At 39.7% G+C, this 214,279-nt stretch overlaps 6 protein-coding genes across 13 annotated transcripts; 2 read left to right on the forward strand and 4 right to left on the reverse strand.

The window, feature by feature from the left end:
• Positions 1 to 36,807: 36,807 nt before the first annotated feature.
• On the forward strand, positions 36,808 to 66,681 carry ppp2r3b (protein phosphatase 2, regulatory subunit B'', beta). Its single transcript, XM_042494985.1, is given in 15 exon segments — positions 36,808 to 36,980; positions 37,840 to 38,231; positions 51,771 to 51,956; positions 53,375 to 53,478; positions 54,125 to 54,227; positions 56,090 to 56,164; positions 56,298 to 56,384; positions 57,527 to 57,683; positions 58,312 to 58,360; positions 58,466 to 58,555; positions 59,496 to 59,671; positions 61,435 to 61,553; positions 61,636 to 61,742; positions 66,137 to 66,158; positions 66,160 to 66,681. Coding segments are annotated over 14 exon segments (1,746 nt in total). The 5' UTR covers positions 36,808 to 36,980; positions 37,840 to 37,877; the 3' UTR covers positions 66,277 to 66,681.
• A 1,773-nt stretch (positions 66,682 to 68,454) lies between these two features.
• Positions 68,455 to 88,806, reverse strand: si:ch211-269e2.1 (cohesin subunit SA-2). The gene is given in 33 exon segments (XM_042494886.1): positions 68,455 to 69,188; positions 69,191 to 69,225; positions 69,305 to 69,380; positions 69,472 to 69,653; positions 70,431 to 70,559; positions 70,642 to 70,793; positions 70,880 to 70,981; positions 72,118 to 72,254; positions 74,840 to 75,014; positions 75,091 to 75,183; positions 75,991 to 76,071; positions 76,174 to 76,261; positions 76,365 to 76,447; positions 77,479 to 77,679; positions 78,337 to 78,423; positions 78,545 to 78,637; positions 79,392 to 79,495; positions 80,634 to 80,751; positions 80,849 to 80,969; positions 81,075 to 81,182; positions 81,265 to 81,344; positions 82,244 to 82,342; positions 82,515 to 82,638; positions 82,731 to 82,804; positions 83,435 to 83,586; positions 83,668 to 83,872; positions 83,969 to 84,040; positions 84,143 to 84,219; positions 84,336 to 84,432; positions 85,358 to 85,522; positions 86,777 to 86,864; positions 87,729 to 87,824; positions 88,676 to 88,806. Coding segments are annotated over 32 exon segments (3,546 nt in total). The 5' UTR covers positions 87,779 to 87,824; positions 88,676 to 88,806; the 3' UTR covers positions 68,455 to 69,090.
• A 1,769-nt stretch (positions 88,807 to 90,575) lies between these two features.
• si:ch211-218d20.15 lies at positions 90,576 to 92,943 on the reverse strand. Its single transcript, XM_042494174.1, has 4 exons — positions 92,805 to 92,943; positions 91,238 to 91,356; positions 90,990 to 91,135; positions 90,576 to 90,911 (listed from the first exon to the last, which is right to left on the reverse strand). The coding sequence occupies exons 1-4, from the start codon at positions 92,893 to 92,895 to the stop codon at positions 90,803 to 90,805; spliced, it is 465 nt and encodes a 154-aa protein (XP_042350108.1). The 5' UTR covers positions 92,896 to 92,943; the 3' UTR covers positions 90,576 to 90,802.
• Positions 92,944 to 96,328: 3,385 nt separating this feature from the next.
• Positions 96,329 to 114,430, reverse strand: med14 (mediator complex subunit 14). 2 transcript variants are annotated; one of them, XM_042494791.1, is made up of 29 exons: positions 113,997 to 114,430; positions 112,895 to 112,921; positions 112,675 to 112,780; positions 112,390 to 112,563; positions 112,140 to 112,269; positions 111,478 to 111,606; positions 111,228 to 111,335; positions 110,221 to 110,353; positions 109,717 to 109,867; positions 109,498 to 109,609; positions 108,584 to 108,709; positions 108,348 to 108,426; positions 107,844 to 108,003; positions 107,497 to 107,688; positions 106,934 to 107,068; positions 106,651 to 106,727; positions 106,358 to 106,518; positions 105,606 to 105,752; positions 104,668 to 104,912; positions 104,070 to 104,339; positions 102,775 to 103,024; positions 102,231 to 102,353; positions 101,833 to 102,009; positions 101,307 to 101,545; positions 101,050 to 101,229; positions 99,875 to 99,982; positions 99,065 to 99,190; positions 98,778 to 98,967; positions 96,329 to 97,094 (listed from the first exon to the last, which is right to left on the reverse strand). In XM_042494791.1, exons 1-29 carry the CDS (start codon positions 114,170 to 114,172, stop codon positions 97,021 to 97,023), a joined length of 4,305 nt encoding a protein of 1,434 aa, XP_042350725.1. In that variant the 5' UTR covers positions 114,173 to 114,430; the 3' UTR covers positions 96,329 to 97,020. The 2 variants fall into 2 exon arrangements, with proteins under 2 accessions (XP_042350725.1, XP_042350726.1); XM_042494792.1 differs by lacking the exon at positions 102,231 to 102,353.
• Positions 114,431 to 117,434: 3,004 nt separating this feature from the next.
• On the forward strand, positions 117,435 to 171,296 carry usp9 (ubiquitin specific peptidase 9). 7 transcript variants are annotated; one of them, XM_042494969.1, is made up of 48 exons: positions 117,435 to 117,831; positions 123,496 to 123,764; positions 128,796 to 128,941; positions 129,483 to 129,562; positions 130,382 to 130,494; positions 133,442 to 133,660; positions 136,433 to 136,548; positions 136,673 to 136,924; positions 137,036 to 137,171; positions 137,258 to 137,410; positions 139,256 to 139,360; positions 139,539 to 139,745; positions 139,847 to 139,983; positions 141,840 to 141,878; positions 143,680 to 143,813; positions 143,939 to 144,029; positions 144,565 to 144,678; positions 144,788 to 145,016; positions 146,174 to 146,269; positions 146,372 to 146,583; positions 147,227 to 147,467; positions 147,562 to 147,711; positions 148,148 to 148,268; positions 148,382 to 148,512; positions 150,308 to 150,586; positions 150,714 to 150,851; positions 151,014 to 151,151; positions 152,383 to 152,549; positions 152,692 to 152,800; positions 152,899 to 153,045; positions 153,377 to 153,523; positions 153,624 to 153,831; positions 153,921 to 154,141; positions 154,702 to 154,889; positions 154,986 to 155,159; positions 155,250 to 155,391; positions 156,153 to 156,909; positions 160,306 to 160,429; positions 160,516 to 160,741; positions 160,954 to 161,083; positions 161,210 to 161,395; positions 162,541 to 162,761; positions 162,849 to 162,937; positions 163,021 to 163,177; positions 164,258 to 164,470; positions 165,325 to 165,354; positions 168,113 to 168,211; positions 169,526 to 171,296. In XM_042494969.1, exons 2-48 carry the CDS (start codon positions 123,663 to 123,665, stop codon positions 169,769 to 169,771), a joined length of 7,860 nt encoding a protein of 2,619 aa, XP_042350903.1. In that variant the 5' UTR covers positions 117,435 to 117,831; positions 123,496 to 123,662; the 3' UTR covers positions 169,772 to 171,296. The 7 variants fall into 7 exon arrangements, with proteins under 7 accessions (XP_042350903.1, XP_042350905.1, XP_042350904.1 ...); XM_042494971.1 differs by having other exon boundaries at positions 151,026 to 151,151; XM_042494970.1 differs by having other exon boundaries at positions 150,714 to 150,839.
• A 3,330-nt stretch (positions 171,297 to 174,626) lies between these two features.
• On the reverse strand, positions 174,627 to 177,976 carry rpl8 (ribosomal protein L8). The gene is made up of 5 exons (XM_042495039.1): positions 177,807 to 177,976; positions 177,564 to 177,705; positions 176,208 to 176,426; positions 175,980 to 176,095; positions 174,627 to 174,824 (listed from the first exon to the last, which is right to left on the reverse strand). Exons 1-5 carry the CDS (start codon positions 177,942 to 177,944, stop codon positions 174,666 to 174,668), a joined length of 774 nt encoding a protein of 257 aa, XP_042350973.1. The 5' UTR covers positions 177,945 to 177,976; the 3' UTR covers positions 174,627 to 174,665.
• Positions 177,977 to 214,279: the final 36,303 nt, after the last annotated feature.

Below are 214,279 nucleotides of genomic sequence, written 5' to 3' on the forward strand. Positions count from 1 at the left end.
CATTTTGAGGGTTAATCAAAAGCCGCCTAGTGTTGCACTAAGTGACATACTCATTCATAACGAGCTAATGTTACAGCTCAGCCGCAGAGGTCACCTTTAACGTTTACATCACATGCTGTCATGAGCACAAGCCTCTTGTCGCTGTCTTCTGCGGTGATTTGGTTGGCAGGTGCAGTTCGGTAGAGAGAAAATAGTTCCTACATGAAACAGTTCACAAAAAAGTCTGTGGATTATCTAGTAACCGGGTCATGATTTCTGGAAGAAACATTGCTGTTGAGTTTTTGCAAACATAATTTTTTGGCGCTTTGAGCATCACAAGTCAAGTGCCTTCTAGTTCTATTATACTGGAGAGAAAGAAGACATCTCTACGGCTGAAATCTCCAACACTTGGTAACTCACAGGTAAGAGGAATCATATGTAGTTTTGATTTTGGGATTAACTGTCCCTTTATGTGTCAAAGTATCCTGTAACAGGTGAAGCAAGCAAAACTGGTGACAAGGCTGGAAACTAAAAACTAAAATGAAAAAGCGAGTTTTGTGAATGACCAAAGGGTATCAGTGAGAAAAGGCAGCGGATGCACTTCAGACAGAATCAGTGTAACTGTATACGTCACTTCTTAACCAGCAGGGTCACAGACACAGAGAGGAGTAAGAGGACAATCGGGGAAAACAAGGAAGCACTGCACGCACACACACACACACGCACACACGCACACACAAACACACACAGCAGCAGCACACACGTGCACAGGGAGGATCATGAAACACAACACCAAGGGCCCTCTCTGTGCATGTTAAACAATACTCTGACTGTCAACAATCAGGCATAAATTAGCAGCCGTGGCCTCTACTGTATTTATTCTGGTAATTACCTCCCAGGAGGGCGCACACACACACACACACACACACACACACACACACAAGCAGACACCACAGCATGGCACGACACACTCGAAGAGCACCAGCTCGTCGCCTCAGAGTGGGCGAGGGAGGGGTCTGTAGACATCCCATCAACACTGTGTGTGTGTGTGTGTGTGTGTGTGTGTGTGTGTGTGTGTGTGAGAGAGAGAGAGAGTGTGTGAGTGTGTGAGTGTGTGTGTATGTGTGCAGAAACATATGCGTGCAAGAAGACTTATTCGTCCCTTTGATTGCGCGCAAGAGCTTTAAACCATATAAATCAGTGCGCTGATAAAAGCTAATCATTCTCTTCCATTAGGGGACAGCAACCTCTGAGACAGATAGTGACTGATTGATAGACAGTTCTGAAAACATTACAGATTGGGATATCAGAGTTCAATAAAAAAATGACAAAGAAGAGTGAAGCAGCGAGACGGACAGAGAGCGGAAGAGAGAGACAGGAAGGAGGAGGATGAGAGACAAGAGAGCAAGAGAGGGAGACAGAGAGAGACAGGGACACAGGCAATGACAGCCACATGAAATCTCATCTCCATTTTTGACAATGGGGGAACCATCTGAAGAGCAGAGAACAGAGGGAGGAATTTAACTGCTTTCATCTTGTCATAATTATCTCCAAGAAGCCACATGAAAGGGAAAATCTGTGTTTTTTGTTTATAAATTAGAGAACAAGGACATTTTCTGTGTCAACTTTGATGGCATTTTTCCTCTGTGCATGGTTGAACAGTCCTGGGCTAATGATCCCTTCTCTTCTTAAAGCGAAGAAAAAAAGCACTGATGAAAATTGCAATAAAAACGACACTAAACACAATTTAGCAAATGAACGGAGAGCTGAAGTGTCATAATTCAGAGAGCATCATTATCAAAATTACTTCAATTGTTGTGCACTCATACAAATTCATAAGTATTTCCCAGTTTCTTTGCATCGCTGCCCATCGGCGTCCACTGAAAACAAACATAACACAGAAAATGCGGCGTGGCTGGCCTGACTGTTAGTGGGTGAAGCAGGTTTTTTCTCGGAGGCTCAAACATCATTAAAAAGAGCCGAGGTCATTTCTATGATCCATGCAGTTGGGCTTTCATGGGCAGATCAACAAATGGAGGCTGAAACCAACGGCAACAGCGATCAATAGTTCCCTTCAAGACACACAGGAGCACTCTGGGTATCCATCAATCTCCACCCTCGGACAGGAAGTTAACCACAAACTGGAAATAATAACTGCATGGGTTAGTTGGCGCCTCGTTGCCACAACAACTCTTCTCGGTGACACCGTACATGTTACATCTCTCTCAAATGTTCATTTATTCTACTGTAGAGGCGTTTTGTTTACAGATACAACTAACAATAAATTTAAGGGTCAGTTCACCCAAATATTTGTTTCCAATTATTCCTGCTTTCTAGTTTCTATCTTGTAATAATGGGGATATTATTATGGGAAAAGACATTGCTTTGATTTTTTTGAAATATAATTTTGCAGGTTTTAAGCACCACAAACAAAATTTCTTGGCACTATTAAAACTATCGAAACGACTAGGAGCCACTTGAGATAACAGGTAAAATGCAGAGGTCGAGCGACATTGTTTTTTCTGGGCTGACACCGATAATTAATGAGACCGTTAACCAATATTTGGAACCGCTATGCATTTACGATAAAAATGAAAATATTTCTGTCTAAATTTAGAATTTGGAATATAACAAACTCCAACACAAAACTTTGTTTCAATGCCATAAGCAAATGTTTAATCAAAACTGAGACTTTAAACATCATGTGTTGGGGGTTAGGATGGAGTTAAATGTTCGTTATGTTAATGTAATTTCATGTTTTTATTTTTAGTAATGTGTCAAGAGTTTTTAGTTACATTCTTGGTGCAGTTGTCATTACTCAGCACATGGCTTCATATAAGCCTTTTTGTTTTACACACATGGGTTGTGGAAATGCTTAAAATAGCCTGGCAGTAGCAGACAAGCGGAAGACAGGCTGATTACTGGTATGTGGACATGCAGGGGACTCACGTTCTGTACAGAGACATGTTGCTTTCTTCACTCAGCTTTTACCAGGAACTGCAGTATTGATGCATACATCTGTACCCTTTTATTATCCTTTAACCTTTTATTTTGCACTCTGTTTTCTGAATATGTCCACTCATTTTTTCATCATTGGAGGAGACTGAAATGGTTGGCTTACAGGGAATATTGTGCTGGTGAGTTAAGATAATCAAACAAAAAAATAACAAATAAAATAAAATGAAAACTGATACAAAATATCAAATCATGTTTTCTTATTGTTATTTCATAATGTTCATAATGTAAAGTCCTGTAGACACTATAACAAAATTAAGGCATGCAAATGAAATGTCCCTTTTCAGAGCTGTATTGTTGCTCAGATTTACTCAGAATTTCTATTTTTATTGGCACTGGTGTATTCTTAATCTATCCTCCAAAAATGTAGCTACTCAGACATCTTTTCAACATTATCTTGTTAATCAGTGGGTTTACTAATTCACTTTAGTCTTTATTTGATCCATTTAATACACATTAAATATCCCATAAAGAGCTGTAACTAATAGTCGATTAATTGATTAGTCAATCAAAAGAAAATTAATCACTATTTTGATAATAGATTATTTGTTTCATTCATTTTTCAAGCCAAAATATCAAACACTTGGTGGTTCCACTTCTTAAATCTGAGAATTTGCTGCTTTTCTTCGTCTTTTATGTTAGTAAATGAAGAGTTTGGGGGTTTTGTACTTCTTTTGACAAAAGAAGCAATGTGAAGATGTCACTTTGAGCTCTGGGAAACAGTGATGAGCATTTCTCAAATTTTCTTTTACATTTTACAGACAAAACGATTAATTGATAATTCATGAAAATAATCTCCACATTAAATGCCAATTTAAAAAAAGTTACTTGCAGCCCTAATCCCAATATTACGAATAGATTTGATAACCACCTGGGAGGTTTCTCACAGTTTTGTTCGAAATGTACACTGCAAAATGTAGGCATACTGTACAGGCTTACACCAGACAGAGCTAGCCAATGCTAACCGACCCAAGCTCCAAACCTGTGAAGCCCACTTCCCCAGTCCGCCTCCTTCAGTCTGCCAGCTGCTGAGCCGTAGCTAAAAGGTAAACCAAGAATCACTTCATAAAAATGCCTATCATCTATCACCTAAATCACAAGCAAACATTCCCTGTTTATTGACTGGTTTCCAGCTAACACTATGAACTGGATGTGTTTTTTCTCATACAGCTGAAGCGTTGTGAGAGCTGCAATCAGCGACTGCAAGCACAGCCTAATGTGGCCAAAGAGGATATGAAGCCGAGCCAAAACATGCACAAGGCAGACCGAATCTAATTAATGTTCATTAAAAGTTAAAGCAGGGGAAACGGCCAGGTTAATTTCTGCTACTGTGATCTTAAAGCCCGGATGACTCACATAAAACCACGCCGGCCTCTATTTTGAGGCAGTTGCGGTGTTCTGCTGCGTGCAGCGCTGTGCTGTTGTTTAAAGAGAGCGAAGACAAGGACAGACCAAACTGAGCCATATGTCCTTCCACTCTGCACATTAGGCAGAGAAATCTCTAGTCATCCATCACTGCCTTGTTAGTGAGGAAAGAAACAACACATTGCAGCAACATATTGGAGGAATGTCATTACATAGGCTGAGGCCAAATGTATATTTTTGAAGATCTATTTCGGACTCATATCACCTCCTACTGTGAGATTGTGAAGTATCTGTCCCTCTGTCCTCTCTGTCCTGGCTCTCTGGCCATCTGTGGCCCCTGTCACCTTTGACCTTTAGCAGAGGTCATTGGGGGTCAGGCGTCTCAGGTTTGGCTATTGTTTCAGAAAGGACAACGTCTGTCTCATTATCAAAAACTCACTCACGCCTTGAAAAAGGAAAGTAGATATAACTATTAATCTTAATTTTAAACTTTATATCTAATTCTTAAGTTTAGTTAAAATTGAGCTGGATTTACTTAATTTAGTGAAGTTGTTGCCACTTAAAACTGACAACTGATATCACCTTGTTACTCTTAAGTGTTAGAAACTTCAGTAAACCAAGGTAGAATGACTTAACTTGATCATCACAAATCTGATTTTTCCAATGATGACTTTAAGAGATCTGCAAGTTATGTTTTGTTTACAAGTTCAGTAATATATAAATATAATTGACTAGTTTGCAACCAGCAGAATAAAGATATATAGCACAGTAAACTTGTTTTACTAAGTTGCTAAAACTTAAAAATATTGATTTGATTAAATTTGTCATTTTTAAGTTGTGACAACTTCACAAAATTAAGCAAATATATCTTAATTTTAAGTAAGCTTAACAATTAGATATAAAGTAAACATAAGTTTGGATAAATAGTTATTTTTACTTACTGTTTTTTAAGGAATTCGGTTTCCTAGACTTTTTAAGTAAAATCTTACAGTGTGCACAGCTTTATCCAAAACATGTCTAGAAATCCAAAATGAATAAACTTTTACAAGGCTGTTGGTCCACAAAATGTTCTGCTAAAATTCTGCTCTTTCCTGACCAAAGTAAATATATAGAGAGCAAGAAAGGATTGCATAGTGCACGGAGAACTATCCAGAGACATCATGCAATATGTTAATCACTCTACAAGAGGGAGAGCGAGGGGCCACGAAATCTGCGGGTGTTATACAACCACACAGAAAACCAAAACAACTCTGCAAAACACCACGGAAAAGTTGTCTGTGGAAATTAGACAAACAAGCAGCCGTAAAACCAGCGAGGGAAAACGCTCAAGGTTTTCCTCTTCACTTGGCGGTCATGCACGTTTTGTTTCTCCATCACCTCTTTACTGCTTTTCTTTTTTAGCCTTAATTGTAGTTTACAGCGAAAGGGTAATCACTTGTGAAACAGGGCGTGTTATTTTCTTGCCCAGAGTGTGAATCCTAAGCAGGCCAATCGCCGGCTCTATCGCTCCATCTCTCCGCTGGCTGAATCCTAATGGCTGGATGGAGAGAAGGAGCGCAGGGAGCGGGGAGAGAGAGAGAGAGAGGCTGACAGCGGGGCTTGACATGGGCATTAAATCATGCCCCGAGGAATCCTCCATCCACGGGCTCCTGACAGCCGCGCTGTCATCACGGCCAGGCCACTTCCTATGCCTCTTGACAACACTGGAGCAGAATTAGTCAGAGCATCAGATGTAAATTGGCGCTGTTCAAGGATGATAATGAGCACCAAGATACATGTCGGTGTCACTGACGGGACGCCATCATGATTGGCTGTCCCTCACACCGTGCTCCATTAGGTCTAATGGTATTCAGGCCAGGTATGGGCGGAAGGCGGCAGCACGGGGGGGGGGAGAGCAAGGATGGACAGGGAGAAAGTTTGCTGTTGTGATCAGTTTGTTCCATGTGTGCGTGTTGGATTCTCTAGGACCCTGTGGCCAGAGAGGAAGACATTTACACAGGGTCCAGGCAGCTGTCCACTTACTGACATGTCTCTCTCTCTAACACACAACTGTTTTATTATGTGGCAAACTTCCTAAAAGGTAACGCAGCTTTTACACTCTATGAATATACAAACATGAGGCGTCAGTTACTCTAAATTCATCATGTATTGTATTTTTTATGTACTATGCTGCCATACGCAATAAACCGCCTTTCCAAAAATGGCACCCAGTCTGAACTCATGAGAAATCCACACACACACACCAAGTCACTTCCAAAATTTTTTCCAGCCCATTCAGTAAAACTCTTGGCTCACTAGTTTCCCTCTCTCTCTCTCGGTGCAGTATGTATGCATGCAGTGTGTACAGCTTGCTAACATAATGCAGTAATAGTTGCCAGCGTGCCATTTTCCCTGCCCATGCTGAGGATGAGCCAGCCAGAGCCTGCCCCAGATGCATACATTTCCCATAATGAGGCAGGTGGCCTCGACAGACGGCTCGGTCGTGTGGGTGACACCGTGTACACCGCAGCTCTGGGCATCTGACTGACAGACAGTGCCAGTCCCTTCTCTCCTCTGCTCTCCCTCCTTTCTCTCTCGCGCTACATCGCTTTCTTGCTCTTCCACCTTTCTCTCTTTCTTTTCCCGAGTTTGTGTAAGTGTAAGTGTAAGTGTGTGTGTGTGTGTGTGTGTGTGTGTGTTTGCGCGTGTGTGTTTCTGCTGCTTTGTTTCACTGTGGGGTTTGGGTAAATTCCTCCGCTCCACGGCAATTTCAGATGAAGATAGCTGAAGGTCATTAATTGAACTGCCGCTGCTGTAACAGGGTAAAACTCACTGTAATTAAGAGTGAATAAATAATTGATTATGTATATTTTCTTGTAATTGGCTCCTCGTTACCCCTCTACATGCTGAATGCTAATTGACGCTGGGAGTTAATTATCATTTCACTATGAAGTTGGTCGTATATCCAGAGAGATGGTGAAGATGAAGTGCCAAGGTCCCATCATGGCCATACATCCATAAGACCCGAGGTCAAGCCAAAAAAATTACCTGGGAAAAAAAGGAGGAGCGGTCAGAACGTGGAGTGGTACAAAATGCCCCACCAGCCACCTAATTGAGAGTATTTAGCAAACTAGTAGTGGAAGTGGTAAATGGCAAGGATTAAGCCAGAGGCCCTAAGCAAGAGGATCTATTAACAAGGATTCCCCAAGGCCTAACTAAAGACTAAAGATTAAGACTCCAATCTGAATGTAGGTCTAGCAACAGAAGCCGCTAGCTGATTAAAATATGAGAAATCACATCTTCAGAGCTTCAGATAAAATTACTTGCAGCGAGACACATTTAGTTATATTGATAAAAATCAGTATGAAGAATTTGGCAATCCATCAGTGACTATTAAGTCCATCATATAAAGGTAGAAATAAAGAACTGATCCTCTTATCCTGACACTTTAAGTACACTCAGTTTTTGTGTAATACAATATAAATTAAAATGAAGCAGCAAGCCTCTGGTGGACTTTGCAGTTGTTCATAATGCTGTACAGACCAAATCATAATGTTTATTAACAATAACTTCCAAATAGAAAATCTCTATGTCATATACATAGCAAAGCCACGGCCCTGAGCAAAAGTTGCCTCACTTGGTTGGCTTTTAGCCACCCAAAAAAAGGCCCACCAGAAAAAAAAAACTGGTATCAAATAAAACATACATCATATTTACAATATTTTTACTCCTTTACTTTACCATAAAACAGCCTTTTTTGATGGGGAGTTGATTCAGTTTTGTCAGTGTAAAGAGCCAGAGAGTAACATGGGAAGTGTTTAAATAACACAATTGCAACAACTGAAAACATCGACACGGTCCAGTCGGTCAACTGGCTGTTGGAACTGACATGGTATTACAAACTATTTTTGGTGCCTGTAAACATAGTTACTGCACTGATCAAATTACCAAAAACTTTATCTCTCTAGAGAACAACAGGGGGCGGAGTCACTAAAGAAAAACCATAGACAACATGAGAGTTCCCCAAAAGTGTAGCTTTTCAATCTCACTCGCCCTCTGGTGTCTGACTGCAGTATAGGTCATAAAGCCCGCCCCTCTATGTTAATGTATGGGACATAGGCCAAACTAAAAACTCAAAGTACAATACATTTTTCCCAAAGATTGTTTCTGTCCCTGATGTTTGTTCAAGTGATGTTGATGGTGTTTTTTTAAGTTCTGTTTTAATGAGTTATTAAATTATACACAAGGGGGATTTTCCACCATGATTGACAGCTGTGACAGCCAATCCATGCGCTTGCATTCAATGGAGCTGCTCGCGATTGGTTGGACGGCTGTTTTGGTGGGAACTCCCCCACCACGGATATCACTACTGCACAGACTCCGGCTTCTGAAGATGCTTCAGTGCAAGATGGCAGCGACCATATCCGGGATATTTTAGCCTCATTGAAGCATGGTGGGGGTAACTGGGGGCACGTCATCCATCTTTACCAGTCTATGGGAAAAATGAATAGAGAGCAAAATACCCCTTCCAGTGGCCCACCACAGGACCTTATTTGGGTAAAAGGATATTTAACAGCACAAGACAAAAAAAAAGTTTTATCCTCAAGTCTTCAAATCACTTGTTTGTCTGGCTCATATCACACAGTCATCATAGTGCTGTGAGCCAAATAAATAAGTGAAATGTGATTATTTTGTCCTCCTTGATAGCAGGGACAGCATAAGGAAGGGTCTTCCCCTCCCTACAAAAATTTCTTCTTTTTGGTGATTAGAATTTTGATCAAATAAAAACAAACACAGCTAAAGGTTACACTGATTTCCTGGTAAAAATGAATTTTAATATGAGTTTGACTATAAATATTGCTGAGACAGGAAGAGACAGGGAGTAAGAGAGAGAAAGCAAGAGAGAGCAGAAGTCCCACTCCTCTGCTAAGTTGCTTGCTCAGTCAGAACAGAGACAGCCGTCGCCTCGTGTGTCAGGCTTCCTTAATGGAGTCTTAACGTGTCCAGCAGCGAACAAAGACCAGAGACTCCTCTTCACACTGCCTGCCTTACAGGACCCCTTCTGTCTGTCTGTCTGTCTGACTGACTGAGGTGTCCTCTGACTTGCCTGAATTAATTTTCTACAACAGGGCCAGGCCTAGGGCAGCTGTGTCAGCATTTCACGAGCATGGTGAGGACTGCGGATTTTTAGCGCGTCTGGTCTAAAGGCCTGCGTGTACTCTGACAGTCCTGTCAGGGAACTAGAAGGCAGAGATGCTCCTCAGCTCCTCTTACAAAAGCCTGTGTGATCAGATGCCTCTCTGGAATAGCTTTCAGAGCACGGGAAGGCGAGAAAATGCTCACATTTGCAATGTCAAACATTGCTGGAATATTACAGAGACACAGAAATAGATTCACGAGGAAGCTGGGAAAAAAACTAGGACAATCAGGGAATTCATAAGCCACTTAAATGGCTGTTTAAATGAGTTTGTTGGCATTTATTTTGGCTCATTTCTTCATTTTTGTCTGTACAGTAAACTGCTTTCTGTTCCTGGAAAGAATAGTTTGCAGCACCAGACAGCTGCATTGTACTGTATTGTAGAGAGTAACATATTTTTCTTTTTTTTGTTTTTGGATGTGTTGTTTTTGTCTTTGAACGCTCCTTCCCTAGTGTCCTCCCGCTGCTTTCTGCATGTTTAATGTATCAGTCATTCAGGTGGGGAGTGACTGGTATGGCATTGTCTTTTAGAAGCGAAGAACTCTCTGTTTTCCAACTGCTGCGCCAGGTGTAACTGAAATTGACACGTCTTTCAATACATGCAGGAAATATGTTATTGGAAGAGACATCTTTTATTCTCCAGAACTTTACATCACACACGATCTTGGCCGAGCACTCTGATCTGGATCCCTCTGTGGATAAAGGGGAGGGTAGGGCTGCACATGTATGAGTGCAAGTGTGTGTATTAAATAAATAAGTCCAAAAGACAAATCGATTAACACAGAAGCGTAGAAGTTTTCTGGGGAAACTAGGCAAGAAAAGAGAATAGAAGTTCTGTGGAACTACTACAGCAAAAACACAATATTAAATGTAGGACTGTGGTTGTACACACTGCTACTGCATGCATCAAATGCACTGAGTCCAAAGTTCAAACTGCAAGAGGCAGTGAGCTTTTTATAATTTGATAATATCTTGCAATTTTGAGACAGATATGCAAGAACAAAGCATTTGACCTCCCCTCCCGTCCGCCACTCGGCACTCACACTCCTGATATTATGTCATTACCGGCAGTGTTATTACCTGACGCTATCCTTCAAAGTTTAATGCGCATGCTACTGTTCAGAGCGCATCCTCAAGTCACGCCGCCTGTGCACGTTACATGTGGACACGCGCTCTCATCTGATGCCATCCAGACGCGTTCCAGATGAACGCGGAAGTTGGCTTTTGGCGTCACACTCGTACGCTGAAAGCACTGACAAAGTGGATGTATTTGATGAGTGAGGAGTTGCTGGATAAAACACATCGAGTAAGAATGAAGTAAGATGTACAAGCTGTTGGTACTTGTGATTTACAGTATATCGTCCAAGACAGGAGATGTAGTTCACTGAGTGGTTTCACACAAAACTGCATGTATGAGCAAACACCCTTCTATATTCAGCATGTTGTCATAATGCAATATAAGTTGGACTTGGTGCTGTGACATTGTCTGCACAGATTGCGGAGATAGGTTACTTTTTAATTTCCAAGAATGTGTTAAAATGACAAATGTCGGTTCAGTGTGTTTGCATAAAATCAAGTGGTTTAAACTTGTACACCAGACCAGGACCCCAAAACCAAAAAAATACTCAAGTGTTGTTTATAATATGTGGTGCTTTTGTCAAATTCAACAACAATATTCTGATTGAATACCATCAGAGCAGAATAACCAGAAACCACACATCCTCATGTGCCAACGTCTGGTCTCGTTTTCTGGACATCACTGGCGTTAGTGCCCTGGGCTCTGGACCTGGCTAACACCTGGGCCAGGGCCTGAGCTGCTGCAGGGCAGGCAGGTGAACCAGGCAGGAAATGAGAGAATGCTTGCTCCTGGAAGAGTGACACTGAACTTGGATCTACACGCAGGGTTTGTAGCTCAGGATGTTTGAACATAATGTCATTCAGAAAACGCATACTGGCTTCTATTAGGAGCACGTCCCTATTGGAATGTGTCGGAGCTCTCTCGGATGTTTCCTGGCCCTGATCATCTTGCTTAGATGTGTCCTTTCTGGCCTGGTGAGTGTGAATTTATCTTGGACTGGCTTAATACATTTGAACGCAGGCCGGGGTGTTTGAACTTGAGTGCAGTTTGGCTCTGTCCGTCCAAGGCCTCAGCTCACCATCTCTCTCTCTCTCTCTCTCTCTCTCACTCACACACACACACACACACACACACACACACACACACACACTCACTCTCTCTCTCTCTCTCTCTCTCTCACTTTCCTGGTCTTTCTCTCGCTCCCTTGCGGCCCTTCATCCCTTTGTTGGAGTATGCATAACCGTTGAGGGAGTGCCAAACTGGGCTGAGCCTGAGATGCTGATACAGTAGAAACCTGCGCTATCCCTTTAATGAGTACACACACACACACACACACACACACACACACACACACACACACACACTTTTCACTGCTTGGCTATTAGGCACCAAGAACAGGAGGAAAACTATTTGAAAGTGAATTTTAGATTTCCGGTCGTGGAGCTTTGCCTAGGAGTGGCAGCCGAGCAGAGGTGCAAGCACTGCATACACACACACATACACACCTCATCCACACACACACACACACACACACACACACATACACACACACACACACACACACACCTCATCCACCTCAATGTTTCGGCTCCAGTTGCTCTCGCACACAGCATGGATGATCAAAAGAGGCCAACGGCTGCCGACCATTATGCCAATGACACTTTGAGTAAGAGTCCAGAGAGCGCAGCGACATGACAGCCATTAGGGATTGAAAGTGGGACTTTAAAGGAGGGCTGAAGGACAACTGTCAGCGCGGAATCAAAGGCAGAAAGTGAAATCTTCATAATGTATTGCACTGGAAAATTCCTGCTCTGGCTGTCTCGCTCAAAAGTATCCCATACACAGCTACGCCGTTCAACTCCCCCCAAAAAACATGAAACAGCCAGGAACAAAGGGTTGATGAGGGGAGTTCAGAGACTGGCACTCTGTAAATGAAAGCGAACAGCGGTGTGGGCCATTGTGCGGGTGGTAGACAGATAGATCATTAAGGACTGGACTGGGTTACAGTCAGAGCAGAGGACTACTAGCTAGCAACTCCAGCACTGCACCTCTGTTTCCCCCCAGCTTAGATCCAGCTGACAAATGTGACTGAACCAGTATGGCAGCACAATTAGAGCTAATGGATCACACTCTGTGACAGTTACAAAGAGGACTCAAACTTTTTTCAAAAGCACCGGCAGACGCTTTGTCACTGCACGCCCAAAATATAGCTTTCTGTGTTTACAATTGCTGCAATACTTGAAAACCAATAAACTGTGACCAGACAAACTCCCTGTCTTCCAACTTTGATTTGTCCACTCATCGTTAAAATTGACAAAACAGAGGGCGGCTTTGTGTGTGTTGCTTTAGTGCTTTTCATTGGTAAAATCAAGGCCTGCTGCTGGCACTGACCAAACACTCTGCTGCTCTCTCAGCTTGGCAGAAAACTGCCTCTAATGTGTCTCTCTGTCGCATAATCAAGGATTTCACACTCTAAATCTTTGATCTGAGAGAACCCTCTCTGATGGGAGAACCCTCCAACCGCTACCACACACACACACACTGCACACACACCCCTCTCGGATCTCTGATCTCCCTCCAATTAATGATGTCAAATGAGTGTGTTTACAGGCTCATTAGATTACTGCTGCAGAAGTAGAGCACCGCCCTGCATCGCCCAACACGCACACACACGCACACACACACATGCATGTATGCACACCCACACCAAGACTCTCTGTCTTGACATGGCCCTTGGAGGGAAGCCTGATGGCAAAGCACCAAAGTACCACTGCCACCACGGTCATAGCTGTGGCTCTCTGTGGTAACTGAGCCATGATGGCACAAGTCCACACACACACACACACACACACACACACACACACACACACGCACGCACACACACACTTACATACTAGATGTCCAACCCAGCTGGACCAGTTTGGAGGCTGTTCAGGGCCGGTTAGGCCACAGCCAAGCAAATCCCCTGAAGAGCTCCAAGAGCTCAGAGACGCAGACTGAGGCCAAGGCCTGGGGACAGACTGACAGGTGTGACAGAAGCAGCGTTGTGCACGTTCACATTTCACAAGAGAAAGCTCAAAGTTCAGTTCACACAGTTTAAAGGGGCTCTACGTGAAATTCACAGCCTATGAGTTGTTTGGACCATAGATACTGTGTTGATACGGCTTGACATGCATCTGTGTGGGTGCAATATTGGGGAGGTAAAAGATCCACTATTAAACAAAAACATGTGTATTAAGAAATGCAGATTTCACTGTAAAATCAACTGAAAGTCGCTTAATTCTGAACCGATTTTCATAAAATTTGTTTTGTTATAAACAAGTGAACATGATAATAGTTACTTGTTTGAGTTAACTTCAGCTACTGGGGGCAATCTAATCAGCTCTATGACAGAGCAGTAATCTTCTGCATAGCCACGACACTGGGACATGGAGGCTCCGACATATGATTGGTTATGTAAAGGAAAAGGTGGTACTGACTTAGGTAGAAGGAAACACAAATCAACATGGAAACAGTCTTCAACACAGCATTAGCATGCCAGGTGCCGTAAATCCTCGGGTGCCATAAAGCAGTGCGTGAGCATCGTTAACTGTCGTGAGAGTTGCAAACAGATATATTCAGTTCACTGTTTACCAAAAACATAAACATGTTCTTTTAACATGCTTTTTCAACACAACACACAACGGGATGTACATGAATGCATGGTTGGATGATAGAGGAAGTAGAAACAGTGAGAAAAAGCAGCAGAGCTCATCAATTCTATCCAGTATTCTTCATGTTTCATTCATCAACCAGTTTTCCCTTTACAACAGCTTGTTACCATGCAAATCAGCATGCAGCCTTTAAACAGACCTCATGTGCAGAGCTGTGGACACCATGCAGGCTGGGTTCAGTACATCTTCACTGCCCCCACTGGGTTGGAGGTCATCCTCAACCCCCCGACTGAGAGCACCACGGGCCCGCACTCTCACCTTAGCACACACCAAGGGGTTCGCTCAGGCCCTCGCTTTTCAACCAGCGGTAATTATGACACTAATGAGAAGAGCGTGAATCAGAGGGTTACATGCGGACAGGAAGACGGCTTTGACACACTGCTTCAATTACAGAACAGTCTGTCTTTGTAGAGCCCAAAGACGAAAGGGTTTGAGAGGAGTTAAGAGGATGAGAGAGTGAGGGGAGGAGGAGGGGGAAGATACGGCCTCTGTAATTCATATTTAATATCTGCATCTGTGTTTCACAGCACCTAACAGGCCACCAGTGACGTAATCACCCCCTTAATTGGGTAGTAATGATTGTTAATGCATGAATCATGTGCAGAAACATTTCCCCATTAGGAAAAAAAGCACAAGAGAATGCAATGAATGCACAAACTGGACATGGAATAGGTTTTTTTTTAATGAATAATCAAAATGTTGCTGTTAAACACTGACTTTGAGCATTGTTTATGGATGCAGTGGACATATTCCAGTAAACTCTGTGAGTCTGTTGTCTGGGTCATAAAATCACTGGTGTTACTTTAATAAGGACAAGTCCACTAAAGATGCATGATATTAGATTTTCTTTGCCGATAACTGATACCAATATCGATATCCACTTTTTTCCCCACCTAATTTTAGTGATCATTAAGACTCTTTAGTGGAATTAACATCATACTGTGCATGCATACCCTTATCGTGATGATCCACCAGCAGATGGACATGAAATACAATCCTTTTCATTGTATGTAATATTCATTCATTATGCAAAATAAGAAAAAGCATGTTGTCTGACTCTGATATTTTATTTCAAAGCCAATATTGGCCGATAACAATTACGTGCTGATATTACCATACATGCCTAGTGTCCACCAAAGCTGAAAACGACAGTTGTTGTTGTTGTTCAGCAGTTGTATTTGTCCTATGTGAGGGTTGGTCTTTGTGGTATGCGTCCCGCCACTTCTCCACTGTGATTTGACGGCTGGTGACAGTGATGAGTGCAGCGTTTCACCCACAGTTAAACGTTCTTCAACTCAGAAAACGGATCGATAATCACAAAAGACATTCAATGTCAGATTTATCGCAATGGATTTATTTTACAAAGTCTCCAAAAAACACTGCAGTTCAAGGCTGGATTACAAAGCGTTTGAAGGGCATGCACGTTGGAGCGGCAGGAACGTTAGCTTCTGGGCGTTACAGAGATATTTAGTAATGTTATGTCGTATATGACATTGTCAAACCTAGAGTTACCCTCTACAGAGTGCCCTAGGGATGATGTTTATCTGCAGGTCAATGCAAGTGTTGGTAGGCAAGTACCAGCACTGTTTTGTAAGTATTGCTTTAGCACCAGTATCACAAAAATCAATAAAAAAAAAACAAAACTCCAAACCCCTTTGGGAGAGTGCACTCTGTGCAATGTGGCGATTAAGTTAATCTAGAAACAACGTGCAGATTTTTTTTATCCCTGATGACTAATTCGACTGGTTGAAGAGTAGGTAGAATTTTAAGTCAAGCAAGATTTTCTTTGCTTGACTGAAGCCCTACTGTTTTCTTCTTGAGGAATCCAGCTACAAAAAGCATTTCCTGACACTCTGACCTCAGCTGGAGTGACATAACCTGTGGCTAGAGAGAGTGAGTGAGAGAGAGAGAGAGAGAGAGTGCTGGCTCAGCAAACACAGCTCTAAACAGTCACTCAAAACATCACAACACTCGCACGGCCCGAGGAAAACACACATTCACAGACCAGGAAGTGACACTGACAGTGACAAATACTTCTTTGAGATATCACATTCAGCCGGTCTACAGTCTCACACACACCAGGAGGAAGTACACAAACAGGGGGGGAGTGACACACACACACACACACACACACACACACACACACACACACACACACACACACACACACACACACACACCAGCCAAGGCTTGCACATTACTATTCTATTGAGGTTTAGAGGCACTACCTTTTCCTCCCACTGGGAATTCGATAAGCTGGAAAATCACTGCATTTTTCACACACACGATTTTACTCTTCTGCTCATCTTCTAGTCCTCTCCCCAAAAATCTTCCCCATCCTGCTCTGAAAAAAAAAAGGTGGCAAGAGTCCTCTCAGGCGTGCTCATATTAGAGCCATTACAGCTGAGGCTTTTTTTTTTTAGTGGGCCTGTATGTTTTAGCCCGGGCATCTTTTTTTTTTCTATCCTCTGGTCCTCTCTTATCTCGTTACACACTCTTCAGGCTTTGTGGTTAAATTATGTATTAAGGTCAATGTCAAAACACGGAAGATGTGTAATCTGCAGGGAGTTTCCTTTTATTCATTATTACAGTGAAGGCTGAGCACAACTGTCAGCCAGCCACGGTTGTGCTCAGCATGGAAGCTTATGTGCTCAGCGGGGCCCCACCAAGCCTCTCTCCCTCGCTCTCCTCTACCCCTTCTCCACCTATCCCTTGGCTCTCCCCTCCCGTACACACGCACACCCTCTTCATCCTCCTCCCCCCTCCTCCTCCTCCTCTTCCCAGACGGACCCCTGATAGATTTACCCAGCTAACCCGACTCACTTTGGGATCTCCCTCTTCTGCAGCGCCAATCTGAGAGCTGTCAAGTGCACCTATATGCCGATGTCATAAATCTGAAGGAGAAAAATGTGCACGCCGGAGACCAAGGGGAGAGAGAAGGTAGAGGAGGGGAGCAGGGAGAGAGGAGGAGGAGGGGGGTGTCATGCCATCCGCTTGTAGTTTAGGGAATTTGTCTAATCTGGAATCATGTCAGGATACAGCGAGGCTATGCAGCGCACTCCCTCACCCCCTCTCATGTGTATCCGCACTTGTATATGTGTGAACGAGAGGAAGAAAAACAGAGAGAAACAGAGAGGAGCAGAGAGAAAGAGGTTGTCTTTGTTTTAATTCAAGGTAAACTGACGCTATGTGCTGACAGGACAAGCTATCACCTCCTCAGATTCTGCCATCCTCCACTGGGATTTGGATCTGGGGGGTTCGCGCCTTCCTCTCTCCTGTCTCACAACAGCTCAACACTTGACCCCTTGTTTGCTCAATTGCTGTCAGTCAACGTCAAAGCCCCTTTTCAGTGTCAGATATGTACTGACAGCTGTAGCACAGCCAGCTTTGAGGTGCGCCGGACGCCTTTAACCTCGCCGGGCTTGCAGATCTCTTCCTTTAATGGCTCACAGGGGGGGAGGTAAACAGTTTGATAAATCTGGTCCAGCCAGTGTAATTATCTTCTGATTAGATTAATTCAGTTAGGCCTGAGTCGCATTCACAACAGCATTCCTCGGAGGCAGCCACTCTGTCATGTTAACCGTTACACAATTACATCTGTAAGTGATAATAACTGCTGTTATTGTCAACCGTGCGACATGCAAAGACCCATAAATAAACATATGCAACAAAGGCGGACACATTAGAATGAAATAAACAAGATCCAAGGTAATTTCAGTGCTTTGCCAGAATCTAAGAAACTGTGATGCATCATCTACAATGTACATCAAGACGAAATGGAAGAGGGAGCTAAACATTAAAACGACAACGAAAGAATGGCTTAACTTGTGAAAATCACAACACACCACTACAAAGTCAATGACATGGAGAGAGTTTGGGTAAAAATTTAACCTGATTCTTCATTACACCTCAAATAAAAACTAAGCAAACACAACAATCATGTTGGCGAATATTTGGGCGCAAACCAAACCATACACACTTTTTCTGGGAATGTCACAAGGTACACCAATTCTGGGAAGATGTGAATGTTAGAATTAAAGAAATTCTGGGATATGCAATACTTAAGGAATGCAAAGTAACGTACCTCGGAAGTATAAATGATTGTGTCATGGACTGTGATAGATATCTGACCAAGATTATTATTTTTATTATTATTATTATTATTATTATTGATGTCAAGCAAGAAAGCAATAACAAGGAAGTAGCACAAGACTGAACCCCGTACTATAGAAAATTAATGAAAAATTATAACAAAGATTTCCAACAGAAAAAAATGACCTACCAGCTTAGATCGAGAGAAAATGTCTTTGATAGCAAATAGAGGAAACACATGATCTACGACACAGTTGAAAAAAAATTTGGACTAAACTTCATGGGACTGGCTATATACGTATGTTTGTACAGTCAGGGGCGAGTCAAATTAAAGGACTGTCAAGTACTTTTCAATAACTTATTTTACTTACTTATTGTGAAAAGACAGTCATCATGAAGAAAACTTGTGGTTGTACATACAAACTAAAAGTCAATAAACATTTAAGTAAAAAAAATGAAAGAATTAAATAAACATGCACATATATGCATAATGGAGAAGGGAGGCTTCGAACACAACAAAAAAAGCTTCAAAGAAGAGTGCAGAATAACAGAGAGGGCACAACACAAACAAAGCGGACAACCAAGGTTATCACGCACTTTTGCCTCTGAAGGAGTGAGTGATGGAGAGAGGTTAAGGTACTCAACGACACCCAGACAGGGAAGCAAGGAGGCGAAGGTTGGCTTTCTTTTGAAATATACACACCCTGTCTCTCTCTCTCTCTCTCTGCAGCCCCTCTCTCCTGGTGGTTGCATCTTCTCGCTCTCAACCTCACGTGTTGTGCTTAGGAAAATGCCTCCTGACTGGTGGGCCTAATTACTGGCTCTTCGCTGACCCGCGCCGGGCCGAGGCCTCGTCAAAACACTGATTCAACATGAGCCCCGCACCGGCCAGCACCTCACACTAATGAATACTAATGAATAATTATCACTGGCTTGCTGGTGCGCTGGCCCACTGCAGGGACACATGTTAACACACCCACTTGTAGAGCACTAGGAGAGGCCCTTACCCAGAAAACAGGCTGCTCAGCGCCCGTGTACAAGGCTAGGCAGGAATATGCAACTCTCCCCGAAGGGATGCAGAGGAAGCACAGAAGCCCTCAAGGTTAAACAAAAGTAACAGTGAGCGGACTGGAGTGCGCTGACCCCTGTGAGGACTGTTTTGATTGTCATGACCTGTATAAGGCTTAATGTATATCGGGGGCATGCTGTGGCAGTTGATCTGGGTTAACCTGACGCCCAGAGAGTGTGAGCAGCAGCTTGTTTGGTGATATGATGAAACATGTCAGCTCAAGTGTAGTGTCAATGATCGGAGCGATGTAAACCTCTCCTCTGGTTCTCCCAGCTGTACAGTAGGAGAGCTATACTTCAGTATGACTGTGAAGGTTATTGGATTTCATGCAGCGACAAAGTGGTGAATAAAAAAAGGCTGGCAACCTATGCCCTCAAGTCGACCATCATCAGAAAACGTCTTGTAAGAGAAAAAATGTATCGACATGTTTTCCAGCACTAAGATAATACAGTCATTTGAGTTATTGATAAATCTGGACAAAACTGTCAATAAATATTGATGTTTTTACTTCATTTGAAAACAGTGCTTAACAGACTACGTGAATATCCTGTAAATAACTTATATGGCATCGCTTCAGTCTGTACATAAGCACAATTTTGGGGTACTTGCACTGAACTTGAGCATTTTTATTTTATACCTTTACTCTGCTACATTTTAGAGGAAAATAATTGTGAGGTTATATGAATGTTTTTTCATTTATTGGGATTTTTAGAGTGAATGATTTCGTACACTTCTTATCTTTCAAATGTTACTGTCTGACTATTAACACATTTTGTCTGGAGGAAGTTTTAGCCAAACAAATATCCATTGTACTCTGATTGGATCACCAGATCACCGAGGCAGCTCTTTGTGTATATATTCATCAAATTGTGGTGATACTGCTAATATGCCTGATGAGGGTCTGATGGACCAAAACGTTATGTTAAAAAATAAAAATAAGTAATAAGTGAGACAGTGTGTGAGTGAGCTCTTCTCTTTGTCTTCAAGAGGGAAACATTGTACAATTTACTCTATTACAGTTATTTGAGAGATGAGTTTCAAGTTACACTGCAGATTCAGATGCTCCATACTCAACATTTGATCTATGAAACATAATTCATCGTTATAGATTAAAATACCCAGCAGTCTATAAAGTAGTTAATATCAGCTCTGCCTACACAGGGTACTCTGGTAGCTCAGCTGGTACCTAACCTGGTAGAACATGCACTCCATGTACCACTGCTAATGCTCAGTCCTAAGCAACGGCACGGGTTCAATTCCTACACAGAGCCTTTTGCTTCATGTCTTCCTCTCTGTCTCTCCAATTTCCCATCTACACTCAGCTGTACTATCAAATATAGGAAAAATATTCCAAAAATTATCTTAAAAAATGCTGGACACTCGAATGCATCAATAAAAATAATAATAATAATGATAATGAAAGGGATATTTGACTGATAATACTGATAGCACTTTTACTTGAGTACATTTTTGCAAGCACAACTTTTACAAGTATGTTTTAAATGGAGTTGCCACTTCTACTTAAGTAAACTATCAGAGGTCTTCCACCACTGGTCCTGAGTGATGCATCACTGCGCAAAACAGCCAATCACTGCCAACAACTAAAGTTGTGTATCTCTCACACTGAGTAACACTTTGAAGTTTAAATGCTGTCATCATGGTACCAGTATACCAGTACAGGTTTAAAACAGTTACTGAAGCACTTTGATATGGCATAAAAAATTATTTCATGACATAAGTGACACAACCTTTTAACATGCTGTCCTCATATGACTTTAGGAGGGGTGGAGGAAAAAATCAATACAACATAGTACTGGGATATTTTGTGTGGCAATATTATACTGATACACAAGAAGTATTGATTTTTTAAATTTATGTAACTTATTAATATTGCAAATATAAATTAAAGTGGGGTTTTTTGGCATTCTAGAATATTAACATCTATTGCTTTTTCAGATACATTTTGCTGCAATTAAAATGATAGAAGTGAGATGAACAGACTGGAAACTGCAGTTTAAAACTGGTAATAAATCACAAAATATCCCAATATATGTTAACACAATAATCAGCATATCGAAAAATGTTTAGAATTGCAAAAATAGTCTATCATGACTAAGAATTGGGATAATATTATATTGGGGGGCCTCCGGTGATCCCCACACCTAGACTTCTGTACCACTCTGAACAAAATTTGCAAATAATTTTCATCATTAAGAAAGTTGGTTTTTCAGCCTGTTTTGCAAATAAAAAGCAGTGAGTGAGTTTACGCCTACTCCTGGTCTTAACTCACTGTCATAGCATCAATATTCGTATCTTGCAGATTTTTTGGATTAAATTACACCAGACTACCTAATACTGTGTGTATGAGTGTGTTCCCATGTGCATGTGTGCGTGTGTGTGTGTGTGTGTGTGTGTGTGGGTGCAGGAGTGTGCACATGCTGGTTTTTCCCCCTTGTGAGGAAATGTAAAACTTCTTGGTGTGTTATTTTTCTCCCCACCGTTTGTTCTTTTGATCTGTGTGTACATTATCTCCAGCTCTTTGAATTTCAATTTCACTGTCATGTAAGCTCTTTTCATCACAGCCGACGGTTGCAGCTCTAATAATATTCAACTTTTAGGTCACAGTGGAATGCTAATTAGATTGCTATTTTAATTAATATGTCCCTGCAGGTTTCCGTATCAAATCAGTTTTAACACTGGATCGTGCACTTTGAGCCAATAAATTACAATGAAAACCCCAAAATAAAACCACTTCAAAAAAGGGAGGATTTTAAGGTGTACAGGAGCAGGAGCTCGTTTGAACTGTGTTTACATAAATTGCTTATTGTTGCTTAATAAACTGCATAATTCCAACCACATTTGGGTGCGTTTGAAACTGTTTCAATAAGCCATAATGGATGTTTCTATTTTCTGCTAATAAATCCATACATGAACCTGCACACAGCATAAAAGCCTCAGCTTAGCTGGTTATTTTCAAGGGCAGCACAGTGTTAAATGTGCTTTAAACACGAGGACATAAGTGTAGGTGTTGTAATATTACAGACTGGGTGTGCTGCTAGTGGCATTTAAGGACTTAAAAGTGCTTCACTTTCCATCAGAGTGTCATTTGTCTGTCAGCATTTCTGTGTGTGTGTGCACGTGCACGTACATGTGTGTGTGTGTCACCTAGGATCCTCGAATGGTTGTTTTGTCCTGCAGCTGAGGGTGTCCCATTCATCATGTTGAGAGGAAACGGAGAGGCCCTGGATATGAGCACCGCTGTATTCCTCTCATAATCAAAGGTCATACTGCGGGCCAGTGTTCAAATTGCTTTACTTCACTGCAAAGCGGACACACACACGCAGAGACACACACACATACAAATTAGTCATCATGCCAAAATTACACCATGCCAAATACGCTGTCCTGAAACAGGTTTCAATCTAAACCTGCATTAGTTTTGTCTTTAAACAGGTTGTGTATTTCCCATAACAACATCCTGCAACACCTGCACACAAAAACAGCAAACACAGCATCTTTCAGTGACCTCTGAATATATTCACCATCTTTAATTCTCCATCTTTATGACTTTTTTTTCTGAATAAATGATTAAAGTTTTCGTCCAGTGTTCACTGTAATTATTCTCTTAATATATCTCTATTTGTAAAATTCTTTCTGGACAACATTCGCAGCCCGCTTCTGTACTTTTTGCACAACCTCCTTAAGAACAGCAGAGCCAGGCTTTGCACACTAACAAAAATTGATATTCATGAACGGGGAAGAGGAGGGGGGGGACTATTTGGATGTTTATTATACTTTAAAATGAAGTGATCCGCATTTCGCTGCCTGCGAGGTAATTAATGTGGGGAAATCTTGAATTAAAGATGTAAATCCTGACACTTTGGCAGGGGGGCCGGTAAGGGACAGTGGTCTCCAAGGTCTAGATTATTCTTAGCGTATACCAATTAACACCATGTATCTTCTTTTATGTTCACTTCAATTAAGAGCCTTTACAATTTTTAAGTTCTTTTCTTCTCAGTAGTTAGAGAATGTCAGAGAGGCTGATCAAAGGCGTGAGCTGCCGTCCGCGCACCATAGGTAATGCTGCTTTGCATAAAGAAATCTGCATATTGCTAAGAAGGTTTTCATTTCATTTTGCATGAATTACAGAGATGCAGCGGCAGATCGAGATGTGGAGGTGTGTACGCGCACGTGTGTACAAACAATCCAGACAAAGCACAACTAAATCATTAAACTTCTGTAAATCTTGGAGGGTTTTGATTTGAGCATCATGGTGACAATATGAAGATAAAACAGGCCGACACCAGTTGAATGAATGATTTTTTTTGTTTTGCTTCCTGTTGTTCCAGCTGTTGGATTGTAAAAAGACAGATTGGGGTTATGCAAGGCTTCTGTTACAAGCTGCCGCTTACTATTTAAGAGTGTTAAAGAGCATGCACACCATTGTTAGCACCCAATAACCCCAGCTCCTGAAGTAATCACACGCTGATTTATGTGGGTGATTTTGTTGCAACTGTCTGACAAAGCTTTGCTTGTTTGCTAGATCACCATCTTTTAATAGGGCTGCAAATCAGACCGGGCCTAATGGCCTTCCCCTCTATACTCCGCTGCTTCACTCATTTGTTTTTCCTGCTATTTCTTCGTATTACCTGGCTGTTAGCCTCGGGAAGTTCTGTCGTCAGCTGAGGGTCAAATGAGAAATCACATGATGTGACCAGCACATGGAAACTTCTTAATTTCTTCAAATACTGCAGGACGTGTTTTATGTGCATGTGTGATTGCATTTGCAGATTTAAATGCATGTGTGTTTTTTCTATCTCTTTGTTGCCAAACTCTCAACAGTTGCAAGAAAAAACAAACAAACAACCTGCTCAAGTCGTGATAATCACTGCTACTTAATTCCATTACACTGTCAGCTACCAATAAATCAATGAGCAAATGAACTGGCCGGCTATGAGCAATCGCCGTCCAGTGTGTGTGTCTGTATTATTCTATTGATGTTCTACCAACGGTCGTCCTGGAGATATTGAATGCTCTTTAAGCGAAGTGCTGACATCATAATAAAAGGCCACCGCGAACTGGCCGGCTGTGCGGTTTGGGAGCTTCGGGCTAAAGAGACGGACGGCCTCTGAAGAAGAAGAAGAAAGGCAATCTTCAAAGTCAATACTGCAACCAAGTGCTCTATGTGGTCGCATTTACTGCACATAATGAAACTACAAATAGCCTCTCCTGCAAAACACACACGGCAAATACACTAATATGCAAGGAAAAAGGCATGGAAAAGGAGCTGGAATAATTATACGATAACTGGAATGATAAATAATGTGTTCAGTGGTTGCTTTTGACACTAATAGCACCCTTGACTTGTTTTGAGATCTGTCAGTGTAATTGAAGTCTTTCCTGATCCGCCGGAAGATTTGTGGAATTTATATTAAAATTGACATTGCATAGAGTTTATTTTTAAATCTACTCAAATGCACTTTCACCCCACTGAGTGTGCATCTGTACCTGACTTTTGTGATGACAGTATATTTAATCCATTGTTCGTGACTTCATACAAAAATGAAGGGTTGGAAAATTCAAACATCAAAACATTAAGTTGGGTGCTATGTCTGTGCAGCTGTGTGTTTTCATAACCCAAGTGTCTCAAAGCATTATTAACAAAAATCTTTTGCTCAGCCTTGCATTTCCAGGGCCAATAACAGCAGCACGGAGAAGCTGCACCGGGGCAGACACAAAGCAGCACAGACAGCCATCTAGTGTTGGAAAGCAGCAGATGCATGGATCCAGTTCAGGGGGGACAGGCGCTTCATTGTAACCTGTGTTTCTACCTTCATTTAGTTTTAAGGGCCACAAATGAGGGATTTTAGTTGCTGCAGAGGAAAAGAAAAAAACATTACAGTAAACTAACAAAGCCTGGATTAAGCACAGAGTTATTTGTTGTGTGTCATCACTACACCCACAAATTGGAGGAAAAACTCTCATGTGCTTTTGTACTCCAGAACCAGGCGCAGAAGGTACGCTAATGGTCAGAACTTGTCTTTTTCAGCCTACACAGAACACAGCGCACCCCGGTTTACCCTAATAGCTAGCCTGCTGCGAGAGCTTAACCTCTCCCAGGGATACTACTGAAATAACAAGGCATCGGCTCCTGGAGGCTGCGTCCACCTCTTTTTTACGAGAAACCTTTCTTTGCCGTTACCTTGTGCCCCCTGTTTGCATCACAACCGCCAAAAAAGAAAAAAAACAAACGAGTTTTCGTTAATGTATGCAACCCAAATAAACAAAGATTATAAACAAATGTGTGCTATTGTGTGCATATTGGGAGCATGAATATGTATTTGCTGAGCGTTCAAACAAAGACACAAAGGGAGGCCCAACCTGTTGTCGGCTCAGCCCCCTTTTTTCCCTGCTGTGAAAACCCTGCTCCCTTAATAATCACACATCATTATGACAATAGATGTTAGGCAAAACACATAAGCCAAATCACACAAGGAGACAGAGGTGCATGCAGACAAGCACACATAAATACTGTACACATGTGCATATCATCACAGCTGCATAGATTCCTTCACCTCATGTGTGAAGATCAAAAAAAAAAAAAAAAGCTGTCTGACACATTTTTACAGTTTATCCCCTCGTTCTCCCCGTTGCTGTAAAGGTCTCGGCCCCTGCAGTCGTGCGCTGCTATCACAGACTTATCATCTAATTGCTTTTCATTGATCCTGTCCGATCAGGTGCTTAATGTTCATCCTTTTCCGCCGCTGTCTCTCGAGCACTTCTGCCAGCCCTAATCTGAGAAGTGTGCGTCCTTTTTGGTGCTCAGACACAAAAACGGCGAGACAACAGAGGATTGTTTTCATTCTGCATGAAAAGGAAAACCTCTATGTGAGGCAGGGGCGTCGTAGCGGGGGGAAAAGTGGGACTGATTGTCATAACTAGTTTTTCATAATTAGTTCTCTTAGTTTCATAACTAGTGCCACAGCTAAATTAAAATTGGCTTAATAAATTGGTTTAAAGACTGAACTTTGTATAAAAGCATGAAAGGCGCAAAATGGTTTAGTCCACCCGTGCACTGGGATTTGCCTCTAAATGTAGCTAAAGCCATGTGAGTTACTGCTTTTGCTGCTGGAGCACCAACATACATATCTTTCTCCAAGAAAGGAAAATTTAGGTTCAGCAAAAGAAAAAAAAAAAAAGAAAACTTACTTTATACAAAAAAAAAAATCCTAAAGGTGCACGAGACTTACATGGATCAGAAGAGGAAGGCTGGGGAGCCCTACAGAGACTGCTTATACATTGGGGCCCAGAATTTGGTGCTATTCCCCTCGAAAATGAAACACCTGGTTTTGTTCTCTTTTTTTTTTTTTTATTTTGTAATTAGTGCCATAACTAAATTAAAATTGGCTGAATAAATGATTTGAAAGACAACTTGCATGAAAGAGATAGTGGAAGCTTTCTCAACCCTAAAAAGCGCATAATGGTTTAGTCCATCCATACACTAGCTAAATGTAGCTACAGCAGAGTGAGTGACTGCTTTTGCTGCTGGAGCGCCAACAGACACATCTTTCCCCAAGAAAGTAAAATTAGAGTTTCAAAAAGAAGAGAGAGAAAGCAGACTGACTTGGAAAAAAAATCAAAGAAGTCAGGGGGGCCCACAGAGACTGTTTATGCACAGAGCCCATAATTCAGTGCTACGGCCCTGATAACGGGAACATTTGCTTGTGTGTTTATGTGCACACATGTAGTGCTTGCATGAAACCGGATATCTCCTGGCCTGTAGTCTGTTCCCATGCAGACCAGATGAGGACATTTAAATATTTTTAATGCACTGTAGATGGGCTGCAACAGCAAGAGAGGCTTCACTACCTAAAGACAGGAGGACAGTTTTGTGTGCCTCGGACAAGAGGGAGTACAATAATGAGCCTGTTTATTTTGGAAGACGGACAGTGAGGCTCTTCCTGTAAGGTGAACCAGATCAAGGATTTGGGACAGAAACCTCCAAGCTCCTCCTGGAGATTATATGATGTCAGCATCACAAGTGAAGGCCAATGTGTTGGCAGGCGCTGAGCTGGACTTCTGAGGGATATTACAGTTTGTATGACTATCAATGGACAGCACATAACTCTGAATACATTTTTTTTTTACTCTGAATCTGGACTATAGCCATGAGCCTCCACACTGACACACACACACAGAACTCATCCGTCTCCGAGGAGCTGTATCACAGCGTCGGTTTAATATGCAGGCCAGTTCTTGGTGGTATCAGATCAATGGAGAGTTTCAAATCAGACACAGCCGCTGAGACAGACAGAAGAGACCATCTTTGGCGCACATTAAGAGAACACTTTCCTTCCCCTCAAGATCACAGTTATTCCTTTTTTTTGATGGAGCCATTGAGTAAGACTCAACTGTCTTGTGATGCTCATTAAAAATATTAACGCCGAGAGTTTTCTGCTCCAAATTGTGAGATTGGGTTACTTTGAAAGTAATGGGCTAATTACAGTAACTTAAAGCTTTATTTTACAAGCCTTTATCTGGAAAGATGTAAAATGGTCTTTTACAAAAAGACAATTTGCTGTTAATAGATTCCATTGTTCCGAGAGTAACTTTTAACAATTTGGTACAAAACAGCAAGACGAAAGCTGCAACTAACAATTATTTTCATCGCAGATCGATGTGTTTATTGATTATTTTCTCAGGTAATCCAATAATTCTCGACTGTATATAAAACGTCAGAAAATGGGACATGGGACAAAAGGACATTACGTCAAAAACTGACGAAAAACAATGTTTCAGCATTTTCAGAGATTTTAGGAAAGATGTCTCAAACGTCATTTAAAATGGTGATGGGCATTTTTCAACCATGGACCTTTCTATAAAATGTCAGAAAATTCTGAAACACTTTCACCACATTGAAAAATGTCAGTGTTTCCCATACCCGAAAATGACGTTCTTAAATGTCTTCATTGTCCACAGACCAAAGATAATCAGCTTGCTGTCATAGATGAGTAACAAAACCATAAAATATTCACATTTATAAAGCCAGGATCAGAGAATTTGACCTTTTTCCTTCAAAAAAAAAATCCTCAAACTGATTATCAAATTAGCTGGCGATTAATTTAATAGTTGACAACTAATCAATAATCGTTGCAGCTCTAAGTGAGGCACTCCAGTCCTTTTGCTCACGTTTTTTTTCCGTACCTTCTTGATTTTTTGTGAATGTAAGGAGACAGAGCCTGACTATAGAAATAAAAGCTTTTATGATTATCAAATCAATGCTCTACCATATTAAACTGAGTCTAAACCCCACAGTGTGGCTGCAAAACACCTCATTCTAGTTTACCTTGTAGCCTCTCGATGCAGATTCCAAGCAGCTCTATGATCTATTTATCTCGCTTCATGTATACTCTAACTGTTTCATATATATACGGTTCGAGGAGATGATCATCAGTGCTGTTGCCGACTCCCTTCGAGCCTTCCTCTGCCTTTTCCCGTGCATTATTCAGTCTTTTCCTGAAGTAACAGCCGCCCTCTATATGCAGGCACGCCGACCACTAACACGCCACGCTAATGTGATGTAAAAATGAATGATGAAATTCAAGGAGGCCAAATGAAAGAGAGACCGATGTGTGTTTGCGTGTGTGTGTGTGTGTGTGAGAGAGAGCAGATTCTGGCCCTGGTGTGAGCTTGTGTGTGCGTGTTCAAAGGTGAGGCCTTGGGTGATGGAGAATAGGATTCCCTTACCTCCTATAAGTACAGAGGAGGATAAAAGCCAGCTGTAATGACCTTGGTATAATGAAGGCCTTGCTGATTTCCATGATTTTCTTGCTTTCATGCCACGAATCTGCTATTCCATAGGAGGGGTGCGAGGGGAAAAGAGGGAGCTTTGTCTGGCCAAACATGAGCAGCCAACAACACTCGCCCAGAATCGAACACAAACAGTTGTTCCCATGTTCAAGTCATTATGTAAACGATTATTATCTTGAGGCAAATTAATACATGAAACACATTTTTCTTAATGGGCTACAGCTCTTTTTTTTTCTTTTTGAGATGACCGATTTACGTGCAATTTCCTCAATCCGTGAAGTTATTTAGAAAGTGATGTAATGCTTGTTTCTTTTTATCTTGAAAGCAAAGGCAGCGTGTTGTCTAGGGCTGCTCAGTGCAGCTAATATGGCACAACGAAATGAAAGGCTTCAAAAGAGCTTTTCCACTTGGAGCTGATGTAGTGCTGTGGCCGACCTCCAAATGTGATTAGACTGCAGTAAACACAACAATAGCAAACAATAAACAACTGGTAATTGGTGTGATCCTCTGTTCCAAAAAAAAAAAAAAATCTTTCTTGATTTGCTATGAATTATGAGCGTTAATGTTTCCGCAGCGACATGCCCCTCTGAGGATATCAAAAAGCTCCTGTTCCATCTTGACGGGCCTGTCTCATTAAAGGAGAGACGGAGGGCCAATGTGGGAAAGTGATGTTTGGTACAGTCATCAGAATAACTGGCATGAGCTCACCTCTAATTCATACCGTCTCTGCACCTGATATAAGATGATTATACCCAAATGAATATTGTTTATGTGTGTGCAGAAACAGAGAAAGAGACTGGAAAAGGTGACGCATCCCAGGTGAAGTGTGCCCTCTACAGGCTGATGTTATACATGCTCGTGCTGCATGTGAGGAAAACGTGCAGATTTTGCAACAGTGAAGTTTCTTGAGACACAACATACACCATGTCACATACACATAACGTATGAGTCTGTCATAAATCTGTGAACATGAAGGCAGCTGCGCAGGTTTTTCCTGCTCAAGCTCTCCAACTCCATACATGCCACCTCTTTCATTAATATGTGATGAGAGAGAAAATCTCCAAAGACCCCAATAGGCAGAGGCATTGTTTCTCTTTTAAAGTCATCTCAGATGGAAGGAGCAAACTTCAGAGCATTAGTGAAGTGTCTAATGAAAGAAGTCTCCTCCTCTGCGGCTCCATTTCGCACAGCGTATTAGGAATCTAAATGTTGACTGAAGACAGTTTGATTCTCCGCCTGTGATTTTCTTAAGGAATAAAAACAGTGTAGCGTGTTTACAGTGTAGCCATGAAAGAGCTATGAGAAGGCTCATCACTACCCGATGCCATTTTGGGAGGCGGAAAGTGAGGTTCATACCACAGTTCATTTGAAAGCCATATCAAACAGAGAAATGTTTAAGACCAAGATCAAAGCCATTTCTGGTCAAAAATATCACTAGACCAGCTACATTCTTGTAAAATTGTTACTTTATTCTAGCAGTTATTTCAACAATGTGAGGCTATTATTGGAAATCAGACAGAGAAAAATCTACACATCTATCCTGCTTCTGAACTTTGGAGTAGTGGTGTACGCTGACTTTAAGATGTGCGGGAAGAAATTGTGAAATTATGGACCACTGTGGTGGCTCAGGTAAGTCAGGTGTGCAACAGAATAAGAGTAAGTTTGCATGTAGAGAAATGTGCACACCGCTTTAGGGTCATTTTAAATATGCTTTGGGGGCAATTTTGAAAATATTGTAAAATACTTTTTAAACTTTTTGAAGAAAATACATGAAATATCATGGGTAAGTCATCTCTTTGCCTAATATGATTCTATTTCCAGCTTTCAGAGGCTAAGCAAATATTCTGGAATTAAGCAATAAGTTATTCTTTAAATATTCTATTAAACAAAATTGCTTTTGGACGCATATTTGAGTAATAATTGAGTTTTCACTTTTACCCACAGATAACAGTTTTTGTCAATAACATTTAATGGAAACATCTTTTTGAGGTCTATACAGAATTTCCAGCTAAAATAGTATCAAAATGTATGTCAATAGGCAAATAATGCTAAGCAGAGCTGCAACTAAAGTTTTTTTTTTCATTGTCAATTAACATGTAGATTATTGTAACAATTAGTACATTAGCTGTTTGGTCTTTAAAATGTCATAAAATGGTAAAAAAAAAAAAAAAATGTCAATCAGTTGTTTATCATTTGTTTATCCACAAGCAAAATATATTCAATTCATTGTCATAGAGGAGTTAATTAAACAGGAAATATTTACATTTAAGAAGCTGGAATCAGAGAGTTTTTGCTTTTCTATTCAAAAAATTACTCAAACTGATTAATCAATTATCACAATAGTTGCCGATCTATCTAATGGTTGACAACCAATCAGTAATTTGTGCAGCTCTGATGTAAAGTGCAATATAAGCAAAAGTTCTCCACCAGTTAAGGCAGCAAAATAAGATAATTCAAATAAACTACTAACTGTAAAATTGTTTTCTGGCCCTAATACCACATCTCATGGAGGTTTGTGTCTCTCGCAATTTCTCTTTTTTCCATTCAAAGGAGCTACAGACATTTTTTTCTGCCCAGTCTGGATAAGAGAAGGAGACGACTGTGGAAGATGAAAACATGCAGCCTTAAATGCTCACTAGTGGCTGTGAGCTGTTCAAAAGAGGTAAAGCACTGTCTCTACGCCACTATTACTTTTACACACATCCACAGGTAGCTCACATATAATAAAGTCCAATATATACAATCATAAAAACAACAGTTAATGTAATTTGCTGATGTCCTTTTCACTGCTTTTACAGTAAACTACTGAAGAAGGAAGAAGGAAATTTATCCTGTGCAGTTGGTGATGAGAACATAGCTGCAGGGTGTTGTTTTAATAGTTAACAAACAGTTAAAATGATGACTTTAAAATACATCTCAGACTTCTCGTCATACCCAGTTTTGTAAACAGTTCCTACATCTGTCTGTTTTTTTTAGTTTTAACCACAGAGTACTTTTCCCTCTCTTGATGTTGTTTTAAATGAACAAAATGTGTAAGAAATAATATAAGTTTACATAACAGATTGTTTAAGGAAAAAAGTATTTAACATCTACAGAAATTTAACTTTTTTCACACTGAAATAAATTCTGAGACTTTTTGCATACACCACCACTAACTGCAATGTCACATGAAACCAGGGCTAGGCAACATATTGATATTATATTGATAGTGTGATATTAGACTAGATATTGATTTTGGATATTATAATATGGTAAGTGTTGTCTTTTCCTGGTTTTACAGTAAAGTGATGTAATTTTCTAAACTTAAGCAGATTGTTCTAGCTGTTCTATCATTTTCCATTACCCACTTAGTCATTATATCCACATTACTGATAATTATTTATCAAAAATCTCACTGTGTAATATTTTATAAAAGCACTAACAGTCAAATTGACAATACTGCCATGATATCGACATTAGGGTATTTGGTCAAAAATGTTGTGATATTTCATTTTCTCTGGATCACCTAGCCTTACGTGCAACTGCATATTTAGTACAAAGACATAGATCCTAAAATTGAAAAACTAAAATCAAAGTTTACAATGATTTGTGTATTTTGAGTGTCCAGTGTTTGAACTTTATTCTGTATGCATTTTATATTTTTGTCAAACCGGTTAAAACTGTTCAAATAATGTTGGAATATTTGAATCAGATATGTAATTTATTTCTTTGTATGACTGTGTTTTGTCTTATGACTGGCTGGCTCACACAAACATGTAACTAAATGCCTAACAACGGCTAAGAGACCAGATCAGACAAAAGTGGCAAAGCAAGCGCAAACCGATGTCACTCTGAGATCTCTATGTTCGATTCAAACAAGAGTTTGTTCTTAGAAAAGTTCCTATTGTCTGAAAACATAAATTGCAGACTTGTAACTTCAAGGTCAGCAGCACAAGAATCCACAGGATCATTTGAAGATATAAAGGCTTGGATCAGAATCAAAGGATCTGCAACCTTTACAATGACAACCATCTGGGAATCGAGTGTCACATTTTGTTTGACTGTTAGATTGCAATGAGGGAAAAGCACTTGCCAAAGTACTATTTAAACCATCCATACATGTTTAAATCAGTTTCGTTAATGCAGCTGAACAAGTGAAAAGTAAATTCAGTGAGTTGTTAAGGAATGTTGTTTCAGTAATTGATGCACTTCAGTGGATTCAAAATCTAAAATCTGTATCTGGAAATCAGAGACAAAGAGAAAAAAGTTTTGTCTTAACTTATTCAACGTGAAACAAACTTAAACCTCAAAATAACCATGGCCCATTGCCTATTCTATTATGTGCATAGACTATAATACGGTCCAAATAACTCTCCACAGAGCACAGCTACAACACAACACTTTCAACTTTATTCACTCTCCTTATTAGAGCAGATTGCTTATCGCCTACTTCACAGAGCGCCCATATAGCATAGCTGACAGCAGTAAGGGAGAGCTGCACACATGAACTCCTCACTAACACTTTCCTACGCTAACCAGCTGTCCCCCTGTGGTTTCAGCTTCGGCCAAACCTTTGAAATGTCCTTCAAGGCGTGAAAAAACAACATGCACACTGCTTTGGGTAAAATCCTATTTGTACACTGTAATTACACTTTGAAAAGTTGCAAAGTTTAAAGTTTCAAGACCTTCACTTTTTCTCTTCTCATTTCTGATATTGATTAGGCTCTAAAACACATGTAAGGCTCGCTGTTCTAAAGAACAAAAGAGGTTTCTCATTACGTGCTGCGCCTCAGACAACTTTGAATGTTTCAGACTTGATTTGCTGGCGTTATCAAGGGAAGCAATCAGGCGAATTCAGTCAATAATTTTCAAAACCCCACAACCGCCATTAATTTGCTCTTAACAAAAAGGCTACAGGCACTTTAAAAGCGGTTATTAACGAGATAGAGGTTTCGGGTAGATAGGTGTCCCTAATGTCCTTCATGCTGAAAATACAGACAAACACATCAATAAAGTCCATGTCAGGTGATTTTTTTTGGTAAATCAGCAAACAACTGCTTGATCCCTTCATCAAAATGTAACATTTTCATTTTTTTGCATCTCAATAATAATACTTGTGCAAAACAAAATAAATGCATTGGCAACAAATAAATACATAATAATTGAAGCACACATAAAAACTTGACTTTGATTTTGTTTAGGGCTATAAATTGTCATTGCCAAAAGGGACAAATTAGTCTAGACTGAATTTGTTATTTTGCCCAAATGATAAATATAATTACCAAGCAACACTGAATTTGCAGAGACATGAAGTAATCAAGTTGTTGTTTTTGGTTTCAATGCTTGTGTGAGTGAAAATAATTCCAAGTGAAATTGTTATTGTACCATTAATTCTTGACCCTGTGATCAATCATAAAATCTGTTTCGGTGATTTTCATGTTACATGTTTGCCACTCAAGTGCAACCAAAATTAGTTTCTTCATCTTTTAAATGTGCATTCAATTAATATGTTTGTGGTTGATTTGGAATGAGATACAGAGTTCGGAAAGTACCGTCCTGCTGAAAACAATCCACTTCATTTTTTTTTGCCCCAGGTGTCAAATATGGTGCCCATTATTCAAACTGACCTCTCCCTGTGTTGCTTGCTTTCCACGCCGGGGATGCAGCGAGGGAGCCACGATGTCTCCCTGCAGTAATCAATAAGGGTGTCGAGCTCCATACACACCAGGTGCTCGGCCCAGCTGCTTCGAGGAGTAGGGGTACGAGGAGAGAAAAGAGAGTGGAATCAGGCACAGATGTATCATTGTTATTCATGCAAAGAGAGTCAGGATCAAGTTCATAAGAGGCTAAATTGAACACACAGGATTAGATTCCTGGAAAAGAGTACTGCAATGATGACCAGTTTGAATTTGGATCGTGCACCGCAGAAAACAAACAAACGTAAAATGACAAAAAGAATTTAGATGATCATTACAGATGTGATGAATGCTGACTCAACTCTGTGTACGTCTCAACTTGCAAAAATCAAGAATGCCTGCATCACATATTTCATATCAGTCTCTTGTGGACTGTGTTTATGCAAGATGGACTTGCATAGTGTTCAATATTTGAGTGCAATTTGGTGATGATTCACTGCTTCTTGAAATATGGTAGTTTTTACTTTACTGCATTTATTTTAAACTTTACACTACTTTAAAGTTCCAACTACTACTACTACTTAATGTTTTACTTAAAGGTCTAATGTGGAAGATTAAGTGGCATCTAGCGGTAAAGTTGGAACCTCTCCTGTGTGCCTAGTATGTCAGAGAACTACAGTGGCCAACGCGAAAACCCGAATGGCCCTATCTGGAGCCAGTGTTTGGTTTGTTTGTTCTTGGCTGCTGTCTAAACAAAACAGTGGACTCCGCAGAAGAGGATACAGCACTGGAGGCAAGTCAGTTCAGGGCTAATCTACAGGTAAAAGACACAGTAGTTAACTGTTTTTAGACCTTTTCGAGATATTTTTTAACCAAATTTAAGACTGATTTTTGTTCAAATCATCTTTATCTTATTCAAACATTGCAACCAAGTATAAAACTAAGTAGTATATACATACTGTATGTGGCCCTGTATGTAAAAATAGTGGAGTTAGGTCGATCTACATTTTGCCAAGTAAGTGCAAGTTTATAGTAGAAATACAGTAACAGATTCAGAGGTAGGTTTAAAGATTTTTAAAAAGAAATGAGGACTTTCCCACAGAAGAGCTTGACTCATGTTGACAAAAAGAGACAAATTAACAAACAATGTATGGGGCAATTAAATCCTCACAAATTCAAATTTAAGACCATTTCATGACTTTAAAGACACTATATTTACTGAATTTGAGACATTTTAGGATTTTTAAAGGGGCTGCAGACAACATGAGTTCATATCATCCAATATATCCCCTAAATCCTCGACCCTGGACCTTTAAAATACACATGTATCTTAAAACTGTCAGACTGTCACAGATTAAATTGCAAACTTTTGAGGTAGTTAATCCTTTTCCTCGATCAGCTACAACATTAAAAGTACTAGTAGTGGCCTAGTAGCTGTGGTAAGGCCTAGTAGTAGTAGTAGTAGCAGTAGTAGTGCCCTAATTTAACACTGTCATGGGCAATTCTGCAACGAAATGTGTACTTTATTTTGGACACTTTTGAAATATTTTGCTGATATTACTCACCTACCTTTACTTAGGGGGGATTTCGGATGACGGACTTCAAATTGCGCGATTTAAACTGTAGTTTTGCTACTTTTACTCAGGTAAACGCTCTAAATACATCTCCCACCAACGAGGATTTGGGCTTACAATGGAGAAAACTGTAGCAGTGGACATGGAGATGGAGTAAAGTAATATTTTGTGCACTACAGCGAGCAAACAAGCAGAGTTTAGTTTTAACAGGTGGGCGGTTTGGTACATTTTCCTGGAGGAAAAACCGTTGGGGGGGCATGAACTCTCACCCCGCGGAAGATCTCGCGTTAACTCTCTCTGTGGTTACCAGGGGAACGAGAGCCGAGAAGTAGTGCTTGTGTGCCGTGCTGCTGCTCAGCGAAATGAACACCGGAGATACAGCGTTTCTTTTGTAAATCACAGATAAACACAAACGAGTGCACCATCTTCGCCTATAGAGGAAGTAATGTAGAGTCTCATCAACGCATTTGGTCTCACCGTCCGTGCAATCAAAGGTTGGTGCCTTAGTTAGCCGGCTAGCGTTAGCTTGCTACCGTAGCTAACAAACTGTTGTTGCCTGCTGATCTTAAAACTAGCTAACGCCAACTTTACAAACTCTGTCGACCCTGGCTCCTCTTTCCGAAATAGTCTGTCAGCTTTAAGTGACGATCGCTAAGTAAATGCTGGGTTTAGACGGCTGTATTTCTTACAGGGATGTTAAAAAATAGCTACCGGGGTCAATATGGGTTAACGTTCACTTTTGCCTGTGGGCTACGGCATTGACGGTTCGCGCTAAAATCCAATAACGTCAGTGAGTGTTTTGGTGTGTACTCAAAACAAGAACGGGTGACACCAAGCTATTGCAAGTGCTATTTTCTGTCAGTCACTTCATTTATAACAACTCCGTCAGCTCATCGGTTTTACACTGTGGAAGTATTCATTTAGGGTGTGCTCGAAGTACAAAAACAGACAGGTGTATTGTGATCAGTGGTGTATATGTACCAAAGTAATAATACTTCCTTAGAGTACAGTACAGTACTATTTTCAACTCTAACATTTTCTCCACTACATTTCCCCTAATTTTAATTATTTACAACAAAATAGTAAAGGAAGGGAAGGGTGGATGAATGAATGAAAGGAATAACGGGATTTTGTTCTTAAAATGCTTCAAATTATATTTAAAATTGTAATGTAGGCTCCACTTTTAGGATAAAATAACTTTTGATACTTAAGTATAGACATCAGATACTTTAAGACTTTTACTCAAATAATATTCATATATTCTGGTAAGAAATCTGTGCTTTTACTTAAGTATGGCTTTTTGACAGTTGATCACCACTGACTGATTTAAACAGCACTCTCTTTTCTTCACAGGTACGTTTTGTCAGAGCCAAAAAGCCATATTTTTCAAAATGCCATCGCCACCAGTCCTCCAGCCAGTCCTTAAAATGAAGGTGGACGAGCTCTTTCTGAACTGGTTGAGTGATCCTGCAACCCAGTCCCTACTCAAAGATTATCTTGACCTAATCAAAAGTGGACAGTATGTTGATTTGAGCAGTGGGGATGCCCAGGAAAAGAGGTCCCTGACCTTCAATGAGAACAACAATGTGGCATCTCAAAGAAACCTGGCAGAGAAGAAGCCGGCTCCTCTTGGCACTCCCTCCAGCCCCCCATCTGCGAGTACCCTGCCCTCTGGCAGCAGCAGTAACACCAGAGTGACTGGACCCAATGGCCGAGTACTACGGAGGTCTGTCAGCACAAAAAAGGTTAGTTCAGTTATTGACTGAAGGTGTAAATCAAAAGATTTACGACAGTTGTCGTTAGATTTCTGCAAGAATGCAGCCCACAATTCATAATTCAGACCTCTTATACCAACTGTTATGTAACAGTGTTACAGGTTTAAACAAGATTTAGAGGTACTTATGAGAACATGCCACAGGGCTTTCATATAACATTGCTGTTTATATCACCAAAACAGGGTGTGTCCTGCAGTCTCAGTTTTCTTCCAAGAGCCACCTGAGGTACCTATGACTTAAGGGTGTGTTGCAAAATCTCAGTCTCTGTCCGCCCTGTTTGTTTAGCAACAGGTATTGACAGTAAAATCTAAGGTGCAGGTGCAGGATTTTCTGATGTGTCGCAGTGTAAAACGCCCCTAAATAATACATTTTATGATGGCTGAATCAGATATGGCTACTTCTCTTCAGGGTCCTGGTGTTGTGCCTGCTAGTTGTGCATGCCGGTCCACTGTCACCCTGTCATAGCTGAATAGAATATTTTCATAAAATGAAGCCAGCATTATTGTTATAAGTCACACTGGTGCTTTCCCTGGTGCTGTTATAGATTATGCTTTCATGGCTTTACCAACAGGTGCACCTGCAGTATAGCCAAAAGCTGCACCTCATCAGACACAGCTTTAATATCTAATTTTAAATGGACCGAGTGTATGGTTGAGCTTTTTTCCATGTGATTATAGGATCTTTCATGTTGGTAGCAACAACTGCAGTGTCTTTCTTAAACACTAACACCCCCAAAGCTTGAATGTTTTCAAATCCTACACACAGAGTCTTTCCTCTACTTTGAGAAATTCTTGTCTCTAAAACTTGGCCCTCAGTATCCTCTGGGGGCTTTATTTACCCAGGCTGGCCACAAGAGGCTGCTGAGTAGCCTACAGGATCAAAGGCATTGAAAGGCTGTCCACTCTGCACTATCATAGTGGAGCCTCCATGTCTGTAGGCATATGTAGTGATTATTAGTCAAATACTTTCCAAATGTTCAGGCCTCGCCTGCGAATTAGTGTGGTATGAGAGGTGGGAGTGTCTGAACCTAGCCTATCCCTGGCACTCTGCTTGCTCCTCTCAGCCTGTGTGTTGCAGATCTTATTATGTCTTCAGAAGTAAATAGGATTCTTGCTTTGGGCTGCTTCTATTATGAAAGAAATCAAGCCGCACAAAGCGGTTAAAAGGCTTAAAACGTTTTTATGTCTGTTCAAGGACTATGTCAAAATGAGAAGTTGTGAACATGCTGAGTGTGGTGACAGCCAGAGGCACGTGCTTTTAAAGACCCTTCCTTCTACATGCTGTTGACATGCTAAAGACAGGCATGAGGAGGCGTTCAAGTGGTCACTGGTGAGACATCTGTTCTCTCTCTGCCTGAAACAACAGGGCTGGAGAGGTAAACTTAAAGTTAGAGCAAAGCAATGCTGAACTGAAGACTATCATTAGGGTTTTTTTAAATATTGTGTAATGCATATAACTATTGTATACTCAACCCGCACAAGTTTACAAGTGACAATAAATGAATATAAACCAGATCCACAATGCATTTTCTATTTTTACACTATGCCTCAAATGCTACTGCCAGTAGTCCAAAAATAAATACCAGTTTGCATAACTCACATACAGACTTTCAGGGCTTCGTGTCCACAGCATATTTCATAGATTTCTCATAAAGCACACATCGTTTTAACCCTTTGAATCCTGAATCAGTGTCAGTTTTTGGGTAGTGAAATGCCTCTCACAGGCATTTAAAACCTTTGGGACCTGAGCAAATGCTTTGATTTCTTCTGAAAACATGCAGAAAGGGCAAACGCTATATTGGCAAGAAATGTCCAACAAATTGCAAGACATAATTAAACGTGACAAGAAAAATGGCCTCAACAAAAAGTGAGAGAAAATTACAAAAAAAAATGAAGTAAAGTAAAATAAAATGATGCCAATTAACAGAAAGCCACATTTAAAATTATTATAATTATGTATTTAAAATTGTGTTATGTATTTTTTAGCTTTTTTTTTCTTCTTTAGATTGTTTAATTTTAATTTTATTTTTACTTATTTTTTATTTGTGTGTGTGTGTGTGCATTTTTACAGGAAATTTTCTTCCAACTTTTGCTAATGTCTTACTACTTTTTGGGGGGGTTATTTCTCATAAATTTGCTTATCGCCATCTTTGTATGTACTTGAAAGAAATCAGGCCACTTTTGTCAGGTTTTAAGGGGTTAACAAACTTGAAGATGGAAGTAAAGACAGATTTGAAAAGTCCATTATGCCTAGTTTTCCATTCCTCTCATACAAATGTATCTAACGAATGTTCAAGTAAAACTGCAACATCCATTACAGATTCTGTGCACCAGAATATCCGAGGCCTAGGTGAAGATACAAACATAGTCTTACCAAGGCCTTTTTTTGACCAAATGAGACATGAGTAGTGAGTAAAACAGACTGAACACAGAAGGAAGAGGATATAAAAGACAAAACACTGCAGCAGCACGCTGGGTTCCTATGGTGGGTTTCGGATTTTGATGTTTCTCACAAGATCAGTTGGCTTTGGATCTTTACCTAAAGCTTTCTCTCTTACTGCCTTACCAGTTTAACGTGAGCCCATCTAACAGAAGGAGGTGTCACAGACAGATCTGAACTCTTTGATTTTAACATCCACGCCTCTTTCCTTCCTGTGATCATATTGACCCCTGATGCCACCCTCTCACCCCCAGATTCATAAAAAAAAGCATCTACTGGACAGTTTGTGTATTTTGCTGTGATGTGTCACGGCATATGTCCTCACTGTGTCACTCAATATTAAAGGGATTGTGCGGTTGTATAAAGTAATACTTCTATTTTAAGACGACAAAATGAATTCCAGCATACAGATGCATTCTTTAAAGGATTACTCAAAAATTCAATTTATGTCACACTGATGCAGCCCACAACAGCTGGTCTGACTTTGACATCAGACACCGATATAGATAGCCTTGGTTCCCTCGTGTTGGCATTAGATACCCAGAACTCTGCCAGCGAGATGAGGTGTGGCAGCACATTCATGCTCTCTGTAATTTACTCTGAAACATCTTCTATTAGATGCTCCTCATTGTCAGAATATGCGGTCATGTATTTATTTATTGACACCATGTACAGTAAATATCAGCCTCCTCCGTAAAGGATTGGCTCGCCATCTCTGCAGTGTAGCTCAACACCTATAATTTTGTTGGTGTTATGAGTGCATTATACACACACGCACAAACACATAGTAGTTTTAATGATTCAGAACAGCAGAAATAAATTTACTTTGAGGGTTTTGCTTTTCCTTGTGTTCTCTGTGTCTGCATTTAGGATCACAGGTTATTTCGCAAGATGTATTTTTATAGCATGCTTGGTCGGGCTCAGCAACATTGAGGCTATTTGAAGCAGGGGTCTAGGGTCACATTATCAGTTGCCTGACCTGTCAGAGAGAACCAGGTGTTAAACTGTTTCCCACAAGTCCTTTTATTTTGGAGGCTTGGTAATTTTATGAGCATAAAGTGTACAATTGCAAACGTTGGGCTTTGACTCAGCCGATCTTGGCTTTATGTGAGATTGCACAAAGAAATATGACATGTCTGTCACTGCATATTAAGAGTAGTTCTTGAGCACAATAGCAGGGCTGTGAATTGTTTAAAAGATTACTATACCAGCACCATTACAGTGATATCGATAACAATAGAGTATATAATTTGATACCTTTCTTTCTACTTTCTTCAATATCCATGATGTGAATGGAAACGTTTAGTTGCATAAAGTGCCTCCATCAATCGTCCCCATCCAAATGATTTTTACACAAAAACATTTTTGAAAGTGCACAGACAACTTTTCCAATAGGTTATGGGGTGTAACTGCTGCAGTCATGGACCAATATACACATCCCATTAAAGAAAGAACGCTTTCGGTGATTTGCTGCAAGCGAAATGGTACAAACAGCCCAGTCATTTTTTCTATATCTTGGTACAAAAAGGATCAAATGGAGGTATTGTTTGACTGGAGAAGTGCATTATGTATTATTTTAGTCGATACCTTGAAGGTATACAATAAACATTTTTAAATTTCTTTACCCTTCATTAGTCTCAATTGGTCTGTTTGTGCAGCTTAATTCCATTACAAACTCATAACTAAATTAAGTAATATGTATAAACTCTAAACACAAATATCTCAGCTTGTTTATTACTACACAGCCACATTATTTGTAAACCCCGGAAATATGAAGGTAATGTAATTTTTTATATTTGTTTTCCGGGACAATAAATTCTTTACAGAAGTTGCAATGTCATTATAAAGTCAAATCACAGCTTTGGATATCATCTTATAAAACTAAATATCTTAAATAATAATAAAATATTTAAATATGACAATAAAAAATAGGTAGAATTTACTCAGTGTCTGAAGCTGTTGTCTCTAACATCTAACTGTTAGGCCATAAATTGTCAGTGTATACACAGTAGTTACTTGCAAACCTGTGAAGTAAGTGATGGGGGCCCTTTGTACTGTCACTCTTTATCTGCAGCCTCTTTCTTTAGCTTTCTGACCCTTTGCTCCACTTCTGGTGCCATGTAGACTACATAGATTTTCCAACAACCACCCAGCTCTGCTTTTACAGTATTACTCTTATGCAAGCCAGCTGATCTGCTCACATCATGTTCTGCTTGTTAGCCTTCCCTGAGCCCACCATGTTGCCAGTCAATCAGGCCTATTTTTGGCCCACGTTCACATGTATCCCAAATCCCTGTCTCAGACATCCGATTGTGGTGGATTGAACTGGATCTTTCTGGATTTCACAGCAGCATCGGTTCTGTACTGACGCTGTGAACCAGCTGTGGCTTTCACCCCCCGCTGTCATGAACTGGTTTGGGTCACCTCTGTGAGCTGTGGTATGTGTCACTGGTTCAGTCATGTTAGTAATGCAGATACTGAAGCCAGCTGATTGTAGTTTTTGTGGGACATCATGCATGCTTGTATTGACAGTTTGGGAAAGCCCTCTGGGGAGTTTTGATCGGTTTGCCCAACCCCCCTGTAATATTTCTTTGCTGTGGTTGCCTCTCTTCCCTGCATGTTGTCTCTTGAATATCACAAATTTATATCAACACTATCGAATGCCATTTTAATGAAGCAAAAATACAACATCAGCAATTCGTGAAGTGATCCGACTGTGGAGAGTCGTAACATATAGACCTGCCAAGAGCCGCTAACTCCAGACAGCATGTTTCATAATCTCATGTTATGTAATGAAGTGAACATGACTGGACACATCTTTTCTGTGCAAATCAGATTTAACAGTTTACAGATTAGACATATTGTGAGGTCAGTCTGAGTTCTTGCTGTTTTTCTGTTTGTCACAGTGACCCATTAGAGCAGGGGTGTCACACATACGGCCAAAGGGTTGAATCGGGCCCACTGGATGACTTTACAAACCTAATATTGATACATGTTTTAAACATGGAGTTATACTTACACTTTACACAGGTGGGCCCCTGACCCCTGTGCCCAGGAGTCCAAAGTGTCAGGGGCCCACCTCGCCTTCAACTGCAAAATGACACACATATTAACATGTACTGACAAGAAGGAGACTCAAAATTACCACAAAAAAGGAGCACAACAACCACAAAGAGGCACAAAATGACCATGAAAAGGATCAAAACAACCGTAAAGACAAAATTACCACAGAAAGGGGGCAAAACAACCACAAAGACAAAAAATAACCAAAAAAAGGATTTAAAAAAAAAACACAATAGCGCAAAAACAGGCAAAACAATTACATAGAGACATATTGTTGAAATTAGACTCTCAATTTTTTTACAAGATGGATGAACATTTGCAGAATGGACTTGTACTTAAAATTAAAAGAAAATAATTGGGAGGTATTTTTAATTACAGGTTATTATGCATTGGTTTTACTGGTCTGGCCTACTTGAGCTCAAACTGGGCTGTTTGTGGCCCATTAACTAAAATGAGTTTGACACCCCTGCATTAGCGTGTGGACATAGTACTTAAGTAGCCTGTCTGACTAGTAGTTGCCTCAGAGGCTGATGTTGTTTGGATAACCTGCCTGCCAAAGGCCCGAAGATGATTTGGTTAGTGGCGAAACTCGCTACAGTTTGTCCATTTTGAGTATTTCAAAGGCACACGCTTCATATTGTCCTGTAGGAAGCTTATGTTCAGAACCTATGAGTGTTTTGGTGTCCGTATTGTTTCCTCAGTCCACACTGCTGCTCACAACATGTGTGCCTTGATTTTAAAACACCAGCAGGGCTGTTGCTACATATGTAAACCAACACATCATTATCCCTGCTGTGTTGTGAACCTCTGTTTATGAAAGACATTTCTTTTTAATAACTCAAACACAAAAATGTACAGAGCGGTATTCCATGGGAGTTGACAGTTTCATGTGTGGGTTTTGTTTTTGTTTTGTTTTTTTTTGTTTGGCCTTGGCGCTCTCCTTTCCATATTTGGTTTGAATTGACGAGCACGAACAAAAGGCAGCCAGTGTGAAAAAACCCTGTCATACAAACAGCTTATCAAGCATGTGCAGTGTCCTGTGTGGACGATAACAGGAACTGGGTTTGAGCAGAAACCAGTGGAAAGCTGTGGACCCCGTGATCCTGTCATCTAAAAATAATATGGGTGTGCTTTCACTTTCTATGTAAAATAACAATAACATTAACAAACATAGGGTTATTTATGTAGTCGACTGATGTGGGCATCTCTGTACCATTTCTGTTTAATTAACATTTACATCGGCAGGTATATACAGGGTTGGGCTCTCCCTGCGTCACAGTCAGTGCAGCGAAGGCAACCCTAGCGCTGTTAGATCAGCAGATTTGTGAAGAATTGATGTAATTGCCATCATTCTGGGACAACCGGAAGTGGATGTTTGTTTGAGGACTAAAGATACACTCCTGTTTTCCAGATCTAGTTTCTTGGATTGCCCAAACAGTGCTTACTGGTGCTTTTAATAGGCGCAGACTGGTTCGGTCATCATTCTTTGAATTTGACATGTCCCCCCCCTCCTCTATTGCCCATCAACTATAATAAGATGTGGAATGGCTGGCAGCCCGAGCTTGCATAGGGAAGGCAAAATAAAGACAACCATTAGATAAGATGCAGAATAGTTGAATATATGTATTGAAGTTGTGTACATATCATTGGGTGTTTTTGCATACATTCTTGTTATCTATTATTTAGTAGTCAAACTCCGGCTGTGTTCTTTATTTGCCAATGCTTTGTTAATTTTGTGATTTATACTTTTAGGCAGATTTAGTGACAGATGTAGCAGAGGTAGCATGTGGCTGCACTTCAGGGGTTTTATTTTGAATTTTCCCATGAGTGAATGTCCCGATCAAGTTTTTTTTTGCCCCCAATCCCAATCCGAGTCATTTGATAATGAGTACCAATACCAAGTCCAGATCTGATAATACAGCTGCACTGTGCTAACTTCAAGCACTTTTTAAAATCAATCCAGTGTGTATGCTTGACGGTTAAATAGCTCTGCAGTGCAATACAAGAAAGAAATCTGCAAAAAAAACATGCATCCAAATAGTTCCTTGAGATTTTTAAAATTTTATTCTTACAAAAGTAACAAGCTAAAATGTCTCAAATCCACTCAGTGCAGCATTTAAATAAAAGTACAGAACACTATAAATGAGCAATATAATCACGAGTTCACTTCAAGTGGTGCAGCAGCTTAAAGTTGAACAAAAAATATTTTATCCCTATTGTAGCAGCAGCATTACGATAAAACCTGAATATCTGCCGCAATGTCCTCTGTTTACAACACCTGTGTGATGGTGGACTTAAATAAAGGTCAAATAAAAGATGCACTGATCATGCCTAATACCAATCCTTACAGTCTGACTGGGACATCCCTAATTGGTGTCTGTCCAAACAAAGAGGGGTCCTTTTTACAGGCTTTAGAGCAAAAGCAAAGTTCCCCTGAAGTATGTGGCTGTGTGGGGTATTTTCAGAAAGGAAGCGAGCGAACATGAGCAGTGTGATGTACAGGTGCATCCCTTCAATTGGCTCCTGAGGCTGCTGCGAGCTGCAACAACAGGTCTCTCTTTACATAACCTTCCACGAGCACTGAGGAATGCAAACTGGAAAGGGCAGATCCATTGCACACACCCCTCCCATCCCACACATACACTAAGTGACTCCCGCACATAAACACCCGCCGCTTCTTATCTCCCCACCAGCTTTGAGGCAAGGGCTCCCTGACCCTGTGCAGTGTGTGTGTGTGTGTGTGTGTGTGTGTGTGTGTGCATGTGCATGTGCATGTGCATGTTATGTAGAGACTGGGACAGAGCAGCAGGCAGGCAGAGCTGAGATTGTGCGACCAGATCTGGAATGGGAGAGAGAGTCGTCACAGTAGCAGCTGCTCCCATGCATTAAGAGGCTCTCACTCTGACAGAGGACAATCACAGGGACACAGACACAGAGGACTTCCACTGCCGCCACTGCCTTTTGCTCACAGTGCTCACTGGTACTGAGCGATTCCTACGGTCAGGAGGATAACGCTGGATTGAGAGTTTGTGTTTGTGTATATGTCTGCCTCGTCCCGTCTGGAGCGAGGATGAGGATGAGGGAGCTGTCTTTGCGTCAGGACCCTGACCTGAGGAAGGAGTTGGCCCTGCTGGCACGCGGCTGTGACTTTGTTCTGCCCTCGCGTTTCAAGAAGAGGCTCAGAGCCTTCCAGCAAGGACAGGCAGGTGTTTGTATGAGTGTCCCCTCTACCACACAGGCTTTTCTGGCCTGCTGGCCAGTGGGCATGTCTATTAATGTGGACTGGTATTTGTGAGCCTCATGTCTTGGTCTTAGGGTTGCATTAGAACAGATCTGAGTTTTACAGGCCTTAAAGTTCAGTAGTTGTAGCCATTCTTCACATTTAATTTTTATAAAGAGGAACTATAAGAGTTATTGGAGCCAGCTGCAAATCAGACCAGTGAGGACAAACGAGCAGTTACATCACTTTCTCTCTGCATGTTTTACATTTTTTATCAAAAAGCTTACACACACTACTGTGACATGATTTGTGATTGTTGTGCAATCATATCCACTTTTTGTGGGTTGTTTGGGGGCAAGGTATTCTTCATTTGTACAGTGACACGTGACATGTGAGCCATGGTTATTGGATGATGTTTCAGCTTGCGTGGTATGTTGCGCTCAGCCGCTTTACTGTCCTCTTTGAGACCACATCATTGTGAATGTGCAAAATGTCATGGGGCTTAGCAGTTGTGCTCAAGAGATCTGCTAGCGGTTAGCATGAAGCAAGAGTGAGAGAGACAGAGGGGACAGTGCTGGGCAGGGCAACAGGAGATGTTTATGTCCTTTTATAGCCATGGCTGACACCAACACACAGGACGGAGAAGAGCAGCAGCATCTATCATTTATCAGGTTCAAAGAGCCGATTACTGCTGACAGAATACAGAAAAACAATCTCAGTGTTGACGCTTGTGGAAATGGACATGGCTGGATTTAGCCTCCATATGTTCTCCTCTAAAATTAAAGCTCCACTCCAGACACTTTAAAACATGTAAAATGACTCTGCTATGATTCATATTTTGTTTAACATGGTTTTACCCACAAAAAAGCTCTGGAAAGAGAAATGAAGATTTGCTTTTTCTCCCTCATTAAGAAATCCCGTATCTGGCCTCCGCCAGCTCGCCCCAGGTTTTGCTTTCTGCTTCTCTAGTGTTGCAAAGCGCTAAAACGATGTGTGGAGATAGATCTGGCTATGGGAGACTAGCACTGTGTGCATTCAGATGGTTAGAGCTGGCTTTACAGGAAACATCAGAAAGATGTTTTTGCCTCAGTCAGTCCCAGACTCAGATTAGGAGCCTGTTGTGCACTACAATCAGCAACTAGTAAACGTATTAGACTTGTAAGTGTAGTTAGCATATTTCATTTGTTAATGTTGTTAGCTTGTTAGCTTGTAACTGGCAGCAGCTGACAGAGAGTTAGTGGTTGTGAAACACAGAACTGTATCTGCTCCGATGTTACAGAGTGTTTACGTGTTCATATTTTTACAACTTAATTGTCTACTACAGTTTTGATCAGAAGTGTGCAGGCAGATATATTCCATTTGGCTGAGAACTGGTATTACACATAATGAGTCCGGTCTGTGCTGGAGGTTTGAGGTTTCTTTGCCAGAGTTATGTCGAAGTGTTTCCTCGTCGGTTAGTGTTAAATTTGGGATCTACCAAATCTAGCTTGCCCAGGGCACATGTGAATGTCAGATTTGAGGGGAGTGCACTGAAATCTCGGTCTTTAGAAAAGGAATGTGGAAAAAAACCTTTGCACAGATACAAGTACGAATGCAGCAGTTAACAGTTTCAAAGGTACACCTTGGTATGATAATTATTATACTGTGTTTATTTGCTTATCTACAATACTGGAAAAAAATCTGACCTTTTAGTTATTTTAATTATATATACCCATTAAAAGAAATGGTTTATACTTCAGTTAACGTTATGAAAAGCTTGTTCAACCAAAAAGAAAACAAAACTTCTGTTTTTATTCCATTAGGGTCACTGTGACTGATAATAATAATTCTATAACACTGTGACACTGTGATACAGGTCAGTATAGTCAAGGCCAGACATTTTAGGGAACCTAAATTTAAGAAAAACACATTTTTGAGTGGAGGGGATTAAGGTTTTTGATTGTGATGAAAGTTTTATTGTTCCCGACATTGTAGGCCCTGTCAAATATAGCTAGAGGTGAGAGCAATTGGTAGGATGTGTTAGAAAACAGAGTGGTGTTTTTAGCTCCTAGCATTGGTCTGTGTGGGTTTGTTTGTGATTATTAAGGGCTATGGAGACTGATGGAGTCAGTAAATTCCTGAGTCATGTAAATAGTCTTTGAGTGTGAGATGAGAAGTGACGCATGCTCTGCTCAAGCTGTTTTTAGTAGCTGGTTAATATGAGAATCATAACACATTTTGATCCAAACGCATTCTGGCTTTTTATGCGTCACTGATTCATGTCTTGTGCAGCATGGTCCTCAGCAAAACACCCGGTGGAGATTTTATCAATGAATGTGATCGCCTCACAGTGTGTCAGCTAAGCTTGTTGTTGTATTAAATCATCCTAGTTTGGAATTTAATTTATCATTACACATGGGCCGACTGTTGCATTATGTCATTGTCATTGGACTTAAAAGGATGCACTGGTTTCCATCATGATTGTAGAGCTTAATAGCATTTACCTCACACAGCTATTAGTTTGGGTTCTAGGCAGAAGTGGTTTTAAGGATAGAGAGAGAGATGTTTTCAAGCTCTGAAAGATTTCTTTTAAAATAAGCTCTTAGAACTGCAGCAATATACCAGTTTTAAGGTATACAGTGACGTGAAATTTAACGATTATCATACTGTGTACATTTGCTCATCGACGATATTGAAATAAATGGATGGAGAATCTCACCTTTATTTTAGTTATTTTCAAAAGGGAGACGTTTTTACAAATACTTCATTTTAAAAAATGGTTTCAAGTAGTGATAAAACATTTGTTCAACCAAAACGAGTCCTTCTGTTTGGATTCCCTTACGGGCCATTCAGACTGATAATAACAATGATTATGTTATACCATGAAACCGCAATATTTTCTGGGACAGTTAGCACCATGTAAAACTTAATACCATTGCAACTCTGTCAGCTTTATATCCTGCAGTGACTCAAAGCTTACAGACCCTAAACCATTGCTGTACCTCTGCAGTTCAAGTCTAACACACACACACACACACACACACACACACACACACACACACACACACACATTCATACACACACATGCATGCATCACACGCCAGCCCTGCTTCTGTCTCCAGGGCGGTCACTACTGTTTGCCTGTAATCACGTACTTCAGTTGGCTCGCTCAGTCTGTCTTTCTTTTGAAGAGAACATGCCTGCATAATGACATTACATTTGTCCATTCCTTTATTGGAGCCGTCAATTTTTCCAATATTCAGAGTCAAATTTATTGCAGACGAGAGCACAGGTGTGATTAATAATAAGTCCCGTATTCGACTGAGGTGTGTCGGTTTTGATGCTATGGAATTTTCTATGCTGGTTCATTGTCAAAAGGCTTACTGGGATATTTGAATGAGTCATCAGCGATGTTGTTTATAATGTGTAATGTGCGATTCCTTCTGTGTTGATCATATTATTTCCAAATATACAGTTTATATACAGTTGCATATGGATCATAACATAAATAGTTTGATTTATACATGAAATGTAAGCATTCTGTGTTTTCCTCAGCTGAGGAGTGGTCTGTTTTAAACGTTACTGAGAAAGAGTGATGCTGATTGTGGCGTCATAACATACGTCATGTTGTTTACAGTTAGATCACAGATTATGCTGTTGGAGACCAAAACATTGTGATGCCACAGATGTGATGATAATTTCCTATAGTGACTGATGACTACTACTCATTCACAGTTAATGTAGCAAAACAAAACACCCTTTAGACTGGTGGTTCCCAAAACGTGGGTCTCTTAAACATGTCAAGTTTTTTTAAAAAAAAAAAAAAAAAAGAGCTGGCAAAGAGCTCTTATTCTGAAGTGCTGTTTTTGGTTTTTCTTAAAATATGTTTATTTCTTTGTGCTCTATGCCAATGTGTTGCTCACCGTTTGTGAGATGAAATTGAATATGTGGTAATTCAAGATTTCTAGTGTTAGCTTGTTATTATCTTGTTCTGTATCGCCCTCAAACTCCTGACTCTTGTCTCTTAATTTGATAAATAATTTGATAATTGATAACATAAACAAGGTGCAAACACTTCAGGGTCACTTCTGGTTTTCACTCAAACCAGTGCACACAGATTAAGCCCCTGAAACCTGGACTGGCATCAGTTTTCTTGTGCTGCATTCAGACGCCTTTCACAAACTACTTGACCCTTTGAAACCTGAGCAAAGTGGTTCAGTTTCTTTGGAAAATGTGGAAAAAAGGCAATGACCAACTTGGCAAGAAACATACTTTAATTTATTTTATTTTTATTTTTTTTTAATGAGGGGGCTATTGGAAAATTATCTTAAAAAAAAAAAAAAACAGAGAAAAATATCCAGAAAACAATATTTATGATAATGTTTTTATATTTAAAATTATGTTATAAAAAACTCTAATATTTTCTTGTTTCTTTACTTTTTTCCCTTATTTTCAGGTAATTTTCTTGTAACGTTTTTACTATCTTTTGCGAATTTTTGGGCCATGTCTTGTTAATTTGCTTGTAGCAAACCAGTTTGCTCAAGTTTCAAAGGGTTAACGTCACTCTGCACATCTTAATTTAAAGTCTGAAAGTCTGTCACAGCTATTTATTACAGATAATATCTGAAATTACTACAGCTCTTCCCTGATGGGCCCCGGGGCTGTTGAGAGGTGTGGCGGTTATAATGCGTCCAATGTTGAATCCGTGTTGAGGCGAGCCGCAGCACACGCTGGAATGCTGGAGCTGCGAGGTGTTAGCGTTCAGTAGCATCAGTGGCTAACAGTTTATTCCTGTGTGTTTGTCTCAGGCCCAGGTGAGGACGGAGGAGCCCGTCACCACAGCGCTGAGTGAAAGCATTCCAAAGTTTTACTTCCCACAGGGCCGGCCCCAAGCCAACCTCAACATCGACGGCCTCATTTCCAAAATTGAGAAAATATTTTCCCAATTCCCAAATGAAAGAGCCACCATTGAGGACATGGGGCAGGTCGCCAAGGTGAGAATGTGATTTGTAGCATGGCGGTTCAGCCGCCACCCAGCAAATTATTTTCATTAGTGGCGTTTAGCTCCTGACTTTAAGAATGTTTGCTGATTTTAAACCTCTTCGGAAAATATTATCTCCGTCTCCCTGAGGAATGTGAGCAATGGCCCGAAGGGAAACCTGAGTAAAGAGAGAAATGACAGCTCGGTTTCCTCTGGGTCTTTAAGTGATGCAACACTGCTCCTCAACCCAGCAGTGTCATATGTCAGTGACTATGGTTACATGCACACCAGTATTCCCCTATTATTCCCAATATATTCATATTTTAAATTTGATGTAGGCCATGTAAACAGAAAATTGCATTTAAATATTCCAAATTAGGCCGATTACTTTATATTAAGACGTGGGAGATGCCGGTATTATTCGTAGGGATTCAGAATATCGATTTTTTGCTGATATCCAACAATGTATAATAACTTTTAGTGATCAAGTCTCGTCTATAGTGGAATTAGCATTATATTATACATACTCCTTTTTGTAATGCTCCACCAGCAGATGGAGACATAAAATACTGTGCTTTCCAATGCATGTAATAATTATTAATTGTGTAAAATAGGAAAAATACTTCAACTTAGGGTTGATGTTTTGTGCATGTTCACCTTGTCAATCAAAAAGAAATGTCTGATATCTGCAGAAATCGGCATGTCGGCCGATTCAGATATTTCATTTTTTAAGCCAGTATCTGCCGATACCTGATGATGTGCGGATATTATCATGCATCTCTAATTATTTCCCCTGCAGTTTGCAACACACGGCCTGTTGTCTGTTTACAGATGGCTCTGTGCGTTGTCATGGACATGTTGTACATATATCAAACCGCTAACTGTTTGCAAAGCTGTGGTGTAGAGATGCATGCAAAACAAATCCCCACATTTCTGGTCAGGAGAAGACACACACACGCTTTTAAACTTTACAAAAGTCTTGGATATTAACAGGTTTTTGGATATGTGCAAATCTGACAGCACAGACCTTTACAAAAAGGCAAAGGAACGAAAGAGTTCAACAAGTCTGCCACCAGTAGGAAACTGTGAAATCAACTATATTAATGCAAAGAAGCGAAACGACAAGCGGCCCCAGCTGTTCTACTACTGTATACGCAATATATTAGAGCATATTAATCATAATATGCACAGCTGCATGCAAACAAGAGTGTTGGAATATTAATTTTCAGTAGACAAAATGAACAGCTTAGTAGGAATATTATTTTTTTCAGAATAACTGGACTATTTTGTGCATGTAAACATACTCATTGTGCTGTTCCTTTCTGCATGAGAGGTCACATGAGTATCTAGGAAGATTAACTTTTTCCCATCTCTCTTCTCTCTATATACACCACACACTGCCCCATCTCTTCTGCTTATTTGTCTCCATAGGCCTGTGAGTGTCCCCTCTACTGGAAAATGCCATTGTTCTGCTCGGCTGGAGGCGACAGGACCGGCTTCGTGTCCGTTCACAAGTTCGTGGCTATGTGGAGAAAGTAAGACAATGAGTGTTCTTATTCTCACTGGTATACTCACAGCCAAGTGGCTCATACAATCTCCTTTTGAACAATGATGACCACTCGCCGAGATTACAGACACTGCATGCAGCTCTCTGCTATCATGACATTTTCCTTTTCAATTCCAAACAGAAATCATCGATCACAGAGGCCTCACAAATGCTCACAAATGCTCACAAGGGAATAGTTGCAGTATATAGTATTTGAATAAAAACATCTATTCAGTGTCTTTCGGCGTGATATTGAAAGGAATACCATAGGGCTTTTGTAATGGCGGCTGTGCTCTTGGCTGTGTGCTGTTGTATGCAGTAGGCATGCTCTTGTATTAATGCGTGAGCCTCCAGAGAACTGGATAGACCTGGCCTTTGACTTGAGCTCATGACTGAGCCATTCTTAGATGAGAGGCCACAACAGACGCTCGCGTTATTTCCCCGTCGCTACCATAACACTCAACGCTTATAATCACCAGGCAGCAATTCAGAATCCTAATTTCAGAATGTATTATACCTGCTCTTTCACTTTTCACGGGGGCGATTTGAAACTCTCGAAAGAATGATAAAAAAGAATAGAGGGAGAGAAAGAGGGAGTAACCTTGCAACCATCTGTTCTCTCTTTTCTCCTCCAGAACTCTGCAGACCTGTCACGACGACGCTTCTAAATTTGTGCACCTCTTGGCCAAGCCTGGCTGTAATTACCTGGAACAAGACGACTTTATTCCATTCCTGCAGGTACTGGCTGCAGCACACCCAGGGAGAGGGGCCGGACTTGGCAGTGCCGGGTGGCAAAATTGCATTGGCTAGTGTGGTGCGAACTGGACTTAATTTTAGGACTGCCCTGCTGAAGCGGTGGTTTTTCATGTGGCGGAGGACTAATTCAGGGACGTTACTGTAAGCCAGTAACATAGTGGAGAGGAGTATACTGAAAGGACGTGCAGAAATCAAGATCAGCGGAAATTAACCAAGCGAGATGTAGATGTAACACACGCATTAAAGCACCAAAATAATCATAGAAAACATGGACGCAGTTGTATCTTTTTTTTCATATGAATTGTCTAATTCAGGGGTGTTTAACTCATGTTAGTCCATGGGCCAAAAAGAGCCCAATTTGACCTCAGATGGGCCAGACCAGTACAACCAGTGCATAATAACCTGTAAATAACAATACCTCCCTTTTTTTCTTGTTTTAGTGTAAAGAAGTATAAGTCCATTCAGAAAACATTCATCCATTTACAAAACAAATGATGAGCTTCCTGATAAAAAAGAACAAGACGTTTGTTTGTGGTGGTTTTGCCCCTTTTTTTGGTCTTTTTGAGTCTTTTTCTGGTCAGTACATGTTACTTTAAGTGACATTTTGCCGGTGAAGGCCAGGAGGGCCCCTGACACTTTGGGCCCCTGGGCTTGTGCCCAGTAAACCTGTTCAGTAGTAAATCCACGTTCACAAGTGCATCAATATCAGGTGTGCAAAGGGACCCAGTGGGCCTGATTGAGACCCTTTGGTGAGCCGGATCTGGCCTGCGGGCCGTATGTTTGACACCCTTGGTCTAATTGTTGTTTGGTCAGTCTTAGCATGTGGACCTGCTGTGCTGGCTGTTTGTATCCTCATTCCCCCTGACAAGCTGTTGCTGCTCCACCCCACACCTGATTCATTTTCATGCTGGCTGCCGGGCTGCACTGCACACCCGTTAGCATACCGGCAGAGATGCCTTGTGGCACACGCCGTTTAATTTGTACGGTTCCGCTCAGTGAATCGCCTTTGACTGTTTTGATGAATGAAAGGCGGATTGCAGTGGAGTAGATTTGACTGTCCCCGCCTGTTTCCTGTGCCCCGTGATTTATGTGTTTCTCTATGATTTAATTTCTCACACTAAGAGTCAAAGAGGCATGACGGCTGCCCTGAAATAAGGCCTTTTAATTTCATTGCCGCCTTCGCATTTATGTCAACAACCCCCCCCCCCCAACAAAAAGGGGAGGGGGGCAGAATAAAGAAAAAGACACGGGGGAGTTTTCATGGCGAGGATATAGCTACAGTTCATTTAAAATGCAGCACACCCCCTGTGACTTTATGGTACAAGGAAGGAGAGAAGGTTAAGAGCAGTCACTAGCAAACGTCTTCTCTTTGGCCCTCCCTGCACTTCACCGTCAAATCAGAGAGACCTTAACTTATCCCAAAACCAGCTGACCCAGTGTTTTTTTGACTTCAAAGAAACATTTAAATTTGATGGCCTCTCCCAACACGGCCCGGAGCCTTTTCTTTACGTAGCGCAATTTATAAAAGCATATGGCATGACAGGCTGATGTAGATAGACACTGACAACTTCAAATGTTTGAATAAGCATGCATTTTAAATTCCCCTCTGAATCTCATGTGTTCATTTTACCAAAAAAAAGACATGTGGTTTGCCATTTGAAATATTTCTGAAAGTCACTGCAGGATTTGACTGAACATGTGTATTTGTTATTGTTGCAGGCACGGCATGTCATGGAGTTGTTGTTTTTCATTTGTGTTTGTTAGTTTTGAGGGGTTTGTTATGGAAATGAGGCCGACACGGAGTAGAGAAAAAGTGGGCTGACTTTATGTTTTGTTTTTTTTAGGATGTGGTGAACTCACACGCAGGCCTGGCCTTTCTGAAGGATGCACCAGACTTTCACTCACGATACATCACCACGGTACGCTACCATGACACGAGTTACAGCACATTACTGCTGCAAAATTACAAGTTGTGACGCTTTAAAATGGCACTGCGTTTATGAAGTTCTGGTTATGCATTATCTGTTTTTAACATGATCAAGTGTTTTGCAGGTGATTCAGAGGATATTCTACAATGTGAACCGTTCATGGACTGGAAAAATAACATGTTCTGAGCTCAGGAAAAGTAACTTTCTTCAGGTATATGACTTAATAACATTGCATTCTGTTTTTTTTCTTTATCTCCTATGCTAAAAATATTTATGTTACTAAGGGTGTTTGTTCATCATTTAGATGTCTAATGTCTTAAATGCTCTTGACTAAAATTCATCAAATTTTATCTAAAATTTATGTATAAATTCTTTTAATATATTCTTTTATCATAAGTCACACATAGTGCTGTGTGGCAAGTATCTGGCAATGACACATGGATCATAATACAAGATCTAATAAAATGATGAAAGCTGATAAATCACAACACTAAAGGATTTAGGGTTCAGGGGTTAAAACAGCACAATAAACTACTGCTGCCACAAATCTTTGCATGTAAACTATTAATTAAAAATCAATGGTGTTTTTAAGAATCAATACAGTATCACAAAACATTATGTATAAAATTCTTAAGTTTATCAATATATTCTTTCAACCGTAATTACTCAGTCACAACATTTAAAAGATGGTTAAAGTTGAACCTAATATACTTAAATACTTAACACTTGTTTTTACATTAATTGCTTTACTTACTTTTTTCCTGTGTTAATAAGTTATGGTTTATTAAAGGAAAATTCAGTTTCATATCAGCTTAGGTCTTATTTTTGCAGTTTTGGTCATCATTTTTCTGTCTGTTATAACACTTTTGTCACCTAGGTAATAGCAGAATTTATTTATCCTACTTACTTTTAGACCACTTTTCTCTTTTTTTTTTGGCTTTTGCCTTTATTGTGGTAGGACAGCTGAAGGGGGTGGGAGCGAGGGGGATGGCGTGCAGAAAAGGGCCACAGGTGGGAGTTGAACCTGCGGCCGCTGCATCGAGGACACACAGCCTCTGTTTATGGGGCACCTGCTCTACCAGTTAAGCTACTGGGCACCCCTAGACCACATTTTTCAAAGTAAAACTAAGAGCATGTGCACCCATAAAATTAGTAAATCTCCTCATTTCACTGGAAAACCGTTTGCTCATACACTTACACCAAGTACAGTAGGTCAAAGTTTAAGACAGGGAGTCAGTCTGTAAACTATAATGCACAGTTTGGCTAATATTCAAAATAAACTGAGCATTGATAGTAGAAAAACTTTACTCTAAAGTTTTTATGGCAACTTTTTTTTTTTTTTTTTTTTCCCAGAATTTAGCATTGCTGGAGCAGGAGGAGGACGTGAATCAGCTGACAGAGTTCTTCTCCTACGAACATTTCTATGTCATCTACTGCAAGTTCTGGGAGCTGGACACTGACCACGACCTCTACATAGACCAGAAGGACCTGGCACAGCACAATGACCAAGGTGCACAAGCACACCTCACTTTTCTTCAAGAAAACACACCAGACTATGATCTACAGAACTTTTGGTATTTGGATAAACTTTATATAAACACGCACAGTTCAAACGACAAAGGACAAGTGCTGATACCTCGTCAGAGCACAACTTTCCTTAAACCCTCCTGGCACTTGTTGGCACAGCCAGTAGGCTAAACTCCATGTAACAATAAAAAGCATTAGTGTTATTCAGTCCAGCTCTACTGCTCACACACAAACACACACTGAGGAGAAAGACTTGTCTTTGGCGCTTCCTCCCCACACACTCCACACCACATGTTCCTGGTTGATGGTCTGCGAGTGAGGAAGGGGAAATGAGACACAAGATCAATAAGAAAGCAGCACATATACTCTGCTCGAATGACGCCACGTCTGGAGCAATTTCTGCCACTATATGGTCAGAATGATGACCAGAGGATTTATAGCACTGTCGAGATAAAACGAGAGCTTACACTAGCCGGTCTGGATTTACAGTCTGTGAGAATGGATTACATGTGTTGTGAATAAGTTGTATATTAACTGAGAGAGCTGTAGTATGAGAGAAAACTTTATTTCCAACAGTCTGGATTATGAGTTATCTCTTTGCTGTTTTCCAGCCATTTCCCATAAGATGATTGAGAGAATATTCTCAGGAACAGTAACAAGGTAAGTGAAGATTTAATAAAATGTAAAGGATGCATATCGTAAATATTGAGCATTTCTGTGTTTAGATTTAAGATTTTAGCAGTGACCGTGTGATTTATTCTTCAGAGACAGAAAGGTGTACAAGGAGGGGCGGCTGAGTTATGCTGATTTTGTCTGGTTCCTCATCTCTGAGGAGGACAAGAAGACTGACACCAGGTATGTCTGACTGCATCTTCTGTTTTCTTACAGCCTTTATAGGATTCTTTTGGATCCCTAAAAAGTCTTAAAAGGCAGTAAATCCAATCATTTAAAAGTAAGGCCTTTATTGGTACTAAAATGTCTTAAATCAATCTTCTAAAAGGTTTTAAAAAGCTAAAACATGGGAAGTAGGATTTTATTAAGTTTTGTTTTGTGTTTTTTTTTTTCTGACTAGGCATAATAACTAGCGACATCTTTTTGGTTTTTTTTTTTTTTAAATAATTTACTGAATGCCTCTCGCATTAACATCACACAGATCAAGTCAGTAGAAACATAATTTATTTTAACTTGAAAAAAACCTCTTTAGTCTAACAAAGTCTTAAAAGGCATATACGTCATTTATCTTAAATTAGGCCTTAACTGGTACTGAAGTCTTTTAAATCAATCTTTCAAAGGTGTTATTGGGAGGAGAGTGTTAAAAATAGGTAATATCTATTTTTTTTAATAATTCACCAAATTTATCGTCACGCAGATCAGAATAGAGGAACCAACAACACTCATTTATCTTAACCAGTCAAATGAGAAATGAACAAGCTTTTGTGAAGGAGAACCAAATGTTTTACTTTAATTATTTAAAATGCTCATTGTTTTCCATGTGTTCCCTCTTGAGAAAGTTTTAATTTTTTTTTTTTCATCATTCGAATTAGATCATGTTACTTTTTAACTTGACCAAAAGTTTTATGTTGATGTAAATATTTGGGCAAACTTGTCTCATAAGTGACTGATGTTGGTTCAGTTGGTACAGTTTTTGGTTATTGTAACATTAGTCTTTAAGTTTTCTTTGAGTAGCAGTAAAAACACTTAAAAAGTCTTAGATCTATTTTGCAGTTGGCTGTAGGAACCCTGTTTATGTCTTTCCTCTCATGCACCTCTGCTACGTCCCTTCCTCTGCATCCAGTATAGAGTACTGGTTCCGCTGTATGGACCTGGACGGGGACGGAGTCCTCAGCATGTACGAGCTGGAGTACTTCTATGAGGATCAGTGTCAGAAGCTGGAGACCATGGCCATTGAGCCTCTTCCCTTCGAGGACTGTCTCTGCCAAATGCTCGACCTCGTCAAGCCCGAGGTCGAAGGTCAGACCCGTTTTTACATTTATACACAATCTCAGAAGTTCACACACCGGGAAGTCTTAACTGTGACGGTCAAAGACGCACATTTCCAGGCCGGCTCATTGATCATCAGCTGAGTGAACCGTTATAGATGAGACTGACTGAGGCCAGCTGTTGGTGTCATCCACACTGTCAACAAATTCCCGCCAGCACTTAGCTTTACCGCCATGCCATTTAAAAGACACTAGTCCGCGGTGAGGGAATGCATGTTTAGTATTGATAGCTACAGCAAGAATGTGACCCTCAGTCGACCTGCTGGTACGCTGTACGAGTGGAGCTGTTTAATAGAACATGTAATATGAGATGTAACAACTTCGCATTGGAGACCGAGGTTTCCCTTTCCTCTCCCCAACAGCACGACTTTTACAATTTTAAGACTGTGTCATGCAATGTCGTATTAAATGTGATATTCTGTAGGAGTCACGGGCATGTGAGCCTGAACATTAGCTGCAGATAGAGATGTTACATCTGATGACAACATAATATGCAGATCAGATGAGTACGGTGGAGTTTTTTATAAACAACTGTTGAGGAATGCCAAACTTTATTCTCTCATCAACCAAGTCTCTTTTCTGCTCTTTCAAAAGCAGAAACTGGGACTTTTGAGTGCTACAAAGATATAAAAAATCACATCACTTCATTTTAGGCATTAAATAACAAGTTATCTGGTGGGTTAAGAGTTGATTTTAGATTTGGCTCATCACTTTTAAAGCACATCTATGTCTTAGTGTACGGCAAATAAGACACGAGCAGCCTCTAAACATCAGTGTAGGAAGTTCCATCTGAAGGCTTAAAAGTGAAGGTGATTGGTCTCTTACTGTCAGCACCTCTGAGCGTTACAGTCAGCTGCACGGGAAGCTGGAAAATCTGTGAGATGTTTAAAATCAGCCTTTCAGTTCATCCAGGTTTTACAGTTTCCAAACAGATGAATTTGTTTTTTTTGATACGCGATCAATCATTTCATGTCACTGATAAAGTCAAAAACATTTGCTGGATTTTATATCTGAAAATGTGCTGCTTTACTGTTTCACATCTTTATAAACAGAATTCGAATTGTTTTCAACCAAAACAATGAGAACTTCACAGTGGACTCTGACAACTTGTTACACAGATTAATAAATATTAAAAGCAAAAATTAGTTGCAGACCTGGTTTGAAATATTTTGGCCCAGCAGTTTTGTAGCTAGTTTTTTGTGGATTCATGAATACAGCGCCGGCAGAACTCTTTTTTTTTCCTCAGCAACATTTTGTTGAGTTTTTTAGTCGCGGAGTAAAGAATTGATCATGTGATTAGTTTGTGGTCAGCAAAATCAGAGCTGATCAGATTAGAGGAGCAGCTGATACAGAGGCGAGTGAAAGGAAACTTTTATACCCAACACTGGACCACCTGCTGCTCAGTTTCCAAACTGGTTTCAAAAAGAATAGACAACACTTCAATGAGTGCTGTTCTGTGAAATTAAGCAGTCTGTTTATATATATATATATATATATTCCAACAGCGCCCTTAAAAACTGAAAAAAAAAGTATTTGGCGGCACATGCTGATATCATAGTGGGGCACCCTGCTGTCAATGCCAAAAACTCAATATTTGCTGAGTCAGCTCAAGCTAACTTGAATTCCACAGTCAGGCTAAAAACCTCATAGTGGTCTCACTATGAGGTTTTTAGCTGAATAACTTAGCCATAAATCACCTGTCACTGTCTAAAGTGCCCATTTCATCCCATCCAGGTAAGATCACTCTGCGAGACCTTAAAAGGTGCAAGTTGTCCAACATCTTTTTCGACACTTTCTTCAACATCGAGAAGTACCTGGACCACGAGCAGAAGGACCCATTCTCCGTTATCAGGGTGAGGTTAATCCCTGACAGGATGATTACTTGTTTTCCTGTCAGAGGTAAAGTGGGTCACAGAACTTTGTTGTGTTTTTAAGGAGATGGAGACAGATGGGCAGGAGGTGTCGGACTGGGAGAAATATGCTGCGGAGGAGTACGACATCCTTGTGGCCGAGGAGGCCGCCAACGATCAGTGCAACGATGTGTAAGTCTGACTTTATGCACGTATCCGTGAGATGTCATTCCTCATTACAGAAAATATCCTGACTGCTGTGCCTATCTTAAGTTTGTTATATAGGAAAAATCCCATCTTCCTATTTAAACAAAAATCCTTAAACCTTTGGCTGTTTCGTTTAGTTTTCTTTTTGTATAAATTCAGACAGCTTCCTACAGTTCCAGCCTTCTGCTTATACTATCAGTAAATTAGATTGTTGTTAATTGAGTAAAATGTAAGGATTTATTTGAAGAATGAATAATATAGCAGATTTAGGGTAAATCCTTGTCTCTAATCAGGTACTCCCACTTGAAACAATACATGTGATTAATCATGTGATCACTTTAAGTTGCTTTTAAAGGTTATTTCTAAATATTTGCAGTAGGTTTGTTGCTTGATTTTGTTTTCTGTTCCTTACACGGCTCTCTACAGCAAGTGTTATTTTTAGACATTTCATAAATACAGGCCCTGATTATTTTGTTAGCTGCTGTAATTACAAAAAAAAATATTATTAGTGCCATGTTATTTATTTATGTAAGTATTTTGTGACTACCAGGCTCAAATAGGCTTTTTTGCAGCAGCTATTTTGACATGTCATGGCATTAAAAGCACAGTTGTAACTGATTGGAGAAAGTCTCTTTTGCAGTCGGACAGTGACAGCTTAGTTCGTGTATTATGTCCAGCAGCAGAGCCCCTCTGAGAGCGAGTCAGTGATAGATGAGGCTGTTGACAGGTATGTTGTGTGGCAGTTTTAGGAGCACCACCGAGTTCTAAAGACAGGCTGCTAACCAGAGCAGGTAAGACTCTCAGGGTACCAGCAGGGGCCAATGTGTTCTCCTCCTCCTCCTCCTCCTCCTCCTCCTCCTCCTCCTTCCTTCTCTCTGGGCGAGTCTAGTCCTAAACCCACTCCTGGCTTCTAACCTCACGCCTCCGATCTGAGCGTACTGTTGACAGCAGATAGTTGTTTTCCAGACAGCACAGTATCATGTGTATGTTGGCATGTCCAAGAGCTGGGAGTCTGTTTTTGAACCAGACAGTTTCTGTTTTTATCCTTCCTGTCCTAAGAAAAAAGAAAGCTCTAATCCTGCACCATTTCTGTCCATGCCTTCACATGTTGCTCCTTCCTCCCCTCCAGTTCAAATCTCCTGTCTGTTCGGAGCAGTAATTTGACATTTTGGTAACGCTTTCACTTTCTTGCCAAGAGTTAGAGCAAAAGACCAACACCACCTTGTTACCTGTATATGAAGCTACCACCAGCAGCATAAATCCTGAAGACAGGGTAAACAGCTAGCCTGGCTCTGTCCAAAAAAAAACCCCAAAAAACAAAATCTGCCTTACAGCACATCTGAAACTCACTAATTAATTAAGCACTATCAGGAGAGAGGGTGTGATGTTGTACTGTATATCGCCACTGTGATTCGGTTGGAAGCATGAAGTTGCAGGTCTAGTGACGAAAATAATCACAGGCGTGATGATATCCAGTAAAACAGTATAACCTCGAGTGAGCTTTTATACATCAGTTCAACATGCCTCATTTATTAATTAACAGTAATACGCATCAACAGATTATGATTTGTTTGTTCTAGTGGTCAACAGATTATCGGCCTGGCCAATTATAGGGGCAGATATTTGGCATTTTACTGATTATCTGTATCAGCATTTTATTTAAATGATCACTGAGAAAGAAAAAAAAAGTGTCAGCATGGGAGAAAGCTTTACTTTGTAAAACGTCAGAGCTATTTTTATTCATTCATTTATTATTTTAAGTTTCATTGAACTTAAAAAACACTTGCAGGGAACTATCAGTATATGATTTTTAAAGTTTATGTTTTTATTATATATTTGCTAAAGGACATTTAAACAAAGTTTTGTGTTGGAAGTTATATTCTGAATCCCAAAATTCGACAGAAATATTTTCATTTTCATTGGTTCCAAATATCACTTATTAAGTACTAATAATCAGTATTGGCCCTGACAATAAATATAGGTCGACCCCTAGTTTCTTCATCTAATGACTGATTTTTTTTTTTTTTTTTTTTTGTTCCGCTGACACAAATAGTTCCGTCACCACTGGAGGTGATAGCTGTTGCCTAGCAACACAAAACTTATTCCTGCAAACTAGTGCACCAGAATAAAAGGGCTCTGCTGCAAACTAGCCTGCAACAAGTGTAACCAGTACCATGTACAATTATTTATGTGTTTCCAGTGAAGTAAGTTGTGTGTCTTGAGGCGAGTAGGAGGAATCCTTACCGGCTCACAGCTGCAGTCTCCGCCGCCTCCCGCACTCGTGCTGACAGCCGCCTCCAGCTGGATCCCCGTGCCGGCTTTAAAAGGGTCCCGTCTCCGCGCCACATCTTCGTAACGTAGTTGTGCGCAGTCTTGAAGCACCAGACGGGGGTTAGCCACATAGCTATACTGAGGCAGCTAAGCTAAAAACAACAGCGAAGGTAACGGCGCCGTACGTCCACAGAAAAGCCCTCACAGCGGCATGTTGAACTCCGCTGCTAACAATGTAGCCGGGCGTCCCGGGTTTGCCTAACGGGATAACTAATAAAACAATAAACCGGATGGAAGATGGTGTAGCAGCTCCAACAACTGCTGCTTAAAACTCCCACACAACTCAAAAAACCACACAGAAGGTCTCCATAAGAGTCTGTTACACTACAATCTGCCCACCGGCCTAATTAACGATTTGGAACAGCTGTGAAGCGGAGGGATACATGAAGAGTTAAAAGTCCCAGAGGTGTTTCGACCCCGGATGGGCGCGGTTTGTAGCGCGCTCATGAGTTTCTAGGGAAAGTGAAGTTATATTAGTACAAGTAATGTATGTTAAAACTTATAATTTTCAATCTCCAGTCGTGCTGACATCAGACTGTGCTAACAAGTGCTATATACCATGTGCCATGAAAATGCTGACAATTACAAGCTAATGTAATCTAACTGTTGAGAAGCTAACTTTACACTGACAGGTTTCATTTGGAAACAAACGCTTGGCAGCATTTATGTTAAACTGGTTAACCAAAATGTTAATGTTACATCAGCACTCATGGAAAATAAATGTCTCTCGACTAATGAAAATCCTTGGTCGGACCTAACTGTTAACATGTACTGTTTTTGTTTAATCAATAGGAACGCCAAAGTGTAAACAAGACAAGTTAAAGTTTCAGGGGGGTTATGTGTGCGACTTTTTCTTTGCTGAGTGTAACACCCTGGAGTCTTGTTGTTACCGTGAGGTTGCCACAAAAAACTCCCTAAGGGGCCGATCACACCGAGATGCGTGGCTAGAAAAGCTTAATATAGAAACAAAAAAGATACATAACATGTTAATCAGTGAGCTTAAAGGGTCTAGATCTTGCGTTTGCTTTTGAACTAAGTCAGTATTTTGCGTTAAGCTAAGCTGATCGGCTTCTGGTAGTTTCGTTGTTGCACTGATCTTCTATAACTCTCAGCAAGAAAGCAGATAAGCATATTTTCCAAATTGCCAAACTGTGTCTTTAAAGGGGATATTTCATCCCCCAAATGGTAATTTGTATATCAGTTGCTCTCCCCATATTGAAACCGGGAAGAAAACCCTCAACAGGGTACGAAGAATCCAAAAACTGGGAAAATTCTTGCTGAGTTGAAGTCACAGGGGTCCATGTTTAACAGCAGCAAAACTATATCAAAACAACCATTAACAAACTCAAAACCGGTGCACTATAATTCAAATCTCATTTATTCGGTTGTTTGCTCAGTACTTCATAGACTTAAAATGAAATCTGTCTATGCACTCTTCAAAACCAGACTCCTTTGACAAAAACAGTCATTTGATCTCACTGAACACAGGGGTTGCTGGTCCACCACTGCCTTGATCAGTTATTTGTGTTTTTATGTGACTTTGGTGAATCTGAACTTACCTTTTAAAACACCAAAGTCACACAATAACACAAAAAACAACAGACTGAAGCAGCGGTAGACCAGCAGCTCCAGTGAGGTAAAATTACTGTTTTTGTCAATAGAGTCTGGCTTTGAAGAGAGTATAGATAAGTTAACTCAAAGTTCAGCTCCCTGTTGGAAAGTGCTGTCTGTCTGAGAAGGTCTGAGTAAAGGACTGGATAAATGAGACTTGGATTATACTGTCGGAGTTGTGTCAGTTTATAAATGGATGTTTTGATACAGTTTTGCTGTTGTTAAACGTGGACTTCTGTGCCATCAGTTCATCAAGAATTTTCTCCACAAATTCAGCGTAACACACTGCGAGTAGTTGATGTACAAAAGATGATTAAAGAGGTGAAATATTCCTTTAACATGGTTATCCCCTTCAGCACATCACCCAGAGCAAGTAGTACTGTTGAACATGTTTTAATGAGCGTATTACTGATCTTTTCCACCTTCTGTCTGTTTAGGTACGATAATCCTCTGAGCCCTCTGGGGGCAGCACATCTCCAGTGAGCTGGGTCTGACAAAGAGACACTTCTTTGAGATCCCCAGTCCTCACTGCAACCTGGACCTGGATGAATATGAATATGAAGATGACTTTGAATGACCCTCGCTCATGTAGCGCTTTCTCACACGCCTGCTGAGCGCTGTGCGCTCCCGGAAACAGGGCTCAACCAGGAGTGTCGGTGGATGAATCGCATCAAGCCAGAGATTCGCAGGTTCAGGTCCGGGTTCAAAGAAACAGGACACACCTCAATAAACGGGAAGTGAATGCAAAATACTCAGAGCACTGGTGGGTCAGACGTGCTGGAGCACACAGTATCACATATGTGGCTAACAGGAAATGTTTAGTGGTTCTTTACACCGCTGATACAAGATGTTTTAATATTTTCACACTTAAAGACTTCACGATGTCACGTTCAGACCTTTGCTCAATCCCGACACTTTAACACAGGAAAGACGACGTGTTTGTGCACATGATGCTTTGTATAAATAATGTTCGGGGCGAGTGTTTTTTTCATCTGATCAGCGCTGTTATCATGTGAGCTAAATCCTTTTCTTTGCACACCGCAGCTTCCTGGACTGTTGGACAGAAACCACGTAGATCTGATTCAGGTTTTGAACTAACTATCATCTGACGTCATTGGCTAAAGTTACATTCCAGTGATCATAACGCAAAGTTATCTGTAAGACTGTAAATTCATTGATGGTTGTTGTTTTATTGACAAGTTGCTGTAAATGCCAAACACCGTTGAGCCTGCTGCACACACACGAGCACACAGTTCAGACTGCCACACACACACACACACACACACACACACACACTGTATATTGTACAGGTCTGTACTCATTATGATTTACTGTATGTGTGAGATGGGTTATTATTATTATTATTAAATTATTAGAGATGGATTTATACATAACTGTAAATATTTATTTGGTGCTTGCTGTGTTGTAAATGTTTTGGGAAAAGTGTTGTAGACAAATTCTTTTTTCTATGTTATCAAGAACTTAATTTGAATGTACTTTGACCGAACAAAAGGAACCAATTTTAAAATGTTTTGCTTTTCTTTAAATAATAAAGCTTTGGTTAATGGAAGAGTAAAGAAAACTGACTGCTCAGTTTAATTTGATCTTTTAAAAGCTGGTTTTGATGAGCTTATTATAGATGTCTGACAGCTAACTAGCACAGACCACAATGTTTTTGTGAGCTGCTGCTGCTGCATACAAACATAAATACAAATGTTTCAATGCAGTGAAATACTTTTTTAAAAAAAAAAAAAGTTATCCGCCTTGTTAAATGTCTTCATGGGTTTTAAGTGGGACAAGATATAAATGCATTTGTAGAAATTCACATTATGAAAATATTACAGCTTGGAGAAATGTGCTTGCTTAATTTTTTTTAATTGAAATTAATTTACAATAATACATAAATAGTTTTTGGCAAACTTAAACCCAACCATTTCCTATAAGGAGCAATAATAAAGTGGCAGGCGTGATAATAAAGCAGATTTCTTAATATTGATAATAAAAAAAAATCCTGGACCTGAGTGTGATCCAACAGTAAAATTAAAAGATGGATCTTTTGTCAAGTACAACATGGAAATGAACATTAGGGGGGAAAGCTGTACACATACTGAAGTACTTGGTCCTCAAATGATGAGGTCTTTGAATAAAATATATTTGAGCTTAATCTGACATTATATGAAGATTTAGGTTAGTGTTATCCTATAGTTTTTCTGTCTGTTGACAAATCCCATGAAAAAAAAACTCTAATTTCCATTAATTTTTTACCTAAAATGTTAAAACTAAAAAGATATCACTAATACTGTACATAGTTTAAGCTTTTTAAAAAAAAAAAAAAAAAAACTATCAGTTATTTATTACACTCAATAGGAGAAAAAGTGCATTTGTTGGGAACTATTTTCAGACACATATTAACCCTTTGAAGCCTGATTTCTAAAAACATGGGAAAAAAGACAATGAGTAACTTGGTAAGAAATGTCCCACAAATTGCAATATATATAGAGAGAGATTTTTTTCCTTTTTTTTAAATAAATGATGGGGAAATTTTCCCAAATAATATATAAAAATAATCATAATGACATATCTAAAATTATTTCAATAAAATTATTACCTTTTTTTTTTAAATATTCACAACTGTTTGTATGTTCATTTGGATTTTTGTTTAATTTTTTGTGAAGTTTCAGGTCATTTTCTTGTATTTTTTCACTAATTTCTTGCTAATTTTTAGGGTAATTGCTTTTGTTGCTCATTTCCTTCTTCACATGTTTTTGAAATAAATCAAGCCAATTTGCCTCAAAGGGTGAAAACTTATTTTATTTATTTTTATTTGTACTAGGGGACGTTTTACAGTTATACTCGTTACCTGGACAGGCTGGACGGTGATAGAAGTTATTACTAAATTAGCAGTTTGAAGTTACGCAAACTACTAAATTTATACACATGGCTGCTTTTGCTATATATGAATAAAGACCCACTTTGCTGCAGGATCAGCGTTGCTCCCACAGACATTGGTTACCTTTAAATTTTTACTGTCTTCTGGTTAACTTTACTGCTAGGATCTGTCGGTTTTTAGTTTGTTTTTAATACTTTGTTTTATGGCAGAGAGGAATAAGATATAACAGATTTGGCACACGTAATTGTGGTATTTTTAGTGTAAATTCTTGATCTGTCTTTTCATGAGATTTGTCGACAAAAAGAAAAATATTATCCTTTAAAACTACATCCTCATACGAAACATAACGTACTGCATTTTCAGCAAACCTGTATGAACAGGACGCAGGGACACATCAGAACGGAGAAGACACAGGAAAGTAAAACGTCTCACTCAAAGTTTGTGACGTCCAGTGTGAGGTCAAACAGAAGCGCCAGTCCTCCTCCAACATCCTCATAACCGTTACAGCTCAACTTCCACAGTGTCGTCGTTCGCCTCGCCGCCGGCGCTGAGCACGGATCCCTCGATGTTTAATTTCTTTGCGGGAGCTTCCACAGGACAGAAAACGGGTCCGTGTCGGCCGTCTTTTCCTGTTGGCTGAGAGGTTAGATGGGGTTATTAGCACGAGCGAGGTGGAGACGATTTGCCGTGTTTATGAAGAGTAAGAGTGCTTCACCTTGGACTGAAGCTGGATCTGTGAGCTTTCCCAACTTTGGAGTCAACGGGGCTGAACGGGCAGGGGGACTTGCTCCCTAAAACAAATAAATAAATAAAAAAAGATACACACATGATGCAGCTGGTACTTTTTAATTCTGTGCTTAATTTTGTTGTTTAGTATCACACCTTCTAGTTTTTGTTTGGAGAAAGGAGAGCGATTGGGCTTCCTGTCAGAGCTAACGTAGGACGCAGCGTCTTCTGCTTCAGCTGCAGCCAACAGAGAAGCCCGATAGTAGATGAGCGGCTGCCAGCACTCCTCCCTGAGGTCAATGATGTGCTCCGCTGTGTGTTTCTGCAGGTAGGAGAACCTGCGCGGACAAGAACGAGACTTTCAGAAAGCAGGGTTTAGAAAAACGTGTTAATGACCCTGAATGTCGGTGCTTCCTTTACAATGTTTAAAAAAAAAAAAATGCACACGCAACCTTTCATCTGTATATTTGGACTTTGACCTGAAACGTGCTCCTGCGAGGGCAAATTTGCTGTTCAAGCACCTCTCCTCGCTTCACTGGATGGATTAGAGACAATATATTTATATATATTTATTATATATTATATATTTCCTAAAACTTGACATAATCAGATACACTCTTGAAGGCTCCTTGCAAAATTTAAGAACAATCTAGACCCCCTTTTTAGAGTATTTGAGACTTTACAAGCACCACTGAATAAGAAATAATTGATTTTTTTTTCTCATTGCTTGTTTTTTTTAATTCTCAATTATATCTTACTATTATTTATTTAAATGTATCTACACATTATATATTATATTTAAATTATTATTCTATTAACTATTTGTTTTTTCTCTCTCTCTCTTACTGCTTTTTTAACTCATCTTTCCGTGATTATTGTGCAATATTGTATGTGTCTCTTCTGTAATCCTTGCCAAATTAATCATCTTAAAATTTGGACTCAGGTGTGGGATGTTCGGGAGGGTTCGGCTGGGTGGTGGGTGGGGTGAAGGGGCAGGTTATCCTCACATTTATACTCATTCATTTCCAATGTATACTGCATACAGATAAGCTGTCAAATGAAAATCCAATAAAAACTGACAAAAAATAACCCTGAATGTTTGATGTGCCGCTTACACTGTTTTCTTGTCTGGTTTGAGGAGTTTGCTGGAGAACTCGCTGAGGATGGTCAGGTAGGAGAGGTACGGTGGCGTCGGTGTTTCTGGGGTCTGACTGAACTCTTGGAACACAAACTCGATGCCGTTCCTGCTCGTATTAACACAAACTTTAGGCACAAAAATCTGCCAAAAAGCAAATCAACAAGTGGGAAACAAGAGCCTGTGCTGACCTGTGGATCATGACGACGCACTCACGAAACTTGACGAGGTCCCCGAAGGTGAGGGCAAACCGCCTGGCGAGCTCTTTGATGCTCGTGAAGGTCTGGATTCCTGGGTGAGCCCTGCCGCCGCTCTCCTGCTCTCGCCTCAGACGAACAAACAGCTGAGGAGAGACGACAAGAATGCGTCAGCAGCTTGCCGATTTTGTAGCTGAGGTGCATTTTTTTAGGATGAATGAAGCGATTCTACCTGCTGCAAACAGAGCACGAGAGTACGAGAGCTCTCTATCTTATCGATCTGTCTGGTCCTGTACATCGTCTCCTTGATGATGTCTCCAAAGTCGTTGTGGTACTGCGGAAAAAGAGAGAAATTAGCTCCTGTAGCACACAAGCATTAACCCTTTAAAACTGGAACAAATTGGTTTGATTTCTTTCAAAAATATGGGGAGAAGGCACAACACATGGCCCCAACATTTGCAAAAAAAAAAAAAAATTAAAAAGTTTCAAAAAAATGTAACTGAAAATAAGCATAAAAAAAGTTTAAATAAATAAATAAAAATAAATAAACTGACCTAGAAAGTGCTGACAATGAAAAAAAATATATACAAGATTATTTAATACATTTTATTCTATTTTTTATCTACCATAATTTGAAATATAAATAATAATATTTATAATTTTCTGGACATTTGTCCTTTTCTTTTTGGGATAATAATCCGATAATCCTTCCCTCTTATTTAAAATTAATTTCTAGGTAATTATAATGTCAATTTTTGCTAATTTCTTGCAATATGTGGGATATTTCTTGCCATATCCTAAGATTCAAATAGCTTGTAAAAGGCGTCTCAAAGGAGCACAAGAAAACTGAATGAAAAAAAGGCATTTTAACTTTTTTCCTAAAGATGTGTGCCTTGGTTCCTTCCTGTTTTTCCCAAATCCCTTCAACATGTTTATATATTGTGTGTTTAATCAGTACAAAACTGTGTGAAAACAGGTTGAGGTTTTATGACGCCATATTTCTTCTATTTTGTCGGTATGCAGATTTTGTTACCTTTGGACAGAGCCAGGCGAACGGTTTCCTGCTGTTTCATGTCTTCATGCTAAGCTAAGCAAACCAGCTGTTGGCTGTTCCTTCATTTTTTAAAACTGTATTTTATATCATTTTAAATTATCTTATCTTTGCTTTTGCTATTTTAATAGCTATTTTTGTTATTTATTATAATAATTTAGTAATGAATCCTATCTCAGTACTCTTTAATTGTAAATCTGTATCCTTTATTATTTTTTTTTAGATTTTATTGCTCTGTAAAGCACTTTGAATTGCCCTGCTGTATGAAATGTGCTATACAAATAAAGCTGCCTTGCCTTCATACTTACACCCTACAGACATGAGAGTGGCATCAACCTTCTTATCTAACTTTTGGCAGGGAAGCCGAGAAACCTGTTTCCCAAAATGTCAAACTGTTCCTTTAAGGACTTAACCTTTACCTTCATGTAGTACATGAAGACCTCAGCTGCCATGCTCATCTCCAGCACCCCGTGCACTATCAGTTTGCAAAAGGCCGCCAGCAGATTTCTGCGTCTGTGAAGGTCCTCCAGCCGCTCCAGCTCTGAGTTTTCACCGACTGAAGGATCCAGACGGAGTTGGAGCATGTGGTTGGATGTGAAGTGGTTTGAGAAAACGGGAAGAGAGTGATTAATCATGAGAAATCATATAACAGGAAAGAAAAAAGGAACAAAGCCGAGTGTTTTAGTTAGTTTGAGGACAATGGCTTTAGCAGGTGGAAATCAAAGATAACATAAGACTAGAGTTATGGTTGTGACACCATGTGGCTTCAATCTTTCACGAGGCTAATAAAATAGGCTCAGAGGTGAGCCAGAGTTAATGGAATTTTCTCACGGAGAGAGATTGCCCTGATTTTATGATTTAACTCAGTGCCCTTGCCCTCTGAGTGATCTCTGATCCAGCAGCTAATAGAAAACACTGTCTATATAACAAAAACGTTACCAGGCAAATCCAATAAAACAATAGCTTTTTATTACATGTTCAAAAACCAATAATCCTGTATTGTATTTGGTTGAACATTTAAGAGATTCCCACCCGGACCGCTATTGACTTCTCTGGACTATCCCCATATTTGGATGTAATATGTCTGTGAAGTTATTGTAAAGACAATAAAATGTTTTAGTTGCAGTCAGCCATGAGTGGATTCATAAGTTTACCTGCAGGACTTTACGGACTACGTATTTCAAACATGTCAATCTTTTTTTTCTCATTTCGGAGCGGCTGGGAGCACACACTGCCGTCATCAGCTTACAAGCTGCATCGCTTTGCATAACAAAGTCTAACGTGCTCTCGTACAAATTAGTGCCGCCAGTTTCAGTCGGAGGATATTAACAGGGCTTCCTTTGTAATTAAGGGTCAATTGTCGGGTCAGGTTGGAAATCAGAGCCCGTTTACATTCAGCGGGCAGCTCTGCAGTGAGTTATTAAGCCAAATGTGTGGCCATGCATTTAATATCTGCATGTTTTTACCACGGAGAGCTGCTGCACTCAATCAATGCTTCACTCAGAGCACAGTTGCCACAGAGAGAGATACTACGCTCCTGCAGGGTGAGAGTGCCATCTACTGTGTCAGTGCTGCAGTCTGTGTCAAACATTATACACACACATTACAATGCAGCTGTGTGAGAATGCAAATGTCACAAAATATGCTAAATAAATCTGAACAGTTTATCTATTACAACCAGAGAGTGAAAAACAAATTCAAATGTATCATCAACTTGCGATTAAGAAACCTTATATGGTAGCTGCAGTGTTGGAGAATAGTGATCTACATGTAATTAAACCAGTAGGTCGGTAGCACAACTACATTCATATTTGCAGAGTAATTAAATCACCTTTTTTTGCATTTTTTGTGTCGTTAACCATTGAGACCAAGTCGCTGTTTTGCAAGTCGAGTAATTTTCGAGTCTTTGCACTCAAGTTCCGAGAAAAGACAGGCAAATCCCAACTGAAACTTTAAGTTTCATGGCTTCAACAAGTCATACTGCACTCCTCATGATGCCATTTTAACAGGAGATTAATAATATAGTAATTATACAAAAATCACAAAAAAATTTGATCCTGATGCTTTTGCTAAAAAAAACACACCTGTTTATTCCTCATTCCTTCATTATTATCTGCATTATTGTGCGTTTCATACAGGAGCCAGGAGCTGTTTAAATCTGCACACATTTTGTGGTTATTTCTTCTATTTTTATTCAACTGTTGCTCAGATGGATCTTTGTCTCTTTCTGCCCTTTCAGTTGTTAATCTGATTGAACCATTGCACAGCATTTTGTTGTCCATGTGCAAAAACAAACTCCTCGTCAAATACATATGTTGAGTCTGGGCAAAGCCTTGTGTCAGAAAAACTGCAGCAATCCAGGAGTTCAGTCAACAAACTTATATATTATAATTTTATTTAATTATTATGATATATAAAGGGAATTTTTAACCTAAAAGTATGAAAGACCACTCAAACATAAATTAGGGGTCGACAGATTATCGGCCTGGCTGATCATCAGAGCCGATATTTGGCATTTTGCCAATTATCAGTGTTTTATTTTAAAAATCGCCAATACAATTTATTAAATAAAAAAGTGTGCGTATTACACTCAATCAATACCGGGGAAGGCAGTCTGCAATACATGCAAAGAAAGTGTCAGCATGGGAAGAACTTTTTCTTTGTAAAACCTCAGGGAGCTATTTTTATTAATTCATTTTTTTAGTTAAATTTTAACTGAACTTCATTTAAAAAAAAGTTGCTGGGAAATGGCTGTTTATGATGTTTCAGTTTTGATTAAACATTTGCTAAAACCACTTAAAGTTTTGTGTTATATTTGTTTGTTGTATTCCAAATTCTTAATTTCGACAAATATTTTCATTTTTATTGTAAATGCATATCAGTTCCAAATATTGAATATCAGTTTCAATAACTACTAATAATCGGCACACGTATCAGCACCAAAAAATCAGTCGACACTGACATAAGCAGCTGTTCTCTCAGCCATCTGACTGTATCCAATCAAACTTTTGTATCAGGAGATTATAAAACCTCAGCAGTGTTCATCACGCTGCACACTGAAGCTCAAACATCCGAGTGAAGTAACAATAAGCAAAAAACATTTGCACAAACATAATTCATGTAAAATACCTGGCGTCTCACCACTGCTCTGGCTGTCACACTCCGGTCCGACAAAGACGTGCGTGCATACAAAGGTCAACAGCGCCCTCTGCAGTTTGGGACTGGGTGTGTAGAGCAGCGGACCGAAGCAGGTGGGATCCCACACGTGAAGCTGGTAGGAATGAGCTGTCAGAACGTCACACACACCCAGAAACGCCTGTCGTGGAAAAGTAGAGAGGAAGTAACAAAGGCGAGAAGAAAGAGTAAAAGTTAATGATAAAAAACCAGTTTACCTGCTGCTGCACTCTGTGGTCTGAGTGGGAGAGACAGTGATGACCCCTCTCACAGAAAAGACGCAGCTGGAGTCTCTGAGACATAGCTTTGTCCTAAGACACACACACACACACACACACACACACAGGACACACTGATAAGAGAGAAATTGTGCAGCATTGTTCCAACAAATATGTATAAATACATATAAATTTAGTCCATGAACAAGCTTTCTGAAGGAGAACAGGCTACAATTATGCAGAAATTCTTAATAATTCTAACAACAATAATACAATAATGATAATAATAATATATAGGACTTAAATAGCACTTTCTAAGAACTCAAAGACACTTTAAATGAAATGCAAAAAAACAATACAAATGCAAAATACTGAAAAACGCTTACATGAAACTGAAATTTTAAGTTTAAAGATTGCCTAAACAGTGAATCAATTATCAAAATAGTCAGTAATCAACTTATCAATTAACTGATTAATCATTTCAGCTCTCGCTGTCTGTATGAGGGCTATTGTGCTGTTTGCTTATAACAAACAGACCATTTATCAATCAATAATGCAGTAAAATCAATCAGAAAGTGACAAAAGATTGATTTTTATGCATTTACACGGGTCACTAATTCAAAACACACCGCAAATTTTTTTAAAACATTAGTTGAAACATTGTCATGTCTCCGCAGGCACGCTCCAAAATCAAAGCTCTTTAACAAATTATATTTACTTTTTGTTCAAATAACACAATTTTAAATGTTATTAGCTTTTATAACATTTAATGGTTATGCTACTGAAGAGGATGCAAACACTTCCTCCAATTTTTAATTATATTATGTTGCATATATTACACACCCACTGATGGTACAAGCGTCATCTTAATGCCTTCAAAGTAAATCAGACGTAACTCACTCTGGAGGTTAACGTTTCAGTGCTGGTGTTGAGAGACCAGAGCATGCAGAAGGACAGAAGCTGCAGGACCTCCAGCAGCACCTTCACACGGAAATCAAGAGAGAAACATAGGACACTTAGAAAAAGAACAACGCTGGATAAACAAGACCAAAAAACTTGGTTTTAAAGAGGCAGTGTTGGTACCTCGGGCGGCACTGCTCCCTCGCCGCTCTGCACTGACAGGAGAGGAGACAGCAGCTCAAACAGGTTCCACCCGAGGAGGTTGTGACAGCTAACAAAACACGAACAGAAACAGATTATCAGCAGCCAATAAATATACATCACTGGCAGAATACTGTGGGCTCCAAAATCTTACCCAGGGACTTAAATCTTACTTGTGGAAAGCTCGGAGTTTCTTTAGCGTGGCTAAAATTTCTGCAGTTTTCTCCTCGTCAGCTGAGAAACTCGGACTCTCACCCTACAACAGAGAAATAGGAAATCTTTTTGGAAAAACTAACATATTACAAAAAGAAAAGCTGGCAGAGAAAATATATGTGGGAGCTTCACAGACTTTTGAAACAAAATGATAAAGACCAATAAAATCACAGATGAAAGTGGGGTTGGGACAATCAGAAATGAGAATTTTAAGTGTTGTAGACCATGTTATTTTTTTTTGGCACAGCCGTGATTTCTGTGAAAGAACAAATAAAGTCAGCACACTAGTGCATGCTCCCATAAAAATGTACTCGATTACTTCCACACGTGTGACGTTTCGGGCATTAGCCCTTCCTCAGACATGACAAAGTACAGAGACACTTAACTATCATGAACAGGTCACCTGACAGGTCATGTGATACCGAGAAGTTTACAACTCTACAATACAACATAAGTGTCATAAAACAAGATAAAAACATAAAAGACAAAAAAACAAAAAAAAAAGAAAAAAAAAAAAAAAAAAAAAGAGAAAAGGGGGGGGGGGGGGTGTACAAGTAAGTAAGTAAGCAAGTAAGCAAGTAAATAAACAAATAAATAAAACTAAGTAAAAGATAGTGAGAAAAAAATCTGGATTAAAAAAGAAGAAATAAGTCTGTAAATAAATAAGTAAGAATAAGTAAAAGATACTGAGAAAAAAAAATGGATTTAAAAAAAATGGATGATCATTATAATGATAATGAAGGAATAAGTAAAATTAAATAATTAAACAAAAAGTAATAAGGGACAAAGAAAAAAAAGTGTGATTTCTCCATCTGCTAACTCATAAGTGTCTAGGTGAATAGATAATTCATAAGCAATGTAGTTTTCTTAAGTTTTAATCATTTCCTCAGCTAAAATAATTAATATTTGCGATTTGTACACCTGACACGAGTTTTTTTTCCAAATGTCCTTGCAACTAAATACGATTATGACTTTCTTGAATAAATAACTGAGACAAAATAACACCCACAGGTTCCAAACACACACGCATACATCCTTGTACTTTTGGCTCTGCAGAGTGACGGAGCCGCTCACCTTCTGCGAGGCTCCCAGCAGTGCTGTCAGCTGATCCACCCAGCGCTGCACCAAAAAGTCTCTGGCGGCTCGGGCCTCGGAGCTCCAGGCCGTCTCCTCGCCACACAGACTGAGGTAGGTGCGGGCTGCAGCCTCCAGAACAGCGGGACTCGAGTGTCGGTCCAGAGCCGCTCCCAACTCCGCCATCAGGGAGGATAACGCCTGAGAGGAGGGAACGAGAACACGGCTGGTGACTATTTTGTGACCATACTCAACAACTAATAGCAGTTAATGCAGATAAATGCTAAAACAATTACTTAATTAACACATTAGCTGATGACATATTTAATTAATTACATCGATTTATTAATAATTAAAAATGCTCGTCACAGGCACTCAGACGTGACAATTTCCTGCTTCTCTCTTTTTTATGTCATCATTTCTGTTTTAGGACATCTTTATATTTTTGGATTTTGAACAAAATGATAGACTACAAGCTGAATGATCTAATAAAAGTATAAACAGTACATATAGCCAAAAAAAACCCAATATGTTCTCTGGATAAAGAAGTTGTCTCAACTCAAATTTGCTAAAATTATTCCATAATTAAAACCTCGTCCAGTTCAGTCTTCTGGCATTTAACCTTTATTTTCATAATTAATCTATAATAAACCATTCAATTTAACTATTCAAAACTGTGGTATCGCCTTAATAATCATTATTCAATGGAAATATCATGTTTAATGTTTTGTTTTTTTTTCAGGCTCTGATACTACAGTTTTAATAGTGACAAAAACACTTATCAAAATGTGAAGAAACTATGTCTCTCTATTATCTCTCTAATGATATTTATGCAAGTTGAAAGCTCAGGGTGCAGACCCGTGTGTTTTCAGCTTCAGGACACTCTGGGAGGAAGTACTGAGGAATCCTCATCAGGGAGGCAACAATGTCACAACTACCTGAAAACTACACAAACAGCAGAGACATTATCACACTGTAAAGCCCAGAGTCTAATTGTGCAGAACAGAGATCTGAATGCTGATAAATGAAACAATTATTACTGTTGACGTGTGGAATAAATAAATACCTTGGACAGTAACTTGGGAAGCACCACGAGCAGATGATCAGTGAGTTTCGTACAGTCATCAATATGAATTTTCTTTTCTCTGGCGTTCATTACCTGAAACGTCAAGACAAACAGACTTTTCTTATTGAAATATAGTTTAATATTTTTGCCTTTTTAAGTATATTGAGCTGATTTGCTTATATAGTTTTATTTTAGTAGAATTTTGAATGCAGGGCATCTACCTGTAGTGGTGTGCTTTTTTTAAAAAAAATTTAAGATTATTTTGGGGATTTTTAGGACAGGTTTAGCAGGAGATGGGGAGAGAGAGAGGGAATGACATGCAGCAAAGCGTCAAGGCCGGTATCGAATCTGCAGCTACCACCGAGCCACCAGGTGCCCCAAGTGGAGTGCTTTTACATGTTTTATTATACTTTCACTTAAAGATATACTATGCAAGATCCCCACCCCCCAAAAAAACAATGCATAGTCTCATGCAGAAGTAATGCCTCATCACTTAAGACCCACAGTGGTGTATTTGTTGCAGCAACTCTGTCCTCTGCTTGTATTTTCTCATTTTCTTCTTATTTTCTGTGTTTGGGGCGTTTCTGGGCGTGTGCCCCCCCACAGTGCTCAGGTAAGGTCGTGGCTTAATAAAAATGTAGCGACCACGTGCAGGACCGTATGCAGCATGCATCTAAGAGACACAATGCTGAAAAAGGGCAAATATAGCGAGATGTGATGAGTGAATCTGGGGTTGGCTTTTCTTTTCGCTGGCAGGCATTTACAAACACTAACCTGCATTGTTAACGTTTACGTAAAAGATTTTAATACTTCTCTACTCATAAATAGGAATGGATCTCTCAATGACCTTCTTGGCTCCGCTCCTTCCTGCCAGCGCTGGTCCCTCTGCAGCCTGACGCACCGACGCCACCAGGATCTCCACCAGCACCGCTTCTTCAGCTGGAGTGAGACCTGCACACATACACAAACACAATATCTCACCTGCAGATGAACTGAGACTTTATTTTATAAGATACAGTTAGGTGTTCGGATATTATTTAGTCACAGTGTTTTGTGGTGGAAACGTACTTTACTGCAACCAAAGCATGTGAGTCTGTTAGAGGCTAAATCTACTTAATGAGAAGCAGATGTTGTATACAAAAAAAAGCTTAAAAAATCTATAAAAGTATAAACGAAGATACACTGTGCTCTGCATTTCTTAAAAATATTACAATTACACTGAAATAAAAATACAGATTTGTTACAAAACATAATACTGTTTTGGCTCATAGATGCTCTTAAACTCACATGGATACAAAACAGGCACAAAATCTTCGGAAAAATATTTGAAAAGCTGTTTTCGCTTCGGGCTTTTACATATGCACTGAAACACTCGTGTTTTTAAGCATCCAATAGACAAGAATATATAGGGTGCTGGTTGACAAACACATTTTCCCATTATTTTACAATAATATGGAGCATCACAATAATATTCACAAATATGCTTTACTGCTCACTATCATAAGCGCTCCATTCAACGACCACTTTGTCCTTAATACAAGACAAACTATTTTAACCAAATCAACAAAATTATTAGTCAAACTAAACTTTTAGTGGTCTGACAATTTTAAAGACACTTTACTAAACTTCTGCCTGCAGATACACAAACACACACACTAAGGATGCACGATAATATAACGGCATGTCATCGGTATTGGCAGATACTTCCTTTAAAATTCAATATTCTGATCGGCCAACATGCTGATTTCTGCCGATATCACAAACTCTTTTTCCTTTTTTTAATTGACAAAGTGAACATCAACCCTAAATTGAAGTATTTTTCTTATTTTACAATAAATATACAGTATATTACATACCTTTAAAATCATTGTATTTTATGTCTCAATCTGCTGGGGCGTTACAATAAGACTACGTATAATATGACGTTAGTTCCACTACAGCAGAGACTTAATGATCACTAAAACCAGGTGGGGGTAAAAATTGGATAAATTGATATCAGTGTCAGCCAAATGAGTTGTTATATATGAACATATTAGATACAGCATAAAAATGAGATATCGTGCATGCCTAACACACACATCACAGTTACCTGAACAGTGTGAGGAGGAGTCCTGCAGCAGAATAGACGTGAGTGTGGGCCAGTCCTTCAGCAGAGCTCCACCACAGTCCCACAGACTGTCCACCAGGTACGCCACATGCTTGTGCAGCTGCAAGCGTACGCAGACAGACGTGTCAGTACGCCCATGTGGAAGACAAACAGATTACTTTCTTTGCCTTGAACAGAGACAGCTGGAGTATTTTCACCTCAGACTCCTGGTAGAACTGCAGCAGAGCCTTCAGTCTGGCAGATGTTTGTTGTTTTTGAGCCTCCTCCTCATTTGTTTCATCCTGAGTATCAGATGCAGGGGCTACAGTGTTGAGAAGCCTGACAGAGAGCAGCAACATGCAGGGAGAAGTTAAATAACAGTTTGTTTGAGGAGTTTTTTTTGTTTTGTTTGTTTGTTTTCCTCAAGTGGCGAGATGAACGTACCGGGAGAAGAGCAGCTCCCCTGCAGTGGCCGCCAGAGGTCGCTGTGATGAGTAAACAAATTGGAGCAGCTGCTCGTAGTCCTCTGGACTGAGGATATCGTCAGATGTTCTGAGGAGGAACACGTAGTTTGATGCAAAGAAAAATATCAGGAAAACATTACAGATGATTAGAAAATGACAAACAAACTCACTTGGAGATGAGAAGCAGTAGTTTCATGGTCTGCACCGCCACTTCGTTGTCCTTATCCAGAGTCATCGAGATCATCCGGTCCTGGGACACCAACAGTAGATGTTACAGCCTGAACCCATGAACAAGCATGTTTTTTTGACTCCTGTTAGCTATAATCTGTTAATGCAGATTTAAAGGGATACTTCGCCTATTTTTGACCAGCTGTGTAACAGGTGGATAGTATGTGTAAATGAACTGCGGTAAACGGACCTCCATCTAACCAGTGCCTAGATATCCCTCCTTCCCCCAGATGACACACTAATGATCTCATGGCTGCTGCTCGAACTACAAGCAGTACTTCTGCATTGTCGTATTGCCCGCCACTTATGCCGCCACCGCTGAGACAAAGAGAGCATTAAGAGACAGACCCACCCCTCTCTCTCCCTCACAATTGAACCAAAATCCAATCAAATGGTACAACTACGCAGTGCTGATGGAATATAAATCAAGATTATGTTTTCTGCACTGCCTATTTCTCGCCTTAAATGTTCTTAAAAATATATTTTAATGCCTGTTTAGCTGTAACAGAAAACACTTGTGAACAGGAAGTGGGTGCAATACTGCTTCCTGCACAGTGAAAACAGAGGCCGAAAAACTTTGATCAACATAAAATCATGCAACAGAATTACTATATTTTTAAAACTTCTTCCTGGTCATCTCCTTCTTTTTTAAACTTTTTTTTTACATTTTCAGATAATTTTCTTGTACTTCTAATTTTGGGGTCATTTATTCTTTTGTTGCTCATTGCGTTTTTTCCCGTGTTTTTGAAAGAAATTATGCACTTTCAACTTCTTAAGCAAAAGTGTCCCTTTTCTCTTTTTCTTTGGTCATGCAGCACCACTTTCAAATGTATTTGTGTTTTTCTACTACAGAGACGGCAAAGTTTTATTAAAAAGCCATCTTTCCAGCAGTGAAATACGTCTTTCAGCAGAATCTTTTACCTTGAAGCGGCTGGTGAACAGGTCCAGTTTCGGGAGCAGTGGAGGATCTCCATACAAACCCTGAAGACCTAACACACACTTGAGACGCACATCTGGTATCTAAAACATGAGATGCATGCCAGAGCATAGTCAATTTTTTTATGTAAAACATATGCATCTTGTTTTTAATCTTATAAGAGTTGATTTCTAGCTGCAGTCACCAGTTTCACAGCAGACTATCTTTGTGTTATTTCACATCACATTATGCTGCATCACGCTTGTGGTCGTTTACCTTGTCGTGCATCATCCAGCCCACGTACTTGAGGTAGCTATCATTCAGAAAAGCAGAGCTGTAGAGCTTCATCCACAAACCCAACTCCTCCATGCAGATGGAGCGGATTTCTGGAAGCACGTCACTGCACACACACAAATCAGCTCCACACTCAATAAGATAATACACATTGAAAGTTATGCTGAAACCAACAGCGTCAGAGAAACACACATTTACCGATATCTTTTCAGAAAAACTCCTTTAAAGATGGCGTCCATCATGCTCTCTATCTCCGCCCTCTTCTCCTGCAGCTTGAAGGGAAACGGAGGAAACACAGTGAGTCAGATGTTGTTCACACGCAGCAAAGATAAATTTAATTACATGAAATTGCGAACATACAACAAAAGTATATCACAATATACACACAATAATAACAACAGTTAGAGCTGATGCCACAACAGATATAAATGTAAAAACAACTGGGGAGAGGGAGAGGAAGGGAGCAGAAGGAAAACTATTACATAAAATGTAACTAAACCAAATCAACCTATTTGTTCATTTATTCGTTGTTTTTCTTTTCTTTGTTTTTAAGTGTCTCTATGTTCAATATCCTTGTTGCTTTCTTACTTTATCCAATCTAATATCATCGCTATGTTTGACTTTGTATTTTGTTATATGTAAGCACTAAATGGTGAATAAAAGGTTTAAAAAAAAAGGGTCGTAAATCAACTTTAAAATTATAGAAAATATCCTTTGTCAACTAGAATTTATCATTCCACGCTTTTATTGAAAAAAGTGTGAAAGCTGGTCTCTCTTTTCAGAGACACACCTTAGTGGAAATAATTTTAAAGAGTTCTTTTCATATCTCTTATATATATTTTATTTTATTATTTTTTTTTTACATGGACAAAAAATCCTAAACAAAGACACACTGGTCTTACCTCTGTGATCTTCTTCTGTATCCTCTCATGTTGCAGAGTGCTTTTCTGTCTCATCGTCTTCCTCTTCTGCACCTCGTACAGTTTCTGACTGTTCTCAATGCCGACGCTCAGACTCAGAGCCACGGCCACCAGAGAGCTCAGCAGCTTCACCGCTTATCAGTTATCAAACCCACAAAGCACAGATTAGTTTACTGAATTCATTCACGTATGTGTTTGCGTCTTCTGTTTCTTACCTGCGAGCGTGCAGGTGTGTCTGAAAGCCCGTACGTAAGAGTCCGACAGCTCTGTGAGCAGCGAGATGAGGGTGTTCATCAGGTAACTGTCGAATATGACACTGTGCTGACACTGAGCCACCAGCACCGACACAAAGTCGCAGAACTCAGAGTGGAACCAGCGGCCGTACGGTCCGGACTGAATCAGAGGATACTCCACACTGTCCTGCAGAGCGGGGAGGGAAAGACACGGAGAGACAGAAAACACTTTGAAGGGCAGCAAAAGTCGAGACACAAATACATTAAACAGTGAGGTGCTGACCGTGTCCATGGGCCACGTGACTGTGAGGATCCACGGAAAGGCCAAAAACTTCTTATACTGCAGACCAGCGACCTGAAACACACAAAATCAAACAGTCTTGGTTCAACGAGTTATTTAAAAGAGATTTTTTTTTTAAAAGAAAACAAAACAGTAGAAAACGAAATGATGTCGTACCTCATCCAGCTCCTCCACCATCTTACTCATGACCTCATTGTCCTCTTTGCTCTGACACATCTCTGCTGTGACCACACCTGAGAGACAGGAGAGAAACATACACCTGACCGTGTGTACCATGTGTAGTACGTGTGTGTGTGTGTGTGTGTGTGTGTGTGTGTGTGTGTTTGTGTGTGTGTGGGCACGCGCTTGCCTTTGCACCCAGAGCACTGGATGAAGAAGCTGATGAGATCGAGGAGAGAAGAGTCTCTGTCCGTCACATAAGCCTCGATCCAATCATCAATCACCGCCTGCTCAGACACACAACAGTCAATTAGTGTGTTTAAAGTGATTGATTATTAATTATTAATTAACACTCCAATAATGAGATTACTCCTGATTACCTCATCACTGAATCAGAAGAATCAGAATCAGAATCCGGTTTTATTTAAGAACATTTACACACACAAGGAATGTGACTTGGTGTTTTGGTGTAAAACAATTAACCATAAAGGAAGAATAAAAATAGTGAATTTAAATAGAATAGGACATAAAAGGAGATTAAAAAACACAAAATAACATTTAAATATATAACATGAAAAAAATGAATATAAAAAACACAAAATGTATGTACAAAAGGAGCAATGGAGATTTTTAGTTTTGGAGATTTTTCATAAGTATAGTTACAGTGCAAATATCTTAAGTCTAAATAATTCAGTTGACCTACAGTGTGCAGTGTACAGAAATCCAGTCCAGTGTGTGTTAATGTAACACATAAAAACAGATTTATCTTAAAATTCATTAACCCTTAAGGGCCCGCTTTAATATTCTACACACCTGTATTGCTCATATCCAATTACAATTATACATTATTATTATTATACATCTTTTTTTTTTTACTTTCATTGAGTTTATTTTTTAGCCAACATCAGTACTAATCATAAATAGCAAATTTTCATTAATTTTCAGAATTTTAACCCTTTAATTACCAGGTTTTTGTCATGATGCCACTATGCAGCCTTGTGTGTTGTGATCTTTTTACTGTCTACCACTTAGAGAAGATGCATTGAAATTTCATTGTACATTTATGCAACGACAATAATGTATTCTGTTCTATTCACTGAGTATATTTTGGGCTCATTCTTGCTTTTGTAAACAGTTGTGTAAACATTGTTTGCATCCTTTCTCACACACATACAAGTAAATATATCACAGCTGAGTGTTAGCTCATCTCACCTGCATGGCGCTCCGGCCCATGGTGACCACCTCGAACAGGGTGACGGCCTCCACGTGTCTCTGTTTACCGTGGCTGCCTCCTGCTCTGCCGACACCACTGCGACTCGCTTTGGCACTTTTGCGTTTGACATTCTCGGAGCCCTCGTGAGGCCTTTTTCTACGTCTCTGTGGGTTTTCGTAAAATAAGACAGAAAATATTAGAGTTTACACATTATACCAGTGTGTCCTAAACAGGGCAAATACACGTTTTGCAGGCAGACACCGGAGCCTTCCCTCCTCCAGCTGGGTGCTAACGAGCCTCATCACACTTCGGTGAACCAGCTTTAAACACATGGTGTCTATTTTATTATCTTTCATTAATAATTAAAAGGATGGTTTTGCTTTTTCAACAAGAACAGAACAACTTTAGAAAAAAACAGGAAGGATTCAAGGCACTCGTCTTTAGGAAAAAAGTTAAAATGCCTTTATTGAATTTATTTCTGAATGCTTACACCTGTTGTTTTAATTACCCTTTGTGTCATTACAGGTTTGTCTGTAACTTCCTAAAGAAGGCCGGACGCCAAAACTCGTCAAAGAATTAATCGTTTTTAGTCGTGCTCTACTTTAAGAACCTGCCGATGCAATAAAGGCATTTTAACTGTTTTCCCTGCCATGGCTCCTTCCTGTTTTTTTTCTAAATTAATTCACGCCCTTCACCAAAGAGCACTGTCTTTTTTATTCTATTACTAGTTTCAAGAAGCTCTCCTGTTTTTTGGCTTTTATTTATATAATTAATGAATATGCCAATTATTCTCTCAACTACACAATTAAGCGTTTTGTCCATGAAATACCGGAAAACGCCGAAAGATAATTTACACATCCTAAAATGACTTCTTAAAATAATTAAAAGATTTTCAGTTTACTATCATATATAATGAAGAAAAGCATGCAGCATTTTTTTAGAAATATGACAGGAATTATTAAATTATTCTTCAAAGACAGTTAACTAATGTTCTAAGTTTTTAAAATAGCCAATCAATACATTATTTTGGCTTTTCTCACAGGAGCCATTTGGACTTCTCACAGCAGGAGAAGCACAGGTGTTACTGATGATGTTAACGACGGCTCTGTTAAGTTTCCCAGTTATTCATGTCAGCGTGAATGTAAGCTGGCACGCACAATAACAGGACCCCAAAACTGAAGCTGCTAAATGTAATTCAGTCGTCATTCATTACATTATTTTCACCTGTGCTCATTTTACTGTAACATGTCCAAATGTCCTCTGGAAAAAAGGCAAGATGTGAAAATAAAATGTACTTTAAAAGGCCTTGCATGCATTATGTGTGTGTATCATCACACTGCTGTTGAACTGCTGCTCTTCTTCTGTTCTGTAACTTTTGCTTTTAGACTGTTTTTGGAGGAATCCCAAAAAACACCTACCACACTCTTTTGTCTGTTCTCGTTCCCCGACTCGTCCTCTGAATGATTGACAGCCTCTGAAGAGTTCGCCTCATCATGAGAGTTATTACTGGGAAGTCAAAAAATATGAATTCACAATGTACTCATGTACTGTACTTACAGTGTGTAAAATTTTGAGGTAGTTGCACTTTAAGTATATCCACTTTATGCTACTGCTGTAGTTACTTTGATTTAACATTCAAAACATGCCAAGCTTATTAACCCTTAGGGCCCGCTTTAATATTACACAGACTTTTGTTGCTCAGAGCACAAAATGTGCTTTTCAAAATTAAGCTTTACAAAATATTATGAATTAATATTTTCTTCATTAGTATTTTCTACTTTCATTGAGTTTTTAACCAGCATCAGTCCTAATCAGAAATATCACTTAATTTATTTTTAACATTTAACCATTTATGCAAGGTTTTTGTCAAATTATTTTCAATATACTACATGCAAAGTACATTTTTATTGTTATTATCACAGTCTGGGACATGTCAATGATTTGCATCAACACTGACTGTGACAGTGCACCCAGTGGAAATAGCATGTATTTTCTCTATATGCCAAATATGGTAAAAATTATGTAATCAGGTTAAAAAACTGCAGTTTTACTGGGTCTCAATTGTGCATTTTTTGCACTTAACAGTATAGATGTAACAATTCTGTCCACACAGTGTATTTTAGACTTATTGTGGGAGCTGAACTGGAAATTCCAAGATTTAACAAAAATACACAATCTTGCCAAAATGTATGCCATATGCATGAACACGGACAAAATTTATCAAAAAATGCAGAATGAAAAGCATGTAAAATGTGCCATACAGTAATGGTTAACAACCAACACTTACAGTAACTTCATAAAAAATATATATTGTTCCTAATACTTAAGTAACAGATCTGAGTACTTTATCCGCCACTGTCACTTTCTTACTTCTGCTCAGAGACTCTGGATGCAGCTGCAGCTGAGGGCTCAGGTATCATCTCCTCCTCAGATCTTTACACAAGGCTCAGGTGTGTGTTTCCGCATCTGGAAAAACAGTATGATGAAGCAGGGTTCAAACAGGAGATGTTTCAGATTGACCTCGCCCAATGTTGGTTTTTCAGGGACAATACCAATATCGGTTATTGTTAGATAATAACACACACTGCAGACATTTGGAACCGACATACATTTACAATAAAAATGAAAATCTTTCTGTCAATATTTAAAATATTTGGAATATAACAGCACAAAACTGTGTTTAAATGCCTTTAGCAAATGTTTAATAAAAAGTGAGACTTTAAACATATACAGCAAGTTCCCAGCAACTTTTTTTTACAACTAAAATTTTAAATTAATAAAATGATTTGATAAAAATAGCTCCCTGAGGTTTGAGAAACTAAAAGGTTCTCCAAAAATGCTGATACAAATAATCTGCAAAATGCCAAATATCGGCTCCAATAATTGGCCAGGCCGATAATCTTCCGACCCCGAGCTTCAGACACAGTGCAACCAAAAGTGTGTCTAAATATGAGCCCTAACAGCTGTAGAAAGAGAGAGTATACAGGGATGTATGTGCAGTCAGACGGGTTTCTGCTGCATGCATGCATGAGAATGATGTGTCGCATGTTTCCTGTCCTCAGGGAGGAGCTGACAGGGGATTTAAAGGGTTGCTCAAGGACACTCCGGCAGAGTAGACGCTTTTAGCCTCATAAGGGTTTTAGAGACAAGTAAACGACAACACTGTGCTTTCCTAAGACACTGCTAACTAACACATATTTTCCTAAAAACTCAAACGTCAGTTAGTTTCCTGAAGTAGCTCTGTGGTGTGTCACAAAGATGACTGACAGGTAAACAGACAGCTCCACCGCCGCGCCCACCAAACTTTTCAAACTTACCGTCCTCACAGTGATTCATCCTTCCTTCACGTTCATTCACGTGTTATTTAAAATCCGAAAGCTGTCCAATAAATATAATTCAAACATTTTTCAACGTGGAAAACCCTCTTTCTTTTCTCACAGCTCTCACAGTCAAGTTGCCGGACAGCCTAGCTCCAACCTGATTGGCTGACCGGCCAAATTACAACGTCTGTGATTGGTTATTCTCGAGCGTCACTCAGCGTTTAGTCCCGCCCCTGGCGGCGGTGACAGACAGACAGTGTCCCGTTTAGTTCCTGCAGACTTCAGCATGTAAACATCAGGGCGACGCGTCAGTTATGACATATCATAATATCTGTAAATATTATCTTATTTCTTTAATAAATAACAATACAGCACACGCTGATAACTTTTAGCTGTTAGTTTGATGTAAATAATGTCTTGCTCTGTATTTGTTCATTTATTTTAATAAACCAGCTCCAATGTTAATTCAGGAGGGAGCTGTAGTGGTATTTTATGATTTAATATTTTGCAGCAATTGAACAGCAGGAGGCGCCATTTATTCATAAATTGGCTGACACACATACACACAGTCATATATACACACACACACACACATACACACACACATATATGTGTGTGTATATATATATATATATATATATATATGTATATGTATGTATATGTATGTATGTATATGTATGTGTATGTATGTGCATGTGTGTGTGTGTGTGTTGTGTGTGTGTGTGTGTGTGTGTGTGTATATTTAATATATAATGTCTTGCTCTGTATTTGTACATTTATTTTAATAAACCAACTCCAATGTTAATTCAGGAGGGAGCTGTAGTGGTATTTTATGATTTAATATTTTGCAGCAATTGAACAGCAGGAGGCGCCATTTATTCATAAATTGGCTGACACACATACACACAGTCATATACACACACACACACACACACACACACACACACACACACCCATATGTGTGTGTGTGTGTGTGTATATGTATATATATATATATTATATATATATATATATATATATATATATGTTTGTTTGTTTTTTCTTCCGTATGTACCACAGACAATAAATAGCAGACTAGTTTTGAGAGCCCTCAAAATTTTTGTTTTCTTTTTAAATTCCAAATGAGCATCATTTTCCTGTAGTGTCTTCACTTCTCAAATAGCTGTGATAACATAATGAATCCAGAGGAGCCTTTGCTAGTGGTTAACCCTTTAAAACCTTGAGGGGTATCACTTTTTCTACTTTCAGATGCCTTTTAAAAGCATTTGGTGCAATTTCTTTCACAAACATAGGAAAAAAGACAATGAACTTGGTAAGAAATGTTCCATGAACTGCAAGAAATTAGTAGATTTATAAAATTATTTCTAAATAAATCTCAGGAAAAAAAAAAAAAAAAAAAGAAAAAGAAATAATTACATATCCTATTAAAAAAATAAAAATATACACAAAATTATTTTTATTATTACATATTTAACAATGGTTACAGAATTATTATAATCTTTTAAGTACCTTTTCTAAATTTTGAGTGCTTTTTTGTTTTTTTTAAGCTATTTCAGGTAATTTTTTTTAGATTTATTGTTATTTTTTGCGTTATTTTTTCCATCTTTGTTCATTGCCTTCTTCCCATGTTTTTGAAAAATAAATAAAAAATAAATCAAGACAGTTTTAGCGGGTGTCAAATGGTTAAACCTGTGCTTTACCTGCTGAAACAAGTCAAAATGTCTGCCTTAAAGGTCTATTTTTGAACAGGATGACATCTGCCCATTACAGTGAGAACGCAAACACATGTCCCTATTGCATTAAATTTTATTATATTCCACTTTAGGTAAAAAAAAGAAAAAGAAACAATAACAGTAGTTGTAACAATAGTGCAAGGAAAGATTCAACAAGGGTTACATTCATTTCCAAACAGTTGACTCATCATAGGGACTAACATGGGCCACATTCAGGAGGACAATATAAAAACCTACATGATTTGTACATGAAGAATCCGGCCATCGAGCAGTTGAATGTGTAGCACCTTTTCACAGTCATAACAACATCAGTTCATGAAGAGGCTCCTGGAGAGACCTGGTGCATCAGACCGTAAGGGTTCATAGACATAGGGGCGCTGGTCGGGGTGAGTCAGGACAGGAACTGGGACACAAAGGTCACGGCCTGGTGAACGTCTTCCGTCAGCTCCTCCGGCAGCGTCAACACCACCGACGTTAAGCTCTGAGTTAGTTCTAATATCCTGCACAGAGAAGCAGCACATGGTCGGTATCAGATTGTCGCTGCATTAATCATCGTCACATTTTGGATTTTGACTCACCAGTTGATGTATTGAGCAGCCAGCTGAGGTTCGTGCCTGGAGCCTTCCTCCACCACCAGAGACTGTTTAATCTGTTTGAAGTTGGCCTCGATGTCTTTCCTCATTTCAGAGAAAGCCTGAATTCCTCTGAAAGAGCTGAGGACTTGCTGCAAAAAAGACACCAAAAACTCACAATGAGATGAAAACATGGAGGCTGATGCGTGATAGAAAAAAGATGAAAAATGATAGTTCTGATTTATTCTGCTTACATAAATAACCGAGAGCTGGTGCGCAATGTATTTATGACTTCCAAGGTGCCTGATATCTTCCTCCAGCTGTTGACTCAGCACCAGGAGCTGGTTCAGTTTGGCGATGTGGAAGTAGTATTCTGCAGAAAAGCAGCAGCTCACGTTAGTTGGGAATGTGTTTAAATCGTGTTAACACCCAGAGTGGATGATTGGAAAAGTGATTAGAAAGAATTGTATAGTTTCAACAACAACAATGTGAATATTAAAAACGTGGGGAGAGCATCAATACCAGTCTATAACCAGTGGTGAAGGAAAACAGAGAGGGGAAGTAATGAGTCCTAAAACGCGGAAGTCCGTTAGCCTTTTAGCACGTCCGGTTCCCTCGTCTTAAAGTCTCTGGGTTTTTTGAATGGGCTTTCGGTAAAATGCCTTAAACAAGGTCTGTGGTTAACGCAGGTTAAAGATATTTAGATGTTTTGTTCTGCAACATAAAATACATTTATGAACTTTTAAGGTTTTACTCGTCTTAAAAAAAGCGGTTTCTAACAAGTGGCTAATTGGGACTACAGTGCTTGTCGGGGACGTTAGACGTCATCACACCGGACACCGAAACTCATTAAACTTGTCCGACTTTACAGCTTTACAGAGTCGCACTCCAACTTGTAGATTTATCCGTTTATGCTATTTTTCGATCGTCTTTTAACGTGTTTTTAGAGTGTTTGTAGTTGTGACGTTTAAGTCGTGGGACCGCGATGCAGTTTGTGTATAGCCTAACGATAGCTTTTTGCTTCTGGCGATTTCATTTACGCCTCCATACACACACAAACTTAGTTTATCTGTGAATATTATCATGCTAAACAAAACATGTAAGTGTCATAAAGTTGTGTTCATCAAAGAGCTTATTTTTGGGGATAATCGCAAATCCCATTCAAAAATCCCATAAGGTAAGTATAGCAATACCTTCATGTAAAAACAATACTCCATTACAAGAACAAGTATTTCAAAATCTTACTTCAGTTAAAGTACATCAGAATCAGACACATGTACTTAAAAGTAAAAAGAGTCAGAGTATTCATCATGCAGAATTGCCCCTGTGGGTGTTAGAAGCATTTGATGTAGTTGAAAGTGAAGCTGAAGCCAATTTTTGATGGGTAGTTAAATTGCTGATTTCACACCTCAAATGTTTTCAGGAACTTTTTTTAGTGTACTGTTTAGCTGTAAAATGAAAACGTTTGTGAGCCAACAGCTATGTCAGAAACAGCCCTGAAACGAAGCACTGGCTAATTTATGGAACAAACTTTCTAATTATAAAACTGTACAGTGATCTGATCTCTACAACATGTACTACTGTGTGTATGTAGTTTCAGCAACTATGATAAAAAGTTATTTATATTATAGATACCATATGTATCTGTGCTGGGTGTATGCTAAGATCTATTTTTTACATTAAAAAAGACTGCTTTTTGACAGCTTTACACTTATTTGTTAACATGTCTTGAACTGAATTTTAGCAATCTGTCTTCTGAAACAATAGCAGATTGAAATTTGCTTCTTCGTCCTGGCTGGGGATACATTTATATCCTCTTACCGTCCATAGGCGGCCTCTCCAGCATGTCCACTGGGCTGCCTTGAATGAGGAACACCTCTACACGAGGAAACATTACTGACAGACCCATCATGTCCAGGTAGTCCTGAGGAAACACACAACCCCTCTGATCTCTGTGACAGCATGTAACACTAAGCTTAAATCACAGTCTTCTTATTTCATTTTTAGGAGAACTATATGACGTGAATATCCTGGTACTCAACGGCATGCCATAAAAGTTTTATTTGGACATAATCGTTAGATGCGATACCTCCAGCTGTGGCATAGGCTTTGGTAGATGTTCAAGGCACTGCAGCATCTGGTCAAGAATCTCTGATCCTTGAGCCTGGAAAGTGTCTGACTCCTCTGGGCTGCAGCCTTGTCCTAACTGCTCCTGAAACTGTAAAAAGTAAACTTTGATTAATACGCTCACAGTATTAAAGGAGATGTGAAATGCCTATGAATAGCAGAATAGATTGCATAATGGATTTAAAAGTTGTGGCAAAGTTTGGCATGCTGGGACTTAAATTAGCATGAATAAACTGGCAATGACTTCTCAACTCTAACGCTGTGTTTGATTGCTGTCATTGGATTGTGGTCATGGTTGTGCTGGTGCTGTGGTCCTGTCTGTGGCTGCGCCTGGATCATGGGTCCTGGTTAAACTGATGCTGTGATCCTGCTCGAAGCCAACTTCTACTGCCATTAGTCACGTCTCCACTATTACATGATTGTTATTGCCACATACATAAGTTTTTAAAATTTGCATGTAATATTACATGCTATCATAAATTACATCTATTAACTTTTATGTCTATTACTATTGTTATATGTTAGTGTTACTGTTATTGTTGCTGTGCATCTCTCCCCCTGTCTCTTTCTCCTAATTTTTTCATCTACTTTAATCTAATTGTCCTTCACAACATCTATTGCACACCTGGCCGTCCTGGAATAGGGATCCCTCCTAAGTCACTCTTTCTGAGGTTTCTACCATTTTTTCCCCATTATAGGGTTTTTTGAGGGGAGTTTTTCCTTAGTCGAAGTGAGGGTCTAAGGACAGAGAGATGTTGTATGCTGTAAAGCCCTCTGAGACAAATGGTGATTTGTGATTATGGGCTTTATAAATAAAATTGAAACTGAAATAAGAAGAAAAGTATACATTTTTGTTTTTGTGGTGGACGGTCCTTTTAGATTCTACTTGACAGACTGAAAACTGATGAAAACTAAGGAGGAAGTGGAGACAAATGTCTGAAAAGGTGTAAGTAATGCACTCAGTGTTTGGGTCACTCTACCTGCTGCATCTGCGCCCTGATGAGAAGATCCAGCTGCCCGCACAGACACAACATCTCCAGGCCCACCTGCTCTGGACTCAGCTGGACTGGCATCAGAGGTCTCTTCACTTGTAACTCCACTGACCACAGAAAGACACGAGACCAGCCTAACATCATCACCACCACCTTTGTTAAAAACTCACAGCCTAATAAAACAACATGCATGTGTCATCCATCCTACAGGTCCCCGGAAGCACGGAGGTGTATGAGGATGAAGGGGAGTGGTTGAAATGATTCCTGCAGAGCGCACTCCTCCTCCAACATGCGAAAACCACAAAACATGTCAACATATGGAGATAAAAACCAGTGCAATGCCGGGACTCACCTTTGAACGCTTCATGGTAAACGCACGGCTGACAGAGCGGCTCAGACGTCCTCACTGCCATTTCTGACCTGAACCGGCTGATTGTTATTAATCTCCTAAATGTTTGATAAAAGCCATAAGAAAGCAAATAGTCAGGCTGCAGAGAAAAACAGATAAGAGTCTACTTATTTATCTTATTGCATCTGGTCGGAAGTATCTACTCCAGGGTGCATTCGCGTGTCAAACGTTCATTCAGAGTGAATAAAAGCCGATACAGTGTTTTCTCCGTCGTTTCCCTGCAGGTGTTCACGCGCAGCAGCGAGGTGAAGATTGCATCCTTAATAACACCAACAGGATCCATGTAGCTGTGTGATAAAATAAAAAACAATGTCCACGCCCTTTGCAACAACAGCCGTGCAGTCACAGTCTGTGATTTGCAGTTTTGAACGCCCCCTCACCCCCCCACACACAGACTGAGCCTCTCTCAATGATGTCATGTTTTAGGGATGAGGAGCTCAGCATCACTTGGTGAGGATGCAGAGCAACAAAGACACACCTGACTGAGGAGGAAAATAACTGCTTTGCATTTTGCTTTGCACTTATGCACTGCTGCAGCTCTTGCAAATGCTGCATTTTCCTCAATTTTATGCATTTAATTAGCTTTATTTTAATTAATATTATCTCAATGGGTTTTATTTTCCATGTTATGGTATGCATTCTGTGCATTCAATTTTTAATCCTAATTTTCATCTTGCTTTTACTAGTATTACCAAGAGGGTTTTATGCATGTAAAGATGCATTCTATGTATTCTATTTTGATCTTATCTTATATTTTATTGTGGATTTTATTATGTCTTTTTAATTCTTTAATTCCTTTGTTGTAAATAATGTTGGGCTGCATTTCTTGTATGAAAGGTGATTTACAAATAAAGTTTATTATTATTATTATTATCATCAATATTAAGTAAAGTACATTTACTCAAGTACAACTGAAAGGTACTTGAATTTTACTCAATTATCTTCATTATATGCAATTTTAAATAAACATTTTAATTTTCTTTCTTTTTTCCTTGGGGTTTCTTTCAGTTAACCCTCTACGTTACCATGTTGCCTTAAGGTAACATACCCATTTTGGGCTTTTTAAACAACCACAATACATCTTCAGCTATGTTGCAATATCTAAAAAAGGCCAGGGCCCTAAAGAAACAGACAGTAGAGTTTATATTGTCACGTGACCTTCCAGAGGCCATGTTGAGTCCCTTTTTTTGGGCCTTCCTCACATGGTTAAACTCTCCAAAATAAAAAAAGAGGTCTGAAAACGACCTTTTCTGTCATTTTATGTGTCTTAGACCTGTCTTAGAAATGTTTGGCTTTTTAAAAATGCTATTTTCTTTAAGGCTATAGGTTTTTAATTGTGTTTCTATTGCACTTTGTCTTGATGCATTTGATTTTTTATGCAATTTGAATTGCCATGTTGCCAAAATATGCCATATAAATAAACTGGCCTGGCCTCAAAATTGAGTAGCTGGAAGTTGTAAATGACTACTTCAAACACCACAGTGCTTATCAGAATAGTTTCCTATTAATTCTCTGTTGACTGACTTAAAACTTCATCACTGCAGCTCTATTTATTACTGTTATCTTTCAGATTATGATCAGTTCATAAAACATGATGCACTGGTTTAGAGTAATTACCCAAAATAATATAAAGCGACTAAAATGAACACCTCCTCCACCCACTTTATCATTTAACAGGGTGTCTAGAGGTATAAGACACTTAAATTTAAGCTTTTTAAGACTTTTTTCAAAATATTTTTTGACCAAATTTAAGACAGATATTTTCTAATTCAAACGTTTCAGGCAATCTTGCCAGTGGAAGATCCTCAAAGCACAAACCGACTCTGGGCTTGGTTTATTAAATAGCAAAGTCAGACAGGAAGTCTCAAATCCTTCAATCAGGACTCAGAATGGGTCTTAATAAAATACAACTGGCTTATAAAGTTTGTCACAGTTTTACAGTATCCAAAGTGAAAGTTTGAAATAAAAATGCAGAGGTCTCGACAAAGTAAAGGCAAGAAAACATTTAAATAGTGTGCTAAGGAATATATCTCCTGATACTATAATAATATCAGTCTGGCGGTATAAAAAAAAAAAAAGAAGACAGTTCTCTAGCAAAAATCTAACTCACCTGAATCTTTTCAACACTCAAATATACAACAATATACATATTTTCGTAAACAACCTTAATTTCAATAGATAATCTTGTTTACAAGTGCAGCTGGAGGAAAAAAATAACATTTATATCCTTTTGCATCAAACGCCACCCTTCATCCACGATCTGCCTCAATGGTTTGTGAGCTTGTGAGAATAAAGACTGTGGTCCAAAGCAGAACATATTTAACTCCCTTCAATGACAGCAATTACACATCAGGTCAAACAGTACAGTGGCTGAAGCAGAGAAGACACATGCTGGGTTTTGACATCTTGGGACCACATTTGTTGCTCTTGTTTTCTTCTCAGCTTAGAGACGAACCCGTTCTCGGTCTCAAAGGGACCCCAGTTGAGTTCCAGGACTCTGAACTAGTTTCTACTGACGAGTGCCGGGGGGTAGAGTGAGGTTTGCCATCAGCTCGTGAACAGAAGCAAATATCGTACACTCTCCTGAAAGACAGACAGAAAATACGCAGTGTTAGCAACGATGTTTTTACATCACATATCAGCCACTTTTACACTGCCTCTTCAAAGGCGGGACATTCATGATATTCTGCCTCACTGTGCTGTGTTTAAGCTGCAGTCGCGCAGAGGGGGAACAGAGTTGTGTCGAAACGGAGGCAGTAACACCGCCGAATGAATGTCTGTATGAACTGAACACATGGCAGGATGGCTTCATGGGCGGCACAGGTGTGATGTTTTGATGACGTGTAATGGGCAGCTGTGGCTCAGGGGTAGAGTGGGTCGAGTGGGTCGAGTGGGTCGTCCTCTAATTGGAAAGTCAGCGGTTCGATCCCTGGCTCCTCTGGGCAACATGTCGAAGTATCCTTGCGCAAGATACTGAACCCCAAATTGCTCCCAATGCTGCTTCATTGGAGTGTGAGAGTGTGTGAATGACTACTGAATAGCAGGTGGCACCTTGTACAATAGCCTCGGCCACCAGTGTGTGAATGTGTGAATGTGACAATGAAGTGTGAAAGCGCTTTGAGTGGTCAATGAGACTAGAAAAGCACTATACAAGTACAGTCCATTTACGTGTGCAACCCACAAAAAAAGTTATCAAAATTAAAAAAGTAGCGGTTAGTAATTATCGGCAAACTCAAAGAACATCGGCTAGTGTTGTAGTCAAGACCATACTAACCCAGACCAGGACTCGACTGAGACCAGTGCGCAGAGAGCGACACAAGACCAAAACTTTAAAGGGCTGAGACGGCGCCAAAACAGTTTTCCTCTGATTGATATGCACGAATAAAAGCAAACAGTGAGAAACTGAAACCAATTTAACCGATGAAAGTTTGTAAAATGTTATCTCAGTAAGCGCTGCCTTGCCGGACTCGCACTCTGCCGAGTGTTTTCTTTTGTTTGTGTTTTGCAAATGAATTCTCTGTGGTTAAGGTAGCCATACTTGAATGCAGACAAATTGGCATCTCGGCTCCCAAACAACCACACTGCTTATCTTTGTGTCGTCTTCATGGATCTGCTCCCTCAGGAGTGCAGGGTGGCAGCCGTCATCAGGGACGGAAAAAAAAAACTGTAAATGACTTACGTGATCGGCTGGATTTAAAGGATGTCTCGACCGGTCTCAATTAAAAGTCCTCTATGTTCAAGACTGAGACAAAACCAAGTCAAAATACATTAGATTCGGCGATGAGACCAGGACCCTTTAAATGTGGTCTTGAAACCACGACTGATTTCGAGCACTACGACACTAACATCAGCTGTTATGTCGACAGATTATGACAACATAGAGTTCAGGGAGCTCCTTAGCCTGCGAGCAGAAGACGAGATCATATAACAGAGACAGTAAATGATTGTTATAGCCATGTTATGCTATTATTATAACGCTACTGAAGCATGTCACATGTCACTCTAGAGCTCGACGCTGCTGTGTTACATGTCACATTCGTCACACCTCTTTTGACTCAATGCCACAATACCACCTTAAGTCACGCACTGGATTGGCATGCTGCTGCTGGTATAATAACAAAAGGAGGCATAAAAAAGGACTTTGTGGTGGCCCTAGGGGCCGTCGACAACACCCGTATTTTCGTTTGATGCCAGTTTCAGTTTGGCAAATTTGATACGTTTTCAGTACAGTGAATTATTCAGTGATGATCAGCGTGAGTGTCTCACCCTGTCTGGCGGGATGCAGCTCATTGAACCTCTTGAGGATATTAGAGACCATGAGCGCCGCGGCCCCGGAGGAGCTGTGCTGTCTAGGGATGTCGGCCTGCTGAGTGAGGCCCGTGGCCATGTCGTACACGATGGGCACGATGATGCTCACTGGCTCCTGCGGCACTGGGATGCGCTGAGTCAGCTGCAACTGTGAGACAAAAACAAAAATACACACACAGGGTCAGATTGTTTAAAAGGTTTTTGCTGTTAAAGAGAGCTGACGGTGAGATTCTGTTGAGACTTACAAAGAAGAGCATCTTGGATTTGAGCACCACAGCGATGGTTCCAGGAGGAGCGATGGGAGGAGCGCTGGGTGGGATGGTGAGGCAGAACTGGACGTTCCACTTCAGTTGTGCAGCCTGGTCAGGGAACTGCAGAGAAAAGGCACGTTATATTACTGTTCCCATTCACTGATGTATTAGCGGCAGGCTGCCACAATTTGATTTTTTTGTCTTTTTCGTGAACATACAAAAACAAAATACACAATCAAATAAACATGAGGACCTTTAAATCACGTAGAAAGGGGAAAAAATGAATAAGTATATAAATAAAGAAAGAAAATAATAAAAAAAAAAGATAAATAATTACATGAACAAAGAAAAAATGGGGCAGGAGTACTTAAATGAATAAAAACAATAAAATAAAATAGTGATGGAAAATATGTCGAGAAGCATACATGACGTTCAACATCAAATACAGCAAAATCCCAGCAACTTTTTTTTTATAAAGTCAAGTGAAAATTTAAATGAAAAAATAAAATTAGCTTCCTGAGGTTTTCCAAAGTAAAAGTTCCTCCCATGATGACACTTTCTTTGCACTTTTTAATCAATTAATTTTATAATAAATAAAATAAAATACTGATACAGAGCTACAAAATGCAAAATATCGGTCCTAATATTGAGCCAGTCCGATAATATGTCGACCTCTGCTTTAAAGTGCATGATTAACTGTGCAGACACAGTCACAAGAGTCACAGAGAATTATCCAGTATCACTGGGCTTCATGATCATTGCATCAAAACGTTAATTCCTCTTAAAAAAGAAACAGCAACTCACCAGTTCGAGCTTCATGATGCGCACACAGTCCCTCAGGATGTTAGTGGGCGCCCCCAGCAGCTTTGTGAAGGCATTCAGAGTGTTGTATTTGAAGGGAGGACCAGCAACCTAAAAGAGGACGACAAAAGATGCACCAATGAGAAAATAACAACATGAGTGCATGCAATACTGATGCACTGTCCTTTCTTAATCATCCATTTATTTTATTGTATTTATTCATTCAGTGTATGCAGGTATGACTTTTGTTGTTATTATCTGCTTACTGTTTATATGATGGTATTCAGCTCTTTTGCACTTTGTATGAAATCCCTGCCCTTTGACTGTCGACTTTGTTGCAGGGGCGTATGCAGGGGGTGGCCTAGGATGGCACAGGCCACCCCTGAAATCTGATTGGCCACCCCATTATGACTGGCTATCAGTCGAGCCAACTTAAACTTTTTAAAGAGTAAACTCAATTATGTCTATAGGTTCAATTCAGCCTTAAACCTGACAGGCAGTATTGTGTCAGAGTAGTGTCTGGCTTGTCTTATTTTACATTCAAATAAATTGATCAAACTATTGAAAAGTTTGTTCACACAGGCTTATTAATTTTGATTTTTTGGTACTTTATTTTGGCACTTTCTACTTGCTGTTGTACTATTTACTTGAGAAGGAGCAATTTCTGTAATAAAGTAAGGAAGTGTTATTTTACTTTAGTGTGATGTCATTCTGATTGGTAGGTCTATTTATCATTTAAACTCAACCATAAACAGGAATGTAAGACACTACAATGTTAGCAATTAAAGTAGGTTTGGGTAGAGGACACATAAATTGTAAATTAAAGCTATGCTGACGCGTGTGCCCACAGCAGCACCCATATTTAATGCCACTCCTGCATATGTCAGTAGCACAATTGGACCACCCCGAAAAAAAAAGTCTGGACACGCCACTGCCTTGTTGGTCTTTAGTGGCTCTGTTGTTGTTGTTGTTGTTGTTGTTAATAAAGTTGATAAAGTGAATCCCATCTTATCCTATGTGTTTCTCCGAGTGTCCTTTATGGTTATCTCTGTTAAATTAAGTCTTAACTTTTGAACGTTTTCAATATAGTACCATATTTTAGATTACGATCCGACTATGCATGAACATAGACTTGAAATTTCTGAATTAGGCTTCAAGTGGGTGCTGCTTTTTCTTACCCGTGTCTCAAAGAACTTCTCCAGCACCTGGAGCTCCTCCTGCGACCAGGGACCTGTGTTCTCTGGAGTGACTTTGAGCTGAAGTGTCTGGTAGTTCTTTGGGTTTAGAGCCACGCGGCACTTGAGTACGTCCGTCTTGAACATGATCACGCCTGGCTCATTAGAGTTCACAATCGATAACTGGAGGAGAGTTGACAGAGTAAATGAAGTTAGGGGAGGGCAGAACACCAAATCAGGATGATTTGTGCAACACTTACATTGGCCTCCTGCTGGATGATCCTCTGCAGGTGCCGCCTCATGATAACTGAACCCAGAAAACGCTCCAGTGGCGAGCAGAGGTAGCTTCCTGCCAGGCCTGGCACCAGGCAGGGAGTGGGTGAGGGGAGCAGAAGCACATGCAAGGCATTGTGGGTGAGGATGGTGGGAATGGAGGCAGCCCAGGGGCGCTGAGGTAGCTTGCGGGGTGGAGGCATACTGGTAGGCATGACTTGTGAGCCTAAACCAAAGACAGAGAGGAGAGAGAGGTTGTAGAGAAACACTCAAATACTTTCAGCTGGACTGATATATTGGCCGATATTACTGAAGTATTTCACTGCTGGAGAGATGATTCGCTAATAAGAGGCAGCCCCGCTGACGGTGCAGTTGTCCATGGACTAGCCACAGAAACACCAGTTTGTCACTGTCATTATTTATCTTCATGTTTGGTGTTGTGGGAACACTTTGAAGTTGTAAATTCCAAAGTGTGACTTTGAATGGAAAGCTGCATAAGAAAGCATTACTCACTGGTCCCGGCACGTGGAGAATGAGGATCAGGGATAGGTGAGTGCAGCGATGGGTTACCAGGGGACATGCCGTGAATCCTTGCCCCAGGAGAAGGCCCTGAGACCTGGGGTGAGCCTGGCCACTGGCCCCTATGGCTGGGAGACACCATGGCATACGGAGAGCTGGGGTCCAGTGCACCTGGAGTCGAGGAGAGAAAGCCATCAGCAACAAAACAACTTACCGTACAACAATAAACACAGATTAATACACCACTGTGTGCCCACTAACTACAGGCTGTTTGTCATAGTTTGCTAATATCTGCAGCCTAGAAGTGTAAAGTTGAGATGTTCGATTCAGCCCGTGTCCAGCAGACCAGAATTACCACCAAGGCCAGAAGTTACGGCCACCCTGCTGCTTACCGTGGGGACTGGCAAAGCTGGTCTGTCCCATGGCTATGCCCAGAGAAGACGGAGACGGAGTGGGCCCGAAAGGAGAAGGTGCCCTCAGAGCTCCACTAGGGGAGCCAGAGGCATGGATGTTCCCTGCACACACACACACATACACACCAAAGGACTCGTCAGACTCTGAGGTTGACAAGTTCTCCTCACACACACTCATGCACACACATGCTAAAGCAGGGCGGAAGGGCTTTAGTCTCTGGCTGGTGGGCTGAGATGGAGAGGAATGGAAAGGCGCAGGACTAAATGCATGCTTTGTTCCCTCTCGGCTGTGAGGTGTGTGTGTGTGTGTGTGTGTATGTTGCATGAGAAACACAACTGATCTCATGGTTTCACAAAATCAAAAAGGGCACACGTGGTTGCTCTTCGTCGTTCTCCGTCACATTCACACAATTTGCTCTTGCAACAAAACGAAAAGTCAGCAGGGACGTTGATGGCAGCAGTGTGATCATTAACAACACCAGACGTCATTCACTCACACATACTTGAACGAGCTATTTTTTACCTGGCGACTGGGTCGGCATCATGGACGGTGAGGGAGTCACGTTAGCGTGGTAATTTGGCGGCGGTGATGTGAGAGGAGGGTAGACACCTCCCGCGCCCCCTCTCATTGGCTGCGGCGGCTGTTGAGCTTGCAACTGGTTCATCAGGCTGTCCATCACATCGACACCCACTGGCGAGGGCGGATTGTCGTCTTCATTGACAGAGCGCCTGCGAGCATCCTGATTACTGTCTACAAACATATTCAGGAATGTCTACACAGGGGGAGAGAGGAACGGGATCATACAACTGTGATTCTGCAGAAATCCAGACGGTAGCACCGTTGCTCCCTACTGAAACTTTTAGCAGCACCAGCACAAAATTTGGGAATTCCACTTAAATCAACATGCAGTGCAACCCATTCGTATTTTTCCATTTTAACTGTAATAATAATTTTGGTAATAAACGGAAAATATATAAAAACAAATATATAAAAATTAAAATAAAACAGCATCATTAATTGTGAAGTAAAAAATACAATTCTTGGCTACTTAGCTCTGAAGCTGGCGGGGAACATTTCTAACTTCCCAGTGTTTACACCTCAAGCATTTAGAAATAAGGGGCACAAATGAGGGACATTTCCAAATTGATACACTAAAAATGCTTGATTTTCAGTATATATATTGTCAGAGTTGTCCTTAAATAAAATTGAACAGGAACAAAGTAATTTCCCTCCCAATTTAGTCAGATCTTTTAATTCATAAGGGAGACGGGCAACATGTTTTAGACTTCCTGTGAATATTATCCAATTAATCTTGTTTCCATTCCTGCATTTACCCTGTGTTAACACCTTTATTTTCTTTACTAGTTGCATTTCATCTCAGTATTTATTTATTTACTGTTGCTGACACTGTATCATGCATGTCTTTGCTGCTGTGACACTATGAATATCCCCCCGGGGGAGACCATGAGCTGACAGTCATGTGTCCTGGGCTGTTTCAATGCATTGAAGGTGAGAATACAGGCGGCTTTAGCAGTGGCTGTTTGACCATGATGATGCAAGTGATTGCTAACTTAATGCAGACACACCAGATGCCACCTCCAAACCTTTCCTAAGAAAGTAAGTAAGTGAATTGTTGGTTTCTGGGTAAACTGACCATAATACTCAAACTCACAAATGCAAGCCTATTAGAACTAAAAGTGACCGTTTTTTTTGTCTGAAAGTTTAAACAGAAAACTAAACTAAAGAAACTTATTTCGCTTCCCAGATTAACTCCATTAGTTCATTACTCGATCATGCCACTAATAAGTCTGGTGTACCTTGAGTCCAGGAGCAGGGTAGAAGCCCTCTACAATCTTCGTGTTGTCAAAAAGACTGTAGGCTCCATCTCTGATGGCAACCACACCACGGCTGCGGCAGTAGATGTCAATGCAGTACATGTTTCTGAAGGCCAGGCGGATGTGTGTGGGTGACTGGGGTAAGATGGAGAAGCACTGGTAGGCAGTGTTGGTGCGCTGGGTCAGGCCCAGCATGGGCACTGTTGGTAGCTTGTTGATTGCATTCAGAGGTGCCTGCGTGTCAGAGAGCACCTGAAGAAGATGACAAACAGAAACGTTACACAGAATACCTAAATTAATGTACATAACGGTATCTGAATGGAGAAACAAAGAACATGACTGAGAAGACAAATTCATGTTTGCAAGTACTTTTTAGAGCCAAGTAAAAAGCATAAACTTCACAAAATACAAGGAAATTTATGGAAAACTGTAATATAACTTTGTCAATATACTGATTAGATGCACCATTTATCAGGTAGTTGAATAGATTTAAAACAAACTTTTAAAAAAATCACTTAAAATTATCACTTTAATCTAACAAGTGCACATGTCCATGTTACAGCTGCATTTTCCAAAGTACCTGCAGCAGCTGCATCACATTGGGACTCTTGTTGAACATCTCTTGTAGCTGATGGAGGATGATATTGTGGCAGTTGGAGCAGCCAGAGTTGGGGCCCACAGTGCCCAGGGCGAGGTGGAAACGCTGGCTGTTGGAGTTCCACTGGATGGTGACAGAGCTGCCCTTGGTGGTGCCGTAACACAACACCAGCTTACGGTAGTTGTACAGCCGCACCTCCGAAAACAGGCTCAGGTAAGACGGCATCTCTGGAGGGAAGCAGACACGATGTGCAGCTGAGTTAGATATGTGTGATTCTTTTGCCAAGTACTGATTCAACACTATTGATTACAAACTCTAGTTTTAGCCATAAGGACTGCATGATAGGAGGAAAATATGCAATGCAATGGAGTTCTTGAATATTTCAATAAATATACAGACATTAAAGAACAGTTTTTGTCTTTCTGCTGCTTGCAGTATACTGCTAGAATCAACAAAATGTTTAAATTTAAAAAAGAAAAATGAAAGGATGTCCAAATTCTGTTATCAAACAAACTGAACAATGAACACAAAAGGCACTAATAAAGAAAAACTGATAGTTACACTTTTAAGGGCAGTTTTCTACTGATACGCTCTTGCAACTAACTCAAATAATTCCTGAGCACTAAAATCATCATAAATTCATAATGTGTTTATTGTGCAAGTTTACATTTGTTCAAATTGGCTACAGTAAATCAGGTTACTCTGGGCTTTAAATTTGAAACCAGGCCAACAAAACAAGGAAAAAATACTTGTTTTACACAGTACATAAAATACATGTATTGCCTTCACTGCAAGCCAATATACCTGTAACCAAATGACCAGTAACACACTGAATAATTTAAGATAGACTGACTTTCATCAGTCATTCATTCATTTACACGAGAGTGCAAACTTTGCCGAACAGAGGATCGTGCACGTACCTGGCAGTGCTCGAGAGAAGTTGAGGACACACTGGTAGAGCTGACTGATGGCGTTCCAGTCATTAAGGAACATCTCTACCACCTTCCGCCCGCCCACTGGCTCCGACAGAGGGTTCTCGTAGGTCAGATACACGTGCCGCGTGGAGGCTGATACAGAGGGGACAGATGTTTAGATGCTGGGCCGTGGAGCAGATGCAACATTTAGGACAAATTTTACAGTTTTTTTGGTCAAGTTGAAAGAGACGATCTGCTAAAACTTTCCAGAGAAGAACACATAAAAGCTTGTTAATTTATAATTCAACTGGATGTGATTAGTGTATAAGTGTTGTTGGTTCCTCTGCATAACAGTAACATCAGAGGTATTTTGTAAGGTATTTGAGTAACAGATTTACCAATTATTTTTATTTATTTTACAATGCATGTCAGAAAAAAAATATTCACAATATCCTTCTTTCCGTTTCTAAGCATTTTTAAGACTTTTGAAAGATTGATTTAAGAAATTAAGGCCATATTTTTAGATTAATAACTGACATGCCCTACTAAATATTTATCATATAGTGTGAGTATGTGTTGGTTGCACTAATTTATTTCATGGTTTTACTTTGTTCTCTGTTTTTTATGTGTAATATGATTCATCTCTGTCATGTTTTTGCTTCCTGTTTTCGACAGGATATATTTTAAAACACTTTTAATCTCACTGAAAATTTTCTGGACTTTTAGTGATGAACTTGGACACTGTATGTGGTGTGTACCTTGCTCCTTGCTGTGTGTGCTGTTGAGAGGACAGTTGGCCAGCATCAGTTCAGCCACCCAGGTTCGATTGTTTCTGCCCTGCAGTCGGAAGGTGCAGTCCAGTAGGGAGCGCTCTAAAGCTCTCCTGGTCTCCTCTCCTACACCTTTACATGGAGGAATCCTGCAGGAGGCAACAATTACATTGTGTCGTCACGATGGTGTCCGCAAAGTTTACCATACTTTGACGAAAAATAGCATTTTGCTGTCATCATGTTTGCATAAATGCAAGTGTGCTTGTGACTGTGTGTATTACTTGAGTAGGCGTATTGCATGGCTGCTGCCGTCTCCCTCCACCTGGACACCCTGGTTTGGGATCTCCATGATGGACAGCTACTCAAAGACAGAAAGACAGACATGCAGCTTTGGTCAGAAAATACAAGACTGGAATTGGCATGCTTGATGTTTTTAAGACACATCTATAGACCCTTCTACGCTGCAAATAAAGGACTTTGTTGCAGCCCTATAGCAAGAGCTCTGTGCAAAAAAGGCTTCTGTCTAACAGGAATGATTCAAACTTCCTGAGCACAGTGACTTACTTCAGTTCTGAGGCCGATGAAAGGCATGTTGGTGTCGCACATCGCTACTAGGTGAGCCAGCTCTTTGTTGAAGGCACACATTTCTCCAGACCGCTTGGGCTTCTTTGGCTCTGGGTCTCCCTGGTCCCCAGATACCTACAGAGACAAAAAATGCACATTGAAGAACATTCATTTAGATGAATGTATCCAGCAAGGCATACAGGCTCTTAGCAAAGGCTTGTCTCACACTCATAAAAGGCCCACATGCTCACAAGAGGCTGGCCAGTAGAAACAAAAGTTGAATTATACTTGTTTATATTGTAGCGCTGCTTATGTGGCCCCCTGAGGCAGAGCATTTCATAACTGTATTATGACTGGAACATTATTGTATAATATATCTTTGTCAGCTGCACCTTGCAAACAGTTTTTGAGGGTTAAGGACAGAGCATTTATTGTTTACTTTTCCAATCCACATTTTCTGAGCCAGTCCAAACTGCCTATATTTAACCTTGAAAAAATCTATGTATTTGTGCATGATGAAAAAAATCGGTATTTCATAATACACGAATGAATGCACCGGCTACCTTTCTCTTGGTCCCAGGTCGAGGCCCTCTCCCTGTTGTGTCCTGGACTAGGTGTTCTAGGTTGGGTTTGAAATGCTGCAGGAGCTGTGCACACATGGGTCCGTCCTCTCCTTCCAACTGAGACACAGACAGGAAAGAGTACTTGTACTGCAATGCCGTGGGACTGCTAGGCACTTCAAGCATTTCCACCACCTACAAAAAAAAAAAAGAGATGACGGGTAGGAAAGTGAGGAATTGGAAAGATCCACAGTGGAAAATTAGAATGAGGACGTACAAATGAAAGAAGATCATAGCTTTTTAACGTGGAATTTTGGTTTGACTTTTAAATATGCTGGTTGAGAACTCACAATGTAGTACTGCGGAAGACGTGTGAGCTTAATGAAGAGTTTCTGTTTGGACAAGTTGCCGACGGGGTGTGAAGCCGAGTTGGACAGGTGAAGGACATCAGTGCACACAGTGGGAAGGTGTTTCACAGACTGTCGACAGCGCTGCTCCCCCAACCAGAACCTTGCCAGAGAGAGAGAGAGAGAGAAATCAAAGTTGCAAAAAGTCCCGGATTCACTGCTCATGCTGTTGCTCACAGCATTCACACTGTTCCCTAGTGCAAGACTCTAGCAATCCAGAGCCGTGGTAATCCCTTTCAACACCCATCTCGCCACCTGCTTAGCCAAGTGTTGCTACTGACAGCTATTAGTCAATTTTGACAAGCCTCAAGCAGGCGTCAGACTCTGGCGTCTACTGTTGACTCTGAACTGCTTCTGCTATCTTTCCCCTGTGCCAGAGAATACGTCATACCATCAGCTGTGAATGTGCATGTCATGTTCATCTCTTTTTTAAAATTGTGGACTCACTTCAGCTGCTGAAGCCAAGATATGATGCGCTTCATATCGTCGTTAATGGTCTTTTCAATGTCGTCCAGCATGGATTGATCTAAAGAGAGACGACACACCAGGGTTTTATGTTTACAGAGCTGAGCATACAAACAATAAAAGAAGAATCACAGACATCACATCAACACCAAAACCAAGAGCCAAGATAATAAACAAACGTAAAAAGTGGTCATGAGTTAATGTTTGTGATTACTTACCTAATCCGTACAGCATGGGTTGGAACATGCCAGAGTGCAGGTCTACAAAAATGTGCAAGCACTCTGAACGACCGCATGGCTCAAGAATTGGAATAACAAGTGTGGGTAATGCAGTCTCGATGAACGCTGAAACAAACAAACAGACGCTTAAGTATCTCTTTTGCAGATGACTCAAAACCATGGTTACAGTACATTAATCAACAGAAGGTAAATGGAGGATGAATGAGAGAGCTAATGGGAATTTTGAACATGTAATTCATCATAATTAAGACAAAGAAAACACTTCCATTAGATTTTTTTCAGGTTAAAATTATGCTTTCTCAGTGCCTCTTTCTTAAACTGCTCTGAGTGATAAGTACATGGCTGCAGCTGCTGTAGGAGATAAGACTTGTTTGTGCTTTTGCTCAATATATATCCCGTGTTTAAAACATGAGTAGGCCATTTATTTTTGGCATCATTGGAAAAAAAACATTTCCAACTAGGAGCATATTTTCATTCATGTGGAATAAAAGAACACTAGACTTCTGCCACTCCTCTTGGATATTTTAAGGCTTTAGAAAATGCTGCCCGTGACAGGAGACTTTGGACTATCACGGTTCAATTCAGTATAAGACCGTTCCTATTGGCTGTTCAAATGCACAGGTGTGTGCGCAAGTCTCTTCAGATGACAAAAGCTTGATTCAATGGTGGAAAACCTTGCAGAGAAAGTCGCTATTTCAGTATTGGTAATGACTATCTGCACTGCAATGCAACCTCAAAAAAAAGTCGAAAAAGACAATCTAAAAGAGAGTCTGACAATAACAGCAATGGACATGTCAATACTGGCAAAGTGTTTCAGAGATGGAGAGAAAATATTTCTGATACTTTAGCCTGCATAACTGCGTCAACAAAAAGAACGTAGAACAAATACATACAGTTGTCACTGGGATTGCTGGTCTTAAGAATGGCCTTGAGTTCCTGTAGTTTCTGATGGGACCGAGCGTGCACGCTGTCGATCAACAGTTTCTCCACTGACAGATGGTCAATCTGAAGAATGGGTGAGAGAAACCAGACATTATTAAATCAGATTTTTATAGTGAGCAAAACTGCCCCACACTTCATTACACCAAAAACATCGTGTATATCCACCTCACCTTCATAGCTCTCTCCATTAACTTGGAGTCGCAGGCAGGGAGAGGAGGCTCGTGAGATATCTGTAATGGCTTAGATCCATCCGATTCGTCAATCTTGATGGTGACTTTATGTACTGAGGCTGTACCTGTCTTCCGACCCAAAACCTGTTGGCTGGAGAAACAAAGAAAAAAGATGGCAAAGAGTAAAAATCAAAACCCCAGATGGAAACTGTGTCATGTTACAGTTACTCTTACATATACACATTTTTAAGAAAAATATAAATAGATAATAAGAAGTATGTACAAATATGTGCATTATGCTACTATTTTTTTATTCACAATTTTGGGCTTTCATTTGATTTTAATTCAATACAGTGTTCTTGTCCATACATATATATATATACATATACACATATAGATATATATATATATATATAAATATATATACATATATATATATATATATATATATATATATATATATATATATATATATATGTATGAGGGAAATTAATCAAGTCTTACTTCCAGACAGAGAGTGTGAGGTATTTTGCAGGCACATATCTCTCCTCCTGCACCAAGTCACCCCATCGCTCTCTAATGAGCATCAGAGTCTGCGAGTGGAGCACTTCTAACTGCAGTGACAGACAGAAGGAGTCTGGAAACAATGCAGTTAAAGAAAAAACAAGTGTGGGAAAACACCACAACCAGGTGAGTAGAGATATAAAAAAAGTACTATACACATCTCTCCGTTAACATTCGAAACACACTCACACACATATCCTCAGGACACATACACTTTGTTGGTGAAAAGGGGTGTTTGTGCCCGACACAGACTGCTCTTTGACACAGTGAACTGCACTGCTGGCGTCGGTGGGGGAGAGGCAGAGCAGAGATGTACTGATTAGCATTGTGATTAGCAGTCGTGCTCATCTCGCATGCTTGATTAGGGTCTTTGATATTAGCATGAATGCTAACAAGCTGTTGTTTTTGTCTACATTTTACAACAATCTGGAGAGTGATAGGCGTCTGGCGGCCCGATAAGAGCAAATACTCTCATTTTTGTACTGTATGGGTTACAGCAGCATTATAAATGGCTAAATTATCACTGCCTGACGAAACAAATGTTAAGTACTTGTGTCTTATGTTGACATTTAATTTGCAGAAAAAGTAGGCTGGCACAAAAGGGTGGACACAGGAAAAACAAATCTGTTTCTTAGTACTGTATTAATTACACCTCACATGACCTGATTGGGCGACAGGTTGTAGTGAAAGCAGTGCTGCCTTTTCCCCGTCAGTAATAAAAGGTGGTTGTGTCGCTAAAGGATGAAAAAAGAGGGGGATTAAGAAGGATGCAATTCTGCAGCTGTGTTTCTCATTGGAATGCTGCAAGCGTCCGCTTGACCAGTCAATAGTCTATATGCTCCGACACACACTCCCGCCCTACTGCAGTAGTTCACATCAGACTGGGACTTTGGCCAAGTGGTTTTGTGCAGGCCGTACACAAAATGCAAAAATGAGGAAAAGGATACGCAAGCAGTTGTACATGTCCTGTAGGGGCTTTTCATCTGCACACAGACGTGCCTGGACCAGCTCGTGGATGAAGTTTACCTGTAAACTGTGGACCAAGGCTCGGCCATCTGTCAATGTAAAGGGGAAGGGGGGGAGGAGCGTGGGAATGAAGTGACAGACAGACAAACCAGTTGACAGTTAAGTTTATTGTCAATCAGCTAGTCTTAACTACTGTGGTGTTCAATAGGGGTGAATGAGTGCATGACTGACCTCCAGTTTCTTTGTCCTCCACCAGAATCTCCAACTTCAGCAGCCTCCAGGGAATATCAGGGTCATCTCCCATCACTGTCAAAGTGGCCTCAAACTCTCCTTCCACACGAAACTTTACACGTCCATTAGCTACACAAAAAAACACACAAGCAAACACAAAAACATGACATTTTCATTACCAATAGGGTTTAAAACAACCTGATAGTACAATTATGAGAGTTTAAATTTAACATAATTGACCAAAATATATTATCGGATATTTAGACTGACACTTGATTTATTGAGTGATTATAATAAAAATTTAAAGGAGTGAACTACACATGTTGCTTTATCAGATTTGCTCTGTACTTAATTGCCAACAGGTGTGCCTTTTAAATAATCATGCACTGATCAGCAAAGAATCAAACAGGTGCATGACAAAACATCGACAATAAAGGCAATTGCAAGTGCAATTCTACTATACAAAATTAGTTTCAATATAAATACTATATTTCATAAGATAATGAGGTACAATTAATGTAAGAGGACAACAGAGGATGATCTAGACTGTATACCTTCCCATAAAGATACCATTAATATAACATACAAAATACATTAATATTCTCATAATATATCAAAAACTAACACAAATGTACCATAGTGGGTTTACACAAGCTGCTTACCAACTGTGAGGTTTGCTAGCTGGGGTGGTAAGTCTGTGGTGACAAGGCGGTGTCGCAGAATCTGATTGAGCTGGCTCAGGGTGGTCTGCTTCTCAGCCTTAGTGATGGGATCTGGAGGAATGATCTTATCCTACAAACACAGAGACAGAAACATTTGTGATGACACACCAAACCACAAGTTTGATCACACACCATCCTTACAATTAGACTAGCAGTCTTAGCCCACAGAGAAGGGATTTAATAGACTTACTCGTATACACGTCGGCAAGCGTGGGTATGACCCTGTGGTGAGAACATCGATGGCAAAGGGGATGGCGAAGCTGGGTAACCGAGCGTGTACCAGGGCATCTCTGGCCAGAGATGCCAGCCTATCAGCTGTATCCACAAACAGGATGGTCTGCTGATCCAAGAAGCTGGAAATCATCTGGACACCATGGAAAGAGATAAGCTTATTTGTGTTCTGATGGACACGGGGTGATTTGCAATGTTTTATCAAAAAACAGCAAAGCAGGGAGTCAAATTACGAGCAACTTACCGCACACTTCTCAACTTTCCCTGCATTGCTTGCCCACTTCACCAGGGCTAGCAGACGCACAAATAGCTGCCTAGTACGACTGGCAAACTGGACAATCTCAATTTTCCTGTAAAAGAAATAAAAAACAGGGAAATACTGAAACAAAATGTATAAACAACAACCTAGCAGAATAAGTGGCTTAATGAGTTCTTGAATAAAAGTAAAAGAAATATAACATTACCTCTCCATGTCCGTTTTTCTGGGAAGTCTGGAAAAAGGAAAACATTCGGACATTTACTTAGAATATCAAAGAGAGATCATGAAGATATTATGTACTCAATTCATCTTAAACCCAGCACTGTTTATAGTGGATATCACTGATATGATACAATATGACAGATAAATTTGATGATTATGCATGCTGGTGAAAAACAAATAAATACAAAAAAAAAACAAAAAACAAACAGCCTTATAAATTGCAACACCCAGCATAAATTAGTGGAGAGAAAAAACATGTTTGGAAAAAAAACACAGCAAGGTTACTGCTGAAATGGTCCCTGATAATACAAGGGATGCAGTAACTCTAGTCACTTTTGAGAATGTGGGTAAATGGATAAATGTTTAGTTAATTAGAATATAGGTTTAAATTAATAGGGAAGCAAATAATTAAAATTCAATGACTTATGTAGGCCAAGTCATCAGTGTTTCACCATTTCTTTTGCTTTGTGTTTTCATTGTCTGTAAAAATTTAGTTTTTGTCCATCTGCTTGTTTGTATTATCATTTCTCCATTTTCCTTTACATGTTCGAAATAGATAAATAAATGAATGAATAAAATGAAATATCGAGAGCTAAGTATCGTGATGATATCGTATCGTGGGGCTTTTGGCAATAACAGCCTTTTTAGCAGTTCTTTTACTTTCAATACTCACAGACTTTTACACAACTTAAAGTCTAGGAGGTTTTAACGTCTACCAAAGTCATTTCCCGGTAAGTTATCTGTATTTTTACTAAAGTGTGACTTTAAGGTACTTCATCTACCATAAATCTTGAATATCGATCCATTGATAATAACTTTAAGGTCCTTTAGACAGATGATGAGGATGTGTTGTTTACCCGGTACGCCCACTCACATATCATAGCAATATTTGTTAACAGTTACCCACTTTTTTTATATCTTAAATTATGATAATCATCTCCAAACTTCTCGATTTGTCCCAACTTTATGGTCTCGTTATGTTTTAATATAGTATCCGTAAGAGGAGCATCTTCTGAGTTTAGCTGATAAACGTTAGCCCGCCGGTTGGTTAGCTTTGAGGCCTAGCATGCTAAAACGTTACTTACAGCTCTGCCAGCAGGGTAATCTCATGGTAGGTCCTCTGGAGAAGAAACTCAATCAGCAGGCTCAGTCGGACCCCCTGTGTGGCCGGTGCCCCGGGTGGTGGTGGCTGTGGACCCGAAACAACCGGACCTCCGAGTGGGACAAGCTGCCCATCTGACCCAATCTGCACCGGAGCCATTTTACAATGACGATACAGGCTGGTTAGCTACGGCGATGCACACCCTGCTCCTACAGCGGAAAACTATCGGGTTGTAGTGGCTAACTCCGCGTTAAAATATTTTCTTCGCAGTCTCACAACATTTCTTTTACGAGACGAGTTTCTCGGCATGGACTCGGTTTCCTTTAACGGGAGAAAACTCAGCAAATGCACCAAATTTGGTAACTCATTACGGTGAAGGCTCAGCGCCGCTCAGCCGCCATCTTTGCTGTCGGGATCGCTAACTGTAGGTACGGTGGGAAAGAAAACCCAGACGGGAGCTCTGAGGAGCGAGACTCATGACTATCTCATCATTATTGTGTTTTCGAGGGGTTACTGGTTCCCAGACTGGCAACTGGGAGCAAGCAATTTGTTAAATGTCAAGTTCAAATTAGTGCATTTGTCTATAATGCTCTTGTGTTTGGAGGTTTAACCTGATAGCTTTTATCAGTTTTATTCATTAACGTGTTCTTCAGTGTTGCCCTGGTAACAGATGGCCAGTGGTGGAAGAAGGTTACTCGGATATCAAAGTGTAGAAATATCCAATTACAGGTAAAACTTCAAAAGTTATATAGGAATATACCTAAAATTCCAAAAGTGAAAGTAGTAACTATCAGTGTTGGGTAGGAACTAAATACATTTACTCAAGTACTGTGCTTAAGTACAGGTTTTATTCATTAACATGTTCTTTAATTAGTTGCCCTGGTAACAGATGGCCAACTGAAGAAGGTTACTTGCAGTATTAAAGTGTAGAAATATCCAATTACAGGTAAAAGTTCAAAAGTAATATCAAAATATGACCAAAAAATTCAGGCTTCAATTATGCAACTTTCTATCTTATCCAAACTTGAATACCTGATATTCCTAAAAATGTGTTTAATGGTTTAAAAATAATATTAAAGATTTGGTAATAATACTATTTAATCCTACCATATGTTATGGTATGTCATCTTGGTCAAGTCTACCTTGAAAAACATTTAACTTCCAAGAGATATTTTAAGCTAGGAAGGTTGAATATATATTAATAAATGTAGTCCATACCGGTAGCTTCATTTGATGTCAGAGTTTATTTTTGATTTACTGCATCACCCCCACCTACAGACAGCCGCATCATCAGAGGAGTATATGTAGAAATGCAAGCAGATCAGTTGTTTTCTTCTTTGGTATTTCCTCTTTCCTTCTCTGTAGAAATTTCCATTAAAGAACTGCAGAGAAGAAACCATTCAGAAACATAAATGCGGTTCGCATATATAAGATAAGATAAACTTTATTAAACCCACACAGGGGAAATGCACAGCAGCTCCAGAGTCAGAAGCAAATGAAAAAGGTGACTGATCGATAAATACAAATGAAACAAGATAAAAGCTGTCACTCTCACAGATACATTATGTTCCAGATTAATGCCTGAATATTGTTCCCAAAGGCACCCAGAATCTAGGATGAGTATTATGCATTTATGCACACAGAGGCACACAGCACATTGGGTGTGGTATACAGTACAAGGGAGGTTAAAATGTTTTGCTTGTTACTGGTTATGTTATTAGAAAATTGTACCTCCTATTCACTGTGACAGAATCAATACAAATGTAGTATAGTGAGCTAATATCACCTTTGTCAAATTCATCGTAGTTGTGATCTGTTGGCCTGTGGATAAGTTTGAGGCTTTAGTTTGTGTTTTTGTATCTTAGAGTAATAACCCAGCTTATTTGGATCATCTATTGGGTGCCCCCAATCTCAAATGAAACCAAACAATTCATATTGAACCGTGTTTATAGCAGGGCTATTGGATTAGATTGCACTGCACTGTGCAGGTGTTTCTATTTTTCTAGTCACTTAGTTTATTTTCGACAATAAAGTGGGTCCCTGTTGCAGCTGAGTGGAATGCATACAATGAGACAAGTGAGTGATGAGTCCTCTATATTTGGGGCACTTGGGTGACTCATCGAAAGCCATTTGCATTGTTTAGAAACCAGAGGTTCACTGTCTGGCTAATTTGACTATCATATCTGTAAGGAATATGGAAATGTACATCTCACTAACGTCGGGCCTATTAACAGCTGTAGATTGGGTCTTGTTGTCTTGCCTTAATATGAGGCCCTGTGTCAAAGTGAAGTTGTAAGACTATATTATTGCAGTTATTGTACTTAAATTGTTTAATTTGTGTTTAATCAGATTATCAGACAACGAGTTTAAAGCTACATTTCAGGTGTAATGTACACAATACACAATGAAAGAGAGGAACTGGCTTAATAGGGGTCCAACAGCTCATTTTTTGCCATGGTGGCCTCCAAACAGGTTGAGGTTAGATTCTGCTGCTTTGCTTTGTTCATACATCCTAGTGTGCTTTCAGTGCAAGTGATGGAGGACAACATTCCCAATTCTGGCAAAAATACATTTTGAAGTCCATCTGAAGCTAATGTGAGGTTTCATTAATCTGCCATACATTAAGAGGATAAAATGCAACTTTACAGTCTTTTTAGTTTAAAATTCCCTCTTTGTTTCACAGAGAGTGTTTCCTATTTGATCTATGCTGAAAGAAGACTAAGACAAAATAGAATTTGGAACCAAAAACACTAATTTTGAAAGATATGCACTGTGCTCACTAACTCTGTGGCCTCATTTAAACTTTGGAATATATTTTTGCACACAAATATATTTATTTATTTATTATTTATATATTTATGACTTGTTGTTTTTATTATTTGTAATGTATGTTCCTGTCCTTTCTCTTTGTTCTGTGATATGTAACTTAAGCATAACTATGTTAATTTTTAATTATAATTTCTTGAAATGAACAATATATATATATATATATATATATATATATATATATATATATATATATATATATATATATATATATATATATATCACGTTGACATCAAAACAAAACAAATTGAAGTTTATTTATTCCATTTTTATGCCCTAATATTTTTTTCAATGGATTTATATCGTGGTCATATTTATTTATTTCCTGCTCGTATCTATTTATCTATGTTTTTATTTATTTAATTTTGACGGAAAGCGCATTCCAGAATTTTGGCTTTTAATCAAAACATCGCCTGTTCATATATGATCACCCCGTGCGATAGGAGGCGATATAGTCCAGTGCGTCAGGTTGCTCCGTTTTTTCTCTCCTGGTTTTACTCAAACTACGGATTGGATATTTCCACTGGAGCCGGAGTCAGTTATCAGAATTGAGAGGGGTTTTTTGCTCTTTCCATTCAGCGGCTGTTGTGTTTGCTGCGCTACTCTCCGTCGTGGTGCAAACTAGCTCACAGACAGCGCTGGCTGTTGGAGTTCACACGGTCGTCTGGCCCGTTTTACTGAGCGGCATTTGTGTCCGACTGCGCTTCCGCCATGTTGAACTGATTCAAGTTGTGAGTGACTGCTGGGACCGAAGTGACAAGCCCCAGAAATCGGACTAGATAGAGTTAGGGGGCTGTTACCGCGCCGGTGACGCAGGAAAAACACCCAGAAGCAAAGGAAAAAACGTAGGAATTAGATCTTTCTAGTAAAAGGTTTTGGGGTCCTGCGAAACTGTCACTGATATAGGCCACGTTTATGTAATATACGACGACACCATCGTTCAAGGCTGGACGTAGCCCGTGAATAGAGGGGGAAGTCATATCAAATTCCTGGTGAGTTGTTAGCTAACTAGCTCGGTACGCTGGCTGGTGATTGTTAGCTGGCTACTGCTAGTATTAGCGTCAGCTGGTGGTGGATGCAAGGTAACATTACTGCATTTTGGTTGATTGTCTTATTCATTTTCTGGTGGTTTTATCTCTGTTAGCTACTGCTTATTGAATCTTTGACAGTGTCAACGCGATTAAACTGCAATTCATGCTGTTATCAGTCTAATTAGCCTGCTAAAATGACTGATGTCAAGCTAGCGCTAGCTACCCGTTAATGGTCCTCGACTCTGACTACTGACTGAGAAGGAACATTTCCTTTCTTATGTTTACAAGTTTCTGATATTTTGTCATCCTCCACTCTATTTTTTATATATATAATTAATAGTAGATTTATCAAAATCACATTGCTGTTAACATTTTGTATTACTCGGGCTTGCAAGATGTGATTTCAGTTTCTTTTAGCCAAGTTATAACTTGGCGTTAGACGATACAGGTCAGAACATTTCAGGAAATAGACGACTCCCCTGTCACTAACATCTCATCTAAGACAGCTAGCTTGGTTAACTTATTTTTAACGCTGAAATTGCTGCAAGGTGACGTTAAGCTTAATCGCAGGGTGTTCGTTTTATTGACGGGCAAAGTAGTCAGCTAGTTGTCGAGTCATATCAGCAAGCCGCTTGTCAAAATAGGAACGTTAGCTACCGTCGGGTATTTACCCGCACGCAAGCTAACGGCTAGCTAACGTTAACTGTTTATCTAAGTTGCTGCTCGTTAGCATGCTAGCACGGCCGACTCTCATTGTAAATGGCGTTACGAGAACATGGTTGATCAACAATAATGCAAGGGAGAGTGATGTTAGATCGATAATGATTTTGGTCGTTAACTGTACGATGTCCGGGCTTAAGATTGTCCGTTGTGTAGCAGAGGTTTGCGGGGCAAGTTTAATGTCAGGCCCGGTCGAATAATGAGGCCTCATCGCAACGGGCTTTGGACGACAAGGCCGTCGCTGCTCTGCTGTCTGGGCGGATCGCCTTGCAGGCTAACCTAACGTTGGTTGCCGCAGCTAGCTAGCGGCAGGCGTTAACTAACTAAACCACCAGCTGTTAACGGTTGTTGACGGCGCTGGTTTGTATTGATCGTTACGTAATGTCACAGTGTACTTCACATTTACCTGTGCTGTTAAATTGTGACGATATTGCAAGGTAGCACACATAATTTGACATGACCGATTTAACCGTCTACAAAATGTGTTTTTTAATGACACTAAAATTAACGCTGAAATGCCGGTGTTGTGTCGAAGACTGTTTCCCCGTCAATATATATTTACCGTTATCTTAACTTTACCCAAACCCTTGATTTTTTATGATGTGACACTTATAGCACTTATCACCTTATTGTTTAATTGGGAACCCAAGTGTGTTTTAATCATTTGAGCATCTATTTTAACTTTCAACCTTTTTATATCTTTTATTTATATATTTTATTTATCTTTTGTCTGTATTGTTAATATGTTTCTTAAATGTTTAATATTCCTTCATATCCCCCATTACCCTTCCTTTTATAAAAAAAAAATGTTTTACATCTTTTATACTATATGCTATATTCTAAATTATATAATTTAATTTTAATTTATTTAATAATCATTTTAACACTGTTACTTTGATCAGTGCACCCAAACCCACGGTAATGAAAAACCTGGAAAAGTCATGAAATTTTACAGCCACTTTTTCCAAGTATGGAAAAGTCATTGGATTTGTGAGAAATACTGAAAGGTTGCAAAAGTCATGGAAATTTGGTTGTGATTAATTTAATTGTTACAGTAGTCTTGTGTTGATAACACTGCATGTGCTGTAATGTAATGACACATTTATCTTCTGGAGCTAACATAGCTCTAAAATGTATTGTAGCTAGCTGGAATTATTTTTTGAATAGACTTTCAATTTGGTATATTTAAAAAATGCTGGGCAAGTGGGATAGGAAAAAAAATGTGTAAGAGTTCTAGCAAACTCATAGAAAAGTTTTGAAATTTTTTCCATGAAAATGTGTTGCAACCCTGATAACAGATCCTTCATCTGCCCCTCATGAGCATGTGGACCAAACCCTTTTTTATTTAATTTTGGGTTTTTTTTTAAAAAAAAAAAGGTTTTATAAGAAAAACTCTAAATTATTTTTTATTCACCTTGTCTTCGTGCACTTGTTGCCCTCCTAAATCTCACCACAGAGGAGGTTGCTATGCATTAACAGGGTCTAAACATTATTCAACAAGGGAAAACAGTTTGATACAACATCGGTTCAGTCCATAAGTCTGCAGTTATAGCTAGCTTGGCGTTTGTTCCAATGATCGTGGCACTTTTTTGATACTGTTGGTAAAATATAGCATGTTTATTGTGTGTCATGAGTAACCCACCCTATACCCCCATTAGTAGAAAGTTAGATACTGAGTGGTTTCACAGATTGTAACTTTCAATAGTTACATGATATGGCATTTATGTGATTCTGTCAGCAAGCCAAAGACACTCTGGATTTTGCCAGTAATAATGGCTGTAATGTAATGTACTGTCTGTAATGACAGCTGCAACACAAATTGCTGATGCTGAAGCAGATGTCATTGGCCACCTTTAAAATAGGAAATAATATAGTTTCACTACCCTCAAACTAGGAGAACATTGTAACAGTAGATAAACCAAACATTAGTTTTAACTGATTGTTTAATCAAATTCATATCTGATAAGAAATTGATGAGTACTCTGTAAATAGGTTTATGGTCACCAAAAGTCAAATCAGTCACTAAATACGCCCATGTTCACTTGTGAGACATGTGCTTGCAAATTAGACTGTTGGTTTTAGCTGTAACAGTCAGTCATTCCTCTCCAAGAGGGCAAAACAGAAGCAGTTATGGTGTTTAATGATGTATATGCTCTCACATTTTTGGTTGCTTTGTATGTACCTCAGATTTCTGTATTATGTACGCCAAACATTTCGCTTGAATTCTGTTCCTGTTCCCAGTCTTTTGTTGAGCTGGTAAACTTTTGATGTTTCTGGGCAGAAGATTCAGTAAACATGGGCTTTTAGAAAGTAAGTGAAATTGAGCACATAATGACTCATGGCCTTATGTCCTCTGGGGCTTACAAAGGGTCAGACTTAGATATAGCGTGATTGTCAACTTCACTAAAGCTTTCAGCTGCTTAAACAGTGTAGCGCATGTCTTGGATTTTTTCTATTTTGTCTAAAAAAAAAAAATCATGAAGTCATACTGCACTGTATTGATTTTGATTACGGGAATCGCTGTGGAAGACGGTTCTGGCTTTATTGGCACTCTGTAAAACTGGTATAAACCTTTCCCACCTTCAATTATAAAATACATTTAAAACAGCATAGACTCTAACACAACTTTGTGTTAATTTAATGACAGGAAGACCAAAAGGTGTGGTGTACTGATTTGTATAGTCGAGCATTTCACTTAACAGTTCTGCTCTGATTTTAGTTCAGTTGCAAATCCTGGACACTGTAAGAAACAGGAACCAATAAATATCCCCTAATTGTTTTCTTTAATAATGTTAGTATTTGGCATCAGCTTTTCTGCTGCTGATATGGAGGCAAGTGTGCTCATGCATTGGTCCCAGAAGTCACAGCAGTTCATTCATAGTCTTCTTGTTCTAGTTCTAGTTATACTAGCCAAAAATATATATTTATACATGTGGCTTATTTAAAACACTATTAACAGATTCTGTTAGTTTTATTTCTGCACCTTCTTGGCTGCTGAAAAAAATAAAAAACCTGAAATGATACTGTATTCCAGATTTATCCGAAAGCATGAAAGTTTTAGACTGAAATGCAGCATGACACCTCCTTTAAAAGGATATGTTTATCTTCTGGATTTGTTGTTGATCACACAGTTATGTGCCAGTGCCAAGGGCTAAATTGGCAGGCTGCATCATGTTTTTCTGATTATTGTACTGGCATTTAAAGGGATATTCTAGTGTCATACTAGCTAGGTCTTATTTCTCTAGTTTTATCTGTTGGTCCTATAACTAATAATTACATTGCACTCACTCAGTGTAAGTGGTGATGTCTGGGAATGTCGGGACATCTCCAAAAAGAATTAAGACACGGAAAGGTTGGACAATCAGGCAGGCTTGTATTATTTTGAGGATTATTTTTTATTGTTTTGCCGGTGTTTGACAGCCACAATATAGAGACAGACATAAAACATGATGAGAGAGAGAGAGACAGAGGTATGACATGCCACAAATGTCCTCTGGCTGGAGTTGAACTTAAGCAGTTACTCTTAAGTGGCATGGTCCTTAACCATTTGAGTAATGTGGCTTCCTGATTATGCAGGTTTTAAAGAAACCTTCAGATAAGATAAACATATATGGAATAGAAATTGAAAGCACAGTAACGGTATCACCCCGACCCTCTGTGGTAAATATCTTTTGCAGTTTACAGGCACAACTTCCTGGCTTAACTCCCAGTGAGGGAATATGACTGACTTTACAAGTTTCACCTCAGAGTAAAGTGGGTTGGATAATGTGGCCAAACTGCCAGCTTGTTTGAAACAGTCTGATTGTCTCACCGCTTGGGGGTTCTCGCCTCATCGGACTGTAGCAGTGTCGTCATGTTCCCACATCTCAGCAGTTAACTTATGAGTACAGTTTCATTATTATTGATAAAAATATAATGGATAAAACAACAAAAATAAGGCCCATGTTGCAAAAAATAGAATTGATGAAGTCTAAGGCATCCAGAGAAAGTATGACAATAATAATCTGCATTACGAATGATTAAGTGGGTAGTATTCTATATATGCCAGTCAGAAAAATATTAGAATAAAGAAAATGTAATGCAGTGTTTTCACTTCACAATCCTTCACCGCTGCCCTATCGCCACTATACACACCTGGGGCTATATGCTCATGTCTGCCCTCACACACATTTGAGATGGTGCTGTCGACTGTGGTGGGACCTGAGATGGATTCAGGCAGGCTGTGTCCTCCGGCTGATTGTTCATAGTGTTTAGGGGCCTGTGTTAGCATGATGCAACAGAATATCAGAGTTAAAATGAAACTAGGCTATGTAGGATTACTTTTGAGGTATATCAGAGTTTGATATTGTTATTTATTACGCCGTTGTAAGGCTACATAGGCTGGCAGTAACACTGTCCACTGCAGTGTTGTCCCACTGGTTGGCATATTCGCCTGGTGTCTGAAAGAGATGTAAAAATGTCTGTTAGTAATCGACCTTTGAAGCTTCTCTGTGGTAATTTAGTAAAGCATGCAGGTGTGGGAGATCTATATAGAATTTTATGTATAAGATGATTCGATTGCTGACTTTATGAGGTGTAATTAAGTTATAATGAGCAAGGAAGGAATCATTAATGATTGGTGCTGGATATTCTGAAACTAATTTAAATTAGTGATCCGTGTCAGCCCTCCAAAGCCCAGCTGTAGCATCTAAATTCATGATACACCATGTTGATGATTGAACACAGAACTTAAGTAAGGCAGTTCTTGAGATAGACGTGGTCAATTACTAAGCACAGCCCAGTTGAGAACAATATGATGTAGACTGTGATTTCTGCAGTAAAAGATTATATCTATCGCGTGTATTTTGAGAGTAAGTTAACCATGCTGCTGATAAATCTGACCTTTAGCCCTCTTCCCTGTTCCAGGTTATGCAATGGTCTCAGCGGCACATCCAGATCTCCAGGTGCTTGTGTCCCTCTCTCGTGTGTTCGGGCTCTCTTCCCTCTGCTCTACAGCTGAGGTGGCTGTGATTTCCCTCCTGGCCAGCGCTCCCTAAGAGGCCAAGATTGCCAAGATCTGCCCTGTGGCGAGCATGACAGCCACCACGCGTGGCTCTCCGGTGGGGGGCAATGACAGTCAGGGCCAGGGCCAGGCACCTGATGCTCAGAGCCAACCCCCACTGCCACAGAACCAGGTCAGTATCTTTTTTTTCCAGCTAAAGCTCTACATTAGCCCTTTCTAGGGCTGTATCGGGTTGCATACTGATGTCAAACCGTCCCACTACAGGGATCATAGTTTGGAGCACACAGAATTCATGGTTTGAAGATTGATGCGCATAATGTTGAACCAGAGTTCACGCAATTAGCAACAGGTGCTGAAGTTAATACAACAAGCTGATTGATGTGAGAGCAAGTCACACTATGGAGAGCGCAAATTAAACACTGGAGCAGGAAGACCTGCCTGCACGTTCCTGGTCAGCTACAACAGCAACAGATTGTCGGGACGAGGAAGAAACCAACCAAAGCCCCACTCCTTAACCCTGCTGCTTTCAAGCAGCTGTTCGACACAAAAGCAGAACAGGATAAACAGTTACTGAGTTGGCATTTGCATTGGCTTACAGCCAAGGTTAAACAAATGGTAAAACCTCCTCCTAATGCACAAGTTTAACTTTTATTTTTGTATTTATTTTGTATTTCCAATTTCTTAGCGTAGAGATGCCGTTTAGTTTTATAGCCTATTGTGACCTCTTGCCTTTTGCTAGAATGTTACTAGAGTGTTCGCGTCATCGTCGTCTACTGCCACACATACACTGGCAACCTGTGCGAAACTGTGTTGATACAATGTGCTAAAAATGTCAAAAAAAGTATGGATAGTTTTATATTAAAACGCACAAATAGAATTTGGACTGTGCACTTTTTTGCATTAACATTGAAATAATAACATAGCCAATACCTTTCGTAAACATATGAAAACTGTATCAAATGTGCATTAATATTAAAGTTAGCCTGCCTTTGACATGCTTTCTCAAGTATCTGTTGCTGTAGATGAGGAAAAGGGACCAGTAGCATCACTTAATTTACCTGCTGTGCGGCCACTTTGTACTTGCGTTTGGGAGACTGTTGCTAACTTTGGTTGATGCTAGATAGTATGAGTGAGTTTTTCAAAGCGTGGTAATCATAAATGGTTTTCATTATAGTTCAAATTTGAAATAGTAATACTAACTAGTGTTGGAAATTCACTTTTTTTTGTCCACCCAGCTACCAAGGTTATTCAAAGGAGACTGGCATATGCTCCTTGATCCCATGGGAGCTATGGGGTATGACACATGCTAGAAATAAAGGGACGGTTACTCTTCAGGTGTGCCTGACAGAACTTTTTGGGTACGATTAAATGGATGAAAGGTTGTTTTTGTTGTTTTCCGTTATTTATTAAGGATCTATTTAATAATTGCAGAATTTTTGGATTACACAAACATTATATGAGGAAAAAATCAGACACATCAATATAAACAATACAACTATCTTTTTTTTTTTAAGATAATTTTTTGGGCTTTTTAAGCCTTTAATTGATAGGACAGTCAAAGCGTGAAAGGGGGAGAGTTAGGGGGGTCATATGCAGCAACGGGCCAAGGCCAGAATTGAACCCGCGGCCGCTGCAGCGAGGACACAACCTCTAGAAAGTAAAAACCCATACCTTTCTTAATATATTTTGACCAAAGGCTGACTATAGACTCCTTAGTGAAAGGAATCAGTCATTCCCATTTTCTACAATTGTGCACCTTTCAAGTGTAGACCAGATTTTACTGTGCATGTGTTGTACTGCAACAATATGATATGATGCAATATGACACTGTAACCTCTCTTTTTAACTTACTTGCCAGCCATTTTATAGATGACATTTCAGTTTTTAGCTGGTGAGCTAGGCAAATCTACCAGCCATGTACATATTTTACCAGCATTTGCACATTTAGCTGGTGGCTAGTGCTAATTTCCTACCCTGATATTAATCATAGAGTATTTTACCAGGGTTTATAATGTCAGTAAATAGTTTCCATCTCTACGCTGTATTGAAGATGCACTGAGGCGCATCTCCTAAACTGGAGTTTGAACTGAACCATGACTCTCACGTACCAAGATGTAAACCAAGATATTTTGCCCTTTATGTTGAATATTTTTGTTCTTGTCGTCCTTTGGTTGTCTGCTGCGGTCATCCAGTTACGTCTTCTTGTATTTGATTTCAATGATTGATAATTACACCTTCCTTTCTGGCGGTGGCAACATGTATTTAAATTAACCTGTTAGGGGAGAAGGCATGGAATGTATTTTTGATATTTCTGTTTTTGTTAGTCCAGACACTGCAGCACAGTTTTTTTAAACAGATATTGCTCGTACCTAAACCACACACAGATGCCCAAGGGGACGAAAAGGGAGGGGAGGAGGGAGCGGAAAAGAGGGAGAAAGAGTGAAGGCGAGGCATCAATGAACAGAGCCTCCTGAGTGATGGATAAAGGGTGTGTGTGTATCTTTGTGCGTGTGCATGTGCAGGCCTGTGTTGGTTAGAGATGAGCGGTGGTGAGACGTGAGAGGCAAGCTGCCTATGTAGGTCAGCCAAGCAGAAGGAGCCTTCACCACACACCCCCACATTTCATATTTCTCAGTTATGCATCTCCCTCGACTATGTGTGTCCCTCTTTTACACGTTCATCCACAGCTGTTTACACCAGCACCGATGTTCTTATGTTAGATTAGGAAAGACAGGAATGGTCAAAATGGTGCTTAAATGCACATTCATGGGCGCACATCGATGCCTTTGTTTCTTAAACACTCTTCCTTCCAAAAATTTCTATTTGACAGCGCCGTAACAGAGATACACCCACATACTAACACATTTATACTTCTAACACATCCATGTCAGCCCTCACATTTTGTTTCCTCTTGGTAGATAAGGATGAAAAGAGCAATGCTCTGTATGCCAAATTCTGTGAGTATAATGACTTGAATGGCTTTGTTTAAAGGGCTTTCAGGAGAGACACCTGCTTCTTTATGCCTACATGCATGTTCACTTCATGCCCACAACAATAGAAACCCTACCCCCATACAAGAAGTGGGCCTTGACTGTCCATTTGTATATAGCACTGTAGAAACTGGTAGTAAAACTTCCCTCTAGCTTTGCAGGTCAAAAGTTCCATCTTGATCCTGCAATAAAAAGTAAAACAAAAATGACAAGTTTGCAGCTGCTACAAGCAGGAATGAAATGCATTTGTTGTTTTTGCCTCAGTTTTGGATTCATTTATCAAAGAAAACATAGCTATTAGTAAAAATACAATCATTTTTGGAGCAATGTAGCAAAATTGATCAAGATTAGGGCTCAGTCAGTTTTTTTATGGATTGGGGTCAGCGACATCAAGTCAGAACCATTTTTACCCTTTGTTTGCTCCGCATACACCACTGATAAAAAAAAAAGCCCCATTGTACTCCATTAAAACACCAGAAACTGCACAGCCTTGTTAGCGAATGACCAGACAAGCACACAAATTAGATAGACAGCAGCCTGCAGTTTCAGTTAATGATATGACAGTGAGTGTCAGTGAGCTAACAGGCAAAGCTGCTATGTCTCAAAAAATGGTTGCTTTGCTGCTATTTCAGCATTTCTTCACACCTCTAAAACCATGCTGTTGGTACTCTCTATTTATGACTAAGTCATGTTTCTTCATCCATATGTTTTAAACATAGAATCAAAACAGAATGCCTCGAAGTATCCTGGTGGTTGAGTTGTTTAACACGTCATGTTCCCACAACAATAAGCTTGCAAACTGTCATCACCCCTTATCTCAACCTGTGTTTCCTGTAACTGTCATGCTACCTAAAAAAAAAAACAACAACAGATAACAGCACCAGTGAATAAAACATCAGGGGATAAACAATTATGTTTTTTTGCTACAACATGGCTGTTACTGTACATCCATCCTTTGGCCAAACTTAAAATTCTTTCCCCAACAAGTTGTTAGAAACAAACAGCAACTAAGTTGACCAGTGAGAAGGTTTTGAGTTTAACCCTTTTGTGGAGTTTGCATGTTCTCCCCATGTTGGGGTAAGGTTTTGCCCAGGATCTCCAGCTTCTTCTCACAGAAATGCAGGTTAGATTAATTGTTTACTCTTAATTATATTGCACATAGGTGAAAATGTGAGCATTGTCTTTCTTCTGTGATAGTCTGGCCACCTGTCCAGGGTGCACCTGCCTGATGGATGGATATTTATGAATGAATATAATTCTATAAGAGACAATAAAGAAAGTATTGCATTTAAGAATTTAACGAATAGTTTAAAGCTTTGTAGCTTCAGCAGACAACCAAGCCACTGCTCTCACTTGTTCTTCAGAAGGAAGACCATTAAATTAGCTAAATAGCTAATTCTGCCAGTGACACTGCCCATAGCAGATATTATCATCTAATTGCCCCACTGTAATAGATTGTAGTGGTGGCTGAAAAGAATTATTTGATGCTCGTGATCCATACATTTCCAAAAACAACGAATATCCAGCGTGTTCTTAAGTCTAAAAGTCATAATTTATTGGGGAAAAAAAATGCAAAATTCAGCCTCAGTCTACATTTGTTTGTATTTAAACTTTCAAAAAACAACATTTCCACTGGGTTAAACAATACTGTTTGCTCTCCCACTTGCCATAGACCATTATTAAAGGTGTATACCTGTATTATTAGAGCAGTCTAACAGCAATTTAACTGCACCATAAATTACATTTATTCATTAAATAAAGTTGATCTAATTTTTAAAGAAGCTAATTTAATCCCACAAAGCAATTCATTCAAATTTTAGCTTTTGCTTTAGGATTTTTTTTAATGAAATGACGACAGACATTCAAAGTTTGATTGAAAACCTCAAAAGAAGCTTGAATATATATTAAAAAAAGGAGTTTTGGCACAGCCCTCATGGAATTACATTGTACGAGTGTCTCAATCACACTTTGAAGCTGTTCATATTTTCATGACAATGTATTTATGCTTTATAAATGATTCACAGAAGCTTAATTTTATATTAAAGGATTGAATCTGGTAAACTACGATATAACCTCTTGAAATTTGTTTTTGAGGTACTTTGATATCATGTCTGACACAGTATTACTATCAGATCTTGGTTATATGATTATATGATGGTTGGTGGTTATATGATACATCTACAGAGGTCTAATTTTGATTGTCTTTTTTCTAGACATCATCTCCTAACTCATCTAATGAGAACTCTCCAGTGAGCCCACCAGATGAACAGGGCCAGGGGGATGGGCCCCCTCAGCTGGAAGAGGAGGAGCCCGCCTTCCCTCACACTGACCTAGCCAAGCTGGATGATATGATCAACAGGTATTTAGTCACATGCTGATTAAGAGGCTGCATCCTCGGACACACAAACAGAGCATTGACTCGCTGTTGAGATATTGCTAGTCTAAAATGTTAAGTCTGTATTTAATCGTGACAAACAATATACTAGTTAAAGGTTTTGCAGGAGATACTTTGCAATAATCCCAGATTTTTTTGTGTCGATTGACAACTTGACGACTTTTTGTGTTCCAGACCTCTTTTGCCCTTCCTCCTGACTTCGAATTTTTCTGAAATATAGTTGTACAGTCTGTGATTAATGCAAATTTTTGACTTGAGGCAAAACATTTTCAAATCAAGCTCAATTTATGGCACCAAAAATTGACGTCTATTCATGTCTCCATTGACTTTGTATGCCCTCTTCAAAATTAGCTTCACATTCAGTCTGAAAGACACCACAACAGTCACATTCCCTCTTAACAACAAAGCAAATTAAGCTCTTTGGGGTGACATCATTCATGCAATATACTTGCTTTTTCTCATATATGGTGGTTTTTCAGTTGATTTATGATTTCTTTCCTCCCAGGCCTCGTTGGGTCGTTCCGGTTTTGCCAAAAGGAGAGTTAGAAGTCCTCTTGGAAGCTGCTATTGACCTGAGTAAAAAAGGTAGGGAAATACCAATGTTTTTTTTCAGTGGTTTAAAGGCTAATCATGCAGTACAAATTGGTAACGGTCAAAAAATCAGTTAAATGTAGAAAATCTGTCGACCACTACTAATGATTATTTTCACTTTTATTTCATCTTTTGAATATTTTACATTTATATAAAAGAGAGAAAAGCAACAAATCTTCACATTTTAGACACTAGAACCATCAAATGCTTACTCTTGATGCTTGATAAATAAGTTGGACATTAGTTTTCTGGTGTTGTCTTCATCTGTTATTTTCATTATTACATAATTTTTGTGCTGACTTGCCCAGCTAGACCGAGACTTTCAATTTACAATGAAATAGAACTGAAAAAGAATGAGAATTAGTGTCATTATATTAACGATTCATTCAGTTCAGCCATTAAAAAAAAGTCTTAAAGTCCTACTGTCACATCTTGCCTAAACTATAGTACACCGCCTCCTCGATCTCTGGTATTGCCCATCCATCAGTAAGCTTTCAGAAAACCTGTACAAATACTGGTGAAATAAACACAGAGTATAGACAGAAGAATGTCCACGTCTTATAGTAAGCATAAATGAGCCATTTTTCTGCACTAATTATGTGAAAATAAATGTAATGTACTTTTCTATGTGAAATTTACAGCCTTGCAGATTTTAAAAAATAATTGAAGATAATGGAACTCTGATAACTCAAAGAACCTGTGTTAGGCTTCATACCTCCTTTATGCTCTTCCATCAGCATCTGCCATTTCACTTTGCAGAACATTTTGTATGAATTGTGTGTGGTATTAAATGAGGGATGTGTTTTCTTGCAGGACTGGATGTGAAGTGTGAGGCATGTCAGAGGTTTTTCCGAGATGGTCTGACCATCTCCTTCACAAAGATCCTGACAGACGAGGCAGTCAGTGGCTGGAAGTTTGAGATTCATGTGAGTTGAGATAATTAACTCAAAATACATATAATGAAATAAACTCTTCAGTTTTTATAAAAGGTAATAAGGTTGGCATTTGTAACTCATATAAAAGCTTGATTGTAGAGGTAAAGGAAACCGTCTTTGGAATCTGACCTCCCTTTTTTACTCCCACATAACACGACAGCGACTCTGTACTGGTATAGATTTGAGGGATCAAAGGTGTTAAGAAAGGGTGACAGAAATCTATATTATTATCAGTTGGTTTGACTCAGCATAGTCACCTTAGCTTTATTTATTCTTTGACATCTTCACCCTTATCTCATTGGATGTGTGCATTGTTCAGACCTTGGTGTTGCCTGTAAATTGAGTTTTCTGTTTGGTGTTCTCTGAGCTGAGGGAAAGAGGCAACGCCAGCAGTGATCAATGATCTTTTTGTTAGAAGTAGCTGAGGCTGGCTGTTGTGTTGTGTTAAAGAGATTGATCTCTGGAACCTTTTCATGATAAACCAGTGAGACGGACAAGGGTGTGAGGAGGCAAAAACGTATTTGTGTCTCCTGTCACCCCTAAATAATGTTAACAGCATTTTTATTTAAATCTATAACGACATTTTAGTGAAAAACCAGCATCAATAAAGTAGGACTATGCACCGAGATATGATGAAATATGTCGTCTTCAGATAAAAAACCATTAATTGTCTCATATTAGGCTGTATCATTTATTTAGTTAAAGCCATTTTGTGTTCAGACTACAAATGACACAGCAACAGGCTAAAATGTCATTTTGAGAGGAAGCTGCTGACAGCTAAAAACCCAAGCCCGACAATTGACGCTGCAGATGGGCTTGACTGGCAAAAAATTAAAGTTGAGCTGGCCTTAACTGGCTGTGCTCCATTTCAGTCCGCTGGTGCACCGCTCAACATGATACGGTGAGGGTAGGAGCTGTTTAAATGGAGTGTAATCTGTCAGACAGTAGCAGCAACCAAATAATTGTCAGCTGACAAAACAAACAACAGTGTCAGTCTACAGGACAGAAGCCATGATAGCTTTCCTTGTTGACAAATAATTGCATACATGGACAGTAATGTTCAAAATATGATTTTATTGAAGCCTTTCTGTTTTATAAAGTTCCCTTTATTTGTATGTGTTTATATTTGACGTGTGGTCATGGTAACGTATGCGCAGCACTTGCAGCTCAAATTTAGCAGTAGATCCAACATATTTGCCAGCTAACATACCCGTCAAATGGTGTGCAGACTGTTTGTTTGGTGCACTGCAAGCGCACGCCAGTATAGAAATGGTGCGGACCCACTTTTGCAGTGCATCAACGGCACAGTGAAGCATCAAACAATTGTGTGTTTTTGTTTCAACCTGTGGCACTGCTTTCAGCTAAGTTACCTGATGCCATTCTAGCTTTCTGTGTATTACAGTACACACCAAGATGCAATATCTCAGCAAAGTATGATGTTAAGATAGGGCTCAGAAATGATCAGAAACATAGATATTTGTTGGATCAGCTACAAAATTGAGATGATGTTCTTTTAAGGTGTTTTATTGCAAGTGGCAGATACTCACAAGCCAAGAACGACATATCTACTACAACAAGCGCTTGAGCAACAAGACTCAGCAGTAATGTAGCTGGTCACGCTGTTGCTTTGTCACTCAGCGTGAACACAGCATAACAGCCACTCCTTATCTGAAATGGTTTTTCATTGTTGGAAAGTATTTGCCTGATGAAGGTCTGGCACTGAAACCTTGCAAATAAATATTTTTTTTGCAAGCACATTACACTTGAAACACTTTATTTTTATGATCCACAGTTGCTCTGAATATTCTCAGGGAATTTGATGAGTCAGTCCCATATTGATTGCTGATATCTTGCTCCTCTAGATCTGTGAAGTAGTCGGTAGCCATGCAGAAGGAGCATAAGTTTGTAACTTTATAAATCATAAGAATAACAGGCACACTTTTTGTTTGTTTATGTGGAATACTGAAGTTTTCACATCAAATGTGTAGATGACGTGAAATGCTAGTAATTGCACCAAAATGTGAGTAAAACCTTTGACTTGAAGGGTGATATATTTTAGGAGTTAAGACTGTGGCAGCTGCTCTATCAAAGTCTGTTTGACCACAGGGTAACTGGGCAGAAGCCATGAATAATATAGTATTTCTCATATTTCCAGGTACAGTGTATTAATGTACAGGTGTCAGTTACAACGTTCGGTTTTAAAAACAAAATAAAAGAAACTGTTAGCACTGAATAATTTGAAATGTTCACCCACACGGCTGAATTAGATTCATCTCGTTACTTTAAGCCATGTCATATGACTGATGTCTTTATTTTTATCTGTGCAAAGAAACATTCAGTATAAATGACAAACATCTGTGTTGCATTATAAGAAAAGTTTTAGCGCAGTAACATATTTTCAGCATTGCTTCCATCCTTTCCTAACCTGTTTTCAACATACTAGGCCTCTGAGATCAACTTTATGAGCTGCAGAGGAGTAATTCAAGAAGATAGAAGGATTCAATAAGAGAGAGGATTCAAACATTAGATGAATTAAAGGCCAGTGTGTTAACCATATCTTGCAAAGTCGTATTTTTCACACAGTGCAAACATTTGGTGTTATTGCAGTCAGCTGTTGAGGTTCGAAAACACTAAATGTAGTTTTAAAAAATTGAGTCCTATCAAGATGAGCGATATGTACACTGTTAAATGGTTCTGGGGATTCAGTGCAAATTAAATGATATCAAACCGCATGTATAAACTTTACTGTTGTAATGAGTCAGGATATGCTTCCACCCAAGCATGGTCTACGTGTGAAGAAAACACAGGATTTTCAGGTGAAAATATAAGGTTATTGAGGGACTTAAAATGCTCTTACTCACTCTCCTTTATCTGTCCCTCATAGTCAAATTGGTAATATGTCACTGTTTTCTTCCTCCCATCAAATCTTGTCTCACAGAGGTGTATCATCAATAACACACACCGGTTGGTGGAGCTGTGTGTGGCCAAGCTCTCTCAGGACTGGTTCCCACTACTGGAGCTGCTGGCGATGGCCACCAACCCCCACTGCAAGTTCCACATCTACAATGGCACACGGCCCTCTGAGACTGTCCCCGCTGGAGCACAGCTGGCCGACGATGAGCTCTTCGCCCGACCACCAGACCCACGCTCTCCTAAGGTGAATCACCACTGCAACATTTGACCTGACATAAAATTGTCTTTTGAACATAATAATCACAAAGTTTTGTGAAGGTCACAATGAAATGATGGAGGCAACATGCTGCCCCAGTGTGAGATTTTAAATGGTATGCTGGCATCGTGGAATCAAGAGGCGTGACAGGCGTGACAGTGTCGGCCTGTAGTGTGACATATAACATACGCATCGGCCGCACTTTCTAAAAAATAACAATACCATTAACATGGAAATAACAATCATTCACCTTCTCTGGTATATGGCTGCTGATCTTGTTCTTTGCTTGGAAGGGAAGGAACCCCCAAATCTCATTGTGTTTCCAATTTGCAGATTTTTTTTTTAAAGATTTTTTTGGGGGCTTTTTGCTTGTATTATGATAGAAAAGTGAAAGTTTCAAAGGGGGAAAGAGAGGGGAAGACATGCAGCAAAGGGCCACTAGTTTGAGTTGAACCTGCAGAGCTGTGGTGAGGACACAGCCTCAGTGCACAGGGCTCTCACTCTACAAGGTGAGCTAATGGGCACCCAAGTTTTTGGATATTCATGGGTGCTGTTCTTGATCTTTTAATTACCCGGTAACTGCTATTGGCTCTGCTATTAAATTTCTGCAGTGGATCGCACACATAACACAACTTCAAAATGTTGCACCCATCCTGCCCATGGTCCCATCCTGCCTGCTGTTCTGTTTATACAGACACCATTTTAGCACTGTAACTTCCTCATGTGCCGACGTAAATGCGAGACAACTCTGTCCCACTATTTCATGAAATGTACATACAGGGCAGCAAGGCAGCATAACGCTGTGATATTTCTGCGTTGAACAGGCAGTGTAAAACAGGCTATAGACTTTCATTTTCATTCTTTACTGGACCAATATTTACTTTTCCTTTAACAGTTAACATTATGCATGATATTACCTAACAAATGTATTTCTAATATAAGATAAATGTTAAGGCATGTATAAAACAGAAAATCACTGTGAGGATGTGTTGTGCAGGAAACAGGCAGTTTTCTCCAACCAGAATACAGTCAGTCTGTCTCTTCTCCTCCTAGACAAAATCCATAGGGTGGCATTTTAGTCTTACCCTAAGGGCCCTTATGAAACAAAGAGAATCCCTCACTGGAGTAGCCTGATAATGAAAAATATGGAACTCGCAGTCTATAACACACTTAATGCCTCTGTTAAACAGCAAATTGTATAAAAGAGAAGGTGGATACAACAGAGAATAGGAAATTTACAGTGAAATGTGATGAATACAGCGTGGGCACAAGGTCAGTATGAACAGTACTGCAGTACTGCTGTCTGTCTGCCTCTGTTGGCAGGGGGCCCAGGATTACTTAGGGTTCCACTGTGCAACAATTTAGCCAGAATTTCGCTTAAGTTATTTATTGACTGGGAAGCAGTAGTTAATTTTCTCATCAGGTATAGCTGTTTGAAATCTCTCCCAGTTGCCCTTAAATGCTGTGTTCACACTACTAGTGACAAAGCAACAGTGTGGCCACCTACATCATTGCCGAGTCACTGTTGAAGGGTTGCACACGTTGAAAAAATTGTTTCGTCCTGGGCTTGTGTGCAACAAAAGAACTCGATTGAACATTATCTTAGTTTGTATTTGTTTGCTGCCCTCATACATCCCCTAGTGTACTGCTGAAAGGTAGCCAAACTTCAGCTAACTCAGCTAAATAACACAGTACCTCAGCTGCAAACAGAACATGGTATTGGTTGACGCTTGCACACTGCATAATTGGAACGCTGAAAGAGTAAAGGCCAGCTCACCTTTGATTTGTAGTGTGTCATGACGGTTCTGGAGTAAGTTTGTAGCTTCATCACAGGGTTTGATTTAAAATGACTTCTAGCCTGTTGCTGTGTCAGTTGTGTGAACACAGCATACAATTGTGCGTCTTTCTCAATGCTTGATCACTTTTTATCATGTGTCTTACCCCAATTTTTTTTTTGGATCTTATCCTCTCTATCTATCTGTCTTATCTTATCCTATCTTATCTTATCTTATCCTATCTATCTGCCTGTCTGATGTTTGTTAACCAATTAGTCAGTCTATCTATCTAAACATGAAACATTGTAAAGATGATCACAAGCAGACAACTGTCACACATTATGAATAAGCAAGCAAAAAAATCCAGTCAAAATGAAATGCATAAAACTTGTTGAATACAGAGACATGTACAATTGTCTAAAATGATTTCAGTGATTATCTGAATAGCAATCACATTGACCAAGAGTGCTATTTTCTCGATCCTTTAAAATGAACTTAAATTCCCTGATAGCAATCCGCTCAGACAATTTCCGTTCCTTCTGTAAATTATTCCAAGAATAAGTGGCAGCTTTTTTTGCCAAGCTCGGATCAACATTTGTAGAATATTGTGAGAGCGCTCAGTGCTTTTGATCTCTCTCTTTGTGTCTCTTTCTCAAAGCTTTGGATCTCTGTCTCAAATCAAACTTGAGGAGAAAATAATGAATGCCAATATTGTTTTTCAAGCTCGTAATTGTGAACTTGGTCGTCGAAAAAAATCAGTAGTTTTCTTTTTGTTGAGGAAATCAATGTCAGTTATACTCCTAACAGGAAATCTCTTTTAGGGAATTTGAGTACAATTTGGGAAACCTTATCTCAGTCAACAGATTAAAGGCAACATCTTCGATGTGTTTTTCTCTCATGTTTTTTTAATTCACAAGTCTGTTTGTTGGACTTAAGGCAACTTCTGTAATGTGTTTTCTCTTGTGCTTTTTTTTTCAATTCACAGGGCTGGTTGGTGGACTTAATAAACAAATTTGGCACGTTAAACGGGTTTCAAATGTTGCACGATCGCTTCATGAGCGGCCAAGCACTGAACGTCCAGATCATCGCTGCACTTATCAAGTACGGCTGTGGTTTATGAAAACAATATTCTATAACTTGTCAAAGGGCTTTCTTTTACATTTTATGTGCTTTAAGTGTTCTTAGAGGTTACGATGACCCTGATTTTCTGTTCTTTGTGTTACAGGCCTTTTGGCCAGTGTTACGAGTTCCTCACATTGCACACGGTAAAGAAGTACTTCCTTCCAGTCATTGAGATGGTTCCCCAGTTTCTAGAGAATCTCACAGATGAGGAGCTGAAGAAAGAGGCCAAGAATGAAGCCAAAAACGACGCACTGTCCATGATAATCAAGTCTCTGAAGAATCTGGCTTCTCGTGTACCGGGGCAGGAGGAAACCGTGAAGAACTTAGAGATTTTTAGATTAAAAATGATTCTTAGGTAAGTAAAAAAGATCACGCCAGTTGTTATTATTAAACGAAGGGCTTACGTTGAATTATGACTGCATTTAATTTGATGTTAACTAAATAAACTCTCAATTTTCATTGCCAGGTTATTGCAAATTTCTTCTTTTAACGGCAAAATGAATGCACTAAATGAAGTTAACAAGGTGATCTCCAGTGTGTCCTACTACACCCATCGGCATAACCCTGAGGAGGAGGAGTGGCTGACTGCAGAGCGCATGGCGGTAAGCTCAGCTCCTAACATTTATACTGTGCGCCAAATATTTCTTTGTATCTAAAATCCTCTCTGTGCCTCCTTGTCCTACATTAGGAGTGGATCCAACAGAACCACATCCTGTCCATCGTGCTGAGGGACAGTTTGCACCAGCCGCAGTATGTAGAGAAACTGGAGAAGATCCTTCGCTTCGTTATCAAAGAAAAAGCGCTTACAATGCAGGATCTGGACAACATCTGGGCGGCTCAGGTACACTAACAATATTCTTAATATTATTCTAATTAACTGTTAAGTCTGAGTGACAAAAGCCCATTACAAGTTAAGGAAACCCAAAGATTCATGTGTGCCAGCAAATAGCTCCTTATATGCTGATATTGAATATTGAGTATTGGTGTGTTTTAGTTGGTTTAAAACAGGAGAGTCTTAAACAGATGCCATCTTCTTCAGAAAACAACAATACAGCACTGCTGCTTGAGTAATGCTGCGTTCAGATGGAATCAAGGAGATGGTAGACAGCAAAGTGGATATCATTTTGGCGAATGAGAGCAGAACGGTAAAATTAGCTGAGGCCAGCAGAGAAAATCAGCAATAGTAACAGTAGACAGCATTAATATATAAAAAATATTTCAAATTTTTTGCTCCATGAGGGAATTTACAATCAAATGTTCGCTTCTTCACACCAGCAGAAAACACAGGCGATCTGGACATTACTAGAGAAATTACGCAAAGTAATGAACATAAAATAATTGAATTCCAATTTTTTCCCCTTTTTTGTGAACAGCACCACAGCATTGTTGCAACACATTGTCATGCATGTTTCGTTTTACCGTTCTGCCATTCTGTCAGACTGTTTGTTTTTCTTGTGCCATCCAGAAGGTGTTTTCCGTCTGCCGTCTGCCGTCTGCCTGATTCCATGTGAAAGCAGCATAATTGGGATATGACCAAACACAACATGACATGAGTGTGTGGCTCTGTCGTTTTGTGCAGACAAACTTTATGTAGTTTTTTTTTAGCATGTTGAAAGAAATTAGCTGAAAGTTACTAGTTAATAGTTCTTGTATGTTTTGGACTGGCAGCACCTGTCCAATCATCATCACATTTTGTTTTCAGTAGTGGTAAGCACCAGCCTTCCCGCCAGTCATGCTTTCTTGCCCACTTATGTTTTTAGACTAGAAATGATCTGCTCTACCAGTCACTGGACTGACATCAATAATGTTTGTGCTACTGACTATACCAATATCAGTTGAGCCTGCATGGTGTGATCAGGACACACTTAGCTGTATATCTGGCTCTGATCACGCCTGAAGTAGAAACAGAGGAAGGATTTCTGGTTCAACTTCACCTATTTTTTTTTTTTTTTTATTCATTCATTCATTTTCATTTATTGTCCGTAACCGCTTGTCAGTAGATTATGAGTGTGAATGGTTGTCTGTCTATATGTGTCAATAGTCTGGCGATCTGTCCAGGGTGTACCCCGCCTCTCGCCCAATGACAGCTGTCAGCTATTTTTATTTATTTTTTTTAATTTATTTTTATTTTTGTAATTCTCTTTTTATTGGTTCACAGAGACAAAATGAACATACATAAACAACGGCCACAACCACATTAACATGAAGACCTTTAGAGCGTGAAAATAAATAAATAAAAATAAAATGAGGATAAAAATTAAGAGATAGATAAGTACACAAACAGATATGTTCCATAAACAAAGATATTAGATCAAAACATACACTTCATCAGGGTCACCAAAGCCTCCAGTAATAAAGCTGTTTTGGAGTTTAAACCTCTTAAAACCTAGAGTAAGAAGGAAATATTACAGTTCAAGTTTAAATGCGAAACTGTTACATTTGTTTTCGAAAGAAAACTCAATCAAAGTACATGGTACAAATCATGGCTGATTTTCTTGTAACTGAAACACAACTGCAAATCATCCTAAACAAAAAGTTGCCTGTCTGGCACAACCTGGTGTCTGGCTTTTAATTGCCCTTTGTCAGCATTTCAACTGCAGCATATCCCTGACGCTGCTGAGATGTTCAATGGTGGATGTTGGAAGTATTTTGTTAACCCACCAGTCGGGTTGTTGTATATCTGCAGGCTGGTAAGCATGAGGCCATTGTGAAGAACGTCCATGACCTCCTGGCCAAGCTGGCATGGGACTTCTCGCCTGAGCAGCTTGATCACCTTTTTGACTGTTTCAAGGTGAGTGAAAGTTGTTTAAGTCGCTCAATCACAGATTATAAAGGTGTTCTGCACTGTAATGCAAATGCAATGCAATGCACTGTATCTTTTCTTTCTGTTGGTGTAATTGGTACATCACAACAACATACTGCAACATCCATTTTCTTAACCTCTGGACTCTGTTGCTCCTCTTGTGCAGGCAAGCTGGACCAACGCCAGCAAGAAGCAGCGTGAAAAACTGCTGGAGCTTATCCGGCGCTTGGCTGAGGATGATAAGGATGGGGTGATGGCCCACAAGGTCCTAAACCTGCTGTGGAACCTGGCACACAGCGATGATGTGCCTGTAGACATCATGGACCAGGCTCTTAGTGCTCACATCAAAATATTAGATTACAGCTGCTCACAGGTATGTGTTGGTGGATATGTTGAAGTTGAACGCCGTGCAAAGTAACAGATGGAGGGCATATTTAGCTTGAAATACTGAGGATTTTTAATTTTCACTCACAGGACAGAGACACGCAGAAGATTCAGTGGATAGATCGCTTCATAGAGGAGCTACGAACCAATGACAAATGGGTGATCCCGGCCCTGAAGCAAATCAGAGAAATCTGTAGCCTCTTTGGAGAAGCTCCTCAAAACCTTAGGTAAGGTCATAGTAAAAATAATTTTGATACCACAGGAACATGTACAGGACGATTCTTATGTTGGCATGTTTGAAGTGTTTATTATAGTCTTAAGTATTTTATTCAGAATTATTAAGATGTATTTTGCATGTAATGCATGGACACCTGTGAAAAAAGCAACAAGACTTCTTAGTTTTCACATTCACTCAAATTCAACTCGCTGACACTCCTGGCATTTCTATCACATTATGCACAAGAGGTGAGGCATGTCAACTCTTCTGCTTAAGAGCATAAATGGGCCTGCAGTTAATGGTCATATCACTGCAAGATAATATCTAAATTATCCTCTGCTGCCCCAGTTTTAAATATTAAATACTTCTCACTAAACCAAATTTTGATCCCAACTTACTGATTTTGATTGTCAATATGTTCTTAAAACATCCCACTGTGTGTGGCCCCTAAATAAAGCACTACAGGTGTTTTCTACTACTTCTTTTTAGTTAGGATGCTTTGGGACAAAGGATTCTCACTTTTCTTATGTAGCACTCTAAAAGGTACACAGACTACGTTTGCTTTGTTATGCTGTAATACGGCTTAAAATACTATATGCAAAAGCATGGTAGAGCGCATAAAATATGAGCTGTGCGCCTAATTCTCAGCTCTACATGCATCTGTGCACATAACTTGGTACAAAGAATGTGTACCAACTCTCATGCATTGACCTTGAGACTCACACATCTACAACAAAGAGCCAAACCTGGTCAAGATAGCCGCTGCTTTGATTCTGAAGCATGTCTTGTCCTCCTGTTGCATACTGGCAGCCTGTTTCGAGCAGCCAAAAAGGATTTGCTCCAAAGACTTCAGTCAGTCATAATATGTTAGCAAACTTTTTACATATTTGCTGAAGCACAGTGGATTTCTGCTTTAAATGTTCCTAAGACCACATAACATTTGAAGAAGTTTTACTGCACATTACTGTACAGTGAAATGTAGCTCAAATGTTACTGTAACTCACTAAAAATTTCTTAATTTTTAAATGCAAAGTCAGCTCAAATTACATGATAAGATATTGACAATTCCTTTATATTTGAACTGAAAAGAAAATGTTGCAACGTTGATGTTGGTTGTCAATTCTGGCTGCGGTTGTTGAAGTGCTGAAAGAAGACAATACATCAAGTGCAATTATGTATAGGTAAACAAAAAAATGGTGCTTTTGATTTTAAAAATTACATGAAATCGCGCATAGATACAAAAGGAGCCCATTGTAACAAAGTTGACAGTGCAACTGCACTAAAACAGCGCTAGAAAATGTTGATACTTCAACTTCTAACTCCAACTCTGAGCCAATTCAGTCACATCCAACCAGTAAAAACGCCCATTTCTGTCTATAGCTGAATAGGTAGCTGTTGTCTATTTTGGTAGCTAGTTTGTCACGTGAATGTTCTTTAAATATTAAAAGTTAGTTTGTGTTCACATTAATAATTTTTTAGTCACAGGCCTTTTACTCAGCTGATGTTTTGACATAGTAGGAAAACCAGAGTTTTTACTAATAACATCAACAATGTTATTGGTACAATTTCAGGACCTTGAAACATATACATTTGCCATTTTTGAAAGTAGCCAATTAGTTATGCAATTCAAAACTCTGCCAGTTAATCATGTTATGAGGACTTAAAATAGTTATGGAATTTTAGTAGTTTAAAGAGATTTTTACAAACATTAATTTGACATTCCCATGTTTACATTTGTGAAATAATTGCAAGGTTGATATGAAGTCATATTGTTTCAGCATTAATCATAAATTATTTTTGATTTGAGGTAGTGCACTTTTCTAGTCTTATAGAAAACATGTAGCATACATGCCTGTTGTTTTTCAGAAAGAAAATGCCAATTAACATACAAACGCACTTAGTGGGGTAAGTTGAGTGCCAATTCCAGGGTTCTACCTATTCCTGTTTCACGTCAAGTCTAACTTTCTCTTTGACATTTTTATGATATATATACTATATCAAATGTAAATCTCTGTCATGAATCCGCTTAAGCAATTCTTTCTTGGGTTTCATCTCAAATGACTGATTCCTTGAACAATCTCTTGTTTTAAGTACTGCACATTTGTAGTTCAAGGTACGTGTATTCTGACTAATGCCTAAGCAATAAGCTCTAGCTCTTGCTGTTAAAAACCAGGCAAACCAGATGCTCATCTGTCACGAGCTGAATCGCTTGACTTTAGGTTTAAGAACTTGAAAATGAGGTCAAAAGAGAAACGCAAATCATAGATATTTAAACTGAAAACTGTGGTCACAATCATATACTGTAAAATATATATGATATATTAAAGCTAACGTAATATCTGTTTTTCACTCCATGATTATTGTGGCCAAAATAATTCACAATAATGATATTGTTGTGATATATTTAGAAAATTTTAATATTATAATGCTGAAGTCAAATTCATCTTTAACTTTATTGTTGTGGGTTTTTTTTTTCTTTGTCTTATTTGGGTAAATGGATGGAAAAAAACAAATGATTCAAGAGACGCCAGATTATTTACATATTAACATGATATGAGTATTTCATTTTATAAATATCACAGTTACTGTCAGTACATCATGACACCACTACAGTATATATAATACTGTATTATCGTATTATATAAAAAATATGATAATTAGTTATGTGAATTGTCACATTACTTTTATGTCTTTTGTTTTTATTATTAAGCAATATAATAAAAACATTTTATTTGAATGAAATTCAATTTCATCTGGCTTAAATCAGAGTGTTGTGACTAAATGCAAGTCAAAGCGTCCAGAAAATGTTATGCGTCATGTAATGTAATTCATGGTTATCATAATTTCTAAAAGGCAGATGTGTTTGGGTAAATTCTGTCTGATGTGTGTTTCTGTCTCATTAGATTTTCTGTGCAGTTTCTCAGCTCTGTACATTAGCTGTAGTGCACACACACAATCTAGACAGTTACACAACTAAATGAAAGGTCCTTTGAGATGGAGCCCCATTCTTCCTGATGCCAGCTCCTTTCAGCACAAATCACTCAATGCAAAATATCAGGGGTATTTCATGCCTTGAACCCACTCAGATCTTATGCTAATGTTGTTTTCCTGCATTTGATTTTCAGAAAGTCATTTTACTTGAGATATGTAGCAACACTAGAATGTGTTTTAGATAGCCTTTTCGCAATTTAGCGTAAACTAGCCGCTGCTAATAAGTGAGCTGGAGTCAAAATGTCACTGCAGAATTTAAACAAATCTGAGCCAACTCTTTGGTAATTTGGCATTGGTGATTTGAAAAGATTTTAATGTGTTGCAGATTCCCAAGTGGCTCTTTTTAAACTGGGCGGCTATCAAAACTGAAAAATACATTTCAGGCTCATTTGGTTTGCGAGTTTATTTTTCAAGCCAAAAAAATTATTTTAAGTGGAAAGCAAGGCAGGAAATGGCCTTTATTGATATGACTTCTTCTGCTGGTTATTCTACAACACACATAAACACACACATTTACGCCAAAAGCTGCTTTCTGTATGACCCTGATAGAAACAAATGAGAAATCAGTCATGCTATATTTTTCTTAATCAGAAATCATGTTACTTAAAAGTACATTATGTCAGCTTTATTCTCACTCTGTTTTATTGTCGCCTTTGCTTTCTCATTGAATTTCTGTTTTTGTCCTCCTTACAACCTCCTCCTATTCTCTCTTTAGTCAAACCCAGAGGAGTCCTCATGTGTTTTACCGCCATGACCTGATCAACCAGCTGCAGCATAACCACGCTCTGGTTACCCTGGTGGCTGAGAACCTCTCGGCCTACATGGAGACCATGAGGCAGTTCTCCAAAGGTACGCTGTCTGGGCCAGAAATAGCTCACCATGTTTGTCAGGACATTTCATTTTCATAGGTACAGCAGTTGGCTCAGGGATGTGCACTGTCTGTAGTCTGACTGGTCGTATGTGTCCTTTTATAGAAGAACAAGCTGAGTTTGACCCACAGACGGTCAGGCCAGGAAGCCGCTACAGCCATGTACAGGAAGTACAGGAACGGCTCAACTTCCTGAGGTACTACATCACATCTTACATTCAGATTATGGTTGCAAATTGTAAATAATTTCCTTAAAGATTGCAGTTTGAATGGGTTTCAGTGGTGCTTTTTTTGCACTTAACAGTATGAATGTAACAATTTTGCTTACACAGTGTATGTTAGTCTTATTGTAGGAGCTGACCTGGGAATTCCAAGATTAAACAAAAATACACAATCTTGCCAAAATGTATGCCATTGTAATGGGATGTAATGAAGAATGAAAAGTGTGTTAAATGCCCCAAACAATCGCTAAAGGGTTAATATGTCACACAAACTGTGGGAGCTAAACAGTACGTCCACGGTCGTGTCTTCTAGCTACTAGACCACTCAGTTGAAGTGTCTTGTTCAAGGACAACAGTGAGTAATTAGCGAGGAGCAAGTGGTAGCCAGTGACTTCACCCCCACCAGCAATTATGATGCAAGTCTTGGACGGACTACGTGACCTTCACAAACACCTTTTTCAAGCCTTCAGTGTCCACTATTGATTTTCTTGTGTTTTTTTTTTTTCGCCAGGTTCCTGCTAAAAGATGGCCAGCTGTGGCTGTGTGCCCCTCAGGCCAAGCAGATCTGGAAGTGTCTGGCTGAGAATGCAGTGTTTCTCTGTGACCGTGAGGCCTGCTTTAAATGGTACATTTTTATTTTATCTTTTCTTGCCTCCGGCGTGAATGATTTCCCTTCAGTTTGTCAATCAGCAAATGTCTGTTCTAAATGCTGTTAATTTCCTTCCACCCAATAGGTACTCTAAGCTGATGGGCGATGAGCCAGACCTGGACCCAGACATCAATAAGGACTTCTTTGAGAACAACGTCCTGCAGTTGGACCCATCTCTGCTGACGGAGAATGGCATGAAATGCTTTGAGAGGTTCTTCAAGGCTGTCAACTGCAGGGAGGGCAAGCTGGTGGCGAAGCGTAGGGCCTACATGATGGATGACCTGGAACTAATAGGCTTGGACTACCTCTGGAGGGTGAGGAGATTTGTTGCATCAGGCACACATAAAGAGGTCTTTTTCTTTATTGGGGAGGGAGGCCGTTAGGTGAAAGTGCCTTTATTTAGTATTTTGACTGATTTTTTAAAAACTTTTTATGCTTTACTCAAGGCTCGACACTATCAGTTTTTTATCACTGAAACTGAAAATATAGTTGCCACTTTTATTCACTCTATATTTTGAGTAATTAAGATACTAATTATTTAAAAAAAAAAACGTAATTGCAGTAAGCTAACAAAAGTCTTTCTTTTATATGATACTTAGCAGAATTTGAATTTTAAAAGCAACTTAATTGGCTTTTCTGTTGTCTCCAAAACAGATGTTTTTGTGCATGTGAGCAAGATAAGATCTTTGTCATTGTTTAAAAAACAATGAAGGTCAGTAGAGAAAAGTAGTTTCAGTTTTGACTGTTTCGGCCATATTTAAATTTCACTAATGCAAAAAATATTAACAATTAATTGATTTTAGGATTCATGTTTTGTTATTTGTTGTCTGCTGTCCATGTTTTTTTTCTGTGTTAAAATGTGGTTGTGACTGATGGCAACTAAAAGCAAAAGAATTGATCGCCGCTTTCTCAAAATGGTGCCAGTGGCACTTGTGAAACTGAGTGTTGAGGCATTTGTTCTCAAAGGTTCCTCCTTGATCTATTATGGCTTGGATTTTACCTCATTTGTGCGTTGCTTTTGACAAAGGCGTCTGCCAAATGAATAATTTTAATTGTGATTGGCTAGGCTCTAATTACACTCTGCTCTGAGATAACTAAAGATTTGATATAATGGTTTTTACTTTGTGCACGAGTGAGCAAAAGATGCTCTGCAGTTTGTCACTACTGTGTGCTTTTGTTGTAGCCTTGAGCTAGGAATTGCATCAACAAAAGAGGAGCTGACACTTGACAGATGTGCTCCTCTCTTCCCCCAGAGCCAGTTCTGCTAGGTTTTGTCTGGTTGCCACCATATTGCCAGAGAAAAAAATCAGCAGTCATGTAGTGCACTGCTTGTTGCCCCCTTTTTTTGTTATGAGTGGTCAATAATAAGGCTCCTCTTCACTTTATTGCTTTGGTCCTCCACAGACATGTTCGCTTAAAAGTCAGACTCTCAGCCCTGAGTATGACATTTTCCGTATTCTCCTCTCTCCAGGTGGTAATTCAAGGAAGCGATGACATTGCCAGCCGAGCCATAGACCTCCTGAAGGAGATTTACACCAACCTCGGACCAAAACTACAAGTCAACCAGGTACGTTTACCGTTCTGCTTCAGTTAGATCAAAAGTTTAGTTTTTGTTTGTAATGACAAGTGACCTGTCTGCATCGTTTTACCTGTTTTTTCCTCCTTTCAGGTTGAAATTCATGAAGATTTCATCCAGTCGTGTTTTGACCGTCTGAAGGCTTCTTACGACACCCTGTGTGTGTTAGACGGAGACAAAGACAGCATAAACTGCGCCCGTCAGGAGGCTATTCGCATGGTGCGAGTTCTCACTGTGCTCAAGGAGTACATCAACGAGTGTGACAGTGACTACCACGAAGAGAGGACTATACTGCCAATGTCAAGGTACAGTCACAGTAACACTGTGCTTCATTTATTATAAATACATATTACGGTGCATTTACTGGTCAAGGCTTTGACATTAAAATGAGTCATTAAATATACTGTGAATTTCAATGTGATAAATTGACAAAAGTATTTAACAATGTAGTCAACCTGGACACTGCAGCAGCCTTTATTGCAAATCACACCATAGAAATAGAATTAACACAAAAGGACACTGATGTGTTTGCCATGTTCATCTACAGTGTATTGTGCTTCAACAAGCATGCTAAAACAGGGAAATAACAGTTACTGTAATAATTTAAAACCAATCAAAGTGTCCTACTCCTCTTTTTAGACAAAAGTTTATACGAAAATTAGCCACTAATGGTACACATTAAAATAGTTGCTGCTCTGATCATATTGCAATGTTGATTTGATTGAGAATGTCTGTTCTAGTCTCATTCTCTTCTGTGGACCATATGTCTAAATTTATGAACATTACTTTCCTCAAAACATTTTCCCTTGTAAGTTAGTATGCTCCAGAACATTACAAGAGTAAAAGTATATATTTACGTTTATTGCCGTGTTTCTCACAGTGAGATCAGCAAAGGTAGTATGTCTTGACTGTTTCACTTAAACCTCTTTCTTCTGCTTTCTCTTGTAGAGCTTTTCGTGGGAAGCATATCACGTTGATCGTCCGTTTCCCCAACCAGGGGCGTCAGGTGGATGACTTGGACATCTGGTCACACACCAATGACACAATCGGCTCGGTGCGGCGTGGCATCCTAAACAGGATCAAAGCTAATGCTGCACACACCAAGATTGAGCTCTTCATTGGTGGAGAGGTTGTTGATCCAGCTGATGACAGGAAGCTGATTGGACAGCTTAATTTGAAGGACAAAACGGTGAGAATGCGGACTGGTGTCATCCTTTTGCTTCAAATAAATGGAACATAACGGCTGGTTTTAAGCATTAACTTGATATAATTTTTCTTTGTAGCTGATTACGGCCAAACTGACCCAGGTGAGTGCCAATATGCCTTCAAGCCCAGACAGCTCGTCTGACTCATCCACTGGCTCTCCTGGTAACCACGGCAACCACTACAGCGATGGGCCCAACCCTGAGGTGGAAAGCTGTCTTCCTGGCGTGGTGAGTTTACAGCACAGATGCTTTATTATCTGTTTCAACTGAGCTGATTTCCGTGTTGCTTTTAAATACTTTGCCACAACAAGAAGGGATAAATTATGTTTTAATTCATCATTAATTGCAGATGTGTGACAGATGTTGTATATTAGAATGTGATTTTTACTTGACTCCAAACCACAAAGGAAAACTAAGAATCTGGAGCTATCCATTCCCAGTAACCTCTAAGGATGCAAGCAATAATGAGCAGTATTTATTATTTTGTATCCATGTTTTCAGTCTGTTAGGTAGCCTTATATACGTCACAATCACAACATGAAAATGTCACTCACCCACAAGTTGACCACAGTGCGTTATGTTCTTACCACTGAATCGAAGATGCAGTGGCATGATATTGAATGTCGATCAGTATGTGAACTCTCTCCTACTTTCTATTTTGCAGATTATGTCGCTGCATCTGCGCTACATCTCCTTCCTGTGGCAGGTGGCTGACCTGGGCTGCAACCTCAACATGCCGCTGCTCAGAGACGGAGCCCGAGTTCTCATGAAACTCATGCCCCCAGGTATACATGCAACTGTGCTTAATATTATCCAGCCAATATATTTTATGAAAACATACACAAACACTCACAGTAAATGTAAACTCAAATGTTTGTGTTGTTTCTGTGTCCTTTAGATAACACTACCGTGGAGAATCTGCGAGCTGTGTGTCTGGACCACGCCAAGCTCGGTGAGAACAGCCTGAGTCCCTCACTGGACTCGCGCTTCTTCGGGCCATCACCTTCACAAGTGCTCTACCTCATTGAGGTGGGTCTCAGTGTGCTTTTGTCACAAGTTTTTTTGCATTCTCAGCTTGACTCACCTGTGATGTAGTGATGTGCGACTATATATTGTCCCCAGAAATAACTTTGATAAATGGTAAACATAATAATGCAAGTACACAATGAACTTTTAATTCTTAAAGAGTATTAAGACAGTGGACTTTGAATATTTAAAAATGTAACTTACTTTTTCAGGGCGCCCACTAGCTTCCCTGGTAGGGTGGGCGCCCAATGTACAAAGGCTATGTTCATGCTGCAGCGGCCGTGTATTTGACTTTGTCCTCGGACCTTTGCTGCATGTCATCCGCTCTCTCTCTCCCCCTTTACGCTATAGCTGCCCTGTCTAATAAAAGCTAAAAAATCAATCACATAAAATAATCTTAAAAAATAGATATAGCACATTCTTGAGGAAGTAACACAAGAAAGTATGAATTAAATGAAAGTACCTCCATAGGAGTAGCCCAGAATTAGTCAGTTTGAGACTTAATACAAAATTAAGTGATGCCTGTTGCGACCAGGGTTTGAAATTAATTTCTTTGTCCACCTGCCACTATGGCGGGTGGATTCCAAAATTTACAAGCCGCTCGATAGATTATCCTTGTTTTTTTAGCAGCTAAGGAAGGCAAATCTAGCAGCCACTTGCATATTTTACCTGCAGTCAGGCTGGTGGCTAGTGCTAATTTCCATCCCTGGTTGCAACTAGTAAACAAAGCTCCAGGAACACAGCAGTTACCTCCATAACCTGGCCAGTGTGCTGCAGTGGACTCTGGGGATACACGGCCAGGGAGCCTGGCAGTTTGCTTGTGGACTTGCAGAGATAAAATTGTTGGAAGTGTAAAACTACAAATGACGGGCGTTTTGGCTCGTTGCCATGGGTAAGCAAGCTAACGACTATTGGAACCGATCTCTTTGATTCCAGAAGTGCAGCTGTAGGCTACCAGGTAGCTTTGCTGTGTCAACATTGAAGTGTTTTATTTTTCTTGGATGCAAGAAGGCAGGGGTTGAGAAAATAAAGGAAGCATGGCTGTACCTAATCCTCATGTTGGTTGGGAAAACTCTGCTGTTTGCTCTGGCATCATGTTGGCTAAAAAGTTGGAGACATTCTTATGTAAACACAGTGGGCATTATAGAGTTTCGCAAAATGATCGAGGTCATGTCCCTATATTGTATGATAAGTCAATAGCACAGTTATTCTGACGGGCCTTGATTGGTGTGGGGGCAGCAGTGCAGCAACTCCATTAGTATTCACAACAAAGTGTAAACATGTGGCATTAAATTAAAATGTCTTAAATCAGTCTTTCAAAACCCTTTAAAATGTTAAGACGTTGAAATACTGTTTTTTTTCCTGAGGTTGTATTGTAAAATCTGAAAATGAATTATCACTTTTTTTTTTTTTAGTTATTCATTATATATTTTTTCAATATATAAAGTTTACCATATTCCTCTCGCATTAACGTCACCCAAAAAGACATGTTTTAAGTTACAATAAATGTTAGGGCATTGTTCCTAACTCTAAATTATTTTATATTTCTCTTCAATATTGGTTATTGTAAAATTGGTCTAAGATTTTAGTCCAAGTGGCATTAAAAAAAAGTCTTAAATGACAACATGCCTTAAGCTAGGAACGCTGATAGAACATATTGACATTTTGAGTTCCTGCTTTGACTCAGAAGAGATGCCAAGATAGCCCTCTAAACCTGTTGTGTGGGACTGGCCAATAGTTTCTCTTTCTTGTTTGTTGATCTATAAGAAGGTTTCCATCTCTTATGCCCATGTTCCAGGTTGTTTATGCTTTGCTGATGCCAGCCAGTGCCACTCTGGGCGAGGATGCCAGCGACTTCCAGTACAACTTCTTGAAGAGTGGTGGTCTGCCCCTGGTGCTGAGCATGCTCACCAGGAACAACTTCCTCCCATCGGCTGACATGGAGACACGTCGTGGGGCTTACCTCAATGCGCTGAAGATCGCCAAGCTCCTCCTTACTGCCGTAGGATTTGGGCATGTGAAGGCTGTGGCTGAGGCCTGCCAGCCCAACGCTGAGGGAAATATTCCTGTCTCACCGGTTAGGCAACACACACAATTCACACAGAGACTTAACTGTATGACAGGTTCCTCAACAGTTGACTCCCATGTCTGACATATTTTCATCCTTCTCCACTCCCCCATCACCTGCCCTGCATTGTCTGCAGATTAACCAGGCCACTCATGACCAGGCCCTGGTCCTCCAGAGTGCCCTGCAAAACATCCCTAACCCCGCCTCAGAATGCATGCTGCGCAATGTAGCCATCCGCCTGGCCCAACAGATCTCTGATGAGGTAACAGAAAATGTAAGAAAACGGATCGAGGTTTGTAAGTTTAGAATACAGGGCACTAGTAGTGTTAATTAGTTTTTATTAGAGGTTTAATGTCTAGATGAATAGAAGAAAAGCTTTTTTTTGGGATGTTGCTGTCCATAATAATGTCTTTTATGGGACTACTTTTTTCACCAGAATTTCTTCCAGGCATCGAAGTACATCCCTGACATCTGTGTGATCCGGGCGGTACAGAAAATAGTGTGGGCATCAGGCTGTGGTACAGTGCAGCTCGTCTTCAGTTCAAATGAAGAAATCAGCAAGATATATGAGAAGGTAAGTTAATGTTTTAATGTTTTACCTTCGTTAATGGCATGTTTGCTTAATTTTTCAGATTTATTTGATGAGTTGGAGGGTGGGAGTGGGCTCTTATGTCCTAGGAGGTTTTAAATAACCTTTTGGTGTGTTTCCTGTTTGCTCCGTTCTGTGGCCTGCGTTTTGAAATGGATGCTGTAACCTCATTTGATTCCAATTAAAATCTACTTACGGGTACAAATAAAGTAACCTGAACCTGAACCTTCAAATGTTGCTCTTTGTTAGGATATTTTAATTTGAATCATGAACGGTGTCGCATACTTTCAGGTTCAGACGCGGTTGCAGATGATTTATAAACACATTTACAAAACAGATGTTTGTTTAACAAGAATTAAAAGCATACGAGCATGTCACAATTATATCATATTGCATTGACATATATCTATAGGATCTTTGATTATCTGTCCCCCAAAAAGATTGCCTTTAATGTTTTGTGAGGTGACCGCATATGCTGGTCTGGTCTGTTAGCATGAGCAGCGAGTTGCCAGCAGGAACGTCTAATGAGCAAATAAAACTGTCCTATCTGAAAATGCCTGGGAGGTGTGTGTCTGATAATATATGACTATGTCATGACATGGGCCAACCCATTTTAAACTACTTAAAGTCATGGAAATGGGGTAAAATATTAGGGAAGATTTCTGGAAACGTTTTGAAAATTCATGGGTAAAAACGTTTTATTTTACCATGTAGAGTTGACTGTGGAAAGAGAACCTTATTTTAAAGTCCAATTTTGAAGCAAAGTTTTGCTAATCAGCAGGAATGTAGCACAACATGAAAGTGAAAGCAGTGCTCTGTGTATTTAAATGAATAAATCATGATAAAGAATCATTATCTCAAAATTGATCAAAATAATCGTGATTATCATTTAAGCCATACTCGTGCAGCCCTGAAAACATAGAATCGTACAAGTGCGAGTTGAAATACGAGTTGTGCAGCACAGACATCCATAATGAAATAGTCTGTGCTGCACATGCCTCCATTAAAGATGCAGACTGTTACAGAGCTGGAAAGGCAGGAGGGTGAAAGCTCAGTCTGCAAAGGTACTCAGCTTTGAGCAAGGTATAACCTAGAGACAAAGGCCTCTTGATGGTCTTAGCATGGTCTTAGCTGATTAGCTTTTTTTTTTTTAAAAAAAGCACAACGCAACATGCATTTTTGCGTAATATCTGTCATTGTTCGCTTCTCTTGTTAGACCAACGCAGCGAAGGAGCCAGATGGGGAAGATGAGCAGGTGTGTTGCGAGGCCCTGGAGGTGATGACACTGTGTTTTGCCCTCATGCCCACGGCTCTGGACACGCTCAGTAAGGAGAAGGCCTGGCAGACCTTCATCATAGACTTGCTGCTACACTGCCACAGCAAGTAAGTACACCAGGATGCATTCCAACAATTTGCTGAAGCATAAATTTACAGACTTAAATAGCGAAGATGTCTTCATCACTTCCAGCCTTTTATTCTTCTGACAGGATATCGCAGCAGTGATGTTGTAATTTGTTTTAAACAGATCTGTGCGTCAAATGGCCCAGGAACAGTTCTTCCTGATGGCAACTAGGTGCTGTATGGGCCATCGACCCCTCCTCTTTTTTATCACCCTCCTCTTCACCGTGTTGGGGGTGAGTGGCTTTATGTCTAGTGTTTATTTTATGCTTTAATGCATTTCCAGACATTTTAGAAGTTGATTGGTTTCTAATTTACAATTGTCTGTGTGCAGAGTACAGCCAAGGAGCGAGCCAAACATGCTGGAGACTACTTCACTTTGCTCAGACATCTTCTGAACTATGCCTATAACAGCAACATCAACCTGCCAAACGCTGAGGTGCTGCTCAACAATGAGATCGACTGGCTGAAACGGATAAGGGTAAAACGGCCTCTTAATCATATGTTGCATGATTAGCCAGTTACCGTTTCTTTAAAAGCCAGCATGTGGTGTGCTCTATCGAAATCAGTGAAATGACGCAGTGGCTCATTTCGAGATAAATGTAGATTTATGTCACCATTTCTTTTTTTTTTTATCATTATTTTTAATAATTATTTTGAAATTTTTAAAATACTGATATCATCTGAAAGCTTAGAATGTCCTTTGTCAAAATGTGTTTTAGGGTTATGTGACTTAAAATTATGAGCAAGCTACATCTGAGGTTTTAATGATGAGGCAGAGTTGATGGTACACAATATTTTTCTTTTACTAGGATGAGGTAAAGAGGACAGGGGAGACGGGTGTGGAGGAAACCATCCTGGAGGGCCACCTTGGAGTTACCAAAGAGCTTCTAGCCTTCCAGACACCAGAGAAGAAGTATTACATCGGCTGCGAGAAAGGAGGAGCAAACCTCATTAAGGTGAATTAAACAGACCACTCCTGAATCGGTCGATATAAGTGCTTTTTTTTGTTTCTCATTTCATCACTAAGAGATTATTTGTCCCTCTCTTCTCAATTAGGAGCTGATCGATGACTTCATCTTCCCAGCGTCTAACGTGTACCTGCAGTACATGAAGAGCGGGGAGTTCCCCACAGAGCAGGCCATCCCAGTGTGCAGCACCCCTGCCTCCATCAATGCCGGCTTCGAGCTCCTGGTAGCACTGGCTGTCGGATGTGTTCGCAACCTCAAGCAAATAGTCGACACCCTGACCGACATGTACTATTTAGGTAGGTAAATGCCAGTGTGATGATTTCTGTTGATGATTTGTAAATGATATCATGCATGAGGGTGTTGTTCCTTTTTTTTCCCCTTCCAGGTTGTGAGACACTGACAGAGTGGGAGTACTTGCCTCCGGTGGGGCCGCGGCCCAACAAAGGCTTTGTGGGTTTGAAGAACGCTGGGGCCACCTGTTATATGAACTCTGTCATTCAGCAGCTGTACATGATCCCTCCAATTCGCAACGGCATCCTGGCCATTGAGGGCACAGGCACCGATGTGGATGATGACATGTCCGGGGATGAGAAGCAGGAGAATGAGGTACAGTGGGAACTTCTGCTGCGTTAAAGCTCCTGTGTGGAGATGTTCGTTTACAATTCGGATCATCATTTGGCCATTTGATTCAATACTATCATGGTGCTAGGGTTCCAATTTGATATGTATTGTATTGTATAATAATAATAATAATAATAAATTACAGGTATTGTAATTTAATAATACAATTTACTGTGATTCCTATGTAATTTTTGTTTATTTATGTAGACAACGGGGCAAAAGCTCTGAAGGCCTAGTTTACAGTTAAGGCTATAGCAGCTCAAATTTAGGCGTTGCAAACTGCAGTGCGAAGGCTCACAGCGTGCTGTCGCTGTCTGTTTTGTTGCTTTGGCTTTGTTTTTCTCTGAAGGGATTTCATGTTATGTTAAGCTAAGATTGCCACAATAAAAAAGCAACTTCTTTCCCCCTCAGCATTTGAATGACATCAATACACTTTTAAAAATCTATTAAAGATTTGTAAAAACGAAAATCATGATATGTAAGTAAACTTTTTGTTCCTTCCCCACCCCAGTTGTCAGTAATTTTTCCTCTGCATGTTTTCACAGAGCAACGTGGATCCTCGTGATGAGGTGTTTAGCTACCACCATCAGTTTGATGATAAACCCTCCAGTAAGTCAGAGGACAGGAAAGAGTACAACATCGGGGTACTACGTCACCTACAGGTCATCTTTGGTCACCTGGCTGCCTCCAGACTGCAGTACTATGTCCCCAGGGGATTCTGGAAACAGTTCAGGTATTTTGAAGACTCAAACCGTTTTTTTTTTTTTTTTTTGCCTATTAAACAGTTGCTGATGTCTAATGGTCTTTTCTCTGTTCCACCCTTTCCTAGATTATGGGGTGAGCCCGTGAACTTGCGGGAGCAGCACGATGCTTTGGAGTTTTTCAACTCTTTGGTGGACAGTCTGGATGAAGCTCTGAAAGCCCTCGGACACCCTGCCATGCTGAGCAAGGTGCTGGGAGGGTCCTTCGCTGACCAGAAGATCTGTCAGGGATGCCCCCACCGGTGAGTCCAGTCTTTTTTCCCTGTGCTTAGAAAATAGTTTCAGAAATACTGCCTGGGTTCTTGTTACTTAGTTATGTTTTGTGTTGCCAGGTATGAGTGTGAGGAGTCGTTTACAACACTCAATGTGGACATCAGAAACCACCAGAACCTGTTGGACTCAATGGAGCAGTATGTTAAAGGAGATCTGCTTGAGGGAGCCAATGCCTACCACTGTGAGAAGTGTAACAAGAAGGTGAGAATAGAGCACCCATCTGGTCACCAGCCAGTGTTATAATGTGATACTCATAAAGTGCTGTGAAAGAATACAGGAGGTTTTTCAGTGGAAATAGACTTTAACTTTTCATTCTGAAGTAAATGTTTATTACTCAGAATCTTATCACTTGAATCAGGTGTTGCTGTTCAATTTGAATATTTGACAATGCCTCCATTTTTCTCCACATAGAGGTTGAGTGGGGTTTGGCGGGACGTTCAGGGTGACACCGACATTCATGTGATGTATAATAAACAAGCCAAGTTAGCTGACAAAGCTAATTTGGGCTAACTTCACAAACAACAGATTGGAAATGTGCAGAAACATTTTTTATGCTGATGTTAGGTATAAAACAAAAGCCAAAGACCTTATTGTTTTAAGTACCTGTTAGCTGTAAATTCACCACTTGTAAGCACATAGAGTTGTCCCACCATCCACCATTTCTGCCACTGGGGATAGTAACTGCAGAGTAGCTGTGGAAAACGAAATGAAGTGTGTCCTGCTATGTTGAGAGTTTCTGGGCTTTAAATGAAAATGGAAAGCGATCTTTGCGATGAGTTTGCAATAGTGGCGGCAACAATAAAACTACTTTGAAATGCTAGTGGAGGGAAAGTTGAAAAGTTGTCTGTTTTCCGTTTTAATGGCTATCCCGTGGCTCACGTAAAAGTTTTCTATTTCTCTTAAACTTTTTATTTGAGATGATGATTTGAGAGGTAACCTGTGATATTTGCTCTCCTTGTCAGGTGGACACAGTGAAGCGCCTGCTGATAAAGAAGCTGCCGCCTGTCCTGGCCATCCAGCTGAAGCGCTTCGACTATGACTGGGAGAGGGAGTGTGCCATCAAGTTCAATGACTACTTTGAGTTCCCCAGGGAGCTCGACATGGAGCCGTACACGGTAGCTGGTGTGGCAAAGCTAGAGGGCGATGACGTCAACCCGGAGAACCAGGTGATTCAACAGAACGAGCCCTCTGAACCCACACCTCCCGGCAGCTCCAAGTATCGTCTGGTGGGAGTGCTGGTCCACTCAGGCCAGGCCAGTGGCGGACACTACTATTCCTACATAATCCAGAGGAACGGGGGTGACGGCGAGAAGAATCGCTGGTATAAGTTTGATGATGGGGATGTGACTGAGTGCAAGATGGACGATGAGGAGGAGATGAAGAACCAGTGCTTCGGAGGGGAATACATGGGCGAGGTGTTCGATCATATGATGAAAAGGATGTCGTACCGGAGGCAGAAGCGCTGGTGGAATGCCTACATCTTATTCTATGAGCGTATGGACTCACTGGACAAGGACAGCGAGCTTGTCAAATACATCTCGGAGTTGACCATCTCCTCCACCAAGCCGCATCAGGTCAAGATGCCTGGTGTCATCGAGTGCAGCGTCCGCAAGCAGAACGTCCAATTCATGCACAACCGAATGCAATACAGCCTGGAATATTTCCAGTTCATTAAGAAACTTCTGACCTGTAACAGTGTCTATTTAAACCCTCCTCCAGGTATGCATCTTTCTTCTGTGTGTTGCTAAGGGACTGTTTGTTATTTCTAAAAGGGAAGGGGGTGGTGCAAAATTAGGGGAGGCATTTCAAATATTTTTTAAAGCACTTGGGATGGACATATGTTTTTTGATTTGGCTAAGGGTAGGGACATACATCTTTAAATAGTTTTATTTTTAATTTATTTTAGATACTGTCCTTATTCCTGCTGGCATGTTTTAAAGGCGTGTTTTCTTTAAATATTTCCAAAATCACACCATTTATCATAGCCAGAGTCTGCATGATGAGCACTTTCATACAAAAACAACCAAATCAAAGCTTAGAATAGTGATATGTCATTGAAATCACTTAATTATACATGTCTCATTTAAAACTTTGCATTTTTTACAGTTAATTTGGGAAAACGGTTGATATCGACCATATTGGCGACAGCTGTGTGCGCGCTTTGATGCGTCTGTGTGTGTGCAGGAGTGTGTGATGCATAAGCCAATTCAATTTAGTTGCTTTTGCAAGGTAGGAAGGATTGCTGCTATGCACCCATATTCTCCTGAAGTGCACACCCACAGCTTGTGTGATGATGATGCAATTTATATGGAGGATTTGCATCTTGGTTAAGAAGTGAGCTGTTTGTTTTGGTGATAATGTCCAGTGTTGTATGGTCATTGCATCGGTTTCAATACCTCCATTTAGTGTTCATAAAGAAATATGGTTAGGGTTTATTTTTGGAGGAGGGAGAGTCATGCATTTTCTCCCAGTCACTCGGGAGAGGCTCAAGGAAGCATATTTGTAGCTTCAGGAAGGTCAATACAAGAAAAAAGGCACTCCCTGGCTGCCCCTCTAAGTCCCTAACTGGGGTTTTAAATGCAAAATCAGTGGGTCTTATGTATTATTATATATTAAAATATTAAAACAAAATGAATCTAGGTAGCCAGTTAAACTCAACCAGAGGCACAATTTGATTATACACTGCTAAAGAAACGTACACAAAAGCTGGCTGTTGCAATAAATATTATACTGCTAATAGCCAGTTGTAAACTCAATATTGATTGTTAGGAACACAATCTAATTTCCCTACCCTGTGTAGCTGTTCCTATTTATTTTATTTAACCAGGTTAGACTCATGGAAGCTGAAATGAAGTTGAAGAATAAACAATAAAAAAGGCACAAGATAAAACAACATTACAAAGGGTAAAGTAAGCCAATAATAGACAGACCATTAATCACACAATCAGTGTTTATGTGTGTATTTGTTCCACAATGCGGGTTAATGCACCTGATAAGAAATGGCTGACACTACAGATGTGCAGTACAACCCTTGCATGTGCATTGTTGTGTGAGCTGTTGTAGCTGCACAGCATCACGTCACTCCTCCAGTCGTGACTCTGCATATCCAATATCCCCAGAGGGCTTGTTTGATCCTGTGCACAAAGATGAAGTCATCATATTTCCACTGTTGATTTTAATGCTCCCCTTTTAAAGCTATAGCAGCCACCATAATTCTTTTATCACATATCTCTGGCTTGCTTGTCTAAGAAATATATTTAAATTGATGCTAATATGCAGCATCCCCTTGGAAAGAATTGGTGGTCAGTAGCGTTGAGCATGGCTGCCGAGAAGTGCTCTGCCTCTATAATGCATTATTAATGGAGCCAGAGTCCCGTAATGTTTCACAGGAAAATAACTGTTTGAGGCCAGTCGTCAGTACATTTTGTTTGCAATCTTGTATCCAATTGAGATGCTAATGTATCTTATTTTAAAATCCTTCTCAGCAGCAACAGCAGGATTCTTTAAAAAACAAACATCATTGTAAGATAGATTTTTAGTCCATCCACTGACTGACCCAGCACAATAGCCCTGTATGTTAGTTTGAATATTTGATTTGGTTTATTATTGGTTGGCCTCTCTCGGAGATCAGTGAGCGCTGATTGTAGTGTGCTCTGCCTCTGCTGGTTGCTGTGTTATCATCTGCATTTTGTGTTTCAGTTTATGCTGCATTGAACAAAGATGAGACGTGAATTTCTGACGTTCAGCGTCTTTTGCATCACTGTTCATAATGTGATGTATATGTAGGACAGTCATGCAGTATTCATTGTGTTGACTTTGTACTCTAGCACACTGGATTTGAAACAAAACAATGACTGAGGTTGAGGAGGCGACTGTCAGCTTACATCTTTGTAGGAATTGCAATCCTTTTTATTTATCCGTATAGATTGGAACAGAAATCCATGACGTTAGAAAAAAATCAATTTAACATCCATAAAACTGAAAGTCTTAGTGTTCATTTCATTTTGAAACCAGTGTGCTTGAGTACAGAGCAAAAGCAAAGCAAAGTGTGACACTGCCCTAGCACAGACTGCAGTATGCAATTATGTATGTAATGTAAATACTGTGCATATCCACGTTTAAGTAATTGGCTTTGCATACTTCTGACTCGTCATCAGTGATGTCAAATTATTATGAAAAGGTGACAGGATATGTGCTTTAGTAATTTCATCCAAGGAGTCAGAAGGCCCTTTCCCACTGGACAAAAAAATCCAGTAGCTTTTGTATTTAATGGGAACAGTTACAATCAGCACTCACTCCTGGGTCAAAAACAGTCCCTTTTCAGCAAAATGCAACAATGGGCTGCCACAAATTACTGACCTCCATCAAAGTAGCACTTGAACATCGCTCAGAATGTACTCATCACCAAATTTGAGAGAGACAGTTTATAAGTAAGAGATATTTATAAAAAACACTTAATCACCATATAATATTCACTGGCGTTTTCTACTGTTTACTAACGTCTACAGGCAGTTTGTTGCCTAATTTTGATGCATTGTCTCGTGTTTAAAACACCTGCATAATAATAATACCAATAATAACTTTATTTATATAGCACCTTTTACAAACTGACTTTACAAAGTGTTTTGACAAACAAAGCACAGGATTTCTTGTCGAGGCAATATTTAACAACACCAGTCAAATAATAATGCCAAATTGAGGCCAGACAAAACAAAAAAACAAAAAAAACAACCTAAAACAAAAAAGAATAAATACAACTCAAAGAATATAAGAAGTAAATACTGAAATAATACCAATAATTAGAGAATTAAACACAATCAAGACAGAATAAAATAATGAATTAAAGACAATTTAAAGTTGATTCATTAAAATAGACGACATCTCATGAAAACAAGTCTATAAAAATTGGCTTTAAGAAGTGACTTAAATGGGGTCACTGATTCTGTGAGCCACATCTCCTGTGCTAATTTTGGTGAAATGTAGTTTTTCATGTTGGTCTCTAGGTGTAGCCTCATAGATTTTTTTCAGCTTATGTTATAGTGCTTATAAGCAAATCACCAAGAAGATTTTCACTCTGTTTTGTTAATTGTTGCTCTTTCTTTTTTTTTTTATCAGGACAAGACCATCTTCTGCCAGAGGCAGAGGAGATTGCTATGATAAGTGCTCAGCTGGCTGCTAGGTTCCTCTTCAGCACAGGTTTTCACACCAAGAAAGTAGTACGGGGTCCTGCCAGTGACTGGTAAGCTCTCTCTGCCTCTTGTGTTTTGGGGTTTTCTCTCTGTTTTTGCACTGCTCTATAAATATTCTCCTCGTCTTTACCTCCAGGTATGACGCCCTCTGCATCCTGCTGAGACATAGTAAGAATGTACGCTATTGGTTTGCACACAACGTCCTGTTTGCTTACCCAAACCGGTTTTCCGAGTACCTGCTTGAGTGCCCGAGCGCTGAGGTCCGTGGTGCATTTGCCAAGCTCATTGTCTTCATCGCTCACTTCTCCCTGCAAGATGGGCCGTGCCCCTCCCCCACCGCCTCGCCTGGACCCTCTACTCAGGTTGGTGGCAGACTTCGGCTGAGCTCTGTGGAAAACAGTTTTTTTATTAGGACACTCTGGGAGATACTCAGAGCTGTTTGAGTCACAAGTTTCCTGTAAGATAATGAAAGCAGCTTGTATCGTGTGTTTACACTCAGAGGTTTCTCGTACTCTGCTTGATTGATGTAACCATGCTGTGTTTTTGTCTGTTGTTTTCCATGTTTGTGTATCAGGGCTGTGATAACCTCAGTCTAAGTGACCACCTGTTGAGAGCTGTACTCAACCTGCTCAGAAGAGAGGTTTCTGAACACGGCCGTCACCTGCAGCAGTACTTCAACCTCTTTGTCATGTATGCCAATCTGGGTAAGGAGCACACGGAAATTACTCTTTAGTCATAAACATCTGCTCCTCTCGGAGTTATACAAGCAAGGTTTATGCAAAATATTTTCATAATCTGTGTGGGACTTTAATTTTTTTCCCACTTCACAGGCCTGGCAGAAAAGACCCAGCTGTTGAAGCTGAACGTCCCTGCCACGTTCATGTTGGTCGCTCTGGACGAGGGTCCCGGCCCTCCCATTAAGTACCAGTACGCTGAGCTGGGCAAGCTCTACACTGTGGTCTCCCAGCTGGTCCGTTGCTGCGACGTCTCCTCACGCATGCAGTCCTCCATTAATGGTGAGTGTTTTACTCTTTAGCTGCTCAAAATGTAATGTGAATTCAGGTGATATGAGCCAAAAATAAGTCATGGAACAGTGTGGGGTGTTTTGGGTGGGGAGAGGTGGAGCCCAATGAGGATTTTCATCCTTGCTCAGGATCAAGTGACTGACAAAGCAGCCACTCTGAGCCTCTGTGCTGTGTAGCCAGAGCTTGGAGCTGAGGGCTTTCAAAGAAAAAAGATGAAAAAGGGAAACATATGGTACTGTGCAAAAGTCTTAGGCCACCTTAAACTGTTATTTTAGTAGGGTTGTAATGATCATAAATATTTCAGGTTTCCTATGAATTCTTAAAAGGCACTGAAATCATAACTCAAAATAAGGGATTAGTTGGTATTGAAAATGTCTTAAATCAACCTTTCAAAATGCAAAGACATGGAGAGTAGGATTTAATAAAAAAAAAAATCTGACATTGTAAAATCTCAACAACAACAAATATATATAAAAAATATTGTGTGTGTGTGTATATATATATATATATATATATTGCATTTTAAAAAAGTCTCAAAAAGTATTAAATTAATTTGCCTTGAGTTGTAGGAACCCTGTATATATTTATCAGTAGTCTTATTACTAAAATACAACCAGAAAATACAGCAAATACTCATACAGTATTAAAAACACAAATGTTTTGGAATAAAACAACCTCAACGGACTAAAGTTGGAAGTATTGAGAGTGACCTCCCTTTCCACTCAGCATGTCTGGAACTCTCTTGGGCAGACAATGAGATTTACAAAACTTATCTTCTGGCTTATTTACACCAGGTTGCATTCAAGACCTGTCCAAAGCTCAATATTGATTGTTTTAGGTACCTTTAGTTATGGTTGTACAATTGCATGTTTCACACTAAATATTGACTTCAGTCTAAAAGAGCCATTTTGTTATGTCTTTTTAGGTGTTTGATGCATTGTACATGTTCTCTTTATTCTTTGTATCTGAATAAAGAGACTGAAAATATATATATATATCCTCATAACAACTTTGCTAAAACAACAACTCTATGGTGGCACCCCCATAGACTTTTGCACAGTACTGTATATATGTCCCTTTTAATAACCACTTGTATTTCAGTTGACTCTAAATTTATTCCCCTCTACCCGCTCCAGGTAACCCTCCGCTCCCCAACCCGTATGGTGACACCAACCTGACGGCCCCGGTGATGCCGGTGCAGCAGCTGGTGGCAGAGATCCTGTTTGTGAGGACCAGCTACGTGAAGAAGATCATCGAGGACTGCAGCAACTCTGAGGAGACGGTGAAGCTGCTTCGCTTCAGCTGCTGGGAGAACCCGCAGTTCTCCTCCACTGTGCTCAGTGAGCTGCTCTGGCAGGTAAAAGTCTTCTTTAGGCCCTTTGTAATGCTGTAGGTGGCTCACATGTTTGTATCCATGATACTTAACATTATTGTTCCTCTGCAGGTGGCGTACTCGTACACCTATGAGCTGAGGCCTTACCTGGACTTGCTGCTACAGATTCTGCTCATCGAGGACTCCTGGCAGACACACAGGTCAGACTGATTGCTCTGTGTTTGCATTATAAATGTTTTCTTGTGATCAGACTTTAAATTCCTCCTTTTTTTCTGTTGTGCAGGATCCACAATGTGCTGAAGGGCATTCCTGATGACAGAGACGGGCTCTTTGACACCATCCAGCGCTCCAAGAACCACTACCAGAAACGAGCCTACCAGTGCATCAAGTGCATGGTGGCACTGTTTAGCAACTGCTCCGTGGCTTACCAGATCCTACAGGTACGCTGACGGACAGTTAGAGTGACCTCTCTCCTCACGCAACATGTCACACTACCGTTACACCAAGAAAGGAATTATTGATTTAAAAATGCCAGATAACTTTGGGTAGGACCAATTTTGTTGTTTGTTTTTTTTTTATAAATGAAGAGTATTTAGCTTTTGTGGTTAAGTTCTCTTTATTTGTATTTTCTAGGGATGCAGTAATTGTGAAATTTTGGGCCATTGCTGATATAGATGTTTGAAATAACAATTTAGCTGACAGCTGATTCAAATGTTTTTTCTTGCTGTCGTTATATTTTGTGTTTGTTATTATTTATACCCCCTTAGTGCCAGCATAACAAAGAAATCTTCATTATAAAAATGTTTTAAAGTCATTTAGTCCTTTGTTACACTATCTTTGAATCAGCACAAATACAACACTTAATATAACCTTTTCACATGAACACCTGTTCTTCAAAAAAATGTTTTACTTTATATTACATATAATAATTCCCTCTCTAAAATCTATATTGCTGTTAAAACCTTGACAAGTTTCTCCAAGAAGTCAATTTTACTATATTACTTTTGAACACGTCATGAATATATTTTGAATATATATAGCATAATAATGTAATTCATAATTCATTCATAATAATGTAATTCCTCTCTGTTCATCCCAAATACGTTTTCTATGTCCCTGAGATGACGGGATGATGTTAGTCTTGAGTCCTGCTTTTTAGCCTGTGCAAAACAGATTTGGCACAACAGAAAAACATCAGCCACTGCCACCATTGAATGTCATCTTACTTGTTGATAGGCCAATGGCAGTCAACAAGGCAAACATATGCAGATATCGATATTGTGCCAATAAATCAGTGTATCCCCAGTATTTCCTGAACTCTCCACACAGTTCTTAAATCTCTGCCAGCTGCTGTCTCTCACAAAGGAAGCAAACATTTTCTCAAGATTGATGGAAAGCCCAAAGCTCTTTTTCGCAGAACATAAAAACAGGCAAAGAACATGTTAATAAAACTGCCTCCTGCATTCATCGTGCTGCATAATCCATAAATGCTAACCGGCATGCTCCTCTTGTGCCTACAGAGTAACGGTGATCTGAAACGAAAGTGGACGTGGGCAGTAGAGTGGTTAGGGGACGAGCTGGAGAGGAGGCCTTACACAGGGAACCCCCAGTACACCTACAACAACTGGTCCCCTCCGGTTCAGAGCAACGAGACCTCCAACGGCTATTTCCTGGAGCGTTCGCACAGCGCACGTATGACACTCGCCAAGGCCTGTGAACTTTGTCCCGAGGAGGTAATTGCATTGACATCATACCCTTAACACACACATACATGCACATTACACATTAACCTCCAGTCTTAGGGACCAAACTAATAGTGTTAAAAGCTGTAGGACGCTGTATGTAGGTGATGTACAGTGGAAAACATCAGAACAGCTGTTCAAAATTTGGGACTTTTCTGATTAAGTCAAACATCAGTGTGGAGGGGGTCTTTCTGTTACATGCAAATGTATGAATATTTCAAAAACACCTCGGTAAAATATACCTGCATGAGCACGGTTGCCGTGGCAACGTGTTAACAGTGGTGTATAAAGGTGAAGGTAACAGAAAAATCCCATAGAAATACTGTATGACTGAGCCAGAGGAGCTTTAACATCCCACTGAATGGCATAACAAGGCCAGCTTTTTACTGGATGTATATCTGTAATTACACTGAAGGGATTAGTTAGTAATGTACTGGATCAACCAGAAAATGTATTTTCAAGAACTTGATGATTAATTGATCGTTTTCTATTACAAATTGAATATCGTATGTTTTTTAGCTGTTGCTTTTTTTTCCTGACATTTGTTAGAATAAATGATTTTATAGATAAAAATGAAGAAGTCTTACATTTGAGGCTAAAGCTTAATTGGACCCATCAAGTGTTTCCAACCAGCCATTAAATGTTAAGTATCCACCCTAAGCTACAACTATGACTATGTTTGCTATGCTGAATGTTTTTGTTTTTTTTTTGTCTTGATTCATGGCTGCAGTTCACAATGCATACAAATATCATTTTTTTGTTCTCACGTAAAATAAGTTACTTGTATTTTTATGTTGACAAATCCAGTCAAATGACACACTTCTCCTGTAATATTCCATACACAGCTCAAGTGTACTCAGGGAAGCCCAGGGAAGGTCAGTATTCCAGGCACCACAACATAAAGGAAGGAAATTTAAATTTTTTTTTATTTAAGAATCAGCAGAGAAACAAACAGTTACAGATCTCCAACACATAGAATTATTGCACAATATTCAGTTTCCTGTAGCTTAAATAGTCATCAGTGGCCGAGGCTAGAAGCATTGTGTTCACGTTGTCCTCCATAGATTTTCCCATTTTGTCGACCATTTTTTTTGTACTCTTGATGCATTTATGTGATGCAAATGTTACATAAATATTTGAGCACAGGAGCTCAGAGTTAAGGTTAAACAAACTGCCAGAATGATAAATTAGTTTTGAGATGTCAACAGTTTTATATACCTGAGATGTTTATTGTTTTCTGTTAACTTCTTAAATTATTCAAATTCAATGCTGTGCTGTAAACTTAGATTGTGATCACAGATAAATGAACAAGTAAAAGTCATCCTCTATCCTGTCGCCCACTCGTAAAGGTGGCTGCCTGTGAGATGCCATACAGTGTAGCTGGCATTAGAAATCATGTTACACAGCTGCACACAGTGAACAGATCTTTGTTCTCCTGCTGTCCTGTTGCCCAGTCCCAGTGATTCGCCAAAGTAACAACACTGACAAAGCCCAGTCCTCCGTCCTACTTTAGTGCTCTTTTTGCCAATTTTTGCTTCCTTTCTAAACTCAAACTGTAACGCTGCCACCTGCGTCTGATTAAAAACTGTTAGCCTCACTTAAACCCATCAACCACAACGTTAAACCCACCAACAGGTGAAGTGAATAACAGTAGGCGGGTCTCCATGACAGATTTGCGCAAAAGTTAAGTGATATTTTTGAAATTTCAATAAAACACAATTGCGAGATGACTTGTGTTTCCTCTGAGTCATGTTATGCGACTTCTCTTGCAGAAACATTTCAAGAAGCATGAGGATAGATGTTCAAAGCATCAGCAGGTTTATTTCTATTGCAGCCGCCACACTAGCCGTCATTATTTCCAATCGAAGGCGACGTAGCGATAATGGAAAGGCGAGCCCCTTATACATGGGAGCGGCCATGTATGAGTTACAGTTGCAAAGCTTCCAGATTATCCACTCAATTTTTGCAATGCAGTAACACCTCTTGTAGCGCCTGCTGCATCATGTCCAAGGGAGCAAGCTCCTACTGACAAGCACATAGCCATAGCATCATGTGACCTATAAATGCGAAAAAAAATCCATTGCAGTTTTGCAAAATATGGCTTTTTTGAATTGCCTGAAATGCCACCTCATGGGAGCATAAACATTTTTTAAATTGATGCGTTTCCAGTAGGTGTATTTAATATTCGCAATTTATTTTATCGCAATTTGAGGGTTAATGGAAACCTGCCTACTGATGAGCTTGTTACATTGCAGCGTTCTGCTGGGAAACCTTGAGTCCTGACATTCATGTGGACGCCACCCGCCCCCCCCCCCCCCACATGACAACGACGCTCCCTGTGTGCACCATGCCACACCACTAAAACTGCTCAGGAATCCCTTAAAAACGGTACAAAGAGCTGACGGTGTCGACCTGGCCTTCATTTATAACAGATCTCAATCGGATTGAGCATTCGTGCGCCATGCTGTTACCCCGCCTTGCAAATCACATGACTCAAAATGATCTGACCACCGTGTTTCTTAAAGATCTGATTCGACAAACGAACCTGATCTTCTTGCAGTCTAAACAGCTTTTGTCACGTTCCTGAGCAGCTTTTGCATTGCGGCATTGAGCATTGTCCTGCGGGGGGGCCACTGCCTTTGGGGAGTGCTGTTGCCATAAGAAACGTACTTTGTCGGCGATTATCAGTGTTTTTCACTTCACCTGTCAGTGCTTTCATCGTTGTGGCCAAGTCATAGTACTGTCCTTTAAGCAAAATTTGATTCTCAATTTTGTTATTGTAGCCAATATACTTCAGGCTTTCTGTCATTTTGGTAGTTACCAGCTAACCTCTGGCATCATGTTCCTTCAAACATAAATTAAACAACATAATATTCTCACCATTAGAAATATAGGACACAATTTAACAAAACCTCCAATAGGTTATCTAACTTTTTATTTTTATTTGCATCAATTCTATAAGCAGTAAAAATTCGTACACTTTTGACTGGAAAGAGTTAAACTGAAAAAGACATAAGGATGGACTCTGTGATGGCATCTGTTAAAACATGAGCTTCATATACTACAGATTTGTGTTAATAATCAGACAGATTCTGTTGTTTTTCCACTTATGACTCTACATCATGTTGAAATAAATATTTTGCACATGTTAAACAGAACTCCAGTGAAATCACTCACGCATAGAAATGTGATTAATAATTAAATGATAAGGCTGGCGTTTGATGACAGCAAGAAAAATATTAAATTAGAAATATAACATTTGTCCTTTTGAGAGTGGCAAACTGAAATAAGCTCCACAGTCGGGAGGTTCATGTGTGCCTCCTGTTGGCTTTTTTTCTGAAGAATAATCAGCAGCTCTCCTGCTGAGAGGACGCTCTCAGGTGTAGAATCCACCCACACACACAGTCAACTCCCATTTAAACCTCATTTACCTGATAACGTAACACAGTTGGAAATTCGACTTACCCACACAACCCCACTTGCTTTTTGCACACAGAAACACAGAAGTTAAACATTATACCCACTGTTCTGCTCAAGTAAAGTAGCATTTCCTGCTGTGTCTGATTTATACAAATCTATTTTACTTTGACTGTTGAAATTAATGTTCGATAACGTTTATCTCATGTCTGCCAGGAGCCAGATGAACAGGAAGCACCTGATGATCAAGACTCTTCCCCACCGGAGGACACCTCTCTGTACCCACACTCTCCTGGAACCACACAGTTTCAGCAGGTAGCGTCTCAGGGTTGCGTTTATTTTCATGTCATTTTATGTTTTTGCACTGTTAAAAACAGAAACGGGTCCAAAAGAATACAGAAAAACAGGAGAGATTAGAAACCCGAATGGGTTTATAGAATTACCTCAACCAAAGTAATACAATAAAATAAATAAATAAAATAAATTACAATACTTTGATACAAGCAATACACAATGGGGTCAGCAATAAATGACAACAAGTAATTAGACTGTAGGTTACAGTATACTAATGAAGGCTTGATTCAAAAGGCTGGCCCCCAGTTTTCATTTAAAATTAATAAGAGATGACGATATTTTGGCTATATGTCAGGTAGGAATTCCACAGCGAAGAACCGCTATAAGTGAATTTGCCGTGTGTGTTACGGCGAAAAGGGGGATGGAAGTTATGAGAATGGATTTGCAAATTTGCCTTTGAAAAGTCATTGAAAGATTTTGGCAGCAAATCTGGACGGTAAGTATATTTTTGTAAATGAAAATGCAAGATCGGAGTATGTTGATTTTTTCAATAGAAAATATATTTTTTGCTGCCGGTGAAGTATAAAACACTTTCAGGTTTCTGTCATGGGATGATTATATTTACATGTGTTTACTGTTTGTGTCCTAACCATCAGAGCAGAGTATGAACGCCAGAAAGTGTGATGGTCTGTGATGTTTGAGTTTGACCCGTGCCGTTACTTTATCTAAGTGATTTTGGACCCGCTGTATAGGGGGATACAGGGGGGATCAGGGCGAAAAATTCTTGATAAACACAGTGAACGAACTAGAACGCGATCACGTTTGTTGCAGCAGTTTGACAGTTTATGGCACTTAACTGCATTGAAAACAGGAGTGTTGTATATAAGATGTGGTTTATCAAAATTACATTTGGGGGGGGGGGGGTCATTGTCAGGTGGGGAGAGGCCATGGGCTTCACAGAGAAATGGGATCCCAGCTCCTGCTCTGAGCTGCAGGAAAGGGCTCCGCTCTGGGGGAGCTGCGGGGGAGCTTACGTGTTTGCGTTCTGGTGCTGGACTCGCCGACACAGAAACGGCTCAACTGAGTCAATAAACCCGTTAATAAAAGATTAGGTAAATGGTTATTCCTGTGTGACAGGCGCAGCAGCAGGATCACAAACTCTGAATTGACATCCGTCCTCTGCAAAAAAGAATATCCGAATGTCTAAATTGGAAACCGAATACTCAAACAGCGGAATATTTTTGGTCGGCCCCGATTAAAATGTGCGGACACCCGGCAGACAGTTTAGTTTGTTCACGTTTGGCTGATTATCGTCCGCTCTCTTCTCCTGAACAGAACAACCACCCCCACGGGCAGCCGTACACCGGGCCTGCTGCTCAGCACATGAACAACCCCCAGCGTCCTGGTCCTGCCTCCGCCCCGACTCCGGGCCCCACCCAGACCACCCCGACCCCGGGCCCCGGACCCACTCCCGGCCCGGGCCCGCGAGCACAAGAGAACTGGGAGAGCACCGAGGAGGTCGCCCCAGCACCCGCCCCCACCACCTCCACCACCCCACCGCCCCCCCCGCCCAAGGAGTAACGTCCCCTCCCCCCTCTGCTGTGCCTCGAGCCTCCATCGTCCCGCTCTCCTTCCTCTCATCCTTCGGTCAACAGAGCTCCTCGCCGGGCGTCTCTCTCTTTCTTCCTCCCTCTCTGGCCCCAGGGCAGGGCAGAGCCAGGCCTCCCTCCACCTCCCTCCAGGCGACTCCTCCCCCGCGTCGGCCTGCGGGAGGCGCTCTTCCCTGGCCTGGGGCTGCCTGACCGTGTGACAGGGGCCTGCTGGCGGCTGCGGAGGCGAGGGGAGTGGACAAGAGTTCTACTAAAGAAAAATTTACCCAGAGCTGACGATGCTGATGCGCTTGTCTACACGACGAAAAGGTGTACATAGTATGTTAATGTTTTTGACTGTTCAGATCCCCCAGTAGCATAACTCTGGTTTGCTGTTGGGAGATGTTGCAGATATTATGAAAAATGGATATTATAAATAAGAAAAATGCCCAAAAAAAACTGTAAGAAGACAACAACTCCTCTTTGTTTTATCACCCATGCTCAGCAGTAAAGTTTGTTCTACCATCGGACGGTTACTGGTCATTCAACTGTAGAAGGACGCATTGTTATTATCATAATTATATTATTATTCTTAAGCTCCTTGGCAAAACCTTATGACCCATGCCAAATCAACTCACGAGCTGTGGTTGGTTTTAGTGTGAGATATGGAATGGTTGGGTGGACTTTTACGGTGTTTGGTTGATGTGAAAAAGCAGTGATGCAACATTGTTCTGAAACTCATTGCCTTTCTTTTTCTTTTTCTTTTCTTTTTTTTTGTTCTGGTAATTAATTCAATCCTTTTTGAAGCTCTAGTTAATATGCTGTAACATTTAGCATGGCTTCTCACCAGAATAGTGTAGCCCAAGGGAAGACTTGTGATCATAACAACCTAAAGCTGTTCTTAATCCACATCTCCAGAGGGGTGTTGTTACCCTTAGGTTTTTCTTTTGTTTGTTTTTTTTTTTTTTTTTTTTTTTTGGTTATTTTCTACTCATCTACCCTATCTACAATGAGGGCGATATTTTGAACCAATGTATGAATAAGTGGCTTTTCAATTGCACATTATAATCCTCCAACTTCAACATTTGGCAGTCCGTTTTTGGTGGGATAGACAGCTTAGCTTTCATCTTTAGGAAATCTGAAAAATGAAACACATATGCAACAGAATTGCTGCACCGGGTTTATCCGGTGTGTGATAGACTGTGCGGTTTGCTTCTGTCTCTCCAATAGAGCCTAGTCGTAGACAGACTTGTTGCCCGTCGGCTTCCGTTCTGCCGTGGAGCCGGTCAGGTTCGGCGTCTCGGCTCCCGAGCAGCGGTGAGACCCCCTCGCTCTGTCGCTCCACGGAGAACAGGTTCCACAGCAGGGTTGTACCGTAAGAATAGCGGCTGGTTAGTCATGTTGCAACCTGAGCTAACTTGTAATTCTGTAGGAGTAAAAGGTAAACATCAGTAAATACTGTATTTAATTGGTAACTTGAATGCATGTATTTTTTTGAATTTTTTTTTTTTTTGTCTAAAACATACCAAATACTCCTGCAAATGAAAATATTCTGCCCATCGTATTATATTTAAATATTTTGCTCTTATTTTATAGAATTTATTTTGTTGTATTTCACTAAAAATAGAATTTGATTTAAGAGGAACATTTTTGTCCTTGTGTTATTTTTAAAGAAGATATTTGACTGTACAGAGTTCTGCGCCCTGTTTTTTGCCGACTTTTGTTTTGGCCATGGTGTGACGTTGAATTCTGGAGCTACAGTCGCGATGTGGACTTTCACTTTGTGAGGTTTTTTGTGCACAGAAATATAACAAAAAAAAAAGCATTGCGCCCTTAGCAAATAAAGAACATGGAATCTTGCCCGTGTCTCATGTTTACTTGTGGACAAAAACCGGTAAACATCTGCTGCCGAGAATCAACAAAGTTCAACCAGAAACTATCAAATTATACTCATCGGCTACATCAACTGTGTCAACTGATGTTTTGTTTTCCAAGCTGTGAAGTTATGACGAGCGTGGTTTGTTGTTTCTGCACGCGGCGCCAGAGAGATAAGGTCACTGACCGAAATTTTTAGTTATGTGGCTCATCTGGGATCCCTCTTACAGGAAACAGTCAATATTTTTCAACCTGGATTCCTTTTTCTCATGTTTTTGTGTCTAATTGACAAATTGGAGCGAAAATATTTGAAATCAGTCCACTGTTGAGGGACACCAAAACCACAGCAGCAAAACCGGCTGCAGTGTGATCTCTGCAGGTAATTGTTCACGTTTAATTTTTGTCCGCTTAAAGTGTTTGTTTTTGCCAGTGACGGGCTCAGATTGTTATTAGCAGGGTTTGTACGGTCATGAAAAACCTGGTAAAGTCATGGAATTTGCAAATAGCAATTTCCAGGCATTGAACATTTTTGGAAAACTAAATATACCCTTTTGTTTCTCAAATCTGTAAAATGACACATGATAAATCCAACGATAACAAATGGTGTAATTTTCTGTGATTTTAAAAGAAAACATGCCTTCCAAACCCACGGGCCTGCATGTTTCAACAAAAAAACAAAACTTTTTTTTTCTAATGGAAAGAAAAAAAAGTTTCCTTAAAAATTCCCCAGAAAAACTTTAAGAAAAAAAAATCCCTTTAAAATCAGCAGTAAAAAAACTACAAAATACAGCCATTTAAGATTGTACGCCCCTCCCCAGAAGCCAAAATTAAAAACATAACCCCCTCCCCAGTACTTAATTATTTGACCTGCTGTTTTTTAACCCCCCAACCCCCAACCCTCCCCCCATAAAATAGTAAACAATCCCTAAAATATATTAAAGTATTCAGTTATAATTCATTTTTGAATTCGTAATTATTATTTTTTTAAATATTTATTTTAAAAAGCTCTTTTATAGCCGATGAGGAGTGTCGATTGTTGTTTCAGAGAATGTTTGGTCTTTAAAATTTGCCTTCAAGTCATGGAAATATATTGGTAACAATGTGTATGAACCCTAATAATCCAAGTCTGTCAAAAATAAGAACTTTGAGTGGATGAAAACTGACAGTTACCTGTGAGGATGCACCTGTGTGGCTGCTGCGCTCAATACAGAAAAATTTTAAAAATGTGTCTCCACACACGGGAACATGGGATATTCTGATCGAGACTAAACAGCATCTACATTTACAAACTACTGATAAAGCCTACAATTAATTAACCATGAATTTTAAAGTGTATATTAAATGTAAATGTGTATGAAATGTTCCCTTTGGCCACAATAAAATCCAGCACTTTCATAACTACATTTCTGGATTTTATCGTCGTTTCCAAACTGAGGGGAATAGAGCTCTCTTAAAGTGGTCTGAAGAAAAAAAGGTCTGTGTGTGTGTCACAATGACGCATGCAATTTTAGGGTGTCACAAACCAAATAAATTTGGGAACATTTGCTCCATAAAATCAGACCCTGCAGTACATATGAGGACAGTAATGACTAAACCTTTTCTTCCTACTTTTGTGATACAGGAGCTCCCTCTAGTGTTCATATAGTACCTCTGACTACTCGATTACATTAAGTTACAACTGGTTCAACATGCTTGCAACAAACAAACATTGCTTTGTTTACCTGTGTTATGTGTGGATTCAACTTCAAGGTAATTTGGAGGCTGAAGTTTGTGGTTTTCTATCATTGACGTAGATAAAACTTTAGAAACACACCTGACACACCACAAACTACAGCTGCTGCTACAGAAAACTGCTCAGTTTTATATTTCAGTTGTAAATAATGTGTGTTTGTGCAGCTGGAAGCAGGAAAACGTGGTTTTGTGTTGGTGGTACACAAGATTATAAGATTTTGCCTGCAAACATATTTTAACTCGTAAATTTTTTAAACCAAATTTAACTTAAACCATCTTTCTTACTCAAACATTGCAGGTGAGTATAAAGTTGAGTAGCTTGTGATCCTGTGCACAGGTAAGTTTTAACATTTTAAACATTAACTATTGACCCTTTGAAACCTGCATAAATGTGCTTGGTGTCTTTCTACATCATGGGAATATTGCAGTGAACATTTACCTGAAATTTAGCAAAATAAATGAAGATGAACAAGAAAATGACCTAAAAAGAGTGCTTTAATAATAATTCTGTAAAACGACTTAAAAGTATAATTATGATAGTTTCATCATTTTGGGGCATTTTTTCCATAGCTTTAAAATTATTTTCCAAATGTACTCGTTTCCTGCAATTTTGGGAACGCTTTCCCACGTTTTCAAAAAATGTGAACCTGTCTGCTCAGGGTTCAAAGCTTTTACTGCCTGTGAAGACGTCTGAACGCAGCACAACAAAAGAAAAGTGGATCCAGGTTTCAAAGGGTCGAGTGTGATTAGTTAATCAACTTTTTACCAACAGGCAAGTATCAAGTAAAGAGAGTTTTAGGTTCAGTGGGAGATTTAAAGATTCGTAATATCAGACGTGTGGACTTTCACGCAGAAAATCTTGATTGATTTTGACAAAAAGATTAAAACTTATAAATATTTGTAACAATTAAGACCTCACAAATTCAAATTATTCTAAGTATTAAGACTATTTCATGACTTTAAAGGCCTAATTTTTACAACATTAAATCGTTATAAGGACCTGCAAGCACCCTGTTTAACATTAACGTTTCATTTTCTAAGCGTCCAGGTAAACCGTGACACTTCAATCAGCTACATTTCTCACCTTCATCATTTACAGCTGTAATTCTGCTGCAACATGCCAAAATGTCTTTTTGTGTAAAGAGCCTGTCGTTTATCTTACCTCTCCTGTCTCTGAACATCTGTCCCACATGTGACAGCTTTCTGTCTGTTTGGACCCAGAAATGAATCAAGAGCACCGATTCTTTTGGAACATATTTTTATTATGAAGACAGTCAGATTTAATTCTCCTTCTCCTGTACGGTCTTTGTTCCACGCAGTCTGCCTGTACGACGGGCAGCGATAAGACCGACCTTGCGACCAGCAGGTGCATCCCTCCTGATTGTGGAGGGTTTGCCAATATGCTGATGGTTACCACCACCGAAGGGATGCTCGACAGGCTGCGCAGAGAGAAAGAGAAGAGACAATCAGTCTGAGGAAACTTGATCCGTGATTTTAGGTAAATCCTCACACTGAGACAGAATAAAGACCAAACTTCCTCCTCTAACTTTCACTAATGTGCTCGATGTTTTCTTATTTCTAGACTCATATCTTCAGTTTGTGTGGCTCCATGTTTGCTCCGAGGATCCGAACAAGCTTCTATCCGGTGAGTCACGATTACGAAAACATCACACTGACAGTTTGGACTTTGTAAAATGTAGACCCTCAGAGGGGTCAAACTTCACGATCCAATCACAAAAATGTGAATATTTATCACTTAAAATTGCTTCTACGCACAAAAGACCAAATCCTCATATTGGCGTCACATTACGAGTTACGAGAGAACAATAATGCGCAAATCTCACAGGTGCAAAGTTACCAAAAAACAGCGTATTAATTAAGAAAAAAGTTACCGCACGCCACATCAGTTCAATGAAGACGTGTTTCCGTCCCACTTAGATCTTTACTCTTTAGAGACCACATTTATATTTATACGAAAAGCACATCAATATGTTGTCGAGCTCTGTGGTTTTTCAAATATTTTGACATTATGATGATCCCAGTAGGTTATAAATAAAATTCCTCCTTCAACGTGTTTTTTACGAAACGATGTGCGGCCTGAAACAGCAGCTACCGGCGCTCAAGAAGTGTTCAATCAAATACGTGCAATGTCTGAAAAACTCTTTGTGCGATATAAAACATGTTTGAGAACAGCTGCTGTAATCTAATGAGAAATTTTAAGACGTCATTAAAGCTAATAATCACCACCTCCTTGTCCAACAGAAAATCGTCCTTCTGTATGAAGCTTTTTCGGTACATTAACTCACGAAATTAAGTCCCTCATTGTCAAAACTTTCTCCAGATTCTGCAGAACTCAACCTACAAGTACAGCTGTTCAATAAGACCAAAATCCATAAATATTCACTATTTTTTTCTAGGATCTATTTGGCGAATATTTTCAGGCTCAAATGTTCAAACACGCTCACAGTAAATGAAACTCTCCGTCTCGTTTCTCAGCATCGGCTGCAGTTCCTCGCTCTGTGTTGACTGCGTATAATTTTTTAAGCCTGTTTTGTATCAGATAACTTAGCTGCAGAATATTCGTGTTCACTTACGTTCATAGCCACACCACGGACACGTGGCCAGCAGTTCCTCTTGGCCTTGTACTTGTGGTAAGCACGACCGGCCTTCAGGATGGGCTTGTCAATACGACCACCTCCAGCGACCACACCTTCCACACAAACACAGGAGCTGATCAGAGAGAGCTTTCTTCGGCTCACAAAATACCCGTTTTCCCCCACAGAGGCAACGCCGGCTCTACCGGACACGTTCGGGGATCTTACCGACGACGGCTCTGTTGGCAGAGGAGATGACTTTCTTGGAGCCTGAGGGCAGCTTGACTCTGGACTTCCTGGTCTCGGGGTTGTGGGAGATGACGGTGGCGTAGTTTCCTGACGCGCGGGCCAGCTTGCCTCTGTCACCGGGCTTCTCCTCCAGGCAGCAGATGATGGTTCCCTCGGGCATTGTGCCGACGGGCAGGACGTTGCCGATGTTCAGCTGAGCTGTGGGAGCAAACACGGTAAGATAGCAGCTTCACACTGAAACATCACGGTTTTATTTAACGACGTGAACCTGAACTCTCTTGATCACAAGAACCGCGTTTGTTCAGCTCCCGACGATCCCACTGCAATCGTTCTGTAAATGTTAACCTGAGTATAAACATGCACGCAAGATTTCGAGGCCGTATACATTCAAACAAAGACAATCAAATGCCAAAGATGCTGTAAAAAAACGAGACAGACGTGTCCAATCCCGCTCTCGAGGTTTCAAACGCTAAAGGAGCTCAAAAGGATCAGCACACGTTACGGTTCAGAACCTCGTTTAACAAGAGCTAAATGAGGTTCAGTCTCACATTTATTATGCATCTCACCTGGTCACACGTTAACATTTCAGAAATACTTTCAACATCGCGCTTCATGTGCAATAATTTACAGATTCAACGTCCCCGAGTCCCGACTCAGGACAAAATCACCGGTGATCGCATCCTGTTTCAGACTGGTTAAGAGAAAGCTGACGTAAATAATTAAAGCAACATTTAATTTTAACTACTGCTACTATTTTACATCATTAAATTAACTGAAAACGTCAATCATTCATATTAGTTTAAATACCAAGCAGGCAAAAAAGAAAAACACAAAGTAAGACTAAACCCAATAAGTATCTTTGGTATTAGTCCAAAAGCTTTCTTTAAACGTGGACGAATCATATCCACGTCTTTCAAAAGCTTCTCGTTGGTGCTACAGTCAGTCAGAAGGAAACTGCAGGTTTCCCGGACAGTTACAAGGCCTAAAACATATACTTCCCAGGCATTAGCAGATGAGCAAAGTTAGACGATCTCTCCCTAAGTAAGCCTAAAGACCTGACCGGCACTGATTGCTACTCTGCAAAACACCAAGGCTGCGCCTCCTTTAGGGGACAGAAAACCGAAGACCCAATCAAGTGTCATGCAGAGCAGCACTACAGTTTAAACTTATTACACACATTTGACACATATTGGAGTTTTTTGGACAAAAACAACAAATAATCAAAAACTTTTCCAAAACTTTCCAATAAGACAAAAGCAGGGTTTCTAACTTCATAACTTTTCCAGGAATTTCATGACCACGGGAGCTCTTAAAAGTGTCCTTAAAGCCTCTCACCCTTCTTGCCGCAGTAGATGAACTGTCCGGTGTGGATGCCCTCAGCAGCGATGAAGAGCTCTGTCCTCTTCTTGAAGCGGTATGGGTCACGGAAGGCCACTTTAGCCAGGGGAGCACCACGGCCGGGGTCATGGATAATGTCCTGAGAGGGGGGAGAAGACCACCAGAGGACATCTAATGTCACCAGGTACCTCTCACTCAACAGGGCTCCAGTCTGCTCCTTTAAAAAGTCTGTGGTCTTACCTTCACGATCCCCTTGATGTATCCATGGCGTTCAGCGAAGTCAATGTGACGGAGTTTAGCAGCACCTTTTCTGTGCTTGACGTGGGCTTTGAACACGGAGCCCGCACCTTTTCTCTGTCCCCTGATCACACGTCCCATCGTGTCCTGAGACCAGAAGACAGCGTTATTTACCAGCTTCACATGCGACTGCTCAACTTTGAGACCTGTGGCTCATGCTAACAGCTATTGACAGGCTTTATCACGCAAATTCACCTACTTAAGTGAACGCAACTCAAGCAGCAGTGTTGATAATGAGCTAAAACTACTAAAAATGGACATATTCCTCACAGAAACTAACATATCAGCTAACTTTAGCCTAGCAAGCTAACGTTAGCCGCCGTAACTTTGCGGCTAATTTTACGGCCCACAGAGGTTTGACAGAGGCAGAAAGACATTTCGACAAGCTCGGTGACCATTATATTAAAGTTGAACTATCGTAAGCTTTTCTAAATATCTCAAATAAACCACAAAACACAGATCCGCCCTGTGTTTGCAGCTGCCGGCCTTTTAGCCGCTACACACCGCTGTTACTTCATGTCATCACAGAGCTGCACACAACCTCACAGAAATGCGTCAAACTCAAACTCTGCCGTTAAATACTCAACGGGACGTATTTTTTAACATTCAATACACATATCGAAATGTTTGTTTAAAGTGGATGAAGTCACAAAGTCATGATTTAAAGCAGATTTTAGTGCGGGAATCAGATGGTAGACATCCTACCTAAACTCCGTTGACGGAAAGAGGAAGTGTTAGAGGAAAGACGGAGGTTTTCTTCCGGAGAAATCACCGCGGGGTATGATGGGAGTTGGAGTCCGATTAGGTAAAACTGACGACGTACAGTGCAGTATATTGCACATGTTAGCCTCCTTTAAGAACCCACTTAAAATCGTAAGCATTTTTAACACCACGTTATACTGGTTAATTTGTTAAATATTGACAGATTATTTTGTATTTAACTCGTGTACCATAGCCAGTAAATATTATAATGAGAGGAAGAAAATAATAAAATAAAGAATTAAAATTATAATTCAGTACAGTAACTTGCAGAGAGCAATCATTTAAGACTGAAAGCCATTTAAATAGGCTATTTTTTTCATTCATTGGCAGCTTGAAGAGTGAAGTGTGGTATCACTCAGACCTGTGGCCCCCAATGATTCCACTATAACTGACAGAAGTCAAATTTTTTGAAAGATGTAATTGAAGTTAAATGTGACTGTGTAAACATACCTTTCAATGATTGATTCACAGGATACATAGAAACAATGTCAGAGATCTGATTTATCAACTGAACTTTGAATTTAAAAACTAAACCAAGATGGTTTAAAGCTGGGGTAGGCAGTTTTATTTTGGCACCAATGGTCAAAAACATCAAACGTACATAAACAACAAGAGGGAAAACAAATCACCAAAATGTTTTTCTTAAAAATCAGCAAAATTTTGATCTGGTAACAGTCTGTATGGTCCTTTCCTGTTTAGCCCAGGGGACAGGACGTCCCTGATGAAATATGGACTGGTCAGACCACTCAGTCCGTCTCAGATGAGCTCAGAGAAGTTGACATGTTTCTGTGTGTTGTTGATATTTGTAGTTTGTATTTCAGTTTGTATGCTAGAGTCTGGAAAGCCATCTTCACTAAACAGTTCCTCAGGTTCAAAGTGTCCATGAGCCTGTGGACTAATACCCTGCATACAGTCATCAGGGTAGCCTGAGGGGTCAAAGGTCACAGTTTACGTGGGGACATTTCCCCAGATTCTCTGAATGTTTGGATGATATTCTAGAGTATTCTGGTGTTGATAAATGATGTTAGCCCTGGCTTGTAGTAATGACTGAGGCCAGTCATGTTCTTTTTCTTGACGTTAATTACAAAGATATGTGGGATCAAGTTTACAACAGTAACAATGACATATTTGCAACAACAAATTATTTCTATTCTATATTTTTATATTTTTATTTTTTTAACCAGGTGCAACATCACGTCACAACAGCTGGTTTGAACATATGAATAACAAATGACAAACTTAGACACTAATGCCAGATCACCTGGAGAAACACATGAACATGACAACATTTAAACTAACATTAACCTAACAGACATGTTTTTTATCAATGGTGGGGGAAACCAGAGCACCCGGAGAAAACCCACACAGACACGGGGAGAACATGCAAACTCCATACAGAAAGGTCCCGGGACGGCTGGGACCTTCTTGCTGTGAGGCTGCAGTGCTAACCACTGAGCCACCATGCTGCCAAATTTACCTGGATTCAAACTTGACACCTTCCTGTGGTTCACCTGTTTATAAAGTCTTGGAACTTTGGGAAGAAACCAGATCACCTCATGGAAAACCCTCATGGACTCCAAGACTTTGCCTGCTCACATGGATTTAAACTTAAGACCTTGGTGTCAAATTTAGAGTCTTAAGTCCATTTTACATATGTTCAGTCAATTAGACATTTATTCGTCACATGGAGTTATACAAGGTAAAACTCAAAAAGGTGAAAGGTGATCCCATCCCCTCTTTTAACTTGTCCTCTTTCATTTAGTCATGATTTTGCATCTCCTAACATTGCTGGCTGCTTCTTTATAATTATCCATGTTTCCGGATGGTTCTGGTAATCCATGGCTTCAGGTTGTGGAATGATTTAACTCTAAACAAACAACACATACCCACCCCAACAAGACGGCCACATGGTCGCTCCTCCCAAACACAAGCACCGACTCCACTTTATAGCCACCTCTGAACAATGTGTAGCAGTGCTCCACAGCAGGACCAGGAGAGCACCTCACATATCCAACAATCGCAACAGTCCTTATTCACTGTAAAGCATACACCCCCCCTCACCAGAGTCCTCTGCTCTGTCCGATCGCCATTTAGATAAAGAGTCACCTGGTTGAATGGCGTTTTTAAGGATTTAGTCAAGTCTCAGAGTATCAAAGGATGTTACAGATTCTGATATCCTGTTGGATATTCTGATATCCTGTTTTAAAACAGAATATCAGAAACTGTAATATTCTTTGACTCACCAAAACTTGGCTAAATCCTTGACAGCACCATTCAACCAGGTGACTCTTTATAGTGATCCAACAGAACAGAGGACTCAAGACTGAGAGAAGTCGGTGTCCTTTACAGTGAGTAAGGACAAGTGTGACGGTGGAAATGTGATGTGCTGTCCTGATTCTGCTGTGGATTACTGCCATACAATGTTCAGAGGCAGCTGTAGAGCAAGTCGATGCCCGTGTTTGGAAAGTGTCGCCATGTGGCCATCTTGTTGGAGTCGGGATGTTTGGACAGTTAAGTCATTCCACAACCAGGGGCCATGGATTACCAGAACCCTCAAGGAAATATGGACAATAATAAAGCAGCAGCCAGCAACATAAGAAGACGCAAAAAAGGACTAAATGACAGAGCACAATTCAAAGGCCCTAATGGGATCCCATGTTAACGGAGATCTACCTTCTGTTATTCCATGAGATGAATAAACGAGGACTGACTGATTAACACAAGCTCACCCATTCACAACATCTTTGCACTCCGAAAAAAAAACCCAGATCACCTGGAGAAGACCAACCTGAACATTAAGATATGTAAATGTACCTACTTACCTGGATTCATGTTTGAGACCGTCTAGATCTGAACCCTTACTTACCTGCCTAAACACAAACTTCAAGCAAGCATCTTATTTTGGGGTGAAAAAACTCTTGAATTGAGCCCAGCGTGAACGCCTCCTTCTCCGTGTCCTGCCTTCTGTCCCATTGCCACTGGTTTGAGGGTCCTCCTGAGCTGCATCTGCCCCCAGTGTATCCTCTGGCACGGTGCTGGCAGTCACAGCATCATCATGCTCTGTCTCATGATTAACATCACTATTCAGATCTGTAGGGCCCTCTGGTTTACATCTAACATCAATCACATCTTTTTTGTTCTCTGACTCAGAAGTATCAGAATTGAGGTCTGACTCTTGTGACTCACTTCTAACATTAAGATCTGAAGTGTCCTCAGATTCACGCCTAACATGTTCAAGATCTGACTCATAACTAGCATTATTCAGACCTATGTCATCTGGTGCACACCTAGCATTATTCAGATCTGTGTTCTCTGGTTTGCGCCTATCATCATTCAATTCTTTTTTGTCCTCTGGCTCGCAACTACTCAGATCAGTCTCAGGTTTTGGCATTATCACATGTTTCTCAGAATTGCTGCTTTGCTCTTTTCTCAAAGGAACTGACCTCACTGTGTTCTCTGTGTATGAGTAACTGGTTGAAGGCATGTCATCTACCTCTTGAACAACTGTCTGAAATGGAGATGGAGAGGGGAGCCTTAACCCAGAGTTAGTAAAAAATGTTAGTCTTAAGTTTGCCAAGCCCTGCAGCAAGGCATTCTTCTTTTCCTCAAAAATGTCTGATATTAGGACACTATTGTCGACAGGCTCAGGAGGCTCCATGGTCCTCCCCCCACTCTTCTTCTTCCAAAATTGAAGCTTTTGAGGGAACTTCAATTTAGGCTGCAGTAGCCCCTCCGTGTCCGTGTCAGTAGCATCGCTCATTGTTTGCTCTGATTCGACCGTGGATTCAACGTCAGCAACGCTCAAGTGCTGACTTATTAAATTCTCCATCTCCTGCAATAGTATCGCCCTCTCCCTCTCCCAGGCCTTGACCTTATTGGTCAGATCCTGGGACATTCTCTCCTTCTCCAGATGGTACTTCCCACAGAGGTCCATGAGGGTCTTATTTTTATCCATGAAGATCTTATTTTGTTTCATGAAGGTCACTTTTTGGTCCATGAGGGCATTGGTCTTTTCTATGAAGGTATTTTTTTGTTCTGTCATTTGTTCTATGAAAGTCCTTTTTTGTTCAATAAGGGCGTTTGCTTGTTCCTGGATGGTGCCGTTTTGTTCTATGGTTTGTTTCATGATGGACTCATTTTGTTTTATGAGGGTATTTTTCAGTTCTAAGAGGGCATTTGTTTGTTCCACATGGGTCCTGTTTTGTTCAATTGATTTTTTTATGGAGGTCTTTTTATGCTCCATGAAGGCGATTGTTTTGTCCATTATAGTGTTATTCAATTCAATGTTTTGTATCTTGAGGGCCTTGTTTTGATCCATGAGAATTTTGTTTTCTTCCATAAGAATGCTATTGTACTTGCAGAGTTTTTTGTACTCTTCAAGTGGAACAGTATTATTGACAATCATTTTGCTTCAAGACTTCTAATCACCGTCAGTTTGAAACTATTACAGCGTTTGATTGTCAGCTGTGTAAGGCAAGGATTTTCTACCTGAAAATTAATGTTAATAAACGGTTCTGATGCAGCTACGTCTAAACCCTGGATCCCTGTCTGAACATCCGTCACACACACGGCCCGAAACTCCCTCAATTTATACAGTAGACTTACTTTCGCCACTGGCTGTAACCTTTTATGACATGCCAATGAAACGATCGAAGCAGGCAATGACGTCACGTTGCCAGGCAACACACAAGAGGCGGGGACATTTTAAATGACGTAAAAAACTAGAGGAAGAAAAAATGGCGTCGTTGTAGACGGTTTTTATTTTAGATAATTGAAAAACAAACAGAAATTTCACTACAAACCAACTAACTTCGTATTTGGGTAGACATTCGTGATGCGTAATATAAGAGGTTTTAAAAAAAAAAAAAAAATAGGCTAGCCGCTATTGACAGAGAAATTAGCATAATGTCAGCTAGCCACCGCCTTCAACAGGTGTTATCGCATGAAAGACGACGTAAAGACGACTGTGTCAGGTGAGTCAGCTGTTTTCGCTCAGTCTGAATGAATTAGAAGTTTTTTTGTGTTGAGAGTTAAAATGAACTGGAGGATGAATTGTGGCTAACGGCTTTGTAGCATGTCCGTGCTGATAGCAGCAGGCTAACGTGATAGCGTTTCTGTTTGGATGTTAAACCGCTGAGAGCTAACGTTAGCTTCAGCCGGCTGCAGGGGGGTTGTCAGGTTTTTATACTTTGAAAGCGATACTTTGTTTATGTTTAATCAGACGAAAACCCACTATCCCACTAAACTGTGTTTCCCACCTGTTAATGGAAGCGCCTCCATCTGTGGTTAGGGACTGTTCATTATTTATGGGGTTGTGCAAAACAATATGGCCTTTAATAAATCTGTAATATTAAAATGCTTTAATATTACACGCTGTTATTGCTCTGCGTTCAAAATGACCTTTTCAAAATCAACATTTAAAAAATATTATGCATTAATAGAATTTTCTGCTTTCACTGACATATATTTAACACACATCAGTCATAATCATAAATATCACATATTCATTTAAATTTAACACTTTAAATTCCAAGTTTGTCATGATGCCACTATGTTTTTTAGATGAAAAAAGGAAAAAAAAAGTTATTTTCAATAAACTAAATGGTAAGTAGGTCACAGCCAGGGATGTCAGTGATCAGCAACAACATGTGCAGTGTGTAATACTCGCACTCCTACCAGTGCACATCAAATGCGTTTTTCAAAATCAGGCTATAAAAATGTTATACAGTAATATAATTTTATACTTTCATTGAGTTTATTTTTTATGACCAACATAAGTCCTAATTATAAATATCATATATTTATTCATTTTCAGAATTTGAATCCTTTTAAAATGCCTTTTTGTTATGATGGTACTATGTGTTTGGATATTGGAAAAACAAAACACTAAAATAAATTATTTTCAATATGCTACATGCTGTGTAGATTTTTTCAAGATCATCCCAGTCTGGGATATGTCAGTGATTAACAGCAGCACTGATTCTGACAGTGCACCTAGTGGAAATAGCATGTATTTTCTCCATATGCCAAATATAGTTAAAAATGTGACGCCATCAGGTGGAAAACAGTTTTAAAAAAATTAGAAATTCCAAGGCAAAAGCCCAGAGTGACACCCAGAAATAATATAATACATGCCTTTATGCTTTGATGATGGTGGGGTCAAAAATTGCATTTTGAATGGGTTTCAATGGCGCATTTTTTTCACTTAACAGTATGAATGTAACAATTCTAGTTGATTTATATTTTTTATTTATACTTTGAATCTGTAGTGTTATTGGTAAGTTGTCACATAAATGTAGAGGAGTGAAAGTACAAATGGAAAATCTCAGTTAAGTACAAGTATCTCAAAATTGTACTTAAGTGTGCACAAAATACTTGAGTAAATGTACTTAGCTGTAACTGTAACTGTTTTGTACACTGAAAAACTAAAAATATTTTTAACATCACAGTAAGCTAGAGACCAGCTAAACAACCTTTTTTGAGGTACTTATTTCAGTTTTTACAAAGTCATTTTTTTGTTTAAATTTTTTTGATTGTTCAAAACAGATTTGCACATCATTGTGTTCTGCTTATATTTTTGTTTTGCACAGCGTAAAACCTTTTTGGGAATCAGAATCTGTAAATGTAATATTTGTGTTTCAGTCTGCTGCAGTTTGATGTTTCAGTCACACGGTGGCAGCATTGTATCAGATATTAATTTCTAAGCTTGAACCTTCATCTGCGACATGGTCCTGGAAATACTCTGTACCTCTACTAAACTACACTTCAGAGGAAAATGTACTTTTAATGCATTTCATTTATCGGACAGCTGGAGTTTCAAAAAGAATTTAGAATATGATGAGTAATTGATTAAAACAATTTATAAAGAAGTTAAAATGAGCTTCAGATTGAAACTACAACAAAATTCTGCTTACACACAAATGCATCAATATTACTTATATGTAACATAATAATAATAATTACAATAAAGATAATAATGTTAAATAATTATAATAATAAAACACTGATAGTGGCCACTGCTTTTTATTCTCTGAGTATTTTTTGCAGATGATACATGTGTACTTTTACTTCATCAACAGTTGAATGCATTTTATAGTGATGTGTTGGTACTTTTACTCAAGTGAACTATCTGATTACTTCCTCTGCCACTGTTATATATAGTGTTGTCAGGACACAAGGATTTCAAGGGTCTTGAAAGATTTTCAGGGGCCACTTGAGGAAGGCTCTGGTTTCAGGAGTTCAAGGGGTATTTTTTGAGGTTGTTTTTTTTAAAAAAAAAAAAAAAAAAAAAAAACTTCCCCTGATTATAAGCTACAGCAGCCTCATGCGTCTGACTCTAGGGGGAGGCCTTGTCTTAGTTTTTACTAAACAAGAAGCGTTTCAGTAGGACTGAAGCTGCAGTTCTCTCTGACTCTCCTGATGTCACTGCAAATTCATTGTCTTTTAACACTGATTTTTGGGTCTGAGTCAGCAGTGTCATTAACTACACAGTGAAACATGTTGAAAGTGTATTTTAAGTCACGCTAGCAGTCCTGTGAGGCTGTGCAAACATCATGGTGCAATCATGGCTGCGCCTGTTGTTCTTGTTTTTGCATTACACAAGTGTGCAGTCAACTTACATTAATACATGCAGAGCAATGCAGAGATGCAGTGTAGTGCTTTAGACGGGGAGGGCGGGTAAGAAATGTTGGTGGGTAATGTGAGTTATTCTTTAGGCCCGTATGTTGAACTGTTTAATGGTTTTATCCAAAGCTTTTTGATAAACTAGCCCAGACTTGTGCCTTTTTATTCACCATGGCAGTGATACTCAACTTACAGCTCGCAGGCTAAATCTGGCCCCTGATAGGGTACAGGGTGACCCCCGCCCCCCCATTTCTCCAGTTCACAATAAAAACAAAGTGATTTTTACAAGGAATTGTTTTTGTACTTTTAGTATACATAAGGTGCCAGAGTGCATAAAACGGCATCAAAATAGAGCTTGTTTATTTAAAAAAAAGGATCCCCGTATCCCCTGTCAGAGGTCCTAGCTAAGCCCCTAATGTCCTAAAATCTGAGAAATGTCCTAAAATCCAAGAAACTTCCTAAAATCTCAGAAACACCCTAAAATCCAAGAAATGTCCTAAAATCCTAGAGATGTTCTTAAATCCTACAAATGTCTTAAAATCCTAAAAATGTCCTAAAATCTTAGAAATTTCCTAGAATCTAAGAAATGTCCCAAAAACTGAGAAACATGTATGGGCAAGTTGAGTATCCTTGCTTTTGACAATGACCGCGCAAAGTGAGAATCTTTGGGGGGTAAAGGTGCCTGTTCGGCATCAGTGAGGCAGGTGGAGCGTTTGGGGGGACGTTTCCCCCCCATGCCAATGCCTAGAACCAGCCTCGATGGTGTCTGCTTTGTAAACATACAAATACATATAATTTATGTTCTGAAAAGTGTGAGAAATTCAATCTGTTCATCACTCTTTAAGATGATATTTATCTCCTCCATCTCTCCATCACCTGGTGTTTAATGATGTTTCTTCTCACCACAGAAGAAGAGAAGGTGTTGAGCAACAGATGGTCCCCCCCCCCCCCAGAGCCCGGCGTCCCCCTGGGGGTAAAACGCTGCTTTGATTAATGAGACAAGCACAAACGCGCGCGCGCGCGCGCACACACACACACACACACACACACACACACACACACACACACACACACAGGGCTGACAGGTGATAAATATGTGGTTCAGTTATTATGATGCTGCATTGTTTTATACTGTCCCACTGGTATAACATGCATAAATACGGCACGCACACACATTCTTCTCTTTCAAACACACACTTCTGCAGGTTTGCATTCCTGTGAGGACACAGTTTGATAAAGATGCTCGTATTGAACAAAATCAGCCAACATTTGTTTATCAACTTGATCTAAGTATTTAAAGCCTTTAGTAAATAGCCTTATTTATAATTTTTTGTTTGTTTTTTTGTTTTATTCTCCCACTGAAGGTTTAGGATATCATGACAAAGGAATTCAATTCAATTTGGTCAAATTTTAGAGCACACCTATCTTCCACAAAATACGATTTTAAGTGTTTAACAAACATTAACAGATCTGACAACCTCCAAAATAAAAAAGTTGTTTTTAAAGGAGCCGGAAGCATCCAGAATTACCCTGACTGACAGTTTTTACCTCTGTCAGACCAAAGGCCGACGAAAACAGAACAAAAACTCCTACACACTGTTCTCCTCAATTTCAATCAAGAGTCATCGTTTTCATACAAAGACCTTCACCAGGTTATCTTCAAATAACCTGACAGTTAAGCTGATGAAGGTCTTTGGACCAAAACGTTGTTTTTAAAGTTCCCTCCTGATTGCAAATGAGACGAACAGTGTGCAGCAGTTTGAATTGTTTTTACCTTTAGAGTTGAGAAACGTTTTATTTTCACAAAAAGCTTGTTGGTGTACAGGTTTTCACAAAACAGCAGCTGTGTTTCATAAGGGTTCTCGATGGCTCTCCAGATGGCGCCGCTGTGGAGCAGAAAGGTTCCTATAAATGCTGTCATTGTGGTGGGACTCCTAATGGTGCTGTGGAGCATAATGGGATTCCAGATGGTGCAGTCAAACGTGGTGAGACATGATGGGGCTGTTGTCGAGCATGTTTTTGTTGTTTTAAAAGATTAATTTTTGGGGAAATGTGGGAGATGAGGGGGGCGACATACAGCAAAGAGCTGCGGGTTGGAAGCAAACCTGGGTCGCTGCAAAGGCCGGAGCCTGTATGAAGCACACTAGAGCCAGAGGTCACCGTTGATGTCGAGCGTGTTTGGTCTACAGATGGTGCTGTTGATCATGGTGGGACTCTAGATGACGCTGGCGAGGATGATGGGCCCCCAGTTGTTGGCATGTTGTATCCTTGTGTTGCTAATTGCTAGCAACACAGAGAAAGTGCTGGGTGCTGTCCCAATTCTTTGTTGTGATGCAACAGAGAATTTATCTGAATGAAAACAGTTTGTCTTTATTTTATGTTTATTTTAGTGGTTAGTGGTCAGAATGTGTAAATGAAGAGCTGCAGCATTGCATTGCAAGATTTTTTTCCAGGTCATCAAAAGCAGGCGCAGTGTGATGTGAAGCGTTTTTAGCTGCATGCAGGACAGATTATTAAGATATCTCCATAATTTAGAACCTATAACTTATCGGGCCTCTTTGCTCCTCTTCAACTTGTGCCAGCTGACAAAACAAGTGGAGACCTTTGAGTCAGTGAGAATTAGTACGAATTACTGTGATCAAATGGACAAAATGAGTAATGTGGGCCGAGGTCGCTCGTAGCCATGAACCTACAGAGAATTATAACCCTACTAGGAAGTTTCCCTCAGCTGCTTATGACTTTTGAACTTGTTTCAGGTTTTTACTTTTAACTCAAGCCTCTGATAGATTAAAAAGCTCTAAAAACACTGTGCACACTAACTGCTCAGTACCAAACTGCAGACAGTTTTCATTTTTTCATATACTGTCCTCTTTGAAAGAACCTAACTCAGTCCTCTTAACGTGGACCAAAGAGTAGACCAACAAAAAAGGGACATTGTTCACATTGTCAGGTCATGTGAAAAACTCAGTTCTGGTTTTGGTTCACTTGAGCCGCTTGAGCTCTGATGGGGGCTCGGTCACCTTTATGGGCAGCTGTGGCTCAGAGGTAGAGTGGGTCGTCCTCTAATCGGAGGGTTAGCAGTTCAATCCCCAGCTCCTCCGGGCAACATGTCAAAGTATCCTTGGACAAGATACTGAACCCCAAATTGCTCCCGATGCTGCTGTACAAGTATAGTCCATTTACCATGTTCACTGTAACTTTAATATTAAATAGAATTACAGTATAATCAAAATACTAAAATTGCATGGTATAAAAACATTCGTATAAAATTTAAATTGGGTTTTTAGAAAAGCAGTTTGATTGCAAAAAAAATGTAAACCGTGCAGTTACAATGGCTGCTAAAGGGTTAAAGAAAAAACGTCTGTGTTTGATTCACAGGCCTGCTCATCCTCGTCTGTGTCTGCTGCTCATCGTCTGTGTAACTGTAAACTGAATCTGTCACGATTACACACACACACACAAACACAAACACACGCACACATACACACACACGCACACACACTGTAGTACAGTTTATCTCGCTCAGTGTGTAACAAGTCGTCCGCTAAGTCTCCTGAGTGATGTTACTGAGATGATGAAAAAAAACAGTTCTTTGTTTCCTCACAACTGCAGTCACACCCAGACTCAGGTTTAAGCTTTAAGACATCAGAGAGGGAGGAGCGGCTGTGGTGACCTTTGACCTCTGACCTCCCAGTGGTGGAATAACCTTTAAACTCCAAAAGAAGGAAACTGCAGAGAGCTGCAGATGTGACAACAGAGCTCTATTCTGCTGTCCAACAACTAAACGCCGCACCGTGTGTGTGTGTGTGTGTGTGTGTGTGTGTGTCCGTGTCCGTGTCCGTGTCCGTGTGTGTGTGTGTGTGTGTGTGTGTGTGTGTGCCCCCTCTTCATTAATACAGTTAGCTTTGTCAGATCTGGGACAAAACAGAACAATAGAGCTGAAACACCAACAACACACACAGGCCGTTCTGTATATTTTACTGTTTCCTGTCCCATTTCTCTCAGATTCAAACAAAAAATTAGCTGTTGAACATTGTTAACCCTTTCAGACCTGAGCAAATTGTTCTGATTTCGTTCAAAACATAACGTGACATAGACATGGCCCAAAACTTAGCAAAAAAATTTGTGAAAAAGTTACATGAAAATTGAAGAAAATGACACAGTGATGAAAAAATGCATGTTTTTATTTTATATATGTTATATTTTTATAACATCATTTAAAATGACCTGGAAAAAAAAGCTTAAAAGTATAACATTTCTTTCAATTTTTTTGTTTTTCCTGAGCTTTTTTCTTTTTGCCTTAGACATCTTCACCTAGCTTTTAAAAAATAATTTTCTAAATCTACTAATTTCTTGCAGTTTGTTGAGTATATCTTACCAAGTTGCTCAATGATTTTATTACCAAGAGTAAAAATACTCACTATGCAGAATATCCAATTTCTTAGTAAAATATGTTATAGAAGAAGTCGAGGACGTACTTTAATGATGTCAGATGTAGCGAGGGGGCTGCTCATGGATGGCCAGTTGGAGGTTACATGCCTTGCTCAAGGACACCGCAGTAGTGCCCAGGAGGTGAACTGGCATTTCTCCAGCTACCAGTCCACACACTTGGTCCCACGGAGACTGGAATCTGCAACGTTCCAGTTCCCAAACCAAGTCCCTATATGGACCGATCTACTGCTGCACCATTAAATTACACTGGGTTATAAGCATTGCCACATTAATGTGTTCATCACTTTAATGGTGCAGCTGGTAAATGTGGGGGTCATTTTAATTACTTTATATACTGCAGAGTAGTTTAACCTATACATCACAATTCATAAATTAATTTAAATAACCAGAAACTAAAACTTTCAGGTGAATGTATTGGAGTAAATAAATAAATAAATACATAAATAAATTCCTTCGAAAGTGTAGTGAAATGGAGGTAACCCCTTAACAGTCACACTAAGAAATGCCTTTGCAAAAAATAATACAACATTATAGACTGTAGAATATGGTAACAAAATCCATCAATTTATTAAGAAAAAAAAACATTTTCAAAAAAGTGCAAAAGTCAATGTTATATAAAATAAATCTGAAAATAAAGGTAACTTCAAACGATAAAAATACAAAAATAAACCAAAATAAATAGATACAAATAAAAATGAATCTAGAAAAAAATTTGTATAAAATATTTGGTAAAAAAGTCAGTGTTATATAATAATAAAATAAAAGTAACTTCTTAAGAATAAACAAAAAATAAATAAATCTAAAAAATAAGCAAATAAAATAAATACAAATAATAATAAAGCTAGTAACTAAATCAGTTCAAAATGTATTATAGGAAAAAAAGTCAATTAAATATAATATAAAAGGAATTGAAAAGAATTAAATGGTTAAAATACCAAGATACATCATATGTAAATGAAATTGGGTTTAATAAAGGTTAAAGGTTAATAAAATGCAAATACTAAAATATACTAAAATATAAGTACAATGTCTGCACATCTAAGTACATTACTTGAGTACATGCACATAGTTACATTCCCTCACTAAGAGCCAGAGATAGAAACCATCTAAATATGCTGGATTGTGTCATTACGCAGCAGAATGGCCACTGTGAATATTGTGTCATTAATTTTTGTATTATACTATGATTTTAATGACACTCTAACTTTCAAGTAGCATTGTAATGTTGGAGTTTGTTGAGATGGAGCTATTTTTTTAACGAATTACCGTTGTGTAGTTTAATCTAAAATGTATCATTTTTTATAATGTTATGAAATTTTCTGATAAAGTTATTAACATTTAAAGTAGCAAGTAACTCTAGTCAGTAACAGTAAAAGTAAAAACTTCTCTTTTGAACCGCAACATGAAGTTACTGCTGATTCTCAGTTGCTAATTATTATAGAGTAAAATAATTCTGTGTAGCTTTTTATCTGCTGATTGTGTAAATGTACAGTCTGTGTGTGTGTGTGTGTGTGTGTTTGTGTGTATTTGTGTGTTTTTAGGCGATCAAACACCCCCTCAGTCTCTCCCACGGTCACCACGGGAACAGCGGACAGGAAGGACAAATTTAAACGTTAATTAGACATGGTATTCATACACAAACACACAGTGTACGTCCTGATTCATATTTCACATCTGACCTCAATGTCTGTGTTTTCTTCTCCTTGAACTCTCATGACTTCATCGCTCAGCTGATTCAGTGCTGTAGTTTTTCCAGAAGTGCGTATTGATACGCTTCTCTGCAGGCAGTGAGGAAGATCGTTAATCTGTTGGAGAAAAATTATAAAATAAATCTGTTGTGCTTATTTCAGTCCATGTTTCAGATGTGGACATTTGAGCTCAATTATTATGACGGTTTTTATTTTGTTTGTCATAAGGGTTCGTATCTTATGGCTGCATTTTTCCTTAACTGTTTTGTTTTGTACTTCTCATACTACTCACGTTATGATACAAAGCAGTTTGAAAATCAGCAAAGTATCCCTCTAATGGGAATTTCATTACTGTCCCAGCAATAAATTTTGTCTCAAAATCAGCCGTCATGTCACTACAAGAGACTGTCTCTCACTCATTTTCTAGGACTCTCGCTCCTGGTCAGAACAGCTGTTTTGCTCTAGAGGCATTGTGGATCTGCGTTGCTGTGGCGATGCCTCCAGTTACGCCAGCTGTTTGTGATGTCAACATCGCTACTGGCAACCACGATGAAAACAACATCGTTTTCATTAACATCGTCTCTGAAATGGTGAGGAGTAAAACCTTCATTAGCATAAAGACAGGACTCTGTGTGTGTGTGTGTGTGTGTGTGTGTGTGTGTGTGTGTGTGTGTGTATGTGTGTGTGTGATGTTCCAGTCACCATCAGAAACCAAAACGTCTCTTTGGTTTCTGGTTTCACACACTTATGAAAGATTTTCTGTTCTGTATAGAAATCAGCTGCAGTTTTCTGAGTTTCTTTCCGATGTCGCTGAGCTGACAGGAAGTGACCTCACTGCAGCTCGAGGCTCTGATTGGTTGCAGGGTCATAGCTCCGGCTCTCCGCTTACAGGATGTCCCATTCCTGCCATTCTGTCCCACTTCCTGTTTGTTTATTTTAACCAGGAAAATAAACATTGAAAAGGGGAATTCTGAAAATGGGTTACTATGGCGACACACACGCATTCACACACACTGAGTGCAGCTGTCAGCTGGTCGAAAAGACCTCTTCGTTGTTTGGGAGAGACATGAATGAACAGTAGAGATGTTGTCAGAAAAATACTCCGCAAATATCAAGATATCAAGATCGGGATGATCCGATTTGTGAGATTTTAAAAATAACTCACTGCTGAGAATGTTAATAACTGCCATCATGATAGGCTAAATATTTATTTATGTGTATATAGTCGTTCAACAGCATGGAGTTTTAAAAACTTAAATAAATTATACTTATGAAGGACTTTCTGAAGTTCTTCCAAAACCAAAAATACATCAGCAAATAGAAAAGAAATACTTTATTATTTCTGTGAGGGAAATCGTTTTCTCACGGCACTAAATAAGAGAGCAGCAACTGAATAAAATATTTGTTTAAAAGGCACATTTTAAAAAAAAAATTTTTTTTTAAAAATTTAATTTAAAATTAGATTTATTATTATTATTAATTTTATTCAAATATATATACAAAAGGAAGGCACTTAACATAGAATAAAATATAATAAAATAAAATATAATAATAATAAAGATATGTACAGTTTGTACAGAGAACAAACAAACAAAAACAGTAAAAATAAAAAGTGTTATAAAGTGTGAGGAACAGATCAAACAATGTGTGCAAACATTAGCATGTCAAGCTAACTAGTCAGATAAGATGAAATAATCCTTTATTAGTCCCACAACGGGGAAGTTTGCATTATTATAGCAGCAAAGGGACATCAAAACAAGGTTTGTACAAGATCATTAAAGCAAAAAGAACAATATAAATAATATAAAACAAGACACAAAACTCAACAGTTGAAAAATATTTACACCAAATGCAAATGCTGTGCTCAAGGTGCTAAAACACATATTAGCACACACGTGCCCCAAAGGTTCCTGCAGGGATTAATCTTGGAAAATGTCTGAATCAAAATATTATTCAGTGCTGAGGACAAGAGCAGTGCTGACAGCACTTAACACCATCACATAAAAACAATCTGCTCAAGTTTTAATTTTAGATTTTGAAGATCTTTTGTCATTCAATCAGAAGGAAGTGGTGGAGGGATGGAGGGAACTGTCTGTGTGTGTGTGTGTGTTGTGCGCGCGCGCGCGCGCGTGTGTGTGTGTGTGTGCGCGCACGCGCGCGCAGGATGTTATTTTTCTCTCTGACAGGGGTGAAGGGCTTAAACTCTTATTCTGACTGGAGGTCAACATTCAATGCTTTTATTTTGACATCCTATTAAACAGTAGAGGCCTTGACAGAGGTGAACTTCCTGTGATGACAAGAAGACGGAGGGACGGAAACAGAGGAGGATGAGCCAACGTCTGTTGCCGGGGGCAACGGGTGCCAAAACCTCCCTGGCAGTGATCCAAACTGGAGCGCCTCGCGGTCAAAAAGCAAAGAGGAAGTCCGGCGCGGTCGCCATGGATACCGAGGTATTTACAACCAAAATCAAGAGTGGTGGGGTGACCTTTGACCTCTGACTGTAATACTGTCTTTTCTCACCACACATTTCCTTGAACTTTCTTGGAAAAACTAAAAAGAAGAAGTTTAGATCTTCCTTGCAGATGGCCAATCACGTGCGATGTGGGTGTAAATGTCAGAGTGTCTGTCTGTTTAGAAAAGTTACTAACATCATGAAGGTGTGTGGGCGGGTCCAGGGAGGAGGGGAGGCGGGGATTCCCTAACTGTCTGACATCAGCTCTGTTGGAGTAAACTGGCCCCTTTGGAGTCAGCTGAGGTACAGTGGTGCTTTGAGCTGCATGCAAACACGCTCACAATAACAACACTAACATGCAGATGTCGTTCCAGATCGCACACTTTTTTGCTGCAGCTGCACCTACAAAGTATGTACTGTCACATAAAGTATGTAAATTGACACGCCGTACCTTGGCATCCAAAGCTGATGCAGGAGGGTTACCTAGCACATCATATTTTGACGTGTAGGGCCACTGACCAAACGTTGGTATTTGGTAAAGAAAGTGAATGATGGCAGTGGAGGATCATCAGTGTGATTACGAATGAGACGAGAATAGCTGAATCAAATTTTACAGCGATACTCTGGAAAGCAGAAATGTCATTCGAAAGTTTTTACAACAGCCTGGTCACTAAATGATCTGGACCAAAGTGTTGTGACACACTGATATCATCCTGAGGCTATTTTGTGTGTGTGTGTGTGTGTGTGTGTGTGTGTGTGTGTGTGTGTGTGTGTGTGTGTGTGTGTGTGTGTGTGTGTGCGCCATGTGACAGCCATGTTGCATCCGGGTCACCATGTGATCCTTTGATTCTGTGAAGGACAAACAGCAGAGAGAGGTCATCTCACTGTATAACTACAGTTTGTCTTCAGTCATGAGTTGTAAGTCCTGGAGGTACTCGAGTCACATGACGGGATGACACCAAACACACATCTGTTGAGCTGATTCGGTCTCTGGTTACGGTGTCAAGATAATCAAAACAGAGTGGCTAATAAGATAAAATAAGAAGCCTTTTTTGTCACTCTATCAAAATACAATGAAACTGCGAATGCCCCTCCCAGCAGTGCTTAACAAAAACCCACATGATTACCAATCATAAAAACCAGTCATAAAGCAAGGGCAGGGAAAAGTGCATTAGTATAAAAATTAATAGAATAAATAAAATGACATATTGTGAAATTAGCAGTAGTACTGCACGTCCATAATGATACGTATGTCTATAAAAATGTAAAATGGGTTGCAGAGTCGTTGTGTGTTGGTTGAGAAAGTGGACGGCTTGTTTAAAAGTAGACGTGTTTCTCCTTTCAACCAGAAATGTGGCTTTTCTTTTGGGCATACATCTCTACCCTCCAAACTGTTGGCTGATTAGTTTTTGGACAATGCACAGAGCTGACCAATGCGGTAAAAAACTCAATGGAGACGCATATTCCAAATTCACTGCACAACCAAGAAATTCTCCAAAATCCAGAATAATAGCAGCATATCTTGGACAATGCGTCATTTAAAAAAAGGGTGCATTTTTTAATATACAAATGTAGTATGTTCTTTTATTCAAATAAATTTATCAGTCAAATATTGTTGCATTACGTTTTTCAAACAGTACATGAATACAAGTAAGAATCAAACATCACTACGAGTCAAAGAAAATGTGTTAATGAAAAAAAGGCATAATGAAAGACATGGATGATTTGATCAACAAATTGCATAAGTAAGGAAAAAGTAGTCAATTTAATTTATGTAGTCCCAAAATCACAAATTTACCTCGACAGGCTTTACAATCTGTAAAGCAAACAACACCCTGTTTCCTTAGACCGTTGATTCAACTCAAGAAAAACTAACAAAAAAAAAAAAATGGAAGAAACCTCTGAAAGATCAACAGAGGAGGAATCCCTCTCTCAGGACGGACTGCATAGATGTCATGTGTAGAAAATATCCGACAAAATAAAATTAGAGCACAGAGAAAATTACAAAAATTACCAGTAAAATGTAAACATAGAAATAATTGCATATGCAGGAGTTTTGAAGTGACTGTTCTGCTGATGCAGCCGATCAGAAAACGCCTCTTTGTGTTGATCTGGAGGCTGATAAGTTACAAATAGGGGTATTTCGTAATTTTAATTTAGAGGACTTGTTGGTGTAGAGTGCGGTTTCAACATCAGGGCACAAATAAACCACAAAAGTTCAAAGCGAGCTGTCTGATGTGGCCTCAAGCCTGAACTGGACCGCACCAGGAACACGCCAATTATGTCACTTCCTTTAGAGTGGATCGGTTTTCATGATGAGCTACAGCTGTGTGCGTTGGATGACACTGTGCGTCAAAGCAAAACGAGTCGCCGCTCAGAGGCGTAGGAGAACAGTCTGAACACAGAGCATCCCGTCAGGAGAAAAGAGCTTCTCTTCCAGCAGAGTCTGTTAATGAATCATCAACAGTTGGGAACCAGTTAGAGAGCTGTGGGAGACAACACAGCTGTTAGTGTGTGTGTGTGTGTGTGTGTGTGTGTGTGTGTGTGTGTGTGTGTGTGTGTGTGTGTGTGTGTGTGTGTGTGTGTGTGTGTGTGTGTGTGTGTGCGCACGCGCTCAGTTAAAGACATCACACTGCCGTCTCTGTCTTAACGCTGACATCATCATTTTCCATCCTGAATACGTGTTTAGGATGAATGAATTAAAGAGGCTCGCAGTCGATGAAAGGATCCTCTGATTCGTCAAATGAAGGTCAAATTGTTTTTTAATTTGTTCCTTCATAGTTTTTCACAGTGTGTCATTTCACGCACGTTCATCCGGTACGTTACGATACACCGCCACTGTGAACCTCACGCTGCGTAATGACGCTGACGATGCATTATTCTGTCACTTTAATTAACATCCTGTACTCTTCTGCATTAACAGATCGCACGAAATGTCGATCAAACTGTGACTGTCGCAGACTGCAGGTAGAGAGGTTTGTTCTGAACACGTACATAGTCGTTAAAAAAACAGATAGGTACCAAGTATAGGTTCAGACTGAAAAGGGAAAACAGATTTGTTTCTCAGAACATTTGCCGTATTCACAAAGTGTTTACAAAGAGTTGCTATTATTGACAAAATTCTACCAAAACTCTTTATTTTGAAACAGTTGTGACATTTTCGAAGAATTTCTCCTCACAGTTAAGACTTGATCCTCCGAAAGATGTTTTCTTGTGCTGTGTTTAGATGCCTTTTATTTACACTTTTAAACCTCTGAAACCTGTGAAAATTATTTCTTTCAAAAACATGGAGAAAAACATAATAAGCAATGTGGAAATGTCCCATAAATCCAATATCTGGGGGTAATTATTAGATATTATGAGTAAAAAAATAGTTTAAAAAAATGTCCAGAAAACTGCATTTATAATTCTTAGAATTATATTATCATTTTCTTGTTTTGTTTGTTTGTTTTGCTCATTTAATGGTAATTTACTTGTAAATTTTTTCTAAATTCTTGCTTAAGTTTTGGGCCGTTTCTTGTTGAGTTTCTTGCTGGCTTCTGTCCACACTTTTGAAAGAAATCAAGCCAATGTGCTCAGGTTTTTCGGGGTTAAGCGAGTAGACTGTTAGGAGACGGTAGAAAGACCTTTATGGTTCAGAGGAATTTCTTTTGCATCATTGGGACCAAAGAGCGTCAGACCAGAGACTCATGGCAGCTGAGTGAGCCTGAGCAGGTAACAGAAAATGTGGCTTTCTAGACCCCAAATATTATTGAACTGAATAGATTAAATCTTGAGTGTCAAATGTTACACTGACTAGGAAAAAGTCTTTCTGGGCCCCATGGCGTCACGTTACAGACTATAAATTGCAGTACCGCTGATTAGCCCCTATATGAAAACTGGCTCCAAAGCCTGGAGCACTTCCTGGGGGCTGATGCTCACCAACTGCCTGACATCGACCAATGGCAAACCATCGCTTGGTGTGTCAGGGCCCTTATAACAGCGTCACCTGACATACAGTCATAACTCCACCAACCAACAGTAAATTGAATATAAATTAATGTTGTTTTGGGGCTCAAACAAGTGATGCTGCTCCATTAGACTTAATCTTAATCTCTTAATCTCAGCTGTAATCTTCATTTAAACTGCATTGTCATCTGTTCACGTTCATGACGTCACCTGTGTTGATCAGAAAATAAACACATCGTTCCCGGTAATATTTCCAACAGTATTTGTCAGCACAAATCTGAGTTCATCCCACTAGAAAAAGGAAAAAAAAGCTGTCCGTCTGTCTGTCTGCGTCCATTTTTTTCCTTCATGGGTTTCCATATCAATCTGAAATTGCACATTGGCGCTGAGAATTGCTATAGGAACAGACTGACGAAGCGTTTTGTCTAATTCACCCACTGCCCGTGCCCATTTTGTATAAAAGTGCTTCAAAAATATCATTGACTTTCTCCTTTTTTTTGCCCATGGAGTCAATGATTGAAAACACAAACAGCGAAACACTCATTGTGGTTGAAGGTGGAATTGCTGCTTGACTGACGGAAATAAAGTGCTATTTTTTAATCCTTTAACAGAAGTTAAAAACATACGTTATTACAACATTGTTGGCCTGTTTATTTGCATTTTTGGCAAAGTCTGCACCAACGTATTATATAGGTCTGTATTCTGTACGAGGTTGTGGCGCGCACATCCCCTGAAGTCTGCGTGTAGATGTGGTGCGCATATCCCCCGGGTATGGACTAGTTCCACTTAGATGGAAGATGTCCTCCATCTGCCCGTCTCTCTAAGACTGAGCTCATGCTGTCAGACACACACACACACACACACACACACACACACACACACACAGAGACACAGGAGCTTCATTAGGAATGATACTAGTGTGAACCCGTTATAGCTAACTTCCCCCCAAAAACACACCCCACACGCCCACCACAGGAGGTCACAGATATGAAGCCAACAGCTGGATCCAACACACACACACACACACACACACACACACACACACACACACACACACAGATCTTTCCTGCCTAGCAGTAGACCAGTGTGTTTGTGCGCATGTGGAGTTGTCAGAGATAAGCATGTCAAGGCCACAGAGATAAAATTCACACACACACACACACACACACACACACACACACACACACACACACACACACACACACACACACACACACAGGCTCTAACGGCCATTTTAGCCAATCAATTCGTCTCTCAGCTCGTTAACAGACTCAGTTTCCCTCCAGGAGAGATTTTAATGGCAGCTCATTAACATAATTAATTGATGCTCGTTAGCTTAATGACGCTGCAGGTCAACAGACTGAATGAAGTCCTCAGTGTTCATCTGACGCAGCGAAGACTTCATTAACACTTTGATTTCACACCAGATCTATGAATAAACAAACAAACTGATCAGCTCTCATTAACAGTATGATATATAGTCATATAAGCAGCATCATCTGTGACTGTAGAGAAAGTGAACATGTATTAATGATACAAAACATAATAAAAATAAAACCTAATCACTAATTAAAGTAAAGACTTTAGCCAGAGCAAATTACATAGCTTGTCGTAGGTTAGATTTCTCGTCAGGGTGTAGACACGATGTCTCTGATTTAATGTATTGTCTAAAAATAGTCCGGGGAATGTTTTGTCTATTAGTGAGCGATGGCCGCTGCTCCCTCCATTGTTTTTAATGTAAACATGACTGTAGCAAAAAGTACAGATAGGATGGCTGCCGGCCCTGAATGTGCACGGCTATTTATTTATCGCTGCCGTCTAAGTTTAGGATTTGAACTTTGTGTGTGACCATGGCAACCACAGAAACCCCAGTAAGGAAACGAAACAGGAGGTAATTTTACTAGTATCCGAGTTCCCTGAAGTTTATGACTTTCAGCAGAAACAAACAAACATACATAAATGAGGAGAAAATGATGTTGGAGCAAGTTTTTTTCAGTCTTGGACAGTTAATATAAACTTATATTTGTTAGCTTTCAGCAATTTGAGCACTTGTGTGCCTGCACTTGCTTAAAAGTAAATGTGTTTTGTATTTTGTTTTTGCACTTTTCTTTGTACTGTGTGGTTTGTTTGGGGGCTGCTACTGAAAAACACTTTTCCTCCAGGGATAAAGTGGGCTAACCATCTAACTGGCTCTATTAACAATGTGTCCTCTGTGGCGACACGATCAGGTTACATTTGGTGAATATCAGAATATATTGTATTAAAAAAACTCCTTTATTAAAATGTGTCTCCTAAAGATAAACCGTTGAGAGTGGCATGATGGTGCGGTGGTTAGCGCTGTTCCTCCTCCAGAGTTTGCATGTTCTACATGTGTTTGTGTGTTTTCATGGGTTCTCATCTCAAATACTGTTGCTCTCACTGTGTTATATTCATGCCAAAGGCACCCTTTCACGTGTCTTTTTCAACTAACTCCTATTTAAACAGATCCGCAGCAGCACTTAATGCTGAGAGCAACTGAGGTCGCATGAAGAGCGAGAAAGTCTTTGTAGGGTGGGAGGAAGTCAGGTTTGACGAGTCAAACAAAACTGGACTTTTATCCAGGAGACCACCGATCTTATCTTGTGTAAAACCAAAAGTCAGTGTTGTTTGAAATGTCTAGGTCACGTAGTGTAACAGACATACTAATTTAACACAAACTTTGGCATTTTCTTTATCATTTTTTCCTCCCAGATAACCTTTGTTTTCTACTTTTCTAATTCCTTAATTGCTGACTCTAACCTGACTGTAGATGTGAGTGTGAGTGTGAGTGGTTGTCTGTTTCTTGTGCTGTATCGTCGTTGCATTATTCGGCTTACTCAACTTCACTCAGCTCACTTTTGGTATCAAGTCTTTGATCAAGCTCTATTTCTGAATCACAGTGGATAGTTCCCCATCAGTGTAAGCAGATTCTTAGCCGATCACCACATCGACACCACTTGAAACTGCTGTGACTTCATCTTCAACGCAACGCTTGAGGATAGCTCAGCTGTCTAAAAATGACACGTTTGAGCAGACTGTCCCATCTGGCACAAGTCACGATTCTGGTGACGATTCGCTCTCACCAATCAGTGGCGTTCAGTGTTTTTTAATAATCCACCTACTGGGAATGGCAAAATCAACACAGCTGTTAAAACTATCCTTTCTGCTTTGAGTTGGTAACTCAAAAAATGTGTCTACTAAAAACTTGAGGAAACATGGAAACTTGAGTGCAACATTTTGGCATCGTTTCGTGGATTTTTGCAGGATGACGGACGAAGAAACACGCCTCGTCTCTTAAATGACCTGCGCCGGTGTGAGCATACAGTGACCAAATACTTGTCACAATGATGGATTTCCATGATGAGTCTTCCTGTTAAATAGCAGTTATCAGAGTCAGACTGCACCGACTGACCCTCAGAGAGGGAAGAACAGACCGCCCGCGGAAGTTCACTTCCTGGGGAGTACAATGGCTGTTGTTCCAGACAGGATGTGACATCATCATGAAGGACTCTGAGGCAGGAAGGGACTGAAGTTGGGTGAAACTCTGCGTCTCTCCTTCTGTTAAGTGGAGAATTGTATCTGCACATCCATCTTCTGATCAGCATTTTATTTTCGGGTCTTGTGTAAAGAATGTGATCCTGTTTACATTCTTTTATTCACTGTGTGGACACGAGGAGCGCTCAATGACAGAAAGGTTTATAGAAACAGCTTTAAAATTTCGTATGGGACCAAAATGGCCAATATTATATGATATTAAATTAAATTAAGAAAAAAACCATAAGAACACTGTTAAAAATGTATAAACAACCGAAAACGATACAGTTACTGAATATTATTAATTCTTATTATTAATTTTAATGTTTTTATTAAGTTCAATTCAGAAAATTTGATATATTTTTATTATTATTATCATTATTATTTATTTATTTTTTAATTTTTTTTTCATCTTTTTTCGCCTCCTATTATTTTAGGCTAATTATATTTGATATGATTATTTTATTTTATTTTATTTATTTATTTTTTCAATTTTCTCATTAAATTTTTGATTTTTTATAATGTTGGCCACTTTGGATTGCCATGTAATTTTATTTTATTTATTTATTTTTTACTGCTCCACACTGTCTTCACAGTTAAAAATCATTTATTCTCAGAAACACAGAGGAGGAAATGGGCAGTCCCAGCTGACCAATCACAGCTCTCCGCCTCTCTGCGTAGCATCTCTGCGGCTCTGGTTTGTTGTTACAGGTTTAAGTCTGATCCTGGGAGGTATATCCAGCTGTGTTTTGTTAAAAGTGTAAAGGCTCAGGCATCACTGTCTGCTCGTGCTTACAACAAAAGACTGACTTCAAATGTGATGACAGAAACCGACCAGTCTCCAGGGTGACTATACTTTAACTGTTTTAACTGTTTTGCAATTTATAAAAATATCTGATAAATAAAAAATAAAAGGTTGAAACTCTTTTTTGCCATGCACGTCTTAGGATAAGTGTGATGGAAATTTTACATTTGTTTCATGTCTGAATAAACTCAGAGTCACTGTTTCCTAAAAGTCATAACTCAAATCTTAAGTCCTCTGCAGACAAGGAATACCTAACATTGCTGGTTTCATCCAAACCTTGAAATGATGGTGTTTTTTCACTTAAGTTAATGTTTGGCATACCTTCACTTAGACATGTCAGCACTTTTACAAAATGAGCTGCATGCTCACACAGTGTTTGGGACCTGGTGCATGAGATGAATCAAAGAGAGAGCTGGAAAGCAGTGAGTTAGAAATGTTATTGTCATGAGGAGGAAGAGTGTTTTATGTTCGCTGATTTTAAAACTTGTGCTGTTATATCTTAAATCAGTAAGCGTTGTGAGCTTGAAGGACGCTTACTTTTGCCATTCACCGAGAAATTAAATTGCATTTCTTTTTGTAGTTTTGAGTACAAACGGTGAATAGAAACAGCTTGAAGTAACGTTTACGAAATGAACACCCACAGTTTGCCTGAGAGACTAAAATTCAGATGAAGCCGGCAATGTTACAGATTCTACTTCTCGCTGTGTGTAGTCATTTCCAGTTAGCAGACTGTGTGTGTGTGTGTGTGTTTATTTGTGTGTGTGTGCGTGTGTCCAAAGGCATTTTCTTGAGTAACAGCTTGTGTTGCCTGTGGGTCAAGACACACACACACACACACACACAGAGCGTAAATGCTGCAGGCCTGTAGCTCATTACTGATTCAACATATGGCATCGCACACAGTAAACAGTCTAATTTTTCAGATTTTGTCATTAATTACTGTTTTGTTTGAATTAAGACAGACTGACGATGTGAACTCTGACACAGTTCACTGGACCGAGTTTATTTGTGTTGAGTTTCACAGTTGGGACTCTGCGATCATTTTTCAGTTTTCTGAACCTGTAGAAGGTTTTATTTTGTCGCATTTTAGAGTAGAAAAAAATCTAAAGTAGGGTGAGTTTCAAGATGTTTCTCTTCTCGTTTGAGAGGCTGCCTCAGTTCTCCTGACTGTTGAGAAGTCCCAGACATTTTTAACCCTCTTTTTTTTAAAAATCTATCTATTTTTGGCATTTTTTCCATGTTTCCGCTCATTCTGTAATGTCCAGTTCGCTCACACTGCGGTCCTTGTCTCTCTGAAGGCCCTGATACACTCCAGCGCCTCTGTTTATACCTACATGTTCACATGTGCTGTCACGGTTTACATTCTGCATGGTCATGAAATGTCCATGTGGACGAGGACAGATGACAGAATTTAATGTGGACCCTCACGGCTCTGCGGACCTGTAACTTGGTGCTTAAAGTTTGGCATATTGGGAAATCTACTTTTTTTTCTTACCAAGCATTAAATGAGAAGACACAGATATCGCTAATCAGAAGACAAGATATTATTAGTATTAAAAAAGAAAAGCAGGCTGCATCACAGAGGACCCTTTACACCTCCTTCACCTTCAGCCAAATGTTTCAGAGTACCCCGGCCAAAAGGAAAACTTACCAGATCTCTTTTATTCCCACTGCAATATACTTTTGAAACTCGGCAAGATAATCAGTACGGTTGTAATGAAGCTTTGCGCGCGTGTTTTTATTGATCTGTGGCACCATTGTCAGAGTCATGGGTGTGAATGCTTTTTCATGTTGTTTGAGCCCCCAACCGAAGGTAATTTTCTGTCACTATGTGATAGACAAAAAAGTTTTTTGAATATTTACTCTATTAATTTAAGGTCCAGTGTGTATGAATTTGGGGGATACATAGTGGCAGAAAGTGAATCCGATATAATAAGTATATTTTCTTCAGTGTATAGTCACCGGAAAATAAGAATCATCATGTTTTTATTAGAAATGAGCCATTTATTTCAAAATAGCGAGCACGTAATAACATAACGTGTTTATGTAGAGCACCATGGTGCCACGCCATGTTTCTACAGTAGCCCAGGATGCACAAACCAAACACTGGCTCTTGATAGGGTTATTCATGTTTTTCTGTGGGCTACTGTAGTTGACAGCCCATCAGTGTCTGAAAAACACTGATTTGTATCATGACACTGCTTTATTTACTGTTATTACCGGTTTAAATCACAGCGTATGTTTGTTTTGGAGAGAAAGACATCTCTATAGGTGATTAGGTTCCCTGTAAAAACCTCCCAAATGTCTTGATCTGAAGTTATCAGAGAAAAAAGTTGAGAACACATTAGCAGGTGCTCGCAGCCTTTCTGTAACAATCGGAAAAGCGATAGAGAAACACATTTTTTTTTACAGAGATTGCATGACAGGACCACTATGAAGTCCCTTCTATAAGCCTCCTTTGCATTTTTACACAGAACCAAATGACGGAGGCAACCTGCCGATCTAGAGTGTGATTTGAAACAGCATGCCGGCATCCCACGAGCAAACAAGGTGTGACAGTTTTGATGTGTAACACAACAGCGTCAGCCTCTAGTGTGACGTAAGTGTGGGGGAGCGCTTTTTAAACAATAACAATGGCATTAACATGGCAATAACAATCATTTCTATCCCTTACTGTGGCTGATCTCGTACTCTGCCTACTCTCATTGTGTCCCAATGTGTGGGCATTTTCGGCAGCGGTTCTTCTTCTTTGTGTTAGCTGCTAACTGCTGCTAGCTGCTTTTTAAATCTCCTGCAGTGGGTCAAACACATAACACATGTTCCTTTTACACAGATGTCAATTTGGCGCTTTCGCTGAATTTTACATGTGAAACTGCTTTATTTACTGCTGGTTTTTAACACTAAAAGAAAATCTAAACGTGGAAAGTTTCAGCTGGTTGTAATCTGCTATCACCGCTGGATGCCACTAAATCCCACACACTGATCTGTTAAATGAAAGATCAGAGTACTTCTTCCCCCATGCGTGTTTTCTACAGTGCAAAAATACCTGGTATTGACATCCGGATCTGTGGTGTTTTGCCACATTTTAAAATTTCTTTCAGATCTTTCACAAGTTGATGTCACCTGGTTGTTGGTAACATGTCAGACAGGTGACGTCAGAGTCACTAGAATCAAGGTGTGAATTGTTGCAAAGACACCTGTGAAGGATGTCGGGACATGGTGTCAGACTCTCGTCTCTCCAGCCCCGACACTTCAGCTGCATGTCGTTGTCTTGTTTTTGCGTCCTTGTTCTTCTCATTCACAAAAATACTTTGCTGATTGGCATTTTGAGAGAAGATGGAAGAAACTTCCTTAAAACTCACATGAAACACACTCGCAGGCTGTGTGTTAGAATGACTGAACTATCACACACTCAGCACACACACTCAGCACACACACACACTGAGGCCTGATGGAACCAATTAGCAGACGTTATCATGGCCTGGAGACGTCACAAGCTGTTCAGGCACCCCCTCCTTCCCCGTCTCCCCTGCCTCCCCCCGGGGGGTCTCTGTGTGGGTGTGTGTGTGTCACTGCACATACATCACTGCTGAAATATTTACAGTCCTCTGTGTTTTACAGTTTATATTACTGACCTACATTTATCTAACCATGTGTGTGTGTGTGTGTGTGTGTGTGTGTGTGCGTGCGTGTGTGTGTGTGTGTGTGCGCGTGCGCACGCGTGCGTGTGATGTCATGGCTAACTGTCAGTGACCTCAGCTGCAGGAACATCTCCATATAAGGTTGTAGACACACAGAGCTTTGCAGTGCTGTGTGTGTGTCTTCATTTTTAAAATTAAACCGTTTTCTCAAGTTTAGCACTTTTCTCTGTTTAGCACTGTTGCCAAGGGCGTCTTCTTGGGACATGAGGGATCCTGTGAAAAAACTTCAACATATGCGATTTTAGGCGATGTAATGGAAGGATCAGTGTGAGGTCAGAGTGGATAATTACAGTGGGTAGGAGGAAAAAATGTATAACAGAGCGACAAAAGGTCAGAGCCTAGATTACTTCCAAAGGTGTAGGTTTTGTTTCAGTATCGAGGTGAAGACACAAGTGTGGCCAAAAACTCTCTCCTCCATTGACTTACATGGCGAAAGAGAAGTCTGTAAATCAGTGGTTACATGGTTTTTGAGCGTCACATCTTCCACAAAGTGACTTGTTTCCCTATCATGATTTGATCTTTTCGGTCTGATAACATTTAGAAATTCTGGAAGAGCTGCATGTTTGAATTATTTTATTCCCATTCAAGTTAGAGCATAGCCGACTCAGACAGTGCCAGTCCCTAGTGTGCTTGCTCTATGGGCCACATAGAGATGATAATGGTTATTTTAGAAGCAGTAGCAGAACTTTTTGGCTTCATGCACCACTGAGCAACTTTCATATGAATGAACAGAGCCCTGCCTTCAACGCTGTATCCAGTTCTCTCTATAAATCCATAATCGTATCTCACTTAAACTACTCCCATGATATCCAGTGGTACAAATACCGATGTACGGACAGAAGGCCCCATCCGTGTCCATGTGCATATCTAACTTTGACATAAATGAGCCATAAGAGGATTGGACTCCAGCGTTGGAAACCTCTTGTGATATTTCAAGCATTCATGGCTTCTGAGCTTTTTTGTACATTTCTTACCTGGAACTGTAAGCAGAAAGGGTTAAGGATGCATGACCAAATGCAATCCTGGTGGATGGTAAAGAGGATGAGGTGGAGGGGACCTGGATTCAAAGATCAAACTGTGTTTGGCATCCTCTTATGTGTGTAGTTTGTTGATGTTGCAATAAAAAAATAAACAATTATGTTTTATTACAGTAAGTGCAAAAAGGTTTATTATGAAAAAACATATTCGTATCAGATGTGGAGGAGACAGTGTGTGTGCTGTGCTTCTTTGTAATAAACAGTCATTTCCTTCCATTTTCAGTAATGTCAGCAGCCACGCCCACGTTCTCCATCCTTTTCCTCCTGACTCTCTTTCTGCTGACCCATACAGCCCACACACACACACACACACACACACACACACACACACACTAAATATCCCACTGGGAGATCAAAGCTGTGTATCTGATCAGACTGATCTGTGATGTGTAATCAGTCGATGTGAACACAGCAGGGATCAGCTGTCTATTAGCATACCTCAGATAAGGTAACTTCAGCTCTTTAATCTGTGAATGTGTTTGTTATCATGTGGAGCTCCATAAGCCGAGAGGGCAAACGGATACAGACCTGGGATCCATCGTTTGTTCGTCAATGCTTTAATCTATTGATCTATTTATTTATTTTGGCCAGTTTAAAGCATCTTTATTTTAGGGCTGATTTTTTCTTTAACTTATTTCAGTTCATATTTTGCAGATTTGCTTGATTATGAATTGAATTGTTTAGTGTGTTACCCCAAACAGATTACAAAGCATGTAAGCAACCTAAACAGATCTAGACTAGACTCAGCACAACAAAACTAAGCAACCATAAAACACAAAAACTAAAATAAACTGAACATGTAAACTCTGCTTAAATAAGTTTGACATATTTCCTCAAGTGAAATAAACATACAAAAAATCAGTACAGATAAATAAACAGCTAAACTAAACAGGGAAAACTAGAGTAAACTAAGCATCTAAATAAACACCTAAACTCTACTAAAATAAAACAACCAACAATACTAAAGAAAACTGACAGTAAACCAAAACAAGTGCAGTAACAAAAAAAAATAAATAGGAAAACTAAGTTAAGGAAATTAAACAAATAAAATTATAAAATAAAAATAAAATAAAAAGACTGTAGAAATGTTTTCCCCTTCTCTGGAGAAGGCACATAGTTTTCCTTTTTTTTTAAAGGCTTCAACACAAACAACTAAACAACTAAACTAAAACAACTTATTTCCAAGAAGGCAGGAAGCAAGTTTTCATGACTTGCATCCTGTTTCTAACAGTATTTAACTGATTCTATTAAAACTAAAATGTAGTTTAGATCAGATGTGCCTGATTGTTTTTTCTGAGTTCATTTCTGTTCTGTTCTTTCACATTTTTGTTTTTCAGTATCGCATCACAGATGTTGTCTCTGTGTTTGTGTTTCTGTTGTCATGACGACTACACAGATGTTGCAAAATTATTTGAGAGAGGCTCATAAACGCTGCTAACTGAGGACAAATTCTGCTGTGTTGAGAAAGTCTGGGTGACTTGTCACACACGTCCGTAAGAACGGTGACACATCAGCAGGACGCTGTTAAACTGAAAAAAATGTTGACTCAATATGAAAGAAAGAACACATTAGAGAGAAGTTCAGCTTTATCCCCCCTGGCCTGACAAAGACCGACTGCATCGTCACCTCAGACACCATCTCAGTTGTGAGTTTATTAGGTACACCTCACTAAAACTACTGCAGTCTGATACAACAGTGCTGCAGTAAATCCTTCTTTATGAAGGCTATCATCTTCAGCTTGCTGAAACTGTTTCAAAGACGTGTTGATTCAACTTTTGGGCATTTTTTTCTTTTTTAAAGATTATTTTTTGGGGTTTGTATTGCCTTTAATTGACAGGACAGTGAGAGTGTGAAAGGGGGAGACATGCAGCAAAGGGCCAGGGCTGGATTTGAACCTGCGGCCGCTGCAGTGAGGACACAGCCTCTGTTCATGGGGCGCTGCTCTATCCACTGAGCCATCAGGCACATCTGGGCATTTTTGAGGATGCAGTTTGTGGTGCTGTTGAATTGTTTTGTGTCGTCCAGCCCATCCAGACCTCAGTGGCCCAGAGTGCAACATCCGAACAACAAAAAAGATATGTTCTCCGTCTTTTCAGTTTTGAAACAACAAAATTGCATTGTATCAACATCTGATAAGGAGTAGGACAGTCTGCTCCGATCATGACCAAATCATGTGTTGCAACATCGTCTGACAAAATATCATCTCAACACTGGGAGAAGTACCAGAGCTTTAGGTAAAAGTACCAGTGCTGCTCTGTAAAAAGGCTCAGTAGTAAAAGTCCTACACTGAGAATGTTCAAAAGTTTTATCAAGAAAACAAATTTAAAATACTAAAAGTAGTGCTCAAGAAAGAAGAAAAAAATCTTCTGCGACTATATTATACACATCAGCATCAGATTAGTATTACCCATGCAAAAAAAAACAGGATTTTACTGGAGCAGGCTACAAACCTCAAAATTAATCAAAATAAATTAAAATGATTAGAATAATCAAAGAGAAAAGCAGCAGCTTCTCAGATCATCACATTTGAGAAGTCTGAACCATGAAATGTTTTTTATGGAAAATGAGGATCAAATTAGTACTTAATATACTTATTGATTACTGCAATCGACTTCAGCTGTACTTGTAATTACTCTCTCTCGTCATATATTTTTTGTGCAAAAATCTTAATTTTAAAGGAAGTTAAACTGCCAAATAAATGTAATGAAATAAAAAGTAGTAAGTAGAAAGTGGCATGAAAAGTCCAAGTACTTCAAATTTATACTAAAGTACACTACTTGAGTATATGTTGAGTACACAACACTAGGGCTGCATGATATGCAAAAAACCCCAAAAAGCACATATATCATATTGCAGTGGTATTTGACAGATATTGCAATTATGATTTGAGTCGCAGTTCTAGTGGGAATGGTAAGTTTTGCTTTTTTTTCACTGAAAAAAATCAAAAATACTGATGTGATTTTTGTTTGGGTATGTAACTAACAAGTGTGTTGCGTTACGCATGAAATATGATTTATCAGTCTGAGCACCTCTGTTGCACCACAGTGCGTCTTTTGTAACGGCATGTTGTGACACATTTTAACCTAGTGCACTTGGCCATATTGACAAATTTATTATATATCGATTTATTGTGCAGCCCTACATCGCACCACTGCAAATAGAGGTTAATGCCAACAGCTGTCATCGACTTTATTGACTTTGTTTATCACAGAGAACATTAGAGGCAACAGAAAGTTACCTTAACTTTGCTGTCAACGTGTTCAGTCTCCTCCCGCTCTCTTTGATCACCTACAAATTCACAAAGTTGTTGTTTTCATTTACATATTTTTCTGTTTCTGTTGTCAGAAAACAAAACAATTTTGAAATAATAATTTAATTGTGGCTGATAACCAGTAGTTAGTCCAAAGCTGCTGCTGCTGCACTGTGGTGACAAAGTCATTATAAGTCCAGGTTAATTACAGCAGCTGTTATGTTGACTGTAATGACTTTAAAAATCTTTGAAAGTTTGAAGCAACAGAAAGTCCCTAACCCTCATCGGGCAGCTACATCATCCTTTTGGAAATGCTCAGTATTCCCCGTACACATTGAAACAATGAGCTAGAGTTTTAAGATTTATACATGCTGGAAATAATTCAAAAAGCTTGGTTTGGTGGGGATAAAAAAATGCAGTCTTATTCTGGACCGAGGGCTGAAACTGAGGTCAGATATGAAGTGGTTTCGTGTGGATATACTCCAGGGACAATGAGAAAAAGAGAGAAGGAAATGAGAGAGAAAAGAGGAAATGTCAAAGCTGTTCGCTGTCATCTCAAACAAATAGTCACGCACATGATGGCTGCATGACTGACAGCACGATTGCTGCTTTATTTTTTGTTTTAACTGGTCTTACTGGGGTCTTCCCTGGCGGCAGCGTGTTTTGACCCTTTAAGGTGAAAAAGCCCAGAAGTGGGAGTTCACATGTTTTATCTGTTTCACATCTTCTGTCCTCCCGTGCAAACTGTCTGAATGACCTCTGACCTCCTAATTGCTGGTTGACCAGAGGTTCACGGTGACCTCAGTGGGACCAGTACAAAGCTAAATGCTATCAGCGCTAACAGGAACATTAAAGGAAAACCACAGCTACAGCTGATAAAATCTGCTAATCACAGTTTTCATGTCAACAAATAGCTGATGCTGACTACTTGAGACCACAAAACGGAGTTCAGACACTATATTTTATGCTTCTAGTGGCCACTGACTACTTGCCTTTGGTCTTATTTCAAGTTTAGGAGTTAGTGTGCAAGTAAAGCATTATTTATTGATAATTTCGTCCATGAGTAGGTGCAGGCTTCCTTCTTCCAACCTTAACTTTAAAGGTTGAATTAACTGAGGGCTGTGGGTAAGAAAAAGCACAGGGACGTCCTCTCAGTTTCTCTGTCAGTTTTTAATTTCCGCCCCATCAACAGTTCAACTCTACATAACACACACAGGAGCACCACATCAAATAGTTCCTTATTTTAAATTAAATCAGGAGCAACTCAAAACAATATATACATTTTGCATAAATGAAATTAACTTATTTATCTCAATAAACCAGAGAAAAAAATAGGATCATACACCAAATAAAATAAAACTTCACAAAATAAATCTTACATTCTTCCCCTTTTTCACATGAAAAGTCGCTATTTCAGAATTTCATGAACAATAAATTTCATCTTACACTACAATTGACTGTGTAGGTCATGAAAAAGAAAATAGCTCCTTCATGAAACTGCTCTCAACAAGGTCTGTGGATTATCCGGAGTAACCGGGATATAATTTCTGGAAAGAGACATTGCTGTTGATCCTTTGAAATATGTTTTTTGGCACTTTGAGCCCCAAAGGTTACATCATATTAGAGAGAAGGCAGACATCTCTACAGCTGATATCTCAGTAACTCTCACTTATCAATCTAGATCGATAATAGCACCACAGGTAACAGGAAAACCGTGTATTTTTGATTATGGGATAAACTCCCCATTTAAAATCAATATTCTGGTTAGTTCAGGTTAACCGCAACGGAAGCGGTGATGCTTCAGACTCTGTTGGCGGTGAAAGTAAAGTAACCATGACTACACGGAGGAAACATTTTTCTTTACAACATCAGGGTCCTCAGAGTGTGTGGGAGGGTGGGAACAGTAGTTGGTTAAATTCCAGCATAATAACTGCAGGGTCATTAACAGGAAATACCAACAAACACACTGAGTGGACGTGTATGTGTGTGTGTAGCGCAGAGTTCCTGTCCGCCATTCACCCAAACAGCCTGTCTGCTTCACAACCGTCTTTCTGTCTGGAGTTATTTATAAATAATTTTTTGTGCTAATGACTTTTTGTGCAAGGACTCGGAGATACACTAAATAAACTTTAAAAGTATACGAACATTTTTTAAAAATGCTCTCCTTCTTCTCTTTTCTTCGTGTCCCTCTGGTTTATTTATTGATGGCTGGTGGTTGAAGGTCTGGAATGAATCACAGAGCTGTTTGTGTTCTTCAGTGACTATTTCAGGACAAATATTCTCCCCTGAACTTCAACTAAACACAGTCAAGACCAGCTGTTCTTTGCTTCGTCTGCTTATATAGGCATTGTCCAGCAACACTGGATTACAAAAGTCTGAATCACACAAAGCAGCCTAGTCGCACTGTTCAGTTTTTTTTTGTGAGTATTCACACAAACCAGTTGGATGGATCAGCTGACTTAACTGCCAGCACAGGAGTACTCATATGGTAGATGCAGGATGTTTCACCATGTAGTAGTTTAGCACCATGTTTGTTGTTGTTGTCTGGGTGACGTAATAATCAAAATGACAGTCTACAGTCATGTAGCAGCTTTGTGAGGCCGTGCCATATGGAGTCTTTATTTTTGTTTATTTATTTATGTATTTACCATACGGAGTCTATGAGGCTGTATTTAAGCTACCTCACACAACTCAATGGCCAAAAATGGTTTTCGTAGTATGTGTTTCTGAACGAATACATCACGTTTGTACTTTTATTTTGTAGCTGATACGTTCAAACTTTGAGTTTTGTAACGCTTAGATTATGGTTAGCAAAAATCACGTAATAAATTAAATTACCCATGATTTGGTGGCACAAAAGTTACTGGAAAACCAGAAAAATTGTTAGTGAAAAACAACAAGAATTATGGTTGGACATCATCATGTTAAATACCTAACAGAAAGTTATGCACTTAATGTAAAGTTGTTTTCATGGAGCATGAACAGTGGTTTTATGGGGGGAAAGTCCTGCGTTTGTTCGAAACAGAATCAGAAATACTTAATTGATCCCCAAGGGGGAAATTGTGGTTCATTACTGCATACACAAATATCACAAGTAGGAATAAGTACAAGCACAAGTATATAAAAACAGAAATACAGCAATAGTA

This window comes from Plectropomus leopardus, chromosome 10 (assembly GCF_008729295.1).
Source record: "Plectropomus leopardus isolate mb chromosome 10, YSFRI_Pleo_2.0, whole genome shotgun sequence".
In the NCBI taxonomy this organism is placed as follows: domain Eukaryota; kingdom Metazoa; phylum Chordata; class Actinopteri; order Perciformes; family Serranidae; genus Plectropomus; species Plectropomus leopardus.

Coding starts and splice junctions, on each gene's coding strand:
- rpl8 (XM_042495039.1), bottom strand. CDS start 177,944: ATGGGACGTGTGATCAGGGGACAGAGAAAAGGTGCGGGCTCCGTGTTC. Junction 177,706..177,806: donor ACATCAAGGGGATCGTGAAG/GTAAGACCACAG, acceptor CCCCCCTCTCAG/GACATTATCCATGACCCCGG. Junction 176,427..177,563: donor CATCTACTGCGGCAAGAAGG/GTGAGAGGCTTT, acceptor TTGCTCCCACAG/CTCAGCTGAACATCGGCAAC.
- med14 (XM_042494791.1), bottom strand. CDS start 114,172: ATGGCTCCGGTGCAGATTGGGTCAGATGGGCAGCTTGTCCCACTCGGA. Junction 110,354..111,227: donor GGACATGTACAACTGCTTGC/GTATCCTTTTCC, acceptor CATTGTTTCCAG/ACTCCTTCTGTCTGTCACTG. Junction 99,983..101,049: donor AGAAGTTCTTTGAGACACGG/GTAAGAAAAAGC, acceptor GTCCTCTTTTAG/GTTGCTGGTCCTCCCTTCAA.
- si:ch211-218d20.15 (XM_042494174.1), bottom strand. CDS start 92,895: ATGATGGGTCTGTCAGTAATGTTTCCTCGTGTAGAGGTGTTCCTCATT. Junction 91,357..92,804: donor GGAGAGGCCGCCTATGGACG/GTAAGAGGATAT, acceptor GCTTTTCTGCAG/AATACTACTTCCACATCGCC. Junction 90,912..90,989: donor GCTGCTCAATACATCAACTG/GTGAGTCAAAAT, acceptor TTCTCTGTGCAG/GATATTAGAACTAACTCAGA.
- usp9 (XM_042494969.1), top strand. CDS start 123,663: ATGACAGCCACCACGCGTGGCTCTCCGGTGGGGGGCAATGACAGTCAG. Junction 141,879..143,679: donor ATACAAACGCACTTAGTGGG/GTAAGTTGAGTG, acceptor TTCTCTCTTTAG/TCAAACCCAGAGGAGTCCTC. Junction 156,910..160,305: donor CTATTTAAACCCTCCTCCAG/GTATGCATCTTT, acceptor TTTTTTTATCAG/GACAAGACCATCTTCTGCCA.